The sequence below is a fragment of the Culex pipiens genome, chromosome 3 (genome assembly GCF_016801865.2).
Source record: "Culex pipiens pallens isolate TS chromosome 3, TS_CPP_V2, whole genome shotgun sequence".
NCBI lineage: Eukaryota > Metazoa > Arthropoda > Insecta > Diptera > Culicidae > Culex > Culex pipiens.
In genome coordinates this window covers 22922670-23202748 of record NC_068939.1, presented here as the reverse complement: position 1 = coordinate 23202748, position 280079 = coordinate 22922670, and the positions used below count along the sequence as shown (strand labels likewise).

At 34.8% G+C, this 280079-nt stretch overlaps 3 protein-coding genes across 5 annotated transcripts; 1 reads left to right on the top strand and 2 right to left on the bottom strand.

The window, feature by feature from the left end:
• Nucleotides 1–3799: 3799 nt before the first annotated feature.
• On the top strand, nucleotides 3800–11835 carry LOC120418921 (4-aminobutyrate aminotransferase, mitochondrial). Its single transcript, XM_039581451.2, has 5 exons — nucleotides 3800–4062; nucleotides 4137–4246; nucleotides 4905–5076; nucleotides 10239–11249; nucleotides 11320–11835. Exons 1-5 carry the CDS (start codon nucleotides 3993–3995, stop codon nucleotides 11439–11441), a joined length of 1485 nt encoding a protein of 494 aa, XP_039437385.1. The 5' UTR covers nucleotides 3800–3992; the 3' UTR covers nucleotides 11442–11835.
• A 30081-nt stretch (nucleotides 11836–41916) lies between these two features.
• Nucleotides 41917–216646, bottom strand: LOC120418929 (translation initiation factor IF-2-like). Of its 2 annotated transcripts, none has more exons than XM_039581464.2 (4): nucleotides 216176–216646; nucleotides 108547–108760; nucleotides 52508–52657; nucleotides 41917–42905 (listed from the first exon to the last, which is right to left on the bottom strand). In XM_039581464.2, exons 2-4 carry the CDS (start codon nucleotides 108629–108631, stop codon nucleotides 42118–42120), a joined length of 1023 nt encoding a protein of 340 aa, XP_039437398.1. In that variant the 5' UTR covers nucleotides 108632–108760; nucleotides 216176–216646; the 3' UTR covers nucleotides 41917–42117. The 2 variants fall into 2 exon arrangements, with proteins under 2 accessions (XP_039437398.1, XP_039437397.1); XM_039581463.2 differs by having other exon boundaries at nucleotides 52499–52657; nucleotides 216176–216641.
• Nucleotides 96779–98008, bottom strand: LOC120418930 (40S ribosomal protein S14-like). 2 transcript variants are annotated; one of them, XM_039581466.2, is made up of 2 exons: nucleotides 97644–98008; nucleotides 96779–97586 (listed from the first exon to the last, which is right to left on the bottom strand). In XM_039581466.2, the coding sequence occupies exon 2, from the start codon at nucleotides 97543–97545 to the stop codon at nucleotides 97228–97230; it is 318 nt and encodes a 105-aa protein (XP_039437400.1). In that variant the 5' UTR covers nucleotides 97546–97586; nucleotides 97644–98008; the 3' UTR covers nucleotides 96779–97227. The 2 variants fall into 2 exon arrangements, with proteins under 2 accessions (XP_039437400.1, XP_039437399.1); XM_039581465.2 differs by having other exon boundaries at nucleotides 96779–97581.
• Nucleotides 216647–280079: the final 63433 nt, after the last annotated feature.

Genomic DNA, 280079 nt, shown 5'->3' with positions numbered 1-280079 from the left:
GCAATTTACAGGGAAGATGAGAAATTATTCAAATAGATAAATAAAGAAAAGGCACATGATAAACAAAATTGACATCGCTGCCAAATTAAGGGAAAGCAGACAGTTTGTTACAGCAGCATCAATTGGTAAAATAGAGTGGAAAAGCGTTGAGAAATAAAAGAATCAAATGAGTAAAATCGAAATCAAATGGAGGATAGTAAACAGAAGCCGCGTTAGAAAATCAATGAAACAAAATAAACAGAAGATAGCTGTTAGCTGAAATGGAAAGAAGAGAAACCCCGTTCTGCGATGCTCAGGTACATCCACAGCAGTTGACTCAACATACTGCGAATCAAAACAATACCGTCTACAATCACAAATTACTTCCCTTTCCCACATTGACGCGCCCCTTTCTTCTAGCCGTCTCTACTCTGACCCTCGCTGGTCAAAGGTTTACGAGTCGTTTCCACAGGCCACCAGCTAGGTTATACCTTGTCATCATGATGACTAAACCAAGCCAACGTGGAGGTAAGAAAATAGGACACTTGCAAGGAACCAGAGCCATGCTGTTTTGTCCAAACAGCACTACGGATGTAGTTGGGCTCTTTCCGGGATGTTCCTCGCCTAGGTGTGTCAACCGACGAGTATCATCAGTATCATGCACCCTTGGCCTGCACATGTTATAGGACCTTTTCAATAAAAAAAACTTTGGAAAAGTGTTCGTGAAAACACTAAGAACGATATTATTCGTAAAAGCAAACTTGACATTTCGTAAAATTTTAAACGTTTGACAAAAAAAAAAAAAAAAATTGAAGAACATAATGATTTGATTCAAAATTCACGGGTCTATTTTATGAATACTTTTAAACGTGCAAGTCATAAGCACTTTGATAGCATTTTTTGAAATTTGTTAGCTGTAAAAACGACAAAGTTTTTTATTGTTAATTCTCAAATTTATTTTATTTAATTTATCTAAATAATTCATTGACAGTTTTTGTTACACCATGGTGTCATATCGGCAAAGTGTACAGATTTTTACTCAGCAAGAGTTGGTAGCCTTACTGCATACCGAAGGCACCAAAAAAGTTTTAGCCAGATTAAAAAATACAGAAGTCTTTGACTTGCTCTTAAATAGGTCAAAATAGTAGTTTATGCAACAAGTTGCAAAAAGAGGATTTTTCCAGCACGAGTCGTACATTTATCCAACGAGGTTCACCGAGTTGGATAAATACGAAGAGTGCTGGAAAAAAACAAGTTTTGCAACGAGTTCCATACAACATTTTTTGGCAATTCCGAAAAACACCCATTGAGTGAAATTTTATGTCAAATTTTCATGTATTTTGTCAATAAATCGTTTGAATCAAAAAAATGTTGAAAAGTTTTACTTTTCGAAACAAGTGCTGAAAAGTTCAACTTTTCAGCACCCATTCCAGTGCTGAAAAGTAGAACTTTTCAGCATTTATTTTGAAAAGTGTTGCTATTCGATTCTGTTATTTTTGGTACAGAAAAGTAGGCTATTTCGTCGTTCAAGAATGACAGGAAAAGTAAGTAGTTTCACGACGGAATTGCAAAAAGAATATTTTTAGCTTACATTTTAAAAAGGTTCTGTCTGCACAGATTTATGTTCTATTTTTATATAATTCTTGTGAAATTTTATTTTTAAAATTTATGATAATTGTTTACATAAAATAAACATTAAATATGGAGTTATTTTTTGAAAAGGTCCAATAAACCAAATTTTTAGTTTTTGCTTTTTGGGTGTTTTTGAAACCGCCTTAAGGGGTTACATACATGTAGAAAATCATAAAATTTCATAATACAGAACATTTATTAAATCCACTTGAAGGATGAATTTCAATCACTCCTGAAAGTTTCATGAAGATTAGGGTGTTTCAGCCAAACAAAAAAGTTCTCAGAATCAGGCAAACCGAGGTTCCCCTAGTAGAGGATACCCATAGGGACTCTCATGCCAAATATCAGCCCATTTGGTTGAGAATTGGCCTGTCCCCAGCAATTATAAGTTTACATGTAAATTACTATGGGATTTTTATGCTTTTCGTTCAATCGTTCCTACAGGTCTGGGGACAACATGGATTCACTCGGAATAAAGACAGGTGTGTAGGGGATGGTCCAATGAACACATTCCAGAAGGAATTAGGCTTGTCCATTCTGTCCCCAAGGTGCGCATTGGATCGACGTCCGGTGTCTCCAGAATCATCGATTCACCCTTCAAATGTACGCATTGTCCTTAGTATGCTATGGCGGCTAGGAGAAAATTACGACGCCCCATGTCAGACGGTGAACACGTGGCAGAGCATCTACTCGAGTTTTAGCTCAGAAACATCCTTTAAAGTACTAAAATTATAATTATTGATGCTCCAGGAAGAATTTCAACTATTCTAAATAAAGTAAAATGATGATTTTGTGTTAATAATGCAATCGATGCCTCTCCACGTGTTCACCGTCTCATATGGGGCGTCGTGGTTTCCTCCTAGCCGTCATAGCATACTAAGGAAATGCGATGCTTTTGAAGGGTGAATCGATGATTCTGGAGACACCGGATGTCGATCCAATGCGCACCTGTCTTTATTCCGAGTGAATCCATGTTGTCCCCAGACCTGTAGGAACGATTGAACGAAAAGCATAAAAATCCCATAGTAATTTACATGTAAACTTTGAACCGCTTGGGACAGGCCAATTCTCAACCAAATGGGCTGATATTTGGCATGAGAGTTCCTATGGGTATCCTCAACTAGGGGAACCTCGGTTTGCCTGATTCTGAGAACTTTTGGTTTTAGATGAAACACCCTAATGAAGATATTTCATGATTTAACTTAGTTAGAGACGATTTAAGCTCAGAATTTTGCCATGCGCAAAGCAAACTGTTTAACTTTCTGAGAGTTTTTCTCTGAACACCAAGTTGATTTACGGGTGCCACGATGTCTCGAGATGGGACGGACCAAATTTGCTGAAATTTTGGGTGAAGACCCCAAGAAACATCCCGTGTGCATGACGAAGCCCGATTATGAAATTTTGAATTTTCAAAAAATACAAAAATCAAAAGCTGCCTATTTTTTATATGAAAAACACAAAAATATTTTTATCTTTTTTTTTTAAATAAACTCTTTGAAAATCAGCCTTCGTCATGCACATGGGCCCGGTTTAACGAGTCTTCACCAAAATTTTGAGCCGTTTTGGTCCAAACAGTGTTGAGATATCATGGCACCCGTTTTTTGAAACCGCTAACTTCAAATAGCTATATCTTGGCCATGATACAAACAAATGTCTTCAAATTTGTTTTGTTAATAGATGAAAATGTAAATTTTAATGCCCTGAAAACAGATTTTGAAAAAGTTTAAGTATGTGCTCAAACCAACCTCTGACATTTTTGCCGATTTACATGTATGTAACCCCTTAAGTCAGGGGTATTGAAAAACACCCAAAAAGTAAAAACTGAAAATTTGGTTTGTTGGACCTTTTCGAAAAAAAACTCCAGAAATGGATCGAAGCAAACACTTAGAGTCAAAAATATCCACACAAATTAAAATTAAAACTATGTAAAAAAACTTGTCCAAAAACCGTCCCCTCGACGGTAACCACGCGTTTTGTTTGCCATGCTGAAGATTCAACCTCCCGCATATTTGATACGAACCGCGCGCTCTCTCTCAAATAAACTTCTCGAGAGCAAAGAGCGAACAATTTCCTGAGAGCGCAAGCTTTTCCAAAACATCATTTACCGCAAAGCTCATTGCCTGATGTGGGGGCCCGACCCGACTCACGAAAATCTCATCATTTCACAGCCAGCATTCAAAAACTCCCTCGCATTCGATCCGTGTCTTTTGCCGGAGAGAGAAGCTGAACCGTTCCTCCGTCTAGTGCGGCATATCGGTGGCGCATGGTCCGTGAGTGAGTGTGAAAATTGTGACACGGTTTGCTTTTGGAAAAGCGAAAATTGTGGTGTTAAAGTTTGCATTTTTGAGTGTTTAAAAGCGTGTTCAACTTCCGGCTAAGCAATGTGGCTCAAGACGCTGAGCGCGACCACCCTGCGAGCTCACCTTCAGAGGCAAAGTTCGCTGCAGAAATGTGAGTTTGGAAAAAGGGGTTCTTTTTGGATCGATATTGAATTCTTTTTTTTTGTTGGTTGGTTCTATTCACAGTGTGCCGGACCTTTGCGACCCAGCTGAAGGAACCGGAAGCCCCGGCGCTCAAGACTGAAGTTCCCGGACCCAAATCGAAGGCACTGCTGCAAAAGCTTAACTCGTTGCAGGTTGGTGTTGCGGGCAAAATCCTTTTTTCAGATCAGATCAAAGTGACGAATTATGTAAAAGTCTAGATTTCCCAATTTTTCAATCAGTGCACACTGGTGCAACAAATCAACTGCACTTTTATTACATTGGTCTCATGGGTGTTGGCCACACCAAAACACTTTGATTGCTCAGCGCTATCAATTTGACTCAATTGATTTAAATTGTTCGCAATGATTTCTGAATTGTCTACACAGGAAAAAAAACGTGTCTGACTTTGCACGTCATCAACATCCGAGGCCCTTATTTTCTTCCTCTTCTTCGCCACACACCATCAATCGCCGACACCCTCACCAAATATAATTCTTCGGATATTTTACGCGTTAATAAAAATGGTTTAAAAATAAACTTTCCCTCCTCTCGAACAAAAAAAACGCAGTTTTGGTGTGACTCGTTCTATTCTTCGTTAGGGGGAGGGGTCATTGCTTTCGATTCTGTTTTTCAGCACTTTTTCGTTCGTGCTCGCGTAAATTTGGTTGCTCTTGAACTTGAAATGGGTGTTTCGGACTCGTAGCTGTTTTGTCTGGTGGTTGTTTATCACACCGCTGAAATATTCACATGAAATTACGAAATTTATAATGTTTTCTACTATTTCTACTTTTGCTTGTTCTTATTTTCTAGAATGGCAATTCTGTGCAGTTGTTTGCCGATTACGACCACTCCATCGGTAACTACATCCAGGACGTGGATGGAAACGTGCTGCTGGACATCTACACCCAGATTTCGTCCGTCCCGCTGGGATATAACCACCCGGAGCTGCTGAATGTGTTCAAGGATGATTACAATTTGAAGAGTGAGTATTATTTAACTGTTTAAAATACGGGTTATAACTGCTGGATTGTTTTTTGCATTTAGTATCTTTGGTATTCTAAATTATTTTAAATAGGTGACGTAGTACCAAAAAAATCCTTAAAAATATTTGTTTTCCTGTTCCAATTTTGATATTTTTGTGGATTTAGAGAAACAAAATGTCCATGTTTTAAATCCATTTCCTAATTTGGAGCTTTCAACATCTCTAAAACGAGCTGTACCAATTCAGACTGTAGTCCCCATTCGTCCCAGTTGACGATATCCCAAAATTGTTCAGGAGAATTCTTGGCCAAAATATTAGGGTGGTCCTAGCCAAGTTGAGGTGAACGCAAGAATTAATTTTTTTTTTCGAAAAAATACAAAAATATTTTTTTTACTCATTTCTTCTCGTCTCTTAACGTGAAAACTTCCATCATTGTCATGATTTTTCCTTCAAAATATAAGATGCTGATTTCTTTTGGTAACGATTATCCCATTCCTTGTCTTAACTTATTATGGAAATCGCAAGGGAAATCGTCTTAAATCAATGATTGTCAACTAGGACGTCAATGACTGTGCCACAAAATTATATAAATTTTGATGCACAATTGATTTTGATCAAAAATTCCTTCAGTAGCTTCAAGAAGGCAACAACCGGCACATGCTGATTCGTTTTGGTGCTAAAATTCGTTCAATTTAATTTAATACGCAATTTTTTATAGTGATGATTGATTTTCTTCGAAAATGATGAACGGCTTCACCTTAACTGATTTTTGATATCTTGGAAACAAATAAAATACATTTTAATGTTTCATATCTGGAGTTTTTTTTTAAAAAGGTCCAATAAACCAAATTTCCAGTTTTTGCTTTTTGGGCGTTTTTGAAACCGCCTTGAGTCAGGGGTATTAAAAAACACCCAAAAAGCAAAAACTGAAAATTTGGTTTATGAACCTTTTCAATTCTCTAGGGAAATTTCAAATTTCTGGTTAAATTTTTCAAATCCTGATAATTTAATTGCAAAAATTGGTTAAAAAGAGTTATACATTTTCGGAACCAACCCCAGTGCCCAGATAAAAAAATGTTTAATTTTTGGGCCAAGAAACCTTCTGAACATTTATGGAGCATTTTTGATAGTTGAGTATAGGTATGACCCCTAAACTACGCTCCAAGATGGCGGTCAAAATGGCGGTAATGCAATATTGAAAAACGTTACTTAATCCACCCTTAGGTGGTTGGTGCCTTCCTCACATTTAGAGGGTAATGCTATCCAAAATAGATACAAAAGGGCGGACCTTTCAGTGTTCTATCAACTTGATTTATTATTCATACCATCAGATTGGGTAGTCAGATCTTCATAATTCAGGGCACTTATGTGCTTATAACTTTTGATAGGGTTGTCAGATCTTCAATCTTTTGAACTCGTTGGAAAGGTCTTTTGATCACCTATCCACAGAACCAGAACCAGAACCGGTTGTTGCGTTTGAAACGGAATTTGTATACGATTCTAATTAGATTCCGTTTCAGAATTCGGATTGACTTGACTGGGTCCAAGCTATCGTAGAAGAGGTCCCAGGTCCGGGATCCGATAGTGGCACAAGTGACAAGGGAAAATTTACGCGTCCCGCCGACAAATTCGACTTGTGCAAAACAAAACAAAATTTGACAGATAATTCTATAATTTTAATAACAGGCTACTGCAGGCCAAGGGTGCATGATACTGATGATACTCGTCGGTTGACACACCTAGGCGAGGAACATCCCGGAAGGAGCCCAACTACATCCGTAGTGCTGTTTGAACAAAACAGCATGGCTCTGGTTCCTTGCAAGTGTCCTTTTTTCTTACCTCCACGTTGGCTTGGTTTAGTCATCATGATGACAAGGTGTAACCTAGCTGGTGGCCTGTGGAAACGACTCGTAAACCTTTGACCAGCGAGGGTCAGAGTAGAGACGGCTAAAAGAAAGGGGCGCGACAATGTGGGAAAGGGAAGTAATTTGTGATTGCAGACGGTATTGTTTTGATTCGCAGTATGTTGAGTCAACTGCTGTGGATGTACCTGAGCATCGCAGAACGGGGTTTCTCTTCTTTCCATTTCAGCTATCAGCTATCTTCTGTTTATTTTGTTTTCACTGATTTTTTAAAACGGCTTCTGTTTACTATCCTCCATTTAATTTCGATTTTACTTATTTGATTCTCTTATTTCTCAACGCTTTTCCACTCTATTTTACCAATTGATGTTGCTGTAAAAAACTGTCTGCTTTCCCTTAATTTGGCAGCGATGTCAATTTTGTTTATCATGTGCCTTTTCTTTATTTATCTATTTGAATAATTTCTCATCTTCCCTGTAAATTGCCCTCAATACAATCTAAGCTTGTTTGTTACCTCTTTTTATTAACTATTGTTAATTTCTATATCTACTTCAGAAATTACTATCTTCCTTTTACTACATAGTATATTTCCTTCACTGTCCATTGTTTTGAAACTTCACCTTTTTCGTAAGCAAGTGAGGTTCGAGCCCTTACTCAATTTATGGAATGATTAAAGGATTAACACAAATATTACTACTGTCCTTTTGAAAAACTTTTCTAAAATGCTTAGGACCAAAATATTGTAACACAACACCGCGACAAAAGAAATAGCAACAGATAAACACAACTCAACAATAGGGGAGATTTCAGGAGAAAACAATACACACTAAATAACAATTAGTTTTTGAATTCAAACTAAAAATAAAACAGTTTTTGCTTTAATGAAAATTGATAGGCACACTATAAATGGTTAGGCGCTTATACTTACATCAAACCCTACGTAATGTACGACCCCCGGCCGAGTTAAAATGCGTAACCGGAAAAGAAGGTGTGCATGCCTGGCACGAACACTCAAAGCGTGTTCTAGCGTGCTGCTCGTACTGACTCAGAGCAAGGGTGAGATGTAGGTGTAAGGGCAGTGCGTGTTCGTCGGGAACCTGGTGCATAAGATCGGTCAAGGCCCGTTCTTACACTGAAAATTGCGAATTGCGAATTTAATAACAGGCTACTAGATAGAATTCAAAAACTTCAGCTCAAAAACCATAACGCCTGAAAAAACATAACGCCTGCTACCGTTACGAAAATCCAACAACAACAACAACCGTAACGCAGCCACAAAATTCGATGACTTTTGTTCGGACTGCGCGCTCTGGATTACTCTGTGACCTATCCATCGACAGGTCGCATGATATATCCGAACAACGTTTTCATCAAAATATATGAGTTCCGACCTCCAAAAAGTTCATAAATAACACTTAATTGCTTATAACTTTTGATAGGGTTGTCAGATCTTCATTCTTTTGAACTCGTTGGAAAGGTCTTTTGATCACAGGTCGCATGATATATCCGGACAACGTTTTCATCGAAATATATGAGATCCTATCTCTAAAAAGTTCATAAATAACACTTAAGTGCTTATAACTTTTGATAAGGTTGTCAGATCATCAATCCTTTGAACTCGTTGGAAAGGTCTTTTGATCACCTATCCATCGACAGGTCGCATAATAGATCCGGACAACATTTTCATCGAAATATATGAGATCCGGCCTCTAAAAAGTGCATAAATAACACAAAAGTGCGCATAACTTTTGATAGGGTTGTCAGATCTTCAAACTTTTGAACTCGTTGGAAAGGTCTTTCAAACACCTTTTTAACAATGTGTAACATGACGGGGTTTCTTACAAAAACCACTCTTTTTACAATCTTCCGGACTTTTGTTAGAATCGTTTTTTTAGCATAGCTTTTGAAGTACTTTACTAAACTTTATAATTTTCAATAGCGACTTATGGGACCCCAAGACGGATCAAATAAGACCAATACGTTCCAAATCGGTTAAGCCAGTGCCGAGATAATCAAGTGCAATTTTTTTTCATCAACATCCCACCACACACACAGACATTTGCTCAGAATGTGATTCTGAGTCGATAAGTATACATGAAAGTGGGTCTAGGAGCGCCAATGAAGAATTTCGTTTTTCGAGTGATTTTATAGCCTTTCCTCAGTAAGGTGAGGAAGGCAAAAATGAATTTTATTTTTTAAAAGGCAATCAACAACTCAAATTTGACTGAAATGGGGTCTTAGTACTCAAATGTTATGTTAAAGACAAGAAAATGAAAGAATACAAAAAAATAAATTTGTACGTGATTCGATTAGTCGAAGTCCCATACAAACCTTCGGAAAATCGAACTTCGGATAATCGAGGCTTCGGATAATCGAGTCTGGACTGTATACACTCAACCCCCGGTTATAAGTCACTTTTTCGTTTGACACTTTTTTAGTTTGTACCCCGTTGGTTGGTTAAAGTCAAACTAAAAAGTGACGAACTGTCACTTTTTACACGGCGCTCACGCACACTATCAAAACAAACGTTTGGTAGTGTGTGTGTGAACTCCGTGTAACAGGGGTGTCAAACTAAAACGTGACCCCCTTCGTTTGACAACAGTTGGTGTCAAATCGTCGGGGTTTGAGTGTATAAAAATTCTTAAATGTTCAGCAATATTTGTTTTTCTATCAATGAACCTTGTTTTAGAAATTATTTGAAATGTACAAATGTGCCGTTTTAGGCTAGTACGGAGTTCGGAAGGAGAGGGGTCAAGAAACAGCTTTACGAACAGCAGAACAAAGGAGAGGGAGCGATTTCTTGGGGCATTTCTTCGCCCTCTCTGGCTGGCTCTCACCGCCGCTGTTGCCCATTTGATTTTTTTCTTGACCGGTTCCTTCCGAAGTGCATATACAGCTTTTAGCAATAACATGATTCAAAATTAATTTCTGAAACATATTTTACCTGGAGGAAACTTCTAAGAGAAGACTTGAATATTTCATAACTAAAATTGCAGGTGAATAATATAACGTTGTTTAATGTATTTCTTTCTGAATAAATAACAACACAAGTGTAATATATTATTACATCAAATGCCTCCTTTCTCAGCTGTTTCAACAGACCAGTAGATAAGCCACGCTGGCTCGTGCGGGGTGGTGCGTTGTGTTTCTGCTATCTCACTGCAAATAAAAAACAAGGGGACTACGGCAACAAGTGCAACATTGCACCAGGTACCTCTCAGGGTCACGATTAGATAATGCATGTATTTTTAGCGTAGCAAAACAAAAAAATGATTGATGGTTTGCGAAATTTGCTTTCAGCTCTCGTCAACCGTCCTGCACTCGGTGTCTTCCCGGGCGAAGATTGGCCGGCCAAGTTGCAGAATGTGCTGATGTCGGTGGCGCCAACGGGGCTGGACCACGTGACCACGATGATGTGCGGTTCGTGCTCGAACGAGAACGCCTTCAAGAACATCTTCATCTGGTACCAGAGCCAGCTGCGGGGCAAGGCACCGTTTTCCGAGAAGGAAATCGCGTCCAGCATGGTCAATCAGGCGCCGGGTGCGCCCAAGCTGAGCATTCTGAGCTTCCACGGAGCGTTCCACGGCCGCACGCTGGGTTGTCTGTCGACGACGCACTCCAAGTACATCCACAAGATTGACATTCCGTCGTTCGACTGGCCGATTGCCTCGTTCCCCAAGTATCGGTACCCGCTGGAGGAGAATGTCCGCGAGAATGCCCAGGAAGATGCGCGTTGTCTGGCCGAGGTCGAGGGATTGATTGAGGCGTACGCCAAGAAGGGAGTTCCCGTGGCTGGAATCATCGTTGAGCCGATCCAGAGCGAAGGTGGTGACAACGAGGCGTCGCCGGAATTCTTCCAGAACCTGCAGAAGATCGCCAAGCGACACGGAAGTGCCCTGCTGATCGATGAAGTCCAAACCGGAGGTGGCCCAACTGGCAAGCTGTGGTGCCACGAGCACTTCAACCTGGACAGCCCACCGGATGTGGTGACGTTCAGCAAGAAAATGCAACTCGGCGGTTATTACCACGCTGCGCACATGAAGCCAGCTCAGCCGTACCGCGTGTTCAACACCTGGATGGGAGACCCAGGCAAGCTGCTCCTCCTGGAATCGATCCTCAAGGTCATCAAGCAGGAATCCCTTCTGAAGAACGTCGAAAAGACCGGTGCCAAACTGAAGGCTGGACTGCTGCAAGCCCAAAACGAGTTCCCAACACTGCTCAACTCTACCCGCGGCCGGGGCACCTTCCTCGCCATCAACTGTGCCAGCACCAAGCTTCGAGACGACATCGTGGCAGCTCTCAAGCAAAAGGGTAAACAACATCTTACAACATTATTCACACAATCTAAACAAATCATAATCGATAAAAAAAATTCTTTCAGGTGTTCTCTCCGGAGGCTGTGGCGAGGTTAGCATCCGCTTCCGGCCGGCCCTGATCTTCCAGGAGCGCCACGTCGACATCTTCCTGGACAAGTTCCGCCAGGTGCTGAAGGAGCTCAAATAAACGGGGGTGGCTCGAAACTCAATGGCAGCTCTACAAATAACCAAACGCGCATTTACGATTTGAAAAGAATATTTCTTCTTTTGGTATTTGCACCATACAAAAAGTTTATTTAGCAGCACAAATTGAATTGCGGTTTAAACCATATGAAACCATATGAGTATATAAAGCATTTTATTGATAATAATAGGGTTTAGGGTGACGAGTACAATACTCTACGCAAACAGAATAACAAAAAAAAAATCATTGCCATTGCAATAGAAAAGCAGAGAACATTTGTCTTCCGGAGAATTGTGATTCACGAAAATTGAACGTAACAGTCGATGTCGAAACGTGTCTAATGAATGTTGTCGTCGTCTTGTTGAGAAAAAATAGATAAATGTTGTCCGAAAAAGTATTTTATTTGATTTTTTATTTGATAAAAAAGAAATCCCTGTTACTCATTCTTAATCAAAATTATATACAGAAATATGAATGCTTTGGAAAAACCTTTGTGGTTTTAAAGCACTGACTCTTGCTACCTCTTTTGAAAACTATTAAAGACTTACACCTCGTCGCCATCGTGCTAACTTGTCGTACGTGCATTTTGGGCCAAATTGAGTTAAGAACGCCATTTTGTGCAGCTCACAATGCCTCACCTTTTGACCTTCACAGATCCCCAAAATTCGATTTCAATCCTGAGATATTCAACAAAAACCGAAAAAACTCCGTGCATTTTTGTCACTTTACATATGAAAGTAGTTCCAAATTTGTCGTGCTATCTTGTCACTCCATGAAAATTGATGTAAGTGCGACAAAAGGCCAAAGGGATTTCAGGCCAGGAAAGTCAGGATGCGTTTGTCGCACGTACAAGCTAGACTACCGTAAACATTTGTAATTATAACTCGGGACTCCAGCAACCAACTTCAACCAAACTTTGGGACAATGCACAGAATGGTGAGCCAAACAAAACGTGTTTGTTATTGTTTACATTGCGTGCTCTCGTTTTTGAATATTCAAGGTCAAACATTAAAACGCGTTTTTCTCAAATTATATCAAAAATAATATTTTTAAGCCTTGATTTTGCAGATCTGAACAAAAAAAGGAGTTGAGAAATTTTCACACAAGTTTTACTTTTCAACATTGAAAATCTGATCAACTTAGGGTAAAACTTAAAAAAAACTTTTTGATGATTTTCATTCATTGCAAGCAATCAAAGGTCGGATCAACAATGGCCTAACAAGCAAATTGAAGAGAATTTTCTAGGCTTGTCAAAGATTGACAAAAATTGACACTATTTTGAAAAACTTAAAATATACATATTTTTTGAATAATTTAACCTGAAAATGGCTATAATTAAAAAATCATAACTTGTACTTAAACAAAACGTCCGTCATACCCTATAGTTAAAGTTGTTGGGACTTTTGTCTACTAAATACTAAAAAAATGATAATCGAGGGATGTAAAGTTTGTCAAAATCGAGTTCTTGTAATAAAAGTTATTCATAAAAATGAGTATTTTTTTAGAGTGTAACTATTTTTTTTTTGAATAGTCCTAAAACTTTTCTGAGGACACCAAATCTTTTCGAGATTTTCGGACAGCCCCAAATTTGTATGGAGACTTGCATTAAGTAACTAATGATGCAAAATTGCTTATTTGGGCATAAGGAATCGATGGACAAAGTTATATACAAATAAAAAAATACGAAAATTCTAGAGAACTGCTCTTTCCATGCTCGCATAAATCTCCCATTTGCAAAAAAAAACAAGCTGAGAAAAACGGATTGAGATTTGTCCCACACATAAGGCACGTGTTAAGATTCCGTGAAAAAAATGAATGGGGTCCTTAAGTCCTATGAAAATTGTTTTGTACAACGATAAAAAACACGATTGAAAGCCATTTCTGATCACTTTTCTTACATTTTAATGCAAAAAAAAAAAAAAAAAAAATGACAAAACAACATTTTTTCGATGGATCAACTATGGTCCCCTTGGAACGAGCTGTCAAGTAGGACCTTTACTGTCAAGAAGGGCCGCGAAGTTAATTAAAAAAAAATCGATATAAAAATCCGTTGGAAAATAATATTACAAATTTATCCTTCATTTTAGGATCCAATTATCTTCAGATTTCCATAACAAAGTACTGGATATTTTTGGGTTTCCTGAAAGAGCACACGATTTTTTACCAAACTGCATCAATAAGGCTACCAACTCTTGCTGAGCCAAAATCCGTATACACTCAAACCCCGATGGTTTGACACCAACTGTTGTCAAACGAACGGGGTCACTTTTTAGTTTGACACCCCTTTTAGACGGAGTTCACACACACTACCAAACGTTTGTTTTGATAGTGTGCGTGAGCGCCGTGTAAAAAGTGACAGTTCGTCACTTTTTAGTTTGACTTTGACCAACCAACGGGGTACAAACTAAAAAAGTGTCAAACGAAACAGGAAAAAAAACCAGTGTACTTTACCGACATGACACCATGGTATAACAAAAACTGTCAAGGAATTACAGTGGACTCTCTCGTTGTCGATATTCAAGAGACCGTCGAGAGAGGGAGTTATCAAATTATAGAACGGAAAATCCAAGCAATCTTCTTTAAGGGACTGAAAATTTTATTGACAGCTGGAGCAATATTGTTATCGAGAAAATCGACAGCCAGAGAGTCCATTGTATTTAGATATGTTTGGAATTTGGGAATTAAAAACATTTTTGTTAAACTTTTAAATGTTTACGAAATGTCAAGTTTGCTTTTACGAATAATAACGCTGTTAGTGTTTTCACGAAAACATTTCTAGAGATCCTATAAATACAAGCACAACACAAGGTTTTCACAAGCCAAAATTTGATCTTTAATTTAATAAATATGTTTTGTAAGGATTTTGAAAAGAACAATCATTGACAATCAAGTTTGAACTGAGGAAAACCCGGAAAATTATGCAAGGTATCCCTTTAAAATCTAACTGACAGTTAAATAAAAATATCTTATTAGAGAAAGCTTTGGCCCAATCAAAAAAGCAATGACATTTTTAAAAAGTTGTTAAAATTCCGTACAAATCCGTATTATGCGAAAAATTCCGTACAAAAATTCCGGTCTGTTAAAAATCCGCGGAGAAGGTCGAAAATCCGTACGGTAAGGAAAAAATCCGTACAGTTGGTAGCCTTATGCATCAATAACTCAAAAGTGATGAAAATGCATATGATCAATTCTCCACCAAAACCGGAAATGGATTTTACATATTTATATTTTGTTATTTGGTTCACTTTGTGATGTCCTTACCTATGACCAAAGAAGCTATTTTTCGTCAATGGTTCACCCATACAAGGCTCCACACAATTTTGTTAGCTGTCCATACAAAAATGGTACGTAAATATTCAATAATCTGTAACTTTTGAAAGAATTTTCTGATCGATTTGGTGTCTTTGGCAAAGTTGTAGGTATTGATGAGATCTCTGAGAAATCAAACATCTTTGAAATTCTAAGATATTTTCGAAAAAAATAGGTTGAAGATTTTAAAATCGAGTCTAACATTTCATATGAAATGTAAGTCATGATACCGACATCTAAAAGAAATTTGAAAGTAAGAGCATAAATTTTATAAATTTGTTTAATTTTTTCAAAAATAAGAAAAACTATAAATTTTGAGAAATTGATTTTGCGGGTAAAAAAAGGTTAATTTAAAAATCGGCAAATTTTTCCGTTCACCTATTTTTTCTGAATAGTCCTCATCAACACTTACAACTTTGCCGAAGACACCAAATCTATCAGAAAATTCCTTCGAAACTTACAGATTTTCGAATACATATTCACGAAATGGTCGAAGTCGGTCGATTTCGTACACGTAGAAACATGTTTTGTAGAATCAGCTTGTACAAGGTTTGAATCAACCATTTTTTTTGTTGAAGATAATCAACATCAAAATTGCGTTGAAACAAACCTTGATTTTCTCAATTCCACAAAATTCTTTTGTTGTTTTGAAAAAGATGCTTTGACGTTTAGCGTTGATTCAACAAAAGTCTTGATTTTCAAATCATCAAAACGTTTTGATGATTCAAATATGCCTTATTTTTCTGCGTGTAGACTCAAATATTAAAAATTAAATTCAATTAGGCATTTCGACGTCGTCGTGCTATCTTGTTGCACCTGCCATTTTGACGTTCCGAGAAAAACGCGTTTTAATGTTTGACCTTGAATAAACAAAAACGAGAGCACGCAATGTAAACAATAACAAACACGTTTTGTTTGGCTGACCATTCTGTGCATTGTCCCGAAGTTTGGTTGAAGTTGGTTGCTGGAGTCCCGAGATATAATTACAAATGTTTACGGTAGTCTAGCTTGTACGTGCGTCAAACGCATCCTGGCCTGAAATCCCTTTGGCTTTTGTCGCACTTACATCAATTTTCAGGGAGTGACAAAATAGCACGACACTTTTTTCACTACTTTTATATGAAAAGTGACAAAAAAATTCGGAGCTTTTTTGGTTTTCATTGAATATCTGTGAAGGTTAAAAGATGTGGCATTGTGAAATGCACAAAATGGCGTTCTTAACTCAATTTGGCCCAAAAAGCACGTACGACAAGTTAGCACGACGGCGACGATTTGTTAGAACGGAGGCAGCAATCTTATCTGTTTTCGGTTACTTTTAAATGTTGTATAAATTAATAATAAATATTTAAATAGAGTGAACCGCTTTAACCACATTATACCTCACAAAAGTAAAAAAAACTCGTTAAATATTGATGCTTAAATAACGAAACTATTGGCACTACGCCCCCCGGGGCATGGCCTTCCTCTAACGTGGGATTTCTGCTCCAGCGCCTCTGACGAGACAGGAGAAACCGGGACCGACGTTTTACTTCACCATCCGATAGAAGCTCAGTGGATAAGGCGGGAATCGAACCCGCGTCTCATAGCATCATCGGGATCGGCAGCCGAAGCCGCTACCCCTGCGCCACGAGACCCATAAATCAATCTTTAAATTTGGGAGCGTTCTTTCATTACGTAACGCAGTTAATGTTAACAGTACAACAAGTTTTTTTTTTAAATATTATATATTACCGAGTAAAAAAATTAACTGATAAGAAATAAATTAACCTTGATTGGCATTTTCATCTTAATTGCTTTCGAGTTAATTTGGTGAAAAACGTTCATTGGCTCTGGCAATTATCGTGTGTTCCTCCTATTTGTAATGCAAAGAACGGTCCTATTTGTTCGCGCATATATTTAACCCGCATGCATGCCGGCCGTAATGCAAACAAAACTTTTCACCATCCTACTCATAATTAAATCATACCTTCACCAGCTGGTGCGGTCGTGCATACCACCCAACAGTTTCGTGTACCAGCACACCCATGTGGGACTCTTTTACCACCGACATTAATTACAAAAATAAACAAATAAACTGCATTCTACAAACAAGAACGGTCACAGAAAAAAAAAACCAACGAAACTCGTGCTTGTCATCAGCAATGCGGTCCTTCTGTAAGTCTCGAAGGATCCCCTATACTGTGAGCCCTAGTGTGGTGACCACCCGCCGGAAACCGGTTCGCGGGTACAAGCTACGAAGCCCGGCATTTCCGAGGGAAAAGCGACAAAAAAAACTACCCACCCCGGGCAAGGACATGCAATGACACCTTGGAACCCAGGAACTTTCGTATAGCTCGAGGACGAACCGGCAACCTTTTCGCGAATACAACGCGCGGGTTGTTAGAAAATGAATAATGACCCATTATTTTTATCTAGGGACTAGCAGTTTAGGGCAGGTCCAAAAAAGGTTTGGAGTCTGGGAATTTTAATCTTAAAAAAATAAAAATAAAAAAAGCAATACATTTTGAACAGTCGGATTTAAATTATTGGATAAAAACTCTCCAGATTCCCATAATCGAATTAAAGGTTTTTATGCAATCCAGCTTATTAAAAAAATATAGCGAGAAATTTAAGAACTCATTAAAAAAACTTCAGACATATTGAAAAACCTGAGAAAAAAAATGTAGAGCATTAAATTTTCTAAAAAATCTCACTATTTGAGCGAAGTTTTAATTTTTTTCTTCTATATTTAGGCCGTTGCAAATATTTTTCAAAGTTTATGTCGCCATCAAAATCGGTCCGAAAAATCAGGGGGCAAAAAAATTGTTTTTCAAAAAACTTCAAAATTTCAAAGGCAATACAATTATAACCAACTGAAAACAATTAGAAATGCATTTTCCTGCATTAAAAATCATATTTAGAATGTCTGGGATTGATCAAAAATATTTACATTTTTTGTGAAAATTTAATGTACAACACCGCAAAAAGGTTGTTTTTCGGCGAAAAAAAAACCCTTTAATACTTTCATATTTTTGACACTAATGGTTGCAAAACAACTGGGCAGGTGTAAAATGCATTTTAAAACACTTTTTTCATTCAAATGTTGTGACCATGACCTGTAGTTTCAATTTTTATTTTTTTTTCCAAATTATAGATGAATCCAAATTAATTATAAGACCAGCATAAATACCATTGTCAATCTTTTATCCTCGAGAAGTTTACAAAAAATAATGCCAAATAAATTTTATTTTCTTGCTACAACGAGTTATTTTAATGCAAGAAAAAAAAAAATTAAATATTTAATGTGTAAATGTTAAAGACCATTGTAAATGAAAATACCCGAGTCCGAGTGAACGTAAAATTTTACGATAGTTTCATTTTTTGACATTGAAAATCGGAAATGCAAATATTTTTCAAAGTTTTTGACCCTCGGCTCTGGCCGGGGTCGAGGGGGCGCAAAAAAAATATAAACATTTTAATAACAAGCCATAGTTTCAACATTTCCACGGGAAAATTTCTTAAAATGCATTTGACACTAGTTCAATTGTTTTGCAATCATTAGTTATCAAAAAATTTAAGATTTGACGAAAACAAAAATTTTAGCGAAAAAAAAACTTTTTGCGATAACAAACATAGAACATTTTCAAAAATTCCAAAGATTTTTAAATTAATCCAAACATGCTAAAAACTATTCTAAACGCCGGGGAATATATTTTAAATTGATTTCAGCTGATTGCACTTTAATTTACATAAAAAGCAAAGCAATCCACTTTAACGACCGGGTCCGGGTCTGTTGCAAGTTTCTGCTCATTTCTAGGCGTCCGAAGGTTATGTGTGGTGAGTCATCCAAAACCTCTTTTACGCAAATGAACCGACGTTTTACTTCCCCATCCGATAGAAGGCCAGGAGGATAAGGCGGGAATCGAACCCGCGCCCCATAGCAACTTAGGGATCGGTAGCCGAAGCTGCTAACCACCGCGCCAGCGAGGCCCTCTTTAATGTACATTAAAACTTTGAATTTAAAAAAAAATTCCTCCTGATTTTTCGGGCTAGCTTTGAAGGGGTGAGGAGAAAAAAGACTTTAAATAAAATTTGTACCAGCCTTATCGTCATTTAAAAAGTCGTTTTTTTTAAAGTTGAATGAATACAAACTTCAATTTTCTCAGCAACCATTGGTCCAATCTTAAAGTTCTTTTTTAATCAAACGTATAGGGAATCTTCTGGTCTTTTTTAAAGAAATATTTAATTATTTTTAAATAAAATTTACAACTTTATCACCTCTTGTTAATCCACACGGCAAAAATTACCGGTGTAAAAAGTTTATTGTGGAAAATCGGCGCTTTTTTTAAAGATGTGATTTTTTATTTAACTTTTTGTCACTAAAACTTGATTTGCAAAAAAAAAAACACTTTTTTTTATTTTTTGTATTTTCTGGTACAGTCATCCCACATATTCGGAACGGTTTCCAGATCGGCCAATGTTAAAAAAATCATAGCAAATCGATAATTGAACTTAATGATTCGCTTTTACCTTCATTTGAAAGCTTTTCTTGCGATCTTTCGAATGCTGTATCGAACATCTGCAAATTTTAACTTTTATATGAAGTTTTTGAAGAATTACTTTGACCCTTGAAATCCACAAATTCGGAACAATTTTTTCCTACGAATGTAAACAAACTTTGGATCTCTCCAGGAGTACATATCTGGAGTTTTTTTTTGAAAAGGTCCTATAAACCAAATTTTCAGTTTTTGCTTTTTGGGTGTTTTTTGATACCCCTGACTCAAGGCGGTTTCAAAAACACCCAAAAAGCAAAAACTGGAAATTTGGTTTATTGGACCTTTAAAAAAAAAACTCCAGATATTTATTACCAAATAATGACTGCACACACTGAAACCAATGAAACTCAAGCTAAGTGATGTTTTATACATGGTTTGATAACTTTTTTTGTGAAAATATCAGTTAAATTCAGGTGTTCCACAATTGTGGGAGGCACAAAAATATCCCACAATTATGAAACAGACAATTTGGAGGCGGGGTTTTGCTGCTCTGGACAAAATAGTCTTGGAATGACGGTTTTTGTTCAAAAAGTACTACTTTTACTAGTGAAATAGCAAGATAATGTCCAAATGAAGGTTCTAAAAATAGTAAGGTCGACAGATAAGCTACTTTTGGCATGCTATTGACAAATTATCATAAAAGTGTTCCGAATTTGTGGGATGACTGTATGTTTTAGATGACATCAAATGCCAAATTTTAGAAATTTCCAGAATGGGCAAAAAATCTTTGACCGAGTAATGATTTTTTGAATCAATACTTATTTTTTCAAACAAACAAAATATTGGTCGCTAAAATTTTTCAACTTCTTTTTTCGATGTAAAATCGAACTTGCAATCAAAAAGTACTGTAGTGAAATTTTGATAAAGTGAACCGTTTTTAAGTTATAGCCATTTTCAGGTAACTTTAAAAAAATAGTCTCAGTTATTTTTTTTTAAATTAGAGCCCATGTTTGCCCCCCTTAGAAAAAATATTTTTGAAAAGATGAGGAAACTCTCTATATTTTGCTTTTTTGAACTTAGTTGATACGACCTTTAGTTGCTGAGATATTGCCATGAAAGTGTGTAAAACATGAAAATTGATGTTTTTTAGTCTCACCTAAACAACCCACTTTTTTCTAACGTCGATATCTCGGCAACTAATGATCCGATTTACAATTGAATATTACGCCCTTTTAAAATTTGAAGGCTGGTTTAAAAATTTTGTTTTCGAAAAGATCGGAAAATTTCACGAATGTTTCATATTTTAACATTGAAAATCGGAACATTAGTTGCTGAGATATCGACATTAGAAATTGGTGTGTTGTTTAAAAAACATCAATTTTCCTGTTTTTAAACACTTGCATGGCAATATCTCAGCAACTAAGGGTCGTATCAACAATGTTCAAAAAGGCACAGTTTAGAGAATTTTCTCAGCTCTTCAAAAATATTTCTTTCAAAAGTGGGCAAACATGTGCACTAATTTAAAAAATTAAAAACTGCGACTATTTTCAAAAAAGTCACCTAAAAATGTATTTAACTTCAAAACGGTGCACTTTATCAAAATTTCTTTAAATTACTTTTTGATTGAAAATTTGATTTTACATCGAAGAATGAAGTTGAAAAATTTTGCAACCAATATTTCGTTTTTTTTTAAAATCAGTATTAATTAAAAAATTCATAACTCGCTCAAAGATTTTTTGCACAACCTGGAAATTTCTGAAAAGTTGGCATTTGATGACCTCTAAAACAAATCAAAAAATGAAAAAAAAAAAATAAAAATAGTGTTTTTTGCAAATTAAGTTTTAGTGACAAAAAGTTAAATAAAATTCAGCAAATTTTATTTTACCGTGTATCATTTTTTTCAGTGTAGTCCATATCCATACCTACAACTTTGCCCAAGACATCAAATCGTTCAACAAATTCCTTCAAAAGATACAGATTTTTGAATTTGCATACATCATTTTTGTATGGACAGCTGCCAAATTTGTATGGAAAATTATATGGACAAACTAATGATGCAAAATGGCTTCTTTGGGCATACCGAAGGCATCAAAAAAGTATCAGTCGGATTAAAAAATACAAAAAATAAAATTGAAGAAAAAAGACCGATTTCGTAGAAAATTGCTCTAATGCGGAAGCCCCTTAAAAAGATTCAGTTAAATTGAAAAAATAAAAAAGACAATTCTTTAATCTTCGAAAAAAAGTTTTAATAGCTTGTTACGTTTAAGATTTAAATTTTATAGCATATTTTTTTCCCAAAAAATTGTAGAAAAAAACTTTATGATAACACATCCCTGTAAAAATCCCTTAGTTTATGCGCTCATACTTTACCCACCTTAACACCACACCTGAGTCGTAAAGAGCAGGTAATTTCCGGGGTACCTACTTTGAGGTTAAATACAGTCACAGAAAATGGGTGCCATTCCCAAGGAACCCCCATTCCGGATTCAGAGGATCGGCCTCGGTTACGACGAATCCACCTTCTCTAATTGTTGAACCACGCCATGCACTGCTTGCACATATTCTAATTACACACCCTCTGCTCGCCAGTAGGACTAGCAAAACGGACCTCATGTGCGGGTCTCTCGTTTGTACTCCCTCGCACGGTCACAGCCGGAACATATGACTCAACAGTGATAATGACGTTGATGATTTCGGGTCATGAGGGAGCAAAAGTTTTTTAATGTCTTCCTTCTCCGTGTGTGTGTGTGTGCACGGTGGTGTCCTTCGCGTACTAAACTAGTCCGAGCCCGCTAGTGACTGCCACTAACGATGGCATTCATAGGGTACTGCACGGTACTGACGACGGTGCCCTATAACTTTTATGGAGCCCTTATTCTACAACTGTGCTGTGCTGCTTGTGTGGAAGGAATGTTGATGCAACCAAAAAGTTTGCACTTTTGTGGTGGGTTCATGAGAGGGTATAGGTGGATGGGGGGGAGGGGCACATGTGGCCACCAACCGAACCGTAATAGACTTTCCTTGGACGTGTTCAGAATTCTACGAACGAGTTTAGAAATTCGTGGTGGTCGCAACCGAAAGGAAGAAGATACGTTATAAAGTGCAAGACACAACAAGCCGGATACGTTGCTGATAGTGTTCTAAGCAGAGAGTTATTTCCTGGTTGAAAGGTCAGGAAATTTAAGCTCCAAAGGGGTTCGAAGGTTAAGCAAAGTTGATTCTAGAAACACTTGTCCAATAAATTTGTTGCGATAAGCTTATCTTGTGACTTTGAAAAGTGGTTTCATCTGTTGACCTTTACAGCTTATTTTTAAACGTCTTTATCGTCCAAAATTTAACACTTTGCCAAGGAATGTAGGAAATTTAATGTCATGAAATCCAAACCATCCAATTATGTTCAGATCTGAGCAGTTCTCGCAGATTTCGGCCATTCGATTTTTTTTGTATTTTTCCGACTGAAACTTTTTTGGTGCCTTCGGAATGCCCAAAGAAGCCATTTTGCATCATTAGTTTGTCCATATAAATTTCCATACAAATTTGGCAGCTGTCCATACAAAAATGATGCATGATAATTCAAAACTCTGTATCTTTTGATGGAATTTTTGATCGATTTGGTGTTTTGGGCAGTTTTAGGTATGTATAAGGACAAAACTGAAAAAAATGATACACGGTAAAATTATTTTTGTTGATTTTTATTTAGAGCAATTCCAGCTCAAATCAGGAATTTTTCTAGTACTTTTGTACCCGACCCTCTCCGATTTCAATGAAACTTTGTAGACATGTTATCCTGGGCCTATATAAGCCATTTTTGTGTATATGGAGCCAATAGTACTCGAAAATAACATTTGAGAAGGGCGCCTTAATATTTTTGTATTTTGTAATTTAAAAATTACTGTATCTCGAAGCCGTTGCGTCGTATCAAAAAGTGGTCAAAGACAAACTTGTAGGAAATTGGACGGGCTTTCTGAAAAAAATACACTGAAACAAAAATACACGCCAAATCAATCAGATTTTTTGATTTTTAAGTCTAAAACTTAAATAAACGTTTTTTTTTCGTCCAAAATTTTTGAGGAAATAGCTAAAAATGTTACCAAAAGACTGACGAAAAATGCAGGAAGGTATGTCTCTCCTAAAAAAATACAAAAATCATTTACTAAAACTGTTTTTTTGGTGAAATCTAAAAAAAATGTTTTCCACGGTTTGTCGGCTGCGAAAAGGAAGAGAAAAAAACGAAACTATTGGCACTACGCCCCCCGGGGCATGGCCTTCCTCTAACGTGGGATTTCTGCTCCAGCGCCTCTGACGAGACAGGAGAAACCGGGACCGACGTTTTACTTCACCATCCGATAGAAGCTCAGTGGATAAGGCGGGAATCGAACCCGCGTCTCATAGCATCATCGGGATCGGCAGCCGAAGCCGCTACCCCTGCGCCACGAGACCCACACGAAAAGGAAGAGACCGGCCGAATAACCAAAAAAAGTGAAATATACAAAGTGTCCATCGGAGAAGACATATTGTGGGACTAGCTTGATGCAGCCCAAATCCAGTAGAATTTGCATCAGAAGAAATTTCGAGTGATGACCATTTGACGGGTGGTGCACGCAGTCGATCATGCACAACCAGAAGAGCTGCAGATGGAATTGGAAACTTTGAACAGTTGAAGATTCAGGACACAAGTGACGAGACGATCAAATGGATTGAAGCCCAAGATTTCTGATTTGGTGAGATCTTTCCATTTTGAATTTAAGAAGATTCATCCATTCACACTGGCATACAAACATTCCATTTAAGACAATATTTTTATTATTTCAAATGACGTGTTGAATTATTTTTTATTTTTTTTTTCTCCATCTGCATTGACTATTTCTTATTCTTGATTTTTTGTTCTTCTTTTGCTCCCTAACATCTCCCTTTTGCTCCCTAACATCTATTTCTTTGATGTCCTTGTGAGGGGATCATCGATCCATCCGCATTGACACACTATCTTTTAATTTTTTGTCTTGTCTTTCTTTTTATTTTTATTATTTTTCATTGTTATTTTTCACATTTACTACCAGTCTTTGTGAGGGGATACTGAGCTCGATTTGCTTTCCATCCGCATTGACCTTTTCTCATTTTTGATTTTCCTGTTTATCAGTAGTTAGAACCAAAGCCGGGGATTGGGTAGGGTGCATCAGGGCAGTGGATAGTATGCTATAATGGCGGAGACTGGATGTGGATAGTGGAAGACCAGAACTACGTCACAAGGGGGAAATAGTTTATTAATTATACAATTCTAAAGGATTGTCTGATTACTACATCTATTGACCTCTGTCAGTTTCCAGCTGTCTGCCGCGCCCTTTTAGGCCCCCAACAGGGTGCGAGCCCTGTTTTTCAGCTTTGTCAGACTTTTTTCGGAGTTATTGGAGGTTACTGTCGGAAGGAGATTCTCATCCCATGAGGACACCGTGAGTGATTTTGCTTGTTCGCGTCCATCCACCCCCTTTTGGCCCTTCATACGGCAGTAATTTGAAGATGCTCCCTTTAAGTCTGAGCCACTGTAATTCTAGGCAACCGCTACATAGGTCATCCTTGTGGCCCTGTTGGTTATCACATCAAAAAATCAAAAAAACTAATGATGCAAAATGGCTTCTTTGGGCATACCGAAGGCACCAAAAAAGTTTCAGCCGGATTAAAAAATACAAAAATTCAAATTCTTTGTAAAAGACCGATTTTGTAGAGAATTGCTCATCTACGTAACTTGTTTTTAACAATCTGATTGCAGTTGCTTCCCAGTAATGTTAAAGTGCAAAATAACCATTTCCCACATTCACCCGTCCCCTCAGAACACCAAACTGGCGCCAATTCCCCTTTTTGACCCCCCTCTCCCATGATGGGTTGTGGTTCCACTTGAGGTGCCACTTCATCCCTCCCTCCAACACACATTCCAAGTTGTAGTAGTTGAGGGAAGAAAAAAAAGTGATTTCCTGTTTTCGACAATGAAAAATGGTCGGAAGGATGCTTTTTACCTCGACAAACGAAGTTGTGGGTGGTCGTGGTGGTGGTGCGAGAATAGAATTTACACATGAGCAAAGTATTTCTCCCGAGGCAACAGAGAGGAGGGGCGACCACGTGGAACCACCCTCCCCCTCCACTTATAGAAGCTATGCAAAAACACACGTGGTAAATGAAGTGGGAGGGGGACCCTTTCCATATGAATTGAAAGTTGAGTGCAGGTTCCAGTGACATAAACGAAGGATGAAGTTGAAAGTGGAAGGGGGTGTTACTGCAGGGGTAAAGTTTTGCACATTTGAATAAAATGTAACTAACAAGTGTAAGTCCTAACAGTGGGGATGGAACCACTGTCAACTTTTGTTTTGCTTTTGTGTGTTTGATTTGGTTGCAACTCAATGTTTTGAGAAAGTCGATTCAATTAAAAAGTTTTTGTGTTTCCAACCATCCTCAGAAAAGTGTATGGTAACTTTGTCTTTCAAAGTTAATTTTTAAAACGGATTTTTATTGCATTTTTGAATCTCTGAAAAAAGCATAAATTAGAACACTTCACACATTTTTAATGAGGTAATCAACTTAATTTTCGAAATTCCTCTGACCACAACTAACAACGAGAACATGTTTCACATAATTGAGAACAACTAACTGAAAAAATCCAAGCAAGAACGAGAAAATCAACACCGTAGTGTGATAGAGCATCAGTGTAGCATAAGTAAGCACCTGCCTACTTCCCGATGCTAACAACAGGAAAACTGTACTGCGGCATTTGGCAGGGCACTCGCTGCCGAGAAATGTTCAGGACCCTATCGTTGTAACGGTAAAATTACTGCGGTGTACCTTGGTGCAGGTCCTAGGCTGGTTGGAACCATGGTCTGTTAGTTCCTTGCTCTTGGCTGAGGAGGGACCAGGAAAATTGCGCAAATTTTGAATCTCAGAATTAAACAGAGAAATCTAAACGAATTGAAAAAGGATCCTTCATTGCATTGAACTCCAAAATCCTGTAAGTAAAATGTACCATTTTTGTATGAGCAACATAAAAAAATCTCTTCAGACTAGAGGGTGACGATTCTCGAGATTTTCAATTTCTCGGGAATCGAGAGTTGAATTTGGTCATTTCCCGGAAATTCCCGGGGCCCGGGAGTGTTTTTTACTATACCAATAGTGGCAATAATTTAAAAGGAAAGCAATAAATTTGTTTTTTTTTTTAAATGAAATTACTTACAATATTTTCATACTTATTCTATGAAACGTTATTTTAAGTATCCTTATTATTTGGAGGAACTATATGTACCTTTTGAATTTTTTTTCTGAATCTGCAAATACAAGATCGTTTCTTGAGCTTTTTGGGACTCAAAATTTTAGTTTAACATGTTTACAAATAATATATAATTTCCCTGTATCGAGATTTTTGCAATATGATTAATAACGACTTAAACAACTTTTTTTTCCTTTTTAATGTCAATTATAAATATTCATTGAAGAAAAATTTACAGTTATCCGGAAAACCCGAATGATCACAAATGTCGGACATTAACTTTACAAAGATCGCCAGAGTTTTTTCCCCGAAAATATAATTCTAGAATTTTTTTTTTAAAAGGAACGAAAAAAGACAAAAGCTTACCCTTTAAAAGTCCTTACCCTTTAAAAAATCTCTAGAATTTAAAATTGTGGTTGACGTGAAACACAATTTGACTTATTAACACCAAAAATGAAAATTACCTTTTTGCAATTCCGTCGTGAAACTATTTACTTTTCCTGTCATTCTTGAACGACGAAATAGCCTACTTTTCTGTACCAAAAATAACAGAATCGAATAGCAACACTTTTCAAAATAAATGCTGAAAAGTTCTACTTTTCAGCACTCAAATGGGTGCTGAAAAGTTAAACTTTTCAGTATTGTTTCGAAAAGTAACACTTTTCAAAAATTTTTTGATTTAAACGATTTATTGACAAAATACATGAAAATTTGACATAAAATTTCACTCAGTGTGTGTTTTTTGGAATTGCAAAAAATGTTGTATGGAACTCGTTGCAAAACTTGATTTTTTCAGCACTCTTCGTATTTATCCAACTCGGTGAACCTCGTTGGATAAATGTACGACTCGTGCTGAAAAAATCCTCTTTTTGCAACTTGTTGCATAAACTACTATTAAACAGCCAAATTAATTTAGGGTCTAAATTAACAGACTATGAGGATTGCTATGCTGGAGAAAAAGCTTTCCCCTTTAAAAAAAATAAAATTAAAAAAAATATTTCAAAGAAATTAGATTTTATATCTGGGAAGAAACAGCTAAGTATACTTTAAGGTAAATTTGTGGACCAAATTTTTTGGCTTCTTTCAGTTATAATTATTGGAATTTAAAATTTACACTTTCTGAATAAGAAGATTAGAGAAGAACTTGAACATCGAACATTTCACATACAATGTTCGAAACAATTTAGAATTCTTTAAATAACTTTCTGATTAGTTTATATAATTTTGCTTTGATATTTATATGTTCAAAATTTCCCGGGAGTCTCGACCGAATTTCCCGGGAATCGAGAGGTCCAAAAATGGTCGATTTCCCGGGATTTTTTTCCCGGGAATTCCCGCTCGTCACCCTCTACTTCAGACCTTCAGTACCATGAACTAGGGCGGCACGGTTTTTTGACGTCAAATGTTTGGATTAATCGATTTTTACAAGAAAAAAAAGATTACTCAAAGAAAAAAAGAAAACTCTCATCTCAAAGTACTTTCTACAGTTAGTAACATAATTAATTATAATTCTCTGAGATTTCGATCATTCAATTTTTATTGTATTTTTTAATCCGGCTGAAACATTTTTGGTGCCTTCGGTATGCCCAAAGAAGTCATTTTGCATCATTAGTTTGTCCATATACTTTTCCTTACAAATTTGGACCAAAATGATACATGAAAATTCAAGATTCTTTAACTTTTGAAAGATTTTTTTGATCGATTTGGTGTCTTCGGCAAAATTGTAGGTAAAGGTAACACCGTAAAAAAATTTGGTGATTTTTAATTTCACTTTTTGTCACTAAAACTTTCAGAAATCAACATTTCAGAAATTTGCCGAACGGGCAAAAAAAACTTTGACCGAATTATGAATTTTTGAATCGATACTGGTTTTTTTTTCAAAAAATCGAAATATTGGTCGCAAAAATTTTTCAACTTCATTCTTCGATGTAATATTGAATTTGCATTCAAAAGTAAATTAGTGAAATTTTGATTAAAAGCACCGTTATCAAGTTATAGCCATTTTTGGGTAACATTTTGAAAATAATCGCAGTTATTCATTTTTTTTCAATAAGCTTTTTTTCTCAAATCCCAGAGGCACCACCTCTAGTTTGTCATTATCATAATACAGTCAAGACTCGATTATCTAAAGTTACGATTGTTCAAAGTTCAATTATCCGAAGGTTTCAAACGAACTTTGTATATTCGCATCATGTTTTTTCGTGTTTTTTTTTAATTTTATTTTCGACGTAAAATTAGAATTTTATGAATTTGAGTTGTTGATTGACAGTTAAATTACCAAATGCATTTTATCAAAAAAAAAATATATATATATATATTTGCCATTTTGGCTGCCATCTTCTTATAGATTAAAAATGTTCAATTCTTTCTAGAGCATTTTTGCGGTCTCATTTGAGCACAACGAACCCAAACTAGCCAACGTTTTTTCACCGTGATTCTATCATCCGCAAATTTGATTCGGGTTGGAAGTTATACTTGTTTTATGTGGCTTTGCAAATGTTTTAAAAAATGTCATTTAAGTCAACTTTGGCTGTTGGTAACATTATGCAGTGATATTTCTCGTGTCCCTCTACGAATTTTTAAAGAAATGAAATGATAATGGTGCCATTTTATAGCAGTAAAAAAATAGATAGGCAAAATGTAATAATGGGAGGTTGTACACGGACAAAATCAATTCCCAAAATCGTGAATTAAATCATGAATGCGAGAACCACGAAGGAATATATTCATGTTTATAGTGCAAATGCACCATACCCATGAATACATTCCTTCGTGGTTCTCGCATTTGTGAACTTGATTCATGACTACGAGAATTGATTTTGTTCTGTGTAGGATAGGCAAAATACTGCCAAAAACAAACTTAAACTAAACAAGATAAATGCAAATTAAAATACTTTAAATGAAGCAAGAACAACATAAAACAAGAGAAGTAAAGTTTTTCGTAGAACAACAGTTGCTCAACACGACCTCCTAAACATGGGAAAAATAAAAATTTTGGAAAAAAAAATTGGGCAGTAAAGGGTTAATTTTTTGAACTTACTGTTTTCCTGAAAACAATTATTTTTCGTTTTACCTTAAATTCAAGAATTATCAAAACTCGAGCCAAAAAAAAACTGCTAATTAAAAAAAAATACTTCAAAATGTGCAATCGGTTCTAGTTAATTATGAATAAAATTTAAATACCGTAAACTGGGTCCAATCGGGACACGTGGGGCGAATTGGGACAGCAGTTTTAACCATGTTGGAGCTCAATATTTTGATTTTTCTGGTTGGTTTCGGTTAGAACAGGCTCAGGCCAACAAAATGTGTTCATCCATTTCCATATTTTAAAGCTTAAAGTGCTCTAAAAACTGCTGTCCCTATTCTGACTGAAGTCCCGATTCACCCCAGATTACGGTACTATTCAAATTTCTAAGAACAACATAAACCGAATCTTTAAAGTATGACATTTTGTTATCAAAAAACAAATGTTGCATACAGTCATCCCACATATTCGGAACACCCACAAATTCGGAACACTTTTATGATAATTTGTCAATAGCATGCCAAAAAGAGCTTTTCTGTAGACCTTACTATTTTTTGAACCTTCATTTGGACATTTTCTTGCTATTTCACTAGTAAAAGTAGTACTTTTTGAACAAAAACCTTCATTCCAAGACTATTTTGTCCAGAGCAGCAAAACATTGCCTCCAAATGGCCTGTTTCATAATTGTGGGATGTTATTGTGCCTCCCACAATTGTGGAACACCTGAATTTAACTGATATTTTCACAAAAAAGTTATCAAACCATGTATAAAACATTACTTAGCTTGAGTTTCATTGGTTTCAGTGTGTGAAGTCATTATTTGGTAATAAATATATTCTCCTGGAGAGATCCAAAGTCACAAGATCCTCTGTAATTATTAAGTCAAATGTAATTACTAAAGCCGACTCGGTCCTAGCCAGGTCCCAGTCAGGGATGCCACATGATTTTTTAAAATGTCTGTGAAAAAGTCTGTGTATGTCTGTGTCTTTGTCTAAAATTCAAATAAATCAATTTACAGTCATAGAAATCTATCAAAAATTGTGTTTTTAAGCATTTGAAGACTAACGAAATAAGTTTCGGTTGATATTATAACAAAATAACAATTTAATGAAGTTTTTAAAAAGTCTGTGTACCTCAAAAAATGTCTGACACGAGCTCAAATGTCTGTGAAACACAGACAAATCTGTGTATCTGGCATCCCTGGTCCCAGTACCGAAAAGGACCTAAAAAAATAATTTTATGAAAAAAAAGAGATCCAAAGTTTGTTTACATTCGCAAGAAAAAAGTGTTCCGAATTTGTGGATTTCAAGGGTCAAAGTAATTCTTCAAAAACTTCATATAAAAGTTAAAATTTGCAGATGTGAGCAATTCTCTACCAAAACCGGAAATGGATTTTATTTGTATTTTTTGATTTGGCTCAAACTTTGTGGGGGCCTTCCCTATGACCAAATAAGCTATTTTGTGTCATTGGTTCACCCATACAAGTCTCCATACAATTTTGGCAGATATCTATACAAAAATGGTATGTAAATATTCAAACAGCTGTAACTTTTGAGTGAATTTTCTGACCAATTTGGTGTCTTCGGCAAAGTTGTAGGTATTGTTGAGGACTTTTGAGAAAAAAATAGGTACACGAAATTTTTTGCAGATTTTTTTTATCATTTTTTTTTTTCACTAAAACTCAATTTCCCAAAATACGTATTTTTTGATTTTCGAGATTTTTTTATATGTTTTAGGGGACAAAAATCCGCAACTTTTGAGCTATAGAGAAACATTGTCAAAAAATCTGCCGCCGAGTTACAGTGATTTTTGGAAAAAATCGAAGTTTCATGCAAAAACAAGTTTGATTTTTTTTTAACGCAAAATTGAATTTGCAATCGAAAAATACTTTACATTTTTTTGATAAAGGGCTCCGTTTTCAAGATATAGCCACCGAAACTTTGATTTTAGCGATTTTTTTGCAGTTTTTCAATTTTTAAAAATAGTGACCATGAGTGACCATTTCTAAAAATATTTTTTTAGAAAAGTTCAGAAAATTTGCTATAAAATTGTCTAAGAGACATTGAAGATTGGACCTCGGGTTGCTGAGATAGAGCCGCTTTAAGAAAAAGAAACACGAAAATTGAAGTTTTCTTAATCTCACCAAAACAACCCACCATTTTCTAATGACGATATCTCAGCAACTAATGGTCCGATTTTCAATGTTAATACATGAAACATTCCGATCTTTTTGAAAAAATATTTTGAAATTTTTAAATCAAGACTAGCATTTTAAATGGGCGTAATATTACTTTAAAAAAAATCAATTTTCGTGTCTTTTTTTCTTAAAGCGGCTCTATCTCAGCAACCCGAGGTCCAATCTTCAATGTCTCTTAGACAATTTTATAGCAAATTTTCTGAACTTTCCTAAAAAAATATTTTTAGAAATGGTCACTCATGGTCACTATTTTTAAAAATTGAAAAACTGCAAAAATTTTGCTAAAATCAAACTTTCGGTGGCTATATCTTGAAAACGGAGCCATTTATCAAAAAAATTGTAAAGTACTTTTCGATTGAAAATTCAATTTTGCATTAATAAATAATGTCAAATTTGTTTTTGCATGAAACTTAAATTTTTTTTCCAAAAATAACTATTTAAAAAAAAAAATCATAACTCGGCGGCAGATTTTTTGACCATGTTTCTCTATAGCTCAAAAGTTGCGGATTTTTGTCCCCTAAAACATATCAAAGAATCTCGAAAATCAAAAAATACGTATTTTGGGAAATTGAGTTTTAGTGAAAAAAAAGTTGATAAAAAAAATCTGCAAAAAAAAAATCGTGTACCTATTTTTTTCTCAAAAGTCCTCAACAATACCTACAACTTTGCCGAAGATGATCAGAAAATTCACTCCAAAGTTATAGCTGTTTGAATATTTACATACCATTTTTGTATGGACAGCTGCCAAAATTGTATGGAGACTTGTATGGGTGAACCAATGACACAAAATAGCTTATTTGGTCATAGGGAAGGCCCCCACAAAGTTTGAGCCAAATCAAAAAATACAAAAAATAAAAATGGTCGAAATCGGCCGATTTCGTAAAGAGTTGCTCAGAGTTGCCAGGATTCAACAAAAAAATACATAAAAAGTATTTATAATTTTATTTACTCTTCACCACAACTTTCTTCATCCTGCGATGGCTCAAAACTTTGAAACTCGATACATTTAACGGATCCAAGTTGAAAAGTCTTTACACCATAAAACCGTTATCGCTCCCCCAGCAGCAGCAGCAGCACTTTACGCCAAAGTTTGATCCTACGCACCACGCGGATCTCGCTTCCTCCCTTCCACGCCCGAAAATGTCTACATTTCGTCCAACTTTTCACCGGCACGGCGGGACTAATTTAAATATCTTTCCACGCGAATTACCCCTCTTAATAGCCACATAATCCCTTCCTAATGTTTGAACCTCGCAGGATCAACCCACGAGCTCGCCCTGTTCTAAACCGAATTTGTTTGAACAACAACTTTTGTTCAGCGGAAAGTGAGATGGTTGGTTTACACGTTACAAAACATTACATCGGAGGGGTGGGAGTTACAAAAACCGCGCTCGCTTACTCAAATTAATTAAAAACTTTAAATTAAAATACTTTTCGCACCTTTCGTGCTTTATTTCACGGATGATTGCAATCGCCTACATACGAGTTTTCAGGGTTGAAAAATAAACTGGAACTCGGGGTTGTTTGGTACAAAACACCAGAAGGACAACGACCGACCCACAACCGGGAAGGTCCATAAATCTTTCACTCGAGATACAGTTTGTACACTCGCATCGCCACGTGGAGTCTAGATTTGGGTTGAAGTGCTCCATCTTTCTGCGCGTGTACCACCAGCAAAAGACCCCCATCATTTACATGTGGTACACCGCGGCGACGTGGTAGCAGCAGCGGCAGAACACGATGTTCCGCCAGAGGCCTTCTCGACCGTGTTCTGGTGGACAGTTAACAACTTTATTGCGATGATGGGGTCTGGAGTTCTTCTTTTCACACGGTGTTATGTGGTCCTTGGAAAATGGGTCGTTCTTTTTTGTTGCCAGTAGTGCAGGACTGTATTAGGACGTGGACAAGTACTTCGCGGGAAAAGAGCAATTATTCTTTGTAATGGAACACTGTGCAGAAGGTTCTTGGTGCTTTTTAGGGTAATTTCAAAGCATAACAAAAAAATTTTTTCAAGCAAGAAAAAAATCTTTTTTGCTATTCCGTCGTGAAACTACTAACTTTTCCTGTCATTCTTGAACGACGAAATAGCCTACTTTTCTGTACCAATAATAACAGAATCGAATAGCAACACTTTTCAAAATAAATGCTGAAAAGTTCTACTTTTCAGCACTGAAATTGGTGCTGAAAAGTTGAACTTTTCAGCACTTGTTTCGAAAAGTAACACTTTTCAACATTTTTTTGATTCAAACGATTTCTTGACAAAATACATGAAAATTTGACATAAAATTTCACTCAATTTGTGTTTTTCGGAATTGCAAAAAATGTTGTATGGAACTCGTTGCAAAACTTGATTTTTTCAGCACTCTTCGTATTTATCCAACTCGGTGAACCTCGTTGGATAAATGTACGACTCGTGCTGAAAAAATCCTCTTTTTGCAACTTGTTGCATAAACTACTATTTTATCAAATTGATTCTGCTTAAACAAATTATAGCCATGATAGGTATATTTACATGCAGCTCTTTGATATTATTCACTAGAAACTGGAACTGGTCCATACACACTACTTTAAAAAAAACTAAAGAAATGTCGACATCTGTTTTTTAAGGGACTTATTAAGGTGAAGCCGTTGATCATTTTCGAAGAAAATCAATCATCACTATAAAAAATTGTGTATTAAATTCAATTTAACGAATTTCAGCACCAAAAGGAATCAGCATGTGCCGGTTGTTGCCTTCTTGAAGCCACTGAAGGAATTTTTGATCTAAATCAATTGTGCTTCAAAATTTATATAATTTTGTGGCACAGTCATTGACGTCCTAGTTGGCAATCATTGATTAATGACGATTTCCATAACTTAAGAGCGAGTCCACGAGCCAAGCATACCCATCTCGCATCGACCTCACTAATCTGCCTGAAATTTTCAGGGGTTGTTTGTACATATAAAACTAGCATCTGGCCAAAATATGAGCACTCTAGGTCAACGGGAAGTGGGGCAAATCGGGACACAAAGTTTAAAGGTTCAAAAACTTAAAAATTCTTTAAAAGGCTATAACTTAGGCAAAATTCAATTTATTTTCAAAATTCAAAATGCATCTTAAAGGGCTTCAAAAATGCAACAAAATGCAGGGTGGAGCATCCCAATTGGTTAATTCTAAATGGAGTTATTGGCATTTTAGTGAAAAAATAGCATAATTTTCAAACTGAAATACAAAAGTGTTCCATCCAGATATCAACTCGGATCGACCTGCAGCTTGTAGGGGACATCTGGGACTACCATCTGAGACTGAGACCGCTTTGGGTAAGGCAGTTTAACATATCAAATAGACACTTTTACTTTTAGTGAACTTTTTGGTAGTAAATTTTTGCTCGGAGGACCCCTTAGATCCGATTTTCTGGTGACAATTTTATCATAATCGTGTTCCTGAGATAATTTCACATTAGAAACATGCATAAAAATGTTTGTTTTCATCCATTTTAACCCTTTAAAAAATGAAAGTTAAAAAAAAACTTCGATTCACATTTATTAAAAATCAAGTTCGTTTCCAAGGATACTAGATGACACCAGAAAAAAAGCAGCTTCTTAATTTTTTTATCTTTCATTTTTTAAAGGGTTAAAATGGATGAAAACAAACATTTTTATGCATGTTTCTAATGTGAAATTATCTCAGGAACACGATTATGATAAAATTGTCACCAGAAAATGGGATCTAAGGGGTCCTCCGAGCAAAAATTTACTACCAAAAAATTCACTAAAAGTAAAAGTGTCTATTCAATATGTTAAATTGCCTTACCCAAAGCGTTCTCAGTCTCAGATGGTAGTCCCAGATGTCCCCTACAAGCTGCAGGTCGATCCGAGTTGATATCTGGATGGAACACTTTTTTATTTCAGTTTGAAAATTATGCTATTTTTTCACTAAAATGCCAATAACTCCCATCAGATTTAACCAATTGGGATGCTCCACCCTGCATTTTGTTGCATTTTTAAAGACCTTCAAGATGCATTTTGAATTTTGAAAATAAATTGAATTTTGTCTAAGTTATAGCCTTTTTAAGATTTTTTACGTTTTTGAACCTTCAAAATTTGTGTCCCGATTTGCCCCACTTCCCGTTGACCTAGAGTGCTCATATTTTGGCCAGATGCTAGTTTTATATGTACAAACAACCCCTGAAAATTTCAGGCAGATTGGTGAAGTCCAAACGACGTCCCATACAAAGGGGTATGCCCTGTTCGTGGACTCGCTCTTAACAAGGAATGGGATAATCATTACCAAAAGGAATCAGCATGTGTAGGGCACTATTCTAAACAACTTGTTGAAGGAATTTTGTCAAAATATTGAAAGCGACGTAAAATTTATATCTTTGAAGGAAAAATCATGACAATGATGGAAGTCTTCACGTTAAGGCCGTTTCTAAACTTTTTTCTAGTAACAATTCTTTTAATAAAATTCAGTGTTTCGAGAGTTATTTTGTAGTCTTTGTACTGAAACAAAAGTATGATTTTTATTATGAGAAAAAAAAATAACTATTCTCGAGTTAATTTCAATAAGTCTTACGCCATTTGTAATCAAAACCGTTTTTCGAATCATTCACTTCAAAAAACAAATCAGCTGGTTCATCTCCACGTCCATTAGATGCAATGAAAAATTAATTTGCTTTAGAGAAAAAAAAACTAAAAAAACTGTCTGAAGTCGTTATGGCTGTTACGGCCTATGCAGATTAGCTCAGGTATTGTTTTTTTTTAAGCATTATTATATATAAGTTGAAATGAACTGAAAATGCAGACACAAAAGCATTTATTTTCCAATTTCGGTTTATTTGATATCTTGAATAACTTGTCTGGTTTCTGTTGAATTCATTTTTTTTTCAAATATTGAACAAAGTTAGTAAGCTATCTGCCATTCGAATTATTCAAACAACAGCTATTCCACGTTAAACCAGCAGGTTCCAAAGTGAAGGTGCTCCGTTTCAGCTCAAATTTGGCATGGGACCAACTCTCTACGAAATCAGCCGATTTAGACCATTTTTTATTTTTTGTATTTTTTAATTTGACTCAAACTTTGTGCGGGCCTTCCCTATGACCAAAGAAGCTATCTTCGGTCTTCGGCCTTCGGCAATGTTGTAGGTATTGTTGAGGACTTTTGAGAAAAAAATAGGTACACGGAAAAAAATTGCCGATTTTTTAATTAAATTTTTTTTTCACAAAAGCTCAATTTCTCAAAATACGTATTTTTTGATTTTCGAGATTTTTTGATATGTTTTAGGGAACAAAAACCCGCAACTTTTGAGCCATAGAGAAACATGGTCAAAAAATCTGCCGCCGAGTTATGAATTTTTGAAAAACTTGAGATTTTTGGGAAAAATCGAAATTTTATGCAAAAACAAATTTGACGTAATTTTTTAATGTAAAATTTAATTTCGAATCGAAAAGTACTTTACAGATTTTTTGATAAAAAGCTCTGTTTTCAAGATATAGCCACTGAAAGTTTGATTTAAGCGAAATATTTGCAGTTTTTCGATTTTTAAAAATAGTGACCATAAGTGACCATTTCTAAAAAAAATGTTTTTTGAAAATTTCTGAAAATTTTCTATAAAATTGTCTAAGAGACATTGAAGATTGGACCTCTGTTTGCTGAGATACAGCGGCTTAAACAAAAAGAAACACTAAAATTTAAGTTTTTTTAAGTCTCACCCAAACAGCCCACCATTTTCTAATGTCGATATCTCAGCAACTAATGGTCCAATTTTCAATGTTAAAACATAAAACATTCGTGAAATTTTCCGATCTCTTCGAAAAAAGTATTTTGAATTTTTAAATCAAGACTAACATTTTAAAAGGGCCAAGCATTGAATATTACGCCCATTTAAAATGTTAGATCGGAAAATTTCACGAATGTTTCATGTTTTAACATTGAATATCGGAGCTGAGATATCGACATTAGAAAATGGTGGGCTGTTTGGGTGAGACTTAAAAAAACTTAAATTTTAGTGTTTCTTTTTGTTTAAGCCGCTGTATCTCAGCAACCAGAGGTCCAATCTTCAATGTCTCTTAGACAATTTTATAGCAAATTTTCAGAATCTTTAGAGATTGTCACCTATGGTCACTATTTTTAAAAATCGAAAAACTGCAAATATTTTGCTGAAATCAAATTTGTTTTTGCATAAAATTTCGATTTTTACAAAAAAATAAATATTTTTTCAAAAATTCATAACTCGGCGGCAGATTTTTTGACCATGTTTCTCTATGGCTCAAAAGTTGCGGGTTTTTGTCCCCTAAAGCAAATCAAAAAATCTCGAAAATCAAAAAAACGTATTTTGGGAAATAGAGCTTTTGTAAAAAAAATTTTAATAAAAAAATCGGCAAATTTTTTTTCCGTGTACCTATTTTTTCTCAATAGTCCTCAACAATACCTACCTGGCCGGGACCCGTGGTGTAGGAGTAAGCGTGGTTGCCTCTCACCCAGTCGGCCTGGGTTTGATCCCAGACGGTCCCGGTGGCATTTTTCGAGACGAGATTTGTCTGATCACGCCTTCCGTCGGACGGGAAGTAAATGTTGGCCCCGGACTAACCTAAAAAGGTTAGGTCGTTAGCTCAGTCCAGGTGCAGGAGTCGTCTCCCTGGGTCCTGTCTCGGTGGAGTCGCTGGTAGGCAGTTGGACTAACAATCCAAAGGTCGTCAGTTCGAATCCCGGGGTGGATGGAAGCTAAGGTGTAAAAAGAGGTTTGCAATTGCCTCAACAATCAAGCCTTCGAACACTTAGTTTCGAGTAGAAATCTCTCAATCGAGAACGCCAAGGCAATGCTGTAGAGCGAATAATTTGTTTTTTTTGTTTTAATACCTACAACATAGCCGAAGACACCAAATTGATCCGAAAATTCATTCAAAAGTTACAGATATTCGAATATTTACGTACCATTTTTGTATGGACAGCTGCCAAAATTGTATGGAGACTTGTATGGGTGAACCAATGACACAAAATAGCTTCTTTGGTAATAGGGAAGGCCCCCACAAAGTTTGAGCCAAATCAAAACATACAAATAAAATCCATTTCCGGTTTTGGTAGAGAATTGCTCATGGGAGTTCTTTGGTCAAAATAATTAGATCCGTAATTTTTTGGTATTTCGAGTGGCCCTATTGAACATAGGGTGGTTAAAAAATGGCGTTTATTCATTAAAAACCCAACAAAAAGCCGTAAGAGCCACCGTTACCTCCGACACAAATGTTTGTTTTTCTCCAAATTGTAACGAAATTTCATTTGTTCTTAGTTTGGGACACTTGAAAGAGGTGTAGATGAACAATCTTAAGCATTTTTGAAATTGGTTTTTCGTAAGTAGTTCAAATACCAAGGCAAAATGGTTTTGTTTATGATTGGCTCTTACGTTTTGAAAACTAGTCCGAGTTATACCCTTTGTTTTGCAATGCGGCGAGCTAACATTGGTTCAGCCATTCCAGAGATTTGTTTTTGCAAAAGTCGTCAAAAAACGCTATTTTTTGGATCACCCTATTTCGAATAAGCCCACATTAATTTCCAAACATAAAAAATGTGTAATAATATTGGCCAAATCCCAAGCCAAATTTGAGCCAACTTTTAATATGAATCCTGCTGGTTTTAAGTGGCATCGTTGTAAACATATTAAATATTAATTTAATTGAAACCGGCCAAATATCCACTTAAACATATTATAATAAGCTATAAACCACAAAACAATATCAAGATCTGTGATTTATCAATGAAAAAAAAAACTTATCTGAACTGTACCAAATTTAGAGCTTCTACCTTAAGTTCAATGACATATAAGATATAAGCCATTTCGCCGTGAAGCGTCAGTTTGAACCCTTGAGAATTCAACGTTCTAAATTTGTGATTTTCAGAAGTGTTTTTATAAATCATATAATACGTTAAAATTTGCAACACACAACGAATAATTTTGTTAAAAGCTTTGAATTGAAGAATAAAATAAAATTTATTGAGGTACCGTTATTTTTTTAATCATGTGGTCACATTTTCAAAAGGTCCTATGTTCATAGGAAACCCATGGCGCATTGGTTGTTTTGAAAAGGTTATCAAGAAATGACTGTTACTTTAATATTAAATCTGTAAATAATTTTGATTTTCAAATAACATATAAAAAATAGATTGGGGGGCAAAACATTGAGAAAAACGCTAAGAATTCGAAAAATCGCGAACCAATTTACGCGAGAATTCAAAATAACGTGAACCGATTTTACCTAGTTCAACGGGGACCAACATCAGGGTTTGCACCATCGGTAGCTTGAATGACCTACGGATACGTTGCAATAATATTGTTCTGGACCACTAAGAACTTCCGGAAGTATTAAAATTTGACTAAAACGTGGGATTGCAGAACTCGAAATTGATGGTAAAAACAAGAAAAAAAAAACACGACATTTTTTTCGTTATTCGAAGTCTCATACAAACCTTCGGATAATCGAGGCTTCGGATAATCGAGTCTGGACGGTAAAAAGGGTTCCAGTAAACTGCCATGCTACGCATAATTTTTCCACCGAGTATCCTTTATGAAATTATCATTTTAAGAAGCATTTTATCTTTTTTACATATTGTTTTGTCCAAAAAAGCTTGTAAACAAAGTGGGGTAATATGGACAAATGCGTGAAAAACAAAGAATAAATTTCAGAAGCGTTTTTTCAGTTGCAAATTTTCCAACATGAGACAATTGTGCGTAGAATGGCAGTAGGGTAGAGGACCCAGTTTTCGCCCTGCTCCAGTTTTCGCCCACCTACTGGATTTAATCTGTATTTTGCAAACTCATACCGTTTTTTTTGTTGAATTTATTATGCAGGTTTATATATTCATTCATTTCTAGTACTAATTGAAACTTTCCTAATGAATTTCTATTGTTTATTAAGTTTTTATAAGCTTTTCAAAAAAAGCCTTACTGCAGCCGCCATATTTTTGTCAATTTAGACTACAGCGGGTAATAATGTTAATGAGGGAAAACAACTCATTTTGTCCGAAAATAATGTAAATGAATAATTCATTAGTTCACTGTATGTCTGAATTTCATGAAAATCTAGTGATTTACCTGTTTTAAACGTTTACCAAAGGTTATTTCAATAAAATAAAGTGGGCGATTTCTGGGGTCATGAAAAAACATGAGATCCAATTTTCGCCCAGGGCGAAATCTAGTATTGTGTTTTCAGATTTTATCTAGAACCAGTTTTCGTTTACCATAAAAACGAATCTAATCGCAGCGAATTGTGCTTGAAAATATATGTGGAACATTCTAGATTATTTTTAAAGGTTAAATAATCATTTTAATTACTTTCATTCATAAGGGGTTTTGGTTCAAATGTTGTAAAAGTTTACTGGTACATAGGAGAACAAATTAAGCAGAGGATGGAGAAGTAGTTACACATGTGCTTTAATATTTTTATTAAGAGGTACTCGATGTTTTATATTGAGTCAATTCGGGAACGAATGACCCATAGGGTTAAAGCTCTTCTAACAAAATCAACAACAACATGGAGCTAATTGTAACTATGCGCCCTTATCTAGGGTGAATAGGGACACATAAGTTCTATCACAAATTTTGATTCAGTCATATTTTTTTAGAGAGAGTGAGAACATGTTTTGGTTTTAGTTATAATAGACAGAGAATCTCAAAATAAGCAGGATATCTGAAAAAAAAACTCCTAGGATTTTTTGAACCTCAATTTATAATGTGTACGACAAAATATGTGCACATCAATGAAATTTAGCTTCGGAAACATGTTGTGTATCAATAGGAGACCATATTTGCTTAGCTTTGAGTCATAATTTCATTTGATTTCTTGATTTTTGTCGTGGGCGAAAACTGGTTTCAAGGGTGGGCGAAAATTGGATTTAGGGGGGCGAAAATAGGCTCTTCAGAGCACTTTATAAAAACGCAAAATTTTATGAAAAATGAACACGTAAATGATAAAAACCTTGTGGAAACTTAAAATCAAAAAGTTTATCAACGTTCTACAACAAATAGAACCAAAAACCATAAATTGTCATCAAATTCTCATCAAATTTCCTAGATTGCCACTATAAAGTGGGCGATTTCTGGGTCCTCTACCCTATATGGAATACAACATTAAATGGATGTAATTTTTACTTACCGCTCAAGTAGCATCATTTTTTAAATGTTTCGACGAGGACTTTTGACCATTTTATAATAGGGATGTTCACTCTAACCAGTCCTGGAAATAGAAACATCACGTATGTCAATGTTAATTTATTAGATACCAAAAATAACAAATCTTGGGAAGGATATTGATTGAACTAAACCTACGGGTTAGTAATAAAAAAGAAATATATTTATTTTAATTTGCATCATTTGCTTTGTGTGATGGATCATTCCAGTTTGTGGAGTATCATTAGTGGTGTTAATATCATTCATTTCTTCTTCTTTTTTCTTCACCTAATCCAGCTTCCATCCGTACGGAGCCGGAGTTCCCTGCTGTTGGGGCTTCCGTTGACCATATTGGGACGATTGTTCAGACGATCTGCTAGCGTACTGCTGCTGGCCAACAACGCTCTGAATCGGTCGCTGGTCCACCGTCACCGGGTACGGATTTCCACCGGAAGTACCCGACGACGATCCCGAGCTACCCGAATTTCCCGCCGCCGGTTTCTCCGCAAACAGTCCACCGAACTTTTTCTGGTCGATAAAGTTGCGCGCGTCCAGCAGGCCACCAAGTCCTCCGGCACCGCCGGCCTGTCCACCGGCCGCCGGACCAATTCCGAGCCGCTGGTTGATGTACGTTCCAACTTGCTGCTTGACCGCGTTCGACACGGCGTTCTGAATTCCACCGAAGATACCGCTGAAGAAGCCACCGCCACCGCCGCCAGCTGGCGTCGGAGGTTTCGGGCTGGGCACCACAATATTTCCACCAGCGCCGTCAAATTGACCGCGATTGCCTCCGTAGTGCGAGGAACCACCAGTACCACCACCACCACCGCCGTAATAGTTGCTTCCTCCTCCGGGATATTGGGGCTGGGCGGGTTGTGCGGGCTGTCGGGGCGGGAGCGTGGGGTAAGGATTCTGGTACGGGTTGTGGCCACCGTTGTTGTTACCAGAGGGACGGTTGTTGGGGATGGGTTGGGAGGGGTTCAGACCGAGACTGGCGAGGACATCATCGTCCGACGGCGCCGACGCTCCCGGCTTGGGACGGTCCGGAGTGTTACTGTACAGGTCGGTGTTAGAGTCTGGCGCGGGGGGTGAAATGGACATGATTGCGCAACCAGGGCCAGGGATGGGGTGGAAAAGGGGTGCGGTGAAGAAATAAGAAAACAAAACAAAAAATACGGTTTAAGTAACTCAAGAAGAAGCATAGGGTGGGTTAACAAAAAGGGGGTGTAAAATAATTGTAAACAATAGTCGATCCAAGTAACCCTTCACTCTTTTGAAAAATATTTGTTCAATGATGCAGTTGGCTGACTGCTGTCAAACCACCTGGGTCCATTTTTAGTTTGACACCCGTTTTACACGGCGCTCACACACACTACCAAACGTTTGTTTTGATGTTGTGCGTGAGCGCCTTGTTAAAAAGTGACAGTTCGTCACTTTTTATTTTAACTTTGTCCAACCAACGGGGTACAAACTAAAAAGTGTCAAACCTAAACCGAGATTTTCGAGATTAGGCGCTTAGTCTTGGTTACTTGAAAAGTGATACTCCACTAAAATATAGTTTAATAACAAAACAAATTCTAAAACCAAAATAAGGGGACGGATAAAACTAAAGCTAGTGATTGCCGTTTGCGTTCTTTGAACGATAACGATTGATAGGTTGATAATGCCTTCACCAAAAAAAGAAAATAATATTTTATACATATTTTACAAGTACAAGTCCGGCTATGAGCTTGACAACCGTTCACACTAAGCTGTGGCGAACGTAATTGTCAAACCACAAAAACCGTCGTAAAATGGGAAGGTTTTTGTTTTTGTTATCAGGGGGAAGGGGGATAGGCAGGGAATATTAGTACAAAAAATGGTTTCGTTAGCCACACTTGCTATCTTTCGTTTTTTCTGCCTCGCTCTCTCTCTTTCTCTGTGGTTTACTCTGTGTTAATTAAAATGTCACCTAATAACTTTATTTACATGATCGTTGCTTGTTTTTTGTGTTTGTGTGTTTTACTTTCGCTAATGGACCTCTCCCAACCGGCTCCGGGTTGGGCATGGGACCCTTGGAAATGCCACGTTGGACGCGGACTTGGATTAGCATATATTTCGAGTTTATTTCGTTCCACCAATGGGGAGGGGCTGCTAAGCAGCTAGCACATTTCGTTACAATGGTTAGCCACAGACAAACAGTTTTTGAAAAGTGATTTTAATATTGATGATTAAAAAATAAACAAAAAAATAGTGCAGTTATTTTGAAGACGAGATCGATTTGCCAATGGTTTAATTTTTTTATTTTACAAAAAAGATGCAATTATTAAATGTAACATGTTTCAGAGGACTTCGGATGATCAAGTCTGGACTGTATTTAATAAAATTTTGAAAAACAAAGCAAACATGTCCTGAATTTATCGTGCATTTTTTGTTCAGTGCATGTTATTCCGTAAGCTCGTTGCATGCATGTTTGTCGATTCTAATTGAAAATTTGCTAACACCATCCATTTGTCTGTGGCTAACCGTTTCACACCATCAAACCTTTTTTTTGCTCCTTCCACCAGTCAGGGGAGCGGTCCAATGAAGGATTAGTCCGGGAGGGCCACCCTTAATTTGGGGCTAATTTTTCAACCTTTTTCTTTCTTTCGCTAAGCTTTCTCGTTTATTTCCATTCGCAACATTTCATTCGTTCCATTTAGTTGATTCAAGTTCAAGTTTTGTTTGTGTGCTATAGTTGCTTCTGTGTTTGTGTTAAATTTTAAGGTATTGTTTTTTTTCTGCTCTATCGTATATCCTGGGAAGAATAAAGGGGCTATTACTGTTGTTTTTCTCGTTTTGTTCTGTAGTTTGTTTTCTTGTGGGTGTAAAATTTGCTCTCCATTTTTGCGTCCTCGTGGTGTGGCTCTGTCACGCTTAAGGACTAAAATTTCTCTAATCAGGTATAAGGCTGTTGCGTTTAAATTTATATAGTTCTGTTCTTTTTTGTTGCTGTTTTCCTGTTTTATCCATTTTTTTGGTTAGTTTGTTTCGTTCTAACACAACTACTACGATTCTTTTAAGTTTTTTGTTTGACAGTGTCCCACCCCTCGGTCGTTGATTCCCCAATAAGTTGCACCTTAAAAAGTTGATTTCGGTGGCCCTTTCGTGGGATCGACCGGGGGGCGTTACAACTTTTATTTAATAGTTGAATATGTTCGATATTTGAACTTGTTAAATGGAAGAATTTCACTTGTTCTCGTGTTCTCGTTCATTCTGCGTGTTTTCCGTGCCGATTTCAGTGTGTCTTTAAATTAGGTTTTCCTTTTTCAAAGGGATGTCTTCTTCTCTCATTACGTTTTACATTGCAGTTTTCACACGTTTAAAGTTCGCTTAGTCGTGCAATTTTCCGTGTTTTAGTCATGCTCAATTGTATTGAGCTCGCGTACCCTTTTTTGGCCGTACAACTGATTGGAATAATTATGAATGATTTTTTCTTCTTTTTTTATTCTTTCGACGAACAACAACAAAAAAGGTGAACTGGTAGTGTTGCGAATGTTGATTTAGCCTGTTGAGTTGGTGTTTACTTTTTTTTGTTAATGAAAAGTTGTATTTGCTTTGCCGTGCTGATAGTGTGCTAATTTGGGCCTGGTGAAAATTGAGTTCTGATGTGTGCTGTTTGGTTGGTGAGTGCACTACAGGTGAGTGTTTGTTTAGGAGATTTGTTTAGACTTTGAATGTTTATCATTCCCATGCTGTAATCGGAGAGGGGCGCGAGGTAACGAGCTAGTGGAATTCAGGGAGAACTTTAGGGTTAGAGTTTGTCAGTTGATTTAGCGATTCGGTGTAAATAATGTTGAATTTATTTAAATTTTAGAATTGTTTTGCTAGAAATTTTCAAAAATATCACAAAATCAACATTTTGGAGCAACAACTAACTTCAAAATAGTAATAATAAAATAGACAACAAATTAGTTTATTTGAAATATATAAGAAACTTTTGGTCAAATACCATTCACCACCTCCAAGCAAAAGTACCATGGATCTCCATAAATCTGTCAAAAACTGTTAATTTTATCAGCTGTTAAATTGAAATCTATAAATTATATTAAGCCAACATTGAAGTTATTAAATAAATTGAACTTTTTACCAGATTAACGATAGCAAGTCGATTGTTTTTTTTCGAATTTTTCCAAAAACATTTTTTTAATTCATTAAAAGCATTGAAAATGGGAATATCCGATGATTCCGATTTTCACTCTTGTTTTGGTTAAAAATTAGGGTGGTTCACAATTAGGGTGTTTCAAAAAATCTTACTTTTCAGGAATATGTTTAGAAATGGTTAACTCTTTTAGAAAGTTGTAGGACATGCCACTCCAAGCAACCTTGTTAAAGAGACCAACATATTATTAGGCAACTACGACTATTTTTTAAATAGAAAAAGAGTAAACTCTCAAAATCAGTTTTTTAAACATTTTTGGAATCATTTTCTTTTTCGAATTAATGATTTTGGAATTTTTGGTCAAGTTAGTTCGAAAAAGCGCATACCAATTTGTTTGCACCAGGTTGCATTTGAAAATTAAAACAGAGCACTACAAATGCCGCAAAAAATTTTTTTGGATGATTTTTCATTAAACATACTTTAACATACTTTTTTTTTATTAAGCAAAGTTACATACTTTAAACGTAATTGTGGCCGCTGAATCTAAAACTAGCCTCAGAATTTAACCAAATTGTCAAAATAAAGATTTTTGGTTATATTTTTCGATTCCATGTAAATTTATTATGTACACCGATAAAAACACAAATTATGATAAAAAAAATCAATATTTTAACACCTAAGGCAGAATTCTGAGTTCAAATTCTGATTCTGCGGCTAAAACTACATTGTAAAAAGTGAGACAATTTTTGAATTTCATTTGAGGGGTACCATACAATTTTCCCTTGAAATCTCGAATTATTCAAACAATAATATTTGGAGTTTAAAAAAAAACCATTATTCGAGATATTCGAGTTGCAACATTGCATCTTTTTGGCTGTAACTTTTGACCGGTTAGTCCGGTATTTTTGAGAGATTGGGTCGTAGAAGATGTAGATGTAGAATTGCGAAAAAGAATTTTGGTATTTTCGACAAAGTGGATTGGCATTCCTCAAACCTTTCTAGAGGAAAGTTGAATTTACAAAAAGTTTCAAAACAATTCAAATGTGTGTTTCTGCCTTGTTTTTGTTCACATCTGGCCCTGTCTGAATCATTCGAAAACTACGTTACGGATAATTTTTACACTCCAAAGCTGAGTTTATTCTCCTCAAATCAGCAAACTTCTGTAATGCAAGACAGCTATTTCGTACATGATTTTTTTTGTGATTAATTTGAAAATTTATTCCTCACGCAATTTTTTTGAAAGGTTTGTTCCTGGGTTCTGAATAGTGGTTTACAAAACGGCCTCAATTTTGAACTGTCAAAGTGGTTGTTGTTTATCGATTCGATCCTGTTGTTTCCATCCAGAAGCTGTCCTCATTGTTTTATTCCGTTTGAAAACCTGGTTTAGTGAAAATCTTCTCTGTTTGTTGGATCAGTTTCGCTAGAATTAGTGATGTTTTTTCGCTGGATCAGAAAGAGCTGCAGGATTCCAAAATCAGCCAAGGAATTTATCTGCGACATCGCAGAATGACACTCATGCCGCAGTTCTTCGTTACCCGTAAAAAAGAAAAATTTCTTCTAACCGAATGAAACGCGACAATTTTACAGCAAAAAAATTAAAAAAATAGACAAAATAATACACATACTACTGATTATAAAACAGCTTATTTACCAGTAAGGAAAAAGTCATGCTTGTGCTTGAACAGTCTCCTACTTTGTAGATGTAAACAAAGTGGGATCATTCGGAAATCACGTTACGCATTCTCTCTATTCATCACCCAGGTTTGTTCCACTAAATTTTATTGCCTATGTTTTCTTTGTGTAAATCATTAGTAATTAGATTCATTACTCAATTTGTGATTTTGATATCAAAAAAATATTATTTTAAAAAGGTTAAAAAAAAGTGTATATTAAAATTGTCAGTCATTGCTCCAGTGTCCTTCCCGCAACGCTTTCCCCACAATTAATTCAAATACTCACTAAAAACTCTAATGGACAAACTTGTGCCCACTTTGCACCGTTATCATTGTCTCACCACAACCGGCCATTTTGACTATTGTCTCTCCCCTGCCACACTGCCGCACTCAATTTATTCCGCAATTATAAAACAATCAACTGACCAAACAAAAACTTCCCTTCGTCCAGTTCTCCCCAATTTCCACTGAGCTCCCCCCTTTTTCGAGCCCCAGGTGTGGCCTGTACAAACCCTGTCGAGATTAGTTTCCCCAACCCGAAAAAAAAATGTGCGCCATTTTTTCCCTCCTCTGAAATTCTATTCTCTCCCGTTTTCACTATTATTTTTAATTAAGTCTCTAATTGGAGTTTTCAAGTTCATCATCATTTCCTGGTTAGTCTTTCCGGTTCGTATTTCGCGCGCGCTAATTAGCCCCCTCTTTTTTATTATTTTGCTGTGTGTTTTTACAGTTTCGCACATAAAAATATACATTTTCTGATGTTTTTATTGCTCTGCAAGCTGTTCATTTTGGGAACATTTCGGGGGAAAAGGGGGGACTTGTGTTAGTGTTAGTGTGTGGTTGCGTTTAGTGGACCAACATTGCCAACATTAATCGGGAGGGGTGGTGAGTTTAGAACATAAAATGGTTATGAAAAATGTGAAATTAACCGTTTGTTTAAAGGGGAGTGGCGTTTGGGCGTTTTATAACCAGCCCGCCAGGACACTTTGGCCACGGTGCCTCTGGATGTTAGTGAGGAGTACCGCGGCGGAGGCCAGCAGGACCGTCGCAAGGGAGGAGGATCGTAGACTTGGGAGGGCCGCCCCGTTTCGGGGTCGCTTGTCCGGCTGTTTGTTGTAGAGGAACTGGTTCCAGAGGCTCGGTTCGGTCGAGGTCGCCGGATTTTGCGGCCTCGGCGGGTAGTAGGGATTCTGGGGGGACGCCCCGAAGGCAATCGGGACCTGGGCGCCAGCTGGTGGCTGATTCAGTGGCGGGTACATTGGCTGGAAGACCGACGGGAGGCTTCCGAGGCCCGGCTGTGGCGGCGGGTACGGCTGGTGGCTAAAGAACGGCGACTTGGTCGTTTGGACGTTGCCGAAGATGTAGTTCGGATCGATCGGGATGTTCGGATAGACGGTATCCTTGGACTTGGTGTTCTCCGGGGCAGGGTTCAGACTGAGGACACCTGCAATTATTTTCGGGAGGAGGGAACGAAACGGGACAGTTTGGGAAAGGGGAAAGGGCCAGACCCAGACGGTTAATTTAGAGAGCTAGACAGGTAAAATGAGGGCAACAGTAAACGAGATCTTGCGTGCAGACAGTATACCGACAGTCATTCCGGGGAAACTAGCGAATGGATTTGAAAACATGTATTATACGCTATAATTTAAAATATGTTGCCGTGTTTAAATGATCCTAGGACTGTCAAAATAACTATCTATTTTTGAACATGAAATAAGAAAAAAAAACAATAAAATTATGAACAAATAATGAATGAATCTAAAACTTGTTTTTCAAAGGCCAAGTCCGAAAAAAGCCAAGCATTTCGATCAATTAATTCAAAGATATAATCAAGGATCTTTTTCAGCTGTCACTTAACAAATTTCAAACAATTTTGGTTCCATTCGACACGAATCTTCAAATTTCAGAAATATTTTGATTACTGTCCATAATTGAATCAGACTTATTATGTTTAGATTTCCAATGTTTTTTCAATATTCTCGACAAGAAATTTTGAGTGCATTTGCATTATTAATAAAGTTATTTTTGGTTTGAAATATCGTAGCCATATTTTCTCATCCCTTGAAGTATTTTTTTTTTTGAAATTGTTGATATCAAAAAGGGAAAATTGTTACTTAAACAAACTGATTTGATATGAGAATTACTGTGTTGATAAGAATGTGAAAAGTAAAAAAAATAAAAACCAGCAATTGGTAAAAACAGTATCAGAATACATTCAACCATTAAAGGTGGTATTTTAAGGTTATTTTAAAAACTAAATCCTCTTTTATTAAATTTAATTGAATTGAATGTTATCTTTTTAAACCAAGAAAAACAACATGTTATTCATAAATTTCAAATTACTTGAAGAAGAAAATGTTCTTAAGAACTTCTAATTAAGAAAACTTTGACAAAAAATCTAAGGAATAATGAAAGCACAGTTTTATGTAACTCCTTTTAAAATGTATTTGGGTAACTTTTGAAAAAACAGTGTCACTCCAAAATGAAAAAAAAATGTTTCAAGAAAAATGTTCAAATCAAATCTAATTCAACATTGCTATTCATGTGTTGTAACTAGACACCACTTACCTACTACGTTCATTAAACCTTATTTAAGTTGATTTTGATAATGTTTTTAGAATTCTTGTGTGAGTCATTATGAAAGTAAAAGCATTACTGTCCCACAAGAAATAACTCAATTAAAGAAAAAGGTTGAAAGCAAATGTGGGATACTATACCATTATGGACAGTTTCAATGTTTACATATTTAAAGTGTTGTGCTTTACAAGTAAAAAAATCTCAGATCATTTTTTATATTTTTTTACCAACTTAAGCTTGCCAAGGCAAAACACGGATTATTCGGTGTCATTTTCAGGATTTTTAACTTTGATTCTTTGAAAAATAGTTTTTTCGCATGTTTTCAATGTAATTTTGTCTCTTTTTCAATAGTTTTTGAAAGGTTATTTGTAAATTTACCATACAATAAAAAAACAAATTCATATTATCGATTTTTTGAAATAAGAAGCAACTACATACTATTTTGTATTTGTAAAAGAGTTTGATAAAAATAGAGATGAACAGAAAAAAATGTTTTTTTGTGGGGGTAAAAAATTAACTGACTTTAAAAAATCATTGAACTTAAAAACCGTTAAAAAACATGGTTATTTTACATCTGGAAATGGGAACAAATTGCGTGTGATAAAAAATGATGTAAAATTACAACATTTAATTTGTAAAAAATGTAAAATTACATCATTTTATGTGTAACTGTTTTTTTTAAATTAAAATTTTAGTTGAGTTATATTGTAAAAGGTGGTAATATACTAATATATAATTTCAGCCTTTTAAAAATGAAACTTTTTGTTACTGTTTAAGGGGTTACATACATGTAAGAAATTACAAAATTTCGGATTATCAAAAAATATTGAATTCACCTAAAAGATGATTTTCAATCACTCCTTAAAGTTTCATGAAGATATTTCATTAATAAACTGAGTTAGAGGCAATTTAAACTCAAAATTTTGCCATGCGCAAAGTGGACTGTCAAACTTTCTGAGCGTTTTGCTCGAAACACCAAGTTTATTTACGGGTGCCACGATATCTCGAGATGTTATGGACCAAATTGGCTGAAATTTGAGGTGAAGACTCTCAAGACATAACTCATGTGCATGACGAATTCCGATTTTTGAATTTTGCTTTTTTAAAAAAAAATACAAAAATCAAAAATTTTTACATGAAAAATATAAACAATATTTTTTCTTTTTAAAAAATATATATTTTTTAAATTGGCCTTTGTCATGCACACGGGACTGGTTCAACGAGTCTTCACCAAAATTTTGAGCCGATTTGGTCTACGCAGTGTTGAGATATCGTGGCACCCGTTTTTTTTAAACTGCTAACTTCAAATAGCTATATCTCAGCAATGATTCAACCAAATGTATTCAAATTTATTTTGTTAACAAATGAAAATGTATATTTCAATACCCTGAAAACAAATTTAGAAAAAAGTTAAAATGTGTGCTCACACCAACCTCTGACATTTTTGCCGATTTACTTGTATGTAACCCCTTAATGTCATAAATTTAAATATTTCAAACATAGATATTTCAATCAAAGATAGTCCAACGTGTTTTGATTGAAAATAATGTATTTAATTGCAAGGATTATATAAAAAAAAATAATTTGGAAGCTTATAAAAATTTATGGTTAAGTTATTGGAGTAATTAAATTACACATCAAAAGATTCCATTCAAAAAATTTTACACATTATTTCTTACACAAAATCTGCGTTGTTGAAGTTTGAACAATAAAATAAATTCTCCATTAATTCAAGAAACAAGAATTAATAAATTTCAAAATCCTGCAACTAGGCCTCAAATTTTACGATAAGAAAACTTAAAAAAACTGTAAACAAACAATTGAAATGAAAACAGTTTCGTAACATTGCCTGGAAATTTCCATAACTCATAAACGTTGCATGCAGACAGTCCTATTACTCTACACTAGATACATAATGCAAAATGGAAACAATCGTGGTTATGGTGCTGGTGGCGGTTATTTTTGTTCCATTGTGATTTGTGACTGTGTGTGTGAGTGTGTATCTTTGTGACCACTGTTGTTGTTGTTGTTGCTGTTGCTGTAGATACATCTACAAAATGATGACTTCCTGGCCCTCGTAAAAATAATGAATGTGCCCGAGTGGCTGGACCACATTTACATAATAAACACACAGGAAGTACAACACTTTTCCCCTCCTCAGGAACAAGACAAAGCCGGGAAGAAAATAAAACAACCCAAAGGAAACGCAAACGGAACAAGAAATCTGCATCGCGTGTAAGTGTGTGTGACTTTGTGTTTCTGTGTGTCAGTGTGTGTGTGTGTGTGTGCAAATGATTACCACTGGGACCTGCGGCAAGTCCGGCTTCGGTGTTCTTCTTGCACGTCGGGTAGCGGCCACAGTCGTTGCCTTCGCGCTGGCTCAGGGAGCACGAGTCGTACGCCATCACGCACACCTGACTGGACAGACAGCCGATGTCGCTGCACTGGCGGCCATATTCTGGAAAGAGCGAAAAAAGGAAAGAGGAAACGGAAGTTAGGCTTGAGGATAATAAAGGATTGTTGTTTTGGAGTGGCACTCTGCGCGCTCGCTAGATGATGATTAACGAGTAGTAAAACGTTTTGTGGAGTGGTAAAACTTAATTAAGGTAAATTATTTAGGCGAGTGATATTTATTACAGTTGTAAAGCGCAATCACAGTTTTCTTGATATTTTGGTTGAATTACGCTAATTACTCAAGGTAATGTACATACATTTTGTGAATAACCTGAACCAGGAAAGCTAGGTTTATTGGTGGTTTTGGCAATTTCTTTATGACATACTTGATTTTTCAGTTTCGTAAATATTGTTACCGGAAAGCTCGTCCAATTTGCCATAAGTTTGTCTTGGACAGCTTTTTGATTTGACTCGTTTTAATATTTACGTAAGCTTTTTAACTATCCAAGTTTCTCCACACTGAAAAAAATATTCTATTTTCAGTTATGAGCTATGTAACTAAGCTTATATCTGTAAGCCCATACATCCAATTGAAATTTTGTCAAAGACAAACTTATGACAAATTGGACGAGCTTTCCGGTAAAAATATTTACGAGACTGAAAAATCAAGTCTGTCATAAAGAAATTGCCAAAACTACCAATAAACCTATTTTTTCAACATTATTATTTTTAAAACCGCTGTATCTTCACAAGGATTGGACATAGGACAATGGTCAATATGAAGACTTTTATCTAAAATTGTCTGGGAAATCGATTCTCAATATCGGTTTTAGAAAATTTTGAAGTTTAGACCACTTTTCAAAAAAGCAGTTTTAGTAAATGATTTTTGTATTTTATTAAGGAGAGACATACCATCTTGCATTTTTCGTGAGTCTTTTCGTAACATCTTAGGCTATTTTCTCAAAAATTTTGCACGAAAAAAATCGTGACATCACCTTAAAATATAATTTTAAGCTTGAAAATTGGAAAATCTCATAGAAGTGGCGTGTATATTTATTTCAGTGTATTTTCATCAGAAAACCCGTCCAATTTCCCACAAGTTTGTCTTTGCCCACTTTTTGATACGATGCAACGGCTTCGAGATAGAGTTATTTTTAAATTACAAAAAAATATTTAAATTACTTACGTTCTTCTCAAATGTCATTTTCGAGTACAACTGGCTGTATAAACACAAAAGTGGATTGTATAGGCCTAGGATAATATGTGTAAAAAAATTCATTGAAGTCGGAGAGGGTCGGGCACAAAATTACCAGAAAAAATCCCGATTTGAGCTGGAATTGCTCGTACAGCAAATTGAACAATCCGAAGCAAAAGAGCTGCTAAGCAGGGTTGCCAGGTTGCCAGATAAATCTGGGAATGCCAGATTTTTCAAGTGTCTGCCAGAATAAAGATTCGAAGATCGAATGTTTCATGTTTTAACATTGAAAATCGGACCATTAGTTGCTGAGATATCGACATTAGAAAATGGTGGGTTGTTTTGGCGAGACTTAGAAAACATAAATTTTCCTGTTTCTTTTTCTTAAAGCGGTTCTGTCTCAGCAACCCGAGGTCCAATCTTCAATGTCTCTCAGACAATTTTATAGCCAATTTTCTGAACTTTTCAGAAAAAAACCTTTTTAGAAATGGTCACTCATGGTCACTATTTTCAAAAATCGAAAAACTGAAAATATTTCGCTAAAATCAAACTTGTGGTGGCTATATCTTGAAAACGGAGCCCCTTATCAAAAAATCTATAAAGTAGTTTTCAATTGCAAATTCAATTTTGCATTAAAAAATAATTTTCGATTTTTTCAAGAAATCACTATTTTTTTCAAAAATTCATAACTCGGCGGCAGATTTTTTGACCATGATTCTCTATGGCTCAAAAGATGCTGGTTTTTCTCCTGAAACATATAAAAAAATCTCGAAAATCAAAAAATATGTATTTTGGGAAATAGAGTTTTAGTGAAAAAAAAAGTTGATTAAAAATTCTGCAATTTTTTTCCGTGTACCTATTTTTTTTCTCAATAGACCTCAACAATACCTACAATTGATCAGAAAATTCATTCAAAAGTTACAACTGTTTGAATATTTACATACCATTTTTGTATGGACAGCAGCCAAAATTGTATGGAGACTTGTATGGGTGAACCAATGACACAAAATAGCTGAGCAATTCTCCACGAAATCGGTCTTTTTTTGGAATTTAATTTTTTGTATTTTTTAATCCGACTGAAACTTTTTTGGTGCCTTTGGTATGCCCAAAAAAGCCATTTTGCATCATTAGATTCTCCATATAATTTTCCATACAAATTTGGCAGCTGTCCATACAAAAATGATGTATGAAAATTCAAAAATCTGTATCTTTTGGAGGAATTTTTTGATCGATTTGGTGTCTTCGGCAAAGTTGTAAGTATGGATATGGACTACACTGAAAAAAATTGTACACAGTAAAATTATTTTTGGGTGATTTTTTATTTAATTTTTTATCACTAAAACTTGATTTGCAAAAAAACACTATTTTTTTTATTTTTTGATATGTTTTAGAGGACATCAATTGCCAACTTTTCAGAAATTTCGAGGTTGGGCAAAAAATCTTTGACCGAGTTATGAATTTTTTAATCAATACTGATTTTAAAAAAAAATCGAAATAATGCCCGTAAAAGTTTTTCAATTTCATTTTTCGATGTAAAATCAAATTTGCAATCAAAAAGTACTTCAGTGAAATTTTGATAAAGTTAAATCCATTTTAGGTGACTTTTTTGAAAATAATTGCAGTTTTTAATTTTTTTAAATTAGTGCACATGTTTGCTCACTTTTGAAAAAAATATTTTTGGAAAGCTGAGAAAATTCTCTATATTTTGCTTTTTTGAACTTTGTTGATACGACCCTTAGTTGCTGAGATATTGCCATGCAAGTGTTTAAAAACAGGAAAATTGATGTTTTCCAAGTCTCACCCAAACAACCCACCATTTTCTAATGTCGATATCTCAGCAACTTATAGTCCGATTTTTAATGTTAAAATATGAAACATTCGTGAAATTTTCCGATCTTTTCGAAAAAAATACTTTCAAAAATTTTAAATCAAGACTAACATTTTAAAAGGGCCAAAAATTCAATATTACGCCCTTTTGAAATGTTTGTCTTGGTTTAAAAAATTTTAAAATATTTTTTTCGAAGAGATCGGAAAATTTCACGAATGTTTCATATTTTAACATTGTAAATCGGACTATTAGTTGCTGAGATATCGACATTTAAAAAAACTGGGCTGTTAGGGTGAGACTTAGAAAACATCAATTTTTCTGTTTTTAATCACTGGCATGGCAATATCTCAGCAACTAAAGGTCGTATCAACAAAGTTCAAAAAAGCAAAATATAGAGAATTTTCTCAGCTTTCCAAAAATATATTTTTTAAAAGTGGGCAAACATGTGAACTAGTTTTAAAAAATGAAAAACTGCGATTTTTTTTTCAAAAAAGTCACCTAAAAATGGATTTATCTTGAAAACGGTGCACTTTATCAAAATTTCACATCAGTACTTTTTGATTGCAAATTTTATTTTACATCGAAAAATGAAGTTGAAAAATTTTTACGAGCAATATTTAAATTTTTGAAAAAAATGATTAAAAATTAAAAAAAAGTTAAAAATTAAAAAAAAAATTGTTTGCACAACCTGGAAATTTCTGAAAAGTTGGCAATTGATGTCCTCTAAAACATATCAAAAAATAAAAAAAAATAAAAATAGTGTTTTTTGGCAAATCAAGTTTTAGTGACAATAAGTTAAATAAAAAATCACAATTTTTTTTTACCGTGTATCATTTTTTTCCAGTGTCGTCCATATTCATACTTACAACTTTGCTGAAGACACCAAAACGATCAAAAAATTCCTTCAAAAGATACAAATTTTGAATTTTCATAAATCATTTTTGTATGGACAGCTGCCAAATTTGTATGGAAAATTATATGGAGAATCTAATGATGCAAAATGGCTTCTTTGGGCATACCAAAGGCACCAAAAAAGTTTCAGTCGGAATAAAAAATACAAAAAAAAAAAAAATGGAATGACCGAAATCTGAGAGAACTGCTCAGCTTCTTTAGTCATTGGGAAGGCCCCCATAAGGTTTGAGCCAAATCAAAAAATACAAATATAAAAATGGTTGGAATCGGCCGATTTCGTAGAGAGTTGCTCAATTGTTGAAAAAAGCCAAAGATTAGACATTGATTACAAAGCATATCCTTCATTATTTTATTGTATTTGCACAGAAAAAAAATAATGTAAATTTGGAAGCTGTAATTTTGGAATGTTGAATATTACATCTTTTATGATGTAATTTTACCTCAATTTAGACTGAAAAAGTGACATTACACCAGAAAAGTGGTAAAATTACCCATTTCCAGAGGTAAAATTACACCTTTTTTTCTGACATCAAAGATGTGCCCCTTCCCAGATGTAATATTACCATGATCTTTTTTTCTGTTTGTTTATTATTTTGACATTGTTCCGAATTTCAATAATTAGTTGAAAAGGTGTTAACAAAATGACTCAGTTTTGTTACAGACGACTGAACTGGAGTGCACTCACGTCTTTAGGTATCAGGTCAAAAAAGGTTTTGTGATAAATAATTTTCATAATTTCTAAAGAAACAAAGGGCAATGTGACATTTTTTACATTGGGTACACTCACAAGATTTATTCAAAAATTAAAAATAAAAGATTTATTATATGACTCAAATTAAAGTTCACTTAAATTTTTCCTTAAAGCGTGACACCATGGCTTTAAAAACTAGTTCAGCCCAATCTGTTCCCCCTCATGCTATCGCTAGTTTTCCATCAACCGACACCGTCAAGCGAGGGCTGGGGGGGTTAAATTTTTTTAACACCCACTTTTTTCCCCTCGTCCATCTGAAATATGCCGAACGTGAGTAACGTGTGGTGGAACATCACTCTCCGACCTGACCTGGCCTGGTAGACCAACCGGGCCCGACCTATCACGTACACCCGGTGCAACATACTTCCGGCCCCCACATCCACCACCCCTTCCTTGTCTTCGTAAAGCTGTCAGAACCGGAAGCGCCGTTGCTCCACACGGGGTGGCTCCGTCCCGCGCAACTGACCTGCTTCTGTCTATGGCTTGCCATCACTCTTCCTCGCTCGTTCACTCTCACTTCTTCGCCCGCGACTCAGTCGCGGGGGGGACTCGGGACATAATGATTAAGGATATACTAAGCTTATGTTGTGTTCTTCTATTGTTTTTTTCCTCACCATATTTCTTTCTGCTGGGTCTTCAATTCGCCTTTCCCCCCTCTGGGTGGAAAAGCTCTTTTTTTGCTCTCTGTTTGAAAAGAACTCACCACGAAAGCCAATGGCCGCCGGTTTGTGTGTGTGTAGGTCGGTCGGTTAACATTGCGTGACAAAATATAATAGACATTAAAGCACATTTAGTGTGCTTTACCATCATCTTCCCTGGGGGTAGGACACTGACTCTACTGAGCTAGGACAGGGTGGCTACTTGGTTTTTAGAAAATTAGAATCGTTTATAACTCAACTCAACTCAACTCAACTCAACTCAACTCAACTCAACTCAACTCAACTCAACTCAACTCAACTCAACTCAACTCAACTCAACTCAACTCAACTCAACTCAACTCAACTCAACTCAACTCAACTTCCCCACAAAGATAGCACAACACTGTGGGTAGTCACGGTGCTCCGGAATGGAAGCCATCTGCTGTGCCACCTGGCCACGGGGCCATAAGGCCTAACTTCCTGACTTTTTCGTACACTAACTATATTTTTTTTCCAAGTCGGTTGCCAAAATCGACAAGCCCGAAAAAATGAAGCATGGCGTCAAAAGTGGGATCGTTCCGGGTTTGGTCTACTACCACCAACCAGCAGTCTAACGGCAGCAGATGCCATAAGTCAGCTTTTCGGCACCGTTCTCGTTCCCGGCCGTTCCTGGCTGGTTCGGAAGGGGAATTTTTGTGTGGGAAACTGGTTGTTGAATCTAGTTTAGACTACTACCCCGCTCTTCTTGCGATATGGTGCAGGGTGGTGTGTTTTTTGGCCAATATTTTATAATTGTGTTGGAAGTGAGAGGCGGTGGCAAGGTACAACCTTATCTAAATTGAAAATCTACAAATGTAATTTGAATATGTTAGGTGGAACATCGGGTGCCAGGAAACTATGACCTCTGGTTCTTTTTGGAACAGGTCGACCCTATCCGTGTGCGATATGACGAGAGGCCAAACCATGCTGATGATGATGATGATGCGGTTTTAGCCAGAAAAGCTTTTTTAGCTCCAAGATAAACTAGATAGACATGACGGCCTTGGGCTTCTGCCGGTCGACTCTTGAAAGGAGAAAGTTACGGTAACAACCTGTGTTTGGCCAGGATGGTGTGCCAAACCTTGGCGTAAAACGGCCGGAAAATTGTGCCACGCAGATAAGGTTGAACTTTATTTACTGCCCGGTAATCGGTTCCCGGTGGTCGATCAAACGATGAGGAAAGTGCAATTTTTGGCCAGCCTTCAACCACCCTTTTTTATGTTCGATGAAAGGTGAGGAACAGTAGATGATGTAGCAATTTGGGTGCGCAAAATAGAGGAAATTTACCTTGACGAAGATTTAACAGAACTTTCTACAGATATCTTTAACTTATGGTAGTGTTAAAAAAATGTTGTTTTATGTGTCGCTAAATATTAAACTTACAGTATGAGCAATATTCCTGCAAAATTTTCATGACCACAATTAGTTCGCCATAAAAAAGAGTCAAACAAAAACCAAGCTAATTTTTTCGCTCCCTTACAGTTCAACGAACTGCAGAATATCACGAGTAATCCCTGATTAAAAACAAACTTTGGTCCACAGAACGGGAACCTCCCTCCAAAATGAGCCTCAGGCAACCTCCAGCACTCTCCCCAACCCCACCCCGTTTTCATACCACATTTTGACGATTTTTATGTAACAACTTGCTCTTCCGCAACAAAAACGAGTCAGAGGCAAACACACACACACACACAAAAGTTCACCCATCCGTGCAAGCATAAAAAGCCGCACCGAATGGACTGAGTTAGGACCGTCCCACCCACATCACCACCCCCAGCGGCAACATGAAACAATCTTCGCTGCGGCGGACACACTCGCACACAGTGCCACTATCAGCGCAACATTCGGAGTGTCATGATAACCCTTGAGTGTTCAACAGTTGAGAATTCTTATCTAACAAAAAAATCAACCTATTATACATCTCGACATTTTTGATGTTGATTTCAAAAACACGTTAAAAATGACAGAAATGAATTCTAGTGAATTCTCTGCCAATAAATAAAATTGTGAATTTGTGTATAAATGCTATGGAATCATCATAAGCAATAATGTGCACACCTTTATTTTGCTACCTCCATAGAGAAACGTGGGTGTGCATGGTTGCTTAAGATAATGCCATATGATTTGTATTTGAAATTATAATTATATTTATTGACAGAAAATTCTCTAAAATCAATTCTGTCGATTGGATCGTGTTTATGGTTCATACCTTGCAGAAATTGGAGCGTTTACTTATAATATGTTGGGTTGGGTTTTGCTTTCATAGCAATTTAATCACTTTGAACATTTCTAATATCTTTTATTAGAGTAGTGGTCATACAACTCAACCTTCTACAACCCAAACCCCGCATTGGGCTTCGAACTAAAAAAAAATCGTCAACAATCCATTTTAAACCCAGATTTGAATCTTTTAAAAGTTTTGGAAAGGAGATTTTTTATTTTTTTCTTTCTTTGTTTAGATTGGTACAGCAGAGCAGACAACCCAGCAGGACGAGTAGCATCTGGAAGAAAGGTTTTAAGATTCTGATGATGGCCGAAAGTAGAAAAGTGGACCGAAACGTAAGGAATGTAAAAATATTCGGCGATCAAAAATAGAAAAATAAATCTTATTTTTTTTAGAAAAACCTTGTCTTTGATTATTTTATTGTTTTATGAAACTACATAGTATACTGAGCAATTCTATAAGATTTCGGGCATCCAAATTTTTTGCAATTTTTAATCTGGCTGAAACCATTAGAAGAAATTTTGCATCATCAGTTTGTCCTTATAATTTTCCATACAAATTTGGCAGTTGTCCATACAAAATTGGTATGTGCAAATTGTAATAGCTCAATCTTTTGAATGAATTTTAATGATCGATTTGGTGTCTTCGGCAAAGTTCTAAGTATGGATTAGGAGAACACCGAAAAAAATGGCTTTCAAATATTGTTATGTTACTTAAAATTGATTTCCAAAATAAAAAAAAAAACACTTTTTTTTGTATGTTTTGAGGGACACAGAAATATTTTAAGAGATTCCAAAATTGGCAAAAAAGTTTTTACTTAGTCATGTTTGCCAATTTCTGAAAAATATATATTGGAAAAGCATAGAAAATTTCCTATATTTTTTTTACTTTTTTAAACATTGTTTACACGGCCTTTTGAGTTATTTGTTTGCCAATACAAGTCTCCATACAATTTTGGCAGCCATCTATACAAAAATGTTATGTTTTTTAATTTTCAAATAGCTTTATATTGGGAAGTAATTTTCTGATCAATTTAGTGTCTTCGAAAAAAAAAGGTAAGAATTAATAAGAACCATACTGAAAAAATAACTACAATCCTTAAATTAAAATATTTGTCACTAAAAGTTGAATTCAAAAATACCTTGTTATAAGATTTCCATTTTTTCATAAGTTTCAGGAGGGCAAAAAGGCATCTTTTGGGCCATAGAGAAGTATGGGCAGAAAATTTTCGGCTGAGTAGGGGAAATATACCCATTTTAATCACACTAAGCAGTTCGACCAATTCTCATCACTTTTGCCGTTTTCCGCTATTAAACCAAATTTTTCAGATATATCAACAATGATTAGTTGCTTGCTCACTTTTATTTGAGCTATTTATTACTTTGGAGCATTCAAAAACACTTTTTCGGTTTCCGTGGAAGCCTAATTCTGATTTTTCTTTAGAATGCTGAAAAAAACCTTCACAATCGCCTAAGAAACATTGAAAATTGGTATTTTCGTGTCTGGGATACAGGCCTTCAAATGTAAAGAAACAATTGAATTGAAGTTTTTTAAGTGTCTTATATACAGCACGTATGGTCCAGTTTTAAATGTCAAAAAGTGAATTATCCATGAAATTTTCTTCGAAAAATATTATGTAAATTTAAAAATCAATACTAAAATTTCGAAATGTGTTCCATGATCAATTTGATTTATGGTTTTTAAAAAATTCAATTATATTTGGGAAGAGATGCGAAACGGACCATTAGTATCTGAGATATCAGCATAGAAAAATAAGAGCTTTTTTGGTTATTTCTATATTTGTTTAGAACTAATGTCAACTGCACCTCTCTGAGGAGTTGCGTTGGAGAATTTGAACGGTGTGCGTCGCGGTCCTCACGCAGGATTTTCGTTGCCGTTTCCGTCTCTGTTGTCTTCCCGATTGTGCGTGTATTTCAATCCGGGCGGTTTCGGTTATCGCATTTTATTTCGTTTTATCTTTCCACAGCCGGCTGTCTAAGATTAAATCATTTATGCTAAACTCAACACCAAATAACCGGGAATAGTCTCATCCGCATACTCCGACTGTTTGCCTTGAGAATGCATAATACATCACACCATTAAACAAAATTTATTGATTATTGGGTCGCATCATCATCCTCTATGTTGAATCCTGGCCATTACCCTTACCCACTAACAAAATCCCAAGTAGAAGTAGTTTTCCGGCACACGCGGGGGTGTGGATATCGTATAGAACCCACCCTTGGTAGCAGCCTGTGCTTACTAACATTCCCGTCCCGTTCCCTCGAGATCTACAAACTGACATGGCGGGCGCCGTTGGTGGCCAATGACTGTTTCCTATTAGCAACGGCTCTAGTTTTGATGATCGTGATGTTTTATCTTTTCAGCGCATTCATGCATGCTGTTGATAAGGGAAACATCATTTGATCGTTGAAGCGTGTGACCGGTTGTGCTGATGGGATATTATGGTCCTGTTCAGCAACGGAGAAGGACAACCATGGGTGGTCTCTCATGCTCATGCTCATGCTCATGCTCAATGTCAACTGCACCTCTCTGAGTGCCAACAAAAAGTTCTTATTTTGTTCATAATGTTTCAAAATTTGGAAGCGATTGGATTTGACCCGGCTTTCCCCATGAAATTTGATGTGAAAAACTGACTTTTTACGAATTTGTGTTCAGCCTCCTTTTGCTCGGCAGGCCTAATTTTCGATTTGTACCCTTTTCGTCCACTTTACAGTGATCAAAAAGGTCTTAAATAGAGGCTAGAAATGGGCACCCTGTAGATGTACCACCCTGTCTTTCAACAATGTCAAGTTTCTTGGAATAATTAGCTTTACAACTTTTCCTAAGGAACCAACGCTTTAAAAGGTCGTCAGTAAAAAGTTAGGACTTGGTTGACACCCTGTAGGTGTTTCACCCTGCATGTCAATAATTTTAAATAAAAGCCACGTTCAAATACAACAACTGTTCCTAAGACACCATTTTGCTAGGTTGCTTCCATATTACGTTAAAAAATAAGATTTCGAAATATCTACCGAAGTACTGGCAGTGTTGGCAAGAAATATAATTTTGAAATGCCTCTTTTAAAAAATCTGTTTTTTTTCCAGAAGCAAGATACGACCATATTTTCTTCGGGAATGTTTTAGAGGGCATTCAGGACTATACTTTTACGGTGTTAGTTTTAAAATTGAGTGAAAAATGAAAATTATAAAAATTAAAATGTGAAAAAGAGGATTTTCCCATACAAATTTGAATCGCTTTGCGGAAAGCCGGGTCAAACCCAATCGCTTCCCAATTTTGGGGGATTTGTTTGGGGGCCCAAATGGGACCGGAAAATGCCTGTTCTGTAAAATTGATCATGTCGAGCCACCCTAATATTCATACTTTCAAAGTTTTTTTTTTCAATTCCTAACATTTTGGGGCCAACAATGCTAACAGGAAATGCAAAAAAATACAATGTTGGTTTATTTCTTTTGGACTATCAACTGACGAGCCGTTTGTGATCCAACTCGACTACAATGTGGGATTAGCTGAGAACTTCTGAATTACAGTATGGCCCATAAAAAATGCAACATGTGCATATTTTCACAGAAAAGTGGTCGAAATCTAATAGTAGTTTATGCAACGAGTTGCAAAAAGTAGATTTTTTCAGCACGAGTCGTACATTTATCCAACGAGGGTTACCGAGTTGGATAAATACGATGAGTGCTGAAAAAATCAAGTTTTGCAACGAGTTGCTTACAAATTTTTTTGCAATTCCGAAAAACACCCATTGAGTGAAATTTTAAGTCAAATTTTCATGTATTTTGTCAATAAATCGTTTAAATAAAAAAAAATGTTGAAAAGTGTTACTTTTTGAAACAAGTGCTGAAAAGTTCAACTTTTCAGCACCCATTTCAGTGCTGAAAAGTAGAACTTTTCAGCATTTATTTTGAAAAGTGGTGCTATTCGATTCTGTTACTTTTGGTACAGAAAAGTAGGCTATTTCGTCGTTCAAGAATGACAGGAAAAGTAAGTAGTTTCACGACGGAATTGCAAAAAAATAATTTTTGCAATTCCATCGTGAAACTACGTACTTTTCCTGCCATTCTTGAACGATGAAAAAGCCTACTTTTCTGTACCAAAAGTAACAGAATCGAATAGCAACACTTTTCAAAATAAATTCTGAAAAGTTCTACTTCAATCTACAATCTAAACAAAGAAAGTAAAGTTCAGCACTTGTTTCGAAAAGCAACTTTTCAACATTTTTTTAGATTTAAACGATTTATTGACAAAATACATGAAAATTCGACTTAAAATTTCACTCAATGGGTGTTTTTCGGAATTGCAAAAAATGTTGTATGGAACTAGTTGCAAAACTTGATTTTTTCAGCACTCTTCGTATTTATCCAACTCGGTGAACCTCGTTGGATAAATGTACGACTCGTGCTGAAAAAAGCAAAATTTTCTTCAACATCAACTTCAAAATTGTGAAGAAAGTAAAACAGTTCACTCGAGGGTTCCCCGCGTCCTCCGAAGTACGACAACGCCGCCGGACGGACCACGGTAGGATTCACTCTGATAATTTCCACCATCATGTATCGTTTCTCTTTATGGTATCTAAAACTTGCTGACATGGTTTGCCTGCGAGCGAAACCGCTTCATTTTTTTTGTGTGCTGCTGCCCTGCTCTGTTCTGCTCGATTTCTTTCTTTCGGAAGATTATTGCAATCAAAAAATGCCCTCTGGGGAGTTCCTCCCCGAGAAAACGGCGAGAGACCCCGGACGACCGTTGAGGGTTGCTGGTAACGTCGGAAAATGGCACAGTGTGTAAAGTGTACACATTGCGTTCGTTTCACACCGCTCTAGACCGTTTTAACATTGTTGTTCCCGTGACGAGAATGCCACAAGTTCAAACGATACCAGATAGCAATAGAAGTTCTCTCTTGGTTAAGAGCACAGAAAAAAAAAGAAATAGCTGATAAAAGCTCGCACAGAACTTTGCTCGTACACCATTTTCTCATTATATTCAGCCATTTTATTTGCGTTCAGGCCCAGGACCAGCACGGGAAATAGTTGACCCTCTTCGGTGGGAGGCTTTTGTTCTGGGCTGGCCCGACAATACGGCACGTACGTGTGCGCTTTGAAGTAGCAAATTGGCCCTTTTCGCTGCCCTTGGCCGCTTTAAGGACACAAGGATGGATGGTGTTTGGACTAAACGTTGATAACATGCAGATTTCAATATTTTATAATTAAAATATAATAGTTTTAATCCGACTTTTTCAGGATTTACATTTTTATAAAGGTAAAAAAAAATCAATGCCTGAGTTTGAAAATTTTCGAGTTTATTTTTACTATATAAAATTATTATTTTTTGTTTGGTAAAGATAATAGTAGAATATTTCACATTAGTTTCACTTAATAACATTGAAAATCGAACCCGTGGTTTCAAGTTGACTTTGCACATAGCTAATTTTTCAACTTAACCATTTGTTATTAAAAGTTAAAGTCCAATTTACATAAATCTCATGTGTTATAAAAAAGTATAAATTCATAAATTAATTAAACTATTATTTAAACTTCCGAGCCAATCCGATTTGACGTATTTGACGAATTTGTTATTTATGTCATAAATTAATATCAATGTTTTTATTTTAATTGAGTTGTTCTGTAGATTTTTGCAAATAATATCGCGATTTTAAAATTCATATTGTTTTATTTGGATGAAACGTTTCCTATGTTTCACTTAGAAAAAACTCACTTTCATTGATTCGAATTCTTTGTGATGCTGAATCTCGGAAATTAATTGTTCAATTTTCACAGTTTAAGAGAAAAAAAAATGTGTAGGAAGTTTTCCCAGCGCAACGAAATTTTCGGAGTTGCTTTTCTTTTAAGAAGTATTTTTAAAATGCAAACGAAAAATAGACGAAACGAAATCGAAATTTTATACCCATAAAAAAATCTAAGTACTTTTCGATTGCAAATTCGATTCGGTTTTTAAACGTGTTTTTTTTAACCTTTTTTGTACGTTTCTTTCGAAATTATCACTAAAATAACTTTTTTCTCCAAAAATCATGTTTTTGGAACCAGATTTTGCACCACCGAGTACTTTGGCTCAAAAAACGATTTGAAATATATAAAAAAAATTGAAAATAAAAAAATACAAGCTTTGGGAACTCAACTTTTACCGACAAAAAGTTAGGTAAAAAACGGATTTTGTCCGATGTGCTTATTTTTTTCCAGGAAAGTCCTAATTATAATCTACAGCTATGCCGAAGACACCAAATCGATCAGAAAATTAATCCTTCCTCGAGATGCAGAATTTCATAAATTTATATTAGCCTGTCCCATTGTGAGATCATATCGAGGAATTCTAGATGCAAAGGTGCAAGTCTCAAATGATTGATTAGGAACAATGTTTTCTTAAACAAGAAAAAAATAATAAAATACTTTTTCACAAAAAGGGAATTTTTTGGAACAATTTTTCCAAAATCTGAAATGAAAAGATTCAAAAAAATTGTCATTTGTTGAGGGTTTTGTCCAAGGATAAAGATTAGGGCTAGTGATTTTTCACGGCGAAAAAATCAAAACTACGCGGTATGCCAATTACAAAACATTGAAATTTCACGACAATTTCACGGTACTCGAAAAATTGCTCAAAATAAACGTTAAAAATGTAGAATACATAGCAAAATTATGAAAAGAAAACGGTCTCAAAAGTAAGGAGTAGTTTTAGATACGAAATAAAACGCGTTATAAACCCACTGAAACAAGTGATTTATTTTAAAAAAGGAGTATTGAATTAATCTTGGGAAATTTTGAAGAATTTCCCTCACTTCAATTCTAGATTTTTTTATAAGGTCTTACAAACAAATGTAAAAATTGAGTGTATCCCAGCTACTCCAATGAACATTAGGCGTGAAAGGGTTACACTCAATGTTAACATTTGTTTTTAGGACCTAATAAAAAAAGTCAAGAATTTTTGATTAAGCTGTTTTAATTTTATTGAGATTTTATAAAATTAATTTGCTCAAATACCTCCAAAACGAAGCAAGTCCTGAACCTTTAATTCATCTAAACTAAAAGCATTAAAATAAGTGCTATAAAGATGTGTTTTTAAATTTCAGCAATAGAGAGTTTTTTAGTTTTTTTCATAAAGTTTAGGCAAAACTTCATTAAAAGCAGTTTTTACATTTATTGATGATTAAAAACAAATATAATACATTGCAAAATGTTTAACAAATATGATTTCAATATGTATTATTTTACTAATCATTTAAATCAAAGCACATAACTTATATTCGAAATATTCAAATGCAATTGGTTACTTGTTGTTTAATATAGTTGATTAAATTAAATAAATTTTACAAAAATTTAAAAATAAAAATGTTATTTTTTGCGTTTTCTTTTAAAGAAGTGTTGAATAATGTTTTTTTTAAAATATTTTTGGAATTTTGTGGAGTAAAGAAACTATCTGCATTTTGTTTAATATTCTAATGAACAATATCTTCAAAAATAGTTGTAGATCTGATATGAAATACTTCTTATTTGTAAACTGCATATAAAATGCTTGTAAAAATCTTTTAAAATGTTTGAATTAAACAAATAAAGCTTAAATGCATTGAGTAGCGATTTATCAATTGAATATTTAAAATTTCGCGGCATTTCACGGTATTTCCCAAATTTCACGGCGAGGGTGAATTTCACGGATTACGCGGCTTCCGTGAAATCGCGAAAAATCACTAGCCCTAACCAAGATGTACTATCAATATCTGACTGAAATTGAAGTTTTTGGCAACTTCCAGGTGAATTCATGTTGAAAAATAGATGTTTTTAGAAACATTTTCTTTTTTCTAAAAACGTACAATTTCCCAATAAACTTTTGTATGGAGCTTGTAGGAAATTTCACCAATTCTAATGAAAAATAGGTTTTTCGGAATTTGGAGAACGCCATCAATCAAAATTAAATAAGAGTTAATAAATCAAATGATCTTAATACCACCCACATTTAATACCTAAATAATCACAAAAATGCACGAGGACAAGTTTCATACAGAAATGTTAACCAAAGCTTGCGGATTGCACCAAGTCTCACTTCGGTACACCATTTTGAATCAAATTCAATTCATCACTTTCCCAGCAAACCATCATCTCCCATCCTTAAACGCCCATTAGCAAACTTGTTCGCCAACGTTCATCTGCCCCCGAAACCGTAACCGTTCCGATCCATGCAAATCCATCCTGATGGCCCATTATGCCATCCATATCCTCTGTCAGCCAGCCAGGGCTGGCTATGCACCACCCACAGACCCCATCAGCGACGATGCATCATCCATCTTCCTGACACGGCCCCAAAACCCGAGCCCTGATGTGGTAAATTGTGCGATAAATTGGAATAACATTCATTAGATTAAATTCTATCAACGGGGGTCACGGGGTTGGAATCCCACATCGTTTGGACCTGGGCCCACCTCAAAAGTGCATCATATGTGTGGAACGTCCCGGCCCTGTGGCCTACAAAAAAAAAATGTTCGCTTGCGGCCAAGCTTTCTACAGGTTCTTCCAGTCGAAGCTTGAAGCTTTCAAGTGATGTTCTTCTCAATGGCCGGAGAACCATCGGAAAGTCTGGCTTTATCGCTCTATAATGATTCAACACATACGCCATCATCATGTGCGAGATAGTTTGGAAGCCAGCAATGCACACATACACACGCGTACGCAAATGGTACACAGACACACACAGACAGAGAGATGGATTTGGCCGGAAGCTGTTTTAAAGTGAAAGCAACGTAGAGGTACTAGAGGTTGCGAACGGTGAAATCTGAACAGATTTTGAAAAAAAGTGATCAAAGTTTTAATTTTAAATCTTTAAGACTGTATTGATGACATCTTGAGAATTAATATATATTAAAAAAAAGTTCGTAAAAAGCCCATCTCGTCAACGTACTACCCCTAAGAGATTCGAATCTTCCTCCGAAGGCCTCACCGCGGTAGAGAGATAGATTATGATTGCCAGCCTTATTATTATTGGCTCGCATTAGCATATCAATTTATAGGTCGTCGCATGCTGAGAGAGCGAAGGAAAGACTCGGAAGCCGCAAGGACCACTCTCGATATCTCGAGAATAAACACACCAATACGAGAGCAAGCGGCGGCTATCGGATGTTGTGGCCGGAAGACGCAAAAAGGCGCCCGGGATATTGCTGGCGTTTGCTCTTCTTTGGGTGGCCACTCGAACACTATTATTGGTTAGAAAAGTGCCTTTAGGGTGGTATCGGCTTATGCCGTTTGCTGCTGATGCTTCATGCGACGATATTTCGAAGGGTTTTAGGGATGTGCAGTAATGTTGGTTTTGAAATGATATCTAACATAACAGTTACCGATGAAATGTTTGCACCATGCTTCTCCATAACAATAAGTTCCCAACACATTTTTGGGAAGACGCATGGTACTTTAAGTTCGATTGAATTATCTAAATCCGAAAAATTATTACAAAAAATCATATCTCCGGATTCTCTTTTTAATGGACTACGTATTTTTGAATATTTTTCGTAAATATTCTGAAATTCAAAAAAAAAATATTGAGATTTGAATTTATGTTTTTTAAACATACTTCTGCCCTTTTTGTCGATTGCGATTTTAATTTTACATTAAAAAGTGGAGTCAAATTATTAAAGACATGAAATTGATCAGAAAATTCCATCAATAGATTAGGCCTTTGCAAATTTTGGTTCAAGTTTTTGTCCCCGCCTCCCTAAAAAAAATCTGAAAAATCAAGGCGCAAAAATAATAGTTTACCAAATTTTAGGGCTTTCAAATTTCCCTGGAAACGGGAAAATATTTTTTGAATCCCGGGAATTCCCGATGATAGTGATAGTCTACATTTCTATCTAGAGCGTCCACATTTCCCGGAATTCCCGGGCCCATACAGCAAATATGTCTTTAATGGCAATTAGAACTTTTTTTTTACTGGTAGCTTATGAATAAATAAATAAGAATTGAATTACCTTAAAAATCTAACTTCTCGTGCTTTTTTTGGTATGTGACTTTCATAAAACCACAAATCAAATATTTGCACCATGTTTTAGAAATATGCGTATTTTTTGGGCACCTTTGATAGTTTGAAGTTATTTTCAAAGATTGTGTATGGTGTTATTTATAGTATTGTTTTTGTTACATGGAATTCAGCCTAATACATTACCTGGGTCAAAGAATTTTCATGGCGCAAAAAGTGGTTTTAATTAAACATGTTTTTCATATTTAGGCCGTTGCAAATATTTTTCAAAGTTTATGTCGCCCCCCCCCCCCCCTTCAAAATTGGTCTGAAAAATCAGAGGGCAAAATTTTTTTTTTCAAAAAGAAAAAACAAAATTTTAATGAAAATAGAAGTCTAATCAACTAAAAACAACCTAAAATGCATTTTTCTGCAATGATAATCATACATAGCATGTTTGGACTTGTTTAAAAATGTTTTGAATTTTTTTTTGAAATTCCAATGTACAGCACCGCAAAAAAATTATTTTTCGCAAAAAAAATTAAAAAATCGCCAATACTTAGAAATTTTGGAAACTAATGATGGCAAAACAACTGGATAGGTGTATAATGCATTTTAAACACTTTTTTCATTAAAATGTTGAAACCATGGCTCGTAATTTCAATTTTTATACTTTCTTATTTTTCAACTTTTATGTTTCTCTTTAATATATTTTTTATATAAATAATTTTTTTTTAAATATATTTCTTTTATTGATTTTGACTTGCCCACAAATGCTTAAAAAATTTCTTTGCAACTGTCTTTAATAAACAAGAAACGAAAACAAATAAAACGATACCAGTAAATGTAAATGTTTTGATAAGTTTGTAATCTCATGTTTTACATCAAACATATTTAACAAATTATCTTTAAGTCACTAAGGCCTACTGGAGAAAATCGGGACTTCAGTCTGAATAGGTACAGGAGATTTTACAGCAATAAATTTGGAAATGGGAGTACTATTTTTTTTTGTTGAAAACATCTTGCAAAAAATGCCATAAAGTTTAAGATAGCTGTTTAAGCCTTTTAAACACCTATCATAATTTGTTACATTTGTCCTGATTTGCTTAAGATGCCGCTGTTTGATGAAAAATGTAAATGTAATACAAAGTATTTTTTGAACAGAGAATCTGTAAACTAAAGTTTTATCATTTTTACCTAATAAGCCAAATTAATGCTGATATATGCCAAGTTCGTATTTTAACTGTTCAATCATTTTTTTCAACCAAATGTGAATTTCCAGACCAAAATTTGTTTTTTTTTTCAATTTCTGGAAATCCCGGGACAAAATATAAAAAATCCCGGAAATTCCCACACACTACTGAATTTTTCATTTTTATTCATAAAACTTCTAAAATCGATTGTAAACTATTCAGAATACATTGCATAATGTTTTTTTTGATTGCATAATGTTGTTTTTAATTGCATAATTTTTATGCACGTTTTTAATTCAAACAAAGACTTTTTAATCGTACAATTATAAGAAAACCTATATTGTCATACATTCATTGATATTTTGCTAATTTGTGGTAAAAGCATCACCACAGTTTTGATGTATAGAGCTTTTTATGATACTTCTGCTAATTTGTTTTTAAAATTTGGCTTGAATTTTAAAATTTTGCTAGTTATTCATTTTTTTGTAACATTGTAGAGTTTTTAGTTTTTAGAGTGTAACAATGTTCTAAAAAGTTGTAGAAATTTTGAGTGTTTGTTATCACCATCACGAGTTATTGAGATTTTACGAAAAAAAATGTTTTGAAAAAAATACTTTTTATGTTTCTCTTGGTTTTTTCGTTTGTGTCTGTCGCGGTTGATCATGAACATCATAAAATGTTTCTACATCATTATTGTCTGCTTTACAACTTTTTAAAACATTATTGCACTCTTAAAAATAATACGTTTTTTTCGAATGCTCAAAAATGGAAGGACAATGTTTCATGCAAATTAAAGAGGGGTCGGAGCAATTTCTATGTAAGGTTGCGGAGAATTACTCATTGTTTAAATTCCGGAAAATTATATCAAAAGAATAATGTATTTAAAATCATGTTTTCAAAGAATTTTTTTAAATCTTGATTTTATTTTATTTGTGCTATTTTGTAAAGGCTGAAAAAACTCGATTTTTTTTTTATGATTACTGAACATCCCCAAATGCCTCCCGGAAAACTTGACTAACTAACGTTTAATAGCGTGCGCGTCAATTGAATTGCTACTAAAACCGGTAAACCAAAAGGGCCCAGTAGCGACAGCGGCGACGGCAGCACCAAGATTTGTGGTGCAATCGATAAGAACAGATAGTCCTAGAAGAGCCAGCCGGCATTTAGAGTATTCGCATGTCCAGAACTCACTACACGGTTTGCCAGATGGCCTAATATCAGCTCCGAGGAAAATTGAAATAAAGCTCCCTCTGATTGCTGATTGCTGTCCTACTATTTCATGGCTCATATCCTAGGCATGGCGGAGAAATGAAGCCAATATCATCGCGATAGTTTTGGTTATGGCTTCGGGAACTGCGTGATTGAGCCACGAACGGTTTCGGGGTTCGGTGGAGGCAGTTGAGTCAAATCAGGCTAAACCAACCGCAACCTAATTGGTATTTGGGCCTTATTATTATGGCCCGCCGCCGAGAATGTCAATAGTAGCGGAAGAAAGGAGGTAGAAGCAATCGTCCAGGACTGTTGATTAAGAAATAACTTTCGTTTCAACAATTGGGGGAGTGGAGCGAACAAAGTTTTTCCTCGATTTGATTGGGGAACAAAGGAGAGAGAACTTTTGCTCGTGAATTGAAGGAGAAAGGAGAAAATTTTCTTATTGAGATCTCATTTTGTGTTTTTGCTAGTTCTTTGGGGGTGGGTGGGAAAGTAATGTCGAAACTAACGAGGAATTTCAGCGAAACAAGCGAGCGCAGACAGCGAATAAGCAAGGGGGAAAAGTTGTTTGCATTGTGAGAAATCGACAATCAAACTGGGCTATTTGCAATCACTATAAACTGGCACCGTTAGCGAAGCTTTGCATGCACTTTTATTTCTTTTCAAATGATTCGAATTATCGTGGTCGAATGCAATTGTGACCTTTTCTACTGAGGTATACCTTAACTAAACCTTGTTGACCCAACTTCACATGTATCGATTTTGAATAAAACAAAAATAAAAAAATATGTTTCGAAAAGGACGTAATGTTCAGTTGATGAATTAGTGCTAATTTGGTGAAATTGTGAAGTAATCATTTATCACAAAGTGATTTTTTGAAAAGTTAGTCAACTAAAATAATGGAAAAAAATTATAAATATGATTACTTAAATACTCTCAAATTGCCGTGTTTATTTATGCAATGAAAATTAGTTCGGATCGGAAAAACGGACTGCATTGTCGGATGTTTTTCGACAATTTTTCGCTAGAAACAGTTTCTAAGTAAATTTTTACTTTTTTTTATGCATGCTACAGTTGCCTCCAAATTGGTTTTGGTGGCAACAAAATAAATAATTTAGTGAAAAAAACAAACTAATCAAATGAAATTTGTTCAAATTTGTAACTTTTAATTTCCCTATACTAAAATTTTTAAAAGTTCTGTTCAAAGTTAATCAAACATATTTTTATTAAATAAATCATTGAATGTAATCTTACTGATGGTTATTTTGACGTTATCAATGCAATTTACTTATTTTAGGCTGAAATTTATTTTATTTATTTACATACTTGAAAAAACAACTTTCATGGATACTGTTTGGCCTTCCTTAGTAAATTACATGTTTAAAAAATATAAATCTTGAGACAAGTCTTGAAACCCAAAAAATGTCAGCTCAGTTTACGGTACTCTCTAGGGCCAGAGTAAGAATGCCAAATGTAGTCGAAAAGCGAAAACATAGTCATACAAAGTTTTAAATTTAAATTTAAAACATTCTAAAAGGAATTATAGCGCCAATATGTGACATAAGAAAATGTAAGATAATAAAATGCAACAGCGAAACAATCCCTAAACAGTCATGTCCCGGTTTTGATTCGTTCAGCTGCTTCGGTTAATGCACATAGGGTTAGTTATTTTTGACAATTTCATAGACGTCGTTAAATTCATGAAATTTATAAATTTTCTCTTTTTTTTCAAGATAACAACATGATATATATGTCATCTATATAGACTATTTAAGTAAATTTGATAAGTTTTAATTGAAAAGCTTGATATGAGCCATTTTTCAGTTTTTTAGAAACTAACTTATTTTAGTAATATTTTCATTCGCTGCAATAAAAAACATACTGCTATTTCATTTGAAAGATATAGTTCCAAACCAAATTAAAAGAATCAAGCTTTGTTTTATTCAAATTAAAATGAAAGCGATGAAATCATCTTTTTAAACAATACTGATTTTTTCTGAGTCCTGTTTAATTTTAACGACATTTGACGATGCTTGTGAAAGTTTAAAAATACTACTTTTTTGTTTTTGTTTTCATTTTGTATAAAAATTTCGATTTCGTTACAAATTATATTATATTTGCTTTTGATTTAAAATTTAAATGTTGAAAAGGGAGTGAAAACCTTTAAAAAATGTCAATGTGCTAAAAATGGCCGAAAATTCAAATTTTTCCACTCATATTAGCTGAACAAGAATGGTAAGTTTTGCTCTGATATGAAATTAAATAAAATGAAGCAAATCAGCGAAAACTTTTTAACTTTATTAGTGGAATATTGAAAAAATCAGTTCAATAAATGATGTCCATGTCCATGTCGCATGTCCAACATTTTATTTCAAAATATATATAGAGCCCATCCATAAACTAGGTGAAATCTTTTTTTTTTTTTAAATAGGAGAAATTGTATTTTGTGTAACGTTCAAATTTATTAAAGATTTTTTAACATAATATTTTTAGAATTATTTTCATATGTTTCACGTTCCGTTACGTTACTCACAGTTTCAGTTTTATTTAATATGGGTATCAAATGATTGGGATTTTATCGTACATTTCAAATATAGTATCATTATTTTGAAAATAAAAAAATCACGATATTAAAAAAAAACACTCCAAATTTCAGCTTCAGTAATGGATATCAAACAATCGGGATTTTATGATACATTTCAAAAGTTATAACCTGGGTGCAGAACAGTTGTCCGCAAAGTGGCCTCAATTTAGAACTGTCAAAGCGGAACCAATTTACTGTTTGAAAAATGATGCCAAGAAGTGGCAAGTATTGTAATCGATCTATAATTTATTTTGTCAGGAATAAAAAAGTCGAGGGCGTCGAACTTTTGAGTCGGTCTTTAGAATAGAGATGAAATCGAGATTGCCATAATTGCCGTCGCTAACATTTCCATAAGCGCTATGTCTCACTCAAAACCTATGTTTACGAATTGTTTACGACGAATTATCAGTAACTGTGAATGGCACCTGCCAAATAACATTGAATAATCTTACTCCTGTATTATCACTGAGCTTCAAAGATACATAATCTCGTAACTTCCATCCGGTTGCTCTTCTGATTCACAAAATTTCCCCACTTCTGACGCAATATTTCATCACGTTGAAAACAAAGAAGGACTCTTTAAACCGTACATCGTTTAGTTTACGAACAAAAAAAGCACGAAGAACTTAATTTTTCAGCGAAAACTTTAATATCATTAGATCCTAAATGTTTCAAAACGTGTCACTTCAGCAGCAATAAATATGTCACGCTTAAGCTTGAACAAAGCCTTATACTTTGTTTATGTTTACAGCTGTAGTGCAGTTGTATTAGTGAGGAGCAGTGGGGAACATTCGGAAATCACGTTACGCATTCTGTCTTTCAGCACCCAGGTTATAACACATTTTTTTCAAATACTCAAATTTTTCACAAAGCTACGTGTTTTTGAAAAAATGCTTAAAATTTCAGTTTTTAGCAATATGGGTATCAAAAAGCTAGAACAATGTTTTTTTTAAACACTCAAAATTTTCACAAAACTACGTATTTTTCTAAAAAATACTCAAAATTTCAGAGTTTTTTAAATTTATTACATTTGAAATGTTAGTAAAATTCCGATCATTTCTTACCCAACTGAAATTTTGAGTGATTTTTTTTATCGAAAATACGTAGTATTGTGAAATTTTTGAGTATTTTCATAAAAGGTTGTTATTCCATTCGAAATGTATCAAAAATCCGATCCTTTGATACCTATATTGTGAAAAATTGAAATTTTGAGTATTTTTTCGAAAATTCGTAGTACTGTGAAAATTTTGAATATTTAAAAAAAATATTGTCTGACATTCGAATATATAACAAAAACACGATCCCATATAGCTAATATTTTGAGGTTTTTTGGAGTAAAAAATTGCATTTAAAAAAATGCAGGAAAACTACGTTTTTTTGTTAAAATTTTCATGTAATTATAATAACAATGGAAAGCTGCCATCATCCCGATTCCAATACACTAGATTTTTTTTGATGTTTGCATGATTCGATTATAACCAATATCTCCCATATAGCTAAAATCTGTGCTACAGTTCTGCACGCCTTGGTTTTGCATCCCCCATATGCGATGCTTAACTGAGGCATGACTGTAGAGGTAAAAATACAAACATATCATTTAGCTCGGCCATACCATGTTATATTTGTAACTTAAATTTGTTATTTTTTATTTCACTTTTAGCACAACAATTTTAACATTTAATTTTTTTATATGTTATAAATGACAAAAAAAACTGTGACACAAAGTGATGAAAATTTGTTTGCCAAAGTTATAAACTATTGTACATAATTTTTTTTTTCGCAAAATGTTGGAATTCTGACATTTTTTGTTAAGGATTAACTTTCTGATTTTAAATCTATATTTGCAATCGAAAAGCAGTGCACAACATTTCTGATAAAGTATACCGTTTTCAAGTTACCTATATCCCCTTAAAAGTGATTTTTCAGTGGGTATATTTTTTTCCGTCAGTTCATGTTTATGGCTTCTGATCAAGCTTAAACATAGCTTTTTCGCAAGGATTAAAAAAATCCTTGTGAAAAGCTTTACAAACACCAACAATTTGAATTACGGTTCCCTCATCCGGTTTAATATTCCATTTCAATGTATGTATAATTAAGTATCCTGAGCTCCCATCCCTTCCTTATCCTAAGCAAAACCAAGCGATGTATCCTCCTTTTCGACACTCTATCTTTTTCCCACCACCCGTATAGTCCATGGGTTCTAGCATATCTAGCCCAGAACCAACCACCCAGAAGCACTTCTTCTCCGCCTCGATCCCAAATAGTGAGAAAAGCAACTATATTCCGAAAAATATGACCGGTCTGCTGGGCGGCCTGAAGTGATAATTTATGGTTATGGCATCTGACATGACATCTGTTTATCCAATGGGTAATTCTCTACCAACTCACACGAAATCGGGAAAAGTTGCCCCGACCCCTCTTCGATTTGCGTGAAACTTTGTCCTAAGGGGTAACTTTTGTCCCTGATCACGAATCCGAGGTCCGTTTTTTGATATCTCGTGACGGAGGGGCGGTACGACCCCTTCCATTTTTGAACATGCGAAAAAAGAGGTGTTTTTCAATAATTTGCAGCCTGAAACGGTGATGAGATAGAAATTTGGTGTCAAAGGGACTTTTATGTAAAATTAGACGCCCGATTTGATGGCGTACTCAGAATTCCGAAAAAACGTATTTTTCATCGAAAAAAACACTAAAAAAGTTTTAAAAATTCTCCCATTTTCCGTTACTCGACTGTAAAAAATTTTGGAACATGTCATTTTATGGGAAATTTAATGTACTTTTCGAATCTACATTGTCCCAGAAGGGTCATTTTTTCATTTAGAACAAAATTTTTCATTTTAAAAATTCGTGTTTTTTCTAACTTTGCAGGGTTATTTTTTAGAGTGTAACAATGTTCTACAAAGTTGTAGAGCAGACAATTACAAAAATTTTGATATATAGACATAAGGGGTTTCTAATCTAATCTAATCTAATCTAACACAAACGCAGCCAGTCCGATGAAAGCATGCTGGAAAGTCTTGTGATTAGATTACGCCCCAAGCACTTTTCTTGTCATTATTAATAATTACAGTACATCCGAGAACACCCGAAAATGTATTGCAAAAATTAAAGCGGCCAGCCCTACTACGTTGTGTTTACCGCAGAGAGGATTCTGAGAACGGATCACATTTCACAGAATCTACAGGGGAGGAAGGATGCGTGGACATACCGTACCAAACGCTCCTGTTTACAGTTTCATATGTGTTTTGTAAAATGTGTTAAGTGTAATGTATAGTGTGGTTATATAATCAAATAAATATAATAATGCAATATAATGATCATTTAATAAAATCCCTTCACCTATATATAATAACCACGTACCCAAGCACACAAACAGCGACACAAAAGAAATGAAAATAAGCATGCAAAAACAAGACAGCGCGTCCCCGTGGTCAGCGCACTAATGATGCCATTATTTAATTATAATAACTACTCACCCAAGCACACAAACATCGACACAAAAGAAATGAAAATAAGCATGCAAAAACAAGACAGCGCGTCCCCGTGGTCAGCGCACTAATGATGCCATTATTTAATCATAATAACCACACACCCAAGCACACAAACAGCGACACAAAAGAAATGAAAATAAGCATGCAAAAACAAGACAGCGCGTCCCCGTGGTCAGCGCACTAATGATGCCATTATTTAATTATAATAACCACTCATCCAAGCACACAAACATCGACACAAAAGAAATGAAAATGAGCATGCAAAAACAAGACAGCGCGTCCCCGTGGTCAGCGCACTAATGATGCCATTATTTAATTATAATAACTACTCACCCAAGCACACAAACAGCGACACAAAAGAAATGAAAATAAGCATGCAAAAACAAGACAGCGCGTCCCCGTGGTCAGCGCACTAATGATGCCATTATTTAATCATAATAACCACACACCCAAGCACACAAACATCGACACAAAAGAAATGAAAATAAGCATGCAAAAACAAGACAGCGCGTCCCCGTGGTCAGCGCACTAATGATGCCATTATTTAATTATAATAACCACTCATCCAAGCACACAAACATCGACACAAAAGAAATGAAAATGAGCATGCAAAAACAAGACAGCGCGTCCCCGTGGTCAGCGCACTTATGATGCCATTATTTAATTATAATAACTACTCACCCAAGCACACAAACAGCGACACAAAAGAAATGAAAATAAGCATGCAAAAACAAGACAGCGCGTCCCCGTGGTCAGCGCACTAATGATGCCATTATTTAATCATAATAACCACACACCCAAGCACACAAACATCGACACAAAAGAAATGAAAATAAGCATGCAAAAACAAGACAGCGCGTCCCCGTGGTCAGCGCACTAATGATGCCATTATTTAATTATAATAACCACTCATCCAAGCACACAAACATCGACACAAAAGAAATGAAAATGAGCATGCAAAAACAAGACAGCGCGTCCCCGTGGTCAGCGCACTAATGATGCCATTATTTAATTATAATAACTACTCACCCAAGCACACAAACAGCGACACAAAAGAAATGAAAATAAGCATGCAAAAACAAGACAGCGCGTCCCCGTGGTCAGCGCACTAATGATGCCATTATTTAATTATAATAACCACTCATCCAAGCACACAAACATCGACACAAAAGAAATGAAAATGAGCATGCAAAAACAAGACAGCGCGTCCCCGTGGTCAGCGCACTAATGATGCCATTATTTAATTATAATAACCACTCATCCAAGCACACAAACATCGACACAAAAGAAATGAAAATGAGCATGCAAAAACAAGACAGCGCGTCCCCGTGGTCAGCGCACTAATGATGCCATTATTTAATTATAATAACTACTCACCCAAGCACACAAACAGCGACACAAAAGAAATGAAAATAAGCATGCAAAAACAAGACAGCGCGTCCCCGTTGTCAGCGCACTAATGATGCCATTATTTAATTATAATAACCACTCATCCAAGCACACAAACATCGACACAAAAGAAATGAAAATGAGCATGCAAAAACAAGACAGCGCGTCCCCGTGGTCAGCGCACTTATGATGCCATTATTTAATTATAATAACTACTCACCCAAGCACACAAACAGCGACACAAAAGAAATGAAAATAAGCATGCAAAAACAAGACAGCGCGTCCCCGTGGTCAGCGCACTAATGATGCCATTATTTAATCATAATAACCACACACCCAAGCACACAAACATCGACACAAAAGAAATGAAAATAAGCATGCAAAAACAAGACAGCGCGTCCCCGTGGTCAGCGCACTAATGATGCCATTATTTAATTATAATAACCACTCATCCAAGCACACAAACATCGACACAAAAGAAATGAAAATGAGCATGCAAAAACAAGACAGCGCGTCCCCGTGGTCAGCGCACTAATGATGCCATTATTTAATTATAATAACTACTCACCCAAGCACACAAACAGCGACACAAAAGAAATGAAAATAAGCATGCAAAAACAAGACAGCGCGTCCCCGTGGTCAGCGCACTAATGATGCCATTATTTAATTATAATAACCACTCATCCAAGCACACAAACATCGACACAAAAGAAATGAAAATGAGCATGCAAAAACAAGACAGCGCGTCCCCGTGGTCAGCGCACTAATGATGCCATTATTTAATTATAATAACTACTCACCCAAGCACACAAACAGCGACACAAAAGAAATGAAAATAAGCATGCAAAAACAAGACAGCGCGTCCCCGTGGTCAGCGCACTAATGATGCCATTATTTAATTATAATAACCACTCATCCAAGCACACAAACATCGACACAAAAGAAATGAAAATGAGCATGCAAAAACAAGACAGCGCGTCCCCGTGGTCAGCGCACTAATGATGCCATTATTTAATCATAATAACCACACACCCAAGCACACAAACATCGACACAAAAGAAATGAAAATAAGCATGCAAAAACAAGACAGCGCGTCCCCGTGGTCAGCGCACTAATGATGCCATTATTTAATTATAATAACCACTCATCCAAGCACACAAACATCGACACAAAAGAAATGAAAATGAGCATGCAAAAACAAAACAGCGCGTCCCCGTGGTCAGCGCACTAATGATGCCATTATTTAATTATAATAACTACTCACCCAAGCACACAAACAGCGACACAAAAGAAATGAAAATAAGCATGCAAAAACAAGACAGCGCGTCCCCGTTGTCAGCGCACTAATGATGCCATTATTTAATTATAATAACCACTCATCCAAGCACACAAACATCGACACAAAAGAAATGAAAATGAGCATGCAAAAACAAGACAGCGCGTCCCCGTGGTCAGCGCACTAATGATGCCATTATTTAATTATAATAACCACTCATCCAAGCACACAAACATCGACACAAAAGAAATGAAAATGAGCATGCAAAAACAAAACAGCGCGTCCCCGTGGTCAGCGCACTAATGATGCCATTATTTAATTATAATAACTACTCACCCAAGCACACAAACAGCGACACAAAAGAAATGAAAATAAGCATGCAAAAACAAGACAGCGCGTCCCCGTGGTCAGCGCACTAATGATGCCATTATTTAATCATAATAACCACACACCCAAGCACACAAACATCGACACAAAAGAAATGAAAATAAGCATGCAAAAACAAGACAGCGCGTCCCCGTGGTCAGCGCACTAATGATGCCATTATTTAATTATAATAACCACTCATCCAAGCACACAAACATCGACACAAAAGAAATGAAAATGAGCATGCAAAAACAAGACAGCGCGTCCCCGTGGTCAGCGCACTAATGATGCCATTATTTAATTATAATAACTACTCACCCAAGCACACAAACATCGACACAAAAGAAATGAAAATAAGCATGCAAAAACAAGACAGCGCGTCCCCGTGGTCAGCGCACTAATGATGCCATTATTTAATCATAATAACCACACACCCAAGCACACAAACATCGACACCCAACTGATATATAGACATAAGGGGTTTGCTTATAAACATCACAAGTTATCGCGATTTTACGAAACAAAGTTTTGAAAAAGTTACTTTTTGCGTTTCTCTTTGTTTCGTCGTCCGTGTCTGTCGCGGGTGACCATGAACGGCCATGATCGATGACGACCAACTTTTTCAAAACTTTTTTTCGTAAAATCGCGATAACTCGTGATGTTTATAAGCAAACCCCTTATGTCTATATATCAAAATTTTTGTAATTGTCTGCTCTACAACTTTGTAGAACATTGTTACACTCTAAAAAATAACCCTGCAAAGTTAGAAAAAACACGAAATTTTAAAATGAAAAATTTTGTTCTAAATGAAAAAATGACCCTTCTGGGACAATGTAGATTCGAAAAGTACATTAAATTTCCCATAAAATGACATGTTCCAAAATTTTTTACAGTCGAGTAACGGAAAATGGGAGAATTTTTAAAACTTTTTTAGTGTTTTTTTCGATGAAAAATACGTTTTTTCGGAATTCTGAGTACGCCATCAAATCGGGCGTCTAATTTTACATAAAAGTCCCTTTGACACCAAATTTCTATCTCATCACCGTTTCAGGCTGCAAATTATTGAAAAACACCTATTTTTTCGCATGTTCAAAAATGGAAGGGGTCGTACCGCCCCTCCGTCACGAGATATCAAAAAACGGACCTCGGATTCGTGATCAGGGACAAAAGTTACCCCTTAGGACAAAGTTTCACGCAAATCGAAGAGGGGTCGGGGCAACTGCTGTGTGAGTTGGCGGAGAATTACCCCAATATGAACGAGGCACGATTATCTATGGCGCCCTCTCCCCCACACAAGTGCCATTGTGTCATGTCGGCGGCCATTGTGGGCTCTTCCCTCTGTAGGAACCGGATGTCATCCCGAAGTGTGTTCCGGTTGCTGTGTGTGTTTTCGATTCAAATTATGCTGCTGCCACACAGATCTACACGCAGATTCCGATAAAGTGAGAAAGTCCTCATACAAATTTGGCCCCCGAAGCTAGGCTAGATGTTGTTGCAAAACGCTACAAATAGATGGTGCTAGTGTGTATGTGTTGGTGGTGAAGGGGATCCCATCCCTGGGCACACTGCATGTGACAAGTGTAAATTTGTGGGATGAAAAATGATGATAGACTCACACCAAGGGAGGATGTTTCACAATTCGAGGAATTGCTGAAATGAAGTAGCGGTAGTGTTGTTGTACACGTAATCACACAGATGGAGCTTGACACCATTGTAGAGAAGAGATTCGTCGACCAGGGCATGACGATGTTCCGGAAGTTCATTAGACAAACTGGGTTATCGTTTCGTAATCAAGTGCACTGGACTTCCTGGGACAAGGATTTTCCGGGAAAGTGCATTGTCATGAAATTGAGTTGAAATCTTAAAAAAAAAAAAACAGAATATTCATGAAATATTTAAATTTCTCAAATTTCAATTGCTTTTTAACAAATTTTTCAAAACATGACACCACTGCTGCCAAATATAATTTTATTTCACTGCACTTGAAACCACAACCATACTCCACAAACTTTTGCACGAATCCAAATTTGCATACGTTTGTTCAAAAAATCTAATACCAGAACCAACTAGCTTGTTTAAATACCAAATTTCCCCCGCAATTTTCCTATGCTCGGTGTGAACATTCACACTTGTACTGTGTATGTTCAGTCATAACCACCCCCTCTCTCTAACCCCAACTCCCCCACCCCTTTATTAGGCAAAATTTTCCCACTTCTCATCGTCGTCCTCGGTGGTGCTGCTGCTAATGAAATTTGTCCAACTTTTGCGTCCCAGTTCCCCAAATTGGCCTCCAAACCAATGCTTGCCGGAAACTGCGAAAGACGAGCTTTTTTTTTTCCTCGGTCGGTGAGAGCTTTCATACGACGTGACCGGTCTGCCGCGGTACGCTGGCTATTACAACACAGTTCATTTGTGTGAATACAAAGAGACGAGTTGTTCCTTTTAATTCCGCTATATATTTTAATATCTTGACAGTTACGTATTTCGTCTACTACTTGCAGACTTCATCAGTGTTCTGTTCTCGAGAGTCGAGAACAGAACACTGATGAAGTCTGCAAGTAGTAGACGAAATACGTAACTGTCAAGATATTAAAATATATAGCGGAATTAAAAGGAACAACTCGTCTCTTTGTATTCACAGTAATGCATTCTGCTAAAACGCTCAACCAAACCACAATCAGTTCATTTGAATTTGACATCGTGCGCGCTGTTTTATACGTGTTTGAACGAAAGGAGCTGAAAGTGGCTCAATTTTAATGAATGAAAATGAATTGATTAAATATATTTTGAGTTTTTCAAATTCTTCAAAACATGAAAATGTAGAATGTTTTTTGGGAAAAAACCTTCTGTTTATCAAAATAATCAGATATTTTTTGTATAATACTTATCCAACTAGTTTTTAAAACATATGATATCAGCCATTTCTTATATTTTACTACACAATAAAAAATATATAGCCTGATTTGGTGTCAGAAAAAATGTGTAATATTGTCAGATATTAAAAAATGTGTAAATTTATCAATTTTTATATATAATTTTAGTTGCCCACAAAAGTTAATGTAAAATTACGTAGATTAATAGGTAATTTTTTTTAGGATCTCCAATCAACAAAGAAAACTAGATATTCGGTATTTCATGCCTACACAAAAAAAAAAAATAACTCCGAATGCTATATCGATTATGATGTAACACAATTTGATCTTAATTTGTAACAAATCATACGTAAAACATGATTTACGTGGGATTCAGCTAATTACGTCGACTGTCAAGTTTAAATCAACTGTGTTTACATGTGATACATAATTTCCGTGTCGGGTAATTTAACACTATTTCACACCTTCCTGTTTTATGCTTTAGTTTACACATGTGGGTCGCTAAATATTCTGATTCTAAGTGAAAAACTTATTAGAAGAGAAAAAAATAACTATGGTAATATTCGTCAGGGAATGATGACAGATTTTGCGTCAAAAAATATGTAATATTACAACAGGAAATAGTGAATTTTTATCAGTTTCTGATGAATTTTCATTAGGTTCACATTTTAAAGTATTATTTAGGTAAATCACTCAAAGAGAGGTTATATTCAACCAACCAAATTTTCAACCTACCCAAATTAATCTTTTTTTTCTGTGTGTGTGTAGTTTTTTTTGCGTGACAATAGTTTTTTACATAATGTACACTGCCGTTCTACGCATAATTGTCCCATGTTCAAAAAAGTGCAACTGAGAAAAACGTGATTGAAATTTTTCGATCGATTTCTGTGTTTCTACGCATAATTGTCCCGTGGGTTCCTATTCGCCCTATGTGTCCCTAATCGCCCCAGTTAGCAGTTTATCACCCTTATTTGTGATTCTCTTGCTATACAACAGGTAAACAAGACATAATGCTTAATAAAACTAATGATTCCGTGTAAGAAAATAGTTGGTGGGACAATTATGCGTAGAAGTTCAACGATGGGACAAACAGACTTGGTGTTGTTTTTGATGAGTTTCCGAACAAAGTACCAGATTTTATGTGTTTTTTTTAAAGTACACATCAGACTGAACTTAAAAATGGCATAAAGTCAAAATCGTCCAAAACTGACATGGGACAATTATGCGTAGAACGGCAGTACAGTACAACAAATAAGAAGATGCTAATAATAAGTAATTTTACATGTTAAAACATGTAAATTTACATCCTTCATGTGTATTTTCAGTGTTCAACATAAATTACAAAACCAAAAATAATGTAAAATAATGTAATGTGAAATTCAACAGAAATAGATGAAAATTTCACCAGTTTTTTTTATGTAAATCAACTTTCTTTACACAAAATCTGTCATCATTTCCAGATGTAAAATTACGATCATTTTTGAACTCGGTGGGGTGAAATAAAAAAAGTGAATTATTCATAATATGTTATTTTACAGTGCAATTTGTAGCAGATTTTTTACTCATTTTTTTTTTAAATTAGCAAACAAATTTCAAATTTGGTTCAAAGTTTTGCTCACTGATCAATAATTTTTAATAAAATCTTGAAAATATTACTTTTTTTTATATTTAGGTACCGTCATCAAGGGAGATATTGGGTCTGGGGGTGAGATTGGGTCATACAAATTTTAGCATTTTTGTATGACCCAATCTCACCCCCAGACCTAATGTCACCCCTGATGACGTTACATCAATTTGTGTTGAACAAAAATGAGAAATGAGCAATTCTCTACCAAAATCGGAAATGGATTTTATTTGTATTTTTTGATTTGGCTCAAACTTTGTGGGGGCCTTCCCTATGACCAAAGAAGCCATTTTGCATCATTAGTTTGTCCATATAAATTTCCATACAAATTTGGCAGCTGTTCATACAAAAATGGTACGTATATATTCGAAAATCTGTAACTTTTGAAGGAATTTTTTGATCAATTTGGTGTCTTCGGCAAAGTTGTAGGTATTGTTAAGGACTATTTAGAAAAAAATAGGTACACGGAAAAAAAAATTCCCGATTTTTTTATTAACTTTTTTTTCACAAAAACTCAAATTCCCAAAATATGTATTTTTTGATTTTCGAGATTTTTTGATATGTTTTAGGGGACAAAAATCCGCATCTTTTGAGCTATAGAGAAACATGGTCAAAAAATCTGCCGCCGAGTTATGATTTTTTGAAAAACTGGTGATTTTTGGAAAAAATCGAAATTTCATACATAAAATTTTTTTGACCTCATTTTTTAATGCAAAATTGAATTTGCAATCGAAAAGTACTGTACAGATTTTTTGATAAAGGGCTCCGTTTTCAAGATATAGCCACCGAAAGTTTTATTTCAGCGAAATATTTGCAGTTTTTCGATTTTTAAAAATAGTGACCATGAGTGACCATTTCTAAAAATATTTTTTTTGAAAAGTTCAAAAAATTTGCTATAAAATTGTCTAAGAGACATTGAAGATTGGACCTCTGGTTGTTGAGATACAGCGGCTTAAAGAAAAAGAAACACGAAAATTGAAGTTTTCTAAGTCTCACCCAAACAGCCCACCATTTTCTAATGACGATATCTCAGCAATTAATTGTCCGATTTTCAATGTTAATACATGAAACATTCGTGAAATTTTCCGATCTTTTCGAAAAAAATATTTTGAAAAAAATTAAATCAATACTAGCATTTTTAATGGGCATAATATTCAAAGTTTGGCCCTTTTAAAATGTTAGTCTTGATTTAATTTTTTTCAAAATATTTTTTTCGAAGAGATCGGAAAATTTCACAAATGTTTCATGTATTAACATTGAAAATCGGACCATTAATTGCTGAGATATCGTCATTAGAAAATGGTGGGCTGTTTGGGTGAGACTTAGAAAACTTCAATTTTCGTGTTTCTTTTTCTTTAAGCCGCTGTATCTCAGCAATCAGAGGTCCAATCTTCAATGTCTCTTAGACAATTTTATAGCAAATTTTCTGAACTTTAAAAAAAAAAAAATTCTTAGAAATGGTTACTCATGGTCACTATTTTTAAAAATTGAAAAACTGCAAATATTTCGCTAAAATCAAACTTTCGGTGGCTATATCTTGAAAACGGAGCCCTTTATTAAAAAATCTGTAAAGTACTTTTCGATTGCAAATTCAATTTTGCATTAAAAAATGAGGTCAAAAAAATTTTATGTATGAAATTTCGATTTTTTCCAAAAATCACCAGTTTTTCAAAAAATCATAGCTCGGCGGCAGATTTTTTGACCATGTTTCTCTATAGCTCAAAAGTTGCGGATTTTTGTCCCCTAAAACATATCAAAAAATCTCGAAAATCAAAAAATATGTATTTTGGGAATTTGAGTTTTTGTGAAAAAAAAGTTAATAAAGAAATCGGGAAATTTTTTTTTCCGTGTGCCTATTTTTTTCTAAATAGTCCTTAACAATACCTACAACTTTGCCGAAGACACCAAATTGATCAAAAAAATCCTTCAAAAGTTACAGATTTTCGAATATGTACGTACCATTTTTGTATGAACAGCTGCCAAATTTGTATGGAAATTTATATGGACAAACTAATGATGCAAAATGGCTTCTTTGGTCATAGGGAAGGCCCCCACAAAGTTTGAGCCAAATAAAAAAATACAAAAAATAAAAATGGTCGAAATCGGCCGGTTTTGTAGAGAATTGCTCAAATGATAAAAACTTAAATTTCAAGCTCTGAATCTAAGTGATACAGATTTAAAACGTTGCAAATAAAATCTAAAAAAAAATCTGCAGGAAATATCAATCAAAACTATTTATCACCGATATTGGTAGTTTTCAGTCTGCGTTTTGTTTGAAAAAAACAATGTTTCGATCAAATTCACATGTTTAAAAATACCCGTTAAAACTGAAATAGTGGTTTATGCAACAAGTTGCAAAAAGAAGATTTTTTCAGCACGGGTCGTACATTTATCCAACGAGGATTACCGAGTTGGATGAACACGACGATTGCTGAAAAAATCAAGTTTTGCAACGAGTTGCTTACAATTTTTTTTTCCATTTCGAAAAACGCTTTGAGAAAAGATTTTTATGTCCAACATTCATTTAATTAGTAAATACATCGTTCAAAACTGAAAAATATTGAAAAATGTTACTTTTTGATACTAGTGTTGAAAAGTTCAACTTTTCAGCACCCATTACAAAGTTCTACTTTTCAGCACTGGTATTGAAAGGTATTAATTTTCTGTTATTTTTGGTAGGGAAAAGTAGACCGTTTCATTTTTTCAAAAGGACAGGAAAAGTTGACAGTTTCACAGCGGTTTTGCAAAAATGAATTATAAACGTTAAAAAACAAGACTTACTAATGCATGTTGCTAGTGTTTTAAACAGTGGAATTAAGATCTGTGACCCAACTGTCAAAAGTAAGAAAATTAGCTGAAATTGGCTGCAAGGTATCTTTTTTTTCAAATTCTGTTTCTTGAACTGTTAGCTGATTGAAAAAAAGGGATCTGGTAAAAAAACTAGTGGGTAAATGTTCAATATAATTTTTGTCCATCTCAAATTGCTTAAAAATTAAAAAAAAAACTGGAAAGAACTTTTGGAATTAACTTCTTCACTACTTTTACTTTTTTTTCCAAATATGAGAACCAGCAATAAGAAAATCTTTGAGAAAAAATGTCTTATTTTAGGCAGGTAAATGATCAAAAGTGAATAATCAGCAGTAATTAGTTCATAAAATACATTACATAAAGTACATAAAATAATTTAACATAAATGTTTTAAAGAACTAAAAAAATACAAAAGAAAGTTAATTTAATATAGTAATTTTTAATTTATGAATCAAAACGTTTAATTTTCTTTTTTTGAGATTATCATAAATAAATATTTCATTTTTCCCACAGTGAAACGATTTAGCAAGCACATTCTACCAAAAACTAGGAAGAAAAATCAAACGAAAAAAAAAGACATTTGCGAACAACTGCAAAAACGTAAAGTGCTGATAGTTTGAACAAGTTTTGCGTTCGTCCTCGTCGCTCGACTGTGTGCCCCCTTAAAAAAAAGAAGCTTTTCCTCACACAGCAGCAAAGACATCCCTTTGGAGCTGCAGAAGGGGTTATTTGCTCAAATGTGATGTCAGAGTGGAGGGGAGGGCAAAACGTGATGCTACGACATAAAAAGATAAGCCAAATTTAAATTTACGAACATAAAGCATATTTTCCCGCCTCGGGGAGCACGTTTGCTAGTACCACCTCTGGGCAGAACCAGAAATTATCCGGTATTTTTTTTTCACCGTTCTTGTGTGCAATCGAAGCCATTCCAAACTGGGTGCTTGAATTCGGGGCCCGCAGGCCTGCTGGGAACAAGGAACGTGTTTCATTTGTGGCCACGTCGGATTTTTCTCTGCTTCTTCTTCTTCTTCTGCCGGGTCCAAAGTTTGCCCGAAAAAGAGCCTGAGCCAGCGCGATTTGTGGGGCACGTTCCGGGCTGGGTGGTGATGAAAATTTGCTCTCAGGGCTCACCGGAATGATGGCAATTGGAATCACGAGTACGATTCATTGGCTTTTGTGGGGAGGAGGGTTAACGGTGGAGGGAAAACATGAAAATGCACACGGTCAACATATTTCGTTGGCAGACAGCATATCGTCGTCGTTGTCGTCATATTTTCTTGATCCAATTGAGCAAACAGAAATTGGACGATTTATGGATCTCTTGATTCAGATATTGAGTAACATTTGAGGCTTTTTCTTGAATATGCAAAATGTTTATTATTTCCCGACCTTGCACACACACATCCAAACTCGCTTAATCCCTTGTTCATTGTTATCTAATCTCGGTCAGTGGCGTAAACTTTCCACTTGCGCGCCATCGTGGCCCCGTAACCTGGGTACGTAAATGCAAATCAGCTCATTGTCCTTCATCCTTGCTGCCTTCTTCCGAGTTGGATCGCAATATAGCCCAGGAGGAGGTTCGTTGCATCGCATAAATTGGCCGTGCCACGTGCACTGCCTTGCACACGTGTACTAGTTGTACTCTCTTCTTTTGTGTTTGGCCTTACACCCAGTGACCGCAAAAATTAAACTACTTGGTGCCAGGTGTTCTAGTTGTTTTTTGTTCGCTTCATTTTCCTGGAAAAGTACTGCACACACTTTTTCGCGATTTTACCTTCACACTAACAAGCGCTTATCCGGCGGAACAATCTTAATCTTCTTCGCTTCTGAATGGCATAAATGAAGGAGAAGTGCTCCCAGCTGGGTGCTGATGGTCGTTATTTACTGGGTTTTCAGCCGGATTGGATTTAAAGTTGGGGTGAAATGGGTGAGGGGTGTTGTTTCTGCTGAACACAAAAAGGAACCAGGAAGGACACGTTCCGAAGCGTCCGTTCGCCGTTTGGTGAAGACAGAGATTTGCTACTGCTCTGTATACACTAACCGATTTAGTGCCACCATATACATCGTTCATTGTTGTTCGTACTGAGGGAAGTAGGGACTTGCGGAATGTTGTTCAATTTGAAAGTGGAATAATTTGGAATCAAATTTTATGCTTAAAAAAACAAAATTTAAACGGTAAATGCAGATTTTTTCAACAAATTTAATTTTCTTAAAGTTTTTGAATTGAACTAGCTGAGCCTGAATTGGCAAGTTACCATCATACTTTTTATAAAAAGTATGTTTTAAAATTAAACATGCTTCATTTTACAATAGGTTTGAGGTTATTACGATGGCATTTCATCAAAAAGTGACATGATTTGCATTTATGGATTTTTTCCCCACTTATTTGGAAATATTTTGTCATCATTTCATGTGAAAATTATAGTAACAAAATGTTGTCAAATTGTATACCGTCTTTTCAACGGCATTCCAAACAGCGATAATGACTAGGCTTAGTTATTTTTCACGCTCATATGCATATGTCACGGGGATCCTAATTTCTAAACACAAATTTCATGAAAATTTCACGGAACTTGAAAAATGTTAAAATAATCCTGAAAATCTTATGTTAAAGTTACAGAAGCTACTTTTTATGCTGAATTATACATTATTTTTCAATAAGCTAATAAAAATTCTTCACTAAATTTGAGCGTGACACAAAAAAAAACTTTTCTTAATTTCTCAAAAAGAAATCCACGTTGTATATGTATGGGCTCTATATATATTTTGAAACGAAATTTGGAGCAGCATTTAACTGTTATTTTTTTAAATATTGGACTAATACAGCTTTTAAAGTTTTCGTATGATTTGCTTTTATTTTATCTTTTTACATTTTATTGAATTTCATATCAAAGCAAAATTAAACAATCATGTTCAGCCAAAATGATTAAAACAACTGCTACATCAGGGGTGCTCAAAGTTCTTTGAGGCCGGGCCAAATTTGATGCTCAAATGAGCATGCGGGCCAAATTTGATGCTCAAATGAGCATGCGGGCCAAATTTGCAAAATAGGAAATTTATAAAAAATGAAATTAGGATATTTTAATTTTAAAGACTTGAAAATACTACAAAATAAAAGTTTTTTTTTAATTTCCGTTTTTTTATTTTAGAAAAAAAAATAGAAAAGAACTGAATGTACTTGAATTTTCAATTGCATTGTAAAATTTTGTTTTTATTTTTCAAAAATGGTGACATTTAATTGAATAATTTATGTGACGACATAATTTTATCTATTACACAAAAAAAAAGAGTTAAGCGAACAAAGATTTATTCATCGAAAATTCACTAAAATTCATGTTATTTTTTCATAAACCCGAACATGCTCAAATTATTCTAAACGCATAGAAATGCCTTTTTAATTGATTTCAGCTTACTGCACTTAAATTTCCATTGATTTAATGAAGTTTTTTGAAGAAATATTTTTGTCCCTAATATTTCGAGCCGTTTTTTTTTATAATGGGTGGAGGGGAGGGTTGATGGACGATAGCTGTGTAAAATATTTGCAACAGCCTTATTCCTCCGATTTCAAAATTTTGTCTGGCTGAATCAGATGGTAGTCAATCAGATTCGTTATTCAACTGTCATGAGCTTGAATCCCAAAGGAAGGTTTCAAGTGCAAAGTAAGTTTGAGGTCAATTCATAAGAGGGTCATTATGAATTTTAAATTAATATATACAACTTATATTTTTGCAACTATTGAAGATTTCTTCCTAAGTCAAATTTGAACGTGTTTAATTTGGTAATCGATTTTATAAATATTTCCAAAAATGTTTGATGAAAGTTTAAACAATATTTACAAGTTCCACTCATTAAAACATGTAAAATTATTTAAATTATTATGACGTAATATTTGTGTCCCTAAATGGGGATCAAAATATTGATAAATCATTAGTTTTAATTAGCAAAACATAAAAAAAAAGATTCGCATAAAAAAGTAAAAAACAATCTTTAATTTTTAAAAAGTATAAGAGCACTTTACAAGTGGTCACCGGTCCATTTTACATGATCATTCAAAATGGGTCCGCGGGCCACAAATAATCACCTCGCGGGCCACGTTTGGCCCGCGGGCCATACTTTGGTCACCCTGTGCTACATTTTGCGAAGTCAATAAAAAAAAAAAACTAAGGCTAAAATATAAATGAAGAAGTAAACATAATTTGATCTGTAACGAAATCTGCAAATTTCTTTAAAAATCAGAACAGATTACAAATATCGTGAAAAGGACTCAGCAAAAATCTGAAATGATCATGAAAGGTGATTTTAAAACTCTCATCTAATTTAAATGAAGTCCATTTTTTATTCTATTCTTATTGCTTGTTCCTCCGGTCAATGATGTATTGACTTTAGGAAAGATGACTGTTTCTACAAAATGCTACTTTCATATGAAAATTAATTAATTCAATTAAAAAAACGATCATGCATAAACTTATCATAAAACACATGTTTAGTCAATTTTACCTAGTTTTGGCAAAAAAAAAAACAAAATTTGTAAAAAATAAAACTTTTTAGCAAGAGAATAACGGCAATCAAATGATTGATGATATCATCCTTGTGATAGCTTAATGATTCTGAGAGTATATTTTTTTTTACTTTACTTTTTATGCGAAGCATTCATTTCTCAGTAAAAGTCGTAACTTTATGTTAATATACAGCAATTCCCCACGAAAACAGCATGGAATAAAACAAAAGTGCTCGGATCGAGCTCAACATTTTTCTGAAGGTTCCCTGGCCGAAATAATTAGACCCTTATTTTTTTGTTTGGCCATTAGGGTGACCTACGCCGTGTTAGGGTGGTCTGAAAAATGACCATTTTCGTCGATTTCCGCAAAAACCGGAAAATGACGAAATCGGCAAAAAATCAACTTTTTTCACTAAAACTGAGACAACTTTAAAATTTCAGCGATGACCTATAGATGTTTGGGTACCAACATTTTTGTAATTAAAAGACGCAACTTTTGGTACCCAGACATGTATAGGTCATCGCTAAAATTTTAAAGTTATCGCAGTTTTAGTGAAAAAAGTTGATTTTTTGCCAATTTCGTCATTTTCCGGTTCTTGCGCGCGGCGCGTCGAAAAACACGGATTTTATTTTCAAAAAATTATATCTCGGAATCCTGTTAATGAACTTCTCCCATTTTTTAGTATGTTATGTAAAAATATCCGGGGAATCCGATAAAAATATTTCCAGACATAGGCTCTTTGGTCCAGACACCGTCAAAACGGCATTTTAATGTTTCATACGCCCTTTTCATATGTTAGGCTAGATTTTTGAAACTTCTTATTATTTTTCTTTGAAAGACCAACTTATCACCTTTCTTTTGCGTCTAAGACAGCTAAAATCGGATGAAATGACGCGGAGATATGATTTTTTGAAAAAAGTGGTTTTTGCGAAAATCGACGAAAATGGCCATTTTTCAGACCACCGTAACACGGCGTAGGTCACCCTTATAGCCAAACAAAAAAATACGGGTCTAATTATTTCGGCCAGGGAACCCCCAGAAAAAAATTGAGCCCGATCCGAGCACTTTTGTTTTTTTTCCATGCTGTTTTCGTGGGGAATTGCTGTATATGTTTTGCTAACAATTCATCAAAGGGCGTGATTTGAAACAAATCATCATGTTCTTCAATTATTTTTGTTAAACGTTCAAAAGTTTACGAAATGTCAAGTTTGCTTTTACGAATATCGTTTTTAGTGTTTTCACGAACACTTTTCCAGAGTTTTTTTTTGAAAAGGTCCTATAACATGTGAAACACACCAGTTTATAGGACCTTTAAAGAACTCAAGATTTGTTAATTCCAATGTTCACAAGTTTTAGAAAGCCTTTGGAAATCAATAAATATATTTTGTAAGGAATTTCTAAAAGTACAATTCTAGAGTTTTTTTTTCAAAAGGTCCTATCAACATATGAAAGACAATAGTTTAAAAACTCTAGAATTATTGATAATCAAGTTTGAATTAAGGAAACTCCGGAAAACTCTCCATTTTTAAATCAAACTCACAGATAAATAAAAATTTCTAGTTAACAAAAGCTTCGACCCAATCAAAAAAGCAATTCAATGATAAAAAAAGTTGTTAAAATTCCGTATAAATCCGTATTATTCGTAAAATTCCCTACAAAAATTCCGGCCTGTTAAAAATCCGTGAAGAGGATCGAAAATCCGTATGGTAAGGAAAAAATCCGTACAGTTGGTAGCCTTAATAATGATGATTTGAGGAATATAAAATGTTTTTAAATATTCTACGAATACCCTACGAATATAAATTTGAGTAATTATTAGTTAAAAGTAGGCTTAGTGAAATTTTACGACGATACCGTGTCATCCCTTTCTCTCTTTAGCTTGTTTTGATTAGAAAAAGAGGGACGGATAGATGTGAGCGTGAAAATTCGCTAACCCTAGTTAATCGTATTGTCTGCATTTCGACGCAAAAGTGTTCGGATTTTGATTCACGATGTTGCAAGAAATCAAGCACAGCTATAAAGAATTTTTGAATGATCCAAAACCGTTAGAAACATGGAATGCATATGATTTGACTTAAAATTTTAGAAATTGTTCACCCTCAAAATAGGAACCACATTTATTCATTCAATTGTGATTTTTTGCCAAATAAAATGAAATTAAGTATCAGGATTTGAAGTCCAGCGGGAACTCCACCATTTTTAACAAATTTTAAACAGAGAACGATAAAATTATCGTAATTATGCAAAATTGCTAAAAATAAAATATAAATGTAGGAAAATACATTTTCGATGAAATTTTAAGTTCTAAAGACAATTATTGGTTTTTAAAGTTGTAATCATTTGAATTATAAGCTTTAAATGTTCACAATTTTGGAATCGAAATGATGGCATTTTCGTTATTGAGAAAAGGTTGACATTTTTTTATGGAATGTTTTCACTTTCCAGGAATGCTTGTTTTGGTTTTATCAAAAGACTAAATTCGTTTTTAGAAGGCTTTTTTTCGCATAAAAAAAAGATATTTTTTAGCACAAGTCGTACATTTACCCAACGAGGTTTACTGAAATTAGCAACGAGTTGAATACCACATTTTTGAACGTATGTTTTCCCTCTTAAATTATGGCTTCCATGTGTTTGGTCAACTCAAAAACCAAAATATTGTCTAAAAGAATTACTTTTCAGTACAAGCGCTGAAAAGTTGAAAATATCAGCACTCAAAGAACTTTTCTCTGTTATTTTATTTTTGACGAAAAAAGTAGGTTGTTTTGACACTCCAGAATTATAGGAAATTCGGAATTCAAATTAGTTCTGACCATTTTGACGCGCTCAACTTACACTGTGCATCACTGAAACTTTGTTGTTATGCCCGTCCGGAGCAGCAAGTCAAGTTCAGCACATAAAACATACAATTTTGCAGATTTCCGAAAGCACACACATTTTTTCATCTTCCCTTGCTGCTGCTGCTGCTATGCTTTTGCTTATAGCTTATAAGCTTTGCGCCATGCACGCCAGAGCATTTTCAGTTTGAATTCAAATTATAACCGGTACGTGCCCTGAGTAACTAATCGGCAAATCGTCGATTCCGGGGAGGTCTGCGCTGTTCTGTTGAAAGAGGGCGGAGTGGGGCCTGATTGTTCCAGATCCCTAGGGACTCCCCGGCATGACCACGTGGGAACACGGCTTCGTCGTCGTCGACGACGACGGGAGTGCATACCAAATTATGTACCTTCCCTGAAATTCTGCCTCCCCCCCGTGTAGAACCCGCCCAAGTAACCGCGGGACTGTATAAGGTAACTTTAAATCCCCTCTATATCAACATATAAAGTTTGTCCCTAGAGTCTTGAAACTTTATATTCACTTTATACGCATGGAGGTAAAATTGAGTGGCGAAGTCTAGAGTTGATATAAAGTTATACAGCGGTAAAACGTCAAAATACTACTTTACCGACAGAACAAAAATAGAAAAATCAAAAAGCTTTGCGCAGCTCTTTCTCTCTCTTGGGAGAGTGCTTTTACGCTGGGATGACGATTTTGAAAGTTTGTTTGTTTTTTTTTTGCTGTGTTGCTTTGCTTTCGAAATTCTAAACTGCGTGTACTGAGATGTTTCACCTAGATGCCCTGCGCCAACCGTCTCGTCCGTCCTGAAATATGTTTATTCAGATGATTTTTGCCGACTAAGTCTTCCTTGAGGAACAACTTCAAGAAAAACTGAAACACTTGCCAGATTAAAACAGAGCATTTATTTATGTTTACACTAATAGCACTAAATCACAAAATTCTTTGACGAACAGGACAGAGCACGGTGCGTCGACTGAGCACTCGGTCCCGGGGTCTTGGTGCGGTTTCCGCCGGTGGCACGCAGCGTGATTCCGAGCGATTTGCACTTATCGGCGACGTCCTGAGCAGCCAACAAAGCGGCGTAGGGCGAGGCCTCGTCACGATCGGCCTTGGCGTTCATGTTGCCGGTGACGCGCGAGGTTGTTTCTTTGCCCGAAAGATCCGTGACGTGGACGAAAGTGTCGTTGAAGCTGGCGTAGAGCGAAAACTCCTCCTTTCTAGTTTTGTTTTTGCAGGAAGCCATCGTAACTAGAAAATTGTATCTTGCGACGATAAGGAGCTGTTCTGGAAAAAAGAATAGTTTAATACTAAGCCCAGTTAAACTAAGTATAATTGACTCACATTTTTATAGACGCTGAACCGTGCGCCGAACGATTTTACCTGCAGCAAACATAAACATACCACGAAATACTGCCAAACTTTTATTGCCCTCACTAGTGTTAAGTTAGTGTTTTGAAACATTTTAAGAAATGTCAAAATGTGATATAACATTAAAAGCTTACTCTACAATGATATATAAAGCTTACCACTAATGCTTCGAAACATTGTTGTGCTAAATGCTTCGAAACTTTAATTGGCTGTTCTATATATCATTATACGGTAAGCAATAATGTTTCAAGCTACAAATGTTTCGAAACATTTGGAAAGACTATTTAAAGTGTCATAGCATCGGGAATGTTTATTTAGAGTGAATATAGAGTTTTGATTTAGTGCTTGTGGTTACTTGGGCGGTTCTCTGCCGGTGCATAAACTTGTGACCGATTTTGCATTAGAAATTGGCACTATTGATTGGTTGTCGTCCAAAAAGCCGGTCCAATGTCCGTGAAAAATGAATATTTATTTTGTCACACACAGCATGCCGTGTCGTGTGCTGGACGATGACGACGAGGACATCAGCAGGGCCTCAGGTTAGGCCGGCCGTGTCCGGAGGATGCTGGTTTTGCAAATTTTATGCGATCCGGACGGAAACTAGACTGGAGGAGGAAGTGGGAAAGAGTGGGTCCTATTTTAGGCGACATGTCACACCGGAATTGACGGACGACGAATCGAACCTAATTGGAACAAGGTTATTTGGGGTGAATTTTTTAGGTCCGGCAGAGCCGGCAGCGGTGAAAAGCTAACTTGGCCACTGACGGGCTTTGAGTAGCCTAATTTTGAGCGTCCAATCATGGGGGAATTGACGCAGCGCAGCGTGATGGCATTGCTGAATAATTAGAAACGATGACGACGACCTAGACACAGTAACCGGGTTTGAGTGGTCACCTGGGAGTTTGGTTGGGGAGGTCAATTTTAGAAATTGCAAGTAGAAAATTAAATAGACATTTAGGAAGGCTTTTAGTCATTTTTTTATCATGAATATCTTGTCGCAACCTTATAAAAATAGGTTTCTGTTTTTGCCAGAAAATATTTTTTTTTTTAAATAGCAGGATTTAAGTTTACATCATTTGATGTGTAATCTCACTGATTCCGCATAACTTGAGGTAAAATATGATCAAAATAGAATATTGAAGCATACACATTTTGGACCGAACAAAATTATTTTTTTCTAATATCTGGCACTTTTATAAAATAAAGCTTATAATTTTTGAAAAACATGCCAAAGATCCAACTTTAATTTGTAAGAAACCATGAAAATTTACAAAAATTATTTATAATAGTCAAAATAAACTTTACAAAGAGAGCACCAGATCAGTTATTATTCCGCAAAAAAGTTTAAATAAATTCGTTTTATTATACATCCCCATTCCCCCCAGGGGGAAATTCCTCACCGGTTGAGAAACACTGTTGAAAAGCAAGGCTTTGAAGATTTTTATGACATATTCTTAGCATCATTTGGAACATATTTTAAGTTAGTAAATAAGAGTTGTTTGACTCCGAAAATTGGCTATCTGACCTTTTATGAGTAACTCCTTATATTTAACAATATTATCTTTTGTTTGGAGTGATATTACCACAATTAAGGTAATATCACTCCAAACAAAAGATAATATTGTTAAATTTGTGTGATACTTATGATGAAAATTCACTATCGAAGAATAAAAAACCTTTTGAAGGGCTGAAAGTAGGGAAATGAATTTAAATGAATTAATTTTGCTTCAAAGATATTAATAATGTTACCGATACGTCTGAAAGAAAAACAAATAGGAAAAATTGGGGTTTCAGTGTGTAAACTAAATAACTTCAACATTTTTTTCTGTTTCAGAGTAAATGCGCTTTAAAAGCACCATGCGTCCCCATTAAAATCATTTAAGATCTTAAGTTTTCAGGAGACGCGTTATCACGGTGCTCAAAATACCGTTATTATGAAAAAAAATGCACTCCGAGATTTTGGGGTCTATCGATTCCTTACACCATAGCGCATCTCTGTGCAAAAAATAAAAACATTCGCTGATGTAGTTTTCGAGATACAGCCCTTCTAAGATGTTACATCCGATTTTTAATAAGAAAACCAAAACAATCAATACAATTTCAGCACTAGTTCTCGAGATACAGCCATTTTAAAATGTTATTTCCGATTTTTCAAAGAAAATCCATGAAATCAATTTAATTTCAGCATTTTATAGAATATGTATTTCGAGATAATGATGTTTTTTGCTTCATATGACTGTCAAGTAACTCTGGGCCAAGTTTCAGAAGGTTTGCTGATGTATTATTATCTCGAAATGCATATTCTTTAATGTGCTGAAATTGTATTGATTTTATGGATTTTCTTTGAAAAAATCGGAAATAACATTTTAAAATGGCTGTATCTCGAGAACTACATCAGCAAACCTTCTGAAACTTGGCCCAGAGATACTTGACAGTCATATGAAGCAAAAAACATCATTATCTCGAAATGCATATTCTTTAAAGTGCTGAAATTGTATTGATTTTATGGATTTTCTTTGAAAAAATCGGAAATAACATTTTAAAATGGCTGTATCTCGAGAACTACATCAGCAAACCTTCTGAAACTTGGCCCAGAGATACTTGACAGTCATATGAAGCAAAAAACATCATTATCTCGAAATGCATATTCTTTAAAGTGCTGAAATTGTATTGATTTTATGGATTTTCTTTGAAAAAATCGGAAATAACATTTTAAAATGGCTGTATCTCGAGAACTACATCAGCAAACCTTCTGAAACTTGGCCCAGAGATACTTGACAGTCATATGAAGCAAAAAACATCATTATCTCGAAATGCATATTCTTTAAAGTGCTGAAATTGTATTGATTTTCTTTGAAAAAATCGGATGTAACATTTTAAAAGGGCTGTATCTCGAAAACTACATCAGCGAATGTTTTTATTTTTTGCACAGAGATGCGCTATGGTGTAAGGAATCGATAGACCCCAAAATCTCGGAGTGCATATTTTTTTTTCATAATAACTTTTTGTCAAGACTATACAGACACCGTCTTTGAGGAAAATGGCATCCCTCTACACGGCTGTTTCGTTGCATTTTTTTGTTTTTTTTTTTTAATATGGCAGGTTTTCATGCAAAAAACACCCTTTTTTGCAAATTGTGAAAATTTTATGCAGTAGTTTTTTATGCAAAACTTTTGATGTACTTTATTTATTTTTTTTTTAATTCGACGAATCGTATGAGGCCAATACGGTCAAAATCGGCTCAGTCAGTGACGAGATATTCCAGTGACATTGATTCGGTACACATGTCGACATACAGCAAAACACACAGACATTTGCTCAGCTGGTGATTCCGGGTCGATATGTATAAACGAAGGTAGGTCTAGGACAGGGGTGCTCAAAGTATTTGAATGGCGGGCCAAATTTAAAGCTCACATGAGCTTGCGGGCCATATGAGAAAAAAAAGTTTTTTTTAATTTAAATCTATAAAACTAAAAACAAAATCAGAAAATCAAAAAAAAAATACCAACATAAACATTATTCATCTTCTTTTTATTGCAACTTTCGTTATATTTGTTAAATCACGATTGTTGAAATCGTAATTTCACAAATTTACTGAAATTTTTAAAGTTGTATTTTAATTGATTTATTTACTAATTTTTTTAATATATTTTAGAAGGGGTGACACAAACTTTGTAAAAGTATGTAATTAATTTTTAAAATTTTGTGCAATCTTAATTATAAATATTTGCTTAAGGATTTTTCGAAAATTATTCCTCCAATTTTAATAAAATTTCAATAAACATTTGATGAAACTTTTGACATACTTTAGACTTCCATCATTGCCATAATTTTTCGTTCAAAAATAAAAATGTTGCGTCCCTATCAATATTTTGACAAAATTCCTTCTACAAGTTGTTTTGATTAGTGCCCTACACACAGGGTTACCAGGTCAAAATTTGAAAAATCTGGCAAAATATCGATGAAAAATCTGGCAGACAAAAATTTTACAATCGTGAATGTCGAAGGGGAGGCAGGATATGAATTAATTCAAAATTTTGTAGAATTCAATTCAGAATTCAAGTCTACCTGATTTTAGACCTTAAAAAAGTTGAATTTACATCTTCTTTTTGTAAAACATATGCTACTTACGTTCAATACGTTCATTTTAATCAAAAAAATTGTATCCAGGTTTTTAAGCGAAGATGGCGTTCGAATGGTGAACGCCCGAAATGTCAAAATCGCGCAGTAGCACCAACATTAGAAAAAAAAGTATGGCTGTCATGCCGTGTCACACTTGTTTCATAATGTTGGTACCACTGCGTGATTTTGACATTACGGGCGTTCACCATTCGAACACCATCTTCGCTTAAAAACCTGGATAAGATGGGCATAAAGTGAAAAATCTGGCAAAATCTGTCAATATCTGGCACAGAGAAGGGTAAATCTTTATTCTGGCTGACACTTGAAAAATCTGGCATTCCCAGATTTATCTGGCAACCTGGCAACCCTGCCTACACATGCTGATTCCTTTAGGTAACGATTATCCTTGCAAAGTTATGGAAATCGTCATTAATCAATGATTGCCAACTAGGACGTCAGTGATTGTAGCACAACATTATATAAATTTTGAAACAAATTTGATTTCGATCAAAAGTTTCTTCAGTGGCTTCAAGAAGGCAACAACCTGCACATGCTGATTCATTATGGTGGAGAAATTCGTTAAAATTTAATTCAATACAGAGCATTTTAGAATGATAATCAATTTTCTTTGAAAATGATCAACGGCTTCACCTTAAAGATGCGTCACAGGGCCATTTTACCAGATCATCCAAAATGGGTCCGCGGGCCACAAAAAATTACCTCACGGGCCACGTTTGGCCCGCGGGCCTTACTTTGGTCACCCCTGGTCTAGGAGGTCTAATTGAAAAGTTCATTTTTCGAGTGATTTTATAGCCTTTCCTCAGTAAGGTGAGGAAGGCAAAAGTAGTCAGTTTTTGATTTTTGATTTTTTTATAAAAGCAACATTTCAAAATCAGGCTTCGTCATGTACACGGGATATGTCTTGGGAGTCTTCCCCCAAATTTCAGCCTATTTGGTCCATCCCATCTTGATATCGTGGCACCAGTGTTTAGAGAAAAACGTTCACAAAGTTTGACAGTTCGCTTTGTGTATGACAAAATTGTGAACTTAAATCGTCTCTTACTCAGTTTAGTAAAGAAATATCTTCATGAAACTTTCAGGAGTGATTGAAATTCATATTTTTAGTGGATTTAGTGACTTTTCTGTAATATGAAATTTTGCGATTTTCTACATGTATGTTATCCCTTAAGTTAAAATAACTTAAAACAAGATTAGAAGATTTTCAAACCTTAATGGAAGATTCGATTTATTGTGATACAAATTGACATACAATGTTCGTCATTCAAAAATATTTTTCCAATGTCACGCAGTATGATTGACTGCATCAATCAAACTTTTTATCCGTCAACAAGCAAAGCTTTTATGCCTCGACATGCAATTATAACCACTCGTATCTTCCCCGACCACAACATCCTCATCGAGACCGAAATCGAGCCAAACCTCAGTCATGCTGTACACGATGATGGAGTTCGGCTGGATGCAACCAGTCAACCTAGGACCAATATTGCCTGCCAGCAGGACAACAACAGCAGGACCTTCTCTGTTCTGCTTTAGCTTTCCAGCTCGTTCCGCATGACAAATTTCCTCCCCAAATTCGTCGAGGTCGTCCTGTTGCTCCGCTCTAGCATTGTATTTTATGGCCCTGCTCGGTCGGTTCTCGCTGCTGAAAATGATGGTGGCATCAACCGCATAAATCCAAAATCCTTCGGCATGCAAGTTGCGGGCTCACTCTCTCTCTCTCTTGCATCTCAGCTGTGTATTATGCAAATGCCACACCACTTCCGGTCGAAGAGCATTTGCCTGTACGCTGTCAGTTGCGTTTCCGGCTTTCCACTTCCAGCCCCACAAAAGTTGTTCGCGCGAACAAAGCCGAGGCATGAAATTTGATTAGCGCGCAATTGTTGACTGCTGCTGGGTTGTAGCAAAGTTGGTCTTCTGCGCCGCCATCCACATCAGCTGCGCCAAATGAAGACTTTAGTATGGGGAAAGCAGCTATTTTTGGAGGGAGGCAGCGCCGATAGTATGGTTTATGGGCTGACAGCTAAGGCTAAAAGGGGTTTGTAATACACACCGAGAAAATTGAATTTCAAGGTGCCTGACGGAGCCAATTTGCCGTGTGGGCAAGAATGGAAGGTAATTTGCAATCTCTGGAAGGTGTTGCTGGTTGTTGAGATGTTATGATTGCGAGTATCAGTAAAACGATCGTAATCTTATACAAAAATAGATAACAAGACTCCTCAAAACTAAAAATTTTAAATGATTTTAATGGGGATGCATGGTGCTTTTAAAGCGCATAAATGGATACTCTGAAACAGAATAAATGTTAAATTACTTTGGGTTACACTCAGAAACCCTAATTTTCCATATTTGTTTTTCTTTCAGACGCTGTATCTCAGCAAATTTTGGTCCAATTATTGAAAACATTGAAGAAAATTGTAATGAATCTTTTCTTCAGTATAAAATTATTATGGCTTTGTCGGGCTGGTCCTAAAATATTTTTTTTAAATATCTCCAAACCATGATGAGATAGGCACGGTGCTCAAAATACCATTAATATGAAAAAAATATGCACTCCGAGATTTTGGGGTCTATCAATTCCTTACACCATAGCGCATCTCTGTGCAAAAAATAAAAACATTCGCTGATGTAGTTTTCGAGATACAGCCCTTTTAAGATGTTGCATCCGATTTTTAATAAGAAAACCAAAACAATCAATACAATTTCAGCACATTAAAGAATATGCATTTCGAGATAAAGGTTTTTTTTGCTTCATATGACTGTCAAGTATCTCTGGGCCAAGTTTCAGAAGGTTTGCTGATGTAGTTCTCTAGATACAGCCATTTTAAAATGTTATTTCCGATTTTTTCAAAGAAAATCCATAAAATCTTTCTTCGGCAGTATTGCAGTGTTTATCTTTTTGAACAACTTTGCTGAAAATAGCAAATTTCTTTCTCCTTATCTGTTTATTTTACAGTATTTTATATGAATAGTGGCTGTGGTTACCCTTCCAAAAAGTGTTTTTGTAACTGGGTAATTCTCTACCAACTCACACGAAATCGGGAAAAGTTGCCCCGACCCCTCTTCGATTTGCGTGAAACTTTGTCCTAAGGGGTAACTTTTGTCCCTGATCACGAATCCGAGGTCCGTTTTTTGATATCTCGTGACGGAGGGGCGGTACGACCCCTTCCATTTTTGAACATGCGAAAAAAGAGGTGTTTTTCAATAATTTGCAGCCTGAAACGGTGATGAGATAGAAATTTGGTGTCAAAGGGACTTTTATGTAAAATTAGACGCCCGATTTGATGGCGTACTCAGAATTCCGAAAAAACGTATTTTTCATCGAAAAAAACACTAAAAAAGTTTTAAAAATTCTCCCATTTTCCGTTACTCGACTGTAAAAAATTTTGGAACATGTCATTTTATGGGAAATTTAATGTACTTTTCGAATCTACATTGTCCCAGAAGGGTCATTTTTTCATTTAGAACAAAATTTTTCATTTTAAAATTTCGTGTTTTTTCTAACTTTGCAGGGTTATTTTTTAGAGTGTTTTAATGTTCTACAAAGTTGTAGAGCAGACAATTACAAAAATTTTAATATATATACATAAGGGGTTTGCTTATAAACATCACAAGTTATCGCGATTTTACGAAAAAAAGTTTTGAAAAAGTTACTTTTTGCGTTTCTCTTTGTTTCGTCGTCCGTGTCTGTCGCGGGTGACCATGAACGGCCATGATCGATGACGACCAACTTTTTTAAAACTTTTTTTCGTAAAATCGTGATAACTTGTGATGTTTATAAGCAAAACCCTTATGTATATATATTAAAATTTTTGTAATTGTCTGCTCTACAACTTTGTAGAACATTGTTACACTCTAAAAAATAACCCTGCAAAGTTAGAAAAAACACGAAATTTTAAAATGAAAAATTTTGTTCTAAATGAAAAAATGACCCTTCTGGGACAATGTAGATTCGAAAAGTACATTAAATTTCCCATAAAATGACATGTTCCAAAATTTTTTACAGTCGAGTAACGGAAAATGGGAGAATTTTTAAAACTTTTTTAGTGTTTTTTTCGATGAAAAATACGTTTTTTCGGAATTCTGAGTACGCCATCAAATCGGGCGTCTAATTTTACATAAAAGTCCCTTTGACACCAAATTTCTATCTCATCACCGTTTCAGGCTGCAAATTATTGAAAAACACCTCTTTTTTCGCATGTTCAAAAATGGAAGGGGTCGTACCGCCCCTCCGTCACGAGATATCAAAAAACGGACCTCGGATTCGTGATCAGGGACAAAAGTTACCCCTTAGGACAAAGTTTCACGCAAATCGAAGAGGGGTCGGGGCAACTGCTGTGTGAGTTGGCGGAGAATTACCCAACTATCTTGCATTATTTTTAGCAGGCAAGACTTTTTAACTGATTCGGTAAAATTTGACCAGGATCCATACCATCGACAATATTTAGCGATTCCAGGTAAATTTTCTTCGAAAATAGCTAATTTTCCGCTAGTTTTAGCGAACATTACCCCGTTTTAGCGATGGAATCTCTTTCCGTTTGATGGCAGCATGTTAAAATATTTGTTTTGTTTCAAGTGGGGAAAGTACAATAATAATCATAAATCATAAATCATAAATCATAAATCATAAATCATAAATCATAAATCATAAATCATAAATCATAAATCATAAATCATAAATCATAAATCATAAATCATAAATCATAAATCATAAATCATAAATCATAAATCATAAATCATAAATCATAAATCATAAATCATAAATCATAAATCATAAATCATAAATCATAAATCATAAATCATAAATCATAAATCATAAATCATAAATCATAAATCATAAATCATAAATCATAAATCATAAATCATAAATCATAAATCATAAATCATAAATCATAAATCATAAATCATAAATCATAAATCATAAATCATAAATCATAAATCATAAATCATAAATCATAAATCATAAATCATAAATCATAAATCATAAATCATAAATCATAAATCATAAATCATAAATCATAAATCATAAATCATAAATCATAAATCATAAATCATAAATCATAAATCATAAATCATAAATCATAAATCATAAATCATAAATCATAAATCATAAATCATAAATCATAAATCATAAATCATAAATCATAAATCATAAATCATAAATCATAAATCATAAATCATAAATCATAAATCATAAATCATAAATCATAAATCATAAATCATAAATCATAAATCATAAATCATAAATCATAAATCATAAATCATAAATCATAAATCATATATCATAAATCATAAATCATAAATCATAAATCATAAATCATAAATCATAAATCATAAATCATAAATCATAAATCATAAATCATAAATCATAAATCATAAATCATAAATCATAAATCATAAATCATAAATCATAAATCATAAATCATAAATCATAAATCATAAATCATAAATCATAAATCATAAATCATTAATCATAAATCATAAATCATAAATCATAAATCATAAATCATAAATCATAAATCATAAATCATAAATCATAAATCATAAATCATAAATCATAAATCATAAATCATAAATCATAAATTATAAATCATAAATCATAAATCATAAATCATAAATCATAAATCATAAATCATAAATCATAAATCATAAATCATAAATCATAAATCATAAATCATAAATCATAAATCATAAATCATAAATCATAAATCATAAATCATAAATCATAAATCATAAATCATAAATCATAAATCATAAATCATAAATCATAAATCATAAATCATAAATCATAAATCATAAATCATAAATCATAAATCATAAATCATAAATCATAAATCATAAATCATAAATCATAAATCATAAATTATAAATCATAAATCATAAATCATAAATCATAAATCATAAATCATAAATCATAAATCATAAATCATAAATCATCATAAATCATAAATCATAAATCATAAATCATAAATCATAAATCATAAATCATAAATCATAAATCATAAATCATAAATCATAAATCATAAATCATAAATCATAAATCATAAAAATTCTATCGTGAAGTATCAATACAAGGCCAGGCATTGCCACTCCAGTCTGAACTAGGATTTTTTTAGAACAGATGTTTGTTGCACTTTAATGGCTATGACATCGTAAGGTCTGGATACTTAAATAATTAAATAATTTAAATATTTAAATAATTTGGAACTGATGCTAAGCTGTGTTTTAAAAGTTTACTTGTCACAATGATGAAAAGATTCAGAAAAGAAAAAAAAATCAGTACATTTTTGCCACATTTCGCGTAAAATTACATTTCAATAATTCAAAGACAGAGGAAAAAGACATGCCAGAAACCCTCATTTCACCGCGGGCGATGATTATTCGTTTTTTCCTTTCACACGCGTCACTTTGTGAGGGAGAAAAGCTTTCCCGCATTTTCACACCCCGCGCATAATGCGGGGTAAAACTTTTCGCGCAATTTCCTGTCTCTTTTTGAAACTTGTTGAAAACGCGAGGATGATTTTGATGGAAATTTTAACGTTGGAAAGAAGGAAACTCTGTTGCAGCTCGCGAGAAAACTTCATCGCATTTCATTTACGGAAACAGATTGTAATTAATCTGATGGCATGAATAATTCATCTCGAAAGTGATTACGGCGAAAGTTCACGTGGCACATGCACAAACACACGTGTCCCCTCCGTCTCTCTTTTCTACTGCTACGACTACGAGTACTTACTGTTGTACGGCAACGGCACGGCAATCGTGAAGAGCAGCTGGAGTATTAATCCACCGTAGAGTACTTTTATTCGCGAAAGCTCCATTGTTCAGCTTTCAGCTGGTGCTGCTGCTGGTTCGTCCTGAAGGAATAATGATTGATGCCTGTGCTTGGATGCTGCCTTACGGGTCCTGCTGAGTTATGCGAAAATCACACGCCGGCGAACTTTTTCGTGCTGGGGAAACGAACGAGAAAGAGCAAAGCAATATTGTTAATTAAATTATGCTTAACTTGAGATTAATTTGCTCGTTGAGCACACTCAGAGGCAGGATAATGGGCGGCAGGGTGACACAGAATATTTTTATTTAATTTAAAATTGATAGTTCTTGTTTTTTTTAGAGCTGAACAGGACCTTACCTCAATTTAAGAAATTAGTTTGAGATATAAAAATAAAAGTAGACACCATGTAATCTTCTACAACATCTCAACAAGTTTTTCCTTCGCAAAGATTTTTGTCATATTTGCGGTTCACCATCGAATGAAAATTGTTCCAGGATCAGCGTAAATCAGCGTTTCTAGAGCTTTAGCAACCTTCTTACCAAGATGGCGTCATCAAAATTTGAACAAGCTCTCTCGCCGGAACGCTCAAAATCATATGTCAAGCACGTAATGATCAAAATCACATGCCTCACCTCCTCCCCCCTATGCTGTCAAAATCGACGTTCCGTGGTGTTTGTGTAGCTACTTTTTTTTAGTGCTTACAAAAGAGCACACACAAGATAACAATAAATTGGATTATTCGGCGGTTATGGCTTGTTTTTCTTCTCTTCCTCGCCTTATTCTTTTCTCCTCAAGCACAAACGAGCGCTTCTTGCCAACAACTCGGGAGAGCTTTTTATGAGTCTCGGATGCGTGCTTGAAGGAAGCTCCTTCGAACAGCGAGCACATGTAGGGGGAAGGCACTTATTTTTGGCAGGTTCTCGTTTATCGAAATCCAACGTCAAAGTGCTGACGCCAAACGGAAATACATACCGCTCCCCTAGTCAAAGATGACAGTGCGAGGTGGTTGTTGAGATTTATGCTTTCATTAGTAGATACGAGCAAAATTTATTTCGGTGGCTTGTAATGCGATAAGGATTAAATTGGATGAAATACTACTAGTGAGTCGTCGGTCGTCGTGCGATTGAAGGGTTTCGGTTTGGCAACAGGAAGAAAGAATGAATAGGGCCAGCAAAAAAAAAAACGGTATGGCAAACGAAGATTAATTGTTTTAGACTGAAATCTTTTGCCAGATGGGGTGCCGGTTTTTGTTTGACGTCTTATTGGGGGTTGTAACAATTTATGGTATTTTTCGGTGAGGCTTTTGGGCAGGGTTTGTCATGTCAAAAAGCTCACTTTTCAAGTTTTGTGATGGCTAAAAACTAGAACTGGCTAAATCGCTCTTTTTTAGGAGCCGCTCATTTTCGCTAGCTCAATTTTAATGCCTTTTATTTTCAAGCCACGTTTAGTTATTGATGTTTTTTTTTTCATAAGGCCGAGACAATTTTTTTTTCAAATTTTTTATCCCAAAACAAAAATTGTAATTACATTGTAATTGTAAACTATAACTTCAACAGGTCAGTGAAAAAACCTTTGGAAAATGTACAATACACCCGTACAGTTGATATTAGATAAGATTAGATTAGATTAGATACACCCATTAGTTTCAAAAAATGTAAGACCTGACGAATATAATATTTTGGGGTAAAAACAAACTTTTTGTGTCTTTGTACATCGAAAATTCACTTAAATTCATAAGATTTTGGAATAAATCCAAACATGTTAAACATGATTCTATACGCAGGGGAATCCATTTTAGAATGATTTCAGTTCTTAAATTTCTATTAAAATTTAAACTTAAAAAAAAAAATTGCTCCCCCTCAATTATTGGCATAAATCCTATTTAGGGTCTTGCATTGTATAATGATGAGAAAGTCCCTATGAAATAAGTCGATTCAGCTCTCAAAATGTCGGGAAATAGGCTCTAATTAACTTTTCTTTTTATCCTTAATTATTAGAAAAAGTATACCGTGGGTCAATTTGGACTAATTTTGCATTAAAATATTTTAAATTACATTTTCAGTGCTCAAAAACTAATGTTAAACCAAAGTTTATTGGAAATTCTGTAAAGAGCAATTCTCTACGAAATCGGTCTTTTTTCTTAAATTTTAATTTTTGTATTTTTTAATCCGACTGAAACTTTTATTTTAATTTTTATTTTTTGATATGTTTTAGAGGACATAAAATGCCAACTTTTCAGAAATTTCCAGAATGGGCAAAAAATCATTGAGCGAGTTATGAATTTTTGAATCAATACTGATTATTTTCAAAAAATCGAAAAATTGGTCGCAAAAAAATTTCAACTTCATTTTTCGATGTAAAATCAAATTTGCAATTAAAAAGTAATCAAGCGAAATTTTGATAAAGTGCACCGTTTTCAAGTTAAATCCATTTTTAGGTGACTTTTTTGAAAATAGTCGAAGTTTTTCATTTTTTTTCAATTAGTGCACATGTTTACCCACCTTTAAAAAAATATTTTTGAAAAGCTGAGAAAATTCTCTATATTTTGCATTTTTGAACTTTGTTGATACGACCCTTAGTTGCTGAGATATTGCCATGCAAGTGTTTAAAAACAGGAAAATTGATGTTTTCTAAGTCCCACCCAAACAACACACCATTTTCTAATGTCGATATCTCAGCAATTAATGGTCCGATTTTCAATGTTAAAATATGAAACATTCGTGAAATTTTCCGATCTCTTCGAAAAAAATATTTTCAAAACCAAGACTAACATTTCAAAAGGGCCAAACATTCAATATTATGCCTTTTTAAAATGTTGGTCTTGGTTTAAAAATGTCGTTTTTTTTTTAGAAAAGATTGGAAAATTTCACGAATGTTTCATATTTTAACATTGAAAATCGGACCATTAGTTGCTGAGATATCGACATTAGAAAATGGTGTGTTGTTTGGGTGGGACTTAAAAAACATCAATTTTCCTGTTTTTAAACCTTTGCATGGCAATATCTCAGCAACTAAGGGTCGTATCAACAAAGTTCAAAAATGCAAAATATAGAGAATTTTCTCAGCTTTTCAAAAATATTTTTTCAAAGGTGGGCAAACATGTGCACTAATTTTAAAAAATGAAAAACTGCGACTTTAAAAAAAAAGTCACCTAAATATGGATTTAACTTGAAAACGGTGCACTTTAACAAAATTTCGCTATGGTACTTTTTAATTGCAAATTTGATTTTACATCGAAAAATGAAGTTGAAAAATTTTTGCGACCAATTTTTCGATTTTTTGAAAAAATCTGTTTTGATTCAAAAATGTATAACTCACTCAAAAATTCTTTGGCACAACCTGTAAATTTCTGAAAAGTTGGCATTTGATGTCCTCTAAAACATATCAAAAAAAAAAAAATAGTGTTTTTTTGCAAATCAAGTTTTAGTGACGAAAAGTGATATAAAAAATCACCAAAATTTTTTTACCGTGTATCATTTTTTTTCAGTGTAGTCCTTATCCATACCTACAACTTTGCCGAAGACACCAAATCGATGAAAAAAATCCTTCAAAAGATACAGATTTTTGAATTATCATACATCATTTTTGTATGGCCAGCTGCCAAATTTGTATGGAAAATTATATGGACAAACTAATGATGCAAAATGGCTTCTTTGGGCATACCGAAGGCACCAAAAAAGTTTCAGTCAGATTAAAAGATACAAAAAAATCGAATGATCGAAATCTGAGAGAACTGCTCTGAATTAAAATTAAAAACTTAAAAAAAAGACAAAAGATTAAACACCATCTTGAAACGATTATTTCAAAAGACCGCAGTTTGAAAAAACGCTGTTCATTTGCTCTTTTTGGTAAACCGGCTCTTTAAGTGGCTCGCTCTTTTTGCCCACCCATTAAAAACCAGTAATATTTTCTGAAAAAAAAACTTAGTACGTCTTTAACAGTATGTGTTAAAAAACCTATCTGGTACTAAATCAAAAATCGAATATGTGGTGCAAAAGTTTTATTTTTTGTCTCCTAAAAGGTATAAAAAGTACTATGTTAGGAAAATTCGTTTTTAAAACAAAAATAGACTAACACACAATGTCTTAGTGGATAGTTGTTTATTTTTAGTCGGTATTAGTAGTTCATCTTTTTATCATTCCAATGTGAATTCTCTTGAATGCAAATCTGGAGTTTTTTTTGAAAGGACCAATAAACCAAATTTCCAGTTTTTGCTTTTTGGGTGTTTTTGAAATCGCCTTGAGTCAGGGGTATTGAAAAACACTCAAAAAGCAAAAACTGGAAATTTGGTTTATTGGTCCTTTAAAAAAAAAAAACTCCAGAAATGTTTCTACTATCAGATTTTAATTTAAATTTATTTTGTTCACTGATTTATTGAGATAAGAATTTTTGAACCTCCTTATATGTAATTTCAAAGCAAACAAAAAATGTTCACACTGTTATTTGCGTAAAAAAACACTTTTTAGCAATTTTTCCTAAAACATATTCAAAAAACTAACTAACAAACTTTTTCAAAAATTTTATTTTGTTAGATTCTGATAACTCGTGAAGAAAACATGCAAACCCCTAATGTCTATACATCAAAATTTTTGTTTTTGTCTGTTCTACAACTTGGTATAACATTGCACTTTAAAATGTTATCCTGCAAAGTTAGAAAAAACACGTAATTTCAAAATGAAAAATTTTGTTCTAAATGAAAAAATGACCCTTCTTGGTTATTTCAGATTCGAAAAGTACATTAAATTTCCCATAAAATGACATGTCTCACGATTTTTGACAGCTGTGTAACGGGAAATGGCAGCGATTTTAAAACTATTTTTTGACTTTTTTTTTATGAAAAATACGTTTTTTTTTTAATTTTGAGTACGCCATCAAATCGGGCGTATAATTTTACACAAAAGTCCATTTGACACCAAATTTCTATCTCTTCACAGTTGCGAGCTACAAATCACTGAAAAACGTGTCTTAGAGCAAAGTTTCACGAAAATCGAAGAGGGGTCGGGGCAACTTTTTCCGATTTCGTGTGAGTTGGTGGAGAATTACCCCTATAAAATTTATTGAATTGAAATTAATTTAGCAAAAGAACTTCTACAAAAAGTATTTCTGAGTTATTACAAATTTTAAAATGTATGTCACTTGACACTACACGGAGTAAAAAAGAGTTCCCAATCCCATGGTACGTGGTTCCCATTTTCATGAACGCTTGTTCACGTTTTTGGGACCTCTTTTTATTTATATGAAAAAACTTATTTCAAATTTTTATCATGACCCTTCAAATTTTTCGGAAAAATCAGGGAGTAATTGCAAATAATTATAATTCCTTTTTTTTACAGTAAAATGACTTTCAAAAATTGTGATACTTTTTGTTTCACAATTTTGATAATTATGTTTGAATTTAGACATTTCGTTTTGTAAATATTTTTTCTCCCCGTCTCCCTCACCTCGACCGGAGCCCAAGGAACAAATACATTATAATAAATTTGTAATTTCCTCACCACAAAATACTTAATAAATTACATCGCTTATGTAAAAATTTTGCTAAACAAAAAGCAAAATTAAAATGAACCCATGAAAAAAAATCCCAAAAATGTACGTCTTTTTTCGATCTAAGGTCTTAAATCAAAAAATCGTCAAATTAAAAGTGCCCGATTAAATTTTAATGAATGAACAACAATTTAAATTTTCTTTGAAGTATAAGTCCACTTGAGCAACTCTCTACGAAATTAGCCAATTTCGACCATTTTTATTTTTTGTATTTTTTGATTTAACTCAAACTTTGTGGGGGCCTTCCCTATGACCAAATAAGCTATTTTGCGTCCCATACAAGTCTCCATACAACTTTGGCTGCTGTCCATACAAAGATGGTATGTAAATATTCAAACAGCTGTAACTTTTGAGTGAATTTTCTGATCAATTTGGTGTCTTCGGCAAAGTTGTAGGTATTGTTGAGGACTTTTGAGAAAAAAATAGGTACACGGAAAAAAATTGCAGATTTTTTAATCAACTTTTTTTTCACTAAAACTCAATTTCCCAAAAAACATATTTTTTGATTTTCGAGATTTTTTGATATGTTTTAGGGGACAAAAATCCGCAACTTTTGAGCCATAGAGAAACATGGTCAAAAAATCAACCGCCGAGTTATGAATTTTTAAAAAATAGTGATTTTTGGAAAAAATCGAAGTTTCATGCTTGACATTATTTTTTAATGCGAAATTGAATTTGCAATCAAAAAGTACTCTACAGATTTTTTGATAAAGGGCTCCGTTTTCAAGATATAGCCACCGAAAGTTTGATTTTATTATTTGCAGTTTTTCAATTTAAAAAAATAGTGACCATGAGTGACCATTTCTAAAAATATATTTTTTTAAAAGTTCAGAAAATTTGCTATAAAATTGTCTAAGAGACATTGAAGATTGGGCCTCGAGTTTCTGAGATAGAACCGCTTTAAGAAAAAGAAACACGAAAATTGAAGTTTTCTTAATAGCACCAAAACAACCCACAATTTTCTAATGACCATAACTCAGTAAATAATGGTCCAATTTTCTATGTTAACACATAAAACATTAGTGAAATTTTTTGATTTTTTCGAAAAAAATATTTTGAAATTTTTTAAATCAAGACTAGTATTTTAAATGGGCGTAATATACAATGTTTGGCCCTTTTAAAATGTTAGTCTTGATTTAAAAAAATTCAAAATATTTTTTTCGAAGAGATCGGAAAATTTCACAAATGTTTCATAACATTGAAAATCGGACCATTAATTGCTGAGATATCGTCATTGGAAAATGGTGGGCTGTTTGGGTTAGACTTAGAAAACTTCAATTTTCGTGCTTATTTTTCTTTAAGCCGCTGTATCTCAGCAACCAGAGGTCCAATCTTCAATGCCTCTTAGACAATTTTATAGAAAATTTTCTGAACTTTTCAAAAAAATATTTTTAGAAATGGTCACTCATGGTCACTATTTTTAAAAATTGAAAAACTGCAAATATTTCGCTAAAATCAAACTTTCGGTGGCTATATCTTGAAAACGGAGCCCTTTATCAAAAAATCTGTTAAGTACTTTTCAATTGCAAATTAAATTTTGCATTAAAAAATAATGTCAAACTTGTTTTTGCATGAAACTTCGATTTTTTCCAAAAATCACTATTTTTTCAAAAATTCATAACTCGGCGGCAGATTTTTTGACCATGTTTCTCTATGGCTCAAAAGTTGCGGATTTTTGTCCCCTAAAACATAAACAAATCTCGAAAATAAAAAAATACGTATTTTGGGAAATTGAGTTTTAGTGAAAAAAAAGTTGATAAAAAAATCTGCCATTTTTTTTTCCGTGCACCAATTTTTTTTCTCAAAAGTCCTCAACAATACCTACAACTTTGCCGAAGATACCAAATTGATCAGAAAATTCACTCAAAAGTTACAGCTGTTTGAATATTTACATATCATTTTTGTATGGACAGCTGCCAAAATTGTATGGAGACTTGTATGCGTGAACCAATGACACAAAATAGCATATTTGGCCATAGGGAAGGCCCCCACAAAGTTTGAGCCAAATCAAAAAATACAAATAAAATCCATTTCCGGTTTTGGTAGAGAATTGCTCACTTTCGAATTTATCTTAAAAATAAGGGGAAAACAATATTGCTTTGCCAAATATGCTTTTGACCATGATCAGGGCCGAGGGACAACCACTAAAACATTTTATTCAAAATTAATGTTTGATCAACCTTCTAAAACTTGTGGATAAACAATATGAGGTGGTTATGTTATAGACATGACAGTGACAAGAACATTTGTGGATAGAAAAAAAAGTTTTTTTTATAATCTGTAAAATAAGAACTGTGATCAACTCTGTCAAAATGACAATTTTCTTGCCCTGTATCGAAAACTGATGAAGTTAAAAGGATGAAGTTTGATAACTATATTGGCAAAAATCTTATTGTTTAAAATGAGATCAAAAACATCTTGAAAATTAACTTAGAAAAATTGGAGAATGGTTTATTTTGATTTTTTGATTTATATTGTTAATATTTAGTATTTATATCGTTCTTAAATTATAAGCTCGACAATAACCATTTTAAAGTTTCATAATGCTATGGGTGTTTACTATTTTGCCTTCCTCACTGAGGTAAGGCTATAATCCTGTTCTAAAAATGAACTTTTTATTAAAAGCTCGAAGACCCACCTTCATATAAACATATCGACTCAGAATCGAAAACTGAACAAATGTCTGTGTGTGTGTGTGTATGTGTGTGTGTGTGTGTGTATGTGTGTGTGTGTGTGTATGTATGTATGTGTTCAAAAATCTTGCCAAGTTTTCTCAGCACTGGCTGAACCGATTTTGATCGAACCAGTTGCATTCGACTTGGTTTAGGGCCCCATACATCGCTATTGAATTGTTTGAAGTTTCGATAAGTAGTTCAAAAGTTATGTATAAAAATGTGTTTTCACATATATCCGGATCTCAATTATATGCATGTAAACGATGTCCGGATCCATCATCCAACCCATCGTTGGTTAGGTAATCAAAAGACCTTTCCAACGAGTCCACAACATCGAAGATCTGGCAACCCTGTCTCGAGTTATGACCACTTAAGTGATATTTATGTACTTTTTTGAAGCCGGATCTCACTTAAATGCATGTAAACGATGTCCGGATCCATCATCCGACCCATAATTGGTTAGGTAATCGAGAGACCTTTCCAACGAGTCCACATAATTGAAGATCTGGCAACCCTGTCTCGAGTTATGACCACTTAAGTGATATTTATGTACTTTTTTGAAGCCGGATCTCACTTAAATGTATGTAAACAATGTCCGAATCCATAATCCGACCCATCGTTGGTTAGGTAATCAAGAGACCTTTCCAACGAGTCCACAATATCGAAGATCTGGCAACCCTGTCTCGAGTTATGATCACTTAAGTGATATTTATGTACTTTTTTGAAGCCGGATCTCACTTAAATGTATGTAAACGATGTCCGGAACCATCATCCGACCCATCGTTGGTTAGGTTATCAAGAGACCTTTCCAACGAGTCCACATAATTGAAAATCTAGCAACCCTGTCTCGAGTTATGACAACTTAAGTTATATCTGTGTACTTATTTTTCTGGACCTAAAAAAAATAGCTGAAATATGTGTCCAAACCACTCATATTACCCATTGTTGGTAAAAAGTGAGGAAGGCATCAACCACATAGGTGGATTAAGTTAGTTTTTTTATTATCATTATTCGTCCCATAATTCTCATTAACAACTATACGGAAGACAGACTTTTTATGTGCACTTGACCCACACTACACTTGCATAGAAAAAATACAAAACAATCAAGCAGAAAAAAGCACAAGCTGAAATACTACCAAAGGAAAACTGTGTACTTTTTCAATAAACATCACACCAAGCGCCGACGACGACGAGTTCGTCCTTGAGCTCTTCTGCCCGTGGAAGTGCCTAGTACCGGAGTAAAAAAATGCGAGCTTCAATTTAATGAAAGCAGCTGCAAACATCATTTCCGCGTTGGAAATCCGCACAAAAACACACTTTTCTCACCAGGTTTGGAGGAAGAGGAAGGACCAACGGACTTGCACTTGGGGAGTTGGAGTTTCCTACATTGTACTTTTTTTTCAGAAACGAAAGAAACTGCAAGTCTTTTGGTGGAACTGCCTCTCGGGTTAGGGGAAGTTTGGGCTGATTTAGCCAAATAATTAAATTTATTAAATTTTTAAGTTTTTTGAAGTTGTCAATCCAAAAATGAAAAAAAAACACAAAATTACATATTCCTTGATTTGCCCAAAAATGTCCTGAAAGCTCACTTGGTCCTGCACTAAAAAAAGGACTTTCCACAACAGCAGCAGCAGCAGTCAAACGGTGCAGCATCCCAAGCAGCTTAGCCAGAAGCAGAAGCAGTTGATGAAGAGAGCGGAACTCATGGACCATAAATCAAACTAAAGCAAGAGTCCCGGACGAAGAACAGAGACAGAGACAACACAACATATCCCGGAAAGAGCAGGACAAAAAAAAAGAGGATCGCTGCCTTTTTCATAGCGCGGGCGCTAAAAGGATTTTAATCTTTCATCATTCTTTCATCAAGTTTGAGCTGTTTGCAGAATATTGCTTTGCACCCTCCTTCGTGGAAGCTCCTTATTTTTGGGAGGGAAGGGCGGTTGTTGTTGGTTTTAGTTTTTGGTGTTTATGCAAGGACGGGAAAGTGGCAAAATGGTCCCTTTTTCGCTTGCAGAGGAAACTTTGTCAGCGGAAGCTCTCTTTGCTGCGGAAGAAACCCAGGGCAGATGTTTGACCTTCCAGAACCGTTTTAGTGCAATGACTCACTGATTCCACACCTACGAAATTTGGAGATGAAAGGAAAAATATACGGTTTAGAGGAGATATAAGAAAAACAAATTTGATTCCAGTGCAATTTTTAAGCAAATTTATCATTCTATAAAACAATTGTTAAAGTTGTTCCTCAGATGTGAGATATTTTGGTAAATACTGTGAAATAACGCGAAATTCTTAAAAGTATGTTGTTGAATTCCTTCTCAGTGTATTAAAATTTTATTTTTTTAATTCAAACACTTCACAAAATTTTAGAGTGGCATTTTGGGAGCAGTAGAGCAAGTCTCTGAGATTTCGGTCATTCGATTTTTTTTTGTATTATTAATCCGGCTGAATTTTTTTTTGTGCTTCGGTATGCTCAAAGAAGCCATATATTGTCCATATAATTTTCCATACAAATTTGGCAGCTGTCCATACAAAAATGATTTATGAAAATTCGAAAATCTGTATCTTTGGAAGGAATTTTTTGTTCGATTTGGTGTCTTCGGCAAAGTTGTAGACATGGGTAAAGACTACATTGAAAAAATACGATACACGGTAAAAAAAAATTTGGTGATTTTTAATGTCACTTTTTGTCACTAAAACTTGATTGGCAAAAAAAACACATTTTTTTGATTTCTGATATATTTTAGGGGACATCAAATTCCAACTTTTCGAAAATTTCCAGCATGGGCAAAAAATCTTCGACCGAGTTATGAATTTTTAAATCAATACAGCAATTCCCCACGAAAACAGCATGGTTCGAAAAAAAAGTTCTCCGAACGGGCTCAAATTTTTTCTGGAGGTTCCTTGGCCGAAATAATTAGACCCGTATTTTTTCGTTTGGCCATTAGGGTGACCTACGCCGTGTTAGGGTGGTCCGAAAAATGGCAATTTTCGTCGATTTTCTCAAAAAAAACTTTTTTTCGAAAAATCATATCTCAGAGTATCGAAACATAACACTTTTTGATATTTTATGTGAAATTTTCCGAGGAATCCGATAGAAATATTTTCAGACATAGGCTCTTTGGTCCCGAGACCTTCAAAACAGCATATTTAGTTTTCATACGACCTTTTCAAATGTTAAGCTAGATTTTTGAAACTTCTAACTATTTTTCGTAAATAGTCAAACTAATCACCTTTCTTTTGCATCTAAGAGAGATTAAATCGGATGAAATGGCGCGGAGAAATTTTTTTTTGAAAAAGGTGGTTTTTGCGAAAATCGACAAAAATTGCCATTTTTCGGACCACCCTAACACGGCGTAGGTCACCCTAATGGCCAAACAAAAAAATACGGGTCTAATTATTTCGGCCAAGGAATCTCCAGAAAAAATTTGAGCCCGTTCGGAGAACTTTTTTTTCGAATCATGCTGTTTTTTGGTGGGGAATTGCTGAATACTGTTTTTTTTCCAAAAAATCGAAATATTGGTCGAACAAAATTTTCAACTTCATTTTTAGATGTAAATTCAATTTTTTTATTAAAAAGTACTTTTGTAACATTTTGAAAAAGTGCACCGTTTTCAAGTTATAGCCATTTTCAGGTAATTTTTTTGAAAATATTAGCAGTTATTCATTTAAAAAAAAAATTAGTGCCCATGTTTTCCCATTCTTGAAAAAATATTTTTGAAAAGTTGAAAAAAATTTCAACATTTTGCAACTTTGAACCATGCAAAGATTTAAAAACAGGAAAATTGATGTTTTCCACCATTTTCTAATGTCGATATCTCAGCAACTAATGATCCGATTTACAATGTTAAAATATAAAACATTCGTGAAATTTTCCGATCTTTTCGAAAAAAAAACATTTTCATTTTTTTAAAATCAAGACTAACATTTCAAAAGGACCAAACTTTCAATACTACGCCCTTTTGAATTATTAGTCTTGATTTAAAAAAAATGAAAATATTTACAGTTTTTTGCCGTGAAAATCACAAGCCCTATATGTCCTATGAATTGCCATACATGAACGTTTAATGGTTTGTCTTCTTTCTTCTGGAAAGCCACAAAATAACATGCGACATCACTTCAAACATCTATAAAAATGATAATGATAAATGATAAAAATATACTTTTTTCCATTTTGGAATCACTTTGCTCTAAATACATATGTTTAACTACAATAAAAACAAGATGCTGTGTGGAGTTCGCAATATTTTTAAAGTTTATCAATCAAATAGAAAAAGTTTCCATTTTTTATTTGATAATTTTACTTGAGCCAGAGACAAAGATTTTTTTTGAACATGTTACAACGGTTTAATTTTACAAAGAACATTTGAATTTTCAAATATTTTAAAATAAGATTTTCGTTAAGTATTGTTTGCAAATATTTTGAAAACAGTGATAAGGCCATTACAAATATTTTTCAAAGTTTTTGTCGCCCCTCTTCAAAATTGATCTGAAAAATCAGGGGGCAAAAAAAAATTTTCCAAAAGAATTCAAAATTTCATGAAAATAGATGTCTAGTCAACTGAAAACAAACTAAAATGCATTTTTCTGCATTGATAATCATATTTAGCATGTTTGGGCTTGTTTAAAAATGTTTTGAATTTTTACCAAATTCCAATGTACAGCACCGCAAAAATTTTATTTTTCCCAAAAAATAAAATTTTTGTCAATACTTTGATATTTTGGAAACTTATGATTGCAATACAACTGGACAGGTGTATAATGCATTTTAAAACACTTTTTTTCATTAAAATTTTGAAACCATGGACCCCCCCCCCCTCGGTTTTGGTCGGAGTAAAAAAAAAAGTTTTTGCAACAAGTTGTAAACTGATGAGTTTTAGAGGAAGAAGTCCACATTTATAAATAGTTAAATTTCTTCACGATTTTGAAATTTTCTAAAACTTAATTAGTTTACATTTCACGTTTTTGGGAACAATTTTGCAGAAAGCAAATTAATTTTAACATAAACAGTGTTTTTTATCTAAAAATTGAAGATGGCACCGGATTTCAAAATATAAAATAAAATCACTGCCAATTTTTGTTCTCAAGAATGCCAGGTGAATATAATAATTTCCATATTTTTAGTTCTATCATTGTTCCATAAAGTTATATAAAACTTGTTAAGGTTAATCAGTGATACAGTTTTCAATAACGGGCTGGAATAGTAATTCTTGTTAAAACTATAAAATCTACTCAAATATGTCAAAAACACAATTATTTCATGCATAAATACAATTTAATTATATTTAAGAATGTGGTGGATAGGCTACAATTCAACCAATTATTTAAAAGACAAAAAAATATATGTAATGAGAATCTACACTTAAAAATTCATTCCGTTGAAACGTGGCACTACCCAGAGCCAAGAAGCAATAAAACTGTCACTTCCAATATTGAGCATGAGCATGAGCATGAGAGATCACCCATGGTTGCCCCTCCGTTGCTGAACAGAACCGTAATATCCTTTCAGCACTACTGATCATAGGCTTCGACGATCTAGTGGTGTTTCCCTTATCAACAGCATGTATGAATGCGCTGAAAAGATAAAACACCATGATTGCTAAAGCAAGATCAGTTGCGAATAGGTAACAGTCATTGGCCACCAACGGCGCCCGCCATGTCAGTTTGTAGATCTCGATTTTAAGGGACGGGAATGTTAGTTAGCGCAGGTTGCTACTAGGGCAGCTGATTTACTCTGTGCTTACACCCCACAAGCGCCAGGAACCTGAAAATTGGTTAGTAGGATAGGGTGTTTGGTCAGGATTCATCATAGAAGATGATGATGCGACCCAAAATCATAGTGTTTGTTGAAAAGTATTATGTTTTATTCTCAAGGCAAGCAATCGGATGCTGCGGATGAGACATTTCCCGTTTAACTGTTGTTAAATTTTTAATGAAATGGTTTAATCTTAGACAGCCGGCTGTGGAAAGATAAAACCAAATAATATTTGTTTATAGTATGAGGTGTTAAACGCAATGCTGCAATGATAGCGTAGTCTGATTTTTAATTATATAATCTTTTAGTTCATGAATTTGTTACGGAATAGACGCGACGAACTCAATCATCAAGTGCCTTCCTATCTTCTTTCTATTAGCTAGATAAGGTATTGATTTTCGTTGCCTCTCGAGCTACGATGCTATGGAGAGGGCTTAACACACAAACAACCGACGTCGAGCCCTCCGAGCTACGGAGCTATGGGAAGGTCTTTTCAACACAAAAAAGACTAGCGCACCACACGACGTTCTTGATGAATCAAAATAATTTTGTTACGCGATAAACCTAACGAACTCGGATCGTTTTTATCGAAAACTATATCACAATTCACGATAAAAATGCGAAACAAAAGGCACACACAAAAAAAAATCACTTTTCACTCCGAATATTTTTTTACTACCACGCGATCCCTTTGCCAATTATGCACTGATGCGCTGCATTTTCAGAGGGTAATCTTCTCCTCGCAACGCACAATTCACGACAAAAATGCGAAACAAAAGGCACAAACAAAAAAAAATCACTTTTCACTCCGAATATTTTTTTACGACCACGCGCTCCCTTTGCCAATTATGCACTGATGCGCTGCATTTTCAGAGGGTAATCTTCTCCTCGCAACGCACAATTCACGACAAAAATGCGAAACAAAAGGCACAAACAAAAAAAAATCACTTTTCACTCCGAATATTTTTTTACGACCACGCGCCCCCTTTGCCAATTATGCACTGATGCGCTGCATTTTCAGAGGGTAATCTTCTCCTCGCAACGCACAATTCACGACAAAAATGCGAAACAAAAGGCACAAACAAAAAAAAAATCACTTTTCACTCCAAAACTGTCACTTCCAATATTGACGACATTTACTTGATCCACCAAACTATAAAAAGAGAGAAAGCTTATGTTTCCTCGTTTTCTTATACCCACTCCCCTTTGCAAAGCCCGGTGGCAAATCCATTTCCGCACAGCACTTTCTGAAGGCACAAAACTATAACTTATTTATGACTCACTCATGACTCAGAAGTAGTTTAACGCTATTTTTATACCTTATTTTTTGTGAAAACTCAATATCATTAAATTTCCGCTTCCTTACTGCTGCTGCTGCACACGTGGATAATAAATGGATTTCCTCAACCACGTGTGTGTGTGCGATATGCTTATTTATTGGCAGGCATCCGAGCGGGAAATGGCAATCGACAGTCACAAATTTTGACAGGTGTGTGTGTGTGTGATCTCAATTGAACTGTGAAATTGTGAATTGTGTGCACGTGTAGCTGAAACCCTCTCTCGCACACATTTTTCAACTAGATGATAGTGGTGATGAAGAATGGGGCTTCCTCCAAAAGCGACTGGGAGGAAACATTGACAAATTGAAAAATCATCCCCATCCGTTTTTTATCCGGCCAAAGCTACTGATTCGCTTTTGGGTGGGGTGCTTGGGTGGTGGGGGGAAAAGCTTGGAAACATTTTTGGAGCCCAGTTTTTTTTTTGAGGCCACTGGTGGGCGGCGTTTGTCCGTTGATTGATGTTGCCGGGAGGCGCGAAAAAAGTGGGAAATTAAATTGAGCTCACTTTTTATCCCAAAAGGGAGGGCTGGCCATTGAATGGAGCTTTTTTATAGGAGGCTAGAATATTTAAAGTCAGCGAAAGTGAAGGCCGCAAAGTGTTTTTGGAAGGAATCATCATCAATTACACGGCAGGGAGCATTTGAACTTTGATTGAGATCGTCTTGCTTGAATATTTTTTTTGTCAATAATTTGTTTATGTGTTGTTTTTTTCATAAATTTTTTCCTCTAAAATTAAACCAACTTCTCCTATTTTAACGGATTTAAAATCCTTATTCAATAAATCTCACTTAATTCTGATTATGTCGGTCACCTGCTGAAAGTGGCGGAGGAAACCTTAAAAATATTGGATTTAAATTGAATTAATCCCCCGGATCGGAACAAAAAAAAAAAAAAGGTGTGTATACTCCAATTAGTCCATGACGGAGGGTGAAATTTCACGTGACGTGGACAAATCGGTGTTACGAGCTGTTGTGAAACAAATTGTGCGTTTTGGTTTCATCGTGTTCTTTAGATGGATTATCCGAGGATCAATTAGGAATATTTTTTTTTTGTTTGGAAATTCAACCATTTGTTCTGGCTTAAGATTTTAGTCAGCAATGTACTAGAGAGTAGTGTAAGGAGTGCGAGGTCACTTGGACATCATCGGAAATTGGTGTACTCCAGACTACAAAAAATGAAATTTAATTGCTTCAAACAGAAACGGAAAACTCTTTTTCCTTTTCTGTAACATAAAACCCGTATTGAAAAGTTCAAAAAACTCACTGCTAGATGACCCAAACCGCCGTTTTTCCGCTCAAATGAAACTTATTGCAATGCAGTACTGCTCGTCACACAAACACACACACCCACCAGCGAAGTTTGTTCCGGCTGCACCGAATCGATTTCACACTAATTAATCATGCAACGGTTTTCCCGGGTCATGTCAACAAATTAGCCTTTGACAAACAAACCCGAAAATCCCGAAACAATTTGCATGTTCGTCCAGTCAGAACAAATGCAAAATCAAATAAATGCAACAAAAAAAACTTCCACGACAGAGCTTCGGAATGGCAACAAGGAAAAATCCGCCGGACACGACTCCTCTGCTCGACAAAGAATATTGATTTTAGTTTGACCCAATTATTTAAATTATCTTTTTTTGTTGCCGGGTTTTTTCTGCTGCTGCGGTCGCCGCGGTGGTCCTCCTCTCTTCGACAGATCTGCGCGGATAAAACATATTACGAATTTGTTTTAACGTCGCCCTTGTCCGCCGCCACCCTCTGAAGGGAATTGCTGTGTCTGGCCCAGGAAATGTTCAGATTTTTTTTTCTCGGTCGTCCGGCCGGATTGTGGCCAGAAGTCGCATCTGCTGAGGGGGAAAAAAATCTTGGGGTTTTCCCCCGAAGACCAGCACAACACGACCTAGGCGGTTGATTGAATTTTGATTGTGGTGTTGGTCTTTCGGATAGGTTTTTTTTGGGGAAAAAATGTGTGGATGCTATTTTTGACTTTAAAATAAAGAAAAGCAAAATTTTCAGCTTGTAAATAAGATAATTTATCTTCTATATTGGATTAATTTTACAATTGTATAATACACAATGTTATTTTTACTAGTTCTAATTAAACAATTTCACAAATTTCAATGACATTTTTAATCAGCAATTCCCCATGAAAACAGCACGATTCGAAAAAAAAGTTCTTCGATCCGGCTCAAAATTTTTCTCGGGGTTCCTTGGCCAAAATAATTAAACCAGTATTTTTTGTTTGGCCATTAAGGTGACCTACGCCGTGTTAGGGTGGTCCGAAAAATTGCAATTTTCATCATTTTTCGCAAAAACCACTTTTTTTTCAAAAAATCATATCTCCGCGCCATTCAATCCGATTTTAGCTGTTTTAGACGCAAAAGAAAGGTAATTTGGCTATTTGAGGAAAAAAGTAAGAAGTTTCAAAAATCTAGCTTAACATTTGAAAAGGTCGTATGTAAACTTAAAATGGCGTTTTGAAGGTCTCGGGACCAAAGAGCCTATGTCTGAAAATATTTTATCTGATTTCTCGGAAAATTTTACATAACATATCAAAAAATAGTGAAGTTATGTCTTCAATTTTCAAAGATACGATTTTTTACAATAAAAACTTTGGTTTTCGACGCGTCACGCACGAAAATGGGAAAATGACGAAAACGGCAAAAAATCGACTTTTTTCACTATAACTGCGATAACATGAAAATTTCAGCGATGACCTATACATTAGGATGTAACAAAAATGACTTTTTGGCGGGCATTCAGGGGTTTGTTCCGGTGGGCATACTGAGCCTAAATCCCAAATATGAGCTTGATTGGACGTAACAGGAGCTGGCGCTCCGCCCTTCAATTTTAAATGGGATTTAACCCGTAAAAAAAGATTTTTTCAAAAATGTCACTTTTTGAGGCATTTTGGCCACCAATGCGTTTACCAAAAACATCACTGGCGTATAGGCCAGATCCTTGAGCATCTTTTGGTATATATAACATTGAAGTTTGGAGCATCCTGGTGCTCGGTACAGACCTTCAAAGTTTGGCATATTTTCGAAAAATCGGTCCCAGCAAAATCAAATGGCGTCTCGGGCGTCGCGAGGTGCGACGCATATCTTTTTTGCCGGGGCCGATTTTTCGAAAAAATGCCAAACTTTGAAGGTCTGTACCGAGCTCCAGGATGCTCCAAACTTCAATGTTATATATACCAAAAGATGCGCAAGGATCTGGCCTACACGCCAGTGATGTTTTTGGTAAACGCATTGGTGGCCAATACGCCTCAAAAAGTGACATTTTTGAAAAATTCTTTTTTACGGGTTAAATCCCATTTAAAATTGAAGGGCGGAGCGCCAGCTCCTGTTACGTCCAATCAAGCTCATATTTGGGATTTAGGCTCAGTATGCCCACCTGAACAAATCCCTGAATGCCCGCCAAAAAGTCATTTTTGTTACACTCTACTATACATGTTAGAGTACCAAAATTTTCGTGATTGAATTACGCAGCTTTGGAAATATTCAAGTTATCGCAGTTTTAGTGAAAAAAGTTGTTTTTTTGCTGTTTTCGTCATTTTCCCATTTTCCGCGTGGCGCGTCGAAAACCCCAGTTTTTATTTTTTTTAAATCGTATCTCAGAAAATTTAAAACATAATTTCCCCATTTTTTGATACCGTAAAACGGGGTGACTTTGATAGTCGGGGTGACTTTGATAGGTTTGCGATTTTTCATACGACCTTTACAAATGTTAAGCTAGATTTTTGAAACTTCTTACTATTTTTCTCAAATAGCCAAACTAATCACCTTTCTTTTGCGTCTAAAACAGCTGAAATCGGATTGAATGGCGCGGTGATATAATTTTTTGAAAAAAAAAGTGGTTTTTGCGAAAAATGACGAAAATTGCCATTTTTCAGACCACCCTAACACGGCGTAGGTCACCCTACTGGCCAAACAAAAAAAAATACGGGTCTAATTATTCTGGCCAAGGAACCCTCAGAAAAATGTTGAGCCCGATCAAAGAACTTTTTTTCGAATCATGCTGTTGTCGTGAGGAATTGCTGAATAATTTGAATAGATTCACTTTTTTTTTTCAATGAGAAAAACAGACGAATCCAAACAATAGTATAATCACTTAAAGCTTTTTATTTGAAAATTGTTTTTAAGAACCCATTCTGTATTGAAATATCAAATATTTTGTTTAGAATGTTTCTATAATAATTCAATTCTATAATGAAATTTTATGTAAAAAATAGATTTTTGATTTTTTTTTGATTTTTTTTAAGACTTGCAGATAATAATTATTTCTGAAAATATTTTTGAGAAGTATATCAACAATATACAGTCGACTCTCTGGTTATCGGTCTTCATGATATCAATATTGCTCCAACTGTCAGTAAATTTTTCAGTCCCTCTTAAAAGCATGCTTTGATTTTGCGTTCTATAATTTAATATCTCCCGCTCTCGACGGTCCTTTTTAAAATTTTAATATAACTTTATTGAACATTCTTATAATAACTACATTTCATTTACATTCTAAGTATGACTTAATGCTCTTCATCTCTGTTGTACTTTAAGTACACTGAAAAGAATACATTTGGGATCGACGGTCCCTTCAATATCGACAACGAGAGAGTCCACTGTAACAGAATCCTACCTACTAAAAAAAATCTCCCAAGAATGGGTGATGCTTTTGACATTTTTTGTTCTGTTTGATACTGGGTGGATACTTTCTATAAGAAAAAAGGAGGCAATTTTGCATTATTTGTTGGATTGTAGCCATACAAAAACTATTAAAATATTTAAAAAAAAGTTAGTGTCTTCGGCAATTTGTAAGTTGAGCAATTCTCTACGAAATCGGCCGATATCGACATTTTTTTTTATATGGTTCAAACTTTGTAAGGACCTTCTCTATGACCAAAAAAGCTATTTTGTGTCATTTGTTCACCCATACAAGTCTCCATACAGTTTAAGCAGCTGTCCATACAAAAATGGTACGTAAATTTTCAAACATCTGTACCTTTTGAATGAATTTTCTGATCAATTTTCTGTCTTCGGCAAAGTTGTAGGTATTGTTGAGGACTATAGAGAAAAAATAGGTATACTTTTTGTTTCCCAATTTGATTCTCGATTTATTTAATATGTTTTAGAGGACAAAAACCCGCAACTTTTGAGCCATAGAGAAGTATTGCCAAAAATATGCTGCCGAGTTATGATTTTTTGAAAAATAGCGGTTTTTGAAAAATATCGATTTTTTTAGAAAACAAATATTGCCTTTTAAATATAAAATGGATTTTGCAATCGAAAAATACTTAACAGATTTTTTGATAAAAGGCTTCGTTTTCAAGATATAGCCACCGAAGTTTTTGATTTTTTTCAAAAATCAAAAAAAATTACGAATGTTTCATGTTTAAGCATTGAAAATCGGACCATTAGTTGCTGAGATATCGACATTATAAAATGGATTTTCCTGTTTTTTTTTTTCAATTTTCCTGTTTCTTTTTCTTTAGGCCGCTGTATCTCAGCAACCAGAGGTCCAATCTTCCATGTCTCTTTGACAATTTTGTAACAAATTTTCTGAACTTTTAGAAAAAAATATTTTCAGAAATGGTGGAATTTATGTTCACTATTTTTAAAAATCGAAAAACTGCAAATATTTCGTGTAAATCTAACTTTTGGTGGCTATATCTTGAAAACGAAGCTCTTTATCAAAAAAATCTGTAAAGTATTTTTCGATTGCCGAATCAATTTTACAAGTCAGGTCAAAATTAGTTTTTGCATGAAATTTCGATTATTTCCAAAAATCACTATTTTTACAAAAAAAAAAGACACCAAATAGATCAGAAAATTTACTCAAAAGTTACAGCAGTTAGAATATTTACGTACCATTTTTGTATGGACAGCTGCCAAAATTGTATGGAATCTGGTATGGGTGTCATTGGTTCACACAAAATAGCTTATTTGGTCATAGGGAAGGCCCCCACAAAGTTTGAACCAAATAAAAAAATACAAAACATAAAAATGTTCGGAATCGGCCATTTTCGCAGAGAATTGCTCATAAATCAACAATGGTCCCTTTGGAAAAAGCTGTCAAAAAAGAACTTCATATCAAGAAAGACTACGGACCTCATTTTTCGAAATTCATTTAAAAAATGATTTTAGACCTTTTCTGGTCGAAAAAAAATGACATTTAGCTTAGCTAAATAACATTTATCCTTGTTTTTAGCAAAATCAGCATTTTTATTAAAACCCATTTTGTACCATACATTGCATTTGGAAATTCTTGGAAGCATGAGTCGAAGCCGGGAAATTTTAAACAAATCGGAGTCGGTGTAGCCGAGTCATTTTTAAAAGCTCGAATCGGAGCCGGAGTCACTAATTCTCCAGAAGCCGGAACCAAACAAATGATGGTTTATAGATCTAATTAAAATAATATGACTAAATTAAATAATACCAATGTTCAACAACAGGTCCCTCTACCCTACTTTTAGTTCAACACAAAGTGGAAAGCCTGCATTCTTTTTTTTGTATTTTCCTACTCCTCTCCACCACTACTGTTTATTGTGTCTGCCACTTGCTGCCACCGGGGGGATGCTCTTGTCTGTGATGCTTTGATACCAGAACTTTTGCTGGGAACGGACCAAACAAAAAAAAATGCATAAAAATTGAACGCAAAAGAAGCTCCCTGCTTTGGTTTGCTGAAGAAGGGGACGGAATTGAAAAATGTTTATCCGTCTAGCTGAGTTTGCTGCTGCTGCTCATCTTGGGAAAAGCTCTGGGAATAAAAGCATCATTTTGGGGTGTTTTTTTTTCTTATGCAAAAATGTGCAACAAAGCAAAACTCTGTGTGGCTGCGAAGCGATAAAAGTAGTTTTGAGGTTTCGTTCTTTTTTTTCTAAAGAAGAAGGAGCAGGGCTTCGAGAGTTTTGAGCAAAAGGACTTTTGAGGAGAGGCTGATGCATACACAGAGATATTCGGGGAGTGCTTTTCGTAGACGGCAGCTACAGAGCCACACCATAAAGAGTCTTCTGAAGCGTTCACAATTTAATATGATGATGCAAAACGATTCAAAGCATTTGACCGAAATTGGGGGAGGTATTGTGTGGTTGAGCATTTGAATAAATATGACTAAAAGCATTCAGCTCGGGAGGAATGCATTCTGTACACTTTTCAAATTTGTTTTAATTGAAGATCGAAATTGCTTGTCAAATATTTGAAAACTGATATTCTGCTACTATGCAAAATATGTTGTTCTATGTGAATTAGAATGCACAAATATTTTACAAAGAGTCAAATAACTAACATAAAAAAATTCCAAGTTAAAAGTTTTAAGTAATGTTTTAAATGTTTGAATTTTTTATCCATACTCATTGCTGAAATATTCAACAAGAAAGCTCGATTTCACAGAAACAATACAAAGCACTCTATTTGTTGTTGCAAGTATCGTGCTAAAATTTTCAAAATGAAAATCTAGAGAAACTCTTTAAGTGCGTCCATCCCGGGAATTCCCGGGACAAAATTCAAGGGATTTTTCCAAAACCGGGAATTCCCGGGATTTTTAATAGTTTGTCCCGGGAATTCCCGAAATTGAAAAAAAAATCAAATTTTAGTCTGGAAATTCAGATTTAGTGATCGAAATAATTGACAAGTTGAATACTTAATAATCGATAAAATTTAAAGCATTAAAATTTGAAAATTATATCAGCATTGATTTGGCTTATCAGGAAAAATTGTTTAAATTTTTAAAATGCCTGGCGTTTCAATTTTGTTTCCATTCTATTTTATATATTTTTGAAAGACAGGGTAATATTTTAAAGTAAATTCTTGATTTTAAATTTGAAAAAAAATATTACATTATTTTTCATCAAAGACCGGAAACTGGGGCAAATCACGACAAATGTAACGAATTAAGACAGCTGTTTAGGTCAATTATTTTTCAAAATGTTTTGAATAACTTCGATTCGTTGGAACAGAAACAAAACTCGATTATCAGAAGCATCAATTTTCCAAAGTTCGATTATTTGAAAGTTTGTATAGAACTTCAGATAATCGAGTCCCAAAAAAAATGTTTCCTTATTTTTTCTACCTTTTTTTTATTTATTTATTCTTTATTAGATTTTTTCAAAAAAAAATTGAGCTTTTCTAGTAATGTTATAAAAAATATATATAGAAGAAATATATTTATGGAAAACTTATTTAATTTCAATCACATTGGATAAAAAAATCATTTAGTATCCAAAGCACAACAAAAAAACATTTTTAATTACTTTTAAGCTTTTTGAAAACTGTCGTCCTTGTTTAGATTGAAGATTGAAGCTTTTTCCATGATTTTGAATAAAAACAATAAAATATAATGAAATCATATCCCGGGAATTCCCGGGATTTGAAAATATTTTTCCCGTTTCCCGGGAAATTCAAAACCCGGGAAAATTGGACGCCCTAAACTCTTTGTTTCGCCAGCTTATTCTCAAAAATAGGGGAAAATGGTATATTTTGAACCTTTTTTTTCAAATCATATGGAGAACGAATTGCAAAATTCAAAAAAAAGTTTTATTTTGTGGAAATTTGCTCGCAAATAAAACATTCTCCTCTATTCTATCCGTATTCCACTGTAACAGTGATAGTTACCAGAGATAAGTTGTTCACAACAAGAAAGCTCGCGCCACGTGGGAATAGAACGTTGGAACAAAAAATATGAAAAAGTGAAGTGAGCATCACAACAGAAAAAAAACTGGAACTTATTGAGCGAAGAAGTCCTCTCGAGGACTGAAAAGTGAAAAGAAGATGAACAAATAAAAATGTGATGGAGAAAACTTTTCACGCTTGAAGTGAGCTTAAGAGGCAGTATTTGTAGATTCTGCTCGGTTTGTTCTAGAGATCGTATCGAGGTGTTCCGATTTAGATGAAACTTTCAGCGTTTGTTTGTCTATGCATGAGATGAACTCATGCCAAATATGAGCCCTCTACGACAAAGGGAAGTGGGGTAAAACGGGCTTTGAAGTTTGAGGTCGAAAAAACCTAAAAAATCTTAAAATTGCACGCATTTCCGTAAAACTTCATCAATTCCAACTCTCGTAGATGCATTTGAAAGGTATTTTAAAGCACTTCAAAATGTGCCATAGACATCCAGGATCGGTTTGACTTTTTCTCATAGCTTTTGCAAATTACTGTTAAAAATTGATTTTTTTAAAACCTTAATATCTTTTTCCAACAGCCTCCAACACCCATACTCCCATAGGTCAAAAGTTAGGGAATTTTATGGACTATAAGCCTACGGTATTAACTTTTTGGCCAATCGCAGTTTTCTCATAGTTTTTCGATTTTTCTAGAACAAACATTTTACAACGTTAGTTTTTGCTCTGTAAGCCTCCATAGCGGCACTTTTTGGTCTCAATTTTGACATATTCGGAATCCTCAGAAAATTTTACATTAGATTGAGGTGTTGGAATTTTGAATTTGATTGGAAAAAATGCCATTTAGAATTAATTAAAAAATTATTTAGAATTTTGTCGGATTAGGGGTAAACAAGTTTTCGCCTACTTGATACAGCATTTGACGTATTGATCATAGGGTAAATAAGATCTATTTCTTTTTTCAAAAATGTTCCATTTAATTATTTTTTAAATCAAAATTACAATTCCAATACTTCTAACTTACGTGAAATTGACCGAGGATTCCGAATATGACAAAATTGAGACCAAAAAGTACCGTCTTCTTGGCCTACAGGGCAAAAACTAACGTTGTAAAATGTTTGTTCTAGAAAAATCGAAAAACTATGAGAAAAACTGCGATTGGCCAAAAAGTTAACACCGAAGGCTTATAGTCCATGAAATTCCCTAACTTTTGACCTATGGGAGTATGGGTGTTGGAGGCTGTTGCCAAAAGTTATTAAGGTTTTAAAAAAATCCATTTTTAACAGTAATTTGCAAAAGCTATGAGAAAAAGTCAAACCAATCCTGGATGTCTATAGCACATTTTGACGGGCTTCAAAAGACCTTTCGAATGCATCTAAGAGAGTTGGAATTGATGAAGTTTTACGGAAATGCGAGCAATTTTAAGATTTTTCATGTGTTTTGGACCTCAAACTTTAATGCCCGTTCTACCCCACTTCCCTTTGTCGTAGAGGGCTCATATTTGGCATGAGTTCATCTCATGCATAGACAAACAAACGCTGAAAGTTTCATCCAAATCGGAACACCTCGATACGACCTGTTTCACATCGGTGAAAAACTCGCTCTTAAAAGTTGCGCTGGTCCCGATGGAAAACTTAAGTTTGAAGATTGGGAAAAAGTTTTTAAATAAAAAACACAAAATAGGGATTGTTGTATCCAGTTTTTTCAACTTTTGAAAAGAAAAATAGTTAATTTGCAATTTTACAAAGCTGAATCAACCTTGGTCAGCGACGTCAGCTCCTTCCCCCCATTTCGCCGTGAATGATGGCGTTCAATTAATTAATCAAAGTATAAAAATGGATGAATGATGATACTTTTGCAGCTGCGGCATTAAAAAAACGAGACCGTCCGACGTCGCTAGAAATACAAGTTGGACAAATTGACGCTGGTCTGGTCTGCTGGCACCGTCGAGTGGCATTTTAGAGCTTGCAAAATTGATCGACCGCTATTTATGGCTTCACATCTGCTGCTGCGTCTAAATTGAAGAAAAGTTTTTTTTTGTATTTTTATTGGCTACGCATGAGGATGGGAAGAGGAGCCCTCGAGTGGTTTTAATTCATCAAGGAAAATGACTAATGAAAATTATGATTGGAGTTTCCTTTGGCTGGACAAAGTTTCTTTTACTTTCTCAGCAAATTAATTCAAGCTGAAATTCATCAGGACCACAATAGAGAAACCATTGCAATAATATCAATTCAAAATAAATAATTAAGTTTCTCATTTTTCATTTTGAGCCCTGTTTTCAATTTTTTTCCTTTGATAAGCATTAGAAGCATTGCCTTAAAAATCTCATTCAAAAGTTGAAAAAACCTAAAACTTTTAACGGTAATGGAAAAATGAACAATCCTTTCTCCCTTCATCCAGCGAGAAACCCCCCTTTCCCTGGAGGAATACACAGCGAACTAATTTAATTCAGCACTGCACTTTATGCGCCCCACCTCAGCACAAACAGTAAATTGAAATAATTCCGAAAAGTGCCATTGCCAATTTCTGGCGCGGCCAAATTTCCCCGGATATTTTGTGTCGATGCACACGGAGTAGGGGTTTTTTTTTGTTCGAACTCTAAATAAATTGATTTTTACCCTCATCTTCGAGCTTGAGGTGGACTCAGGAGAGGAGAGGGGCAAGGTTAAGCAATGTTGCCAAATTTGTTTGTTTTTGCAGGCTTCGTAATGGGATTATAAGCGCATTCCGCGGATTATTTCTTCATTTGGAAGAGAGGTTTCAAGGGGTAGAAGTTATTAGGGATTGCTTTTTTCAATAAAGGGTGGGATAATAATTGAGATGAAATTGATGATTCAGTTGGCACGGAATTGAGGCAATCAAGGTGAGGTAATATGTTTGATAATTGAAGCAAAAGCATAACTTTTTCATCAACGAATCCAAAATATCCAACTCCGCTCAAACAGATCCACCGGAATTAATCAAAACCGAATTGAGGGCAATTTAAATTTACACAGGAATAATTACTTATAAACAAGCGACCACTCCCCAATGACTCTTTTCCCCACAATGCACAATGCTCATGAGGGCCAAATATCCCAGAGTCCTGATGAACAACGCAAATCCCAAATTCATACCTCATTCAGATGAGCGTAAATATTTGACCAACCACCTCATTTCACGAACCAACCAACCAGCATCACTCGTGTTCGTGACTTTGATCCATTTCGTCAGTCCCAGTCGATCGTTCCGGAAGAGTAAATCCGACGACCGGCATCAATCCTTTGTCGAATATTTAGGACATCATCCAGGCTCGGCATTCAAATGAAAATGAAAAACCAACAGACAATAAAATGAAACATCCAATCATCCTGGGAGGAGTCTCCTCTCTCCCACGTGGACGACCCACGCACCCTGTGTGGGAAGGAAGGAGAAGGGGAGGTGTTGTCGTCGTCATTGTCACGATTATTGTCAATTCGAATCCCGGTTACCGTCAGATGGGGTGATTTCATCCCTTGGATAAACGATCATCGCTTACTAATTCACTCACTGACTCACTCAAAACTCACAAACTCTTTCATTACCCAATTTACTAACTAAATTACTCACTAACTCACTCACTCGCTGAATCATTCATTCACCCACTCACTAACTCACTCGTTTTGTTACTTACTCACCTACTAACTAATTCATTTACTCACTCACCAACTCACTAACTCATTCACCCACTCACTAATTCACTTACTCACTCACCAACTCATTAACTTACTCACTACCTCACTTACTCACTCACTTAATTACTTACACATTTTGGAAAAATATAATGCGTACCAAACTTGGATTCAAAACCACACTTCCACGTTCAAAACCACCCCAACGCACGGCCCATCACCGGTTGACGGCGGCCGTCAGCCGGAGTGGAGTCACGTGACGCATGTCACCGGCAGGCACCGATCCAACGCCAACCAACCAGAGCCTCTTGGCAATTCATGGGACGGGGGGGGAGCATTGCCATTATTGTTGACTCCGCACCGTGGTGGCTCCAGAGAGGATCAGCGAAGGGTCCGGAGGTAATCGACAACAACGAGATTGGATCCGATCCGTGAGCGCTCCATTTGAACCCGTCGATCCGATTTGCGCTTGCCGATGGCCGTGTCCTTTGAGGGGGACATTTGGGGTCAATTTGTGGAAATGTCGTAATTTTAAATTGTAAAAACAATCTTGAAAGGTAAAAATCTTGGAAAGTTCACAATTTTCACAACAATGTCACACTGTAGTCCACTCTCCCCTACGTTTCAAAACCCGATAACGAGGAGTTACGGGCGAGGTGGGCTCCACGTGGCAATGTTGGCAATGAGGCCGGCCCAGTCAGCAGGAAAAACAGCGTGACAATGATGATCCAACTGTGAAATTGATTTTGCCGCATATCCACCCCAACCGCGTTGAGTGTTTTGCTCTGGGATGCTGGATGGGTTTTTCCATATCAAACGCTGACGTATGACAACGGACGTGACATCGAGCGCGGGATGAGAAAATTGCAATTTGAACATCAAAACCGCATTCCGCAAAAGCAGCAGCAGCTTTTCGCAGTGTGACGTGTATTAAGCGTATTCTAATTACCTCCTAAACTACCGACATGCTCTAGGGAAACTGTTTCCGGTAGTTTTGATTTGATTTTGAGGGGCCACAGAAAGTATAAAAGAATCGCAAAAATATTATTTTTAATTTGGAAAATTTGCTTTTAAAATATTACAAAATTTAATTTCAAAAGCAAATTAAAATTTCACTCTAAATGTAAATACTTTTTGCAATTCTGTTGTGAACCTACTGACTGTACTGATCTGTCATCCTCGAATGACGAAACAGCCTACTATTCTTCGCTAATAATAACTAGGCTTAGTGATTTTTCACGCTCAAAACTAGGAAATTTCACGGGGACCATTATTGTGAAACATTAAATTTCATGGAAATTTCACGGAACGAGGGAAATGTTAAAATACCTCTGAAAATCTTATGTAAAAATCACAGAAACCCCTCTTTATGTTTCATTAAATAATATCCAAAAAAGTTTCTACGTGGTTAATGGATGGGCTCTTTGTATATTTTGATACGAAAAGTAGGGCATGCTTATTCTCATTTATTGAACTGCTTTTTTTTAATATTCGACCAAATTATTAAAAAGCAAAGCAAGATTTAACAATTTTGTCCAGCTAAAATGATTGAAATAGTTTGAATTTTCTACTACATATATTTTTTGAGGGTTTCATCTCACTTTTCAAAGACTAAATTAAAATCCATATTCAAACATAATTTAATCTGTAACAAAATCTTTAAAATTTTAATCAAAATCAGAACAGAAAACAAAAAAGTGTGCTATTATGTTTAACTTCCACGGGAATCAAATATCGTAAAAACATTTTTACGGATTTTTCTTCAGAAAAGTCGATAAAAATCGATGGGTTCATGATCATATTCATCAAATGTCTTATGAATATGCCTCAAGAGACTCAAATGACATAGTTGACCTCAAATCAAAAGTTTCCAACTCAAATTTACCAGATTTCTAGCTTTTTTAGAAATTACCCCAAAATCCAAGCTGGAAACCTCAAAACGGCCGAATAAAAATCTTTTCTTTGTACAATTTGTCATAAAAAAACAGCAACAGTTTGCCTGGATACAAATTCGAGCTTAAACCATTGCCAAACTAAGAGTATTTCATTTAAACGCTATTTATTACCCAAAAGGTTCCCAACATTATTTTTTTCAATCCTCTGCCATACAACACTAAAATATTTTGAAACATTTTCAAATCAATCACATTGTAGAGAACAGTTTTCTGAACAATTTCCATGAAAAAGTATCAGTTTTGGTTCAAAATAAGCAGAGATATACCCGCTTTCGTAAAATAAAAAGTGACTTTCTCCAAAGTTTCTGGATATGATTCCCATTCAAACGATGCACAATGCCTACTATGATATTTTTAAGGATGAAAACATTTTGCTGAAACATAAAACTTATATAAAATTTTGATGAGATTTATTGAAACTATTTTATCAGAATCATAAAAACTCAGCAGGCGGTGTTCATCGTTTGAATGGGAATTAAATCCAGAACTTTTGGAGAAAGCCACTTTTTATTATACGAAATCGGATATATCTCTGCTTATATTGAACCAAAACTGTTACTTTTTCATGGAAATTGTTCAGAAAACTGTTCTCTACAATGTGATTGATTCGAAAATGTTTTAAAATATTTTAGTGTTGTATGGCAGAGGACTGAAAATATAATGTCAGGAACCTTTTAAGTAATAAATAGCTTTTAAATGAAATACTCTAAGTTTGGCAATGGATTCGATTTTTTTATCCAGGCAATCTGTTGCTGTATTTTCATGACAAATGTACAAAGAAAAGATTTTTATTCGGTCGTTTTGAGGTTTACAGCTTTGATTTTGGGGTAATTTCAAAGAAAGCTAAAAATCTGGAAAAATTTTTGATTTGAGGTCAAATATGTAATTTGAGTCTCTTGAGGCACATTCATAAGAAATTTGATGTATGTATATAAACATGAACCCATCGATTTTTATCGACTTTTTTGAAGAAAAATCCTATAAAATCGAAAAAAAATCTTCAAAAAAAAGTTGCTCTGGACCCCCCACGAAATATTTCACCGGACCCCACAAAATGTAAGGAAAGAGCCCTTCATTCACGGTGCCAAATATCAGACTTGTCGAATTTTTTATACTAATGTTCTCGGAAAAATACACCGTGATTTTCAATTGAAAACTAATAAAATTTAATTAAAAAGTCTTTTTGGACTATTTTTTTATTGTGTTGCTATTTCGAAGAATTGATTTGAAAAAATGATAAATTTTACGAGATTTCACGGAAATCTTCAAATTTTACGGATTTCACGCTATCCGTGAAATCGTGAACAATCACTAACCCTAATAATAACACTACTGTAATGTACTTTTCAGGCTCCATTTCAGTGCAAAAAAGTTAAAGTTTTCAGGACTTGTATCGAAAAGTAATACTCTTCAGGACTTGTATTCAACTCTAAGCAAAACTTGTTTTTTAAACAGTTGTATTATTTATTAAACTCGGTAAACCTCAATGGATAAATGTACGACTCGCTTCGTAAACTACAACGATATTTTTTAAATTAACTGTTTTTAAGTTTATTAGCCACACAGTAGAAAAAAAACATGGCAATATTACATCTGGGAAGGGGTACATCTTTTATGTTTAAATAAATCTGTAATTTTACCACTTGTTTGTTTTAATGCCACTTTTTCGGTTTAATTTGAGGTAAAATAAAAACATTAAAGAGGTAATAATCAACCTTCCAAAACTACATCTTCCAAATTTACACCATTTTTACTGTGCATTCGAGGGTCAATTACAGGTGGAAATTTTTTTGTTTCATTTAGTGTCAAAGTATGTCAATTTCTGAACCCAATTTTGCAAATAGTTGAGAAAACTCTTTACAATTTTTATTTTTTATTTGTGAAAGTCGAACAAATATATGCCAAGATAGAGAATTGCAAAGAGTTTCATTTGAGAAAAATGAAATTGAGTGTTCACCTTGCAGCCTTAATTTTAAACCTGGCGATATCTCGGCAGCTTTAATGTTAAATACACTCAACCCCCTGTGGTTGGTCACTTTTTAGTTTGTTTTGTAGTTTGACAAAGTCAAACTAAAAAGTGACGAATCGTCACTTTTTGAACGGCGCCTACGAACACTATCAAAACAAACGTTTGGTAGTGTATGTAAACTCCGTGTAAAAGTGGTGTCAAACCAAAAAGTGACCCCGTTCGTTTGACAACAGTTGATGTCAAACCAACCAGGTTTGAGTATAAATGTAAAAAATGAAATATTTGTGAGGTTTTCTTAAATTCTCGAATAAAAATATAGTCTAAATGTCGAAGCCTTACATATTAAAAGAGTCAATTTTTTTAATTTATAGTTGTGAAAAGAAGAAAAAGGTTTGACCAAATTGGATTTATTTAAAAACAGAAATAGAGGAAGTGCCTGAGTACCTTTTTTGAACGATAATATAAAACTCCACCAGTTTGTCACGTATTTCATCTGTATTTACCTGTAAAGAAGAGATTGAAAAAGAATATTATTTTTTGTAATTTTTTTTAATGGTCGAAAATGTCTAACATAAAATATATCTATCGGAATATTTTTTCCTCAGTAATTAAAACAAAAAAACCCTAATTTTAAATCGAAATTATGAACTATTTTTTAAACTTTTTTGAAATAAATGATTTGTTATTATTTTTTTCATCAGCTACAGTATTTTTTATCAAATGAAAAATCACAGTAAAAATTTTAATTGTAAATTTGGCAGGTGTTATTTTGGAAGGTTCAATATTAACTTTTTTATGTTGTAATTTTACCTCAATTCAGAGAGAAAATGTGACATTACACCAGAAAAGTGGTAAAATGACACATTTTTAGAGGTAGCTTTTTTCACACATAAAATATGTACCCATTCCCAAAATCAATTGTACCGTGATTTATTTTAACTGGAATGAAACAAAAATTTTTTTTTTGTTTTGATCATGCATTCTGCTATCATGTCCTGATAAAAATTGAAGACAAAGAAGACAAAAATTGGCAAAGCAAAATCAAATTGCGGGAAAAAGGTTCATAAAGAGGCATTTTCTGATCGTTTTGATCTACATGAACAATTCCAAAAATAATTTAACTTGAAAGAAAGTGTACCAGGAGTTTATTTGAATTTCTACGATCATTCCAAGTCTAAATAATCAACTTAAAGCAATAAAGTTCAATCCAAATATTTACCACAGAAAAGTCCGCATCAAACATTGAAAAAATAAACACTCTTCTTTCACGACCAAGGCTGCATAGCACGTTTCATAACTGCTAAAAGTTCAAAGTCAAGTTTTTTATTTTGCTCTTTCTCCACCGTACACAGTTTGCCCTGGCCCTGTTAAAGTGTCCCCTTTCTCTCCTTGTGGTGTTTATTCAAACCCTTGTCAAACGGAGTTGTTGCCGGTGTCGTCCGTTGCTGCTTGCACTGCAGAGCAGAGTCCCCGGTCCTTGAAGCCATCGTTCTAAATTACCCCCGTCGCGTTGCAAACCCGTTGATTCTTGGTCTTGGGCCTTCCAGAGTCAACGCTAGAGCGTCTTTGAAACGTCTTCGTCCCTCCAAGAATCAACGGCTTTGACCTTTTCGCTTTACATTAGGGCTTCATTTTATAAGCCTGTTGTTAACCCTTTGCACTGCAAAATAATTATCTTTTCCCAAATTTTCAATTCTAGTTTAAAGAAAGTTTCAAGCAAATTTAAATTAATAATAAAAAAATTAAAATGTGTCATTCGACCGTCGAGGGTTAACATCGGAAAAAAACCTCCTAAAATACGATTGACCGTGATTCTCAATCACGTACTTTGCGCTGCACAAAATAAGTTCTCGGCATTATGTGGCAGTGTTGCCAGTGCGCCTAAAGGAAAAAGAGGAGGTTGACACATTTGCAACCGGGCAGCAGCGACGACGACGATGCATCAAAAGCACTTCACCGTGGTGACACGGTGGCCCCTTAAATCGAGCCCCGAAACAGGCCACTCACCGTCCTGGTGGCACAAAAGTGGCCCCCCTTTTAACATTCCGGAAAATGTGTCAAAATAGCGAGCAAACAGAAGAAAAAAAAAGACGAAAGATTTATTTTTATTTTCCCACTTGTCCGGCAGCAAAGGTCAAGGATATGTGGGCCGCCCACCGACCGGGAGCTATGCAAATTTCACAGCCAAAACCACCCACCGTGGACGGTAGGTGCGAATAGATGGGAAAGGAGACCTTTCCGTGAGGGTGGCGGAAATTCCCGCTGTTTCCTGGTTTTGCGAAAAAACTTTTCTTTAATGCATTTAACACATCTATAATTTTTTAGCATAGAGAAAGGACATTATGGCACGGCATGGTTACAAGGTCTTAACAACTTCATCATTTCTCCCTGCCGCCATTTTCCGGATTTAATGTTGAGCAATTCATGTTTCGAAAGACATAGCTTTTTTTTTAATTTTAATAATTGGTTTAGAATATTTTTGTTTGCTTTTATCTTACATTTTTGTGGGCTTTATGACCATTTATAAAACTTTCTGTAGTCTTTACAATTAAATTATTGTTTTTCAAATATTTTTTTGCTAAACAAAGTTCAATCTTTAGCTTTTAAATTGCAAGAACCGCAAAGCATTATCTGCAATTGTCCTTTTAAAGACTTTGGATTGACAAGCTTTTTGTTGAAATATATTTTACAACTGATGACATCTTGGCAAATTGTTGTGAAATTGTTTGCTCTTTTTAATATTATTATTTTTTATTATAAAATCGAGCCAAACATTGAAAAAGGGTTGAAGTCACTTATTTTGGATATTGTAAAAATGGGGGGTAATTTATTGAAAAACGAGAAAATTTCACATAAATTTCAATTTTTTTACATTGAAAATCGAACCAACATTTGCCAGGAAAGCGTCAGTTGAAAAATAAGGGCCAAATGAGGGTTAATTAGGTGATTCTGCACGGATAGAAGCAAATTCCGGTAACTCTGTGTTGTTGAATACAACATTGAAATGTTTCCAAAATCGATTTTTAATTTGATTTTGGGAACAATGTTGTCAGTTTTGAAAACATTTACAATGAAATCGAAAAAAAAATTGACGAATTTGGAAACATACAGGATATCTAACCGTGAAAAGCCCATTATTCACAATATTAAAACATTGAGAGGCCACTCACATCTCATAAACCAGATGTCTAATCAATAAAGTCAACAAAAATTAGAGGATTTTTTTAATTTTTCAAAAATATTTTATGTAAGGGTGCATTAATTTCCTGAAATATTTTTAAAGAAAAATATGAACAATTTTTCAAAAAATATCAAAGACATGCCAATAACTTCAAAACGGTGCACTTTATCAAGAAACGTGTCTAGTAGTCAATTGTAAATTTGATTTTGTATCTTAAAATGGGGTTTCAAAACTTAATTTTGTATTACCACATTGTCTTTTTATTGCAAAAAATCATCATTAAAAAAAATCATGCCAGTACAAAATTTTGCACTACACCAAACTCTTACGCTAAGGATTCCTTTTTTAGGAAACTAAACATATAAAATACTTTAAAAAATCTATTTATTTCAGAAATTCAACCTTTAGAAATAAATTAAATATAGAAAAAATCGAGAATATTTGTCCATAAAGTACACAGAAAAAAATGATGGTAATATTCATCAGGAAATGGTGACAGATATGGTGGCTAAAAAAATGATGAATTTTACCCCAGAAAATGATGAATTTTCATCAGTTTTTGATGAATATTCATCAGGTTCACATTTTTACACATTTTTATGTAATATTACTCAAAAAAAGAGGTAATATTCAACCTACCAAATTTTTAACATTCCAAAATTCAACTTTTTAGTTTATGTGTGCTATATTTTTGTATTTTTTCCGAGAATTTTTTAGTTGATGAGAATTTCTTAACTTGTCGGAGGCAATGTTGAAAATTTATTGGAAAATTTAATGGAATGGAAAATTTAAATAGATTCTAGGTTTAGGAACGACACCGGCTTATTTGTTTTAATTTTGTGGAATGAATATTAAACTAACAATTTCTTGGTTCCAAAGACCAATTCACAAAAAAAAGATAAAATTAATGAAAAAAAATATCCCGATAACAAATCTTAATTTACATTTCTTCAGACGTGCGTCAAAAAATTTTAACATTTTATTTTTTTTGTTTTTCGTTCGTTTGAAAAAAAAAATCTCAAATAACAAACGTCAATTAGGCTGTTGCAAATATTTTTCATAGTAGTATGTAGCATGTCTGGGATCGCTAAAAAAATATTTTAATTTTTGTGGAATTCAAAATTTTTTTTTTCTACGAAAAAAATCTCTTCAATACTTGGATGTTTTGAAAACTACACAGAAAAAAAAAGTTGAAAAAAAGCAGAAAAGTCTGACTTTATAATATCCATTTGAGTGCTGAAAAAGTTGAAACTTTTCATCCTTGTATCGAGGCTTTTTTGCTCGCAGTACACAGAAAAAAAATAATGGTAATATTCATCAGGAAATGGTGACAGATATTGTGGCAAAAAAAATGATAAATTTTACCTCAGAAAATGATGAATTTTCATCAGAAAATGATGAAATTTACCTCAAATAGTGGTGAAATTTACCTAAAAAACTAACTAAATCCACCTATGTGGTTGATGCCTTCCTCACTTTTTACCAACAATGGGTAATATGAGTGGTTTGGACACATATTTCAGCTATTTTTTTTGGTCCAGAAAAATAAGTACACAGATATAACTTAAGTTGTCATAACTCGAGACAGGGTTACTAGATTTTCAATTATGTGGACTCGTTGGAAAGGTCTCTTGATTACCTAACCAACGATGGGTTGGATGATGGTTCCGGACATCGTTTACATACATTTAAGTGAGATCCGGCTTCAAAAAAGTACATAAATATCACTTAAGTGGTCATAACTCGAGACAGGGTTGCCAGATTTTCGATGTTGTGGACTCGTTGGAAAGGTCTCTTGATTACCTAACAATGATGGGTCGGATGATGGTTCCGGACATCGTTTACATGCATTTAAGTGAGATCCGGCTTCAAAAATGTACATAAATATCACTTAAGTGGTCATAACTCGAGACAGGGTTGCCAGATCTTCGATGTTGTGAACTCGTTAGAAAGGTCTCTTGATTACCTAACCAACGATGGGTTGGATGATGGATTCGGATATCGTTTACATACATTTAAGTGAGATCCGGCTTCAAAAAAGTACATAAATATCACTTAAGTGGTCATAACTCGAGACAGGGTTGCCAGATCCTCGATGTTGTGGACTCGTTGGAAAGGTTTCTTGATTACCTAACCAACGATGGGTCGGATGATGGATCCGGACATCGTTTACATACATTTAAGTAAGATCCGGATTCAAAAAAGTACATAAATATCACTTAAGTGGTCATAACTCGAGACAGGGTTGCCAGATCTTCAATTATGTGGACTCGTTGGAAAGGTCTCTCAATTATCTAACCAATGATGGGTCGGATGATGGATCCGGACATCGTTTACATACATTTAAGTGAGATCCGGCTTCAAAAAAGTACATAAATATCACTTAAGTGGTCATAACTCGAGACAGGGTTGCCAGATCTTCGATGTTGTGGACTCGTTGGAAAGGTCTCTCGATTATCTAACCAATTATGGGTCGGGTGATGGATCCGGACATCGTTTACATGCATTTAAGTGAGATCCGGCTTCAAAAAAGTACATAAATATCACTTAAGTGGTTATAACTCGAGACAGGGTTGCCAGATCTTCAATTATGTGGACTCGTTGGAAAGGTCTCTCAATTATCTAACCAATGATGGGTCGGATGATGGATCCGGACATCGTTTACATACATTTAAGTGAGATCCGGCTTCAAAAAAGTACATAAATATCACTTAAGTGGTCATAACTCGAGACAGGGTTGCCAGATCTTCGATGTTGTGGACTCGTTGGAAAGGTCTTTTGATTACCTAACCAACGATGGGTTGGATGATGGATCCGGACATCGTTTACATGCATATAATTGAGATCCGGATATATGTGAAAACACATTTTTATACATAACTTTTGAACTACTTATCGAAACTTCAAACAATTCAATAGCGATGTATGGGACCCTAAACCAAGTCGAATGCAACTGGTTCGATCAAAATCGGTTCAGCCAGTGCTGAGAAAACTTGGCAAGATTTTTGAACACATACATACATACACACACACACACATACACACACACACACATACACACACACACACATACACACACACACATACACACACACACACATACACACACACACACAGACATTTGTTCAGTTTTCGATTCTGAGTCGATATGTATATATGAAGGTGGGTCTTCGAGCTTTTAATAAAAAGTTCATTTTTAGAGCAGGATTATAGCCTTACCTCAGTGAGGAAGGCAAAATGATGAAATTTTCCGCAAAAATGTTGAATTTTACGAAAGAATGTGTATTATTGCATTAAAAAATGTGTAAAGAAAGTGGAAGGATAGGTATTTCAGAGAACGTAAATAAAACATTTGATTCAAACGAATATTTTTTTCTTGACTTTCAGGGTACTTTGTGCTTGATCACTCTAAGAACTCGGGTTGGTTTTTTTTAGCAAATATTACTTTAAGGTTAGACGGAACGCCAGTTCTTGGACAACTTTTGTTCAACTTAAATAAATGTCTGAACAACACCCGGACTATTCTTCCAAAACAGTCCGGAAGAAGCACTAGCACAAACTTACCAAAACAAACCACGACGGTGACACGAAATCTGCGACGATTCCTGGACGTAATCACCCGGCACCTTCCTCCAAACCGATCCGGAAGAAGCACCAACACAAACTCACCAAAACACACAACGACGACTGCACAGTATCTGCAACGATTGTTTGACGCACGAGCGACCAAAACTCCCGGACACGCGACGATTGAATCACGATCCGACAGGCTTCTGCCAACCACTTTTCAAAACGTTGCGTTTGACAGTTGTCAAAGTCCTTGGGTCAAAAGATGATTGAATATTGTACCTAAATTTGATGAATATTACTCAAGTATACGAGTAGCAAAAATAATGTTGAATATTCATCAAAAATTAGGTAATATTACACATTTTTTGTGTAAAACCTGTTTGACAAAAAAAAAATCGTTATTCAACAATTATAGAGGTAAAATTCATCATTCTATTTTTCAACATTCTGTTTTCAACCTTCCATTTTTACATTATTTTTTGCTGTGTAGGACAAGAAAAGTAAGTAGTTTCACAAGGAAGTTGCAAAAAAGCAATTCAAAAACCTATTAAACGACATGTACCACAATTTTCTACAGTTGAGTAACAAAGTTTGGCAGGGGTTTGAGAACTGTTTGTGTATTTTTCATCATTTCCAAATAATCACCAAATCAGGCTGCAAATTAATGAAAATCACGTTTTTTGCGAATGTTAAAAAATGAAAGGAGTTGTACCGCCTTTCCGCCACAAGATATTGATCAAAATTATTTCTCGGGTGAAAGTTCGATCTTATACTAAAAACTGGATCTTCAAAATTATCATTAACCCTGGTGCCATGGCAGTAAATAATGCGTTTTTTGTCATCTAAACAAAGAAATGAACTTTAGTTTAAATGGCTCTTTTGAATTTCTAAACGATGTAATTAGGTAATTAAATGCATCATTTAGTATATTACAATTAGGTCACCGTAACTACAAAATGAACAGTACGCCACAAAGCTCGAATTTCATTCTAATAAATCACAAATAATTGCCGCCCGTCACGTGCACGCTGATATTAGTAATGACAACCCCATTAGCAACAAAATTGCCATCAAAAAAGCAAAATAGACAGCGGGCCCGTCGTCTGCTGCAAGCTTTGAAAGTGTGACATTTTCGTGAATTGAATGTTCAGCAGTGCTCTCCAGCACTAATATTTTCATCATGTTGCATAACCGACACAGACACACAGACAAAATATGCTGCAGGTTCGACCCAATTTCCGTCGTTCGTGCTCTGCATTAAAGTTGTCCATTTGATTAACAATCGGCGCTTCTAATTCGAATTGATTCCCGGGGTGTCACATCAGTGCTGCCAGCCAGCACCGAATGATTTATTGCACTTGTTTCTGCTTTATTTATGGACTTAACTTATTTAGGTGTGATTCTTTTCTTTTTTTGCTCCAAACTCTCACTAGATTCAATGAAAAAGTTTTTCCCCTTTTTATTCCTAGCGCGATGAAAAATCTCGCGTCGCAGTGTTGCCAGCGGTGGTTTCACTCAACTGGAACAATCCAATGTGCAATGTTTTGTGTTGCTGCTTTCTTTTTTTTTTTTGCTGCTGCTGCTGCTGCCTAGGGTGTAATTTTTCAACTTTAGTCAAACTTTTGTCCTGGAAAATAGCCATTGTTTAGAGGTGTCTCGAGCTCCGAAAATAGCCCCAAACTCTGCTTAAAAGCTAAGAAAATGCTGTGCGCTGTCAAAGTCGGTTAGCAAGTTCGCCTTCTTGGGCTTGCACAAAAGAATGAATAATTAAACACCCCTAGCCGGAGTTTCATATTCGAATGGGGAGGGAAACGTGCCATGCCTCGCCAAAGTGTGGTGGAAAAACTTTGGCCATCCATTTAAATTTTCCTCCCGGGGATCCCTCCTCCTACCCACTTTCAGCTCTGTATAGTGCCCGGGTGTTGGACGGTGGTTGAAAGTTATCTGACGATGAAAAATCTGTAAATCCGGAAGTGGGGCCCACCAGCCAAGCCGAAGCTAATGGATGGCCACCGCAGAAAGTGTATTTGCTTGATGGGTTTTGTTTACTCTTTTCGCAGGACTTTAACAAAATCTATAGAGATTTGAGAGGAAAAAGATTCTGATTAAACATAATTTTAAAGCTATTGACGTCTAACATTCCATCACAAAATTTCAAACAGAAAGTCATGAGATCTAATTAGAAGCTCTGAATACTTCATTTACCTCAAAAGCTGTAAAATTTTACTGTCAATCCTTATCGCACCGGAAGGCGGTGCAAACAAAATGAGAAAATTTATATTTCATGCAGCTTTTCCACCCAGAAATGGTGTTCTCCCACCCACATTATCCCAAGAATTACCAAGGAAAGAAGCTAGCAGCAAAAAAAAAAGATTGAGGTAGTCCTTACCTTCCTCTTCAACAATTTGCCTTCTTCAAACACAATTACCGTAAGGAGTCTCTTTAAGTGATCAAAACGAAAGGCATTTCCCACTTCTCCTAACGGAAGCACCCCAAATTTCACCTGAGAACAACAGCAGTGAGCGAGAGAACATCCACTTCATCACACCAAGGTATCGCAATTTCTCAAAAATGCAAAACCTGAAATTTTATGCTGATATTGCCGTATGTATAGGTACGGGGAAGAGTCGTAAAGTATTCATTTCTTCTTGGCCAAGACAGAGTCATGTGTCTTTCGCCGGGCAACTTTGGTGAGGAGGGTTTCCCCACTGTGTGTTATTCGCAAACTTGGAAGGGGAAGCGTTCCGGGTTTCTTGGAGCTTTTCATGCAACCGAACCACTTCCGGTGTCTGCGGTGACTCGAGTGGAGGGAGATGATGCAATTGTAGCTGGATTATGAATAACATTTCTTTAAAGTATATTTATTTTGTCATTAATTCAGGCCAAACATTTTGAGCGCAAATAAAAATTACTTTCAGCAAACATTTAATAACTCCGCAAAGTTTAAACAAATACAACATTAATCGTGTGAATTTATAGCAAGGTGATCGAGATGTTTAAAATAACCAAAAAAAAATATTTTCCGCTTGCGGAGGTTGTATTTTTCTGGGCCACAAAAATCTACGTAAATATTCCAAAATCTGTATCTTTTGGAGGAATTTTTGGATCGATTTGATAACCTCGGCAAAATTGTAGGTATTATTAAAAACAATTAAACTTAAAAATAGATAGAAGAAACTTTCACAAAATCCGTTTTTTTCTGGGACAAGAACCCGCAACTTTTGAGCCGTAGAGATGTACACACAAAAAAATATTTCCGAATGTTACATCATTTATGATGTAACACTTTTGCATGTCATTAAACATTTAAATTAAAATGCAATTTGATGTAAATTTGCAACAAATTATACGTAAAAACATGATTTTATGTGTGATTCAACCGTTTACGTCGAATCTCACGTTTACATCAACTGAGTTTACATGTAATTCATTTTTTACATGTCGATTAATTTCACATATTTTTTTGCGTACGAAAAAAAAAATTGGACTAAAGTTTTTAGGGACCATCCATAAACCACGTGGACACTTAAGAGGGGGGGGGGGGGGGAGTATGGCGATTGTCCACGATCCATACAAAAAAGTTTTCTTTTGTATGGACAATTGTCCACGAAGGGGGGGGGGGGGGGTAAAAGATTTCCAAAAAAGTGTCCACGTGGTTTATGGATGGTCCCTTAATGTAAAAACAAAATTGCAATCGAAAAGTACTTAACAGCAATTTTGATAAAGTGCGCCGTTTTCAAAATGTAGTCGTATAAAGTTTGATTTCAATAAAAAAATAGTTTTCGTTTTTATTGTTTTTTTATTGTGTCTATTGCGTTAATTTCTGAAAAAAAAATCCGAAAAGTTCAGAAAAAATTCAATAAAATTGTCGAAGAAACAATGATGCTTGCTGAAATACAACGAATTAAAGAAAAAGAAACGGGAAAATTGTTTTTTTTCTTAGTCTCAGCCAAATAACCCCCATTTTCTAATTCTAATTGGTAAGGCAACGAAAAAAGGCATCTTTTGCGCTAGCGTTTAGGATGGTGTAAAAGCTTGTACCAGAATCTGGATATTAAAAAAAAGACTTTTGAGCAACTCGCTACGAAATCGACCGATTACGACCATTTTTATTTTCTGTATTTTTTTTTATTTGAACTAAACTTTGTGATGGCCTTCCAAATAAGCTATTTTGCGTCATTGGTTCACCCATACAAGTCTCCATACAATTTTGGCTGCTGTCCATACAAAAATGGTATTTAAATATTGAAACAACTGTAACTTTTGAGTGAATTTTCTGATCAATTTGGTGTCTTCGGCAAAGTTGTAGGCATTGTTGAGGACCTTTGAGAAAAAAATAGGTACACGGAAAAAAAATTTTCCGCAACTTTTGAGCCATAGAGAAACATGGTCAAAAAATCTGCCGCCGAGTTATGATTTTTTGAAAAAAATAGTGATTTTTGGAAAAAATCGAAGTTTCATGCAAAAACAAATTTGACACTATTTTTTAATGCTAAATTGCCTTTGCAATCAAAAAATACTTTACAGATTTTTTGATAAGGGGCTCCGTTTTCAAGATATAGCCACCTAAAGTTCGATTTTAGCGAAATATTTGCAGTTTTTCGATTTTTAAAAATAGTGACCACGAGTGACCATTTCTATAAATATTTTTTTTTAAAGTTCAGAAATTTTTCTATAAAATTGTCTAAGAGACATTGAAGATTGGACCTCGAGTTGCTGAGATAGAGCCGCTTTAAGAAAAAGAAACACGAAAATTGAAGTTTTCTAAATCTCACCAAAAAAACCCACCATTTTCTGATGACGATATCTCAGCAACTAATGGTCCGATTTTCAATGTTAATAAGTGAAACATTTGTGAAATTTTCCGATCATTTTGAAAAACATCCTTTATTTTTTTTTAAATCAAGACTAACATTTTACAAGGGCCAAACATTGAATATTACGCCCATTTAAAATGCTAGTCTTAATTCAAAAAATTCTAAATATTTTTTTCAAAAAGATCGGAAAACTTTACGAATGTTTTATGTATTAACATTGAAAATCAGACCATTAGTTGCTGAGATATCGTCATTAGAAAATTGTGGGTTTTTTTGGTGAGATTAAGAAAACTTCAACTTCCGTGTTTTCCCAGGTCCAATCATCAATGTCTCTTATACAATTTTATAGCAAATTTTCTGAACTTTTAAAAAAATAGAAATGGTCACTATTTTTTAAAATCGAAAAACTGCAAATATTTCGCTAAAATCAAACTTTCAATGACTACATCTTGAAAATTGAGCCCTTTATCCAAAAATCTGTAGAGTACTTTTCGATTGCAAATTCAATTTATTATAAAAAATAATTTCAAATTTGTTTTTGCATAAAACTTCGATTTTTTCCAAAAATCTCTATTTTTTCAAAAATTCATAACTTGGCGGCAGATTTTTTGACCATGTTTCTCTATGGCTCAAAAGTTGCGGATTTTTGTCTCCTAAAACATATCAAAAAATCTCGAAAATCAAAAAATACGTATTTTGGGAAATTGAGTTTTTGTGAAAAAAGTAGATTAAAAAAACTGCAAATTTTTTTTCCGTGTACCTATTTTTTCTCAATAGTCCTCAACAATACCTACAACTTTGCCGAAGACACCAAATTGATCAGAAAATTTAGTCAAAAGTTACAGTTGTTTGAATATTTACATACCATTTTTGTATGGACAGCAGCCAAATTTGTATGGAGACTTGTATGGGTGAACCAATGACGCAAAATAGCTTATTTGGTCATAGGGAAGGCCCCCACAAAGTTTGAGCCAAATCAAAAAATACAAATAAAATCCATTTCCGGTTTTGGTAGAGAATTGCTCTTTTGGCAAAGATCGAACTAATGAACATGACAAATTTTAAAATTTATTTTTCAATGCAAATCAATTCAAATCTGATTTTTTTATAAATTTGTTCTACCCTTTAATGCTCACATTTTTTTTTGTTTTTTTTTTATTTCACGACCATTTGAGAAACTTTTTTTCTAGGAAAATTTTCACTTTTCATGATTTAAGTTTAATTTTTTTGTTAGTTTTTGATTTAAAATTATCTTATGCTATATAACGATTCCACTTAATTTCATTTGTAGAAAAAATGCATAGAGGCATTGTTTGGGACTTAACAAAAATACTTCATACCTATTTTTACTTAAAATATAGAAAATGTTAGTAAAACACAGCAACTATAGCTGTGACTTTTACTAACATTTATTATATTTTAAGTAAAATTAAATATACATCTTCTAAAATTTTAAGAAATGTGTTTATGGAAATCGAAAATCGGTTAATTTTTTTTGGATTTTTGGAGAATTTCTAGATCGAAGCCCACCTAGAGCTGGTGTTGGTTTATCGAGCGTATCTATTTTTTCAATCCTGCAAATATGTTTTTAAAATGGCGAAATTTTTTTTTAGATACATTTTTTGTGATTCAATAAGCTTTAGTTTTAAACAGATAGCATGGTAACTATTGATTAAAATGGCTATGTTTAAACAAAATAAACATTTTCCCGATCGCTCACAAAATGAGTTCTGAAATTTAAAAAGATTAAAAAACATTAACTCCGAAAAAAAGTAATTTTCACCAAAAAAAACGAAAATAAAACAAATATTTTGGTATTTTTCGTTGGTCGACTGTAAATTATTTTCGGCGTGTCATTTTATGGGAAATTACTTTTCGATTCTGCAATAACAATGTAAATTTTCCATTTTTAATTTTTTAACTTTGCAGGCTTATTTTTAGAGTGTAACCAAGTTCTACAAAGTTGTAAAACAGACAATTACAAAAAAATACAAGTAAGTCAACAGGTTGTCTAACGAACGGGTCACTTTTTAGTTTGACACCCCTTTTACACGGAGTTCACACACACTACCAAACGTTTGTTTTGATAGTGTGCGTGAGCGCCGAGTAAAAAGTGACAGTTCGTCACTTTTTAGTTAGACTTTGTCAAACCAACGATGTACAAACTAAAAAAGTGTCAAACGAAAAAGTGTCCAACCAACGGGGGTTGAGTGTATAAAAAGAGATGATTTAAAAAAAGGTGATAGAATATTCTTTCAGCACTTCCCTAAACTCGGGCCATCTTCCACGTTGCAGTTTCCAAATTTGTTCTGCTATCACAGGGGAAAGATACACGTTTCGTTCCTAATATGAAAGGTAACTGGCAAGACGTCGTCGTCGTCGTTGTCGTCCTTGTCGTTTCATACTTTCTCATTTTGTTTACTGTTTCTTTTGCTTTACTTTTTTTCTTTTCATTCTGGTAGCTGCTCTTTTTGCATTCCCATTCCCATCTCTTCAGGAACTTTCTCTCTTGCCAGGACGAGATATAACCGTTACTTATCTTGATTTCCTTGCATAAACAATATATCCTTGTGCATATCCTTACAGTTTTTTTTTGCTGAACCTCCCTCCCAATTTTGTAAGGTGGAGGAGCAGTGGGGGAGGGCAAAAATCATTTTGATGGTGCTGTGCAGCAGCTTTTGCCCATATTTTGTGCCGATATCGCCGGGGAGAGGCTTTTCCGAGAGGGTGAGGAGGGGCAGGACCGAAACCACCCCCTTGCTTAACTCAAAAGTTTGCTCTGCCGCGCCGCGGAAAGTCGTATAAACGCTAAACATATTCGCAAAACTTGAACCGCACCATACGGTGGCGGCGTATGTTTATGCGACCGAGAGATATCATGCAAAGCTTAGCCGAAATCGGCGGGCAGTTTAGGCAATCTCCGGTCTTGACTCTCTTAAAAATAAAATTTTAATTCAATTTTTTCTTATTTTTTTCTGATTAATCTACAATATTTCAAAGTCAGACAATTTAACTTAAAGTTTGTCAAATTACCCTAAACCAGCTTTTGCAACTTTTTTCTCCTCTTACCATAAAGGGAATTCATGGATATCGCGCCCATATGCGATCGAGCCGAGCACGTGTTTGTGTGTGTGTCTGTCTGTTTGTGCGTCTGGTGTAACATATTAAAATTATAATGTATGTTTTTCCACGCGTCATTACTTTAAATTTGGTCTGCCTTCTGGTTGAATGCGGCAAATTTCTGGCCAAGTTGGAGCTGTTGGCTGTGAAATTGGGTACTTGTGAAAATGGGGGGGTCCCTTCGGGAGGGGCTCCTCTCTTCTTGATTTTGTTGCTGGTGGGGCCAGAGTGGAGGCAATTTTCATTTATTTCCATTTAAATAATGATTACCATTAACTGGGGTGACGATGAAAAGGGAACAATGGTTGGGTTTAAAGTGGAATTTAGGGTGTTTTGCTTGCTGGTAAAAAATTGTTGGCAATTTTGAAATGTGTGACGAACTAAACCTTTTAGATATTTTTGAGGAATTTGAATAGCAAATTTTTAGTTAAACTTTCTAGAATATATTGGAATATGATAAGCACTTCGACATTTAAATCTAAGTATCTTAGAAATAAAATAGGGTTCTATTAAGAAAAAGAAAATATCAAATATTATATTATAGTTTGTGAGATTCTACATAAATTTTTAAAAATTCTCTGCCTGACAAATATGTCCTTACCTTAAATTAAAAAAAAAGTCTAGTATCGATATTCAAAATGCTGGTTAACTTCAATGATTTAGAAATGTATCTGAAAGGCATAATAGTTAAACTTCTTAAATGCACTTTTAAACTTTCGAAATATTTAAAAAAAGAGGCTAAAAATGCATATTTTGAGCAATAGATAAGCTTAGTTACAAATCTGTAACAGAAGTTATTAATTTATTTTTATTGCTTGCTTTATTATATTTTTATTGCTAAATATGGTCATAAAAAATATTTAATATGCAAAGTTATATTCTATAGATTTTATTTAATTTTGTGCATCGTTTTCTAGTTTTAAAGTGCACTGTTTTTAAACAAAAAAAAAAGTTTTTTTTTCTGCAATTTGAAATTCTTAATAAGTACTTCTAAGCTTTATCATTTTTAAGCACTGTGCGTCGGAGTGCTTGTTGCTGAATTACAACCTCTTCAATGAGTAATTTTGTGAAAAATTAGTTTTTTTCTTATTGACACATGATAAGCCCTCACTGTCTATTCAATAATAGTAGTTTGTGCAACAAGTTGCAAAAAGAGGATTTTTTCAGTACGAGTCGTACATTTATCCAAAGAGGTTCACCGAGTTAGATAAATACGAAGAGTGCTGAAAAAATCAAGTTTTGCTACGAGTTTCATACAACATTTTTTGCAATTCCGAAAAACACACATTGAGTGAAATTTTAAGTAAAATTTTCATGTATTTTGTCAATAAATCGTTGAAATCTAAAAAAATGTTGAAAAGTGTTGTTGCTTTTCGAAACAGTGCTGAAAAGTCCAATTTTTCAGCACCCATTTCAGTACTGAATAGTAGAACTTTTCAGCATTTATTTTGAAAAGTGTTGCTATTCGATTCTGTTATTTTTGGTACCGAAAAGTAGGCTATTTCGTCGTTCAAGAATGACAGGAAAAGTAAGTAGTTTCACGATGGAATTGCAAAAAAAATAATTTTGAGATTTAAAAATACAAAAAACTTGACAATATCTGAAATAAGTGTTTTTGAATATTTTTTTAGGCGCTGTTGTTCGGAGTGCTTTTTGCTTAATTACAACCTCTTCAATGCATAATTTTGTGAAAAATTAGTATTTTTTTTAAATGTCACATGATAAACACTCATTATCTATTCACTAAAAATAATTATGAAATTTAAAAATTGAAACACATGACAATATCTGAGATAAGTGTTTTTGCCTTTTAAAAATAAAAGGATGATTTGGAAATTTAAAAAATATTTTATTTTAAGATAAGAAAATTGCAACTGAATAAAACTTTATCGACAATTTTTCAATTCAAATTCTACCTTTTTAAAATAGATATACATGGCCACCATGAAATGCCTTTTCCGTGAAAATAACCTTTAAATGGCCATGTTTGAAAAAAGTGCATTTTATCAGATGAGATTTTCGGTTTGTTTAAAAATAATAAATTTTTGAAATAAAAGTTAATTTATTGCTTTTATCACGAGTTTTTGCATTCTATTATTTTGTATGATCTTTTGTTTGATGTAGTTTGACGTTTGTTTTGGTTTCAAAAAAACTAATAATAAAACGGTGAGTATTTTTTTTTTGATAAATTTGTTATGTCGCTCGATTTTTGTAAAAACAGCTGCTGGAAATGTATGGAGACTTGTATTGACGAGCTAATTATATAAAATGCCCTCTTTGGGACCCCCCACCCCCCTAATGTGTCCACGTGGTTTATGGATGGTCCCTTTTGTCATGCCACTCAAAAAGTTTCAACAAAATTAAAAAATACAAAAGAAAACTATTTTCGGTTTTTGTGGAGTATATCTCAACTTTTTAATCAAACCTAAAATTTTAAAGATATTTTCAAACGTTAAATCAGATTATGTTAAAGGTGAGAACAGATGCATCGCTTTGAATTTTGGACCATGGATTATAATTATCATTTTATGCGAACGACGAAACGCATTTTATTTTATGCAATTTCTTTAAAAGTGGATGAAATTTTTTTTCTAATCATGAAATTGAAGAAATATATACTTTTTCAATTTTACCATTTTCAGCACATAATCTATGAATAAAATTGTCTCACAACTAACAAAAAATCAGACCACTATAATAAAGTCTAGTCCAATTTACCCTCTTTGACAGGCAGCATGAATCTCGCCAATTGCGCATTATTCAAATTGAAAGAAACGTGGCTATATTTTCAACAAACCTCTCTACTCTAGTTTAACATGGTTCTATGATTCCACAAACACACACACTCACACACCCAGAGTCTCACACATGATAATGAACGCGACGACCGCCATCATCATCATCAGCAGCAGCATACGTGGGCCCACGTGGTCCAACGGGAATTCCGGAACCATGGGTCCGGACGCACGCATTCCAGCGTCAATTGCGAAAATTGCGCCGTACGTGGTGGTGGGCACGTAGCCATCCGAGGGGTCGGGGATGGTCATCTCCGGGGGGATTTTCGGACGGCTCATTTCCATACTAATCAACGTCCCTTGTGCCAAATTGACCACATTCATTTCTCTGGCAGGATTGAACCGCACCAGAAGGGCCGGAAATGCTTATCGAGATGCAAGATTATGAGCAAAAGGAGGAAATATTTCTTTAATTTTAATTTATGAAAAAAAATAGAAATACCTTAAAAATAATTAATAAAATGAAAGTATAATTGCAGGGCAAACAAGTCAAGAAACCCTGAACAAACAGAATCACTATCTGACTGCGGAGAACAAACCAAGAAAACTCCGTCGTAAATCCCCCGAATGCCTGTCCGGTAGGCCTTGGGACAAAACTTTCTTTGGACAAACAACGACAAAGGCAGTGGCCAGCACCACGTGGCCGTGCTCACGGACCACGTCGTAATCTGGAAACTTTACGGTCCAGCTGAATTTGTTAAATGGTCTGCTAAATGATGCTTTCACTCAGCCAGAGGGGAGGACACTCGAATGTGTGTGTGTGTCCGAGAAAGATAGTCGTCGTCCCAGGAGGACAGTTTCTTTTTGGTAAGAAAAAAAAAGAATGAAAAATAAGCCAAATAAACAATCCGGACAGCGGGACAGTTGACACATGCTGCGCGACCCTTAATAATCCGCTGTGGCCTTGGGGGGCGAGTCTTACGCTCGGGTCCTACCTCGGATATCTACCTTGTGGAAAATGATATCGTTTTGAAAAATGAGCTGGGTAAAGGTTTGTTGAAAAGGGCACTGTTGTTCTTGTTTTTTTTTTGTTTTGCGAGGACATTGGAACAAATCCCTTTAAAATTTCCAAATGTTTGATTAACGTAAATTCACCCTTTTTGGGGGCAGATGGCATAAACAAAAAAAGCCTTCAAAATATGAACCATTTTGCAAAAAATATTCCTTCACTCTTCGATATTGGTCCAATTACATTTTTATGCTAAAAATAAACTAATTCTTCTTCAACATTTCTACTAAAGTTGTTTTGTTGTAGGTTATGATTGGGAGCAGAAAAATATTTGTACAAGGAAGAAAAAAAATCAGATATTTTTAATTCAATAAATATAAATTAAAAAAAACGTGTCCATTTTTTTAATCTTTAAATACATTGGAAAGAAGAACTTTAAAAATTTTAGATAATTTTTGGTTTGGAAGTCTGACTTTGTTTATGTGACTTTGCCAATGTTTTAGCAAATGCCATTTTTGAGTGTCAACTTTTGCTCTGATTTTTATAAAAATTTCTTATTTTTACGTTATGCATTAACAAGTATGCAGTAATTTTGTAATGTGTCAGACTATGCATAAATGGAAATGAAAATGTTATTTTTCTATAGTAGACAATGTGAAAAACAGGCAAAAAATTGGAAAAGTGGCATGAAATATGAAAAAAATAAAACACAAAAGTTATTCACAAAAGTTGCACAAACTGACCTCCACAACAGGGAAAAAAAATTAAAAAAAACCTCGGCCTAATAGGGTTAATGTTGATTTTAATTTACAATAAAATAGGAGTGAAGTGAAATTTCAATAAAGTGTTTTCATATTTTAGTAATGTTGAAAAAAATACTCTAAATTTTTACATTTTTTTAACTTTGTTGATACGCCCCTTGGTTGCTGAGATGTTGCCATGCACAGATAAAAACAAAAACAAAAAAAAATAGAATTTCTTAATGTTGCCCCATCAGCCCTCTTTTTCCATCACCAATAGCTCGGCAACTAATGGTACGATTTTTAACTTAAAAAAATGACACATATATTTTGAAAATTTTGTAATCAAGACTAACGTTTCAAAAGAGCGAAAATGGAATAAAAATGTTAGATTAAAAAATACAAAAAAATATACTTAAAATTAAAATTCAAATTTTCTGTTGTTTTTAATAAAAAGGTTTTAAAACTTGTAAAATCAAGCTTTGAATATATTCTAAATAGTACAATAGTTTTATTTTCAAACACTGAAAATAAAAAAGAAATATCTTGCCCACAGTTGAAAAATGAGGGACAATTAGGCGACACAAAATCTTTTAGTGGATGTAATGCCTCTGTTCACATAAGTGTCCCGTATGTATTTTCATCACTTTTGAGTTTTTAGTGTAGTTGGTTAAAAATAGTGTGCTTTTTGAGAAAAACCAAAAATATCCAAAAAAAAATATATAAGACAAAAAATATCCAAAAGATTATGCGAACATGGGCAGTGCAACTTCATATCTCAACAAAATCAAAATAAGGAAATTGATGAAAAATTTCTCAGCTTACGAAAAATATTTTTTTAGGGAGATATTTCAAGGCAAAACTTTGAAAGTAACACGAATTAACAAACAAAATATTTTCGTCATTTTCATAATTTTTTTTTACAAAAATCAAAACACTAGTTCCAGAATTTGCATCAGCCTAAACTCTAATGTAAAGTATACCTTTTTTGGTCTCAAAAATATTTAAAAAATATCGTAAATAAAAAGAATAGAGGTTTCGGGTGCGTGTCTTAGACAGTTTTTTTCTGCAGTATTTTGAGGTGTGCACTTTTGTATAGAGCTTTCCACAAGTTGCACGATTGTCTAAAAATTGCTGCAATCTGCAATACATATTCATGATTCGTTCTAGGTACTATTGTTAATATCAATCGAAATTGTACAACCACAGTTCACCGCAAAAATCAAAACAAATATAGTTCGCCAACGTGAACACAGACGGCGCTAGTGTTTCATCGCTGTTTTAACGTATTTTTATTCGGCTAAAATTTGAATTTTGCCTCAGTAAAATTTGTTCGTGGGGTCATGTCCGTTCGTCCGTGAAATTACTTTACTACAAATTCTATTCCATTCAATTATATATAGCAAGGAAAAACGTAACAATTCTTAACCTTGCTGTGCAGCTTTTTAGTATCATTCACATTGGTTATCCACTCCTCAAAAGCTCCTCCAACCAGCTTCCACCACAAAATTGCCTTCAATTTCGCTGTGCACAAAGTATAAAACCTATAAAATCCACCCTAATACCGCTTCGGTGACCACACTCGACCCAGGAGGAACCATAACAAAGCTCTCAGACAAAAAAGGATCTATGTCCTGGCTGACTGAACAGTGCACACACGCACCAACTCCCCAAACCGTTTGCTGTATTGTAGAAGTGTATTTAAGTTCAGAAAAAAAGAGAAAAAGTGCTTTTTCGGGGTGGTGAGCTCAAATTAAAGCTCATATGTATACAGTTTGTGTCACGGCCAGCTTAGCGGCATCCCATTTTAGGCTCACACACATAAGGTAGTTGTGCCTATTTTTGATGCATTTGGGAAACGTTTTTTGTAAGAATTTGAATTGTCCCAAAATAGGATCGCCACCTCAATACAGAAATGCCACAAACGTGAAATAAAATATTATTTGCACTTGTGTCCGGGGCTCGGCTCGTGATGAGCAAAACAAATCCCATTCAATTATTTTTATGGAAAAGCTTCCAATGGTCGTTTTGTATGTGTGTGTGTGCTGTATGTGTGTACAAAAGCTCTCTCTCATACCACTACAAAGACTGACTGGCAGGGAATGAAGAGGAATATGGCAAAGGCCAAAATCCAAAATGAATGCTTTTAATATTGCGCTTCACGAGCATCACAGCCGGCTCTAGATGATCACATATTTGTGTGTTTGTGTGAGTATGTATGATTTGGGAATAAGTGAACGCACGCACACACACACACACACACAAACAAGTTGATTGATTGCTTATGTGGGGAATGCTTTTATGAGTGCGATATTGGCAATCGGTCGTGAAAATAATACAATACAAATTTGGGTTGGGATTTTTTGTTGACTTTTCGAGGAATATTTACCGTTGAAGAGGGGCGCAGTTACGGGAAAATAGTAGATTTTTTTGAAAGCATGTTTGAGATATCATTAATGTATTTTTCAATCAAATTACTTGCCATGAATTGAAGATTTAGGAATGTTTCTGTTTGTTTTGATTCTCACCTGTAAAGAAAAAAGAAACAAGAATTAAAAACAATTGCAAAATACACTAACAAATGGGTTTACTAAGACTCAACCGAAATTTATACACCACATCCATATCACTAAAAAACTAAAAAAAGATTTATTTTTTTACTTCCTGTATCGACTGTTTTCTGCTTCAAAAATCCTCAACCTTGAACATGACAAGATTTATGTTGCCAATCTGGTACACCATCTTTTTCCAGACTCGTAACAAGTACTTAATTGGCCCATTATGAGCAAAAAAAAAGACTCCATAATCCATCCCCAAATGTTTTCTTTTTGCTTTATTTATGACGATACTTTTCGGTGCTTTCCTTTCTTGTCTGGAGCAAATTTCGGCGAAATCTTCGTCTCCAGTATTGATTCGCCCGATAATCGCTGAATTAGCTCCAGTTGCACCCAGCAGAAGATCACACTTATTGTGTCCTCCACCAGGCTCATTAAATTCATTGCATGACATCATCGCTCCCCCCGGGAAAGTTCACGCAAACACATCCAAGCTTCCGGAAAATTTGGCCCATAAATCTTCCGTTTGATTGGCTCGTCGTCGCTGGTCGTTCCACTTGAGATTTTCCTTTTTTTTGTCGCTGGTAATCGCTTCGCGACAACAAATCTTCGATTATCCGCTCGGCCTCCCCGCACATTTCAACTTGATTGACTCTGATTGGCAGTGGCGCACGAAAGTGGCTTCTGGCACTTTTTTGTGTATTTTACAGCAAATAAACGTGTAATTTCCAATATTTTTTTGTCGAAAAAACATAACTTTGACTTACATTCAAAAGTAAATATACCTCAAATTTATTTTACTGTGCACATGATCATGTCCTTAAATCGAACAGATGGAAAAACATTTTACGACTTTTTGAAAAGTAGGGAAAAATGTCGCGTCTCCCCAGTCCCCAACCGATCGAAATAAAAAGTAATAAAACGATGTATTGCACGCGCGTTCCACGTCTGTCGTGAGATTTAGGAAAAAAAGTATTTTTTTTTCTTTCGAGGCGTTAGCTCTTCTGAGACTAGACCATTATTTTGAAGAATATACCTTTAGGCCAATGAAAATATTTTTCAAAGTTTTTGTCCTTCGGCTCTGGTTGGTGTCGAGGGGGGGGGGGGGCGGGGTAGGTTGGCAATGAAATTAAAAATATAAAAATTGAAATTACAAATCATACTCTCAACATTTTAATGCAAAAAGTGTTTTAAAATGCATTTTACACTAGTTGCATTGTTTTGCAATCAATAGTCTTCAAAAAATGTAAGACTTCAGCAATTCCATTTGAAAAGAAACCGAAAAAAAAGTTCTCCGATAAGGCACAATTTTTTTCAAAATAATTAGACCCGTATTTTTTTGTTTTCCCATTAGGGTGACCTACATCGTGCTGGGGTGGTCCGAAAAATGGCATTTTTCGCTAAAACCTTTTTTTTCGAAAAATCATATCTCCGCACCATTTCATCCGATTTTTGCTGTCTTAGACGCAAAAGAAAGGGTATGAGTTTGTCTATTTGGGAAAAATAGTAAGAAGTTTCAAAAATCTAGCTTAACATTTAAAAAAGTCGCATGAAAACTTAAAATGGCGTTTTGACCGTGTCTGGACCAAAGAAAAAAATTTCAGCGATGACCTATAGATGTTATGGTACCAAAAGTTGCGTCTTTCAATTACAAAAGTTTTGATACCCAAACATCTTTAGGTCATTGCTGAAATTTTAAAGTTATCCCAGTTTTAGTGAAAAAAGTTGATTATTTGCCGATTTCGTTATTTTCCCGTTTTTGCGCGTGGCGCGTCGAAAAACTCAGTTTTTATTTTCAAAAAATCAGAACTCCGAAAAGTACGATTCAGCATCGCCAATTTTTTGATATTTTAAGTGAAATTTTCCGAGGAATCCGATAAAAATATTTTCAGACATAGGCTCTTGGTCCAGACACGGTCTAAACGCCATTTTAAGTTTTCATGCGACTTTTTGAAATGTTAAGCTAGATTTTTGAAACTTCTTATTATTTTTCCTAAATAGTCAAACTCATCACCTTTCTTTTGCGTCTAAGACAGCTAAAATCGGACGAAATGGCGCGGAGATATGATTTTTCGAAAAAAGAAGTTTTTGCGAAAAATGACGAAAATTTTCATTTTTCGGACCACTCTAGCACGATGTAGGTCACCTTAATGGCAAAACAAAAAAATACGGGTCAAATTATTTTGGCCAAGGAACCCCCAGAAACAATTTGAGCCCGATCGGAGAACTTTTTTTTCGGTTTAGGCTCTTTTCAAATGAAATTGCTGACTTGACGAAAACAAAAATTTCAACGAAAAAAAATTTTCCGCGATACTAAAGATCGAAAATTTTCAAAAATTAAAAATATTTTTAAATCAATCCAAACATGCTAAAAATGATTCTGAACGCAAGAAAATGCATTTTCAATCGATTTCAGCTGATTGCACTTAAACTTCCATTGAAATTTTGAAGTTTTTGAAAAAAAAAAATTTGCCTCCTGATTTTTTCGGCCACCTTTGAAGGGGAGGTTGGGGGGGGGGGGGGAGAGGGTGACACAAACTTTAAATAAAATTTGTACCAGCCTTGTTATTCATCAAAATATTCACCGATGGCTTTTCAATGATGTCCGAAACTTTAAATTTTTAATAATATATAGATTTTTATAAAAACCTTCAAAATGTTATAGCGTGCACTGTAAAACAGAACATGCCAAATATTACTTCTGATTAGGCGGACAAAACTTGTGTCAGATAAAAACTGATAAAGTCAATACAAACGACTTTAAAAAAATATCCCCAAAATAGTCAAGCACTTTTTTCCTAGTAAGACCGTTTCAAATATTTTTTGAAGTGCGCAAAAATAAAAAAAATCAATTTACAAGCTAAGGCTCAACATTTGGATGAGAAAAGTTTTTTTAAAATGCATAATTTGGTAATTAATTAGTCTTTTTTAAATATCTATATACTATTTTTGGATTTTATTGCAAAAAAAACATTGTCGGACTTTTGGTATTTATTAAAAGTTAAACATAGACAAAATTAAATATTTTGAGAAAGTACAAACATGCTAAATAAAATAATAACGCACGTTTTTCGAAAAATATTGTAACTAGCCCCTGATTTTTCAAGTCGACTTTCCTCACATTAAATTGCAACGGCTTACCTATTTTTTGATAAAAAATGCTTAAAAAATGATTTTTTCAGATTTCAAAAAAAATTAATACAATCCAAAATTACATTTCAAATTTTGATAAAATATACCTGTTTCATGTTTAAACATTCCCTACTAACCCTGAGTAGGCCGCGGGTAATCGGCTCCCCTCCCACTAACATTTACACACAAGATCCTCTGTAATTACTCTTAGCTTTAATAAAAATGTAATTACAAAAGCCAACTCGGTCCTAACCAGTTCCCAGTACCGAAAAGGACCTAATAAAAATAATTTTATGAAGAAAAAAGAAAAAAAATACTTTCTCAGGTTTGAATAATAAAAAAAAGCTGAAGTTTTAAAGGAAGAGAAGATTCGCTACAATTTTCTGTTTTAATTATTATTGATTAGGGGAACAGCATCTAATTCCAGCGTGCCTCTAATGTTGGCAGGTCAGAACTTTGACATTCAATTAAAGCTAATTAAAAGCGTTTTCAACTGAAATCAAGTGATAAATAGCTCAATAAAATGTGAGCAAGCAAGTTTCTATCAAAAGTTTTGCAAAATTAGTTGTTTAAATAGTGAAAATCAGCTAATTGGATGGAGTTAGGACCTGCCAACCATACAAGAATTTCCCCTAGATCTTTGGTTGATGAGATATATCCATGAAAAGATTATAAAATTATGAATTTAATCCTCAATTTTCAATCAACAATATCCTGGAAATAAGGGCGTCCAATTTTCCCGGGTTTTGAATTTTCCGGGAAACGGGAAAACTATTTTTATATTGAAACAGTCATAGAATCTATGTTTTCATTATATTGGTTATGTTTTCAAGCTTAAAAGCATATAATTAGCACAAAAATATTAATTGGTGATAATCTACACTTCAATCGAAACAAGGACAGCTGTTTTCATGTAGCTTAAAAAAATATAGAACATATTTTTTTAGCTTGTGTTGTGCTTGGGATTTTGAATTATTCACAATTTTAAATACATTGTGATTCAAATTTAATTTCTTTTATAAATATATTTCTTATTATTATTTTTGTACATGGCATTATGTAAAATATTTTATTTATAATTTTCCCTGATATGGCAAATGAAAGCTGATGTATGCCAAATATTAATTTTAATGCTTTAAAATTCTTATCGATTACTAAATATTCAACTTCTTATCTGTTCCACAACCAAATCTAATTTTTCAGAATAAAATTTGAAAAAAAAAATTATCAACTGGGAATTCCCGGGATAAATTATAAAAAAAATCCGAGATTCGGGAATTCCCGGTTTCCAAAAAATACCGGAATTTTTGTTCCGTAAAATCCCGGGATGGACGCACTACTGGAAATTATTCATCAAATTTCTAATAACAAAAAGGGACAATTTCTTAAATAATTTCACCATTTTTTTTGGACGTACACCCAACAAGACAACAAACATAAATTTAATTCAAATACATTCAGTTTGATCTGCATTAGCTTATACAAAATCTGGTTTTTATTTGCCACTGTCTAAACAATCATAATTCAAAAATCACGCATAACTAATCCAAACGTCGAATGAATTCGGTATTAGGAATTTAAAAATAAGGCCTTATTTTGAAATTTACAGTGAAATCATGTTTTGTTCAGTTCAATAAAAAAAAATAAAGATGTGGAAAAATTGCTAAATTATAAAAAAAAAACATAAATTGAAAAAAAATTCATTATGTTTCTAAACTGATTTCAATTTAACACCCCTCACAAGTAGTACCTTGAAAATGACATTTTAAAATTAGAAATTTCAATGCATATCACGAAAAAAGATGAAAAAGTAAAACGAGTATTATTTATTATACTGAAGTGCGATGAATCTTATTTTTTTTATTTAAGCACAAAAAAGGATAACGGTATGACAAATAAGGTATATAGGACTATTATACAATGCTTCTGCACATTTTATTAAATATCTGGTGCAATGATTTTATACATTTTTTTAGCAGGAACAACCCTGTACAATTTTCAGTTCTACAAAAAAAAAAACGTCCGCCAGGACAAAATTACCACTCCCAACCAATAAAAGTTGACTTTTATGGGTCCATTTCATGGGGGTTTCCAGCAGCTCCGTTTCGTCCTTTCACATGAGCCAGAAGTCTCATAATTGTCATAGCTTGGAACAGTTCACAGCCGAACCAAAGCATGCACACCAGCAACCCGCTGTTTCTCGTGTGAGTCATACACAGTTTGGTAACAATGAAACAATAGAGGCACTGTACAAATTAAAATTTTAATATTTTCAGTTTAAAAAAAAACAACGGAAAAAACATTTTTTACCGTTATTCTTTTTATCTTTGCTTTAAAAACAATGATTTCAAATAACCTCATTTTTTGCACTGTTCAACCACTGAACACGAACTCAAAACCCAATCTAGAAAACAGTTCCTTCCAAAAAATATTGCCTTCGGCCTTTTTCCAGGCTCGATTCGTTTCCCCTTTTTTTAACGGCACGTTTCGCCTTGGAGCCATATAATTTTTCATAGACTCTCGAAACTAATAAACATTACGAGACCGGCCGAAACCCGAAACGGGAAAATTGTGGTGAGTCGAACCGAATTATTATTTCCCCCCATTTTGACACCCCGCTGCTCCTCACACTCAACTGTAAAATTACGTTCCACGAAAAGTGAAAGCACAGATGAGCGTTAAAAATATGAAATGGCCATATTAAAACTAATGAGGAGCAACCATTTAAGGACGAGAATGTGAAAATTTTCATCACGTTCACGTAAAATGTTGAACCATTAAACTCTTTCCGGGAGGGCATTTTAGGAGCTTTTTTGAGAAGAACAGTTTTGTCTTTGCTGTAGGTGCGTGTATGTTAATTAAAGAACACACAGCAATGTATAGTGGTTACCTTAAAAATTCACGCTAATTGGCTCAATTAACGCGTTAATTGTGTTCGTAATTTCATTTGCAATGTTTAGTGAAATGCCTTCTGGGTTAGTGCGTTTTGTCCGGAAAGGCCCGAAGGGACAAATATATTTCAGTGGATTATGTGTCTGTGGCTGAGTGTGTTTGTGTGTGTGAGAATTGTGTGAACACGTTAAATATTTATCTCGACGACAATCGCAACAAAGTGTTCATTGTGGGTGTTGTTGATGATAGGAGGCTTAATTTGCTTGCGACATAAATAATTCTAGTCGATGAATTATTTCGTTTTGGTGATGACATTGGAAGCTAGTTGTTTTATAAAATTAATGTTGGGCAGCATTGTAGCTTTGGCGATTTTTGGAATCAAGTTTAAATTCACATTATATCGTAGCCTCATTATAAAATTCAAATCCGATGTGGATACATACATACAAGAATTCAAAAAGACAAAATAATTATTTTAATACAAACTCACAATCACAAATGAAATTTAAAAAAAATGGTTGAGCACAAATCAATAATGATGAATTATAGAAAAATCAATGACCGTTATATTTAAACGTTATCTACGTAATTTCCATAAATCGCATTTTTAAGAGAATTTTTGCCTTTTATTGTTTTTAATAATTGAACAAAACACATGCAAATATTTTTAATCAATATTTTTAATCAAGTTATATTTTTAATCAAGTTATTCAAATTTTCAACCTAGTTAAGTGATTCGGTTATCGTAGAAAATTTCATCTCTCCGACGATAAGGGTATCGTTATTATCGGGACAGTAACGCAAGAAGTTATCGATGACGAGAACTTAAGGGGTTACATACATGTAAATAGGCAAACATGTCAAGGGTTGGTATTGGCACACACCCAAACTTTTTTAAAATTTGTTTTCAGGACATTAACATAAACATTTTTAACTATTATCAACATAAGTTTGAGACATTTGGTTGCATCATTGCCGAGATATATCTATTTGAAGTTTGCAGTTTCAAAAAACGGGTGCAACGATATCTCAACACTGCTTCGACCAAATCGGTTCAAAATTATTGTTAAGACTCATTAAACTGGTCCCGTGTGCATGTCGAAGGCCGATTTTTAAAAAGCTTATTTTAAAAAAAGATCAAAATATGTTTGTGTTTTTTATATTAAAAATCGTTCTTTTTTGATTTTTATATTTTTTTTTCATAAGCAAAATTTCAAAATCGGACTTCGTCATGCACACGGGATATGTCTTGAGAGTCTTCACCCCAAATTTCAGCCAATATTGTCCATCCAATCTCCAGATATCGTGGCACACGTAAATCAACTCGGTGTTCCGAGGAAAACGCTCACAAAGTTTGACAGTCCGCCTTGCGCATGGCAGAACTTTAAACTTAAATCGTCTTCTACTCACTTAAAACATGACATATCTTCATAAACCTTCAAGAGTGATTGGAATTCATCTTTTTAAAGGATTTAATAAATATTCGGAAATATGAAAAATTTAGATTTTCTACATGCATGTAACCCCTTAAAGTTACTTTTTAAAATAAAATTTTCATTTCAAACTTTACATGGATTTGCTAAAACCGTATTTTTTTTAAATTTAAAAATTCTCATGATTTGCAAAATTTGTTATCAAACGACATAACTGCTGTAATCAATTTTAAAAACACTACAATTTAAGCAAACTAACGCATTTTTTGTAAATAAATACTTAATTTGCATAATATGCAAGATGGATCTCAAGCGACACGAAATTTGAATACGAATTTTTACTGAACTTAATATTGAAGTTAAAAACTAAAATTTTCACAAACTACCGTTTTTTTTGTCTGGATCTAGCCATCATGTGACAATATTTTACTGTCCTTGCTTAACTTAGTAGTTTTTCCCAAGAAATTCCGATCAGTAAAAAAATATAGTCGCTTTCAAAAAATAAACTGCAAACACAAAATATGGAACAAAACATTAAAATTGTAATATTTAAATCTTTATTTCAAAGAAATATAAAACCACAGCCAATAATTATTAAAGTTTGTGATACCCTTACTTTTAAATTCTTTGATCAAGTGGCTTTAATTTCATGAAACCTCAACATTTTAAAAATAGCATTTGCCAAGTGCTAATTTCAAGCTCAATTTTTAAATTTTCTAAGAATAAATTATCTAAAAAAATCTTTAAATATAGTTTTGCTTTCATAATACATTTGTAAAATATCAATAAATTCATATTTTTTTCAACAAGGTCATGGGACCATCCATAAACCACGTAGACACTTTAATTTAAAGATCAGACCACCCCCGTCCCCTCGTTGAAAATTTTCATACAAAACGAATCTTGTTTGTATGGAGCCTGGACAATCGCTGAACCCTTCTCCCCCCCTCCCCCCCCTAAAGTGTCTACGTGGTTTATGGATGGTCCCTAGAGGGTGACGATTCTCGAGATTTTCAATTTCCCGGGAATCGAGAGTTGAATTTGGCCATTTCCCGGGAATTCCCGGGACCCGGGAGTTTTTTTTTCTATGCCAATAGTGGCAATAATTTAAAAGGAAATGTAATAATATTGTTTCTTTTCAATCAATTAAGTTACATTTAATTCATACTTATTCTATGGAACGTTAACTTCAGTATCCTTTTTATCTTAGGAACGATATCTATCTTTTGATATTTGATACAAGATCGTTTCTTGTGCTATTTGGGACTCAAAATTGTAGTAATGTTAACGAATCTTTATTCGCACTGAGTGATTTTTCAAAAGTTTCACAAGCTGGTTGCATTAACTACTAATTAGATTTTTGTGAAGTAAAAAAATTAGCTAAACACAAAATCACTTTTTGACATCAAAAAAGGAAATTACCTTGATACAGCGAAATTACCCTAGGGACTTAGAATTAAAAAAAAACAGATTATGAGGACTGCTATGCTCGAGAGGAGATATGGAAATTGAACTTATTTTGAAAAAGCTTTTCCTTCTTAGAAATAATAAATAAAAATAAAAAAAAAAACTTTAGATTTCATTTCTGGGGTGTAACTGCTAAGTATGCTTCAAGATAAATTCTAAGACCAAATTCTTTTGTTGGCTTTTCTCAATTATAGTTATTAGAGTTTTCTACAAGTCAAATTTTAAACTTTTTATTTAAATAAGAAGATCAGAGATGCATTGGTTTATTCGAACTTGGAATCGAACATTGAACTTCCAATATTCTAAACAATTTAGAATTTTTCAAATAATTTTCTGATTAGTTTATATAATTTTGCTTTGAAATTTATAAGTATGAAATTTCCCGGGAATCGAGAGGTCCAAAAATGGACGATTTTCCGGGAATTCCCGCTCGTCACCCTCTAATGGTCCCCAATCAATTTTCGATTTTTGTTAAAAACCACTAAATTTGTATAATGCCAATTTTAGCAATATTTTTTTTGTCTCCTGATCTCTCAGGGAAATTTTGTAAGAGGGCCATGATTTTTCTTAATGAAGATTTTTGAAAAAAAAAATCACTAAAATGTTTGACTTAATTTATTATGTTAAATGTACTGTTTTTGAGATATATTGACTTTATATTGACTTTGGGGAAAAATATTCAATTTTGCTTTTTTTTTAAATAGAGCCTAACTACTTCCATTAACCATTTAATTTTTTTTTTGCAATCCCGCTGTGAAACTGCCATTTTTTCCTGTCCTTCTGGAGAATCGAAACGGCCTACTTTGCCATACCAAAAATAACAGAATTGAAAATTAATTCCTTTCAATACCAGTGCAAAAAGGTTGAACTTTTCAATACTAGTATCAAAAAGCAACATTTTTCAATATTTTTTGTTTTGAGTGGTGAATTTACCAAACACATGGATGTTTCACATGAAATTCCATTTAAGAAGCGTTTTTCGAATTTTGTATAAAAATTTGTCCAACTCAGTAAACCTCTTTGGATAAATGTACGACTCGTGCTGAAAAAAACTTCCTTTTGCAACTTGTTGCATAAACTTCTATTTAGTAAAGATCAGATAATTTCCTATACATATTCGTATTAGAAATATTGGAGACTGCATTCTGGTAAAAAGGTACATAAGTATTTGAAAAAATAAAATAAAAACCTTCAACATCTTCTTTTGAAAACAGTTTGCTGTAAATCATTTTTTAGACAACAGTTCAGCGTTTCAATGAAAACTATATTGACAGTTCCCAGAAAATTTTATGTTATGAAAATGTTTGTTAAAAACCAATGCTTCATATTCTGACCATTTTTTAACTTTTAAGTTTTTTTACAATTTATTATTATCAGGAAATGATTATGATTTGATTGAAAACAATATAGGTCAAATTCTGCAAATAAATTACTCAAACACGAAATCTCTGAAAGCCCTTCCCTCAATCTTCGTTTACGCCATAAATCCTTATCAGTTTGTTCTAATCTTTGTGTTACATGAAAGTTAAGACTTTTCACCCCTCACCGCCATCGTTCGCCTCCTTCAAAAAGCTCCTTTCCGGCTTTAAACTGTAAATCACCCAAACATGGGACTTTGTGACACCACTTTTATCACACCAACCAATACACCGCAAACTCACGCACACCACCCTCAATTAAAAAGCCCGAAAAACACCAAAACCACCACCACCATCAAGACCCCGAAATTAGTGAAAGGATAATTGCCACAATATTAAATCACCCCAAAACGAAAATCCACGCTCAAACACTCAAACACTCAACACACACACACAAAATACTTCAAAAAAGCTCACACCCACCTCTCCCACTTAAGCCGATTTTCTTCCCTTTTCCCCCCGGAGGGGTTGAGCCTTTTGCCGAGAGTCATAAATTTATCGACTCTCTTTCACGCCCCTGTAGGGTCGTGAATTTTCCGGCGGGTTTCCTTCCCTCCCTCCCATCTCCCCAAATGCCGATCAAAGTGCGAAAAGTTGACGAAGGAAAAGTGGAAATCGTGCGACATTCGTCTTACTCAAAGAAGGGAAAAACAGCGAGAAAGGGGTGTTTGTAAGTTTTGGGTTGGGTTTTGCAGGGTGGGGTTGGTGGAAAAATTATGTAACTAATTATTTACAATAATTAATTAATTAATTTAATTATAACTATTTATTTACATGATTTCTTACAATTCTCATTTTTTTTAAACTAACGAAACTGATTTACATTATACTTCTTAATAACAAGAGAAACCATATATAAATTTAATTTTTATGATTTTTATCTTCAAAAAAATTCCTAAACATTAGCTTAAACAGTTTTTTTTAATTTTGTAGATTTTTAGATTTCGATTATCATTCCGAATCATGTTTTTACAATGTAAAAGAAATTATTTTCAAAAAAATACTCGAATCATCCACCGTGCATTAGTTTTCGAGGTAATTTCCCTTTGCCCCCGAGGTAAATTGTGGCGACATGGAAAATTTCCTCTGCTCGTTTGGCAGCTTCGTGTCCAGTGAAATTCAAACCATTCTTTATGAGTTTTTTTTTCTTGTGGTGGTAAATTAACCCAGAGAAAATCTTCTGAAGGTGGCAAAATTTTAAGTTTCTTTTATTCGTTCAAGAATAAGTTTAAATTGGCTTTTATCGATGAAAAGCTTCCCCTCAAACAGTGGGTGGGTTGGGTGGCAGAGCAAAAAATCAAACTTTACGATCCCATCGGAACCACCCTAAGACGACGACCACCCAAAAAATCCCCACAAGGCGAGCATAAAATTTTATCACCCCCAGAATCAGTCTTTATTTTGCTCTCGGCGTGAGTTTCAGTATTTGTCGAAGCTGTGTGTGTCTTGGGCCAGATATGTGTTTTACGACTTTTTCCTTAAATTTGTACTCGCTCTCCCCCGAATGTTTTTTGCTGGCTGCGTGTGACGAGTTGTTTATGTTTATTTTTATCCCAGAAGCCAGAACCGGTCGGTCGGTCGACTGTCCACCCCGGACAAATTCCTGGAAGGCGAAAATAAAGTAAAATAAAAAAAAAACAACCACCGGAAAATCGTGCTCCAACGAAATTGACATGTCTCCGAGGTGAATTGACAGCGGTGCTGCTGATTTTTTTTGTGTGTGTTGGGAATTGTGAAATTTTTTATAAAATATGTTTTTTTATTCTAAATTTAGATTATCACAAATATGCTTGTCCCGTACCCTTCAATATAACTGAAAATAACACCTTTATTATATGAAAAAAAATTATTAGAAACTGTTATGTTCTCTAAATCAATTTTAATATTTTCTTTAAATACTGGAAACAGCCAAAAACATGATAATAAAAAGTTTTCTTTTTCTGAAATTCTTGAACAGAAAGCAGCAGATTGAAGGATCAAATGTATTAAATGTTAAGGCGAGGTGCATTTTGAAAATTTCAATCAAATATTATAAAATAAAAATTGATTGTTCTATTTTCGATGGAATAACCAGAGAGAAGGGAATAACCACATTCGGCTTAGATTTTGTGACGAAGGGATAAATATTGCTAGATTTCACAAAAAAATCATTAGATAAACAAAAAAAATGTTAAAAAATGTTATACTTCACTACTCTTACTTATTTTATATATGAAAAACGCCCTTGAAGTATTTCCGACCAAAATTAAACATAAACGCATAATAATCCCACATTTTGACATTTTTGCGATTGTTTGATTGATATGAGGCGATTTGGTTTGTTCTTTTTTTGTAAATTCAAAGGACTAAGAGACGATTCTGTTCGGTTTACCAAGAATGACACATTTTTCACATGGGACTACTTTGTATATACATAAATAAAATACATAAATATTATAATAATATTTGAAACAAATTAGAATGATTTGATCCAATTGTTTGAAATGTTAAGTTAAAGTCTCTCCATTTAACTTGTTTTTAACGAAACCATCATCTGAGGTGAGCTAATAAGTCAATTTCATTGTTTGATCTAAAATCAACGTATTTTTTTTTTGCTTGAGCAAATTAAGGTTCATTTCAAAATACTAAGGCCACCGCAAATATTTTTCAAACTTTTGACCCTCGAGAACGAGGGGGGACTTGTGCTGTTGGTTGCAATCATTAAATGAAAATTTCGGCGAAAAATATTTTTTTGCGAAAAAACTAACTTTTTACGTTGCTGTAAATCGGAAATTTACTGAAATTGAAAATATTCTTAAACGAATTCAAACATGTTAAAATGTGTATAAGCACTGGGAAATTCATTTTAAAATTGTTTCAGCTGATTGCACCAATTTAAATTTGAAAATATTTTGAAAAACAAGTTTTGCCCCCTGATTTTTCGGGCCGATTTTAAAGAAGAGGAGGGGGGGGGCAAAGACTTTGAAAAATATTTTCAAAAGCCTGATACTGATATTAAAGAATAATAATATCGTAAAATAACTACCAACACGACTGTTTCAATCTCTTTGTTGCAAAAATTTAAAACATTAGACTTGAATTTCGACTAAGACCAGGGTTAAGGCAAAAAGAAATATCAATAGATAAACAATAGATGAAAGATAAAAACATTTTTGCCACACTTGCTTGCAAAGCAATTAGCTGATTTTCACTATTTAAACAACTAATTCTGCAAAACTTTTGATAGAAACTTGCTTGCTCACTTCTTTTTAAGCTATTCATCACTCGATTTCAGTTGAAAACGCTTTTAATTAGCTTTAATTGAATGTCAAAGTTCTGACCTGCCAACATTAGAGGCACGCTGGAATTAGATGCTGTTCCCCTATTATAGCTTAAAAAACTCCAATGTTTTTTCCTAACCTTTAAGTTTTTCAATTTCAGCAGCTTCGCATTTTTTAAATTTTGCTTTTCTTTCGTATGTAACAAACGTTGGATTTTTTATTATTGAGGAATTCTTCAAGTTTTTTTTCAGAATAATTTGTCAACTTTTAAATTCCACTTTTGTTCCCAAAATAAGTATTTTTTTCAATTTTTTTAATAAATATAAGGGGACCAAAAAAGCATCGTCTTTAACTTTTTTCAGTTTTTCGATTAAGTGCACGATTTTGAAATTATAGGCATTTAATTTTAAAAAAATATGTATATGCAGCAACTCTCCACGAAAACAGCTTGGAAAAAAAACATAAGTGCTCGGATCGGGCTCAAAATTCTGGTGGTTCCCTGGCCGAAATAATTAGACCCGTTTTTTTTTGTTTGGCCATTAGGGCGACCTACGCCGTGTTAGGGTGTTCTGAAAAATTGCAATTTACTTCGATTTTCGCAAAAACCACTTTTTTTTCGAAAAATCATAACTCCTCGCCATTTCAACCGATTTAAATTGTTTTATACGCAAATGCAAGGTGATAAGTTGGCATTTCAAAGGAAAATAATGAGGAATTTCAAAAATCTAGCCTAACATATGAAAGGGTCGGTTGAAACTTTAAAATGCCTGAAAATATCTTTATCGGATTCCCCGGACATTTTTACGTAACATACTAAAAAATGGGAGGAGTTCATTAACAGGGTTCTGAGATATGATTTTTTGAAAATAACATCCGTGTTTTTCGACGCGCCGTTCGCAAAAACGAGAAAATGACAAAATCGGCAAAAATTAACTTTTTCCACTAAAACACGGATTTTATTTTCAAAAAATCATATCTTGGAATCCTGTTAATGAACGCCTCCCATTTTTTAGTATGTTACGTAAAAATGTCCGGGGAATCCGATAAAAATATTTGCAGACAGCCTACTTCAGTCCAGACACCGTGAAAACGGCATTTTTAAATTTCATACGCTCTTTTCATATGTTAGGCTATATTTTTGAAACTTCTCACTATTTTTCTTTGAAAGGCCATCTTATCACATTTCTTTTTTCATTTCGTTTCATTTCATTTATTTGGTTGCTTTAACAAATACATTGGTGCAATTGTTATCCTGAGCTGAGATATGGACTACCTTTCAACAGCTGATTTGTTCTTAATGGAGAGAGAGTTTACTCTTACTAAGGAGAACGAATTGGACAAAGAAGGAGAAAAATTGCAAAAATAACCTTCGAAATAGCTAATAGATGTGGGATAGTTAGAGGATTGCGTATATGACAATTGAAATCGGTTGAAATGGCGAGGAATTATGATTTTTCAAAAAAAGTAATTTTTGGATTTTTTGAAAAAAGTGGTTACGAAAATGACAATTTTCCAGACCACCCTAACACGGCGTAGGTCACCCTAATGGCCAAACAAAAAAATACGGGTCTAATTATTTTGGCCAGGGAACTCCCAGAAAAATTTTGAGCCCGATCCGAGCACTTATGTTTTTCTCATGCTGTTTTCGTAGCGGTTTCAATATTTAATAAAAATCATATTTTTTTACAAAAATACTTAACTCTGGTATCAGATTTCACACTATCTTTAACACAAGCTCAAAATATCCCTTTGATCCCTTGAAATATATCAATAAATAACTTAATATAAAAACGCATTATGAGAATTTATTGTTTGTTGATAAAAAGGAAATAAAAAAACACGATTGATAACTTACACCTTTGCCCAAGACACCAAATCGATCAGTAATTCACAAATAGAGGGTGACGATTCTCGAGATTTTCAATTTCCCGGGAATCGAGAGTTGAACTTGGCAATTTCCCGGGACCCGGGATTTTTTTTTACCACGCCAACAGTGTCAAAAATTTAAAATGAAAAGTAATAAATTTGTTTCTTTTAAATGAATTCAGTTACTGTTGATTCATACTAATTCTATGAAACGTTAATTTAAGCAGCCTCATTGTTTTGAGGAACTATATAAAACTTTTGATTTTTTTTTCTGAATCTGCAAAAACAAAATCGTTTCTTGAGTTTTTTAAGACTCAAAATTGTAGTTTAAAATATTTACGAATCTTAATTCGCACTGAGTAATTTTTCAAAAGGTTATTAAACTTGATATTAGATTTTTGTAAAAAAAATAACTAATATAGCTTATATATAATTTCCCATTATCGGGAATTTTTCAAAATGATAAACAACGACTCAACACAACAAATTATTTTTTTTGTAATTTTTAAGTGCAAGAAATATTTACAGTTATCAGGAAAACCCAAATGTTCACACACAAAAAAAACTAGATTGGATTGCTATGGTCAAGAGAAGATATGGAAAATGAACTTAACTTGAAAAAGCTTTTCCCTTTTACAAATAATTAGAAAAAATAATATTTGAAAATAAAACATTTGATTTCATATCTGGGGTGTAACTGCTTAATATTTTTTAAGGTAAATTTTGGGGTCCACCTTTTTTTGGCTTATCTAAATTATGGTTATTGGAATTTTAAACAAGTTAAAATTTACACTTTCTGAATAAGAAGATAAGAGAAACATTGGTTTATTCGAACTTGAACATCGAACATTGGACATTCAATTTTTTTAAAATTTTCAAATGTTTTTCTGATTAGTTTATATAATTTTGCTTCGATATTTATAAGTTTAAATTTCCCGGGAGTCTCGACCGAATTTCCCGGGAATCGAGAGGTCCAAAAATGGTCAATTTCCCGGGAATTCCCGCTCGTCACCCTCTTTTCACAAATATTTATATGGACCCTCAACATTTTATAAATTAAGCCTTGAATGGTAATACTAATGATGCAAAAATGGCGCCTTGGAAATAAAGAATGCATGGACAACAAATTTAAAAATTAGAATTTCGGCTAATTTTTTATTTATTTTGATGATTACTTTTTTTTTAAATATCTCGTTACTTTTCTAAATGTTTTTCATTTATGTTTGTGAGGAATTAATAATTCAAATATTCAATTTCCAAAAACACTCATATAATCTAAACAAATTTTTTTTTCAAGTTTACAAAAATACTCCAAAGAAAAAAAACGGTTGTCTTTTCTCTCCCATTGTGACTGACAAGTTCCCTGAGGTATCGTAAATCCGGGAACGAGCTTTTTTTCTCTTCCTCCCCAGAGACAACTCGAGGTTAAGGTGGGCCTCATTTCCCCGCCCGAGGGAAAAAATCTGAACTTTTTTTCTTCCACTCGCAAAAACACTGCAATTTTTTCGAAAACCACATTCCAAATATATAAGTCGGTGTAGCCAACTTTCTAACGAAGACAATGATGTATAGCAACATATACGTTTTATATAAACTATTTGATTCTAGTACAAAATAAATGAAATTTTTAGAAAAATCGTCCATCAAAACTGGTCGCGACGACGACGACGACGACCAACCAAGCAGACACACACGGACACGGGTGGAAAGAGAGAACGAAAAATAACGGCAAAATTCGAATGATGTGCAATGCTGGCGAAAACAAAAGTTTCGGGATTATTATTTTACTGAGAATTATAAAGAGAATATTGGTAGAACCGACTTCTGAATAAACCGACCACATTGGAATCGGTTCCAGGGGTCCCCGGGGAATCCGGATCATGACCAAAAGGAAGAATTTTTGAAATATTTCTGCTTGCAAAATGGAGATAAACAATCTCAAATTCGAAAAAGAATAAACATGGCATTGGCCAGAAAGACGATTGTCCGTATTGGCCACTTTGTAATCGATTCCGGGTTTCCCCGGATAATCCGGATCATGGTCAAAAAGGAGATTCATTTCAAAAATAGTTGTACTTGAAAAATGGAGATAATAGATCTCAATTTCGGAAAAGAATAATTGTGACATTTTTCAGAATAGTGTTTGTCCGTATTGGCCATTTTGGCATCGATTCCATGTGTCCCCGGGGAATCCGGAACATGGTAAAAAGGGAAAACTTGTTTCTAAATTAGTTGTGCTTGAAAAATGGAGGAAAACAATATCAATTTCGGAAAAGAATAATTGTGGCATTTTTCAGAAAAGTTCTTGTCCGTATTGGCCACTTTGGAATCGATTCCATGTGTCCCCGGGTAATCCAGATCATGACCAAAAGGAAGAATTTTTGAAATATTTCTGCTTGCAAAATGGAGATAAACAATCTCAATTTTGAAAAAGAATAAACATGGCATTGGCCAGAAAGACGATTGTCCGAATTGGCATCGATTCCTTGTGTCCCCGGGGAATCCGGAACATGGTCAAAAGGAAAAACTTTTTTATAATTAATTGTGCTTGAAAAATGGATATAAGCAATCTAAATTTTGAAGAGAATATGATGGCATTTTTCAGATGGTGTTTGTCCGTATTGGCCACTTTGGAATCAATTCCATGTGTCCTCGGGGAATCCGGAACATGGTCAAATAGGAGATTCATTGCAAAACTAGTTGTGCTTTCAAAATGGAGATAAAATATCTCAATTTCGAAAAAGAATAATTGTGACATTTTTCAGAATAGTGATTGTCCGTATTGGCCACTTTGGCATCGATTCCATGTGTTCCCAGAGAATCCGGAACATGGTCCAAAGGAAAACCTTTTTGCAAAAATAATTGTGCTTGAAAAATGGAGAACAACAATCTAAATTTTAAAGAGAATATGATGGCATTTTTCAGATTGGTGTTTGTCCGTATTGGCCACTTTGGAATCGATTCCATGTGTCCCCGGGGAATCCGGATCATGGTCAAATGGGAGATAGATTGCAAAAATAGTTGTGCTTGAAAATGAAGAAAAAAAGCTCAATTTTGAAAAAGAATAATCATGGCATAATTCAGAATGGTGTTTGACTATATTGGCCACTTTGTTAACGATTCCTGGTGTCCCCGGGTAATCCGGATCATGACCAAAAGGAAGATTTTTTGAAATATTTCTGCTTGCAAAATGGAGATAAATAATCTCAAATTTGAAAAAGAATAAACATGCCATTGGCCAGAAAGACGATTGTCCGTATTGGCCACTTTGGCATCGATTTCATGTGTCCCCGGGGAATCCGGAACTTGGTCAAAAGGAAAAACTTTTTTATAATTAATTGTGCTTGAAAAATGGATATAAGCAATCTAAATTTTGAAGAGAATATGATGGCATTTTTCAGATGGTGTTTGTCCGTATTGGCCACTTTGGAATCGATTCCATATGTCCCCGAGGAATCCGGATCATGTCCAAATAAGAGATTCATTTCAAAAATAGTTGTATTTGAAAAATGGAGATAAAAGATCTCAATGTCGGAAAAGACTAATGTGCCGTATTGGCCACTTTGGAATCGGTCCCAGTTTTCCTGAGAAATTTGAATCATGGCCAAACGTGAGATTTTTTACGAAAATAGGTGTGCCTACAAATTGAGGCCAAATCAACATTATTTTTAAAAGGATTAGAGAGGATTTTATCAGAATGATGTATCAATTAGGCACATTGAATATAATAATATATTTTCAGTGCAACTTTTACATCACAAATCATATATTGTAAGGAATATAAAGTCCTTTGTGATTTTTTACTAGGTGAATATTTAAAAATTAATTTCCTTTTTCTAAAGTAATATTTAAAAAAATTGACGCACTTCCAAATGAACTTCAACCATTCTTCGTTATAATTCAAATATATGTTATCATATGATGCATCTTGCATCATCATGATCCAGATTTCAAAGGGACACCTGGTACCAATTGCAAAGTAGCCAATATGGACAAACTCCATTCCGAAAATGCATCAATAATCCTTTGAGAAACTAATTTAGCGCCAATAATCATCTGCCAATTGCAAGCAGAACTATTTTCGCATAAAAATCTCCCATTTGTCCATGATTCAAAAACGGCCAAACACCATAATGTAAAATGCATCATCATTCTCTTTCAAAATTATTATTAAATATCTCCATTTTGCAAGCACAACTATTTTTGCAAAATTACATGATTATGACCCGGATTCCATAGGGATACCTGGTATCAATTCCAATATGCCCAATACGGACAAACACTATCTTAAAAATGCCATCATATTCTCTTCAAAATTCAGATTGTTCATATCCATTTTTCAAACACAACTGAGCAATTCTTTGAGATTTCGGTCATTCATTTTTTTTTTGTTGTATTTTTAATCCGACTGAAAATTTTTTGGTGCCTTCGGATGCCCAAAGAAGCCATTTTGCATCATTAGTTTGTCTATATAATTTTCCATACAAATTTGGCAGCTGTCCATACAAAAATGATGTATGAAAATTCAAAAATCTGTAACATTTCAAGTAATTTTTTGATCGATTTGGTGTCTTCGGCGAAGTTGTAGGTATGAATAAGGACTGTACTGAAAAAAATGATACATGGTAAAAAAAATGTTTTAGTGGTTTTCAATTTCACTTTTTGTCACTATAACTTGATTTGCAAAAAAAATATTTTTTTTTTGTTTTGTGATATGTTGCCCACTTTTCAGAAATTTCCAGTATGGGCAAAAAATCTTTGACCAACTTATGAATTTTTGAATCAATACTGATTTTTTCAATAAATCGAAATATTGGTTGCAAAAAATTTCAAACTTCATTTCGATGTAAAATTGAATTTGCAATCAAAAAGTACTTTAGTGAATTTTTGATAAAGTGCACCGTTTTCAAGTTATAGTAATTTTGAAGTAACTTTTTTGAAAATAGTCGCAGTTATTCATTTTTTTTTAAATTAGTGCACATGTTTGCCCGCTTCTGACGTAATTTTGAATTTTTGGCCCTTTTGAAATGTTAGTATTGATTCAAAAAAATGAAAATATTGTTTTCTAAAAGATCGGAAAATTTCACGAATGTTTCATGTTTTAACATTGCAAATCGAACCATTCGTTGCTGAGATATCGACATTAGAAAATTGTGGGTTGTTTGAGTGAGACTTAGAAAACATCAATTTTCCTGTTTATAAATCTTAGCATGGCAATATCTCAGCAACTAACGGTCGTATCAACAAAGTTAATAAAAGCAAAATATAGATAATTTTCTCGACTTAAATTTTTTTTTTCAAAAGTGGGCAAAATGGGCACTAATTTTAAAAAAAATGAATAACTGCGACTATTTTCAAAAAAGTTACTTAAATATGGCTATAACTTGAAAACGGTCCTCATTATCAAAATTTCACTAAAGTACTTTTGGATTGCAAATTCAATTTCACATCGAAAAATGAAGTTAGAAATATTTTGCAACCAATATTTCGATTTTTTTGGAAAAAAAAGTATTGATTCAAGAATTCATAAGTTGGTCAAAGATTTTTTGCCCATACTGGAAATTTTCTGAAAAGTAGGCATCATAAATAAAAAAAAATAAAAAATAGTTTTTTTTTTGCAAATCAAGTTTTAGTGACAAAAAGTAAAATTGAAAACCACCTAAACATTTTTTTTACCGTGTATAATTTTTTTCAGTACAGTCCATATCGATACCTACAACTTCACCGAAGACTCCAAATCGATCAAAAAATTACTTCAAAAGGTACAGATTTTTGAATTTTCATATATCATTTTTGTATGGACAGCTGCCAAATTTGTATGGAAAATTTTATGGACAAACTAATGATGCAAAATGGCTTCTTTGGGCATCCGAAGGCACCAAAAACGTTTCAGTCGGATTAAAAATACAAAAAAAATGAATGACCGAAATCTCAAAGAATTGCTCAGTTGTGTTTGAAAAATGGATATGAACAATTTAAATTTTGAAGAGAATATGATGGCATTTTTAAGATAGTGTTTGTCCGTATTGGGCGCATTGGAATCGATACCAGGTGCCCCTATGGAATCCGGGTCATGATCAGGTCATTTTGTAAAAATAGTTGTGCTTGCAATTGGCAGATGATTATTGGCGCTAAATTAGTTTCTCAAAGGATTATTGATGCATTTTCGGAATGGAGTTTGTCCATATTGGCTACTTTGCAATTGGTACCAGGTGTCCCTTTGAAATCTGGATCATGATGATGCAAGATGCATCATATGATAACATATATTTGAATTATAAAGAAGAATGGTTGAAGTTCATTTGGAAGTGCGTCAATTTTTTTAAATATTACTTTAGAAAAAGGAAATTAATTTTTAAATATTCACCTAGTAAAAAATCACAAAGGACTTTATATTCCTTACAATATATGATTTGTGATGTAAAAGTTGCACTGAAAATATATTATTATATTCAATGTGCCTAATTGATACATCATTCTGATAAAATCCTCTCTAATCCTTTTAAAAATAATGTTGATTTGGCCTCAATTTGTAGGCACACCTATTTTCGTAAAAAATCTCACGTTTGGCCATGATTCAAATTTCTCAGGAAAACTGGGACCGATTCCAAAGTGGCCAATACGGCACATTAGTCTTTTCCGACATTGAGATCTTTTATCTCCATTTTTCAAATACAACTATTTTTGAAATGAATCTCTTATTTGGACATGATCCGGATTCCTCGGGGACATATGGAATCGATTCCAAAGTGGCCAATACGGACAAACACCATCTGAAAAATGCCATCATATTCTCTTCAAAATTTAGATTGCTTATATCCATTTTTCAAGCACAATTAATTATAAAAAAGTTTTTCCTTTTGACCAAGTTCCGGATTCCCCGGGGACACATGAAATCGATGCCAAAGTGGCCAATACGGACAATCGTCTTTCTGGCCAATGGCATGTTTATTCTTTTTCAAATTTGAGATTATTTATCTCCATTTTGCAAGCAGAAATATTTCAAAAAATCTTCCTTTTGGTCATGATCCGGATTACCCGGGGACACCAGGAATCGTTAACAAAGTGGCCAATATAGTCAAACACCATTCTGAATTATGCCATGATTATTCTTTTTCAAAATTGAGCTTTTTTTCTTCATTTTCAAGCACAACTATTTTTGCAATCTATCTCCCATTTGACCATGATCCGGATTCCCCGGGGACACATGGAATCGATTCCAAAGTGGCCAATACGGACAAACACCAATCTGAAAAATGCCATCATATTCTCTTTAAAATTTAGATTGTTGTTCTCCATTTTTCAAGCACAATTATTTTTGCAAAAAGGTTTTCCTTTGGACCATGTTCCGGATTCTCTGGGAACACATGGAATCGATGCCAAAGTGGCCAATACGGACAATCACTATTCTGAAAAATGTCACAATTATTCTTTTTCGAAATTGAGATATTTTATCTCCATTTTGAAAGCACAACTAGTTTTGCAATGAATCTCCTATTTGACCATGTTCCGGATTCCCCGAGGACACATGGAATTGATTCCAAAGTGGCCAATACGGACAAACACCATCTGAAAAATGCCATCATATTCTCTTCAAAATTTAGATTGCTTATATCCATTTTTCAAGCACAATTAATTATAAAAAAGTTTTTCCTTTTGACCATGTTCCGGATTCCCCGGGGACACAAGGAATCGATGCCAATTCGGACAATCGTCTTTCTGGCCAATGCCATGTTTATTCTTTTTCAAAATTGAGATTGTTTATCTCCATTTTGCAAGCAGAAATATTTCAAAAATTCTTCCTTTTGGTCATGATCTGGATTACCCGGGGACACATGGAATCGATTCCAAAGTGGCCAATACGGACAAGCACTTTTCTGAAAAATGCCACAATTATTCTTTTCCGAAATTGATATTGTTTTCCTCCATTTTTCAAGCACAACTAATTTAGAAACAAGTTTTCCCTTTTTACCATGTTCCGGATTCCCCGGGGACACATGGAATCGATGCCAAAATGGCCAATACGGACAAACACTATTCTGAAAAATGTCACAATTATTCTTTTCCGAAATTGAGATCTATTATCTCCATTTTTCAAGTACAACTATTTTTGAAATGAATCTCCTTTTTGACCATGATCCGGATTATCCGGGGAAACCCGGAATCGATTACAAAGTGGCCAATACGGACAATCGTCTTTCTGGCCAATGCCATGTTTATTCTTTTTCGAATTTGAGATTGTTTATCTCCATTTTGCAAGCAGAAATATTTCAAAAATTCTTCCTTTTGGTCATGATCCGGATTCCCCGGGGACCCCTGGAACCGATTCCAATGTGGTCGGTTTATTCAGAAGTCGGTTCTACCAATATTCTCTTTATAATTCTCAGTAAAATAATAATCCCGAAACTTTTGTTTTCGCCAGCATTTGCACATCATTCGAATTTTGCCGTTATTTTTCGTTCTCTCTTTCCACCCGTGTCCGTGTGTGTCTGCTTGGTTGGTCGTCGTCGTCGTCGTCGCGACCAGTTTTGATGGACGATTTTTCTAAAAATTTCATTTATTTTGTACTAGAATCAAATAGTTTATATAAAACGTATATGTTGCTATACATCATTGTCTTCGTTAGAAAGTTGGCTACACCGACTTATATATTTGGAATGTGGTTTTCGAAAAAATTGCAGTGTTTTTGCGAGTGGAAGAAAAAAAGTTCAGATTTTTTCCCTCGGGCGGGGAAATGAGGCCCACCTTAATGTCCATCACACAATCGTCCTCGAAGATCCGTTTTTCGTCTTCGATACGTGGCGTTCGGAGTGATTTAAGTCAAACTACTTTTGAGACATGTCGGACCTGGGCTCGCCTCCGCCGTAATCGCGTGGAAGTTTATTTTATTACGGACAGCACCATTTCCGGCCCCAGCCAAGTCTCAGTGGTGGTCAGGGTCGAAGGATACGCACGCACACACGTCCTTTTTAAGGGCCGTTTTTCGCCGGTGGGGAAAAGTTGTGAAAGTGAAGCAAAAGGAGATGGGTTTGGGAGGGGAAAATTTCATTAACAGAAATTGCTACACGTTTTCCGGGTGATGTCGTCTCGAGGAAGAAGAAAATGTGGAAGCTGGTGGTGCGGTCTGTGATTGGTAGATGGATGGTTGAACTGGAGAAATGACTTGAATCTGGGACACGTGACCACATGGACAGCATGTAACACGTCTGACGTCGGAGAAGAGAAATTGGATATCGATACCGACAGACAAAACAGGGAAAGTTTCATTTGAACAAATTTAAGCTGTCAGATTGAAGACATAACTTTTTTGGATTCTTTTTTGTGGAGATTTTCTCCAAAATGAAAATTGGTCTAAATTCAAGATTTTTTCTAAATTATCCCCAAAAACAGACCAAAAATCATCTGTTTATTCCTGTTTCGTTTACGATGGCGCATGGCCATCATTTCTTGAAGGTCCTCCCGGTCAGGGGTGAAATGGACCATGAAACACACAAGTCGTCAATGGAGCCGCCCCGTGGGTTGTTTGTATGTTTACACACTCGGCCAAAGTCATCATCATTCGTTTTGATGGAGCTGTGTGTGCTTTGTGTGCCATTTTATACGCGTCTGTGCACAGCAAGGGGCTTTTCCCAGCTTTTCCGCCAGCGATTTTCCTACCACCGAGAAGGTAGACGTAACGTCAAAAGCCATTACCGTGTGGATGTTATTAAATATAACGATTGATGTGTGCTTCCTTAGCTCACAGTAAAAAAAAGTTCGGAAATTTCAATGTAGAAAATCTGACGCGTAATTTTTCACTTTAATTTTTGAACAATTAATTTTAAATAATTCAATCATTTCAATAATTTTCCCCGTGCCCCGCGATGAGGGAAGCAGGAATTTCCGCACTTTGAAACCCGAGCTCGGAGCCTAGTTGGATCATTTGGTTCAAGTCTGCGCCAGCTTGGTTAGCTGCATGGAGGGAGTTAAATGGTTGTTTATTCCCGGTTTATGATTACCTCTTCTAGCGAGCTGGCGGGCACACAGCATTACCGACAGATGCCCTGGAAGGTGTACACTCGCACTCACTCAGGTGAGAATGACAGGGTCTCCCGCCCTTTGGCCATAAACTCTTGTTTATTGGTGATTTTAACTGGCAAGTGATGATTAAAGGGAAGGCTTAATGGATTTTTAAAGGTGAATCAATCACGTTGATTGAATTTGCTGGGCTCGTTTGATAGAGTTATGAAAGCAATTCTTTTTCTTGGTAAGGAAATTACTTTTAAGTGCTCGTCCAACAAGCATTTCACAAAGAGTAATATTTAAATAAATTTTGGAAAGTTTTGAAAGATGATCATGATCATGAACATGATAATAACATGAAAAAAATAAGTACGATGAATCCGATGCTGCCAAAGTGTCACGATTTTCTAAAATAGAAATATTTCGATTTGAAAAACTGATTGCATATTCGGATTCTTTGAGCATGTTTCACTATGAGCGAGCATGTCAGATGAAGGTCATATTACACTAAAAAGTCGGTAATCTACTTGTATATAAAACATTTTAAAGCAGTCTAAGTCACACGGGTGATTCTCCGGCAACTCACACGAAATCGGGAAAAGTTGCCCCGACCCCTCTTTGATTTGCGTGAAACTATGTCCTAAGTGGTAACTTTGAAATCTCGTGACGAAAGGGCGGTATGATTTCTTCCATTTTTGAACATGCGAAAAAAGACATGTTTTTCAATAATTTGCAGCCTGTAAAAGTGATGAGATGGAAACTTGGGGTCAAAGGAATTTTATGTAAAATTGGATATGTACAACGAGGTTTACCGAGTTGAATAAATACGACGAGTGCTGAAAAAATCAAGTTTTGCAACGAGTGGAACATATTTTGCAATTCTGGAAAATAATCGCTGAATGTGTTTTCCAAAAAGAAACCAAAATATGTTGACGTCCAAGCATCCAAGCGAAAAAAAATCTTCGATTGTTAGATTTTTTGAAAACTAATGACTGCCAAACAACTGGGGACGAATAAATTGCATTTAAAAAAACTTTTTTTCATTGAAATGTGAATACTTTTTACGGTAAAAAAATCGAAATTACACGGCATGCCAATTACAAAACATTGAAATTTCACGATACTCTAAAAACTGCTCAAAATAAACTAGAGGTGGGCAAAACCGCTCTTTTTTAGGAGCCGCTCATTTTCGCTCACTTTTTAAAACGAGCCGCTCTTTTGAACGGTTCTTTCGCTCTTTTTTAAAAAAAATGTGATTTTTAATGTTTTTTATTAGACTTTATTAGACATTATTTTTTAAAAAAGAGCTAAAAACGAGAAGATTCGCTTCAAAATCATAGATCTAAACGTTCGAATAATTGGATGGGAAAAGCACCCTAAGTTAAATCTAAAGTTTTGGAGAACATGCTATTAATTTTACAAAATTGCGCTTATTTCTGCTAAAATTAATAAATTTTTATCATGAAAAAATGTAATTTGAACTCTTTTCTACATTCTTATTTAATTAAAAAGTATATAAATGCCAAAATCAAATCGGACAAGAGGAGTTAGGATATGGTTATTTGTTATTTTTTAGGCAAAATTTTCCCAGTGAAGCATTTTGAATTACTCAAATTTGTACTCGTAAGCGGTAGATCGGGGTTCAAATCCCGGCTTCGACCAACACAACTGGTAATTTTTTCCCTTCTGGAATCGATTGCTTAGTAAAGGAAAGGTAGTGTATCGTCACAAACTGGACCTTATCACGACACCTTAGGGAGGCGACCTATGGAATGTTAACATTAACCTTAACGTGTTAACATTAAGTTGAGAATGAAACTGCCACTGAATCCGCTTTGTAAATGCCGGCCCCGATACTCTTCAAGGGTGTTCCCCTCAGGAACTGGGAAAGATTTACTAACAAATTTGTACTTTGGTACATAGTTCTGACAAATTTGACAAAATTTATAAGCGTTGAAATATTAAAATCACGTTTCCAATGTATAAATATTTATAAATTTAAAAATAGACAAAAGTTTAAGAATGATTCCATCATGGAACGGATCTATAAAAGACCAGAGTTTCAAAAAGAACCGCGGCTCTTTTTTTGTGAGCCATGGTTCGTTCGTTTTTTTTGTGAAACGGCTCTTTGAGCGGCTCACTCTTTTTTGCCCACCTCTAAAATAAACGTATTCTTTTAGCAAAATTATTAACAGTGTCTTAAAAGTTAACAGTAGTTCTAGTTACAAAATAAAACTCCCAGACACAAATTATTAATTTGAAAGAAGACGTATTCGATTAATGTTGGGATTTTTTTTCAGAATTTCCGTCAGTTGAAATCTAGATTTTTTTATTATGTCTTACAAACAAATGTAAACATAGAGTGTATCCCGATTACTCCAATGCACATTGACATACGGTGTGAAAGGGATACACTCAATGTTACGTTTGTTTATACTGCCCACCATTGAAAAAACGGCTAATATCCACTTTTGGCAAAAACGAGATATTAGCACCAGGTGGTAGAGGACGTTCCAACGCATCTTCTGGAATTTGAATTTTACTGAAATAGTGTCTAGACTTGGCTGCCGATGCGAAAAACCAAACGGCTAATATGCCACTCTTATGGGAAATTACCTTGACGGAGATTTTGTGTCAAACACTAAAACGCGTTTTTCTCGGAATACTTGATTTGGCATAATAGCCGAATTTTCAGTATAGGACCCAATAAAAAGTCACGAATTAAGAGGCAGTATTTGTAAATATTGCTCGGTTTGTTCTAGAGGTCGTATCGAGGTGCTCCGATTTGGATGAAACTTTCAGCGTTTGTTTGCCTGTGCATGAGATGAACTCATGTCAAATATGAGCCCTCTACGACAAAGGGAAGTGGGGTAAAACGGGCTTTGAAGTTTGAGGTCAAAAAAGCATAAAAAATCTTAAAATTGCTCGCATTTCCGTAAAACTTCATCAATTCCAACTCTCTTAGATGCATTCGAAAGGTCTTTTGAAGCACTTCAAAATGTGCCATAGACATCCAGGATTGGTTTGACTTTTTCTCTTAGCTTTTGCAAATTACTGTCAAAAATGGATTTTTTTAAAACCTTAATATCTTTTTCCAACAGCCTCCAACACCCATACTCCTATAGGTCAAAAGATAGGCAATTTCATGGACTATAAGCCTATGGTATTAACTTTTTGGCCAATCGCAGTTTTTCTCATAGTTTTTCGATTTTTCTACAACAAACAATTTACAGCGTTAGTTTTTACCCTGCTGGCCTCTATAGCGGCACTTTTTGGTTTCAATTTTGTCATATTCGGAATCCTCGGACAATTTCACGGAAGTTAGAAGTATTGGAATTGTAATTTTGATTTAAAAAATAATTAAATAAAACATTTTTGAAAAAAGAAATAGATTTTATTTACCCTATGATCAATACGTCAAATGCTGTATCAAGTAGGCGAAAACCTGTTTTACCCCTAATCCAACAAATTGTTAAAAAATATTTTAATTCATTCTAAATGGCAATTTTTCCAATCAAATTTACAACTTCAATACTTCTAATTTACGTGAAATTGTCCGAGGATTCCGAATATGACAAAATTGAGACCAATAAGTGCCGCTATGGAGGCATACAGGGCAAAAACTAACGTTGTAAAATGTTTGTTGTAGAAAAATCGAAAAACTATGAGAAAAACTGCGATTGGCCAAAAAGTTAATACCATAGGCTTATAGTCCATGAAATTGCCTATCTTTTGACCTATAGGAGTATGGGTGTTGGAGGCTGTTGGAAAAAGATATTAAGGTTTTAAAAAAATCCATTTTTGACAGTAATTTGCAAAAGCTAAGAGAAAAAGTCAAACCAATCCTGGATGTCTATGGCACATTTTGAAGTGCTTCAAAAGACCTTTCGAATGCATCTAAGAGAGTTGGAATTGATGAAGTTTTACGGAAATGCGAGCAATTTTAAGATTTTTTATGCTTTTTTGATCTCAAACTTCAAAGCCCGTTTTACCCCACTTCCCTTTGTCGTAGAGGGCTCATATTTGACATGAGTTCATCTCATACATAGACAAACAAACGCTGAAAGTTTCATCCAAATCGGAGCACCTCGATACGACCTGTTACACATTGGTGAAAAACTCGCTCTTAATGATTCAGCTGTTTAAATTTAATAAAGATTTTAAAATTTTTATTTGCTTGAATACCTCTAAACCAAAGCACGTTCTGAACCTCTAATTCATCAAAACTAGAAGCATTAAAATAAGTGCAATAAATTTTTTTTGCTTTCCTTAATTAACAATACGAAAATTTTAGTTTTTCAGTAAAGTTTAGGGCAAAACATCATTAAAAGCAGTTGTTACATTTATTGATAATTCAAGAAAATATCTTATACATTGAAAAATGGTTAACAAATATGATTTCAATATGTATTACTTTACTAATCAATCGAATTAAAACACCTAATTTATATTCAAAATATTCAAATGGAATTTATTCTTCGTTGTTTAGTTACAATAAATTTAACAAAAAAAATTAATATAAAAAAGCTATTTTTGCGTTTTCTTTCAAAGAAGTGTTGATTAATGATCTTTTAAAATCTTTATGGAATTTTGTGGAGTAAAACAATGATGTGCATTTTGTTGAATATTCTAATGAACAATATATTTAAAAAAAATAGTTGTAGATCTGATATGAAATACTTTTTTATTTGTTAACTGCTTTAAAAGTGCTTGTTAATACTTTTTAAGTGTTTGATTTAAAAAATAAAACTTAAATGCACTGAGTAACGATTTATCAATTGAATATTTCAAATTTCATGGTATTTCCCAAATTTCACGGCCAGGGCCGAATTTCACGGATTACGCGGCTACCGGTAAATCGCGAAAAATCACTAGCCCTAGTGAAAACCTTGGTATTAAAATTTTATTTTTTTTTTTTTGCTTTTATTTTTTTGCTTTTCAGAAAACATTGCATAATAGTTATGTTTGTATTTTTAATCAAATAAAGACTTTTAAATCTTTTACAAATGTTAAATTTTTGGACTGCATAAAAAAAATGTTTTTTATTCATGAATACATTGATATTTTGCAAATTTTCGATGGTAGCATAACTGTAATGGTATAGAAAGAATAGGGTGACAAAAATGCACGGAGTTTTTTTTCGGATTTCGTTGATTATATCAGAACTGAAATCGAACTGTGGGGGTCTGTGAAGGTCAAAAGGTGAGGCATTGTGAGCTGCACAAAATGGAGTTTTAACTCAATTTGTCCCAAAATGCACGTACGACAAGTTAGCACAACGACGACGATATATGAAATCGTGCGATCTATCTCTTAAGAGAAATAAATTTGTCTAATATGCCGAGAATTTTAAAACTAAGGAGCGCACGATTTCCGTAAATTGAAAAAGAAACATTTATTTATTTTGAATTAGTCATAAAAAAACATCAAAATTCCAGATTTCAAACGATTTATTCAACGAAAAGTCGAGTGTGGCAGAAAATCATCCATGACAGTTTCATACGAATTGAAACCATAAGTTTCATACCAGTTTTGGTAGGTTTGACTCGGTCAATTACCGGCCTGATTCATAATTTGCAAACTAAAAAATATTCGTTACTTAATCCACCTTAAGGTGGTTGGTGCCTTCGTTACATTCATGTTGTATTTTAGGTTGTATTTACAAATTAATCTAATTTATTAATTTGCTTTTTAAAAATTACTAATAATTATAATTGAATTTAAAAGTGCTAATATGCTAACATTCGGTGCACGATGGAATTGCATGCTGTCCCCTTAGTCTTAGTAAACAATGTATTATGAGTTGTATATTTCAGTAAAAAGTTCGTGTAAATCTTTGTCGATACAAAATGATGTATTCAGCAACATAATTAACACAGACTTTTTCCAGAAGAGACGCAGACACTGCTTAAGCAATGTGGCAACCGGGCTATACGCATGCTGCGCGACGCTCGCGCGTAAGCAAAAATACCCGGAATTGAGGTTATGAAAAAATCACCCTTTTTTGTATCTACAAAAAATTTTTTTCATGGCATAGCTTTAAAAGTACTTCACTAAACAGAATAAAATTTAATAGGGTCTTAGGGGACCCCAAAACGAACAGAATAAGGAATTTTTCGAGTGATTTTATAGCCTTGCCTCAGTGAGGTGAGGAAGGCAAAAATTACAAAAGTATCTGAAGAAAATTGAAAGCACCTAATTCCAAGATTTTAAGTTTTGTTTTGGTTTATTGAACATGTTGAGTATCAAATAAACACAAAATTTCATTAAGGTTCAGACAAACAATCTATCTTTATGTTGTTTATAGCTTTTTAAATATATTTTGGTTACATCGTTACATCTGGCTGATCAAATAAAACGAAACCATCAAGAATCTATAGCACTTTTCAAATTGAAAAAAAATCCATCCAAATACACTACGTTGATTGTGTTCAAAGAGAACCACAAACCTTCCCACGTGACAGATGTGCAAAAAGCCTACTCGCACGCGGATTCCCTTTGAAGTTTGAAAGCTTTCCGCCTAGAAGCGAACCACACTAATTGCAAATCTCTCTCGCGTGGCCCAACACGTGTGTGTTTGTGAGTGTATGGGTCGGTCGCTTGAAAGCGACAGATCGATTTTCCTCAAATCATGTTTTTCTCGTGTCCCCACTCACACACGACACTTTCCTCGGGAAATGCTTTTGGCCTGGATTCGGTGTTTTTCTTGCTCTTTTCCAGCGTGCTTTCCCCCGTTTGTTGTTGTTGTTGGCGTTATTTGTTGGGATCAGCGAACTTTTTCCCCGTTTTGCGAATTTTCCCCGGCATAGTTCGTCGGTGGCGACGGCTTTAAGCGGAAACAGACAAAAACAAAAAAAAAGAGTGTTCGCAGAAAGGAAGTCAAGGATAGGAGCCACTCGGTGGCAGTGTGATGGTAGTGGTGTAGTGTTGGTCGTAGTAGTGTGGAACTAGTGTTTGTGAAGAGCGCCGGCACACATGTGCCACATATGGTCGGGAAATGGGGAGAGGGGGCATTTTTTCTGGGGAAAAAGGTTGCGGAAAATGATGTGTTTGGGTGATTTCCCTCTCTATACGGGTTGCTTTCTCTATGTGTATGTGTGTTTATGATTGTGCGAATGTTGTGTCCGCCTTTTGAAGGATCATCACACACATTCGACAAAATTGGAACTCTGTTTTTGTTTATGCCAATTGACGGGGTCGTTGTGATGAATAAGAATATAGTTGGTTCATAGCATTTAATGACAAACTTCTAAAATATATTTTTTCGTGAAACAGCCTTCACAAAGGTGTGTACTGCATTTGTGGAAAATTGAAATTTATTTTCATACACTTCATACACATTTATCAATACACCCAACCAGCGGTCGCATGATTGTGATGCATGGCTGCATGAAAGTATATCAGATTCTGCATGAAATCTGTCCTCATGCATTTTTTGCGCTATAGGGGTATGACAATTTTGCCCGTTACCGACAATTATCGACATTACCGACGGCTGTTTGGTTGTATTGCACAAAAAAAAACGTTAACAGAACGAGGATTGAACCACCAACTTTTTGGTTATTGATCCGACACGCTACCACCGCGCCATGGACGCTTGATGGAATGTAAGGGACAGAGCACCAACACATTCTCCTTTCTTAGGTTATGCTAGGGGACGCGCCAGCTTTATATGTGTTGGTGAGAACTGCAGATCGCTGACATGTTTACGACGTGGGCAAAAATGAGCTATGAGCTTGCTGCAAAAACTGTTATAAAATATAACATTTTCTGCAACAAATTCACTGTTGCAGATTTTGATCTATATTTTTCCTTTGGGTGTATAAAAACAAAATTCATTGCAAGCGATTAAAACTGTATTTCCCAACATAAATTCAGATCATAAACCAATTTTAGGGGGAGAGGGGGTAATATGCACCCCCTAATAGAAAACTGTGATTTCTCAACCATTACAACATTACTGTAGAAGAATGTTGTTCGATGTTCTAAAGAAACTATTATTCTTCGTCATCCACGTGAAAAAAGTCTTTAAAAACCTCAAAATTGTTCGAAAATATAAAATTTCTAAAAAAAGATTTGATGCATTTAAAACAACCATGTTCGAAATGCACCGCAACATTGTGGCAAAATGCACCGGGTAAAAGGAGTTTTCACTAGCCACTTGCCCCTATCACGCTTTTTGTAGAAAATTTAATTAAAAATGCATTTTTGATGTTTTTGGACTAATCTATCTACAGAAAGATGAAAATTATGCCAAAAATTATATGCCTCAACACTTACAATAACAACAAATGCTTTTTATATTGTCCAAAAATCAAAATGAAAGTTCAATGCAAGTTAGATGAAAACACAACATTTTAAAGTTTTGGAAATAACTTCAGCTGTATACCACGATGCTCAAATTTTTCCAGCATTGCACAGTGGTCCAGATCGCAAAATTAAGTGGAAAATGGATTTTCTGTAAAATGATGAAGTTTTGGAGCTTTGGTGTCTTCAGAAGAGTTGTTGCATAAAGAAAGGGGCAACTTTTGGTTTGGTTGGAAATTAGGGTGGTTCACTATTAGGGTGATTTTGAAAATCTAACATTTCAGGAATATTTTTGGGATTTTTTTTGTCTTCTAAAAAGTTGTTGAGCTTGCCAATCCAAGCAACTTTGTCGAAGACACCAAAATTTTATCTCGTAATCTACGCCTTCTACGACCAAATTTATAGAAAGCATCTGAGCAAACCTTCAAAAATCAGGATTCAGTTTTAGAGAAAAGTGATATTCGGGTACTTTTAGAGCTTTAAAAAACAAACATTTTAATTATTTGACAAGTCAATTTGGACTTAAGGGTCAAAAGTTACAGCGATTTTAAGGTAAAAAGGATGCAAATTTAAAACTTAAATATCTCGAAAAAGCGCAAACCAAATTTGAAGTTCTAGGTTGCATTGGAAAGAGGAGATCCAGCACTACAAACGCTGAAAAAATCTCAGGGATGTTTTTTCTTTAAATTCGAGATATCTTCATTTGAAAAAGCCTAATTTTCAAGGGAAAACCTTATGGGACTACCCTAACGAATTTCGAAAATTGTCCAAGTATATGTTTTTCCATGTAATTTTGCCCACTGAATCTGAATCTGCCCTCAGAATTGACCCAAAGTGTCGAAAAATCGATTTTTGGTCATATTTTGGGTTTCTATGTAAAATTATCATTTGAACCCAAAATATGACCAAAAATCGATTTTGCGACACTTTGGGTCAATTCTGAGGGCAGATTCAGATTCAGCGGGCAAAGTTACATAGAAAAACAAATATTTGGACAACTTTCACCCCGAATATCACTTTTCTCCAAAACTTAACCCTGAATTGCCACGTTCAAAAAACTGATTTTTGAAGGTTTGCTCAGATGCTTTCTATAAATTTGGTCGTAGAAGGCGTAGATTACGAGATAAAATTTTGGTGTCTTCGACAAAGTTGCTTGGATTGGCAAGCTCAACAACTTTCTAGAAGACAAAAAAAATCCCAAAAATATTCCTGAAAAGTTAGATTTTCAAAATCACCCTAATAGTGAACCACCCTAATTTCCAACCAAACCAAAAGTTGCCCCTTTCTATATGCAACAACTCTTCTGAAGACACCAAAGCTCCAAAACTTCATCATTTTACGGAAAATCCATTTTCCACTTAATTTTGCGATCTGGACCACTGTGCATTGGTTGGCAGTGATAAGCTTCCAATTTCTATGATTTTTTACCCGGAATTTTTTCTTAATACCGAGAAAAGCAGGGGGTGCATTCTGCCTAAAAAATGATTGGAGGTCCTCAACATAAAAAAATGTATTATTGTTTTGCCTTCCTCACGTTACTGAGGAAAGGCTATAAAATCACTCGAAAAATGAATTTCTCAATTGGACCTCCTAAACCCACCTTCATGTATACCTATCGACTCAGAATCAAATTCTGAGCAAATGTCTGTGTGTGTGGTGGGATGTTGATCAAAAAATTGTCACTCGATTATCTCGACATTGACTGAACCGATCTTGTCCGTTTTGGCGTCATTCGATCCTGGGGTCCCATAAGTCGCTATTTGAAATTATGCAGTTTAGTTAAGTACTTCAAAAGTTATGCTAAAAAAAGAATTTTAACAAAAGTCCGGAAGATTTTCAGAAAGGTATTAAGGTGAAGCCGTTGATCACTTTCGGAGATAATTGATCATCACTCTTAAATATTCTGTACAAAATTCAATTTAACGAATTTCTGCACCAAAATGAATCAGCATGTTCCGGTTGTTGCCTTCTTGAAGCCACTGAAGGAATTTTTGATCTAAATCAAATGTGTCTCAAAATTTATATAATTTTGTGGAACAATCATTGACGTCCTAGTTGACAATCATTGATTAATGACGATTTCCATAACTTCGCAAGGAATGGGATAATCGTTACCAAAAAGAATCAGCATGTGTAGGGCACTTTTCTAAACCATTTGTAGAAGGAATTTTGTCAAAACATTGAAAGCGACGCAAAATTTATAACATTGAAGGAAAAATCATGGCGATGATGGAAGTCTTCACGTTAAAAAGACCTTTCCAACGCGTCCAACACATTGAAGATCTGACGACCCTATCAAAAGTTATAAGCATTTAAGTGTTATTAACGCACTTTTTGGATTTTGGATAGCACCCTTTAAATGTGAGGAAGGCGCCAACCATCTAAGGGTGGATTAAGTTACGTTTTTGTTGTTAGAGTGATTTTAGCCAAGCGGTTAAACAAATTGCAAATTATATACAAATTTCACAAAAAAAAATATCACCCATCGCCATGTCAATCGATTTATAACTGTATATTTTGAGTTACACAGTTTGATTTTTCTACCAAATTCGGAAAATTTTACCGAATTTTCAACTGCTGAACAGTTCGGTAAACTGAAATTTACTGAATTCGGTAGAAACTTACCGAAATTCGGTAATGAAGTTCATTATTGTTCATCGTTCAAACGAAAATCGGTAATTTTTTGTTCATTAAGACAGATTACAGGGTGGTTAAAATTTCAAAATATCAGCTCTCAACAACTACAATTATCCCGCCGGAATATTCATGCCTCAAATGAAACTGCTATGTTTTTGGTGCAGAGATAATCAATTGATATCTTTTCAATCACTCATTTGCAACACTGACAGATGGTTTACCGATCTAAACTTAATCGATTTTTCAAAAACCGAATTCGGTTAAAAAAAATCTGAGTGTAATAGGCTTTAATGAATTTTTAATGTGTAAATCCTAACATTTTAAAAAGTCGTATAAAACCATAACCTGTCGTTTGAGCGGTGTCTAAGCCAAAGAGAATGAGCCCCAAAATGTTTGTTTCAGGTTCTCCAGGAAACACTTCACATTCACAAAATGGAAATTGTCATTAACAGGGTTATGACATTTTATTTTTTTTTGCAAGATAAAATAAAAAATGCATAAGTTTTCGAACTTTTGTTATTTTTTAACCATCTGATGAATTTATTTTAACGCAGGTTTTTATTTTCTTGTTATTCAGACTGCCTCGCCAAAAAAAAACTCTTATTTAATTTTTGGCGTTTCTGTCCTTTGTCCATGGATTCTCGGGACCATTTTGCAGTTTTCAGTTTGAATTATGTTTAAGTTTTCAGTTTTAAATATGTTTAACTTTTGAGCTAAAGGGTAAGAAGGATGTTTTGTTTTCCTCAAAGCTATGATTTTTTAAAATAGTTTCGAATTAAAGCTATGCTTTGGTAAACATTTTCAGAACAAATGATTTCTTAATTTGCTTTTAAATAGTGCCCATCCTCGCTCATTCCTGTCAAAAATATTTCAAATAATTCGATTTAAGCCGATATAAGTACATTTTTTCAAAAGGTTGAAAAAATATCTCACTCTAGTTTAACCTTTTAGGATCAAAAATCGGATCAGAAGTTTTCAAGGTTTCATCGATGGAAAATTTATGATCCAAATTTTAAATCCAAACATGTTTTAAGAAGCTTTTTCAGGCAATCTTTCATACCTTCAAAACACCACTATTTGAAAAAAACCATAGCTTAGTGAAACATTAAACGTTCGACATACCTTATAGCCCAAAAATAGGAACTTTTTTGAAAAAAAAAATATGCATAATCCATTTACCATTTACAAGATATAAACATTCAACATTATTTTGCCATACTCGATCACATTTGGCAACAAAATATTTTTTTTTTTCAATAAACATCAAAATTTCAATGTAAATTTAAATGCTATCAACTAAAATCAATTTAAATTCAATTTTTCGCAATCTTACATTTTTTGAAAACTAATGATTGCAAAACAACTGAACTAGTGTAAAATGCATTTTAAAACACTTTTTGCGTTCAAATGTTGAGACTATGGCTTGTTATTTCGCCCCCCCCCCCTTGACCCCGCCCAGAGCCAAGGGACAAAAATTTTGAAAAATATTTGCATTGCCCTTAACCATTAAAAATAATTGCAACGGCCCAAATGATATTTTGCAAAAAACTTCAACAAATAAGGATTTATAATGTTTACCTAAAAAAGCCTAAATCAAAATTTGTGTTAGTCTTAAAAATAGTTCAACAAATTTATGTCAAACGATTTAATTTCCAGTTTTGATTCCAATTTTATATGATTACATTGTTTTTCCTCAGAATTGACAGTCTTAAACCAGGCTGTTCCAAATATTGGGCGTTATCTGGAAAATAATTTTTCCATTATAATTTTCTTGATTATTTAAGGTTTTTTAAAACTTTCTTTAATATTTATTTAATACGCTTTTAAACATTGTATTTCCTGGGGGATAGGCAATAAAACTATTATGCATATTTTAACACCAACTTTCTGAATTTCAACACAGAAAAATATCCGACGGTAAAATCGCAAGCAAATCACTTTCGTCAAAAAAGACACTTAATATTACACACTCTGCATGTACAATTTCTGTAAATACAAAAAAAAAGTTGCAACCGACGGGATTCAAACCTAGCACCAACAGTAAGAACTGAAGACTTAGTCCGCTCGGCCATCAGACCGATGAAGTAAAGAAAGGATAAACGCATATATCAGCTTGACATTCGGTCAAGTAGATTTCCCATATTACATAGAGTTCCATAAAATAATGCAAAATTTGTTTTACACGCAGCTGGATCATTTGCTGTGAAGGTAAAAAGTATCACAAAACGCTTCATACGTTATTACAGTTATGCTACTACCAAAAATTTGGAAATTATCAATGAATATAAATATAATAAAATCCTATAATTTAACTTTTTCTCCAAAGCGTTATTAAAATAGTTCAAAATTTGCAATGGCATTATTCTTTCAATTTTTACATAGTATTTTTTCCTTTTAAATAAATTCTGACAGTATCAGAAAATCTTATTTTACTAAACAGCATTACGTCCAACCCTATTATTTTCCTGAAAATGAAATCCTAACTCTATATTGATGCGTGCCCTTGGTGACATTGTGGGAGTCCACATCGCTTTTCCGGCCATCCCCGAACGCATATGGCATCAATTTCCCCGACGAATTTGCCTAATGTTTGTTTTTCTTGCGTATGCTGGCGCGCCTTTCTGTGACATTGATGGCACATTAAAACAGCCCGTGGAATAGAGACAACCTCGATGATTCTGTCCTCCGAGTGGGGTGTTGGGGTTGGTGAGAGTGTCGGAGAAGGAAACTTTCAAGTTCAACCAGCTGTGTCACACTGAACCGATTCTGTGGGTTGGGTGGTGTAGTGTCTCTTGCTTCGCCATGAGCGGTAAATAATTATTTTGTTTAGTTTTTGGTGGGATTATTTTTAGATGGAGAAATTTTCCGCGTTTGCATTTTAGAAGCACGGAAAGTTTGGTCGTGTTGTTTTTTTTTTGGATTTGTACATCATTAGCATGATTTAATTTTTTAAGGAAATTGAAAAAATCTGTATAGTTAAGTTTTTTTTTTGTGTTATCTCATTTCCGTGCAAAATTGTTCCCCAAAAAATTCCACTTCTAGCACATTTAAGTCATTCCAAAACTAAAACCTCTCACCACATCAGCTGCACTACACAGCCAGCTAGTCTACATTTTGTTGCGGTTGTGCTTTGTAGACGCCATGGTATATACTGTTTATGTAGTTTTACGTATCCCATATAAAGAAATGTAAAAAATACATAAAAAAGAGGTAACATTCAACCATCACAACTTTCCTCCTTCAAAAATTGTAAATTCTTTTATAAAAAATGGTCTTTAAGTGTTTTTTTTTCATTTTTGCTATTTTACACGTTAATTAAGGTAAAATTACATATATTAGGGTTCAACCATTAAAATTGTACTATTTTATACTTCATACTTTTTACGTTTTTATTGTAGTTTTTATATGATTTTTTGCGTCAAAAGTAGCCTAAAGTGCGCCTTCAAAGCACAACCTCAACGATTTAGTCTAAAAAGGTATCACCATCGTCAGCCAGTAGCCAAACTTGGCGGGAATAACCGAGGACGCCGACGACGGCCCGGAATGTTTACGCTGTCGTCTTACGGTCTGATGTCTAGAGTCCATTAGTGGCACACTTGCGCTGGAAAAAAGAGGGGGAGGAGGAGGAGGAAAAGCATTTTCCGCGAGGGGGGCCAAGTGGGGCAAAGGGAAATCGGAAAATAATATTTCGCGGGAAAAATAAACAGCTCTCGCGGGCGCTGAGTTTGTTTAAAGAGCTGGCAAGCAACTGTGAACTGATGGATTCAAGTCAGACTCGGAGTCGCAGTTGTGAATGGGAGTCGCGAAATTTGGGAGCATTTTTGCTATGAAAAATTACAGCTTTATAAATCATACGTTACACTAATACTAGTAGATTCAAAAGTCCATGATGTTTATTTAAAGCTGACGACAACCTGTGAATACAAGTAATTAGTGTGATGATAATTTGCTAAACGATTTTCGTCTAAATTGACAAAGTTTCATTGTAACAAATTTGGACAATTAGCAGACAGAAACTCACATCAGCTCTGTTCAAGGGATCAACAATTAAATTAGCATTACTCAAATGAATTTTGAAATAAAAAGAAAAACAGCTCATGATCGTGATATAGTCCCCAACAATACCAACCATTTCGATTGTAATCTAGGTTCTCACCTTGCCGCGCAAGGAAAAAAGAACTTTGAATTTTTCTCCTCATAAATTCCTCGACTTCGAGAAGATGATGAATGGTGCCGTCTAATGATGTCGCACACTATGCCACGCCAGGTCGCTATTATTTATGGCACATTACAGCGCTAGTAGTTGTGCTGAAACACGTGTTTCCGGTGAGGTACACTACAAAGTGGTACAGCACTTTGCATCCACTTTTCTACTAGTAGTTTACCCCGTCTGGAGAAGCAGTCAAATTTGACCAGAAGTCAACGTTCCAGCTTAACTTAGAGACGTCACCGCCCAAGTTACAACGCTTCACCCTTAGTCAACAAGTGCACCGCCCCGGGTATAATTTCGATGCAAATGGGTCCAATTGAAGCGACGCAATCATACACAGCTGCCCCGGACTGTAGAAGTACTAATTTGCTGCTTGGCACGTTTTATGACGTTCTCTGAGCGCATTAAGGTACCATTGAACAACCTCGGCCAAGGTTGAGCTGATGATTGGGATCGTTTTGGTGATGACTTCATTACAGGGCGTTTCGATTATATCCGAGTTGTCGATGATCCGATCGAAAAGGAGTGTGAAAGGACGGAGTCAATCGACATTCCTTGAAATATGGTACCTATGTAATCTCGAACAAAAAGTTTTTGTATTCGATTTGGAATCCAAATGAGTTTCAAAAAAATCAAGAACGATTTTACTCAAAATCAGAATAGAAAAATAGTAGCTTCTGCGACAAGTTGCAAAATATAGTTTTTTTCAGCACGCGTGGTACATTTATCCGGATTGAATAAATACGACGAGTGCTGAAACAATCAAGTTTTGCAACAAGTTGCTTACAACATTTTTTGCAATTCCGAGAAACGCTTTTTACACGTTTTTTTCTGGCACTTAATGTTATTATGATTATTTAATTGCACTCATTTCTGTGCTGAAAAGTAGAATTTTTTAGGACTGGTTTTGAAAGGTGATGATTTTCTATTCTCTTATTTTTGGTAGAGGAAAGAAGGCCGTTTCTTCGCTCGAGAATGACAGTAGTTTATGCAACAATTTGCAAAAAGAAGATTTTTTCAGCACGAGTCGCACATTTATCCAACTAGGTTCACCGAGTTGGATAAATACGACGAGTGCTGAAAAAACAACAAGTTTTGAAACGAGTTCCGTACAACATTTTTTGCTATTCCGAAAAACACCAATTGAGTGGAATTAGAAGTCGAATGTTCATGTATTTTGTCAATTAACCTTTAAATCAAAACAATGTTGAGAAGTATTGCTTTTTGGAACAAGTGCTGAAAAATTAAACTTTCCAGCATCCATTTCAGTGCTGAAAAGTACAACTTTTCAGCACTTATTTTGAAAAAGTGTTACTTTTCGATTCTGTTATTTTTGGAACAGAATAGTAGGCTTTTTCATCATTCAAATATGACAGTAAAAGTAAATAGTTTTACGACGGAATTGCAAAAAAAAAATGTTTTCGAAAATTCAACACAATGTTGACACATGTATGATCGAAAACAAAAACGAAGATAATAAGGTTCTGAACTTCTTCCGACAGTAAAATACACAATTAAAAAATCATAATAATATAAAGTGCCAGAAAAAAACGTGTAATTTTACCTCTGAAATCGTGCAGTTTTACCACTTTTGTGATATTTTTTCAGTCAAAATTTAGGTAAAATTGCATCATAAAAGGGGTAATATTCAAGATTCCAAAATTACACCTTTCAAATATTCCAAAATTATTACTGTCTGCTGTAAACTAGGACAAACCAGGACTACAGTCAGAAATTTTTGAAAAAAAAATTAAAGAAAAATTAAGCTAAAATCGAAACCGAGTAACTAATTTTGTTGCTATGTGTCTGTTCTAACTGAAACCAATTTAAAATCATTCAAATGTTGTGAAAAAACATGAACAATGCTGAAAATTTTTAAAATTTTAAAAGTTAAATGATAGGAACATTATAATCTAGAGGTGGGCAAAAAAAGAGCGAGCCGCTCAAAGAGCCGGTTCATTAAAAAGAGCGAACGAACCATGGCTCACAAAAAAGAACCACCGGTCTTTTGAAAGAATCGTTCCAAAATGGTCCAAGTTTTAAAATTAACTTGTTATAAATATAATTTATTTAATTTGTAACAAATTTGTATTTGTAAAATTTGTTTTTGAAAAATGAAAATACAATTTCAAATATTTCAATGATTGTAAAAAAGTACTTTTCAAGTACTTTAAAATTAAAACGGCATGTTAATAAGGAGCTTTTTTTTCAGAGCTGAATCGTCAAATTTCACTTTCTCTTTCTCATCAATATATATTGAAAGACTCTCAATAGCACTGATGCCAATCTTTTAATTGTATTCATCGTACATCAAAGTATTACCCGAATACAAATTTGAGCATTTAAATTTGCTTAACTTGTAAATTATTATCAAAAATCTACTAAATAGTTTAGAGATTTAGGAAAAAATAATTCCTCCTGCCCGAATAAACTTCAGCGTTTATAAACATTATCGATCAAATCAGAATGTAGAAAAGAGTTAACAGAATATTTTCTTTTAATAAAATATCAGCATAAGTTTAATGTTCGCAGAAATAAACGCCATTTTAAAATTAATAGCAATTTCTTCAAAGTCCTAGATTTAAATTTGAATGCAATTCAATTATTCAAACGTTAAGGTTCAAGTAGAAATTTTGACATAGAAATCGCCAAGATCTATGATTTTTTAAGGGCATCTTTTCATTTTTAGTTATTTTTTTAAAATAATTTATTTAAATCCAATGTGAAAAAGCTTTGAAAATCACATCATTCTTTAAAAATATCCTTTTTTTATCTATATTTTGAAAAAGAGCGAACGAAAATGAGCGGCTCCCAAAAAAGAGCGATTTTGCCCACCTTTATTATAATCTAATCTAAACACAAACGCAGCCAGTCTGTAGAAAGCATCCTGGAAAAACTTGGGGTTAGATCACGCCCCAGTACTTTCTTGTCATTATCATGACTGTGAAAAAAAAATCCAATTTCAAAATACTCAGCTCTGTTTAAAATAAACGAATCAAAGATTAACACAAAACACTTTATAAATTATTTGATACACAGCTAAAAAAAAGTAGCAATAGTAAGTAAAACAAGTTTTGAAATAATTGATGAAAATTTATGTAATATTACATGGAGAAATATGTAACTCATCAGCATGGGACACCAACTTGATTGCATGGACAATCTCATAAATACTGACTATAACCATTCACACTTTACAACGCCCGGATAGCCGTGCTGGCTAAGACGCAGTCCTATCCATGTGGGCTGGGTTTGAATCTCGCAGGTTTGGTATATGTTTAGCGTGTGCTAAAATTTTATATTTGATGCGTTATAAAAACAACTTTTCTCACAAATCGATGTGTGTGCATGTTTATTTACCATTGAACTTTTCACTGTTCTATCAAACATTTAGATTTACATTATTTTGTCTGATATGCTGTTTACAAATAAACTAAATTTAAAATGATGAAAAATGCTCCTTTCAATAAAACATGCATGCTTACAGTTTACAATCGTTTGGGAAAGGGTTTTCATCTAAATTTTCTATCTTTAGTAATTTTTCAAGCCCTCTGATTTTTGAGAAAAAAGGGAAAATGATATGACTAAAAAATAGTGTTCTGTTGGCCTAATTTGCTTATAATTTCTAAATTTTTAAACAGATTTAATTTCTTTTATGGCAATTTTAAATGTAATTTTTAGCTTGGTTTTATTTATTTTTGATTTATTGTACAATAAATCAAAAAGCTTTTTCAAAACTTGTTTAAAACGTATTTTTTTACTAACCTTCTAACTGAAAACGAATCTCATAATGTTTTGCCAGATTTTTCACTTCTCTCCTTTGAGTTAAATATGAAATCTCTATATCATGTCGCTGCCACAAATAGCTAATTTTTGTTTATGAAAATGTGTAGTTATCCGCCAACTCAAAATTGGAAAGTTTTGCCCCGATCCCTCTTCGATTTGCGTGAAACTTTATCCTAAGAGGTAACTTTTGTCCGTGGTCATGAATTCTAGCTCCATATTACAATATCTCGTGACAGAGGGGCGGTTTGACCCTCTTCTTTTTTTGAACATTCGCGAAAAAAAGACGTGTTTTTCAATAATTTGCAGTCTGAAATGGAGACTTTTATGTAACATTGAACGCCCGATATGATGGCGTAGTAAGAATTTGAGCATGAGCATGAGCATGAGCATGGTTGACTGCCAATGAGCTGCTACTCCGTTATTGACAGATCAGCTGAAGTTAAACAATGAATCAAAAATGATCAGTGGGAGCCAACCATCCGTTCACTGTTTAACCTCTGAAGATCCCTACTTTATTAGTCAATACCGGCGCCATCCCAAGAAGCCTGCAGTTCAACGAAAGGGAGGAATGTTAGTCCGATAGTTGAAGTTGCAGACTCATCAAGCACACAGTTTTTCGCTATATACTTGTTGATACCGCTTGAGACCGTTGAATCCACAGCATCTCCTTCAAGCATCACGTGATAATTATTTTTTGGGTTAGTAGGATAAGGTATTGGCTTTTCGATGCCTCCCGAGCTACGATGCTATGGGGAGGACTTTCATAACAGACCCGTCGGCGAGCCTTCCGAGCAACGATGCTATGGGAAGGTCTTTTTGGTTAACACACAAAGTCACTCACACACAATTATTTCACTCCACTATTTATTAATCCAAAATGTCAGTGCGTCTTTCGATCATTATATAGAAATGGTTTTTCACCATTAAAAATAAAATCTTATTCAAAACATTATACACAATTTACCCGACGCCGTGCCTTCCGATCAACGATGATATAAGAAGGGCTTTGAAAATCACAAAACAATTAATTAAGATCTCAAAAAAAAAATCACAAAAAAAACACAAAAAAACACCAATTACTCAACGAAAATTACGCTCAAGACACAAATAATTCAGTAAGTCATGCTATTATTCGATTAGCACAATCACTCATCCCATACGAACAGCGACACAAAAGCACACCAAAAAATTAACCTGAATAATCACGATTTCGCGTCCCCACTTCCAGCGCACCAATGATGCTATTATTCGATTAGCACAATCACTCATCCGATACGAACAGCGACACAAAAGCACACCAAAAATTAACCTGAATAATCACGACTTCGCGTCCCCACTTCCAGCGCACCAATGATGCTATTATTCGATTAGCACAATCACTCATCCGATACGAACAGCGACACAAAAGCACACCAAAAATTAACCTGAATAATCACGACTTCGCGTCCCCACTTCCAGCGCACCAATGATGCTATTATTCGATTAGCACAATCACTCATCCGATACGAACAGCGACACAAAAGCACACCAAAAATTAACCTGAATAATCACGACTTCGCGTCCCCACTTCCAGCGCACCAATGATGCTATTATTCGATTAGCACAATCACTCATCCGATACGAACAGCGACACAAAAGCACACCAAAAATTAACCTGAATAATCACGACTTCGCGTCCCCACTTCCAGCGCACCAATGATGCTATTATTCGATTAGCACAATCACTCATCCGATACGAACAGCGACACAAAAGCACACCAAAAATTAACCTGAATAATCACGACTTCGCGTCCCCACTTCCAGCGCACCAATGATGCTATTATTCCATTAGCACAATCACTCATCCGATACGAACAGCGACACAAAAGCACACCAAAAATTAACCTGAATAATCACGACTTCGCGTCCCCACTTCCAGCGCACCAATGATGCTATTATTCGATTAGCACAATCACTCATCCGATACGAACAGCGACACAAAAGCACACCAAAAATTAACCTGAATAATCACGACTTCGCGTCCCCACTTCCAGCGCACCAATGATGCTATTATTCCATTAGCACAATCACTCATCCGATACGAACAGCGACACAAAAGCACACCAAAAATTAACCTGAATAATCACGACTTCGCGTCCCCACTTCCAGCGCACCAATGATGCTATTATTCGATTAGCACAATCACTCATCCGATACGAACAGCGACACAAAAGCACACCAAAAATTAACCTGAATAATCACGACTTCGCGTCCCCACTTCCAGCGCACCAATGATGCTATTATTCCATTAGCACAATCACTCATCCGATACGAACAGCGACACAAAAGCACACCAAAAATTAACCTGAATAATCACGACTTCGCGTCCCCACTTCCAGCGCACCAATGATGCTATTATTCCATTAGCACAATCACTCATCCGATACGAACAGCGACACAAAAGCACACCAAAAATTAACCTGAATAATCACGACTTCGCGTCCCCACTTCCAGCGCACCAATGATGCTATTATTCGATTAGCACAATCACTCATCCGATACGAACAGCGACACAAAAGCACACCAAAAATTAACCTGAATAATCACGACTTCGCGTCCCCACTTCCAGCGCACCAATGATGCTATTATTCCATTAGCACAATCACTCATCCGATACGAACAGCGACACAAAAGCACACCAAAAATTAACCTGAATAATCACGACTTCGCGTCCCCACTTCCAGCGCACCAATGATGCTATTATTCCATTAGCACAATCACTCATCCGATACGAACAGCGACACAAAAGCACACCAAAAATTAACCTGAATAATCACGACTTCGCGTCCCCACTTCCAGCGCACCAATGATGCTATTATTCCATTAGCACAATCACTCATCCGATACGAACAGCGACACAAAAGCACACCAAAAATTAACCTGAATAATCACGACTTCGCGTCCCCACTTCCAGCGCACCAATGATGCTATTATTCGATTAGCACAATCACTCATCCGATACGAACAGCGACACAAAAGCACACTAAAAATTAACCTGAATAATCACGACTTCGCGTCCCCACTTCCAGCGCACCAATCATGATGGCGTAATAAGAATTTCGAAAAAAAAAGTAGTTTTTAATAAAAATAAATAAAAATTGCTTTTTTTTTCAATTGTGCCATTTTTCGTTGCCTTTATGTACATTTTTTTTTGGAACATGTAATTTTATGGTAAATTTAATGTACCCTTCGAATCTGGAGTAATCCAGAAGAGCAATTTTTTCATCTAGAACAATATTTGTCATTTGAAAATTGCGTATTATTGTAAGACAAATGACAAAGTTTCAGGCAAATTGGTGATGGGTCACAGAGGAAATAAGAAATACCAGAATATTTTCAAAACATTCCGCTTGAGCCAATCTAGTATTTTTAAATTTAGGTTCTCTAATAATTATGATAATTTTGTGAGCAAAGTAAAAGAAAACAACATTTATATATAGAAAAATTAAACATTAATGTAGGAACAAAAACCTTCCTTTAATAAAATCAAACTGTTGATCGTCCCACCAAAGCATAACAAATCGTTTAATCAATTTCCTAGGAAATCTTCACTTTACAAGTTAACTCGAATTCTCACAACCCACCACGCTGTCAATCTAGCTTCGCGGTAGCAATCAAAACATTCCGCACGCTCCGCTGCCTCAATCAAAAGTCAGCCAGTACACATAGGAAAAACATAACAAATATAAATAACATCACAAACGACGACGACGTTCCGGGCTCAAACTTGACTTTGTAATCAACAGAGTGCTCACGAACACTACCGTCACTGTGAATCCACCTGTTCCGAGTCTCTATTTCTAGGTTCTCCCCAAAAACAGAGACGCCTCTATAAATGATGATGTCGTGTGAGAGGTCACTGCAACAGCCCAATAAAACCATTAAAAGAAGGACCCACTTGAATAAAACATGCGGCAATTTACGAGCGCGCTCCATTACACAGTTTTAACGACGGAATTTCGGATTCAAATGGCCAATAGTCACACCACACAAGCGACGGCAACAATAGAGAATCGGTTCTGAGCGGTGTTGATGAGAATCGGACTCGATTCGTTTTTCCCGTTTTTCTCTCTCTTTTGATTAGTCTCAAGTGGCCGATCAGCGAAGTCGAACTTTCCACCCAAATACATCAAAGCAAATTATATTCGTGTGATTAGCAGCAGCAGCAGCAGCAGTAGTATTAGTAGTATTAGTAGTAGTAGCGGGAACGAGCACAATGGGCCGTATTTATGACTGTTTCAGTGGTGGGTCCTTGCCAACGGCGATAACTTCCTCTTCGGTGAATGAGATTAGCCGATTGGTGAAGGGTGGCTGCTTAGTTCAGATTTTGGATGGATTTAAGTAGTTTTTAGAATTATTCAATAAAAAAATGTTTTATTTTTAAAACCTAAATCGCAGGAAACTTAAAAAAAATAGCACTAAACAACAAAATCAAACAGTGAAACTGTTTGACTTATCGGAATGATTATTCAAATAATTACAAAAAATCAAAAAATCAAATTATTCGCTCTACAGCATTGCATTGTCTTGCCGTTCTCGATTGCGAGATTCCTACTCGAAACTAGGTGTCCACAGGCTTAATTGTTGAGGCAATTGCAAACCTCTTTTTATACCTAGGCTTCCATCCACCCCGGGATTCGAACTGACGACCTTTAGATTGTTAGTCCAACTACCTACCAGCGACTCCACCGAGACAGGACCCAGGTAGACGACTCCTACACCTGGGACTGAGCTAACGACCTAACCTCTAGGTTAGACCGGGGCCAACATTTACTTCCCCGTCCGACGGAAGGCGAAATGCCACCGGGACCTTCTGGGATCGAACCCAGGCCGACTGGGTGAGAGGCAACCACGCTTACCCCTACACCACTGGTCTCGACTTCAAATTCTATGAAATTGTGGTTTCAGAAAAAAAGCTTTTGAAAGTGTTTTCAGATCTTCAATATGTATCCTTAATTTAAAAGATATTAACCTTTACTTGTTTTATTTTTATTTTACTTCCCAAAAATTTATGGTTAGATGGTTTGGCTAATTAAAGGCACTGTGCTAGACATAAACTATTAATGGTTTTTGACTCCAGAGATTAATCCAAACACCAATCGTAAACATTTGTTGAGCTAAAACCACGAAATATTGATCAAAAATAACCTCGTTAAATATTAAAGATATCTATTTTATCTAAATTTAATAGCTAATGTCATTTAAGAAAAATGTCGAACAGTTCTGAAATCTACAGATTTCCCTTAAATGTTTTGGCAATGTTTGGAATTGAAACACATTCTTACTAGTAAAATTCGTAAAAATAGCTAGTTTTTCATTTTTTCCAAAATTCACACACCATTTTCATGCTTAGGTAAAAATGAATTTCAGATTGTTTAGAATGTCCGAAGGAACATACTTCAGCTTTTTGAGTTTTTTTTCCCATGTTTGTATTTTTACAAAATAAATCTAAGTAAAATAAAAAAAAATATTGGTACGATGGAAACTTTATAAACTGACAACTTCACTGATTGAAGCAACTTGAGCAATAAAGCAATAATTTTTAATATATCAAAAATATAAAAAAAACAAGATTCCTTTATATACACACAAAAAATCACAACTTCATAATGCAGTACTTGTTAGGCTACTGGGCTGACAACGTAACTCAGTTAAAAAACACTACAATAAAAAAAAACTCAAAAATATATCCATAGCATATCGTTAAAATATTCTTCGGATAAAGCATGAAATTTCAAGGAAATAAAAAAAAAATTTGCTCATGTTAATTTTTGCATCCACTGACCCTTCGATCGTTTTACTTTGTTGTTGTTTTTTGACGTTTGTCCGCTTGTTAACTCAAGGGAATGATAGAAAGACAGGAATCACAAATCCGTATAAATAATTTCAAGATTTTTCAAGTGTAAACCAAAAACGCGATCAAAAGTAAAAGTGGAAAAATAAGGCTTTTAACAGCTTATTTAATTGTTGGTGTACAAAACGCCGCACTGTTTAATAATTTTCTGACGTACATTCAATTTTGCAGTCCAAACCCAGTCATTGAATTGAAAAATAAAATTCTTTTTCAAATTTTCTTTTCTTGAATTGTGTGCACCTACGTCGAAGACCAAGATTGTTTACTTTTTACTCTTTGGTCTGACAGATTTGGTCTGACAGCTTTATCATGGATTTTGGTCTGGTCCAGGCGAGGGATAGAACACAGCAACTTCCTGTGTTAACTGGGCTACACCACGCGTGGACATTTTTTGGAAATCTAACGGCCTCCCCCCCTCTCATGCACTTTTTTGTATGTAGCGTGGAAAATAGCCAGCGGGGGGCCCCCTGCCACGTAAATTTTTCATTGGTTTATGGATGGTCCCTTTTCTGTAAGTTGAGAAAAAGAGCTTCAAAATTTGAAAAAAAAAATGTTTATTACGAATTTCAAATATACAAACATTTTAGTGGTAATTTATTTAACAGAGATCTCAAACATGTTTGCCTTTATGATTTTTATTAGATTATAGTAATCTATTTATTGATTTATTGCTTTCAATTTCAAAAAGAACGCAGGATGGAACGTGGTATGTGAATATTTTCTTCATAGTCCATCAAAATGTTCGCGTACCAGCCCGATCGAAGCAACTGCAAACTCTTTTTTTTCATTTTAAAATAGCGAAATATGAATAAATGAGCTGCGTCGTTTGAGTGCATTTGAGACTAATTTGAAGCAAAAATAATCACCAAATGCTTCATACATTATTACAGTAATACTACCACCGAATTATTTTCAAAATATAATTGAATTTATGAAAAATATTTTTTTCTGCAAGTTTAATCGCTTTTTCGATATGTCCCAAATTTCCAAATTTGCAAAAAGTTTAAAAGTGCCCTATTTGCTTTGAAATACAAAAATAAACCATGCAACAATATGTTTGAAATAGTTTACAATCAGTAGCACAAGTTTTTCGATGAAAATTTAGCTTTTCAGCAATATTCTTTACAAAATTTCTTTACATTTTTTTTTCAATTTAAACGATAATCCATGAACTGCATAAGAATTTATATTTGAACTCAATGCAATGATTTTGTAGTCTTTTGTTGATTTTCACTAATTAAACAAATTGTTTAAAGTCTCAGTTTTAACTCCGTTCAATTTTGAAGTTCTCACTATATAAACAAATTGTTTTGCAAATGTGTTGATAGAAACTTGCTAGATTACGTCCCATTATTGCTTGATATGGGCTGAAAACGCAAAAGTGCCAACAGTAGGTGCGCGATGAAAATACATGCCGTTCCGCTAAATAGCCTTATTGGAAATGAATAAAAAGGTTTCTATCAAAAGTTCTATTCTTGATCGCAGTAAGAAGTGATAATTGAACGTCAGAGTGCTAATGAGTCAACACCAGATATCAGTCATGTTAAAACCTCTACAACTAGTCACCCTGTTCCCCATTCATAGCTGACTGCCGTCGATTACACAGCTAAGCTAGACGAAACTCGATTATCAGCAAGTGACTTTCGGGGAGGTGAGGGGCACGAAACTCCGTTTGTGAGCGCGTGTACGTGTGTCTACCACCACTATTAAAATAATGAACAGCGCCATTCCGCCAGGATGACAGAGAGTTCTACTCGCTCTCGCCCGGCAATGAGCATGAGCATGAGCATGAGCATGAGCATGGTTGACTGCCAATGAGCTGCTACTCCGTTATTGACAGATCAGCTGAAGTTAAACAATGAATCAAAAATGATCAGTGGGAGCCAACCATCCGTTCACTGTTTAACCTCTGAAGATCCCTACTTTATTAGTCAATACCGGCGCCCTCCCAAGAAGCCTGCAGTTCAACGAAAGGGAGGAATGTTAGTCCGATAGTTGAAGTTGCAGACTCATCAAGCACACAGTTTTTCGCTATATACTTGTTGATACCGCTTGAGACCGTTGAATCCACAGCATCTCCTTCAAGCATCACGTGATTATTATTTTTTTGGGTTAGTAGGATAAGGGATTGGCTTTTCGATGCCTCCCGAGCTACGATGCTATGGGGAGGACTTTCATAACAGACCCGTCGGCGAGCCTTCCGAGCAACGATGCTATGGGAAGGTCTTTTTGGTTAACACACAAAGTCACTCACACACAATTATTTCACTCCACTATTAATTAATCCAAAATGTCAGTGCGTCTTTCGATCATTATATAGAAATGGCTTTTTCACCATTAAAAATAAAACCTTATTCAAAACATTATACACAATTTACCCGACGCCGTGCCTTCCGATCAACGATGATATAGGAAGGGCTTTGAAAATCACGAAACAATTAATTAAGATCTCAAAAAAAAATCACAAAAAAACACCAATTACTCAACGAAAATTACGCTCAAGACACAAATAATTCAGTAAGTCATGCTATTATTCGATCACCACAATCACTCACCCCTAACGAACAGCGACACAAAAGCACACAAAAAAAATAACCTGCATAATCACGATTTCGCGTCCCCACTACCAGCGCACCAATGATGGTATTATTCGATTAGCACAATCACTCATCCCATACGAACAGCGACACAAAAGCACACCAAAAAATTAACCTGAATAATCACGACTTCGCGTCCCCACTTCCAGCGCACCAATGATGCTATTATTCGATTAGCACAATCATTCATCCGATACGAACAGCGACACAAAAGCACACCAAAAATTAACCTGAATAATCACGACTTCGCGTCCCCACTTCCAGCGCACCAATGATGCTATTATTCGATTAGCACAATCACTCATCCGATACGAACAGCGACACAAAAGCACACCAAAAATTAACCTGAATAATCACGACTTCGCGTCCCCACTTCCAGCGCACCAATGATGCTATTATTCGATTAGCACAATCACTCATCCGATACGAACAGCGACACAAAAGCACACCAAAAAATTAACCTGAATAATCACGACTTCGCGTCCCCACTTCCAGCGCACCAATGATGCTATTATTCGATTAGCACAATCACTCATCCGATACGAACAGCGACACAAAAGCACACCAAAAAATTAACCTGAATAATCACGACTTCGCGTCCCCACTTCCAGCGCACCAATGACGCTATTATTCGATTAGCACAATCACTCATCCGATACGAACAGCGACACAAAAGCACACCAAAAAATTAACCTGAATAATCACGACTTCGCGTCCCCACTTCCAGCGCACCAATGATGCTATTATTCGATTAGCACAATCACTCATCCGATACAAACAGAGACACAAAAGCACACCAAAAATTAACCTGAATAATCACGACTTCGCGTCCCCACTTCCAGCGCACCAATGATGCTATTATTCGATTAGCACAATCACTCATCCGATACGAACAGCGACACAAAAGCACACCAAAAAATTAACCTGAATAATCACGACTTCGCGTCCCCACTTCCAGCGCACCAATGATGCTATTATTCGATTAGCACAATCATTCATCCGATACGAACAGCGACACAAAAGCACACCAAAAATTAACCTGAATAATCACGACTTCGCGTCCCCACTTCCAGCGCACCAATGATGCTATTATTCGATTAGCACAATCATTCATCCGATACGAACAGCGACACAAAAGCACACCAAAAATTAATCGAATAATCACGACTTCGCGTCCCCACTTCCAGCGCACCAATCTCTACTCGCTCTCGCCCGGCAATAACTAGAAAGTGCCATTTCCATGGGCCGGCGAGGATTATTATCAGCCCCTTCGGATCTGTACTTATCTGGGAAGTTCCTGCGTGTGTGTGGTGTGATGTCGAATGGATTCGATTAAAGTGACTAATCCTTATAAGGCGATTCTCAGTTTAAGGCTTTTCTGTGGACCACTTTTAGTTTCTGAACTAATCCAGGCGTTCATGGGAAACTTAAACTACGGTTAACTGGGTAGGATTAATCACCTTTTAGCACGTATGGCACAACCGCTCAGCAAAAATAACCAGATTCCGGAACTCACGGCGAATCGCGATCTTTGCACGTCACCTCGCACTTGTCTTGTCTTCAATGACAACCTTTATTATTATTTTAAAATAAAACTTCCAGCCGCTTCACAGCCAAACACTGAATGTGTGAACCGAAATAGTCCACACAGTCAAACCCGGTGATCGTCGATTTCTTTTGAAGATCGTGTGCGCCTCACACAAATAAACACCGCACGAAGATCGAACGAACGAAGCTAGGTCATGCACTTCCACTTTTACACATGGTCTGAACAACAACAACAACAACGAAATCTCACAACGGCTAGCCGCCCAAACACACACTTGTTGTTATTTCCAATGGTTTTCCTCTGGTTTTACACTGCACAACCACCACCACGCGCGCGAAAACACACGCGGCGACGACTTGGGGCGAGCTGATTCAAGCGAGGAACCTCCGTAGCAGCACGATCGATTCGTGTCGGAGCACGTTCAGAAACAAACTGAACAAGTTCGAGCCAGCTTCAGCACGCGAAAGGCAACAAAACAGCTCTACTGCGAGTACGGAGTCGGTCGGCATAAGACACATTCATGCGCAGCGGCGGCGGCACCGTCGGCCGATGATGATGATGACGATGATGGCGTCGGAAACACGAAGATGGGCCGAAGTGTTGGTGCGTTGTGTTTTGGGTGGGTTCAGGGTTGAAGTGGGTGAGGAGTTCAGTCTGAAATGGAACAAACACAAATTTTATCAATAATGATGAATGAATTTGATCAATTATGGTCATACTGTCAATGATTATTATAAATATAGATCCCAGAAACAGTTAATTCAAATGAAAAATTAATCACAATATGTAAAATGCTTTTACAAACAACATGTGAAAAACATTTTTTTCTATTATTGCATTCTGAAGCTGAATCTCAAAAATACATGGACGACAAATGGTCGAACAAGAATGATAATTTTTACACATTGATTGTTTTTGTCCCAGAAAAAATACTATTACTAAATTGAAGGTTTAAATGCGCTCTTTCGATTGAATTTCGGCCCGAAACCCGGAACTCAAAGTCTGATTTTTGAGAGCTCTTTTTCTAAAATACTTGAGCGATGTCTGTATCCGCTCTTAAAAATTTGTGTCTTCCATCATTGGAAAACTGCTCGTAAAACCCACAATTTTTATATTTCAGATTTGTAGCCATGGGGTCGGAGACGAACATTTTATTTTTCGATTCACAATTTTCGACCAATAAATGTGGTCAAAGCCATTTTTAGAGGTATTTTTTGGACTATTTTACAGATAACACTATCAAATTAAAAGAATTCAGTTTCAAACAAAAAGCCATTCGAAAACATGCGCCAAGCTTTTCCAAAATGTATTTCCAGATGGATATATATATTAGTGTTTTTCGTCTTATTTTTACCCTATTTTTTCCTATTAAATTTTTGGTTTTATACAGAATCATATACTGAACATCAAATTCGAAGTCCCGGCACGTTCTCGCTCGAAAGATCGACAAGTCGTCAAGTCGAAGCATAAACGCCAGCACATTTACGCTTGCGCGTTTTACGCTGCGCGTGAAAGTGTTCTTTTTGGCTTCTCATAATAGATCGACAAAGTGCAATAGCGATACATATTTTTTTAAGTTAATCATAGACTAACATTAAAGACTGAGTACCCTTTATATTTTTCTAATAATGTCAATCCAATATGTTTTTGCCTTCCTCACTGAGGTAAGGCTATAATCCTGCTCTAAAAATGAACTTTCTATTAAAAGCTCCTAGACCCACCTTCATGTATACATATCTACTCAGAATCGAAAACTGAACAAATGTCTGTGTGTGTGTATGTGTGTGTGTATGTGTGTGTGTATGTGTGTGTGTATGTGTGTGTGTATGTATGTATGTGACCAAAATTCTCACTGAGTTTTCTCAGCACTGGCTGAACCGATTTTGATCGAACCAGTTGCATTCGACTTGGTTTAGGGTCCCATACATCGCTATTGAATTGTTTGAAGTTTCGATAAGTAGTTCAAAAGTTATGTATAAAAATGTGTTTTCACAAATACCCGGATCTCAATTATATGCATGTAAACGATGTCCGGATCCATCATCCGACCCATCGTTGATTAGGTAATTGAAAGGCCTTTCCAATGAGTCCAAGACATTGAAGATCTGGCAACCCTGTCTCGAGTTATGACCACTTAAGTGATATTTATGTACTTTTTTGAAGCCGGATCTCACTTAAATGTATGTAAACTATGTCCGGATCCATCATCCGACCCATCGTTGGTAAGGTAATTGAAAGGCCTTTCCAATGAGTACAAAATATTGAAGATCTGGCAACCCTGTCTCGAGTTATGATCACTTAAGTGATATTTATGTACTTTTTTGAAGCCGGATCTCACTTAAATGTATGTAAACTATGTCCGGATCCATCATCCGACCCATCGTTGGTTAGGTAATTGAAAGGCCTTTCCAAAGAGTTCAAAACATTGAAGATCTGGCAACCCTGTCTCGAGTTATGACCACTTAAGTGATATTTATGTACTTTTTTGAAGCCGGATCTCACTTAAATGTATGTAAACTATGTCCGGATCCATTATCCGACCCATCGTTGATTAGGTAATTGAAAGGCATTTCCCTTGAGTCCAAAACAATGAAGATCTGGCAACCCTGTTTCGAGTTATGACCACTTAAGTGATATTTATGTACTTTTTTGAAGCCGGATCTCACTTAAATGTATGTAAACTATGTCCGGATCCATTATCCGACCTATCGTTGGTTAGGTAATTGAAAGGCCTTTCCAATGAGTCCAAAACATTGAAGATCTGGCAACCCTGTTTCGAGTTATGACCACTTAAGTGATATTTATGTACTTTTGTGAAGCCGGATCTCACTTAAATGTATGTAAACTATGTCCGGATCCATCATCCGACCCATCGTTGGTTAGGTAATTGAAAGGCCTTTCCAATGAGTTCAAAACATTGAAGATCTGGCAACCCTGTTTCGAGTTATGACCACTTAAGTGATATTTATGTACTTTTCTGAAGCCGGATCTCACTTAAATGTATGTAAACTATGTCCGGATCCATCATCCGACCCATCGTTGGTTAGGTAATTGAAAAGCCTTTCCAATGAGTCAAAAACATTGAAGATCTGGCAACCCTGTCTCAAGTTATGACCACTTAAGTGGTATTCATGTACATTTTTGAAGCCGGATCTCACTTAAATGTATGTAAACTATGACTGGATCCATCATCCGACCCATCGTTGGTTAGGTAATTGAAAGGCCTTTCCAAAGAGTCCAAAACATTGAAGATCTGGCAACCTTGCCTCGAGTTATGACCACATAAGTTATACATTGTGTTCTTTTTTTCTGGATCTAAAAAAATAATGAAACCACTCATATACCCATTTTTGGTAAAAAGTGAGGAAGGCATCAACCACTAGGGAGCGGCCATGGCTGACTGGTTACGGTGTTCGCTTTGTAAGCGAATGGTCCTGGGTTCGATTCCAATCTGCTCCCAACGAGAAAGTAAAGGAAATATAAATCTTGAAACTCTGAACATGAACGAAAAATCAAAGTCGCTCGGAGTCGGGGTTCGATTCCCCGTCCTTTGGATTGGTAAGCAAAAATGCTAACCACTATGCCTTCGCGACTTAGTGAGCTATGACTGGAATTAGGAATACTGTTACTATCAACTATATACGCGCTGGGTCCTTGTCCATTTGACAAGGGTTCGGAAGTTCTAAATAACGTTTGAATCCGATTGGTGCAAACGTTCTTCAGGGCGGGGCTTGTCGATAAAAGCTGAGGTACCTCACGCTCGGCTAGCCAGCGTAGAAATGGGTCACCGAAGCTCGGCAGAGCTAACACCTTCCAAATGCCTATGCGAGTTATTTGCAAGTATAGAATGTAGATCTAAAAAAATACATGGAAACAACTCAATTTGTAAGAAGCGACCGCGTGGTCCCGCTTGGTTGGTTGCACACACACACACAAAGTGAGGAAGGCATCAACCACATAGGTGGATTAAGTTAGTTTTCTTGATTAAATTTTAAAACCTTGCGACCCATAATGTACCTCTGAAATTTAAAAAAAAATGATATTCGAGGTTTAGCTTAAAAATATTCGAAGCTTAAGGTCGAATTCTCACTGGGTGGTATCATTTTGTTTCTGAAAAATTTATTGCACCAATATATTTGTCAGAGTATCATCATTTTGTAAGAAAGGCTCTATTTCACCTCTGGTGATATTAAATCGGGTTTTTTTTTTCAAAACAATGGAACTAATAACAAACGTAATTAATTTTCACTCAAAATAAATTGTAGAATTTTCAAAACAAGTTCAAATTTGATTAAATGGGGGGAATGCAGATATTTCAAATTCAGGTGGCTAGTATCACATGCTTTTAACATTTATGTCATGTTACGGTAAAAAATTAGCAAAATGTATAAAAAATCATGAACATTATTTCATTTGGCAAGTTTTACTTTCTGTTGTGGGCTGTGGCAAATACATTTTTTTAAAATATCGGGCTAGTTTTGTCTATGATATTTCTAACCAATGTAATATTTTTTAAGGTTGGAGAGGAGACCAAACCTAAAAATGGATTAAATTAATTTTAATAATATAAATGAGAACTAATTTATGCATTTCAGTGTCACTAAGAAAATTTATTTATTTTCGTTAGTTGTTTGAAAGCATTGTTGAAACTTGTAATTTTGATTTTTACACAAAGATATTTTTTAATATTATTAGTTTTGTAAAAAAAAATAGTAATTTTAATTCTGTCCTTTTTTTTAGAAAAAAATGATTTTATAATTGTATCTGAAATTCAATTCGATATTTCGTAGAAAATAATCATTCAAAACAAAATTTGTTCAGTTCAAAAATTTCAAGATTTATTCGAATTCAATTTTGTAAATTTTTCACAGTTTTAAAATAAAATTGAAATCAATATAAGTAATGAAATCAATAAATAAAAACAAATAAAGTCATGCCCCGGTTTTGCACGCCTCGATTTTGCACTGCCCCGGTTATGATTCATGCAGCTGCCTCGGTTAAGAACGGCCCAGTGCTTTACTGAAGCACTATATGGGAAACATTGGCTAAAATCCTATGAAAAATCATTAAAAAAAACTTCATAAAATTATATTGTTTTGGAATCGGGATGGTGTAAGCTATTCATTGCAATTATAATTACATGAATTTGTTTCACAAAAATACGTTTTTTCCTGTATTTAGATAATGTAGGTTCTCGAAACATACTCAAAACTATAGTTTTGCTACATGGGTATCAAACGATCAGGATTTTTTCAAACATTTCGAAAGTTATAAAAATATTTTTTGAAATTACTAAAAAAAAATCACAAATCTACATATTTTGAAAAAATACTCAAAAATCCAGTATATTACAATATGAGTATCAAATGATCAGAAATTTTGCATACATTTCGATAGAAATACTATTTTTTGTAAACAACTCAAAATATACGTATTTTCGAAAAAAAACACATAAATTAAAGTTTGTTTTTCAAAATGACTATCAAATGATCGAGATTTTCTCATACATTTTGAAACTACTATTTTTGAAACAAAATACTAATAATTTCAGTATTTTACAATATGATTATTAAATGATCGGAAATTTTCATACATTTCGTTATTTTGGGCAAAAAAACTCAAAATTTTAGTTTTTTTTTTCAACAATCGGGATTTTTTCATACATTTTGAAAGTAATTACAGGATGAAAATACCATAAAAATAAAAAAAAACTACGTATTTTTGAATGCAAAATTTCTTAAAATTTCAGTTCTTTACAATATGGGTATCAAATGATCGGTATTTTTTCAACATTTCGTAAGTAATATCATTTTTTTTTTTGAAAATGGTAAAAACATATCATAGAACTGAGCATTTTCGAAAAAAATTACATAAAATTCAAGTTTTTTTTATAATATGGGTATCTAATAATCGGGATTTTTTCATACATTTCAAAAGTAATAACCAAACACTCGAAATATTCACAAAACAACTTTTTTATAAACATAAACTAAAAAACACAGTTTTTTTAAATCTGATTATTTGAAACGCATAAAACAAAACTGAAATTTTGAGTATTTTTTCAAAAGTACGTAGCTCTATGACAATTCTCAGCATTTAAAAAAATCTATCAAAATGTGTGAAAAATTCCCAATTTTTCTAAGCTCATTTTAAAACAAAATATTGAGTATTTCACAAAAAATATTATTACTATCGCAATGTATGAAAAATTTCCGATAATTTGATACCTTTTTTGTAAAATTCTAAAATTTTGAGTTTTTTTATAACACGTAGTTTTGTTAAACAATTTGAGTTTTTTTATAACACGTAGTTTTGTTAAACAATTTGAGTTTTTTTATAACACGTAGTTTTGTTAAACAATTTTAGTATTTAAAAAAAGTTGTGTTTCAAAATGTATGAAAAACTTCCAATCATTTTATCAAAAAAAAAACTTAAAAAAAATATTTTTTCGAAAATACGAAATTATGTGAAAATTTTGAGTATTTCACAAAAAATTTAGTTCAATCGAAATGTATGAAAAATTTCCGATCATTTGATACCCATATTGTAATAAACTGAAATTTTTAGTATTGTTCCGAAAATACGTAGTTTTCTGAATATGTTAAGTATTTTTAAAAATGTGTGTTGGAACTTTCGAAATGCATGAAAACCCCGATTATTTGATGTGGGTATCAAATGCTCAAATGCATTTTCATAAAAACCTTTAAAAAAAAAACTCCAGAATTAAAAAAAGTTTATGACAGCGACCCTAATTTTAATTATAAAAATCGTGATTCAATCATCCGAAATCTCTGATGAAATCTTTGAATAATCGGGGTTTCGGTTAATCAAGTACTGACTGTATTTAAACATTGATTTTTAATGTTTTTTTCATTTCCTGATTTTGAAAGGCCAAATATTACCACTTTTTGTTCTTCGTACACTTTATCTTTTTTTTTTCATTTCGTCTGCGGCATAGTATAGAGCTCAACCTTTAAGTGTGAATACTTTTGTCTTTCAAGGTTTTTACGAAATAAAATGCAATTTTAAGTAACACTAAAAGTCTATTTTTTTAAATTTACAATTGTGTTAAAAGAGTGATAGAGAATTTTCTAAAAAAAATGAATTTTCATAATTTCATAAAGTTGTTGCATTAGGGTGTAATAACAAAATCGTATTACCAGTACGCTGCCGCTCGAAGCTAGTCCGTCCCATACGTAACTTGGTCAATTTTGTGGTAAAGATGCAGTTTGGTTCGAAAACAATAAAATTTAGTACTTTGTTCTAGAAAACTGGAAAAAAATCATTTTTTTGTGAAATTCTAACACGTTACCTTAAGGGCGGGACAAATTTGACATGCGTTTTTCTCGGCTTACTGACTCGATTAGAGCGACAGTATAGCAATTTAACAGTTTCTTTTTGAATCTAAAACAACTGGTCTGAAACGTTTTTTTTTTTTGCACGAAAATCATGTTTTAAACCAATATTTAGGACGCTGGATCTTTTTCAGGAGCATGTTTGATCGATTGTGACTTCGGTTTTTTAATAGCGTAAAACGTTTATTTTTAAGTAACAAAATAAAAGAAAATGTTTTATTCATACAAAATTATTCTCTTTGCGCAAAATGGGGGACTTGACTAATCATTCCGAAACTTTTTCGCTCACTTCCAATCGCTTTGAATGCCTGATGGAAATCGATCAAATAAAATCTCTCAAATTTAAATTTAAAAATGATTTTCTGCTTTTTTATTTATTGAGAAAGTTGTTGTACAACTTGAAGACTGTAAAGTATAGGTCATGTGATAAGATAAAATTAAATTAAATTTTGATAGTAGAATTCCCAACTCTCATGTATATTAAGAAAAACTTTCATTCCTCATAACAAAATGATAGAAACCTTCTGTTTTCCACCTCCTCACTAGGCCATCAACTGCAAGGCCGTTCCATCCCAAAGCCCGCCTCCGCTTTGTGCACTCTCTCAAGTGGCTCCACTCGGAATCCCCCGGGGGTAAATTCCACCTCTGGTCCCCAGAAGCCCGCTGGCCACTCGCGAAGTAAAAAGTTTCCCATAAGTAAAAAATAGACAATGGCACTTTAACATTCCAACGCCCAAGGCTCCAAAAAAGTTGGAACGGTAACTTCAACTCAATGTTTCTCGGGCATAACTCAACAAATCAAGATGATAATTCTTTCCAGTGATTTGTTAGGATGTCTAGATGATTCTAGAACTTTGCAGAAATTAATTTGATCAAACCTGTAATTTTAGCGATCAAAAACATCGTTCCAACTTTTTTGTTTACGCGTGTAAAAAATAATTCGCCAAAAATTCCGCGGGGGCAGTCGTTTTAAAAAAGGTGGAACGATGTTTTTGGTCGCAGAAATTACATATTTGTTCAAATCAAGTTCTGCAAAAATTTAGGATCATCTAGACATTCTTACAAATCACTGGAAACAAGAATCGTCCCGATTGGTTGAGTTATGCCCTAGAACCAGCGAGTTGAAGTTGCCGTTCCACCTTTTTTGGGAGGCTTGGGCGTCCGTGTAAGTTGGACATGCGTTGGGCGTTCCAGTGTTAAGTGGCTTCATATCGATCAACTCGAGATGATTGATTATTGGCGAGGGGGGGAAGTGGACGATTTTTCCGCCGAACTTCCGTCGCAACCTTGTTCCGCGGGTTGTTTTCCATCTTGGCCACGGTCACAGCCGGTCGGTTCCGGTGTTGTTGAGTGAAGCAAAGGGGGGAAAAAAACAGTGGAATAATATTGGCATGGCGGGAAAATGGACAAAAAACGCTTTCACTTCCGAAAAGGGCCGAGGCGATGTAAATGAGGCAAATTGTGGCGAGGCTCTCACGCGGATGCTGCCGGGTCTGACCCCTCCCCCCTGGCCGGCTGATGGCTTCCGACGGTGACCGGACAAAATAACAGCATGATACGTGGCTTTTGGTTTGCCCTCGACTGAGGGCGGTGGGTCAGATGGGAAGTTTTTTGGAATTAAAGTTGCGGGCAGATGGGGGGAGGGGGGGTCGGAGGCCGTGTTACGCTCCATACACAATTTTTGAAATTTTTATGGGAATTTTGTTACGAGGGGGAGGGGGTCTAAAAATCCATTTTTTGCGTTACGTAATAGTAGAATGCTCCCTTAAAAACCCAATTAAAAAAAATCAAGCATCTCAAGCCAAATGAAAAAAATATTTGGAAGTGTTGCCAAATATCTGATTTTTTTATTTTCGATAAACATCGTAACCTTGATCAAAATTTGGATTCCATAAAAAGTACTTTGATATAAATTTGATTAAGTGCACCGTTTTCGTGATCAACACCTAAAGTTAGATTATTGCAAAAAAAATGTTTTTTCCAATTTTTGCTTTGTTTTTTTGAGAGAGTTCAAAAAATATTGTATAAATTTGTCTAGGAAACTTTGAAGTTTGTATGTATGAGGCTGAGATATAGCCGGAAAAAAAGAGAAACAAAAAAATATGGTTTGATAATTAGCACCTAAGAAGCACTCATATTTCAAATGACAATAATTCATCAACTATTGATTCAATTTTCAGTGTCAAAAGTTGAAACTTTTGTCAACTTTTCAAACCTATCTTATAGAAATATTTTTGTAATTTTGAAAACTGTACTATAATTCAAAAATGGATAAGTTTTGTTTGTTTTTTTTTTTTTTCAGGAATCGAATATTTCAAAAGCCATTTCACATCGATTAATCCATTCTTCGGATAATCGAATAACGAAAAAACAATCGTTGTCTTATTTTTGATTGCCGAGTTTATGTATGACCCCTACAACACTGCTCTAAACTGATTAAACATTTTCAGATCCAAGATGGCGGCAGAATGGCGGTGTTGAAATATTGTGAAAATGCATTTAATAATTGAATACGCAATCAACAATTTAAATTTGACTAAAATGGGGTCACAGAACTTAAATTTGACGTAATTTTCTGTTTTACTTGATTCGATAATCAAATTCCACAAAAAAATCATTAAAAATTTAAGAAATGAATGAAAAAAATCAAAAACAAGAGCTCTACTTCTCTTGTTTTATGTTTTACTCCATGCTCATTTGCTATTTTCAATGGATTTATCTTGCTTATTTTTTTATATGTAGTTTTAGGCCTGATTTGTAGTTTAAGGCCTATTCTACAACCTCCAATAATATTTTTTTGCTGTTTTACATAAATTTTCAGACACTTTTTCGATTTATTGAGTGTTTTTCGTAAAACAAGAGTTGTTCAAAATAATCTCCTGAAAAAGATAAAAAGAAAACTGACAATAAAAATGTGGGCCGTAGAGGGTTAACATGAGTAAGACTACCAACTGTACGGATTTTTTCCTTACCGTACGGATTTTCGACCCTCTCCGCGGATTTTAAACAGGTCGGAATTTTTGTACGGAATTTTTCGCATAGTACGGATTTGTACGGAATTTTAACAACTTTTTAAAAAAATCCATTGCTTTTTTGATTGGGTCAAAGCTTTTGCTAATTAGATATTTTTATTAAACTGTCAGTTTGGGGTTTTCCTCAGTTCAAACTTGATTGTCAATAATTGTTCTTTTCAAATTCCTTACTAAACATATTTATCAAATAAAAGATCAAAAGGCTTTCTAAAGCTTGTGAAAACCTTGTGATGTGCTTGTATTTATAGGACCTTTCCAATAAAAACTCTAGAAAAAACTTGATATTTCGTAAACTTTTAATTGTTTAAAAAAATATTTCTAATTCTCAAATTCCAAAATTATCTAAATAATTCCTTGACATTTTTTGTTATACCATGGTGTCATGTCGGTAAAGTATACGGATTTTTGCTCAGCAAGAGTTGGTAGCCTTAAACATGAGCATTCACAGTACCCATTTTGCTCTGTTTCTAGTCGACATTCTGAAACATTACTAGCAGTTGTTGTTATACTCAAATATTTAACCGAAGAATCGAATTTGTTAAAAAATAACTGATTTTTAACGTCAAAAAAATTGCTTTTGGTTATTTTACAATGGTATTGTCTCTTATGAAAACTATAGAAAACAAGGTGCGCAAATGTTTATATGTTTTGAATATTTGTCATATTCATAATCTTTATGAATACATAAATGTTTTTTTTTAACATATATGTTAATTGTTTCTAATCTTAAAATTTACTCATAAAATATGTTCTTGACTCCAATTGCACATTAAAACAGTTGATCTTATTAATGAACAATATTCATAATATTATCAAAATAATCCAAGTAAGAATCACCGGTTGGAATGTTCTTTTTTCACCCAGTTTTGCATCACCTCCTCGAAAAAGCCTCTCGTTCCAAGGATTGGAAGATAAAATGCGAATATTATTATTGTTTGCTTTGGCCCTTGTCCCTCCTGTTTGATGCCGCTCGTTGAAGGGACCCTTCTTCAGATGGAGCCCAAAAAAAAAGACTCTTCGATGGGGATCGAAAGCCTCCCAGTTGTGCCGGAGCTAATTTTTCCGCCGAAGATAGTGCTCGGAATCATTAATTTAGCCGCGGGGTTGAGCCCCCCTATTGGGAGGATTTTTTTACCCCCAAACCAAGTCAAGAGATGAGCGGATGAGATTACGTCAATTTGGGACGTCACTGACACGGCGGCGGAAATGGAAGGGCAGCTGTTTTGGGGGCGGCTTTCCGGTGAGGGGGGATTTTCTATCGTCGTCTGATATGGTTTGGTTTGATGGGTTTGCTGACAGGAAAAGGAGAGCGCTATTAATTGAGAAAATGATCAAACAGCAACGAGAAAAATCCTGGTGGAAATTGAGTCACGGCTCGGTGCCAACGCGGATGATTGAGACGGAATTAAGCGAGTCTAAACAGAAATTGATGATGATAAAGTTTTGAGCTCGTTATTGAGGATTGAAATTTTAATCATTTTATGGAAACTAAAGTGACTCTAAATTAAAGGTTTATCACTCAATCATTCAATTCCACCTGAAATCACATCGCACCCCACACACACACCATTGAGCATTTCAATTTCCGCCACCCCAAAGGTGTGATGCTCCGATATCAATCCGATAAACAGTAATCAAATCACATCCTCGGTCATCACCTCAAATTAGTGCCGGGTCAATGGCCACTTCAGGCGAAGACCTAAGCCCGAAGACGCTAATAACTCACCAAGCCACACACCACAGGAGCTGAGCTGGTGTTGAGAAACTCAATTACTTCGATTAGGGCAGGGAACCACTTTAGCCAGGGCGCATCTTGATATGGAGAAGCGTCAGTAATGAATTTAGCAGACTGCCTGAGGGAACGGTCCTGAAGTGCGTAGGAGAGAGTTGGGTTGATTATGTTAGGATAGGATAAGAAAATAAATCAAAATTATTAAGAACACTTTTAATTAAATGAAATAAAATGCAACAATGAGTTATTTATGGCCTGCTCAACGTCCGGCCCGCGACGGCTTTTCAAAATAGCTCTATGACCGGCCCTTAAGTCCGTGAAATAATAAATAAATATTGATTATCTGAATTTAAAAAAAAAAGCTTGAGATCAAATTTTAACATATTATAACAACATTCTTTAAGTTTGAATTTAATTCTTATAATTTGTATAAATATATATAAATATATATATTTATACAATTTTTAAATTTTGTGTGTGTGTTCAAAATCATTTTTAAATATTTTTTTAAATATTTAAAGAAAGGTGCACAACCACGTAATTTTTTTTGTAAAGGATATTCGAATCTAAATTTCGTTTGAATAAATTTTATCATGTCCGATGATTTTTTTTATATTGTAGTGTTTAGGAAATTAAATTAAAAAAACAACGACCATTAAAATTTTAATGTTTTTTAATAAAAATATATCTATATTTAAAATAAAATATATCAAGGTATAAAGATAATTAAACAATTTTAAACAAACAAAAATTAAAATAAGTAAAATAAACACATTTTTGAAAGTTATTTTCGTTTTTCATTCTTAAAATAAAGATAAATGAATCTTATTTGCAATACTAGTTCTTTTATTTATTTACTTTAAAAGAACCCAATCATACAAAAAATGTTGTTTTTTCAATTTTTATCAAATATTAGTTCCGGGCCGCCACTGCTTTAGAAAAATCTGATCTGGCTCGCAGGGTCAATAGTTTGGGCACCCCTATGGGTAACTCTATACCAACTCACACGAAATCGGGAAAAGTTGCCCCGACCCCTCTTCGATTTGCGTGAAACTTTGTCCTAAGGGATAACTTTTGTCCCTGATCACGAATCTGAGGTCCGTTTTTTGATATCTCGTGACGGAGGGGCGGTACGACCCCTTCCATTTTTGAACATGCGAAAAAAGAGGTGTTTTTCAATAATTTGCAGTCTGAAACGGTGATGAGATAGAAATTTGGTGTCAAAAGGGATTTTTATGTAAAATTAGACGCCCGATTTGATGGCGTATTCAGAATTCCTAAAAAAACGTATTTTACATCGAAAAAAAAACACTAAAAAAGTTTTAAAAATTCTCCCATTTTCCGTTACTTGACTGTAAAATTTTTGGAACATGACATTTTATGGGAAATTTAATGTACTTTTCGAATCTACATTGACCCAGAAGGGTAATTTTTTCATTTAGAACAAAATTTTTCATTTTAAAATTTCGTGTTTTTTCTAACTTTTCACGGTTATTTTTTAGAGTGTAACAATGTTCTACAAACTTGTACAGCAGACAATTACAAAAAAATTGATAAATAGACATAAGGGGTTTGCTTATAAACATCATTTTATGAAAAAAAGTTTTTATGAAAAAAAGTTTTGAAAAATTTACTTTTTGCGTTTCTCTTTGTTTCGTCGTCCGTGTCTGTCGCCGGTGACCATGAACGGCCATGATCAACGACGACCAACATTTTCAAAACTTTTTTTCGTAAAATCGCGATAACTCATGATGTTTATAAGCAAACCCCTTATGTCTATATATTAAATTTTTTGTAATTGTCTATTCTACAACTTTGTGGATTACTGTTACACTCTAAAAAATAACCCTGCAAAGTTAGAAAAAACACGAAATATTAAAATGAAAAATTTTGTTCTAAATGAAAAAATGACCCTTCTGGGTCAGTGTAGATTCGAAAAGTTCATCAAATTTCCCATAAAATGTCCAAAAATTTTACAGTCAAGTAACGGAAAATGGGAGAATTTTTAAAACTTTTTTAGTGCTTTTTTCGATGAAAAATACTTTTTTTCGGAATTCTGAGTACGCCATCAAATCGGGCGTCTAATTTTACATAAAAGTCCCTTTGACACCAAATTTCTATCTCATCACCGTTTCAGGCTGCAAATAATTGAAAAACACCTCTATTTTCGCATGTTCAAAAATGGAAGGGGTCGTACCGCCCCTCCGTCACGAGATATCAAAAACCGGACCTCGGATTCGTGATCAGGGACAAAAGTTACCCCTTAGGACAAAGTTTCACGCAAATTGAAGAGAGGTCGGGGCAACTGCTGTGTGAGTTGGCGGAGAATTACCCCCATGTAATTTAAACGTAAAATTAAAATATTTTTATCTGTTTTGTTTCTTTTTTTAATTAGTGTCCATTTCTAAATAAATTCTCTACAACTAATATTGTTGGACTTCAAAAGTTGAGTCTAATTCCCAATGCAAAAAAAATAAAACAGCCCTTTTGAAAAGTTCAAAGAACGGTAATTTCTCATCAGTTTTCAGTGGTAAGCACCAAAAATCGAAACGATAATTACCGAAATATTGTCATTTGAAGAGCAAAAAAAAACAAAGTCACAGAAAAAAATGATGGTAATAATCATCAGGAAATGGTGACAGATTTTGTAGCAAAAAATGATAAATTTTACCCCAGAAAATAATGAATTTTCATCAGTTTTTGATGAATACTCATCAGGTTCACATTTTTACACATTTTTAATGTAATATCACTCAAAAAAGAGGTAATATTCAATCTACCACATTTTCAACATTCATTTTCTGTGTTCGATAACCCAGAAAACAAACTTTTCTCAATTTAAATTCTTTGCAAGGCTCTATCTCAGCAACTGGTTGTCGATCATGAAATTTTAAATGCTTTTGAATTACAAATTTATTTCATATATGAAAAAATTAGGAGCCTTTTAAATAACTAAGAAAAAAACAATATTTTTCTAACAAAAAAACATGAAATGGTAATATTTTTTTTCTGTAAACCAAAAGCTAATTTAAAAATCAAAAATTAATTTGAATAAAACTATGGCACATTTAAAAATAGGAGTCCAAAAATCCCTATCCAAGGAAAAGTATTTCAAATATTTACTTATCATTTTTGTATCGAATGCTTTCAAAATGGTATGAAGACTTGAATTGACTAACCAATTATGCAAAATAGATATTTTGGTCATAGGACTCATAGGAAGCCCCTTTTTCGAATTCATTAGGAATTGCTCAAAATTTACCGTCATAAACTTAAACTGACCGATATCAGCTGCAATTTCTTTAAAATTAATGAAAGCAATGCAAAACTGCATGACATAATTTGGAAGATTAAGAAAAATCTATTATATATTTTTTCAAAGCAGAAATATGCCTGATTTAAAGTAGGGGAACTATACCCTTTCTCAGCCTATTTCTATTATCGGCCTATCAGCACTTTGATCATGAATTACAGCTTAAATAAAGTGTTTTTGACTGCTCCAAAGTAATAAATAGCTCAAATAAAAGTGAGCAAGCAACTGTTCATTGTTGATACATCTGAAAATGTTGATTTAATAGCGGAAAACGGCAAAAGTGATGAGAATTGGTCGAACGGCTTAGTGTGATTAAAATGGGTATATTTCCCCTATGACAAAAGGTTGGAAAACATGAGATCGAATGGACAAAACGTCAAATAAACAAATGATCAAATGGACGAAAGGTAGAAAAGTCGAAAGTTTTTTAATGAGCATGTTCTCAGTCAACAACTGTACAATGAAAACACCAACAAGATTATTTATTTGACTAATCAAGGAATCAAACCTAACTCGGATAAAAATTTCGTTCATTTTAATCAATTATTCGAAAAGAGCGTAAAATTCTTTAAAATATGTATGAGTTATGCCCTCTATTCAAATTTGTTTTAAGGTACTGTTTTTGTCTACTAATGAGTTATGTTAAAAGATTATTTCAAATTAAAGACTTATTCAGCAATTCCGCACGAAAACAGCATGATTCGAAAAAAAGTTCTGCGATCGAGTTCAAAATTTGTCTGGGAGTTCCTTGGCCAAAATAATTAGACCCGTATTTTTTTTGTTTGGCTATTAGAGTGACCTACGCCGTCACTCTTCGTCGATTTTCGCAAAAACCACTTTTTTTCAAAAAATCATATCTCCGCGCCATTTCGTCCGATTTTAGCTGTGTTAGACGCAATAGAAAGGTGATTAGTTTGGCTATTTGGGAAAAAATAGTAAGAAGTTTCAAAAATACCATAACATTTCAAAAGGTCGTAAAAAACTTAAAATGCTGTTTTGAAGGTCTCGGGACCAAAAAGCCTATGTCTGAAAATATTTTTACCTGATTCCTCGGAAAATTTTACATAATATATCAAAAAAATTGTGATGTTATATTTTCAATACTCTGAGATACGATTTTTTGAAAATAAAAAACGGGTTTTACGACGCGCCACGCACAAAAATGGGAAAATTACGAAAACGGGAAAAAATCGTCTTTTTTCACTAAAACAGCGATAACTTGAAAATTTCAGCGATAACCTATACATGTTAGGGTACCAAAAGTTGCATATTTAAATTAGTGAAAAAAGACGATTCAAAAAAACAATAACGTTCAAAATGACAAAACAATAAATTTTGCATAAAAAAGAATTTGAAAGAATCTATAATCATGTTTGAACATGAATAAAAAAGATCTCATTAAAATCTATAAAAACTGTTGATGTTTGGATATATAAAAAATTCTGAATAAAAGTTTGCTCAAATAGATTTGAATAATCATTGTCCCCCCAATCTCCCCTAACCACACTGCAGTAGTCCCACCAGATCCACGTTCAACCTTATGTTTCATTCTTCCCGGAAGTCCACGTGGTGATGATCTGGCGTGGCACACCGCGTCAAACACGGCCAGAAAAAAAAAGTTCGTTGCGTCGGCCAATCAGTCAGACTGCGGTTGTGGCAGCCTGAGCAGAAAGGTAGCACGTGTTCTACCAGGACACCAGTCCGTTTTTTTTTTTTTTTTTCCAAAAATAATCCTGCGAAAGGTGTGCGAAAAGGTTTCATTGATGATTAGGTTAGCAGGTGCGTGTGTGTGCGTGTTTCCCACGGGGTGGAATAACTGATTTCAGCCTCTTTCGCACGTGTGCCACACACCCGGGAGGGTGGACCACGTGATGATTTTGGCAAGTTGCGGAGATTTGCGGAAGGCGAAATTTCTAAATCTGTGTCACGCCGAAAACACATTTCACGTGACATGGCGGGTGGAAAATCCCACTTTGGAGAACTCTTCACCGACGGTTGTCACCGTTGACGGTTGTCAAACCGCAAAACCCTGAGACCCCGCCACCACCACGTCACAGAACCGTGCCAAATCCCGTTCCGGTGTCGTTCCGGTGATTGTGTTATTTTCTCTCGGTTTTCCACTTGTTTCATCATTTTTTGTTGGGTTGACGTCGCCACCGATGGTACCCGCCTTGTCCTAATGGTGTGCCTTATTTTGAGCAGGATTAAGGTGGGTGGACAGTATTTGGGAGTGGCTCTCTCCTTAATTAAAAGGACGGAATGTGTGACACATTTATTTTTTTAGTCTTTCTCGGAAAGAATTGACAGAAAGTTTTCACAATATTTCAAAACAAGATTTGAAATTGGTTTTAAAACAATGAAATTTGTGTACAGCCGCGAAAGTTAGCTGCGTGGTTCCCCTCACAATCAGCGCACTTTACGCGCTGTTGCTGGACATCGTAGTCTGAGCAACTTGCAGTGGGAGACTCTTTTGCGAATGATTAAAAAATATATAGTTTAATCATTTAAAAACTCATGTTTAGCAAATGAAACTTGTACCTTACCGACAGTCTACACTCTTTTTTGCTCTCACCCCACAATTTTATCCATTTTCCCCGATCATCTTGAAGCGATACGCGCCGCTCATCTGTATGATAATTTAATCATCGTAAAAAATCAGCTTTTTTCCTCGAAAAAAAAAACAGCAGCTAAAACCTGATGGAAGCAAAAAACCCGAGGACCAAACCGGCGGCAGCTCTACATCACCCTTCCCCCACCTATCAAACCCTTACCTAACCCAACTCCGAACTCTTCAGATTTTGGAGATTTCCCTCCACTTTTCACAGTTTTTTTTCGATTTTTTCCTCCCCTCTACAAAGTATATTTCAAAAAGCTGTCCAACCGAGTGCAGTCAGCGTTGGTCGGGCAAATGATCCCAAATTTGTCGGTGGAAGACCCCCCTCCCCCCCTTTTTTGACAATCTCGTGTCTCGTACGGGGTCAAATCGATTTTCTGCTAGAGCAGTGAAGTAACGCTGACGACGAGATGGAAAATCATGCTGATAATTTCAGAACCTCCACCCACCCGGGGAAGTAATGGACGGAGCAGGAGCCGGCAGCGTGGATGGAGTGTTGAGGCCGTTTTGAGTCTCGAGAGGTTGCCTGTTCAACAACGGCAGTTTTACATCGTTTACCTTTTTTTCTTGCTGGAACGAGTGAGAAGTTTGAATGGATGAGTTTTGGGAAAGGTTTTAGGCTCAAGAGTCTTCAAGAGTGTGAAAAAAACGAGAGGCTTGTTGGAAATTTTAGATATTGATTTTTTGACAAATTTTGAGAAGCCAGAGTCTCAATCGGAGTCTTCTTTGTATGTGAGTTGTTGCTGGAGTCGGATTTTGATTCGGAGTCGAAGTCACTAAATTTTCAGCAGTTGGAGTCCATGCAATTTTGCAGACTCGTCATACAAATAGGTATTGGAATATTCATCTGAACCATAAGGAGGAGTTTTTCTGATTGATTTAGTGACTTTGGCAATGTTTTCAGTTTAAATGTGGATTATTCAGAAAAAATAGGTTCAGGAAAAATCAAGTTTCCAAATAATTTTATTTGACTTTGGGAACGTTCTTTTAAAACGTAACATAAAAAACAGGATATGGAAATTCAAATTATTTAAAAATGCAAAATCTTATTTGCAAATTGATAGAACTATTCAAAAAACGCCCTTTGTTTGCATTTTTTTATATTTTAAATAAAAGCAAGCCTCCAAAAAATCAAAACCCTGAAAATTTAAAAAAAATCTAAATTTTCTAATGAAGCTAGATAATTTAGTATGGCTAAAATCACTTGTTTTGGACTTTTATTTATCCTGCAAACCAAGGTTGAAAATCGATAATATTATCATTCAACGATAACGATAATGACTACTGTTAATGATATTATCGCCGATATTAAACGATAGCTCATTTTTAAAATCAACTAAAATCGACCTAATTCAAGCACATGAAGTTAAATTTTCACTGAGAATATATTTTTTGAAAAAAATTGTCCCTAAAATACCGTTTTTCTGGAAAGTACTCAAATTTTTATAATTTGCAACATGAATATGAATCGAAGCGAAATTTTGTATGCATTTTCAATTTTTTAATAGTTTTTTGGAAAATACAAAAATTTGAACAAAATACCTATGTTTTAAAAAAAATCAAATTTTAAAACATGCAATATTGGTATAAAAAAAAGTGAAATTTAACATGCTTTAAACATACATTTAAATTTTGTATGCTTCACATACAATTTTGCTTCATTTGATACCCATGTTGCAAATTATGAAAACTTAAGCATTTTCAAAAGAAATACGATATTGTGTGTAAATTTTAGTTATAAGCAAGCAAAATAATAAAGTGAAAATGTATTCAAAATTTCACTTCCTTTGCAAATTTTGAAAATTTGAGCATTTTCCAAAAATACAGTATTTTGTGAAACAAAAAAAAAAACTCTTAAAAAAGTAAAAATGCACACCAAATTTCACTTCGTTTGATATTCATATAACAAGTTATTAAAATTTGTGTACTTTAACAATACGGTATTTTGTGAAAATTCTAGTAATTTCAAAAAAACTCTAATTTTGTAAAAGTGTATAACCGATTTCGCTTTGTTTGATATCCATACTACAAATTTCAAAAGTTTGAGCATTTTCTAAAAAAAAATACGGTATATTGTGAAAATTTAAGTTTTCAACGAAAAAAACTCTTTTAACCCTTTCAGGCCTGAATTTTCAAAAAAATATTTTTTTATTCAGTGATGGGAAAATGATTCTTATGACCATACGAAAATGATAGGCTGGTTTTGGAAATTTTGATATTTGGGTCATATATGACCCATCAGGCTCGAAAGGGTTAAAGTGAAAATGCAAACAAAATTTCGCTTAATTTTGCACCCATATTGCAAATTAGAAAAAAAATAGAGTTTTTTTTTGAAAAAAATGAGTTTTTTTTAAAGGTATCTTGTAAAAATTTGAGTACTTCCAAAAAAAATTATAAAAAAGTGAAAAAATTTACAACATTTCACATCGTTTCTTACCAATTTTGCAAATTATGGTAATATGAGTACTTACGAAAAAATACGGTATTTTGTGAACAATTTTGAGTATTTAAACTTTGAAACTTAGGCCGTTGCAAATATTTTTTGGAGTTTATGTCCCTCGACTCTGGTCGAGGTCGAGGGGGGGCAAAACAATAAAAAAATATAATAATTGAAATTACAAGTCATGATCTCAACATTTCAAAAAGTGTTTAAAAATGCATTTTAAACCTGCCCAGTTTTTTTGCAATCATTAGTTTTCAAAATATGCAAGTATTAAGAGATTTGTTTTTGCCGAAAAAAAACTTTCTGCGGTGCTGTACATTGGATTTTGACAAAAATTAAAAATATTTTTGATCGATCCCAGACATGCTAAACATGATTTTAAATACAGGAAAATGCTTATAAAATTGTTTTCAGTTGGTTAGACTTCTATTTCCTTTGACATTTTGAAGTTTTTTGAGAAAATATTTTTTTCCCCTGATTTTTCGGACCGATTTTGAAGGGGGGGGGGGGCGTCATAAACTTTGAAAAATATTTGCAACGGCCTTACTAAATTTTAATATTTTAATATTTGGTTGTCCAGTCCAATAAAACAGTTTTTAAAAAAGATTATTCGGTTCATGAAAATTTTTGTTTCATCAAATTTCGTGACTGTTAATGGTTTTCAAAATGTAAAATAATAAAAATTTACGCTGGAATTCAATCTTATAAGGATAAAATCGAATGCAATAGGTTATCTTAGGCTTAGTGATTTTTCACGCTCAAAAATTGCAAATTTCACGGGGACCTTAATTTCAAAACACCAAATTTCACGGAAATTTCGCGGAACGTGAAAAATATTAAAATAACTATGAAAATTTTATGTTAGACTTACAGAAAGTACTTTTTATGCTTTTTTACATATTATTTTTCAATAAACTTAAAAAAATCTTAACTTAATTTGAACGTGACACAAAAAATAATTTGATTAATTTAAAAAATCCACTTGGTTTATGGATGGGCTCTATAAATATTTTGAAAAAAAAATGCGTATTGTCATTAATTGACCTGCTTTTTTAATGTTCGAATAAAATAGCTAAACAGTTTTCGCTGATTTGCTACTAATTTAACATTTTACAATTTATTGAATTTCATATAAAAACCAAATTTAACAAAACAATCTAACAATTAAAATAACTTTTTTGCGACATTTGCCCAGTAAAAATAATTTAAAGGTTTTCATCTCACTTTTCAAAAACTAAAATAAAAATCACTAGTCAAAAATAATTTAATCTGTTACAAAATTTTTAAAATTAAAAAAAAACTATTTTTTTAATCTTTAATAAACCAAGCTTGAATCTTTCAGCATATTTCAAAATAATATCTTTCAAAATTCAAATTAAATTAAAGTAAAATTGTTATAAAGGCGAATGAAAAAATGTAAAATTCAGCTGGTTTCCTAAGAATAACTGATAAACTATTGTTTATAGTACCACGAAAATTGCAATCTATTTTCTCAATATTTTTCTTCCCCTTCTCTGATGGAATCAATTTTTTCAATCTTTTTTTTTTTTTGCTCCTCCTGGACCGGAAGAAATGGGAAAGACAACTATTTTCACGAAATGTTACTTTTAAATGAATGTTTGCTTTTAATTGATTTCTAAAAGTAAATCTATACAACTCAAAAAATCTGTACAACCTTTTAAAACAAAATTACAATCTACATGTTAATTCAATTTTAACAAGTATTGGTTGAAAGAGACAAAATTTATAAAAAAAATTCGAGAATAATTTTTCTTCTTTGACTGATTTTTGTTAACATCATTTAAGTATTCGCAGCAATCACTTCTCAGTAAATGTTTTATCAATTTCATGTTAATATTTGTTTGTTAACAATTCTTCAAATGGTTCATACGCTTTTCAATTCAAATCTAATAAAATTTACTTTAAAGATCTTTAAGAATGAAATATTTATTATGTTGTTATTTTTATGAATTGATTTGAGAAAATTGATAAATTTCACGGGATTTCACGGAAATCTTCAAATTTCGCGATTTTCACGCTATCCGCGAAATCGTGAAAATTCACTAACCCTAGTTATCATTGAAATATTCAAGCTCAATTTCAACATCATCAAAAAATTGGTAGTTATTCAAAGCTAAAAAATGCATAGTACTATACTTAGTTTTCTTTTAGATAGGGGCATATATTTGCGAAATCAAACGATTTTTTTTTGTAATTTTGTAGTTTCTGAAGAGTCAATGCAATTTTAAAAAGCAGTAATTTTTTTACGATTTTTAAATTATAATTTTTTTTTATTTTTATTTGGTTGTAACTTTTAAAATAAGTCATTTTGCATTAGTTTTGCAGTTTTTCTATAGAAGTTTCCAAAAGTTTTTTTCGCTTCAGAAAAGTTGTAGGTTATGTTTTGGACTTTTTGGAAAAAAAAGTCCACGAAAGAATAAAAATCCAATTTGTTTATTTATCTTTTTTCACTCAAAGTACATATTTTTCAGTTTTCGATTATAACAGTTTTTAAGGGACTTAAAAAGATATATTTTAAGCCAAAGTGCGTGATGGTGCAAAATCTGTTTTTTGAAAGAAAAAAAAAGAAAATGAAAATGATATTGAAAATGCATACAAAAAATTATTTAAATTCATTTTTTTAAAGAAAAATTGAATTTGTAGTCAAAAGTTCTTAACATTTTTTTATTAGTTGTACCGTTTTCCAGTTCTAGCCACTTTTTGGTATTTATTAACGATTTCTTTTCGGTTTTTGCATTTTAGGCCAATGCAAATATTTTTCAAGGTTCATGTCGCCCTCCTTCAAAATCGGTTCGAAAAATCAGAGGGCAACATTTTTTTAAACTTAAAAATTTTAATGGAAATATAAATCTTACTAACTGAAAACAATAAGAAATGCATTTTCCTGCGTTTAAAATCATATATAGCATGTCTGGAATCGATAATTTTTTTTTGTGGAATTGGAGGAAAAAAGTTTCTGAGAAACAGTTTCAAAAAGAATTCGAATCGATGAAATTTTTTTTTTAAGTGATACCTCGGAAACTATTCGTCCGATTTGCAATGTTATAAATTGAAATTTTCTGATCTTTTCAATAAACATAACTTCAAAAATTTTGGTCAGAACAACAAAGTTAGTCCATCTATTTACAAAATTGAAGCATTTACGTGCTCCAAGACTTGTCCATATTCAGACTGTAGTAACGCTTTGACCAAGTTGTAGGTTCTATTTTTCCTTTTGAGTTCCAGAATGTTGTAAAATAATCAACTTGTTCCGATCCAGGAAATTACGTTTAGCTATCACTTTCGATACCAATAAATGTGAATTATGTTTCAGACACACTTCCCCCTCCTTCTCCTCACTCAGAAAATCGGATGGAGTGGGGGTCGATGCTCCTTTCGCGACGGTCGGTCACCATTAAATCAATTACGGCTGGCTGCCACTCTGATTGAGTGTACTCCTCCCTCCTTCCCCGGACACTTCATGTTCTTGTTTATGCAGCAAAAGCGCACATTCTGGTCCGTTTACTGCAAATATTGACGCGCGCCACGCCGCTCAAAAGCCACCAATTTCTAATCAATACACCACAAGAGTGTAAACGGGAATGTGGTTGTAAATTGTGGGGCAATTTGAGGAATGTTGATCAGCTTCATGTAGATTTTTTTTAAAGCAAATATAAATTCTTTATTTTGCTAACTATATATTTTTTAAAGCGTTTTGGAGTAGTTTTTTGAATTTTTAAGTGAAAATGTTACATTCAACCCACAATCAAACGACCGCACCCTCGTTTGTCATCGCATCTCAGTCAGTTCTTACAATTTCATTAGCAAAATGGTACACTCTGTTCTGGCCTGTCTCGTCCTGTCTTGTCTTGTCTGAGTCTCACGATCGACCGCGTCATGTATTCCAGCTGCAGCACAACTTCTCCAAAACCTCTCACCTCCCCCTTTCCTACTCGTAACTTTGGACCAGAAGCCGAGGGCAGCAGAAAGCGGGTGGAGAAAAGCCCATTAAATTCTATGAAACAGAATGTACAATTTATTGAACATCATCATCATAATCATTTCTTCTGTGTGTCGAACCAGAAACGGCCTCAAACATGGTTGGTGGCTGGTTTTGGCTCCTCGGTTTGTCGTTCACTTCGGGGTGTCTTTAACCCTTAAGTTTCATATCTATAATTTTAAATGTTTTTGACTGTTGTATTATCTTTTTAACAATTCGATATTAGTTCACTGTTGACATGTTTACTCAATTTGATTTTTTTTATACGTCTTCTTTTCCTTTTCAGTATTTTTTTTTCCAATCTTCAAGAAATTTAACAGCTTCTGAAGGTTAAACCCAGTTAACGGGTGAAGGGAAGGGGTTCCACTGGGAGTGACCAAACAACCCGATGCTTCCCACCGCCAATCCCTCCCTTCCCACCTTCCACAACATGTGACTGTATCCTTGTTAGAGCACTGTTCTGCTGCTGCCTGAATAAATATTACACAATCGACCAGGAACGTGGTGTATAAAGTTTCAGCTGCTGCTACTGCTGGTTTCATCTCTCTTTTTTTTGTTTGTTCTTCCAGTTGCCAGGATCTGGCCCACTGTGAAGAATGAGCTTACTCATCCTGGTCAGATCCTTTTAGCACAAGAAAAAGCGTTCAGTTTGTTCAAATTAATCTTAGTGTTATTTCAGAATTTATGCGTATACTGTCGAAATTAATATTTAAAACTATGTTTAAGAATATCGATGCAGTATTTGTTCAATAAATGATAATTCAAACGGTTTAACAAACAATTTTAAGGAATTTTATCCTCATAATATTTTTAAGTGTACCAAGACACTGTGGCAGCTGTTGCTGGCTGATTCTGACCGATATTTTCAGTAACATCGCGGAATGACACTGCTTGGAAGCAAGATGAATCGGGAAGGATTAAGGCGGGAGCAGAAAAATCGCTAGCTGTAAACGCGGGCAGAGTTGTTTGGACATTTGAGAATTATGACTCAGTTGATACATCATCCGCATGAACAAGTTGAAGTTGGAGACTGATTAAGGGGTTACATACATGTAAATAATCAAAAATTTCAGAGGTTGGTGTGAGCATACACTTAATTTTATTTAGAATCTGTTATCAGGGCATTAAAATATACATTTTCATCTATTATCAAAACAAGTTTGAAGACATTTGGTTGTATCATTGCCGAGATATAGCTATTTGAAGTTAGCAGTTTAAAAAATGGGTGCCACGATATCTTAACATTGCCTTGACCAAATCGGCTCAAAATTTTGGTGAAGACTTGTTAAACCGGTTCTGTGTGCATGACGATGGCCGATCTTCAAAAAACTAATTTAAAAAAAATATAAAACTATTTTTTCGTTTTTCTTATTAAAAATCATAAGTTTTTGATTTTTTTTATTTTTTAAAAAAGCTATATTTAAAAATCGGGCTTCGTCATGCACACGGGATGTGTCTTGAGAGTCTTCACTCCAAATTTCAGCCAATTTGGTCCATCCCATCTCGAGATATCGTGGCACCCATAAATCAAAAAAAAAACGCTCAGAAAGTTTGACAGTCCGCTTTGGGCACGGCAAAATGTTAAGCTTAAAATCGTCTCTGACTCAGTTTTATCATGAAAAATCTTCATGAAACTTTCAAGACCAATTGAATATCACCTTTTTAGTGAATTTAATACATTTTCTGTAATATGAAATTTTGTGATTTTCTACATGTATGTAACCCCTTAAGTGATGGGGTTAAACTAGAGTCAGTTACAATAATTGAAAACTGGAATATCAAGTGTTTGTTGTTTTCAATTAACCTTCTACAACCCAGGCGGGCTTCGATCTAAAAATTTGAAAAAAAAAATTAAACGATTTTTTGATCTTCTTAAAGCATTGGGAAAAACAAATCTGAAAATTTTAGAAAATTTTTCTTATTTTATGTTACTTTGCCAATGTTAAAAAAATTAAATTTTTTCTTGGGTCAACTTGGGATGTGTCTTTTACTAACATTTCCCCTATATTATGTGAAAATAAGTATGCAGTAATTTTTATAGTGTACCACACTCAAAACACTTAAAAAGTGATTGAAAAAACATGAAAAAACTAGATAGGCAAATGTAATGATAGGCGTCCGAAGGTTATGTGTGGTGAGTCACCCAAAACCTCTTTTACGCAAATGGACCGTCGTTTTAATTCCTCATCCGATAGAAGGCCAGGAGGATAAGGCGGGAATCGAACCCGCGCCCTATAGTTAGGGATCGGCAGCCGAAGCCGCTAACCACCGCGCCACGAGGACCTACAACAGAAACAAACATAAACTAAACAGGATAAATTCAAATTAAATTACTAAAAATAAAGCAAGAAAAATATAACACAATAGAAGAAATGATTTTCGTAGAAAAAAAAAGTTGCTAAAATAATCCCGGAACTCGGGAAAAATAAAAAAAAATCTTAAAAATAATTGGGTAGTAAAGAGTTAAATTACAAGGCCGCTGCCAATATTTTCAAACTATCTGTTTGTTTTGAAATGTTCTGCCCTAAATCCAAATTTTCGTTGATTTCGATTTCGAAATGTTAGAACATTTCTGGATCTTTTTTTTATAAAGGTTCAATAAGGTCATTGCCCCCCCCCCCCCCCCCCTCCTGTCCTTTCAAAATTTCCTCAAAAAATCTCAGGGATCAAAAATTTTATAACTGACTAAAATTGATTTATTTTATAGAAAAAAAAACAGAATAGATTGTTTAACGGTTACTTATGCATTTTCGATAAAACATTTTTTTAATATTTTCCCAAATTTTCAATGTTGGGACACCAGATTAGACGTAGAAGTTTTGTGAAAAAAGTATGTTCATGAATTCATTGATATTTTACATTTTTATGGTTACATAACTGTGATAATGTATACAGAATTTTGCGATAAATTTTGTTTCGAAATTTTGAAAATTTGGAATTTAAATATTTTTTGTGCAATTTTTTTCTAATTTCTAATTTAGTTGACGGAATCGACAGTTTGTGAATATAGATGTGAGCAATGTAGCTTTTCGCGATTTTTCTCGAGATTTTTAACTTTGTTCTTTGATATGGATGAAACCTTGTTCATCGGTTCCTTATTTCCAATTAGGCCAAACTTGAGAGCTGCGCATACCAAAGGATATATTTAAACGTTCGAAAACCCGTATTTGAGAAGGCATATGGGTCATTCCAGGACAACTGAGTACACTTTTGGACTCGACCTTCACCGATTTGGACCAAACTTGGAGGGAACGTTCATCTTTTGATAGTTAACAGTAATCCCAAGTTTGGTGCTGAGTGGACCCTCCCTTTATTTTTGGCACTAAAAAAAACTTTTTTTTCATTTAATCATAACTTTGCAACTATTTGAGCAATAGACTTTCTACAGGTTGCATTTTACAGGAAATTGTTCAAGGAATTCGATAAAAATAAATTTTTAACCACGCAGCGCAAAATCAAACTTTTTTCAGTAAAATCGCTGTATCTTGCCAATAGATCATTTTAGTTTGAGGTTTGCATTGATTTTTATGTAAAATTGTACGAGAAACACATTGGTGATAAAATAAAACAAATAAAAATATAAGGAAATTGTCAAAACTGAATTTTAATGCTTTAAACGTTAAAATATAATATAAGTGGACATTTAAGGGTTGAAATTTCATTTTTATCGAATTCCTTGGAAAATTTTCTGTAAAATGCAACCTGTAAAAATTCTTTTGGTCAAATAGTTTCAAAGTTATGATTGAAAAAAAAAAAGTTTTTTGAAAATCGTCAAAAAAGAGGGCGGTGCTAAAAATAGAGGGATGGTGCAATCAGCACCAAACTTGGGATTTATGTTAACTATCGATAGATGAACGTTCCCTCCAAGTTTGGTCCAAATCGGTGAAGGTCGAGTCCAAAAGTGTACTCAGTTGACCTGGAATGACCCATATTCTGATCGATATGGTATCTTGAGCAATGTTGTATGACATGATAATGACTTTCCCAAAAAAAATAAGTTCACAAAAAAATCTCTTTTAATCATAAAAACTTGATTTTAACAAACTTTAGCCCTTTAGATTTTATTTTAAATTTTATGATATGCTTTAGAGGTCCAGAAGTGTTAACTTTTATGCTACATAATTATTTTCGAAATGTTTAAAGAAAACACTCGATTTATTTTTCCAAAAATCATTTTTTGATGTGAAATAGAATTTACAATCTAAAAGTATCGTTTCTTTTTCTATTTAAATAAAACAGTTTTAACCGCGGCAAGATAAAATTTCCGTTAAAACTTTTTAAGAATTTGGAAGAGCGCATATCTAAAAAAAATTGATTCTAATTTAATTTAAAATAATGAAACCTTTGTGATGTTTTCTTGTTTTATTTTTAAACATTGTTTTTAGAATTACTACATCACGCTAACGTTTTAAAAAGGCAAAATACAAAATTTAAGTCTTGAAAATTTAAAATATTATGTTGATTATATTTTATGAAACATTTATGTTTTGAAAAGAGAAAGTCTCCTGTAATTTCAATTTGATTATGAACAAGTATGGATGAAAAATACCTTTGCCTTGGAACCAAACCTAGAATTCCCGCCAAAATCAATACCATTCTCAAATTCCACGAATCTCTACCTGGAAGCAAGTTGATTTTCCCTGCACACAAGATTGAGCGATACAAGCAACAATGATGGAAGTGGGATTCCCCCCGTGGCAAGAATCCCTTCTCGACAAATAAAGAAAGCGCCTGGCAAAGACGCTTCTGCGCCACACATTCATCCTTGGTGGAGAGGAAAAACTCTTTGTGTACTTGCAGCTTGACGACGAGAAGGGAAAAGCTTAGGACCGTCAACTGGGGGTGAATAGGGACGGTGTGGTTTTACAGAATGTTTTGAAATGTCGAACAAAACAAGCAGTCCCAATTTGCCTCAGTTGACGGTATTGAACCTCGCGCTTGCTATCTGTTTGACGAGTAAGACTTTGTGTTTCGGAAGGGATCTGGGATTTTTACCCTGAGGAATGACAACAGAATAGAAAGAGGGAGAGATCAAGTGAGAAAGTCATCGCGATTATGGGTTGGTGGTATGCAACACTGAAGAAGTTTTAGGGGTAATATTAGAAAAGAAGGTTTCTGAACTCTCGAAGAAATGTGACTAGATTTCATCAAATAGATAAGGGAATAAGATTGGTTTTCTTTGTTTGGAAAATAATTAAGAAAAATTACTCGATATTATAAAAAAAAAATCTTCTAAAACACTCTTACATTTAAAGGAAGTTCTTACGATAAGACAGTGAGCAAAAGAGCAACTCTCGTGCTCTCGAATCATCCCGTTTTCTTTAGTTTTCTCCAAACAGAACTATTTTTGTTCGATGTAATCAATTTCCCAAAATGTTCCAAAACTTGATCCGCCATTCTGGTTACGCCAACCTACAAGAAAATAATGCAAAACCTCGTTAATGCTGGAGTTGTTCCGTTCCATGGAAGCGGAAAACTTTCACACCGAGCTGAGCAAGCTCAAAGTCCTCCGCTAATTGGGAAGTATTCGCATTCAATTCGGACCACCGCCACGGTCCACGTGTAGGTGGTGGTGAAGTCGTGCGTGTTTAGAGCTTTCCTAGCACCCACCACCAGCTGAGCTCGGAGTCGGGGTTTAAGTGGGGGTGGTTTTATGCGCTTTTATGAAAATTCTATGAGAAAGCTATACGGGAGTGTTAGTATGGGGGGTGGAGGACCCCAACTTAACTGCCTGGAGAGTCAAAAACTTTTGCCATTTGCCGACCACCAAGCCAGTGCTGCCATCTACAGACTATTGGTTCTTTGGAGCACGAAGGGAAAACACAAACATGGGTACTGCCACTGCCGGAATTCATTTGGCCGTTTTTGTTTTCCACTTCAAGGCTGCTGCATTAATAATAATATGGTCATAAAAGACATTCAAAGCGTTCCTGGGGTGGAAATAAGCGCCCTTTCTGGATGGCAGCACTGCCAGGAAATGAGTGTGAATGCAATTTGATCCTTTTATGCGCTAGGTGGAGTAATTGGTTTTACGAGCTTTGAATGATTCTTGATTACAATACTTTTTAGAGATTCTCGTGGACCCCCAGTTTTAACCAGAATTGATAATCTGGTTTTTCACTGTTTAAAGTTAGGCCAGGTCTTCCAATCCAAAATAGAGCTTTAAAACCATTTCACTTCATTACATGACTAGATCCAATTACCGTGAATCACCGGTTCTAAATCACTTCGATTTTCATTGGCTCCATTCCGGTTCCCAAAGCGGCAGCCGGCAGTGAAAGCAGAATTGAAATTCCGCTCCAAATGGCTTTCGTCTTCTAACTGTTTTCCCGCCCAAGACACACCAGAAATCCCTTTAACTGAGCGATAAATTCCCAACTGCCGGCACACGGTCTTCGCAGCGAACCAAGTTCATTGATGAAATTTCTTTAATGGATTTCCCCTTTCTTGATCGGTGGAGCTCTGCAGCCGTCACCGATGGTCGTCGTCGCCGTCAATATCTCAACCTAGTTCTGCGATATGCAGAGCATCCCAGCAGAAAATCAGAACATCTTTGCAAAACGCCCAACCCTGTCTAGCCCGATTTGGTCTCTGTTTTGTCTGCTTTGTTCCATTTCGAAGGTTCTGGTTTTAGATTGCTTTCCGTCTGGAACTGTGCGGTTGAATGACAATCAGGCAGACCAGCAGGGAGTTTTACTGTGCGGTTAACTCCCGGGGAGACAAATCTAAGGGACAGTTATAATTGAAAACAGAACCAAATTTGATTGCCACTCTTACCATATCAATTTAACAATTAAGTGTCATGAAAAACTGCAAACAATGCTTCAAGATTTTAGTAAAATAAAGAGTGAAAAACTTAAACTGGTCTTTTAGTTCAAGTTACCTATAAGATTTTATATGCGGTTTATTAGAGTGGTGCCAACCCTATATTTTTGCAGAGGAAATAACATCTCAAATTGCTCCCGACTTCTTTTGAACTTGTTTCAGCTATTCACTTGCTAAATAGTCCCGAAACATATAATAAATAAGCAAGTGCTATCAAAAATGTTTCGCAATCACTCATTTGACACTTCAACCAATTCCAGTCGCTATAGAGCAAAACAGAAATGAGAGTCGAATACAAAGGCCTTTTTGGTTATTTTGTTATTTGACTTTTTATCACTAAAGGTTGAGCAGTTCTCTACAAGTTCTCTATGAAATCGATCCTTTTTTTAATTTTAATTTTTGTAGTTTTTAATTCGGCTGAAACTTTTATGGTGCTATTGGTATGCTAAAAGAAGAAATTTGGAATCATTAGTTTGTCCATATTAATTTGGCAGCTGTCCACACAAAAATGATCTTCGGCAAAGTTTTAGGTATAGATAAGGAGTTCACTGAAAAAAATGATACTCGGTAAAAAAAATGGTGCTTTTTAATTTCACTTTTGTCACTATTTTTTATAAGTTTTAGGGGACATATCAAATGCTTACTTTTACGTTAAAAAAATGGTAGATTGTTTGGGTGAGACTTAGAAAACATTAATTTTCCTGTTTTCAAACCTTTGCATGGCAATATCTCAACAACTAAAGGTCGTATCAACAGAGTTCAAAAAAGCAAAATATAGAGATTTTCCTCAGCCTTTCAATTTTTTTTTTCAAAGGTGGGCAAACATGTGCACTAGTTAAAAAAAAAGAAAAAACTGCGACTATTTTCAAAAAAGTTACCTAAAAATGGCTATAACTTGAAAACGGTGCACTTTATCAAAATTTCACTAAAGTACTTTTTGATTTCATATTTGAGCAATTCTCTACCAAAACCGGAAATGGATTTTATTGTTTTTTTTTTATTTGGCTCAAACTTTGTGGGGGCCTTCCCTATGACCAAATATGCTATGGTTCACCCATACAAGTCTCCATACAATTTTGGCAGCTGTCCATACAAAAATGGTATGTAAATATTCAAACAGCTGTAACTTTTAAGTGAATTTTCTGATCAATTTGGTGTCTTCGGCAAAGTTGTAGGTATTGTTGAGGACTTTTGAGAAAAAAATAGGTACACGGAAAACAAAATTTGCAGATTTTTTTATCAACTTTTTTTTTTCACTAAAACTCAATTTCCTAAAATACATATTTTTTGATTTTCGAGATTTTTTGATATGTTTTAGGGGACAAAAATCCGCAACTTTTGAGCCATAGAGAAACATGGCCAAAAAATCTGCCGCCGGGGTCAGAACTTACGCGAAGCACCAAAGGGGTAAAAAAAGTTGTAAATGCAACTTCATCCGGCTGTATCTCGGCGAACACCGAACCGATTTGGATTATTCTTGTTGCATTCGATCCGGAAGGATGTCACCTACAACAAGGTAGATCCAAAACAGATGCGTCTACCCTAAGTTACAATGAAAAAGGCATTTCCAACTTTTTTGACCCCGTTAGGGCTACAAGTGTTAAGTGATAATAACTCGAGACAGAGATGCCAGACATTCAATGTTTTGGACTCGTTGGAAAGGTTTTTCAATTACCTAACCAACGATGGGTTGGATGATGAATTCGAACATCATTCATAAATATCACTTAAGCGGTCATAACTCGAGATCGGGTTGCCAGATCTTCAATGTTTTGGACTTGTTGGAAAGGTCTTTCAATTACATAACCAACGATTTATAGCATGATGATATTTGATTCGATTTCCTCCCATTAATTCATGTTCCGAAAATATTCGAAAACACATTTTTATGTACAACTTTTGAACTACTTATCGAAACTTCAAACAATTCAATATCACCATATGGAACCCTAAACCAGGTCGAATGCGACTGGTTTGGTCAAAATCGGTTCAGCCAGTGCTGAGAAAACTGAGTGATTATTGGTCACACACACACACACACACACACACAGATATTTGTTCAGTTTTCGATTCTTAGTCGATATGTATTAGGGTGGTCCAAATCCGGACTTTTTTGGGGCTACCCCCTGAAATCAAAGATTGAACCATCACTAGGCTAAATTCCAAATTTGAGCTCATTCTGACCACGGGAACCCCTCCCTCCAATCGCTTAAAGTTTGTATGGGAAAAATCGTCAAAATGTATGGAGAAAAGCAACTGTTTTACTTTTTTACCTGTGGAAGGCGCCATAATTATCCGATTCTTACCATTTCTCAAATGTAGAACCTTCATTAAATTTAGAACAACTTTCCCGAAGACACCATATTTTTAGGATTTTTTCCCGCGAAGTTATTAGCGCCCAAAACTGACCCTTTTTGCGCGGCCAGCTGTAAGGGGCTACCTAACAACGATGTTTATTTCCAATTCGTACACGCACGTGCTCTCTCTCAGGTTCAAACTCTCTCACGAGTTTGCTTGCCTGCCTGCCTGCTTACCAACAAGCGCGCGCTGTTTCTCTGCTTGGACTTTTGTCGTCGTCGTCGTTTTCGTTTGCTATCCGCTGCGCTGCGTTTCTGGCATGTTTATTTTAATTTTCAACTAAAATAGCAGGATTGTTTTGAGATATATTTAGCATATAAATTCTGAAATTATGACAAAAATTTAAAAAAAAAACTGCACTGAAAAAATAGTTTAAAGAAAAGACAGCTTAGTCTCGATTAAAAAATTACAGCAAATGTCATGAGAACAGGGTTTGTTTGTTTTTCCAAGCATTACACACAGTTTTTAATATATCGACGTCGTCGTGCTATCTTGTCGCACCCGCCATTTTGACGTTCCGAGAAAAACGCGTTTTAATGTTTGACCTTGAATATTCAAAAACGAGAGCACGAATGTAAACAATAACAAACACGTTTTGTTTGGCTTACCATTCTGTGCATTGTCCCAAAGTTTGGTTGAAGATGGTTGCTGGAGTCCCGAGTTATAATTACAAATGTTTACGGTAGTCTAGCTTGTACGTGCGACAAACGCATCCTGACTTTCCTGGCCTGAAATCCCTTTGGCCTTTTGTCGCACTTACATCAATTTTCATGGAGTGACAAGATAGCACGACAAGATTGAAACTACTTTCATATGTAAAGTGACAAAAATGCACGGTGTTTTTTCGGTTTTTGTTGAAAATCTCAGGATTGAAATCGAATTTTGGGAATCTGTGAAGGTCAAAAGGTGAGGCATTGTGAGCTGCACAAAATGGCGTTCTTAACTCAATTTGGCCCAGAATGCACGTACGACAAGTTAGCACGATGGCGACGATATGCTAAAGAAACATGATAATGATTCAATTATTTAAAAAAAATCTTCAGGTAATATAAATGTTGTTCCTTTAGGTAGTTTGCTTTAACAAAAATATACTTAGTACAAATCAAGGCAATTTTACAATTATTGCTGCAAATTTTCATTCATACCCTCTAAAATTATTTTTTTATTCTTTCTGGAAATTTCTTTCTGTGTTCCTAGACCACCTGCAACAAATATTGCAACTGTTTATCATTTTTTGTCAGTTTACCTGTAAATTTTTCGATTCAGGAAACAACTCTTTCTGCACAATCGTTAACTACCTTCAGATCTTGCAGTTGCGGCCTTCCTTTAAGATACTCATTTGGATTCAGTTTAAAAAAAATCTAAAGAAAATTCCTTCCTTTTTTATCTAAAAAAAACTGCATGGTATTTCTTGTAACAAAAGCAGATAAATTAAAATCCAAAACGTTTGCAATTAGGTTTGGATCAGAACAGATGACGATTCATGGATGAACTAATTCATCAAATTTGTATTCTCTCTCACACGCTCTTATAATATGATATATTTTGTTGATCACATATTACATTAAATTTTATATATCAAAACAAACCTGGTATTTTAGTTCAACATTATAATGAACATGTCAAGAACGCAGCACAGCGGATAGCAAACGAAAACGACGACGACGACAAGTCTCCAAGCAGAGAAACAGCGCGCGCTTGTTGGTAGGGCGGGCAGGCAGGCAGGCAGGCGACCAAGCTCGTGAGAGAGTTTGAACCTGAGAGAGAGCACGTGCGTGTACAGCTGGCCGCGCAAAAAGGGTCAGTTTTGGGCGCTAATAACTTCGCGGGAAAAAATCCTAAAAATATGGTGTCTTCGGGAAAGTTGTTCTAAATTTAATGAAGGTTCTACATTTGAGAAATGGTAAGAATCGGATAATTATGGCGCCTTCCACAGGCAAAAAAGTAAAACAGTGGCTTTTCTCCATACATTTTGACGATTTTTCCCATACAAACTTTAAGCGATTGGAGGGAGGGGTTCCCGTGGTCAGAATGAGCTCAAATTTGGAATTTAGCATAGTGATAGGTCAATCTTTGATTTCAGGGGGTAGCCCCAAAAAAGTCCGGATTTGGACCACCCTAATATGTATACATCAAGGCGGGTTTTCGAGTTTTTAATAAAAAGTTCATTTTTAGAGCAGGATTATAGCCTTACTTCAGTGAGGAAGGCAAAACTGCAGGAAATTTTCTCAGCTTTTGAACAATAATTTTGCAAGGTTGCTTTTCCTTCATAAAATATTTTTAAGTTTTTTTTTAATTACGGTGCATTATTTTTAGAAAAAAAAAACATTTTTTTTCAATATCACATTAGCATCCTAAACTCTAATGAAAATATGCCGTTTTTAGGTTTCTAAAAAGCTTATTTTGTGAATTCTTCTTTTAGTGAATAAGAGTCAAATAAATAAACTCGGGATTTTCTCTTTTCTATCAATTTTTCAGAAAATTTCTAATCACCTACAACTTTTCGAAGACAACAAATTGATCAGAAAATCCCTTCTCAACATGGCGATGGAGATTAATGGAGACGCCTCGTACATATTAAACAAGAAAATCATGGTTGGAATACCATGCTCCTCCATGAAAGTTAAAATGTTGAAAACGTAAAGCTCAATGAGGTTTGCCCTAGGACGCTCAAAATAGTTTTTTTTTATTTTTATTTTTTTCATTGTTCAAGAACCAAAATATCTTATCAACCCTTCAACAATGTTCAATCTAATCTAATCTAATCTAATCTAATCGAACACAAGCGCAGCCAGTCCGAAGAAAGCATCCTGGAAGAACTTGTGGTAAGATTACGCCTCAAGTCCTTTCTTGTCAATATTAATGATTACAGTACATCCGAGTTACCCCGAAAATGTATAGCAAAAATTAAAACGGCCAGGCCTACTGCGTTGCATTAACCGCAGAGACAGATTCTGTGAACGGATCACATTTCATAGAATTATCAATGTTTAAACAAACAACAGTTGCTTTGAAACCCTCGAAAACTACCTAACCCAGATCTAGCACATTGTCTAGCCCCATCTGCAGCAGCCAAGCTAACCAGCAACTCTAATCTCCCTTTCTCGACGATACGCTAACTTACGACCCCGATGATGTTGTACTCAATTCAAAGCACCCGTAGTCTGGTCTGGTACACCATGGTTAGAAACGATACAGAGTTAGGAGAAAGGAAACAAAAAAAAAGGCAACTCAAAAGGATTTCATCCAGACTGGTTTCCACTTTGCTTTGCTCACAGCCACAGCCGCAGTGGATGCCCTCTCGTTTGACTATTCACCATCATTGCCAAGTATCTCTCTGTGGATTCTGTACCGACTGGGTTCAAGGATTGTTGCAACTTTGCTTTAGGGCATTTGGAAAAATAAATTCCACTCTCTCTTCTGGGTTCTGACATTTGGAGCTGCTCGATCGAGCTTTTAAATCAACTGGTACTTTATTTTACACATGTCGAAAAGGTTGTTAACAAGCAATACCCTAGTTATCCGTATGGAGTAAGTCCAACCGTTTACTTAATTGAGCGGATTCTGACCGGTGCCAGAATGCTAGGAATTTTCCTGGCATGAAAAGCGCTTCCTCACACCCAAATGAGTCCATTGATCTCGAGCCGGTTTAGCACACTTGTTATTGGTATTGGTTTTGCGTACGCACACCAACCATTGAGAATTGTCTGAGGTTATTGTCCGACAGTCCCTGATGCCAATAACGACAAGTCCTTTCGATTCACAAACATACCACTCTCGCTCGCACCATAGAAAGAGAGTGTCAGAGAGAGAATATTGTGGTGTGGTGATGATTACACAGCTCGTTAAAGGGTTTAACGACAACCGGGCGAGAAATGATACCTTTTCCGCATCGGTTATCCACTCAACCCTACGTGTCCTTAAAACGAATACCCTTCCACCCGCTTCTCACTCTCCCTTTTGTCATGACACTTTCACTGCGTCGTTAGTGTAGGTTGGAAAATTTTGGAACGGCGACGGAAAAAGGGTTGTTGCATTTTTGTTTTCTACTCGGTCTTCTAATGAGAGGAATGCAATAAAAGGGCAGTTTGGAATAAAGAGCCGGAATGCCTTGAATTGCACTGTAATTGGATGCAGTTTGGACTTTCTAATGAGAGCTCTTTGGGAGATTTTAAATTGCTGGTCATAGTTTAAAATTGTATTGACGCAGTAGCAACAAAAAATTCAATTGGGTACTAAAGCCCTAGGTCAATTTTTATTTACAACGGTAAAAAACGCGATTACAAACCATTTCTGATCACTTTTTTTCATTTTTATGAAAAAAAAAATTAATGACAAGACAACATTTTTTCGATGGACCAACTATGGTCCCCTTGCAACGAGCTGTCAAGTAGGAACTTTTCTGTCAAGAAGGGCCATGAAGTTAATTTTTTTAAATTGAATTAAAAATCCATTTTAAATCCTTTGCTTTCGTTCAAGGGTCATTGTACTCAGAAAAGTAAGCTTTATCGTTGCGAACAATAATATCACATATTTAAGCTTAATTTTAGGACCCAATTGGGTCTTATCTTAGCTTATTTTTCTGAGCTTATTTTTCTGAGTACATTAACCCTTTGTACGACCACAAAGAGTTTAAAATGGATTTTCAAATCAATTTTGAAAAATTAACCTCGCGGTCCTTCTTGACAGAAAAGTTCCTACTTGACAGCTCGTTTCAAGGGGACCATAGTTGATCCATCGAAAAAATGTTGTCTTGTCATTTTTTTTGCATTAAAATGAAAAAAAGTGATCAGAAATGGTTTTTGATCGTTGTACATTAAAATTGACATATGGCTTGGGTACTAAACCCAATTGATAAATTGGGATTGTCATTCAGATGAATATGCAAAGATCGAATATTTGGATGAAATCCAAAAGATCTTTTTTTTACCTATTTTTACCATTCCATTGTGAAACAAATAACAAATACCGTCAGTGGGGGTGACTATGGGTCAAAAAACGATACACCTCTTGTAATTTCTTAATAACAAAAACAATTTAAATAACATCGAAAATCTTTCAACGTAGATTTGTTCTTAGATAGTTTACTAACATTTTCCCAAAATATGGTGGATTTTGATGAACACTACCTTAAATGCCAATAGTTTGAAAATTGACCCAATCTCACTCCTTAGAGGGGGTGACATTGGGTCAAATTAAACTAAAATCATGCTCAAATACAACGATATGGTAAAAACAAGTCATCCAACAGTGTTTCTTGTTCGAAGGAATCTTATTGACATGCTACAATTTTTGAAGTGGAGATTTTCAAACATTTGGGTAGTTTTCGAGCAATTCCAACAAAAATATAAAAAAATGGTTTTTCGAGAGGTCATTTTTGGCCAAAAACGTACCTCAATTTTAGACAGCTGCCAAAATAACAGGATTTGTTCTAGGAACGAGATTTTTTCAGCGAAGTCATCTTAAGATGTCCCCTACACAACCCTTTTAGCAGAATTCAGTTTCATTGAGAAGAATCTGAGAAATGGTAAAATCCGTAAAAAATCACTTTGACCCAATCTCACCCCCAGACCCAATCTCACCCCCACTTACGGTAGTAAAACTAAGATTTTTCAGCACGAGTCGTACATCTAACGAGTTTTACCGAGATGAAAAATATGAGTACTGGAAAGATTCGGGGAAAAAATCATTGCACTGAATTGAATTTATTCCTAGCTTTTTCGAAAATTTTGGTGATCTTGATGATTTCTCTTGATTCATGTGACATTGCCAATGTCCAGATCGCAAAATTAAGTGGAAAATTGATTTTTTGAAAAATTGTTAAGTTATGGTCTTCAGAAGAGTTGTTCAAAATGAAACGAGGCAATTTTTGGTTTGGTTGAAATTTACGGTACCGTCAACTGGGGCGAATTGGGACATATGGGGCGAATTGGGACAGCAGTTTTAACCATGTCAGAGCACAATATTTTGATTTTTCTGTTTGGTTTCGGATAGAACAGACTCAGACCAACAAAATGTGTACATCCATTTCCAAATTTAAAACCTTTAAGTGCTCTAAACACTGTCCCTATTCAGACTGTAGTCCCGATTCACCCCAGATGACGGTAGTTCTCGTGGCGCAGGGGTAGCGGCTTCGGCTGCCGATCCCGATGATGCTATGAGACGCGGGTTCGATTCCCGCCTTATCCACTGAGCTTCTATCGGATGGTGAAGTAAAACGTCGGTCCCGGTTTCTCCTGTCTCGTCAGAGGCGCTGGAGCAGAAATCCCACGTTAGAGGAAGGCCATGCCCCGGGGGGCGTAGTGCCAATAGTTTCGACGGTAGTTCACGATTAGGGCGATTTAAAAAAAATCTAACTTTTCTGGAATATTCAGGTACTTTTAGAGCTCTACAAAACAAAAACTTTTATTTTTTAATGAGTCAATTTTGGAGACTCTCCATACAAATTATTTTTGAATTCCATCGTCCTTCAACAAACCACCATATTACGACGACGCCATCGCTGCCTGGTGAGCTGATGCCGAAGCGCAGCCCAAACATGAGCAGTTCTCTCAGATTTCGGTTATTCGATTTTTTTTGTATTTTTTAATCCGACTGAAACTTTGTCGGTGCCTTCGGTATGCCCAAAGAAGGCATTTTGCATCATTAGTTTGTCCATAACATTTTCCATACAAATTTGGCAGCTGGCCATACAAAAATAATGAATGCAAATTCAAAAATCTGTATCTTTTGAAGGAATTTTTTGATCGATTTGGTGTCTTCGGCAAAGTTGTAGGTATGGATATAGACTACACTGAAAAAAAAATATACACGGTAAAAAAAGATTTTGATGCAAAAAAAAACAATATTTTTATTTTTTTTTATGTTTTAGAGGACATCAAATGCCAACTTTTCAGAAATTTCCAGGTTGTGCAAAAAATCTTTGTGCGAGTTATGAATTTTTGAATCAATACTGTTTTTTTTTTCAAAAAATCGAAAAATTGGTCGCAAAAAATTTCAACTTCATTTTTCGATGTAAAATCAAATTTGCAATCAAAAAATACTCTAATGAAATTTTGATAAAGTGCACCGTTTTCAAGTTATAGCCATTTTTAAGTGACTTATTTGAAAATAGTCGAATTTTGTATTTTTTTTTTAAATTAGTGCACGCGTTTGCCCACCTTTGAAAAAAATATTTTTGAAAAGCTGAAAAAATTCTCTATATTTTGCACTTTTGAACTTTGTTGATACGACCCTTCGTTGCTGAGATATTGCCATGCAAAGGTTTAAAAACAAGAAAATTGATGTTTTTTAAGTCCCTCCCAAACAACACACCATTTTCTAATGTCGATATCTCAGCAACTAATGGTCCGATTTTCAATGCTAAAATATGGAACATTCGTGAAATTTTCCGATCTTTTCGAAAAAAATATTTTCAATTTTTTTAAACCAAGACTAACATTTCAAAAGGGCCAAACATTCAATATTACGCCCTTTTAAAATGTTAGTGTATAATAAAAATATTTATTTCGAAAAGATCGGAAAATTTCACGACTGTTTCATAGTTTTACATTGAAAATCGGACCATTTGTTGCTGAGATATGGACATTAGAAAATTATGTGTTGTTTGGGTGGGACTTAGAAAACATCAATTTTCTTGTTTTTAAACCTTTGCATGGCAATATCTCAGCAACGAAGGGTCGTATCAACAAAGTTTAAAAATGCAAAATATAGAGAATTTTCTCAGCTTTTCAAAAATATTTTTTCAAAGGTGGGCAAAAATGTGCACTAATTTAAATAAATGAAAAGCTTCGACTATTTTCAAAAAAGTCACCTAAAAATGGATTTAACTTGAAAACGGTGCACTTTATCAAAATTTCACTACAGTACTTTTTAATTGCAATTTTGATTTTACATCGAAAAATGAAGTTGAAAAAAATTGTGCGACCGATTTTTCGATTTTTTGAAAAAAAAATCAGTATTAATTCAAAAATTCATAACTCACTCAATGATTTATTGCACAACCTGAAAATTTCTGTAAAGTTGGCATTTGATGTCCTCAAAAACATATAAAAAATAAAAAAAATAAAATAGTGTTTTTTTTTGCAAATCAAGTTTTAGTGACAAAAAGTTATAAAAAAAAATCACCAAAATTTTTTTTACCGTGCATCATTTTTTTTCAGTGTAGTCCATATCCATACCTACAACTTTGCCCAAGACACCAAATTGGTCAAAAAATTCCTTCAAAAGATACAGATTTTTGAATTTTCATGCATCATTTTTGTATGGCCAGCTGTCAAAGTTGTATGGAAAATTATATGGACAAACTAATGATGCAAAATGGCTTCTTTGGGCATACCGAAGGCACCAAAAAAGTTTCAGTCGGATTAAAAAATACAAAAATTAAAATTTAAGAAAAAAGACCGATTTCGTAGAGAACTGCTCATAGGTCAAATAAAAGTCAGCAAGCAACTCACCTTTGCTGATTTATCTAAAAATGGTGTTTTGATAGCGGTAACCTGAAAAGTGATGAATACTGGTCGGAATGCTTAGGGTGCCAAAAATGGGTATTTTTCCCCTTTTAAAGTTTTGCAAAACTTTTTTTGCGTATTAAATTTTTTACTTCTTTTTCCTCGAAATAAAACAATTTAACCCATATCAAGCAAAAAGCTTTCCCAGCATTTTCACCCGGAACTGTCCCAGCATGGCACTTAATTTTCAGAGTTCAATACTCGATACAATGTGTTTGGCCAGCAACGGGGGTTTTGTTCTGGACTAACTCTATTCTTCTAGCTTAAAATAACTACGACTATTCCAGACCTATCCCCCCTCTCCTTCCCCCTGTAAACCCACCCCAACACATACAGAGCACACATACAGTGACCAAACCCCTTCCCCCTCCTCACCAATCCATGTCGATTTGGATTTGCAGCGGAGAGGAGAAAGTTTGTGCTGGCTGCAAACGGACAAAATTAATAGCATTTTCCGAAATCGGGGATAAACCGAGTGCGCTAGGGGGAAATCGATTTTCGAATCTCTGATCCAATCGGGACTGACTCAGTCGAGGGTGAGGAAAGGGGGTGGGACCGATGGTGACAGAGGGGCTCAATTTAGTGGAGATTCTATTTGGTCCCTTCCGTTGGTAGGGTTGAGTTGGTGAAGTTCTGGTAGAGAATCCGGTAATGATATTCTGTTAACTTTGTCTAAAAAATTGAAAAAGTTAATAATGTAGAAATCCTTCATTATAAAAGTAATTTACACTTATTTATTTTATAAAAAAAAGCATTAGAGATCAATCCACTACCAAAGAGATGAAGAACATCGCGGGAAACAAGCTTTTTTTTGCCATCTCGATTTTACGCTGCGTCCATTAACTTTTGCCGAACCGTTTCCAAAACTCCATGTTCTTCAGCTGATTTTCTCGCAGTTCATTTAACTTGAAGCGGTTCAAAATTGGAACGAGCTTCATTAAACAGATAGTGGAATGTGGCCATCGTCGTGGAGCCCGGCGCGCGAAATGAGAGAGGAATTTAAATTTTATTGATTGAGCAAATTTTCCAGCCTCCGACCTCTTCTTCGCCTTTTTCGTTTCAAAATTGCTTTCTTAAAAATGGGTTTAATATTTAATCGCTGCTGTGAAAAGCAAAGTTTGTCCACGCGTGCAGATGAGAATCAGCCGATTTGGGCAATGATGGTTGTTTTGTCGCGGAAAAGTTTTCCCCGTCACGTACCCCGAGGGTCGTAACTTTGAAGGCGGTGGATTTATGATTGGATGGAGTAGTATGTGCGGTCTGATTCGAGGAAACTTGAAGAGGTAATTTGTTGAATTTTGATGGTGTCGGTGTCACGGGGGTTTTGAACGGAGTTAGAAGAACGAAAAGTATAAATTATTGGGATTTGTTTGATCGTTCAAATGTTTTTCGGCAGCAGAATTTTGAAATCACGAATAATATTTCAAAAAGGCGAAATAATAAGTTTTAAGCCTTGTTGAAATGATAGGCATTATTTTAAAGTTCGCAAGAGTTTGGACCATCCATAAACCACGTAGACACTTTCTCAACAAAAAAAAACCCTTCAAATTGAAAAGCTGTTTCTCTACCAATCTGTTTAATAACAAATATTCTTTTTCTATTTCCACCTTTAAATCCGGGTCAGTTCCAAATTCGTAGCATCCGTTAATCAAAACCTTAAAATTTGAAAAACACTAACCATAAAACATTTTAATTCATACAGATTCTGATTCAGGGCAATAAAACAATTTTTTTAACATATAAATCTGCAACGGGGATCTCGAGTTATACTATTTTACCCCAGCCACGCTATGTCATGCGTCTGTCGGCTTCTGTAGAAAATTAGCAAAATATAAATAATATTTTGATTTTTTCCTAGACTATTACGTTTTGTACTGAGCTGTGGTTCTAAAATTCAAAGTTTGTTAAAGACAAAAGTCTTTATTTTACTTAAAAAAACAATTTCAATCAATAATTATATTTTTGTATTATAAATAATTATATTTCAATCAATAATTGTTTTATTTCTCCATGCTACTTTTGCTTTAATGTATCCTTTTATGTCTTCAAGGAAAAATAAAAAATATAAAAAGCTATCTTTGTTATCATTTTTATTTTTTGTGTTATTTAAGTTAGAATAAATTTCATAAAGTTTCAGCTATTTTGAAATGAGCATTTTTCCGAGTATTTTTTTATCTAATAGTTTTTGTGAAAAAAACCTCAATTTTTTCGAAGACACCAAATCGATACGATACAGATACAGATTTTCGAATACTTGAGAAAATTTTTTATATGTACAGTCCAGACTCGATTATCCGAAGGCCTGGGAAAAATTTCACTTCGGATAATTGAATTACGAAAAAAAATATTTGTTTCGTTGTCCAATTTGTGATTGTCGAGCTTAAGTGTGAACAATTAGGGTGTAATATCAAAACCGATTTTCCAGCACAGCACTTTTTCAGTTCCTTTTGGGGTCCTCAACAACTCCCCAAAGTTTGGAACCTATTGGTTTAGTCCTCACTTTGCGCAAAGCGATTCAATTTTCCATATAAATTTGTATGGGGAAAACCATTTTTTTGGATTTTGATATTTAACAATTCGACGTTTCATGCTATATCAAAACCGGACTCATATTTGGATGCCCTGGAAGGTGCTCTACAATTTTGCCGAAGAGAGTATGGTGCTAACTTGCTCCTAAAAGAAGATATAGCGTCCTCAAAACTCGTCTAAAACGTGATTTTCGAGCAAAAAACACGTTTTAGACGAGTTTTGAACACGCTGTATCTTTTTTTAGGGGCAAGCTAGCACCATACTCTCTTCGGGAAAGTTGTAGAGCACATTCCAGAACATCTGAATATGAGCCCGGTTTTGATATATATATCAAATGCATTTTTTTATTTAAAAGGCAATCAAATATTCAAATTTGACTAAAATGGGGTCGCAGAACTCAAGTTTGATGTTAAAAATAAGAAAATAAAAAATATGAAAAAAAAAATTTGGTCGTAATTCGATTATCCGAAGTCCCCACAAACCTTCGGATAATCGAACTTCGGATAATCGAAACTTCGGATAATCGAGTCTGGACTGTACATTAGGATGACAAGAAAAAATGTTTAAAAAATGGAAAATCTGTCTCGATTCCTTATGCTAAAATTGATCGCTATTGATCGTTGCAATTTGCATGGGAAAATCGCAAAAATGAATGGGCAAAAGCAAAAATTTCAAAATTCCACCAAAAGGTGGTGGTATATGTGTCGCCTCATTGTCAAGTGTGAGATTCTTATGTAAAACTTTACATCAAAAAACTTTGTCGAAGACCGCAAAACGATCCAAGTTATTCCTAAAGAGTTATTAGCGATTAAAAGTAGACTTTTTTGTATGAAAAGATTTATTTCACTTTTCTTCACGATCTATAGCGACCCTTAAACCTTTACCGATTTGGCACAAAATTTGCATAGTTACTTATTTTTCGAGTCAGAATGTATCCCTGATGTCCATTTTTTTATTGTCACCCTAATGTACAGCTACCAAAATTGTATGGAGCCTTGTATGGTTGAAACAAAGGCACAAAATAGTTTGTTTTGTTCAAAAAGGCCACTAAAAAGTTTGAGCCAAATTTAAAAAAAATCAAACAAAATCCGGTTCTGATAGGTGATTTGACCAAATGAAGGGCCCCCACAAAGTTGTAATCAAATAAAATAACTCCTGAAATCAGTCTATTTCATAGTGCATTTGAATCCTCGGCGTCAAGAAAAATAAAAATAAATGCAGCCGCCCTACTGCGTTGGGGATTCTGAGAACAGATCAAGGGAGGAAGGATGCGTGGACATACCGTACCAAACGCTCCATTTTACAGTTTGTTATGTGCTGTGCATAATCACCTCTATGGTATCGCGATACAAAATTGCTGCATTTTTGTTATCTTAAACCATATAACGTTGATTTCTCCAGAACTAAACAATTCAATAAATCCCCTAAAATTGAGCTTTCTGAATCCCTCTAAAACCACACATGCCTGCAACTCTACGAAACTGCTAACCAAAATGCAGCTAAATCTCCTTTTTTTTTTTGAGAGCACCGAATTGTCTGCATCTCCTCCACCCTTAGAGTTCCGTTCCGCAGCGCAACATTCCTGAGGCAACGAATTTTGATCGAAATCATCATCACTATTCAAAAGACGAATCACTCATCCCTCCACTCCGGGTACTCAGATGTTCGTTCCCAGGACCACAACCGAAAGCGATTCTCGACTTATATAAATGCATGCTGGTTAGGGTGACTGGAAATTTTTAAACTACTTTTTATGTTCTACTAAATATTTTATTTGATTAATTTTTTAAAAAAGTTTTAAAATTAAAACAATCTGGCAACCCTGTTTCCCTTGTAGTTTATCCAAGAGGTACGACCACACTACTCTCCAGTCTCAAGAACCCCAACCTAAACCGCATGACCGTGCTGCCAAACATCGGCGGGGCATTCTTCGTGAATGTTTGTGCAGAATCCGGTCCGGTATTTGATGCAGACCCCGAAACCAGCAGCGCTTTTCCAATCAATATCCAACGGCGAATGTTAACAATATCCGTGCGAGTGAACGAGCAGCAATTTTGGACTCGAGCTCTGTCTTTCTCCCGCAAAACGGCGATGCTGTCACCATATCGCGCTGGCGATGGCAACACTGGTTGGTGAAATTTGAGGTTATGTTAAGTGCTCATTTAAATTTGAGTTATATCAAACTTTTTGTTTTTTGGCAAGGTAAAACTTGGTAATTTTGTTCATCTAAAATAAAAATCATTAAAAAAACTCATGATTCAGTGTAAATTGTACGAAAAAGGCCCTCAAGTCACATCAGGAGAAAGGACAGGGTTGTCAAAGGAAAAGGGGATAGGGTGGTTATTCATGATGGGAAACATGAGCTGGAAGACGAGGAGGGGATGGAACAAGAATTGTTGACGAAACCCGAGAAACGTGATAACAAGACGGACGAAACTGGGTCAGCTTGTTTAAACATTAAGAAAATAGAAATTCATCACAAGTTTTTCGTCCCGTTCGTCTCGTATGGGGGGCCACTATAAGCCACTTTGGGTGATGATAGAAGAGGGACGACAGTCTTTTTTTATCCGGAGACAGCACGAAGCTTAGGGTGGTGGGTAAGGTGGGAAAATGCTGACAAATTGGGACTTTCGTCTCCGAGTCGGATGGATGCTGAATTTTAAATGCAATGGAGTTTGGGTTTTTGTTTTCCGGAAAAGTGCTGCTGAAAAATGCATTAGCCAAGTCTGCACAAACTTGCACTACTTTCGAGGAGCCCCTCCCGCAAGTTCTGGAGAAGATTGATAGTTGGTCGTGAATTTTGAATACTGGAAATGGCAGTACATTAAGAACGGATGCTCAAGATCCCACACTGCTATCAAGGAGGGCAAACAAAGTATCAAGTTTTCTTGTATTTGACTTGAGGGAGTAGAATTTTCGGGGGATATAGTTTGCATAAGTCGCTCAATTTTGCTTATTTTGCCGCAACGGTTCTCGGTAAGAAAACGAGCTTTTCCGTCGAACCACTAGATGTCACTGTTTCAATTCATTGATATTGCATGCAAGATTCAATTTCTTTTTGCTAACAAGCTGGCGTTCCATTCAATTTGACCATTTTTGTCGAAGCAATTTATTGTTCATAACTAAAAATCCAACTAAAATGTTTATAGCCAGAAACCCCCAAAAAATCCATTGTTTATACTTCTCGAGCAGCACCAATCAATTATGCAAAACATGCATAAATTTTCAATCGCTGCACCGAATTTTTGTTTTGTTTCGTTCAAGTTGAATGCATTCAGCCGCAGCATTGTTCACGAACATCGACCGGAAGCCGAAAAACTTTGTCCATGATCGTCAAACCCCCTTCCCTCCACTCCCTAAATAAATTTAAAATCTTTGTCTCTTTTCATCGCGTGCCAACCGAGCGCAGTAAAAACTCAACCAAACTGGCAACACGGACGCTGCCACGCTGAATATTTTAAACAATGAATTTTCATGAGATTAAATTTTAACGACAAATTAAATAAACTGCTTCAGTGCACGAGCTGGAACATTCCGGTGTCCACGGCGTGGTCATTTTTCATAATCACCTCAAACCACACGCCGATGTGACAAGTGTCACTTTTTCACCAAGCGCACACGTGGCGCCATTATGGCGCTTGCCATAAAGCTACAACTGTCAAACGGCGCGTCGCCATAATGGCGGCTCGCGTGCAGCTTTTCAGCGATTGATACAATTTGTCGATAAAAACAAGGTGGCACTCCAATTTGGTCATCGGCAATTAGCCTCATAAAACTGTCGCGGCGTGTAACCACCAAACTCGATAATAGTTTTCACAAGTGAGAGTGAGTTCGGAAATGAGCGCTACAAAAGTGTCAACGTTTCCGTTTCCGCGAGGGAGCGGGTGGGCCTGGGCATAAGTTAATTTGAATGGGATTAAAATTTAAATTGCAGTTTAATTAAAATCGTGTCGTCGCGAAATCGATATCGTATGTATATTTAATTGGCGGGTTTGCCAGCCAGTCAAACATTTCTGGGCGGGAAAGGTAATTTGATATGCAGGCTGGGCGGGTGAGTGAGAGGAATGGGGGTGGAACTTGTTTCGCACAAAATGAGTGAGCTTTTAATGAATAATTTGTTTATAATGGAAATTAATGACTGTGCATTCGGGGAGAGATTTCACTCAACGGCGTGCACTTGGACAATTATGTCGCAACGATTGAAGTTGAAACGAATCAATAATGGTGATGAGAGCAAGTCATCGAAAAATTGCACATTGAATTACAGAGAAAAAATTACTGTTCTCAATTTGCAATATTGGTATCAAACGACGTAAAATTTTGCATATACATTAAGGTGACAAGAAAAATTAAAATTTAGGAAAATTTTAAGAGATCCAGGATTTTCTTGGTAAAAATAAGTAACTGCCAGTTTGAGCCAAATCGTTGAAGGTTTAAGGGTTGCTTTTGATCGTTGAAGCTTGTAAGTAAAATGTATGCGGAAAAGCAAAAAAAATACCAAAAGGGAGCGTTAAATGTGTCAGATCTTTGTTAAGTGTGAGATTCTAATATGAAATTTTAAAAACAAACAACTTTGTCGAAGACCGCAAAACGATCCGTGTTAACCCTGACGAGTTATTAGCTATTGAAAGAAGACGTTTCAGGGTATCCCTGATGCCGATTTTTTTTATTGTCACCCTATTATACATTGAAGTTAACGACATTTTGTAAAAATGGTAATTAAAAAACTAAAAATTATAATACAGTAAAACTTAAGACATGATTTAGCTTCGTTTGAAAGTCATATTAAAAATTATTTTAAAAGATATTATGAAGAAACAGGATTTTGTGAAATGTTGAGTATTATAAACTAAAAAACTCAACGTAGTGAAAATCTATACACAATTTTACATAGTTCAATACCCATATGGCATTTTTGAAAATTTGAACGCTTCTAAGCAAATTACAGTATTTGCTAAAGACAGTTAATTTATCCTAAATCCTTAAAAAAAATCACTTCGGATAATCGAATCACAATAAAAGTCCTGTTTAAGGTCGGGATTTCCCGAAAAAAACATATTTCTCGTTTCCCGGGAAAAATGCAAATTTCCCGGAAATTCCCGAAATTAAAAAAAAAACATTTTTCTAACTTTTTTGCAACAATGTTTTAAAAATCTATCAAAAAAAAAATAAGATAACCTAATTTGATTTTATTTATTACATTAAATACTGTTCATATTGAATTAATTAGCTCGTCTGTAAATTTCATGCCATGGTTTATTACAGATAGTATTTATTTCTGAGGTATTCACTACTGGAAATCATTCTTGCTTATTTGTTGGGACACAAGAAATTCACTATTTAAAAAAATGAACGTTGTGTTGTTAACCTTTTTGCCTTTCTCACCTTACTGAGGATAGGCTATAAAATCACTCGAAAAATGAACATTTTAATGAGACCTCCTAGACCTACCGTCATTTATACATATCGACTCAGAATCACCAGCTGAGCAAATGTCCGTGTGTTTGGCTTTATGTAGAAATATGTACCGAATCAATGTCACTGGAATATCTCGTCACTGGTTAAATCGATTTGAACCGTTTAGCCCTCATTCGATTCGTCTTGGGGTCCCATAAGTCCCTATTGAAATTTATAAGATTTAATAAAGCACATCAAAAGTTATGCTTAAAAAACTGCTGCATATAAATTTCACAATTTGCAAAAAAGGGTGGTTTTTGCATGAAAACCTGCCATATTATATATTTTTTGAAAGGTTTTGAAATGACCTTTCTTGTGGATTAAGAATTTTCAAGATCTGACTTACCTATCATAAATTACAAGCAGCTTAAAAAATGGTCTGAATTTACATAACCTCAAATGGTCGGGTCTGAAAGCCGTGTAGAGGAATGCCATTTTCCTCAAAAGCGGTGTCTGTATAATCTTGTCAAAAAGTCTGCAGGTAATCAGTTTTTTTACTCATTACTTATTTTTATTAGGACCTCTTAGGTGCTGCGATCACGTTCCCTAAATCATGTGGACACTTTAGGGGGGCTAGAATCACACTATGAATGAGAGGAAGGCACCAACCACCTAAAGGTGGATTAAGTAACGTTTTTAATATTGTTTTGGAAAAAAAGATAATAACCCCTTCCAGCAAAGATCAAGATTGAGATTTTAGTATCGTTTTTGTTTACCGTGCCAAATTAAATGAAAATTGAATTGATATCATTCAATTTTTCAAAGAGGGTTGTGCAAGAAGAATTTGATTAATTATTATATGCCTTCTCGTTTGTAAGTATAGTAGCCCATGTTTCATGTTAAAAACGTTACTTAATCCACCTTCAGGTGGTTGGTGCCTTCCTCACATTCATAAAGTCAATACATTCAGTAAAAATAGCAACATTCACGCTTAACATGTTTAACAAATTAACTTTATTACTCATTTCTTTTGATGGGGTTCGCATGGAAGATTCAGACATTATTTTTATCACAATATCTGAGATCCGGCCTCCAAAAAGTATATAAATAACACTTAAGTGCTAATACCTTTTGATAGGGTCGTCAGATCCTCGATGTTATAGGCTCAAAGGTCTTTCGATTATCTATCGAGTGACATTTTTTTTTTGTCCACCCACCTACACACATCCACGCAGACATTTGCTCAGAACATGATTCTGAGTCGATATGAATACGTGAAGGTGGGTCTACGAGGTCAAATTAATAAGTTCATTTTTCGAGTGATTTTATAGCCTTTCCTCAGTGAGGTGAGGAAGGCAAAACGCTTATATACACGCAGAAAAATGAGGCATATTTGAATCAACAAAACGTTTTGTTGATTTGAAAATCATAACATTTGTTGAATCAACGCTAAACGTCAAAGCAGCTTTTTCGAAACAACAAAAGACTTTTGTGGAATTAAGAAAATCAAAGTTTGTTTCAACGCAAAATCGACGTTGATTATATTCAACAAAAATTTTGTTGATTCAAACCTCGTACAGGCTGATCCTACAAAACATTTTACTGCATGTACTAAGAATTTTGAAAATTCGTCACTTTTTGTTCAAATGCAAATATCTCGGCTTTGCGTGGACACAAATTGAATCTTAAAAAGCAAAATGATCCCCGCAAAATTTCCTATAATCTGAATTCATAAGTTTTGGCTGCAAATTTTTTTGGCTCGTTTTGGGGAGTGATTTTTGATTTTTTTATTTTTTAGCTAAAAAATACAAATTTTTCTCCCTAAAACGTCCTGCCATGTCCAAACACGAGCTTTTATGGACTATGTCTGTACAGGAATTTGTTCAGGGGGCATTAAACTATAACTTGAAGCCCAAGGCGACCAAATTCGAATGACTTTAGTATGATTGTTATGCACATTTCTGAAAAAATACTCGAAAAATGCACTTTTTTCTAGAGGTGGGCAAAAAAAGAGCGAACCGCTCAAAGAGCCGGTTCACTGAAAAGAGCGAACGAACCGAAACTATTGGCACTACGCCCCCCGGGGCATGGCCTTCCTCTAACGTGGGATTTCTGCTCCAGCGCCTCTGACGAGACAGGAGAAACCGGGACCGACGTTTTACTTCACCATCCGATAGAAGCTCAGTGGATAAGGCGGGAATCGAACCCGCGTCTCATAGCATCATCGGGATCGGCAGCCGAAGCCGCTACCCCTGCGCCACGGGACCCATCAGCGAACGAACCGTGGCTCACAAAAAAAGAACCGTGGTTCTTTTTTAAACTCCGCTCTTTTGAAAGAACCGTTTCAATATGGCATGATTTTTGTTATAAATATAATATATTAAATTTCCAAAAAATGTAGTATTAAATTTGTTTTTGAGAATTGAAAATGCAATTTCAAAAATTGCAATGCATTAGCATTAGCATTAGCATTAGCAATAAAGGTCGCACAATTCCGGATGGCTGCACAACGCTTATCTTGCTGTTTAACTGTAATTAAACGTATGATAGCACTAGACTCTCATCCGGTTACAATATTCCAACACGGGAGATACCATGTTTTCCTCTTTAGATGAGCGTGTAATACTATCCAGTAAGATAAGGGGCTCCTGGCCGGTACCTTGCTAACCTCGGGGATTGGAAGGTATGTTAGTAAACATCTATCTAGAATGCGCAGAGATCTCTACGTCACCTAGTGGTATAGATGTTTGTAGGGAGGTTTTGGACTCAATGTTAGTAAATAGAACGTTTGTTTTTTTTAACACCACCACCACCACCACCAAAACCATACCATCACCACAAAAAGCCATGCTAGATTTTAATACAAATACATTACAAAACGAACACAACAATAAAACCATCTTCCTGGCCCAGCTGCCCACACGATACTGACGAGCAATAATATTAATTACCACAATGACCCCCCACTGCATGCATGACTCGAACATGAACACGAACATAGCACAAAGAGAACACCACAAAAAACCACCTTCCCATCACCACTGCTTGCACGATACTGACGCGCAATAATATTCATTAGCACAATGACCCCCCACTGCATGCATGACTTGAACATGAACACGAACATAGCTCAAAGAGAACACCACAAAAATCCACCTTCCCATCACCACTGCTTGCACGATACTGACGCGCAATAATATTCATTAGCACAATGACCCCCCACTGCATGCATGACTCGAACATGAACACGAACATAGCACAAAGAGAACACCACAAAAAACCACCTTCCCATCACCACTGCTTGCACGATACTGACGCGCAATAATATTCATTAGCACAATGACCCCCCACTGCATGCATGACTCGAACATGAACACGAACATAGCACAAAGAGAACACCACAAAAAACCACCTTCCCATCACCACTGCTTGCACGATACTGACGAGCAATAATATTAATTACCACAATGACCCCCCACTGCATGCATGACTCGAACATGAACACGAACATAGCACAAAGAGAACACCACAAAAAACCACCTTCCCATCACCACTGCTTGCACGATACTGACGCGCAATAATATTCATTAGCACAATGACCCCCCACTGCATGCATGACTCGAACATGAACACGAACATAGCACAAAGAGAACACCACAAAAAACCACTTTCCCATCACCACTGCTTGCACGATACTGACGAGCAATAATATTAATTACCACAATGACCCCCCACTGCATGCATGACTTGAACATGAACACGAACATAGCACAAAGAGAACACCACAAAAAACCACCTTCCCATCACCACTGCTTGCACGATACTGACGCGCAATAATATTCATTAGCACAATGACCCCCCACTGCATGCATGACTCGAACATGAACACGAACATAGCACAAAGAGAACACCACAAAAAACCACTTTCCCATCACCACTGCTTGCACGATACTGACGAGCAATAATATTAATTACCACAATGACCCCCCACTGCATGCATGACTTGAACATGAACACGAACATAGCACAAAGAGAACACCACAAAAAACCACTTTCCCATCACCACTGCTTGCACGATACTGACGAGCAATAATATTAATTACCACAATGACCCCCCACTGCATGCATGACTTGAACATGAACACGAACATAGCACAAAGAGAACACCACAAAAATCCACCTTCCCATCACCACTGCTTGCACGATACTGACGCGCAATAATATTCATTAGCACAATGACCCCCCACTGCATGCATGACTCGACCATGAACACGAACATAGCTCAAAGAGAACACCACAAAAATCCACCTTCCCATCACCACTGCTTGCACGATACTCAATTTCAAAAATTGCAATGCTTATAAAAATTAATCCCAAAAGTAAACGATTTTCTAAACAAAATGAAATAAACTTTAAAACTTTTTCAGTGTGCAACTGACCAATTCTTAGCGAAGCTACACCAAAATGTCACATTTTTCCATTTTCAATATGATTTTTAATATGAAAAAAATCATTTTTATTATGATGCAATAATTGCAATGTGCTTTAAATGCGTTTTCTTACCTTAAAAGCCAAGAACATTGACCAAAAGTGGTCTGCAAGCCATTGTACGGGAGAGGAGTTTTTTCATAAATCTGCTCCTTTCGTTGTCCCGTCACGAAAAGAAATGGCTGGCAAAAACTCAAATTTCATCCAATTCTTTCAGTTCAAGGAGCAAAAGATTCGTTTTTTAATTTGTGATAATGTGTAGAAGAGCAAAAGTTTTTAAAAATCAAACTGGCAAAACTGTAGCGATTTTTGTAGTGTGCCTTTTAAAAGTCCAGTTTTACGATGTTGTCCCGTCACGCTACATTTTTATTTCAGGGGAAGCACAGGTACTATATGGTTCATTCTGCATGATATTTCTTTGTAGGAAAATCAATTATCTTTCCAAATATGTAATAAACTTGGGTGGTTTCTTCTTTTATTTTGCCTCTACAGCCAAAACGCTGAAAAAAACTTGGAATTTTTTTGAAAAGGAGCCGAAGAATCGGTCAACTGATTGTTCATTAAAGTAAAAAACTTTCAAATTTTAATGAAAATAGAAGTCTTATCCACTGAAAACAATTAAAAAGCATATTGGGATCGATCAAAAATATTTTGATTTTTGGTGAAATTCCGTTGCACAGTATCTATTGCAAAAGTTTTTTTTCGGTTTAAAAAAAGTTCATCATTACTTCGATATTTTGAAAACTGATGATTGCAAAACAACTGGGAATGTGTAATATGCATTTTTAAACTCTTTTTTCATTAAAATGTCTTGCTTTTTTTTTGGTGACTTTGGCCAGAGTTGAGGGACCTAAACTTCAAAAAATATTTGGTATGGTCAAATTTATAAAAGTCCAATGTGAAATAACTTATACAATCACACGATTCTTAAAAAACCCTTGTAAACCATTTTTGGGAATTTTTTGTTGTATCATAACATTGTTCCTGACATCCTAATCTATCACTCTAGGGATGAGCACCAAATATTTGACAACATTTCTTTTTTTTTTTTTGACGTCCTACTGTGTACGCTCCATACAAAAAATAAAAAAAAATTGTATGGAAATTTTGCTAGGAGGGAGGAAAGGGGGTCAAAATCCGTTTTGCGTAACGTAATAAAAAAACGCTCCCTAATGTAACAGGCAATCAAACACTCAAGTTTAATTCATCTCTTTACAACCCAACCCCGCCTTTGGACGGGCTTTGATTTAAAAAATCTCCAAAAAATCATTTTCCAATTTTTGATCTTTAAAAAGCATTGGAAATAATAAAATTAAATTCTTAAATTTTTAAAAAATTTATGGGTTGGTAGTTTTACTTGTTTTTATGTCACTTTGCCAATGTTTTTAAAAATTACATTTTTAGGGGTCACCTTTGGCTGTGTTTATTAACAATTTAAATGATAATGGTGCCATTTTAGGACAAATACTACAAACACAAACATGAACTAAACAAGATAAATGCAAATTAATATCCTAAAAATGAAACAAGAAAAAAAATAAAACAAGAGAAGTAAAAAGTTTCGTAGAGCAAAAGTGGCTCAAAATGACTTCAGGAGAAAAATAAAAAAATTCGAAAAAAATGGGCAGTAGGGGGTAATTTGGGGTTGCAGTACTGGTATTTTTTTTTAATAGAAGAGATTATTTTGTTTGTTTTTTATCGAAACTTTGGATAACAGAGTTGAGAATGTACTCATATTGCAAATTATTAAAAATTTGAATGATTATGGGAAAATTCACTTAAAAACACACACACACACACACACACACACAAATATACATGAAACAAAAAAGTCCAATTCAATCAAACTGCCGTTCCTGTTCCGATACGCACCGGTTGAATGCGCGTTCGGTAAAATTCATTCAACCCAAATTTACAAGCCGAACCAATTTGGCTTGAAGATTGGACATACAGCGCTATAAAATATGCAACCCATTTATATTGTGGTGCATTGGACCGCACACATGCACTTCGCACCAGCCGGCGGCGGTGCCCGCCAAGTACTGCAACTCACCCACCAAAATTCCGCGAACAATGCTAGGGGATCATTCAAACATTACGTATCACATTTGGGGGAACGTGGAAGGTCCGAAAATTAAAAATATTGTGTTACGTAATTTTTGGACGAACCCTAGCTTTTCGAAATGATTGCTTTTACACGGTAAACGTGCAAAGTGTCGTAAGCAACATGAAATGCAAATTAAAAAAAAATCAAAACATGGCACTTACGCCACTTGGTCGTCTATCAGTCTGCAGACAGCCGCGGCTTCGAAGTGATTTCAATCAAATCCTGTGGCCGAGGGTTTTATGCAAATTGATGGGTCCTGGCAATAAAAGGGTTGCACACGGTTGCCGGTTGCCTCCGAAAACCAATTTTCGAAAAGCTTTGAGTAGCAGCCAGTTGTACAACACCCAGTCCAGCATGTCCGCCGCGATAAGTATTGGCGCGGTAGCGAAACGTGTTAAGCTGCGGCTTGTTTTATCCTTTTTTGGTGCTTTATGTTGAGTACTGTGGCTTGGATTTGGATTGTCAAAATATGATTTTAACTTTTTTTATGTTTTTTTTTTATTTTTAAGCAAAAATTACAACTTCCCTCCACCACACGGTCCATCCTGCCCCAGTTACCGCGGCTGCGGGTGTCGAGGGAAAACACCGAAGCATAGATCTTTTGTGAAAAGTCGAAAAAGGAAAGGCGAGAGAGAGAAAAAAAAATGCAAAATTCGAAGCATAAAAAAGTGGCTCGTTGATACCCCAATCCGCATAATGGCAGGAGCATCGGGAATAAAAGAAGCAGCTTCGATTCGGTTGGAATCTGCCGAAACATAAATTAACGCATGATTGCCTTTTTCGCTACCATTTCTCTTGCGCCCTTGCAAACCGGGCACAGAAGGCTACAACTCGTGCAAAAGCTTGGGACAGGAAAAAAGTTGGGAAGTATAGATAAAAAAAAGGTTGAGTAAAAAGGATTCCCCTTCGACAAGTGAAGCGATGCGTGGCTGGGCAAAAGTTTCGATTTTCGCTGTATAAAGTCAATTCTTGTTAAGGTTCAAAGCAGGAAAAAAGAGATACATTAACTTTGTAGTGAGGCACACCCTACTTTATTATGAATTATTGCTCATTTGAATTTAATTCAGTTTTAGAACACATTTAGTACTTTATCAAATCTATGATGGTAGCGGTAACCTGATATTTTATTGATAACTTTCTGTTTAATGTGAAAAAATATATATCTAGTAATCACAGTAAAACATTTAATTTTTTTGATTAAAATTTAAAAAAGGTGACAAATGTTCAAAGATATTTTTTGAAGATTGAAGAATAGACTTAGAAGAAAAATACTAAAATACTGAAAATTTGAGGAAGAAAAACATAACACAGGAGAAGTATTTCGTAGAACAAAAGTTTCTAAACATGATCTCGTAAACAATGGAAATCAAATCGAATAAATACATTTTACCACAAAAGGGTTTATGATGCAACAATTTTGACATAAGGGGCTTAATATAGAGGAAAAAAGCAACTCGCGACAAAATTTTGAGGCTAGGAATTTTGACAGGTATGATTTTCATAAAGTATTCGCCTCCTTTTCTCTCCTGCAGAAAACTGGGGAAAATGTAGCTGTCAAACTAGGCCAAACTATCAAAGTCACTCACAAAATGAACTTTGAGTTATTTGAGTTCATTTCTGACGTCACGATTTTCTCCTCTATAGAAAAGAAAATCGTGACGTCAGAAATGAACTCAAATCAGTCAAAGTGTTAAAATAGTTTGGCCTAGTTTGACAGCTACATTGTCCCCATTTTCTGTGGGAGAGAAAAGGAGGCGAATACTTTATGAAAATCATACCTGTCAAAATTCCTAGCCTCAAAATTTTGTCGCGAGTTGCTTTTCTCCTCTATTGAATGTTTGGCCCTTTTGAAAGGTTAGTCTTGATTTGATTTTTGAAAGTATTGTTTTCGAACAGATCGGAAAATTTCACGAATGTTTCATATATTAACATTGAATATAGGACCATTAGTTGCTCAGATATCGACATTAGAAAACGGTGGGTTGTTTCGGTGAGACTTAGAAAACATCAATTTCCCTGTTTTTAAACCTTTGCATGGCAATATCTCAGCAACTAAAGATCGTATCAACAAAGTTCAAAAAAGCAAAATATAAAGAATTTTCTCAGCTTTTCTTAATTTTTTTTCCAAAAGTGGGCAGACATGGGCACTATTTTAAAAAAATGAATAACTGAGACTGCTTTAAAAAAAAATACCTAATAATGACTATAACTTGAAAACTTTATCAAAATTTCACTGAAGTACTTTTTGATTGCAAATTCGATTTTTCATTGAAAAATGAAATAGAATTTTTTTTTGCGACAAGTGTTTCAATTTTTTTTTAAATAATAATTGATTCAAAATTTCATAATTCGGTCGAAATTTTTTTGCCAATTCTGGTAATTTCCGTAATTTATGTCCCCTAAAACATATCAGAAAATGAAAAAAAAATACTGTTTCTTTTTGCAAATCAAGACTTAGTGACAAAAAGTTAAATTAAAATTATATTTTTTTTCCCTCATCCATACCTACAACTTTGCCGAAGACACCAAATCGATCAAAAAATTCCTTCAAAAGATACAGATTTTTTTATTTTCATATATCATTTCAGGTGTCAAATTTGTATGGGAAATTATATGGACAAACTTATGATGCAAAATGGCTTCTTTGGGCATACCGAAGGCACCACAACAGTTTCTGCCGGATAAAAAATACAAAAAAATCGAATGACCGAATGTCTGGAAATTTATAATTTATTTTAAATTAAAATTTTTGCTTGATTTTCACAATGATCACTATCGCGTTCCTGAGAAAGTTTTACAATGGTTTTCTAATTTTGGTAAATGTGTTCCTTAGAGTATGAGATATAAAAAACTTGAGGGTAAGAGTTTGATAGTAACCAAAATGCTTTAGCGAGTGCAAGAGCAAGCCACACTTTCAAAAAATCATATCCCCGGATCGGCTGAACCAATTTTAGCTCACCACGTTCCAAAAGAAAGGTGATTTATTGGGTGAGCTTAAATTGGTTCAACCGTTCCAAAGATATTATTTTTTTAAAAAATCTGGTTTTTGCGAAGATCGTTAAAACGCCATTGTTTGGTCCACACAAAAACCCAATAAATTGTGGCTAATTATTTTTCCCAAGAATCTTCCGTGACGAATTGAGCCAAATCGGAACACTTTTGATCTGGATCCTGCTTATTAGACGTTGAATCGGTGAATAGGTAGGGGAAAGTGGGGAGACTTGATCTCCGAGGACACTTGATACCTAGCCTGTTCTCGTCAGCATGTGTGTAAAAAAATAAGCTTTGTTCAAGACAGTTGTGCAAAATTGATACAAACTCATTGGGGAAAACAAAGATTTTTTTTTTAATGTTCGGGTTAAGTTAAATACATTTTTAAGTGCTGCAAACAACATCAAGAGGTCTTTTTTCTTTGTTTATGTATGTAGAGAATACACTTAAAATTTATTCAAAGATATACCTATTTTATTTTTCATGAAGTGTTTGATAAACATGAACTATAAAACCCACACGCATTTGGCGTAATTTTATCCTCATACTATTTTTCAACCAATTGTTTAAAAAGTGCAATTAGGGATACTTGATCCCTGCAATTTTACAGCCACTGGAATCAGCCTCAAGCTTAAGTAAATGGTTTGGTATTTCGTACATGGTTTCTTTTAGTATACTTAAAGATGACTTACTGCCGTTTGAATCATTTTTCAAATATTTTATTAACACAAATTACCAGCTTTTGTAAACATGCTCAATTTTGGTCTAAAAGGGCTTTTTTTTGTTTTTTTTTAATATTTTACAAAATAAACTTGTTGTATTTTTTACAAAAACGTTCAGGCTTTATTTAAAATTACTGTAATTGATAGAAAATTAATAGTTTGTATAGATATAAAACATTCTGTTTAAGATTTCCTCAAAATGTTGAAAGTTTGCTCAACATTTTGAAAATGCCGGTTTAGAATATTTGTTCAAAACTCTTGGCATGACTCGAAGAGTTCAACTGATTAAATACCCTTACCAGCCAAACATAAGTTGAATGTTTAGGCTTTCAAGTCATGCAAAAAGTTCACAGTATTGTGAGAGTTTTAGATAGTTATGTCCTACACCAAATTTTAGCTTGAGCCGAAAATTTTGATTTCAATTTTGTGCTTTTTGTGTACGATTGAGATAGAATGACCTACCTTTCAGCACAAAAAAATCGTTAGACTATTACAAAACAATTATAAAAATGCTACAGTCGACTCCCTGGCTGTCGATCTTCTCGATATCAATAATTCTCCATCTATCGATGAATTCTTCAGTCACTTCAATTTGCATACTTCAATTATCTTCATTCCTCAATATTTTCCCTTGCTTGAAGGATCTCTTCCTCGACGGTCCCTTGGATTCTGTTTGCTTTAAAAATCTCTTTCGGTTGTCAATAATTTCACTTTCTCATGGCTTGCATAGACATTTTTCTTGGCGAAACGAAGCTTTGAAGGGTGTTTGACATTAGTTTGTTTTTGTTTGATGGACGTTGCCATGATTATCTCCCATAGCTGGATATCAAGAAAAAAATATTTTTAATCGAGTCTTCATTTTGCATCGTTCCGTAAACTGATGATTCTCTTCCTCGACGGTCCCTTGGATATTGACAACCAGAGAGTCGACTGTATTTACATGTATTCATAGAAATGTTGTAGATTTACGGCAGTATCAAAAATTTGAAAATTCCGATTCAAACATTCCGATTCAAACATGTAGTTCAAAAATGGCCGCTGGCTACTGAACATAACCTCGAATTTCTAGTTTGGTGATGGAACACAGCAAAACACCACATACAGTCCACTCTCTATTTGTCGATATTGAGAGACTATCACTTTTGGGCAAAATGAACGCAAATATCTACTATGCAAATTTTCTTTTTTTGTTTTTGATCGTTGACTTGGATATTCGTTTGAATCAATAAACAATACTTTCAGGTTCAAAAGTTTAAAAATTACAAAGCAAATATTTTATAATGTTGATAAAAATGTATTGACACATTCTCCGGCAATGTAACCAAAGGATGAAATTTTTAAAAGCGTGTATGAGAAATTCCAGTCCAAAACTCTCAAATTTCACCGTCACATGCAATTTGAAAAAAAAAACATATATTTTGTTTGAAAAATCAAATTTCTTTAATTAACTTCTTTTTTTAGGGGCCATCCATAAACCTCGAAATCCTTTGTTTTGTTTGCATCGCTAGATTCCATATGCACTCAACCCACGGTGGTTGGTCACTATTTTGTTTGACACTTTTTAGTTTGTACCCCGTTGGTTGGTCAAAGTCAAACTAAAAAAAGACGAACTGTCACTTTTTACACGGCGCTCACGCACACTATCAAAACAAACGTTTGGTAGTGTGTGTGAACTCCGTGTAAAGGGGGTGTCAAACTAAAAAGTGACCCCGTTCGTTTGACAACAGTTGGTGTCAAACCATCGGGGTTTTAGAGTACACTCAACCCCCGGTGGTTAGGGACCCTAAATAGGGAGACTAGTCGAAGTGAATTTGACGTACCCAAACAGACACGAGTTTGGCGTATCCAAACGAGCATTTGCCTTTACGCCCAGCAAAACTTGGCAGTGTTGGCAAGCTCAAAACATACGTTGCCAGACCGATTTAGCAATTTTCGACCAGTCTCCCTATTTAGGGTCTCTACCGGTGGTTGGTCACTATTTTGTTTGACACTTTTTAGTTTGTACCCCGTTGGTTTAAAAAAAAAGTAAAATATTATGAATAAGACTAAGAAAATATTGTAATTAATCACAGTAAATCTCCTTCCTAATTTGAAAACGTATTCACCATGCAAACCTCGTTAAAAAATCTAAAGCTTTCAACATCCCTATTGCAAACTCAAAGTTACGGCCAAACGTTCAACTGCGCGATGGTCAATACTTTTCCTTCAAAGTAAAAAAAAAGAGGGAGTGCTTCTTTCCCGGAAAACTTTCTCCGCAAATCGATCCAATTCAAGAAACATCGAATTCAAACAGGTCAAACCGTTTTGCCGTCGAGGTTCAAGAATGGATTGTGTAGCAATTTATGCAGCTGGGGTAAAACCCCGGATCCCACGTAGTAGGACAGATTTTTTAAGGGGAGGGGAGGGTTTCCAAAGGGTCAAGTGGTGGTGGAAGGATAACCACGACAATGTCGATTATGGTTATTGGGCTGTTGTGGCGTGATGTTGTCCTTTTTTACAGCGCTGCTGGGGTCTTTCATTTGTCATGGTTTGGCGGCATTTGCTGCAGTGTGGCATTTTATTTCCGGACACTGTAAAAGTTTGATTACATTTTTTGTTTTTTTTTTTTTGTTTTTCGATTTTAATCGAATTTTATAAAATATAAGCGTAGAATTCTAACAAAAAGGTAGGTTGCCTTTCTTTATATTTATTGAATATTGAAGTATGTTTCCTAAAACATTATTTTTTACTGTGGATAAAGATACAAGGATTGATTTGCATCCATGATTTTTATTGACGGCTTGTTAAAAGCGTGCCGTTTTAAACTTTTTCTTTATCGGAAATTGTGGCCGAAAAATTGAGGAAAAGCTTCTGAATTGCTCCATTAGCAATTCAGAGGCCAGACATTGCTTGTCTTACAAATCAGAATTTTTGGTTTGGGTTTGAAAACCTGCAACTTTTTTTTTATTTCGAAACTGTAAGAAATAAGAAAAAACACTATTAATCTGCCCACCATTGAAAAAACGGCTAATATCCACTTTTGCCAAAAACGAGATGTTAGCACTAGGTGATAGAGGATGTTCCAACGCATCTTCTGGAACTTGAATTTCACTGAAATAGTGTTTAGACTTGGCTGCCGATGCGAAAAACCAAACGGCTAATATGCCACTCTTATGGGAAATTGCCTTGACGTAGATTTTGTGACAAACACTAAAACGCGTTTTTCTCGGAATACTTGATTTGGCATAATAGCCGAATTTTCAATTATGGGCAGTAATATAATTTGAATTTTTATATGATTTGAATTTTATTAAATAAACTAAAACAAATTTAGTTTTTAGAATCACAAAAAAAACATGAATTTTAGTAATTTGAACGCCCACAAACACCTGTCACTATCAATCTCGCAAAGAGGATTTC

What these genes read in the sequence shown, in the direction of transcription:
- LOC120418921 (XM_039581451.2), top strand. Translation starts at nt 3,993, where the DNA reads ATGTGGCTCAAGACGCTGAGCGCGACCACCCTGCGAGCTCACCTTCAG. An exon ending in GCAAAGTTCGCTGCAGAAAT is followed by an intron (nt 4,063 to 4,136) that starts GTGAGTTTGGAA and finishes TTCTATTCACAG; the next exon opens with TGTGCCGGACCTTTGCGACC. An exon ending in AAAAGCTTAACTCGTTGCAG is followed by an intron (nt 4,247 to 4,904) that starts GTTGGTGTTGCG and finishes CTTATTTTCTAG; the next exon opens with AATGGCAATTCTGTGCAGTT.
- LOC120418930 (XM_039581465.2), bottom strand. Translation starts at nt 97,793, where the DNA reads ATGTTATATCACATTTTGACATTTCTTAAAATGTTTCAAAACACTAAC. An exon ending in GGTTCAGCGTCTATAAAAAT is followed by an intron (nt 97,582 to 97,643) that starts GTGAGTCAATTA and finishes TTTCCAGAACAG; the next exon opens with CTCCTTATCGTCGCAAGATA.
- LOC120418929 (XM_039581463.2), bottom strand. Translation starts at nt 108,631, where the DNA reads ATGGAGCTTTCGCGAATAAAAGTACTCTACGGTGGATTAATACTCCAG. An exon ending in CGTGCCGTTGCCGTACAACA is followed by an intron (nt 52,658 to 108,546) that starts GTAAGTACTCGT and finishes CGCTCTTTCCAG; the next exon opens with AATATGGCCGCCAGTGCAGC. An exon ending in ACTTGCCGCAGGTCCCAGTG is followed by an intron (nt 42,906 to 52,498) that starts GTAATCATTTGC and finishes CCCCCGCGCCAG; the next exon opens with ACTCTAACACCGACCTGTAC.